This window comes from Mesoplodon bidens (genome assembly GCF_964165515.1).
Source record: "Mesoplodon bidens genome assembly, chromosome: 3".
Taxonomy (NCBI): domain Eukaryota; kingdom Metazoa; phylum Chordata; class Mammalia; order Artiodactyla; family Ziphiidae; genus Mesoplodon; species Mesoplodon bidens.
The window spans coordinates 136413102-136697818 of record NC_138178.1 but is presented as its reverse complement, the minus strand read 5'-3'; the positions used below and the strand labels follow the sequence as shown (position 1 = coordinate 136697818).

General features: G+C 41.1%; 1 protein-coding gene across 1 annotated transcript; it reads right to left on the bottom strand.

Annotated features, from left to right (window-relative positions):
• Positions 1 to 65301: 65301 nt before the first annotated feature.
• Positions 65302 to 239556, bottom strand: DAAM1 (dishevelled associated activator of morphogenesis 1). Its single transcript, XM_081227160.1, has 25 exons — positions 239446 to 239556; positions 178169 to 178387; positions 158192 to 158281; positions 133130 to 133201; positions 127386 to 127480; positions 125080 to 125413; positions 124007 to 124117; positions 123782 to 123885; positions 122544 to 122610; positions 122202 to 122319; positions 121642 to 121780; positions 121295 to 121353; positions 117852 to 118039; positions 117046 to 117345; positions 116635 to 116742; positions 108510 to 108616; positions 94354 to 94438; positions 89013 to 89119; positions 87114 to 87202; positions 86091 to 86259; positions 82166 to 82273; positions 80163 to 80223; positions 69908 to 70039; positions 66859 to 67029; positions 65302 to 65863 (listed from the first exon to the last, which is right to left on the bottom strand). Exons 2-25 carry the CDS (start codon positions 178349 to 178351, stop codon positions 65654 to 65656), a joined length of 3207 nt encoding a protein of 1068 aa, XP_081083286.1. The 5' UTR covers positions 178352 to 178387; positions 239446 to 239556; the 3' UTR covers positions 65302 to 65653.
• Positions 239557 to 284717: the final 45161 nt, after the last annotated feature.

Genomic DNA, 284717 nt, shown 5'->3' with positions numbered 1-284717 from the left:
CTGTGAATAGTTACTATTATGGCTGAAAGAAAAATAATAGACAAATGCTACACAGAGAGAAATAGAATGAGGATTGAAAAGAAGCAATTAGAAGGTAATTAGTGGCTGTAATGAGTTGTTTTAGGAGCCAGCCTGTAACAGACACCAGGTACCTTAGTGATTAGGAAGTGAGAAATTGAAGGTAGCAAATAGAGGCCAGTCTCTTACAGACTTGGGCTATAGAAAGCAGAGGAAGACAACTAGAGGAAACAATGGAATTATGTTTTATATTACTAGGGATAACTAGCACGTATTTAAAAATAAAGGGAAGTATTGGGGTTGGCCAAAAAGTTCGTTTGTCTTTTTCCCGTAGATGGATCTAGTAGCGCTTAGTTGTCTTTAACTTCATTCAAAACAGTTTTGTTAGATTGTGTTGTGACAGCTGTCATATCAGCGTGCATTAAAAAAAACTTACCAAAATTGGTGAATTTTTGTGTAGCTGTTTTACTATTGAAGATGGAAGAAAAGCAACATTTTCGGCACATTATGCTTTATTTCAAGAGAGGGTAAAAACGCAACTGAAATGCAGAAAAAGATTTGTGCAATGTATGGAGAAGGTGCTGACTGATCAAATGTGTCAAAAGTGGTTTGTGGGCTTCCCTGGTGGAGCAGTGGTTAAGAGTCTGCCTGCTAATGCAGGGGACATGGGTTCGAGCCCTGGTCTGGGAGGATCCCGCATGCCGCGGAGCAACTAGGCCCGTGAGCCACAACTACTGAGCCTGCGCGTCTGGAGCCTGTGCTCTGCAACAAGAGAGGCCGCAATAGTGAGAGGCCTGAGCACCGCGATGAAGAGTGGCCCCCGCTTGCCACAACTAGAGAAAGCCCTTGCACAGAAACGAAGATGTAACACAGCAAAAATAAATAAATTAATTAATAAACTCCTACCCCCAACATCTTCTTTTAAAAAAAAAAAGTGGTTTGCCAAATACCGTGCTGGAGATTTCTCGCTGGACGATGCTCCACGGTTGGGTAGAGCAGTTGAAGTTGATAGTGATCAAATCGAGACATTAATTGAGAACAATCAACATTATACCATGCAGGAGGTAGCCAATATACTCAAAATGTCCAAATCAAGCATTGAAAATCATTTGCACCAGCTTGGTTATGTTCATCACTTTGATGTTTGGGTTCCACATAAGTTAAGTGAAAAAAAACCTTGACCGTATTTCCACATGCGATTCTCTACTGAAACGTAATGTTCTGTTTTTAAAACAAATTGCGATGGGCGATGAAAAGTGGATAGTGTACAATAATGTGGAATGGAAGAGATCGTGGGGCAAGCGAAATGAACCATCACCAACCACACCAAAGGCCAGTCTTTATCCAAAGAAAGTGATGTTGTGTATATGGTGGGATTGGAAGGGAATCTTCTATTATGAGCTCCTTCCAGAAAACCAAATGATTAATTCCAACAAATACTGCTCCCAATTAGACCAACTGAAAGAAGCACTTGATGAAAAGCGTTTGGAATTAGTCAACAGAAAACGCATAATCTTCCATCAGGATAATGCAAGACCGCATGTTTCTTTGATGACCAAGCAAAAGCTGTTACAGCTTGGCTGGGAAGTTCCAATTCATCCACTGTATTCACCAGACATTGCACCTTTGGATTTCCATTTATTTCGGTCTTTACAAAATTCTCTTAATGGAAAAAATTTAATTCCCTGGAAGACTGTAAAAGGTACCTGGAACAGTTCTTTTCTCAAAAAGATAAAAGTTTTGGGAAGATGGAATTATGATGAAGTTGCCTAAAAAATGGCAGAAGGTAGTGGCACAAAATGGTGAATACTTTATTGAACAAAGTTCAAGATGCCTTTTATTTTTACTTAAAAACTGAAGGCACTTTGTGGCCAACCCAATATATGGATGAAGATAAAATAGCAGTGAAAGTTGAAGTCAGGCATTGAGAGGGGTAGGTAGTCAATCTTCTGGATAATATAAATATTTAATATACTATCCAGAAATTTGAGTATCTATTGAGGATTTTTAAGGCTTTTTTTTTTTTTTTTTTTTTTTTGCTGTAGGTGGGCCTCTCACTGTTGTGGCCTCTCCTGTTGCGGAGCACAGGCTCCGGACGCACAGGCCCAGCGGCCATGGCTCACGGGCCCAGCCGGTCCGCGGCATGTGGGACCCTCCCGGACCAGGGCACGAACCCGTGTCCCCTGCATTGGCAGGCGGACTCTCAACCACTGCGTCACCAGGGAAGCCCTTTAAGGCATATTTTTGTCTTATCATTTTTTAAACTCTGAAAGCTTACCACCCTTAAAAAAATAAAAGATTTAACTATTTTAGAGCAGTTTTATGTTCACAGTAAAATTGAGAGGCAGGTAGAGAGATTTCCTGTATACCCCTTATCGCCACATGTTTGGAGCCTCCTCCATTATCTATCTGTATCCTCCACCAGATTTGTTACACTCAATGAACCTACATTCATACATCATAGTCATTCAAAGTCCACAGTTTATATTAGGATTCACTCTTAGTGTTGTACATTCTGTGGGTTTGGACAAGTATATCTTGACATGTATTCATCATTATAGTGTCCTAAAGAGTAGTTTCACTGCCCTAAAAATCCTGTGCTCCACCTATTCATCCCCCAACCACCAACCTCTGGCAAGCAGTGCCTTTTTACTGTCCCTGTGCTTTTGTCTTTTCAAGAATGTCATATAGTTGGAATCATACAGTATGTAGCTTTTTCAGATTAACTTCTTTCACTTAGCAATATGCATTTAGGGTTCCTCCACGTCTTTTCATGGCTTTATATGCTCATTTATTTTTTGCACTGAATAATATTCCATTTTCTGGATGTACCATGGTTAATTTTTCCATTCACCTACTGGAAGACATCTTGGTTGCTTCTATATTTTGTAAATAATGAAAAAAGCTGCTATAAACATCCATGAGCAGTTTTTTTATGTGCACATAAGTTTCCAACTCATTTGGGTAAATACCAAGGAGCATGACTGCTGAAATGTATGGTTAGAGTACATTTAGTTTAGTGAGAAACTGCCAAACTCTCTTCTAAAAAAAATGTTTCATTTTGTATTCCCACCAGCAATGAATGAGAGTTCCAGTTGCTCCACATCCTCATCTGCGTCAGCATTTGGTGTTGTCAGTGTTTGGGCTTTTGGACATTCTAATAGGTATGTACTTGTATCTCATTATTTTAATTTGCTTTTCCCTGATGACCAATGATGTATAGCATCTTTTCATATGCTTATTTGCCATCTGGATATCTCCTTTGTGTCTGTTCAGGTCTTTGGCCCATTTTCTGAAATGGGTTGTTCATTTTCTTATTGACTTTTAAAAGTTCTTTGTGTATTTTGGATAACAGTCTTTAATCAGATGTGTCTTTGCAAATATTTTCTCCTAGTTTGTGGTTCGTCTCTTGATCTTTTCAACATTTTAAAAACGCATTAATCTAACAGTTTTAAGGCTATGATGAAAAGACAGAGTTGCTATTATCATTAGGAATATTACCCTTCCCTAAGGTACATTTTGGAAATTGTGTGGGGGGATTTTGGGTGTCATAATGTTATTGGTATTTATTGAGTGGTATCTAAGAATGCTAAATGTCCTACAAAACATATGAGAATACTGCCTGAAGCAGAGTTGTCCCACATCCCATACAATTATCAAATATCCTACCAAACATTGAAATAGCTGACATCTATGAATCATTATGTAATTTTAGAACTTTAATCCATTCTTCATAGAAATACTTTTTAAACATGGTTTTATATACCCTGAAAAGTTTATTTAAATACAACTTTTATATAAATAAAAAAATGTGTATTTGTTTTAGATTTTTATCAAGCAGTATTCACCATTTTGAAAACTTTCATCACAATTTGCTACATTTCTTGAGATAATGAATGGGTCATGAAGAAAGCACTCTTGTATCTGTCTACACTTGTAGCTATTGTAATCACTGATTCTACATTTAGGTGTAAGCATCTAACTACTTCACTGTTTACTTTGCAATAAACTACTTGCCACAGAATAATAGATGAATGCTTGACAATTTGCCAAGAGAAAAATCTGGTACAAAAGGGTACATACTATATGACCCCATATGAAGTTCTAAAACAGGAAAAATATATAGTAGAAAGAAATAGAAATTCTAGTTCTGAGAGTTCCCACATGTTCATTCACTATGTCCACCTTTTCCTTTAAGCCCTGAATCATATTTATAACAGGTGTTTTTAAAGTTCTTACCTGGTATTTCAAACATCTGGGCTATAAAAAGTACTGCTTCTCCTGAATTATGGTTGGTATTTCCTTTTTTTAATCCTTGTCTAGTTATCTTAGATTATATATTTTACATTGAGACAGTGCATTGTAGACAATGGATTTTGTGTTTTCCTTTAAAGGACATTTTACTTAAATTACCAGTGGGTCCTTTAGATCCTTTCAGACTTGGTTTTTAATCTTTGAGCCACTCTAGTTTTGGCCTTAGTCCCAGGATATGACTCTTGTTTGGGCGCATGATTTGCATTGCCAAGTTACAGTCTCTCTATTGTCTTAAATGAATGCCCAATGTTCTCCATGAAGTCTCTCCACTCTGCTTGGACTATAACTCCATCACCCAGTCCAGTATGATTTCAGGTATCTGTATTCATTCATCTCCCAGTTTTACCATAGTCACCCTCTCCTAGGGCTCATGGCAATTTTTTCTATATATTTACACCCCAGTTCTGTAACAAAGATCCATGGGAGAACCCCCAGGCAGACTTCTGTCTCCCTCCATCACATAACTCCTTTTTCTCTAGTACTCTGGCCTGCAAATTCCAGTTTGTTCAGCTGCCTTGAACTCTGATCTCTACATTCTCAGCTTGGGAAGAATACCATTCTCTACCTGGGCTCCATGTCCCAGTGCTAAAGTCTGAAAAATAGCCCTAGGCAGAAAGATTGAATACTTTATATAATACCTATGCATATAGGGCACTTAGCATGATGCCTGCCCAGAGAAAACGGTCAATAAATGCTATTTTTATTATGAAATCTATATTTAGTAAAATATAGCTACAAATTTCATTTTAGAAAAAATCTGTTATTAAAATATTTCGAGGGCTTCCTTGGTGGCGCAGTGGTTGAGAATCTGCCTGCCAGTGCAGGGGCCACGGGTTCGATCCCTGATCTGGGAAGATCCCTCATGCTGCAGAGCAGCTAAGCCCGTACGCCACAACTAGTGATCCCGTGCTCTAGAGCCCACGAGCCACAACTACTGAGCTTGCGAGCCACAACTACAGATCCCACATGCCACAACTACTGAAGCCCACGTGCCTAGAGCCCGTGCTCTACAACAAGAGAAGCCACCACAATGAGAAGCCCGTGAACCGCAACGAAGAGTAGCCCCCACTAGCCACAACCAGAGAAAAGCCCGTGTGCAGCAACAAAGACCCAACGCTGCCAGAAACAATAAATAAATTAATTTAAAAAAATACTTCAGGGCTTCCCTGGTGGCACAGTGATTGAGAGTCCACCTGCCGATGCAGGGGACACGGGTTCGTGCCCCAGTCCGGGAAGATCCCACATGCCGTGGAGCGGCTGGGCCCGTGAGCCATGGCCGCTGAGCCTGCGCGTCCGGAGCCTGTGCTCCACAACGGGAGAGGCCACAACAATGAGAGGCCCGCGTACGGCAAAAAAACAAACAAACAAACAAAAAAAAAACTTCAAGTGATCTCAGTTTTGGAAAACGAACTTGCATTGATAGCTGAAAAGATATTTATTAAATAATACTACTAAAAATTTTTACCAAACTATGATTATAGTGGTCTTCAAGTAAAGACATAATGAGATAAATTATTATAATGTATTTTTAAAATAAATGATAAAAAACACACAAAAGAGCACGGTTAGTGGTCTGTGAAGAGAGGGGGCAGGTCCCTCCACTTGGCCTTGGACGGAGTAAAATCATTTACCTATTTTTCATTGCAGTGGACCCTCTGGTTTTTGGGACTATTGGCTGGAAGTACTGTCTTCTCTGCCCAGTAGCCTCTGAGTGAGGCCTGAGTTACTGGCCTGGGCTCCTGAAAATACACCACCATAGGAGTACTTCTAAATTGTGTGTTTGAGTAGTTTAACTGAATTTTTCCCAGTTTTTTTTTTTTAACTGTAAGCCAGTCTTATCTTTTAATCATACTGTTAGTACTCACTTGGATTCAGGTAATTTTTATATCAATACACTGTTTTAGCCTCTCCACATGAGTAAAGGAATAGAGGATAATTGTATATCTTTACACCCTTGTCCCTGGGTGTTCCTCCTTCAGCTGGATCTCCCTGTATCATTGGTCAAGAAAGCACAAGCCACCAGAATCTAACATTTGTTATCATGTTTATTCAGGAAATTTAGCTGGCTGATCTAGATGGCTAGCATCTCTTTCCCAAAGCGTTGGGCTTTGTTAAATAAGGCTGCCTTCCCTCTCAGAGGAATATGCCGTCTAGTCAAAAGCAGAGAAATATCTCTACTAGATTAAGGCAAAACACACACCTGACTAATCTAATATGTTCTCAAGGATCCCACTATGTGGGCTAGTTTAAAAGTCAACAATTGTCAGTCACCTTGTTGTTTTCTCTCCAAAGAACCTAACAATCAATTTAACTAAAAAAAAATACTGTTAACCCTGCTTTACCTTTAGCAAAAGGACTACAGACAAACCAAAGGAGAGATGGCAGAGTTCACCGTTCCCTAGTAGTCATTCAGTGCCTGCAGATCTCTGAATGTCAGGGGATTACAGGCAAATACATATTTTCTTGGGAGCACTACTGTATATGCTCCCACTGTGAGTGAGGAGAAAATTAAAATAGCATTTTACCTGTGATTTGAAAGACTGAAGTACTATTAACTCCCCACAAGGAGGCTCCATTATTAAGTACAACAATTTTCAGAGAGGAAAATATCAACCATTTAAAAAGCGGCACACCCAGTGCATTTAAATACTTTAACACTCTTGTTGATTATGGTTTGGTTCTCATAAAAATAATGTATCTTCTTGGTGCTATGCAAATTTAAGGCAAATGTATCGTGTTAGATCCATAATTTAAATTGAGGTGAGTGCATAGAATAAGACAGTCTATTTGTGGAACAGAGAAAGTTAAAGGGTGGTAATAATAAAAAATTTAAAAACAAGTTCCTCATGCTTCAGTTATTAAATTTCATCCAGCAGTTGTCACCAAGGTTCAGCTTTCTCTTTCTAAGTCAAATAAGAAAGATTATTAACCTTTGGTTAAAATTCTTTCCCTTTATATTACCTGTTTGGTAGCACCTAGGGCCATGATGTTATTTTTATTTATTTGTTTCTAAAAGGTTTTGTTTTTTTAACATCTTTATTGGAGTATAATTGCTTTACATTGTTGTGTTAGTTGCTGCTGATAACAAAGTGAATCAGCTATACGTATACATATATCCCCATATCTCTTCCCTCTTGCATCTCACTCCCACCCCCCCTCCCTATCCCACCCCTCTGGGTGGTCACAAAGCACAGAACTGATCTCCCTGTGCTATGCAGCTGCTTTCCACTAGCTATCTATTTTACATTCGATAGTGTATATATGTCCATGCCACTCTCACTTCGTCTCAGCTTACCCTTCCCCCTCCCCGTGTCCTCAAGTCCATTCTCTATGTCTGTATCTTTATTTCTGTCCTGCCCCTAGGTTCTTCAGAACCATTTTTTTTTGATTCCATATCTATGTGTTAGCATACGGAATTTGTTTCTCTCTTTCTGACTTACTTCACTCTGTGTGACAGACTCTAGGTCCATCCACCTCACTACAAATAACTCAATTTCGTTTCTTTTTATGGCTGAGTAATATTCCATTGTATATATGTGCCACATCTTTATCCATTCATCTGTCGATGGACACTGAGGTTGCTTCCATGTCCTGGCTATTGTAAATAGAGCTGCAATGAACATTTTGGTGCATGACTCTTTTTGAATTATGGCTTTCTCAGGGTATATGCCCTGTAGCAGGATTGCTGGGTCATATGGTAGTTCTAGTTTTAGTTTTTTAAGGAACCTCTATACTGTTCTCCATAGTGGCTGTATGAATTTACATTCCCACCAACAGTGCAAGAGTGTTCCCTTGTCTCCACACCCTCTCCAACATTTACTGTTTGTAGATTTTTTGATGATGGCCATTCTCACTGGTGTGAGGTGATATCTCATTGTAGTTTTGATTTGCATTTCTCTAATGATTTGTGTTGTTGAACATCCTTTCATGTGTTTGTTAGCAATCTGTATATCTTCTTTGGAGAAATGTCTCTTAAGTCTTCTGCCCATTTTTGGATTGGGTTGTTTGTTTTTTGGATATTGAGCTGCATAAGCTGCTTGTAAATTTTGGAGAATAATCCTTTGTCAGTTGCTTAATTTGCAAATATTTTCTCCCATTCTGAGGGTTGTCTTTTGGTCTTGTGAATAGTTTCCTTTGCTGTGCAAAAGTTTTTAAGTTTCATTAGGTCCCATTTGTTTATTTTTGTTTTTATTTCCATTTCTCTAGGAGGTGGGTCCTAAAGGATCTTGCTGTGATTTACGTCATAGAGTGTTCTGCCTATGTTTTCCTCTAAGAGTTTTACAGTGTCTAGCCTTATATTTAGGTCTTTAATCCATTTTGAGTTTATTTTTGTGTATGGTGTTAGGGAGTGTTCTAATTTCATTCTTTTACATGTAGCTGTCCAGTTTTCCCAGCACCACTTATTGAAGAGGCTGTCTTTTCTCCATTGTATATTCTTGCCTCCTTAATCAAAGATAAGGTGACCATATGTGTGTGGGTTTATCTCTGGGCTTTCTATCCTCTTCCATTGATCTATATTTCTGTCTTTGTGCCAGTACCATACTGTGTTGCTTACTATAGCTTTGTAGTATACTCTGAAGTCAGGGAGCCTGATTCCCCCAGCTCTGTTTTTCGTTCTCAAGATTGCTTTGGCTATTAGGGGTCTTTTGTGTTTCCATACAAATTGTGAAATTTTTTGTCCTAATTCTGTGAAAAATAGCATTGGTAGTTTGATAGGGATTGCATTGAATCTGTAGGTTGCTTTGGGTAGTAAAGTCATTTTCACAATGTTGATTCTTCCAAACCAAGAACATGGTATATCTCTCCATCTGTTTGTATCATCTTTAATTCTTTCATCAGTGTCTTATAGTTTTCTGCATACAGGTCTTTTGTCTCCTTAGGTAGGTTTATTCCTAGATATTTTATTCTTTTTGTTGCAGTGGTAAATGGGAGTGTTTCCTTAATTTCTCTTTCAGTTTTTTCATCATTAGTGTATAGGAATGCAAGAGATTTCTGAGCATTAATGTTGTATCTTGCTACTCTACCAAATTCATTGATTAGCTCTAGTAGTCTTCTGGTAACATCTTTAGGATTCTCTATGTATAGTATGTCATCTGCAAACAGTGACAGCTTTACTTCTTCTTTTCTGATTTGGATTCCTTTTATTTCTTTTTCTTCTCTGATTGCTCTGGCTAAAATTTCCAAAACTATGTTGACTTACAGTAGTGAGAGTGGACAACCTTGTCTTGTTCCTGATGTTAGAGTAAATGGTTTCATTTTTTCACCATTGAGAACAATGTCATATATGGGCTTCAGTATGTTGAGGTAAGTTCCCTCTATGCCTACTTTCTGGAGGGTTTTTTATCATAAATCGGTGTGGAATTTTGTTGAAAGCCTTTTCTGCATCTATTGAGATGATCACATGATTTTTATCCTTCAATTTGTTAATTTGGTTTATCACATTGATTGATTTACATATATTGAAGAATCCTTGCATTCCTGGGTTAAACCCCATTTCATCATGGTGTATGATCCTTTTAATGTGCTGCTGGATTCTGTTTGCTAGTATTTTGTTGAGGAGTTTTGCATCTATGTTCATCAGTGATATTGGCCTGTAGTTTTCTTTCTTTGTGACATCTTTGTCTGGTTTTGGTATCAGGCTGATGGTGGCCTTGTAGAATGAGTTTGGGAGTGTTCCTCCCTCTGCTATATTTTGGAAGAGTTTGAGAAGGATAGGTGTTAGCTCTTCTCTAAGTGTTTGAGAGAATTCGCCTGTGAATCCATCTGGTCCTGGGCTTTTGTTTGTTGGAAGATTTTTAATCACAGTGTCATTTTCAGTGCTTGTGATTGGTCTGTTAATATTTTCTATTTCTTCCTGGTTCAGTCTCGGAATGTTGTGCTTTTCTAAGAATTTGTCCATTTCTTCCAGGCTGTCCATATTATTGGCATATAGTTGCTTATAGTAATCTCTCATGCTCCTTTGTATTTCTGCAGTGTCAGTTGTTACTTCTCCTTTTTCATTTCTAATTCTGTTGATTAGAGTCTTCTCCCTTTTTTTCTTGATGAGTCTGGCTAATGGTGTATCAATTTTTTTTTATCATCTCAAAGAACCAGCTTTTAGTTTTATTGATCTTTGGTATCGTTTCCTTCATTTCTTTTTCATTTATTTCTGATCTGATCTTTATGATTTCTTTCCTTCTGGTAATTTTGGGGGTTTTTTGTTCTTTCTCTATTTGCTTTAGATGTAAGGTTGGGTTGTTTATTTGAGATGTTTCTTGTTTCTTGAGGTAGGATTGTATTGCTATAAACTTCCCCCTTAGAACTGCTTTTGCTGCATCCCATAGGTTTTGGGTCATCGTGTTTTCATTGCAATTTGTTTCCAGGTATTTTTTTTATTTCCTCTTTGATTTCTTCAGTGATCTCTTGGTTATTTAGTAGCATATTGTTTAGCCTTCATGTGTTTGTAGTTTTTGCAAGAAAAAAACTAAAAACTACAAACACATGAAGGCTATTTTTCCTGTAATTAATATCTAGTCTCATAGTGTTGTGGTCGGAAAAGATACTTGATATGATGTCAATTTACTTAAATTACCAAGGCTTGATTTGTGACCCAAGGTATGATCTATCCTCGAGAATGTTCCATGGACACTTGAGAAGTAAGTGTATTATGTTGTTTTGGACGGAATGTCCTATAAATATCAATTAAGTCCCTCTTGTTTAATGTATCATTTAAAGCTCATGTTTCCTTATTTATTTTCATTTTGGATGATCTTTCCATTGGTGAAAGTGGGGTGTTGAAGTCCCCTATTATGATTGTGTTACTGTCTATTTCCCCTTTTATGGCAGTTAGCATTGCCTTATGTATTGAGGTGCTCCTACGTTGAGTGCATAAATGTTTACAATTGTTATATCTTCTTCTTGCATTGATTCCTTGATCATTATGTACTGTCCTTCTTTGTGTCTTGTTATAGTCTTTATTTTAAAGTCTATTTTGTCTGATAGGAGAATTGCTACTCCAGCTTTCTTCTGATTTCCATTTGTATGGAATATATTTTTCCATCCCCTCACTTTCAGTCCATATGTATCCCTAGGTCTGAAGTGGGTCTCTTGTAGACAACATATATACAGGTCTTGTTTTTGTATCCATTCAGCCAGTGTATATCTTTTTGTTGGAGCATTTAATCCATTTACATTTAAGGTAATTATCTATATGTATGTTCCTATTACCGTTTTCTTAATTGTTTTGGGTTTGTTATTGTAGGTCTTTTCCTTCTCTTGTGTTTCCTGCCTAGAGAAGTTCCTTTAGCATTTCTTGTTAAGCTGGTTTGATGGTACTGAATTCTCTTAGCTTTTGCTTGTCTGTAAAGGTTTTAATTTCTCTGTTGAATCTGAATGAGATCCTTGCTGGGTAGAGTAATATTGGCTGTAGGTTCTTCCGTTTCATCACTTTAAATATGTCCTGCCACTCCCTTTTGGCTTGCAGAGTTTCTGCTGAAAGATCAGCTGTTAACCTTATGGGGCTTCCCTTGCATGTTATTTGTTGCTTTTCCCTTGCTGCTTTTAGTATTTTTTCTTTGTATTTAATTTGTGAAAGTTTGATTAATATGTGTCTTGGCATGTTTCTCCTTGGATTTATCCTGTATAGTACTCTGTGCTTCCTGGACTTGATTGACTATTTCCTTTCCCATATTAGGGAAGTTTTCAACTATAATCTCTTCAAAAATTTTCTCAGTCCCTTTCTTTTTCTCTTCTTCTTCTGGGACCCCTATAATTCTAGAATGTTGGTGCGTTTAATGTTGTCCCTTGAGACTGTCCTCAATTCTTTTCATTCTTTTTTCTGTAGTCTGCTCTGCAGTAATTATTTCCACTATTTCATCTTCCAGGTCACTTATCCGTTCTTCTGCCTCAGTTATTCTGCTATTGATTCCTGCTAGAGAATTTTTAATTTCATTTATTGTGTTATTCATCATTGTTTGTTTGCTCTTTCATTCTTCTAGGTTCTTGTTAAACGTTTCTTGTTTTTTCTCCATTCTATTTCCAAGATTTTGGATCATCTTTACTATCGTGACTCTGAATTCTTTTTCAGGTAGACTGCCTATTTCCTCTTCATTTGTTAGGTCTGGTGGGTTTTTACTTTGCTCCTTCATCTACTGCGTGTTTCTCTGTCTTCTCATTTTGCTTTACTTACTGTGTTTGGGGTCTCCTTTTCTCAGGCTGCATGTTCGTAGTTCCCGTTGTTTTTGGTGTCTGCCCCCAGTGGCTAAGGTTGGTTCAGTGGGTTGTGTAGGCTTCCTGGTGGAGGGGACTTGTGCCTGTGTTCTGGTGGATGATGCTGGATCTTGTCTTTCTGGTGGGCAGGACCGCGTCCAGTGGTGTGTTTTGGGATGTCTGTGAACTTATTATGATTTTAGGCACCTTCTCTGCTAATGGGTGGGGCTGTGCTCCTGTCTCGCTAGTTGTTTGGCATGGGGTGTCCAGCACTGGAGGTTGCTGGTCATTGCGTGGAGCTGGGTCTTAGCGTTGAGATGGAGATCTCTGGGAGAGCTCTCACTGATTGATATTACCTGGGGCCAGGGGGTGTCTGGTGATCCAATGTCCTGAATTTGGCTCTCATACCTCAGAGGCTCAGGCCTGACACCCGGCTGGAACACCAAAACCCTGTCAGCTACATGGGTTTTGGGAAGTCTGAGGTCTTCTGCCAGTGTTTGATAGGTGTTCTGTAGGAGTTGTTTCACATAAAGATGTACTTTTGATGTATTTGTGGGGAGAAAGTTGATCTCCACATCTTACTCCTCTGCCATCTTGAAGATCCTCCCTCTAAAATGTTTTTGTCTAGTAGGCTGCCCTTTTCCAGACCTTTGGTTAAAGAAATCAGGCTTTTGTTGGGGCTCGTTTTACCTACACCCTTTGGTCATTTCGGGTTGCCAGTTTCTTCAGTAGCCAGTCTTTTTAGATTGGAAAATGCAGTTTCTGCTTAGCTCCAGCTTGAGTTCACCTATGAAGAACATAGTCTACTATGAGGCGGTAATGGGAAGCCTGATGGGAGAACCCAGATCACAATGCTGCATGGCAGAGGCCTTCAAACCCAGGTCTGACTGCATGTCATGCTCCTTGTAGCTTTCAAGGCTTTCCTTCAAGCCTCTGTCCTGAGAGTGCCAGGCGGGGACTGTCCAGGCCTCCTCATTTTCCCATGGATGCTCTTGGAGGTGGTGCATGGCTGCCCTAGAATGCCTGAACTTTGTTTTCCTCTCTGATGTGATTAAATTACTGAACACACTTCAGGCATCCATGACAGGAGTGCCACCTGGGAAGTCCATAGTGTTATTTTAATATCACTCTTTAAAACAAAAGCAGTGAATACTTCTTATTGGATGATGTAAGGTCTTAAAATATTGGTAATAACATTTCTAAATAGCCAAAAATTTAGTTGAAATATTTAATAGGAAATACAGACTAAATACATAATTATTTATAAAATTAAGACCTTTATCAACATGATGTTAAAACTAAGTGTAAGATTTAACATCATACAGTGTTGCAACTTTCTTTTGCCTCCTAATTCTCTGAAAAAAAACTTAGAATAAATATGACTAGTGCTATGAAAGTTCAAATCATTTATTTAATAAATGATTAAGGCATTTATTTCATAACGTGTTGATAAAATGTCAGGGCAACTGAGAGACAAATTTCTTTAGATGGAAAATAGAATGAGGCTTATAACTTAGGAGTTTTAGTCTAAGACCTTACCTTCTAGAGGGGGGTGTTGGATTTAGCTAGCATGACTGAGTGCCCCCATTAGGTCCTTTGCTTACGTCGCTTATTTCATATCTGTGGGCCAGATATTACTATTCCCATTCCACAGATGAGGAGACTGAGATTCAAAGAAACAACTTATTCAGGATCACATAGGCAGCTAAACAACAACTAGAATTGGAGGTACTGGTATTGGAACCCCAGCAGGGGTCTGGGGTGTGTAGGGATGCAGTTTGGGAGTCTGTGAGTACAGAGGAGGCAGGTTGATGTGAAATGAACATAGAGTCTAATCATCTGTGTGCTGTTAAATGTGTGATTTATCTCGGTTAGCATGCCTCCCTTGTCCTCCTCCGGCTCTCTGCTGCCAGATGGAGCTTGAATTTTTTTCAGTTTGAATTTCAGCATCAATATTATATTTGAAATGTAAGAGTAAAATTGACTTCTGTGATCACTTCTGAAATGATGACTGGGTGCCCAGGCAACTAGCTGTGGAACGTCAGGTCCCTCTTCCTAAAGGTCAGGACTGTGCCTGGCTGGCTCTGATAATAGAGTGAACCTAGTGGCTATGTCTCAGGGCAGCCTGAGCCAAGTGGTCAGTAACTAACAGACTCATGGGTGCCCCCTGTGTACCTGGAGGAACCTGGTTTCCTTGGAGATGCTTAGGCTGCATGATTAACTCCACCCCTTGCCTCCGTCATCAGGCCACCCAGCCTGCCGCCTACAGTGGTGTAAACCTTTGTGGCTGGGGAGCCCCTCTGGTCTTCCCCACAGGAAGGACAGGAGGCTTCAATAAAGCTTGCTTCTATTGCTTTTAACTTGTAGGCAGACCCACCTCTTTAGAGGAAAGAGAAGATTACCCTAGTTCTTTGGAGATGGAAAGTGAGTCTTACAGTCTCATGTTATGGCTAAAACAGATTATCCTCAGATTATCCACACAGACTGCCTCTGGGAACTGGGATCGGTCAGATTCTCTTAGTGATCATGCACAATCAGACAAGGGCTGGATGGGAATGCTTTTCGATTGTGGATTATTTCTCTTAATTACATGAGACCCACAACAGGACAACACCTCCCTTAAACATTAAAAAAAATATTAAATAAAATCATGTCAATTCAGGCCTTCCTGAATTTGGTGAAAATGTAACACAGGAGACGAAGAATAGAAAATGTGGTCATATGTAAAGGCTCTGTTCTCTTGTTGTTACTGAACATTCTGAGTGTCTCCTAAACTTTTCCCTGTGACATACTTTGAAGGGAGAAGAAGGGAAGGGAGGGGAAGAAATTTCTTCCTAAAAGAGAAATAAAGAGAAGAAAGAAGAGGAGGCTGAGGAGGGAGGGAAGGGGATAACAAGTTCTTTAAAAAGGAAAGAGGGAAAGAGAAGTTGGCTGCAATTATAGGGTGTCAGATGAGCAACAAAAACATTAGTTTGAAATATTTACTGAGCATCTACTATGTGCCAGGCTCTCAGACCCTGGTTGAAAGCATGGGAGCAGACAGTTGTTTTGTCTTACAGAGCACGTAGATTGAAGGAAGCACAAAATCTATTAAAGTAAATTAGGTTGCTAATAAGTTCTTAGTTCATTCTATTTTACCCTATTTCCTTTCATCCCCCATAGGTTTATCCATAAACCTAAGTAAAGAGAAATGAACTACTCTGGACTATTAAAATATAACATTGCCTTAAAATTTTTTTCCAAGTTAACTTTTTCTTTTTGCTTTCCTAATTGAGGTAATGTTTTTGTATTACTGCATGTCTACATATTTTAAAGGAGCTGATAAAAATATATTCATTCCCATGTAGTCTACTTGATCAGCCTATTTGCCAAAATTTTCCTGAGGAATGTGCAGAGGGAAAAAAGAGTCAAGAGTAGATTTTGTTTTAAATCAATAATTGGAATAGATGTGAGACAAAAATAATCTGAAATTAAGCACAGTGTTGGATTTAGCTTGAAGTAGATAGCAGTCTATCAAAAAAAAAAAAAAAAGAAATCAGGGGCTTCCCTGGTGGCACAGTGATTAAGAATCTGCCTGCCAATGCAGGGGACACGGGTTTGATCCCTGGTCAGGGAAGATCCCACATGCCGCAGAGCAACTAAGCCTGTGCACCACAACTACTGAGCCTGTGCTCTAGAGCCTGCAAGCCACAACTACTGAGCCCACGTGCCACAACTACTGAAGCGCATGCACCTAGAACCCATGCTCCGCAACAAGAGAAGCCACCGCAATGAGAAGCCCGCGCACCGCAATGAAGAGTAGCCCACACCTGCAGCAACTAGAGAGAAAGCCTGCACACAGCATCGAGGATCCAACGCAGCCAAACATAAATTAATAAATTTATAAAAAGAAAAGCAGAAAAAGAAATCAAATACGCTTGTGTACCACAGCATTTAAGTCAATAGCAGAGGTAAACTTGAGGTCAATGCTGTTATAAGTTCTATATAGAGTCCAGACTGGTTCTTTGTTTTGGTGCCAAAAAGACTGATCAACTTTATATCTACAACTTACCTTTTAAATGATCAAACTGTAGGTGAGATAGACAAATATTTAACAACCAGTATGGCATGGACACAGATACTGGCTCTATACCCTAAAATCTACTTTTGGGTGGATCCTGGTGGAATGAATATCCACCCTAATTATGGGGAAACTGATAAGTAGTTCACATAGAATGAAATTCCCTCCTTGGTCCATTTAAAAATTAAGCTACTCCTTTGGAAGAAAGCTACTATGACTGGCTTTGTCCTCAAACAGCATAACTAACATGGGAAAAGAAAAGATGTTCCTCCTGAAGATATTCTCCATTTTTGGAGAACTTCTCAACCTTTCTAAAATAATGTTGGCATTCTGGTTGTCAACACTATGTAGCAAAGATATAGAGGATGCAATTTGAAAGCACATGTCTGTTTAGTATACATTGAAACATCAATAGCCATACTGTGAGACACGTGTAGAAAGGAATCAAAGGGTGGAGACTTTTTAAGTGCTGGCTTCCCAGAGGGACGAACCTAGATAAGCTTTTTAACTAGGTTGTAGGCGTCACAGGTCCAGCAGGAGGCAGCACTGCTGTTACACAACGGGGAAGGAAAAATAAACTTTGTTTCACGTGGTCTCCTGGGCATCATTTAGTATTCTCCTGCCTAACTTGGCAGTAAACAAGTGCCTGAGGAGAGCATAGTGAACACGGGTTTGGATCACACAGTAATGAGGGTCTGGGTCACCTGAGCAGGTAAGCCACCTAGACTAGCAGAAGTTCTAGCCAAGGGTGAGGGGAATTTGGGATGTGTAGTAGAGAAGGGAGATGCTGAATATTCATTGCAGCTCTGAGATCAACTGCTGTAGTGGGATCATCCCACTAACGTTTATCCTGTAAGTTTCCCAAGGGAAAGAGACCAACCAGAATCCCAAGGATGCTGTACCCCTATGGAACAAATGCTTTATACAAAGCAACTGAATCCAGGCAGTGGTAGGGGTGAACTCTGGTGGATGCTGTGATACCCTGTCCAGATACCCCCTTCTGGACCAAGTCACTCGTTTTCGGAGCTGGCAGACGTATTACCTTGATGGCTCATAGCTAATCCCTCCCTATGATGAAAGGAATTCCTTCACCCAAGGATATGCCCACTCCCAGGGGTAGCCCACATCCAATGACTGGTCAATGTCAGGGTACAAAAATCCAGGCCTCTTATCTTAATTTGGGATAGCTCTGAAGGACCATGCCAGCTCTCAAGCTCCTATGGGTTCTGCTGAGAACTTTCTTGAAATTTCATCACAGTTCAACTTCTTTCATCCCTACTGCTTTCTTAACGCCTCACAATTTTTATTCCTGAGAATAAAAATACATTCTATACTATACAATAAACTTCCTGTATACAAATTTCTTTCCTGGAAAATATGATGTAAGCATTTCCTATTAACTGTTTTATTTATTTATTTTTCCTATTTTGTACCCTATTCCCATTGTGGATTTTCCCTTATTTGTAATAAACACTTATTCTGAATTTGGATTTGACTTCTGTGCATGCCATGCTTTGCCAAGAACACCATCTGTTCACTTACTGAATGTCTAGTCATCATCAGGTTAAACCAAACAATATTACTTCTAAGAAAATGCAATTTGCAATGAAAGAAGTAAGGCAGTTGGTTGATATTCATGGGATTTGCTAGTCTTGTGCCCCCAAAACAATTGGCCTTATGGAATATTGGAATTATTTTCTTGCTGTTAATATTTTTTTGAAGTATAGTTGGTTTGCAATGTTGTGTTAATTTCAGGTGTAGAGCAAAATGATTCAGTTATACATGTATATATATATATATATATATATATATATATATATATATTATATTCTTTTTCAGATTCTTTTCCCTTATTGGTTATTACAAAATATTAGTATAGTTCCCTGTGCTATGCAGTAGGTCCTTGTTGGTTATTTTATATATAGCAGTGTGTATATGTTAATCTCAAACTCCTAATTTATCACCCTTCCTTTCCCCTTTGGTAACCATAAGTTTGTTTCTATATCTGTGGGTCTATTTCTGTTTTATAAATAAGTTCATTTGTATCATTTTTTAGATTCCACATATAAGCAATATCATATTTGTCTTTCTCTGCCTGGCTTACTTCACTTAGTATGATAATCTCTAGGTCTATCCATGTTGCTGCAAATGGCATCATTTTATTCTTTTTTATGGCTGAGTAATATTCCATTGTCTATAGGTACCACATCTTTATTCATTTGTTACTGGACATTTAGGTTGTTTTCATGTCTTGGCTATTGTAAATAGTGCTGCAATGATTCTATTAACTATTTTAAAGATACGTGGAAAAGTATGTTTGTGACACATTTTATCAAAAATATGCTAGATATATGCTATGGTTGAGTTCGTTAACTAATTTAGCAAACCTCAGTAAAACAAATGTAAAGATTTAGCAAAAGAACAATATTTGGTAATTAGTTCTAAATCACTAGTCAGGCATTCTAAACATGCTATTTTAAGGCTGTGTTTTAATAAGTAATTAATATATGTTTAGCCAAATCAAATAAACAGCTTTAGCTCTTTTTATAACATTTGAGGCTAATAAACATCAATATGATAATGCTTTCACTTTTCCATGTTGTCAATTTATCAAAAATTTTAACTAAGCTTCATAGTCATGAAACACATTTTTAGGCCTAAGGTTTATTACTTTTCAACCTCATGCTTTCAATAGTTTGGTTTAATTTGTCTAATATGACGAGTTTCAAAATTCCTTAAAAATTATTTTGTTAAAATTTCATTTCTCTAAATGGGAGATTCTACATTAGATGTCTTAAAGTTCATTTCACAAGCACATTGAAATTAATGAGGGCTGAGAGATAGTAAATAATAAAGCAACATCGTAAAAGCTGTTAAGCACCTTTGTTTTAACAGCTTTGATATATCATTTATATACCATTTGATTCATCATTTAATGTGTACAATTTAGCAGGTTATGGTATATTCACAGACTTGTGCAACCATTATCACTATCTGACTTTAGAAATTTTTCATCACCTTAAAAAGAAAGCCCACACCCATTAGCAGTCAGTCCTCATTTCTCTCTCCTTCCAGCCTCTGGCAACCACTAACCTACATTGTCTATGGATTGGCCTATTGTGGACATTCCATATTAATGAAATCATACAACGTGGGTTATGTTGTTGTTTTTGGTGACTGGATTTTTTCACTTAGCATATCTTTTAAAAATTTATTGAAGTACAGTTGATTTATAATGTGTTTATTTCTACTATATAGCAAAGTGATTCAGTTATACATATATACACATTCTTTTTCATATTCTTTTCCATTATGGTTTATCACAGGATATTGAATCTAGTTCCATGTGCTATACAGTAGGACCTTGTTGTTTATCCATTCTACATATAATTTGCATCTGCTAATCCCAAACTCCCAGTCCATCCCTCCAAAACCACCCCCTGCTTTGGCAACCACAAGTCTGTTCTCTCTGTGAGTCTGTTTCTGTTTCATAGATAAGTTCATTTGTGTCATATTTTAGATTCCACAGATAAGTGATATCATATGGTATTTGTCTTTCTCTGTCTGACTTATTTCACTTAGTCTGATAATCTCCAGGTCCATTCATGTTGCTGCAGAAGGCACTATTTCATTCTTTTTTTATGGCTGAGCAATATTCCATTGTGTATATACACCACATCTTCTTTATCCATTCATCTGTTGATGGACATTTAGGTTGGTTCCATGTCCTGACTATTGTAAACAGTGCTGCAGTGAACATTGGGGTGCATGTGTCTTTTTGAATGTTGGTTTTCTCCAGATATATGCCAAGGAGTGGGATTGCTGGATCATATGGTAGCTAGCTCTATTTTCAGTTTTTTAAGGAACATCCATACTGTTCTCCATAGTGGCTGCACCGATTTACATTCCCACAGCAGTGTAGGAGGGTTCTCTTTTCTTTACACCCTCTCCAGCATTTGTTATTTGTAGACTTTTTTTTAGTGATGGTCATTCTGACCCGTGTGAGGTGGTACCTCACTGTAGTTTTGATTTGCATTTCTCTAATAATTAGCAATGTTGAGCATCTTTTCATGTGCCTGTTGGCCATCTGTATGTCTTCTTTGGAGAAATGTCTGTTTAGGTCTGCTGCCCAATTTTTTTTTTTTTAAAGAAGATGTTGGGGGTAGGAGTTTAGTAATTAATTTATTTATTTTTGGCTGTGTTGGGTCTTTGTTTCTGTGCGAGGGCTTTCTCTAGTTGTGGCAAGCGGGGGCCACTCTTCATCGCAGTGCGCGGGCCTCTCACTATCGTGGCCTCTCCCATTGCGGAGCACAGGCTCCAGACACGCAGGCTCAGTAGCCGTGGCTCACGGGCCCAGTTGCTCCATGGCATGTGGGATCCTCCCAGACCAGGGCTCGAATTCGTGTCCCCTGCATTAGCAGGCAGACTCCCAACCACTGTGCCACCAGGGAAGCCCCTGCTGCCCATTTTTTGATTGGGTTTTTTTTGTTGTTGTTGAGTTGTGTGAGCTGTTTGTATATTTTGGAAATTAAGCCCTTGTTGATCGCATCATTTGCAAATATTTTCTCCCAGTCCAAAGGTTGTCTCTTCATTTTGTTTGTGGTTTCCTTTGCTGTACAAAATCTGTATTTCACTTAGCATATTAACCTTATTTTCAAGCTTTATCCATGTTGTAGCATGTCAGTACTTCATTCCTTTTATTGCTTTACCCTTTTATTGCTGAATAATATTCCATTGTATGGATATACCACATTTTGTTCATCCATCAGTTAATGAATGGGTTGTTTTGGGGGGTTGTTCCCACTTTTTACCTACTGTGAATAATGCTGTTATTAACATTATGAGTTTTATATGGACATATGTTTTAGTTTCTCTTGGGTATATTCCTTGGAGTGAAATGTAGGGTTATATGGTAACTTTCTGTTTAACATTTTGAAGAATTGCTAAACTTTTCCAAAGTGGATGCACCATTTCCTATTTTTATCAGCAGTGTATGACAGTTCCAATTTCTCCACTTTCTCCTCTACACTTTTTATGGATTATTGTTTTGTTTTGAATATTAGCCACCCTAGTAGGTATGAAGTGGTATCTCAGTGTGGTTTTTATTTTCATTTCCCTGGTGACTAATAACTGTCCTGTGAAGGATAATGAAGAACAAAATGGACGTTTAACTTGGAAAAAGGAAGATTTTGGCAGAAGGGCCTGATAGTTGTCTTTAAGTGTTTAGAATAGGGGCAGAATTTTATTTAATTACAGATGTACAGAGAGGTGATGTGAAATAGTGAAATATAGCTCTGTAAATGGAATGTCTAATGAAATAGATTGAACAGGGAAACAGTAGGTCCCCATTCCCTAGGGATGTTCAAGCAGATGGTGTAGAAGGATTCTGTGGTGCTACTCTAATATGCTATGGTTTTAAACCTGTGTGGCAAATTTACAAAGTATATTGTGTTAGGTAGGTACATGACACACCAACCAACCAGACAACCAATCATCTCTTGCTGATATTATTTATCTCTTGCTTACTTTCACTGTCTTATCACCTAAATACTTACCCAGTTAAGAGAAGATATGAACTTAAAAGACAGGAGATTCACTTCCAGCACTGAATCCTCTGTTGATTGATGATATCTGCTCAAGTAAAGTGCTTTTGACTCAATTGGAAAGGAGGAAAATTGAGCTTAACCTGGTGCCTGGCATTTGCCTGAGAGGCATCATGACCACTTCCTGAGTGATATGTGGATGAGTTCTGACCCGGGTAAAACCACTGGCAAGTGACATCCAAGTCAAAACTGTGGGGTTACTCAGAATCATAGATAACAATATTTAGAGAGATCAACTTTTTTGATAGTTTTAAAAATATTATTAAACTCTTTATTCTAAGAAAACTGTAGATTCCCATGCAGTTCTACGAAATAAGAGAGCCTGTGTGCCTTTTACCCAGTTTTCCCCAGTAGTAACATTTTACAAAACAGTATTACAACCAGCATATTGATGCTGATACAGACAAGATATGAGACATTTTCATCACCCTCAGAATCCTTCCTGTTGCCCTTTTGTTGCCACAGCTGTTTCCCTCCCACATCCTTAATCCCTGGCAAACACTAATATGTTCTCCATTTCTATAAGTCTGTCATTTTTAAGAGTGTTACACAAACAGAATCATACGGAATGTAACCTTTTGGGATTGGCTTTCTTCACACAGCATAATTCTCATAATTGATCCAGGTTGTTCCATATATTAAAAATTGGATCCTTTTGATTGCTGAGGAGTATTCTGTAGTATGAACGTACCACAGTTTGGCTTTTGTTAGCCATTCATTGACATCTTGGTTGTTTCCATTTGGGGGCTATTACAAATAGAGCTCATGTGAACACTTGTGTACAGGCTTGTGTGTAAATTTAAGTTGTCACTTCGTGGGGTAAATGCCCAGGAGTGCAATTTTTGGGTTGTATAGTAGGTGCGTGTTTAGTTTTTTAAGAAACTGCCAAGTTATTTTCCAGAGTAGTTGCACCATTTTTTATTCCCACCAGGAAGGTATGAGTGATCTTGTTTCTTCCTATACTTGCCAGTATTTGGTGTTCTGATAGGTGTGCAGTGAGACTTCATGGTTTTCATTTGAATTTCCTTAATGGCTAGTGATGGTGAGCATCTTTGCATGTGCTCATTTGCTTATTTCAACTGCTGTTTCCAGAGCGTGCTTGGTGTCACCACGAGGTGGACATGGCAGCAAAGAGAGCTAGGCTCAGGAGCCCCCCCTCTGCTTCTGCCAAAGCTGCTCTATTTCTTTGAAAAACCCGTTTTACTTATTGGGCTTTTAAGCAAGATTTCATTTATTTTTTAAATTTTTATTTTTTTAAATAAATTTATTTATTTATCTGTTTTTATTTTTGGCTGTGTTGGGTCTTCGTTGCGGTGCGCGGGCTTTTCATTGTCATGGCTTCTCTTGTTGCAGAACACGGGCTCTAGGCGCATGGGCTTCAGTAGTTGTGGCACGTGGGCTCAGTTGTTGTGGCTCGCGGGCTCTAGAGCACAGGCTCAGTAGTTGTGGTGCACGGGCTTAGCTGCTCCGCAGCATGTGGGATCTTCCTGGGCCAGGGATTGAACCCGTGTCCCCTGCATTGGCAGGCGGATTCCTAACCATTGCGCCACCAGGGAAGCCCCAAGATTTCATTTAAACAGGTTTCCTTTGCTAAAGAAAAAAAAGTGTGAAATCAACTTACTTCATCTATTTTACTGATGATTTTGTAGGAAATGACTTAATTTCCCACTATCCTAGACAAAAATTAAATTCAGAATTAGAAATAAATGCATTCAAATATATTATATAAAAATATATTCAAAAGCCAATTGCTTAAGCCAGTATGTGCTCTTTTTATACTTTTCAGTGAATGATTGCAAGCTGACTCTAATTTTTAAAAATGAAAATTGTATCTCTCCCTAATTTTAAAAAGGCTAAAACATCTCTCATTAATAATCTGGAAGACAGTTTCCTTTCCCACAGGACCAGCACATTAATTATCTTTCTACGTGTCAGGCAGTAAGGGCGCTAGTGTAGAGGAATAAAAAGTGAAGGCTCTCATAGGGTTGTAATATCCTAGATATAATATACTTATAACACCTAACATTGATGGCAAATACATGCAAAATGCTTGCATACCATCTGATTTTGTGATTCTATAGATTAGGTTTTAGAAAATAAAATATTCCCAGGGAGTGTGAGTCACGCTCACTGAAATCTTGTAAGGGAAGTTTCTCTGGAGACACTATATTTTAGCCTTTCTTCCCATATTCAGGTTCTCTTGCTTTTTCCTCAGGGAGAGATCTTTTTGAGCGTGGCCAAAGAAACTTGTCACGTTAAAACAAACAAAAAATGCAACAACAGCAGTGCTATCCCTGCTATACTTTTCCTAGTAATTTCACAGCCCAGTGATGGGAGTGTCAGAGTCGGCATTCTTGGAGGGAGGTACAAGAGGGCGTTATGTAGCCGGGCTGATGCTAACTTGGCAGGATCTCAGATGGTCTCAGTGAGGCCATGTGAGCCGACAGGCTGCAGCTGGACAGGAGCCAGTGTGAGCCACATCCTCCCGGAGGACTGAGAGACAGAGGCCACTCCATCCGAGTTCCTGGGGAGCAGCATGACCTCCCCAGCCACTGCGGGAGGCAACTGAGTCTCTCGGCTTCCCGTCCACGTGCACACAAACAGCGCTCTGGAGGAACAGGAACTGGCCACAGTGGAACATTTTTCTCCCATGTCATCATCCACCCTGATCCTTCTGCTGGGAAATCTGTGAAACGTCAAGGATAGGCCTGGTGAAAAGAAAATTGAAACAAAACACATTCGTGCGTCTTGCTTCTGCACGTGTACCGTCCCCAAATACTGAGGTCCCCACGGCTATATCTGAGGGCTTCGTACATGGTGGTCAGAAGGCTGTCTGGAGAAGTTCCACGCTGTTGGCTCGTGCGTGGTTTTCTTTTTCTCTGTGTGTGGTAGAAGGAATTAGTGCGGGGGAGGGGTGGATAATCTCTTTTGGAATAATGTTTTACAATCCCATTGGACCTTGGGTTCTCTAGCACAAGTAAATGTTGAGAAGGAGTGTTTTCATCAAGGTAGAACAGAGGCCTGCTGTCTGACTACACCTTAGGGAAGAACTTCTGTAACCTCAGCTCATGCTTCATTGGATTTCCCTGCCCGGGCCCAGTCAGAACCCCAGCAAAACCGGAAGGTGGAAACAGGGCGCTGGCCAATTCCATCTTTCCCACGAATAAGCTAATGGCGTTCCCACCAAACTCACTTTAGCACCAGCCAGAGGGTCCAGGACTGGCAAAGCCTTCACTCTTTTTCCTTGAGGAAGTAAAGGCCCTAGTGCCTAAGAAAAAGTGAGACTTGAGCCCATCCCCAGATAATTAGGGAATCAAGGCAATTATAGTATCCTTCTGGTCCTGGCCCTTCCAAAGTAAATGTGGTTGTGAGTTTTAGCAGAAGAGCATTGTTCTAAAGTAGTACACTATCAGTTTCTGTCCTGGCTTCAAAATAATCTACATGTATCAACAGTCAGGGAAGTGAGACACTTTGAAAAGAATGATTAAAAACTGGGATTGGGATTTTATAAATATTATCTCATTTAATCTTCATAACCGCCTGTCAGGAAGGTACTATTACAAGTTCCAGTTTACGCACATGGAAACCGAGGGCTGGTAAGCTTGAATAACTTTCCCAGAGTCACAGACAGCAAGATGAAGTGCTGGAAATTGAACGTGGAGTTGGGCTCCAGAGCGCTCATGCTTAACCATTCAATGACACCACCAAGAAGACCTGCCACGAAGGGTTAGTTATGAGGGCTCACGGGAGAGACACCAACAGACTGGGGGTGAGCGCGGCGGCTGAGACTGGGAGAATTCTCCCAGGACTCAGAAACTTGCTCAGTCCTGACGGATGGAAAGGAATTAGAAAGGGAAGAAGGGTAAGAGGTGGGAAATGTGAAGATTAACCCAGAAAGGGGAATGGGATGTACAAACACTCAAAGGCGAGGGGGAACATGGCAAGGGGAGGAAAGCTAAGTGGTGCGGTGAGCTCGGATCATTGAATTTCGGTTGAACTGAGCAAGGGGGTGGGGTAGGGAGCAGAAGTCGAAATGAGAATTAAAACTGGAGATGTTTCTAACTCATGCCAAACAGAATTTAATTTTGAAGGTCAAGGGTAGCCAGTAAAGGATTTTAAGCAGAGATCAGGGTGGTAAGTTTTGCATTGCAGAAAGATCACTGTTTGTTTAGGGAGTCTCTGCAGGAAATGAGGGCTCAGGGTGTGGCAGCAGAGTCAAATGTGAGACAGCGAGACTAGTTAGGAGACAATGCATCATCCATTAAGAAACAAGGGTACAGACTAAGAGTGGAGGTGGAGAGGAGGGAGTGGATCTGAGAGCTACTGAGGGGAGTGGAAGGACTCTGATGACCGAATGAGTGGGAAGAGCAAAGGACAGGGAGTGTTCGCGGTGAAATAACATTTACGCATTTCGTAATACACGATGCTGGCATTCATTCAGCAGGGGGAAAAGGGGCAGGGCTGGCAAGGAGTTAGGAAGGGTAATGAGAGCAACTTACAACATAATTGAGTTTGAAGTAACAGTGGGGCATCCAAATAAATATTCTGGGGGTGGGGGGCGTGTTGTTGGCTAAATGAGCCTATGGCTCAAGAGAGAGGCTTGGGCTGGGGAAATAGGCTTTTAATCCTCCTGTGGCATTTAAGACTATAGGGCTGTGCCAGGTTTTCTTCTCTCTCGATCCAAATTCACTCTCTGCTCATTTTCAGCTGCTGGAGCTGAGACTCGGCAGACCATGTTTCTGCTTTGCCAGTTGCCTCTTCCCCAGGCTTTGCCACCAGAGGGCAGCTGCAGGACTGGAGGAGGGACAGCGGAGCGGGTCCCCTCCAGCTCCCTTCTTCACTCCAGTGGTTGTAGTTCTCTCCAGTAGGAGCTGCTGGGGCCAGTGTGCAGTTTTTATAACACTTGAAGAACCAGCTTCCTCTTGCCCCCATTTGAGGCATGCCAGCCCCCAGCTATGCCCCTCCCCCAAGGGCTGGGTTCCACCTCATGGGGCCTCTTCTCTAAATGCTAGTTTTAATAATCCCAGCCTCTTCCTTTTGTACTTTCAGTCCTAGAGGTAGAATTGCTTCCAGTAGGAGCTACCTGCCATACCTTAGAGTTCTCTTTTCACCCTTTCAGTTACCTAGTTAACAACTTTATGCCTAGTCAACAGACAATTCTGTATATTAATTTATCTCAGTTAAAATAACTGATGCGGTTCTGTCTCCTCACTGGCCCCTGACTTTGTAGGGTGAATCTGGGGACACCCAAGGAAAGTGTGGAGGGTAATGAAGAAGAGAGCTTTGCAAAGGACCCTGGGGCCGCCTATGTTTAAGGGCTGTCAGTCCTTAAGGCATGGACCAGGGAGATGCTGGAGAATCCAGAGGATTCTGTGTCTAAGGGGAAAAAAATCAACCAAGGAGAGAGCATTCAGACTAGAGACATCATTGTTAATGGGACAACGTTCCTAAGAAGATGGAGAGAGTAGCCTTGTTCCTGGAAAAGAAAGGAAAGGAATGGAAGTGGGTGAGGAGTAGATGGGGAGGTCATCAACTGAGAGCGCAGGATGTGGAGAGGAGGTTTGCAATAGCCTCTGAAGAGGATGGAAGAGAGGGCTGGCTGGGGGTTTGCTGGGGGTTTCCTGGGGGACAGCGCTGAGGGTCAGTCAGGGAACGGGAAATTGACATGACTCTAGTCAAATTACTGGGTCTGTGTGTGTGTGTGTTCTATACTATTAGAACATAGCAGCCTTTTGTGGGGCATTGACAGTGGGATTAACTCAAGGGAAGGAGTTTACCAGGTGCTCAAGAGATGCTGGTATGAGCAAGAGAGGGATTACATGAAGGACCTTGGGCCAAGGTTGGCTAGAAAATGAAGTGAAGCTCATAGGGCTGATGTACAAAACCACACGACTCTATGTGAGCTCATGATGGTGTGCATAGGGTTGAACTCTCTTTAAAGCCATAAAAGGAAAAGTTTCAAATACGCTCTAGCCAGGCAGCGGAAAATCTCCCACAGAGATGGGACACTAGTTTTAATAAAACACGGTGGTTCATTTTTAGTTCCAACCTAATTTACAAGTTACCCAAGTCAAACAGCTTATAAATCTGTATATTTAAAGTCCTTATTTATTTAGTAAAGGAACTGTTTTTGAGAAGCAGTGTAATAAAGAGCTTAGAAAACTTTAGAACACCTCAAATATGAAGAATCAGGGATGTAGGGATGTCGTTGTAATGAATACTACTTTGGTTTTTTTTTTGTTTTGTTTTTTTTACTACTTAAATTTTCTTATGGCTGAGATCAAGTCTGATAAACACTTTTAAGTTAGGCAAATAATGACGGTAATAAAATACTATGCCCTTGCAAAATATAGTAAATGCCCAGGCTTCCGAACTTTTCCAATTATTTTCTTGTAAATGCATTTGTATGGGGATAGTTTCCCCCTAGGGCAGACTATAATTTTAAAAACTTGAATTCACTGCAGCCCTATAAATCACTGTTTCCCCTTAATGTTGGCAAGTAGTGATTTATTTTAGTCAAATTGCAGACCTCACTAGGCATGTTTTACTGTATAAGTACTTCCCTAGGGCAAGGAAGACTTTTTAGTGTATTATTTGGGGGAAGCATAAAAGCTATTAAATTCATAAATTAATTTACACTTGAAATCTTAGTTTATCCTGATTTGTCACGTATTTTGTACAAAATGGCTGTTATATGTGCATTATCCATAAGCAACTAAAATATACAACTCTTAGTAATTCTTACATTTTTAGAATAGAGCTTTAATGTTGCTAAATATTTTCAAATGTATCTTTTTCACTTTTGCAATCCTGATTATGAAAAGGCATTTATATAATTTATATCTGAGGCTCATTGACATGAAATCTATTTTGCTTCTCTCATCACAGGTTTATCTAAGAAGGGCATAGGAAAAATAGTTAAGCTGAAATAGGAGTGCTTTTCTTTAATTCAGTTATAGAGGCATTTGAAAACAAATGTATCCAGAAAAATATACGGAAAGGTGAATGTAGTATAAAATGATGGAACACTAAATGGTTTGGGGCAGGGGTGGTATGGGGATCCAATGCCATGAAGTGCAGCTACGCCATCACCTAAAAAGTCTGAGTACTGCTGCATCAGGGACCATGGTGGTGAACATTGTAGGGATCTTCACACACCTGACAGAAAAGAAATTACTTAGTAAAAAAACCACTGGAGTTAGACAAATATATGTTCAACTTATAGCTCAGCCACTTACTAGCTTTTGACCTTGGTCAGCTTTAACTTTTCTTAGTCACTATTTGCTCATCTGAAAATTGAAGATAAAGTAATTACCTCTCAAGGTCCTTGTGAGAAACCATTGTGTCTACAGGTGTTGAGTGCTAGCACCTGGAAAGCTTGGGGCACCATGGCCTCCTGCCTTTATGGGCCCTACATTCCTCAAGCCTCAGGTTCTGACCTCCCAAATGACCATCTGGGAAGACATCAAGTAAGATTTTGCTAGAACTTTAAGGGCAGATGCCACCAACAGCCCACCATCCTTTGACTGACTGCAGACTTTAAAATGTGGAACTATGTATACTTTGAAGACCTAATGTAAAATGTGTGATGAAGAAAACAAACTTGTTCTAGAAGTTGTCTCCTTCAAAGAAGGGACAGTGGACGGCACCATTGATTCCTCCACCAATGCCTTGTCATAGAAGCCCCCACGTATCATTACTTAATTTGGAAACATGACTGAAAGTGGAGACTCAAACAGCAGTTGGAATAATCAAGAAAGTTGGAAGGATCAACCTGGTTATTTGAGGCAGTCTCTGTGTTCTATATAGTCTGCCTTAATTAAAAGCCTTTCAAATGGACTCCTCATAAAATTTTTATACTTTCTGCTTCATCACAGATCCTTATTACCTCCCCCCAGAACTACTGCAATAACCTTCTAAAGAGTAGCCCAACTTTACCCCATTCTGCATGCTCTTGCCAAAGCTCAGCTCTAGTGCTGGTGCTCCCCTACTCCAGCATCTTTGCGATTCCTTACTGCTTAGGGATCTAAGATCCAACTTCTCATCCCACATGAAGGCTCTCTGCATTACGAGTCCAACTTACTTTCTGCTCCCTTATATCTACTTGTATTCCAACCAAACCGATTGAAACCACATTTTTATTGATCACTTACTATGTTTTAGACATAATGATAAACATTTAAAATATATCATTTAATCCATAGAGCATATAATGATATTATTTTGCCCATATTACAAATGAGGAAATTGAGATTTGGTGAATTCAGGTAAATTGTCCAAAGTGTTATGGTTAGTAAGTGGCATTGAGAAAATTTAAATCTGAACTCCCCAAATAGACCCTATGCTTTCTTGCTCATCTGCCCTTATTCATGTGATTTCCTCCGTGTAGAATTGTGCAATGTCTTCTCTCCATATATTTTTACCTCAAAATCTTATTCATCCTTCAAGACACATATCAAGTGCCACTTCTTCCTTGGGGTCTGTCCTGATGTCTCCAACCAGTGGTGCTGGTCCTCCATCTGAGTGGCCACACATTGATACATGCCTGGCATTAGTGAATGGTGAGCTTGTCCACTCTCATCTTCATCACTGGGGCTGGTGGCTTTGTGAGGACAGTGGCCACGTCTTGGTCATATTTTTACCCCTGCACTGAACACAAATCCTGGTGTGTTCCAGATGCTCAGCATTGACATGAATTATCCTATAAATAAACAGAGAAGATGCAACACTAGTGTTGGCAAAATAAAGGCAAGAAGTCCCTACTTTACAGTCCCTGTGCCTTCCCTGGAAATCATGGTGCTCTGTCTAGCAACTAAGCAATTAAATATGACACAGAGGAGGAAAGGGTGCCTTACTGAAAGGTTGGCTTCTGACACTCAATACTTGGTTTGTACATATGAACAAACATAGACGCTTTCTTAGATAATCAGTGGGCATATTTGCTGATCAACTGACTCTTTGTTTAATAAGGCAGAGGTGAGTGATTACCCAGTTCTTGTTTGGGCCAGAGAATTATGTAGTGTTATTGGCAACAAAACGGACTCTTTTCTATGTCCATGGGTGCAACATTAACCAACACCTTCCCCTCTGTTCATCAGTTATGAAATCTGGGGGTGTTCAACATTGAAAAGCACTCAAACTGATAGCACCTAGCAATTCGGCTCCATAGAAAATGTATGAAAACACATGTTCACACAAAACCTTGTGCAGCATTATTCATAACAGCCAAAACGTGGAAACGACTCAATGTCCATCAACTGATGAATGGATAAACAAAATAGATATATAACTATCTATACAATTGAGTATTACTCAGGAATAAAAAGGAAGGAAATCCTGATGCATACTACAACATGGATGAACTCTGAAAACATTCTAGGTAAAAGAAGCCAGTCACAAAAGACCGTATATTGTAAAATACCGTTTATATGAAATGTCAAGAATAGGCAAATCCACAGACAGAGAGTTGATTAGCGGTTGCCTAGGGCTGGAGGAGAGAGGAATGAGGGGAAATAGGGAGTGACTGTTAAATGGTGTGGAGTTTCTTGTTGGAGTAATGAAAATATTCTAAAATTGATTGTAGTGATGGTTACACAATTTTGTGAATATACTAAAAGCCATTGAATTGTACATTTCAAGTGAGTGAATTATGTTGTGTGAATTATATTTCAATAAGGCTGTTATTTTAAAAAGCTGCCAACATGATATCAAGGATTATTGTGGGATGAAGAGATATGCTAGTCAATTGTTACATAAGCTGTTAAAAATTCCGTATGAAAAAGAAATTCAACATTTGAGTAGGCCTCTACCAAACTTTCTTCTTCTCAAAACAGGTTATAAGGAAGCAGAAGAGATGAAAGGGAAAAGGTATTTGGTTCTTTGCACAGCGCCCTGGTATATTTTACTTGGAGCAAAGATTATGCTTTGGTTTAGATCAGTCAGGAAATACTTTTTCAAAAATACTTTCTACTCTTCTATGTCTTGAAAAGGCAAAAATGAATATTTTATCACTTGGATAATGAGGAACTTTTATTTTTAGCTTTGGTATTTTAATTTTAAAAGGCACTTAACACTAATGAGCATTTTTACCCAGCGAGATATATGTATTTTAACACAAACAGTTTTAAACTTATCTAAGAGCATTTAACAACTGAGCTATACATGGAAACTATTAAAAAAAAAAAAAGCAGCTGTGGTGTTAATGACTATTGCATACTCCCAGCCAGCTGAGACTTGACAGAACATTGGACTCCAGAAACCCTATAAGTGAATAACATGGGAAATAGTCTATAAATAGGAAGAGTATCAGTTATTCGCCAAAACACACAGATTCTGGTGTGACCACACAGAAAGGAGTAGGAAAGGCATCAGGATTTCTGACAAGCTGAATGAAACTTGGACATACAGACAGCAATAAAGATATTATGTTCTCCTGAGCAGATGTTAGGGGCTATGGCTCAGACCTCATCTCTTACTTGGTGCCTTTCCAGCTCTCCAGAAGCGAAAGCTGAGCCTGGGAAGATGAAATGCGTGAGAGTGAAATCGGGGACTTTGGCTCTGATGCTGGGCTCCCTGTGCTCTTAAAAGCCAGTGCACAAGAATTGGGTTGGCAGGGACCGTGCGCTTGTTTCAGAGATGCTGAAAGAGTTTGGGGGGTCTGGAGGGCTCCTGACCGGTGTGCCTGTGGCTGCGTGAGTTTCTCCCAAGAGACTTATATTCCAGCTCCGCTGAGGTTCTCAGCATTTCCAAACACACTTGGTCTGATACTGCTGTGTCTGTGCACATACCATTCCCTTTAGTCAGAATCCCCCTTCTCTTCATCTGGAAACCTACTCATCCTTTCAAACTCACCTTTTCCTCAGCTCCCTCAAGCAAAATTCGTTATCTCCACCTCTGTCCTCCCAAAGCTCTCCGTCACAGCCCTGAAACCAGGCATCATTCTCCCTCCCCAGACAGTGTCTCAAATACAAGGATTACATCTATGTTTTAAAATCTTTATCACTTAGCTTGTCTGGCATATAGTTTGTGCTTAATAAATGTTTGTTGAATTCCACTAGATTGAGATTCTGATATGCAGTCTGAGAATAGAGATGAGTAAACCAGCTGCCTGGCTCAGAAGGAGATACAAGTGTGTGTGTGTGTGTGTGTGTGCGTGCGTGTGTGTGTGTGTGTGTGTGTGTGTGTGTGTGTGATGTTAAGAGATTATTAAACTGGAGAGCCAAAACCAAAGGACTGACTGCCTCTCATGGGACTATTCCAGGCGTCCAGGGGAGAGAGTTGTTCAAATCATGCTACAGTGAGCATGTTAGTTTGCTGGGGCTGCCATAACCAAGTACTACAGACTACAGTCATTTAAACAACAGAACTGTATTTTTTCTTCTGATTCTGGAGGCTTGGAATCTCAGATCCTAGCATCCGCAGTGTCGGTTTCATCCTGAGGCCTCTTCTAGGCAGCTGTCTTCTCTCTCCGTCTTCACAGGGCCTTTCCCCTGTGTGCATCTGTGTCCTAATCTCCTCTTCTTACCAATCATATTGGATTAGGGCCCACCCTAGTGACCTCATTTAACCTTAATTACCCCCTTAAAGATCGTATCTCCAAATACAGTCACATTCTGAGGTGCTAAGGGTGGGGACTTCCACATATAAATTTTGAAGGGATGCAGTTCAGCCCATAGAAGTGGATAACCACCCACTTTGCCTGAGGTTAAGGCATGCCTTGTACCTCAGTACTGCAAACTCGCTTTTTATCTCCCTTCAACTTGAGTTCAGATCTAAGCCATGTTGACAGAGACCCTTCAAGCGCACATTTAGATGATAATTGGAACTGGCAAATGGGAAGCCTGGATGCTAGTGCAGATTTCCTTTTCATTCTTCTCAGCGCTGCCTGGGCTGGGGAGACCTAGCCTTGGGTCTCTTTCATGGGATGCCAGGAGGTACCTGGTCTCCAACTCTATTACAGCCTTTATTTCACAGGCTGCTTTTATGCCACAAAAGAATGTGCCATCACAAGTCTCTGCCAGCATTTTCTCTCATTGCTTTCTGGTGAGCACTACTTGGCACCAAACCAGCTTAGTGCTCGTGCATGAGGCTGGAGGGGGAGAGATGACCAGTCAAGGTCTCTGTACCATCCTGACGAACTACAATTGTGAACAGTTAAAGACATCCAGCCCCGGTGCTGGACCAAAAGCTAGGCAGGTCGGAGCAACACATCATTCAAGTGTAGGTGTCCCTTTTAAAATAGAGCAAAATAATCATTATAATATAGTGAAACTGCTCAGAGTGGATTCCTCTTGGAAAGAGCAATACTGGAGTACTTTCCTGAGACAAGATAAGCTTGGGCTTATAGGGTTGGCACTCCAGAGATGCTCTTCCCCTGCTTTAGTTAACTATTTCCCCAAGTGAGGTCCTAGGCCACTGATGGTGGACTCACAAGGGGTTTCTTTTGTTTTTTAAATTAATTAATTTATTTTTTGTTGCATTGGGTCTTGGTTGCTGTGCGCGGGCTTCTCATTGTGGTGGCTTCTCTTGTGGCATAGCACGGGCTCTAGGCGCATGGGCTTCAGTAGTTGTGGCTCGCTGGCTTCAGTAGTTGTGGCTCACAGGCTCTAGAGCACAGGTTCAGTAGTTGTGACACATGGGCTTTGTTGCTCTGCAGCATGTGGGATCTTCCCAGACCAGGGATTGAACCCGTGTCCCCTGCACTGTCAGGGGGATTCTTAACCACTGCACCACCAGGGAAGCCCTCATGTGGGGTTCTTAACTAAGCTCCTCCACACCTCGTGATGACTAAATTGGGATCTCTGGGTGAACACAGGAAAAGGAATTTTAATTTTGCCTGTGTTATTCTTACCCAAACGTGTGCAAACCACTGATTAACTGCGTGGAGATGTAGGAGAGGCACTGCCAGGTGAGTGGTTTCTGCTTGGACTGTGGCCTCATGATCCACTCAGCCTTTCCATGGGTGTGGTTCACGGAGACTCAAACAGACTGACAGTCACAATGACCAGGTACCAAGGACCCAGCTCTTGATCACACTCCAGGGCTCTGCCCACAACTCCAATTGCTCTGTCTTCCATATCCCTTTATTCTTTGAAGTCACAGCTTGGATCGTCCCTAATTTAAAAAAGAAAAGTACTTGAAAGTTTCCTAATCCTGAAATGACTCAATGTTGATGGTAGTGCAGTCAGTAGAAGGGAAATATCACACCCAGCTCCTGGGAATGAAACTGGTACGATCACTTCCAGAGGGCATTTTAGCAATGTGTAGTGAGAAACTGTGAATTCTATTTCCAGAAATGAACCCCAAGGGCAAACTGATTCTGTCTAAGACTATATACAAGAGCCTTGTTTGTAATAGTGACAAATGTTCAACAGATAGGAAACTTGTCAAAGAACTTGTCATAAAATTTTAAGTAGTCATTTAAAATTCTGTTGTCACAAAATACCTAACATGTGGGGAAATACATTTTATTAAGTTAAAAAAAAGTAGGGTAGGGGCTTCCCTGGTGGCACAGTGGTTGAGAGTCCGCCTGCTGATGCAGGGGACACGGGTTCGTGCCCCAGTCCAGGAAGATCCCACATGCCGCGGAGCGGCTGGGCCCGTGAGCCATGGCCGCTGAGCCTGCGCGTCCGGAGCCTGTGCTCTGCAACGGGAGAGGCCACAACAGTGAGAGGCCCGTGTACCGCAAAAAAAAAAAAAAAAAAAAGTAAGGTAAAAATCTCTTTACATATATAATAATTCCAATTCTCCCTCCCCCTGCCATACACACACACAAATTTCTCTGTTTCTATCTGAAGAGAAATATACATAGTTGTTAAAAATGATTATCTTTAGGTCAGGGGCTTCCACAGGGAGTTAAAAGGGCAGAACTCTGAGGATTGCGTCACCCAAGTATTCTGTGAACTCACATTAATCTATTGCCTTCATCTTAACTTGAGCTGAGATCAGCAAGCTTGGGTGAACAGAAACTTGGATTTGGAGTGGAGGAGGAAGTAGGCAATTAGAAACCAAAACGGTTAGTGCAGTGGCTCTCAAACCTCACTGTGTAAAAGGATCACCTGGGGAGCTGGGTTCAAATGAATATTCCTTCTAGAAAGTCACCACTTACAGAAATTTCTGTGTAAGAGATGGGGCTTAGTCATCTTCATTTTAATAAGCCCCTGATGTCATTTTGCTGCAGGTGACTTGAGGGTAGTAGTACCTGGAGGACGAACAAGCCAGAGAGAGAACCCCAGAGGAGGCCTAGGGAAGCAAAGCGTTCTGGGAAGCCAGAGTGAGGGGCAAAGAAAGAGGCGTCAGATTTTAACATGTTCCTTTCTGTTCCATATAAACCAGGACTATTTACTGTAGTGCCAGGGCTATTAAAACAGTCTGAAAGCCCTTTGTAGGCTAACCTTGAGGACGTGGTTATCATTTTAAACATGATTTCTAATGGAAAATGTGTTTCAAGTTTTCTAACTCCCATCTGAGCTTTTGGAATTCAATGTGTTCCTGTCCTGAGGACTATCTGTTGTAATCACCATTGCCATAAGCCTCCCAACCCTGATGTAACTCTTTAGATGCCTTTCCATTTTTCACATTGATTTTAGCTCATTTATCAAAACAGAAAAAAGGATAAATCTATTTTTGACCCAAAAAACACCCCAGATATTCACTGTTAAATATAAGATTACGTTCAATCTCAAGCCAAAATACTGTGAGTTAGATTTGAGCCTCTATTTTTCTTTTTGCAAAGAGCCTTAGATTTTTGCCGTTTTGGAAAGAGATAGTACGAGGAATAGGAAGGAATGTAGCTTAAAAATTCTGATCAGCTTCTTTAGATTTAGTCTTGAATTTGGAATCGTCCCTTAAAATTTTATAAATTTCAGATTCAATAACTCTAAAGAATAAATTATAGAACAGATCTCTTTTGACAGACAGGAGTAGGAAATAATAAAAACTGCCAGCACTGCATGTGTACACAAAGAATGTGCTGTCATACAATTTGGTGGTGGTAATAAGTTGTTTAAAGGAAAGTTCAGATGTGATTTGGAAACAGGTTTGAAGGTGCTGGCAATGGGGTGTTAGGACGGCAGTTGTTCCCGCGTCTGTCTTGACTCTGTACAAATGGTGGTGAGATTAAAGAGGCTCCTAAGGTGCCACCTTCTCCTCACGTTTTAATTCATTTGCAGAATAAATGCGTATAAAAATCAAAATTATAGTCTCCAAGAGCTGAACTAGATGGTCACAGTTTGAACTACCAAGGACAAAGGGAGCTTAGATGAGATTTATGATGCTTCAAACTTTAAAAACACAAAACCCTTGGCTCAAACAACCCTTTGCTGAAGCAGAAGCAGAGTCCTGGCCCCTCAGTCCTTTGAACACCCCCAATTAGACATTTGTATCAGGATTTTTCAGTTCCAAGCAACAGAATCTGACTCTGGCCAGTTTTCAGAATTGCTGGGAAAGCTGAAGAGCTAAGCTTCAGAAAGGACTGGACCCAGGGAAGCTCCTGAGTTCTGGGAAGCAAGGACTAACAGCAGTCTCTCCAGGGATTGTCACTGGAACCAGACTTGGTGTTCCTCAGCTCTGATTTGCCTTGCTTGGGTCACATGACCATCCCTTGCTCTAGGGGTATGGGAACATTCTGATTGACCTTCTGGTGGAAGAGGATGGTTAGCAGAAGAAAGGGGAGTTGATAGTAGGAAACTAAAATGTGTGTCCACTACAATAGTCCTTTGAGGTCTCCTCCAGCCCCAGGATTCTAGGACTACTGTTCTATTATCAGAAAATTCCACTTGCAACAGTGAGCCAAGATGGCCCCAGGGAGCTAGCTGCAGGCTCTGTTCTAATTTCAAATTTTAATCTCAGAGAACAGCATCACCAACATAGGAAAAAAAAATTAGGTGGATAATGGCAGTGTCTTGCAAATTTTTTAAATGGAATATTTGTTAAGGCCTCAGACTTTTTGGTCAGATTATAGTTGAATTTTGTGTAACCTTGGGTAAATTTCTTTTCCTGAGCCTAGATTTCCGCCTCTGTAAAATATATGAGTCATTGGGTTTTTATTGGGTTGTTTTTATGACAAATGCTTATTACAGGGCCTAGCCTTAATAAATGGTACTTATTATCATTCTAAAATGAATTTCCTCTCAAATGTTAATCATGAAAATTTATACAGTCATATTTTAATGAGTTCATTTTCATAAATTCATTAAAGCTTAGAGACATGGTAAACAGATATTCTTGATTCTCAACAACCAAGCCCAAGGGGACTAATGAAATGAATGGTAGCAATTCACTGATTCACTAAAGCTTCAGATTTGTCTTCCATGAACACAGACATGTCATAGGGATTGTGTCCAGGTATGTAGATGGTATTTATATTTGACAGCAACCCGGGCAACATGGTATAAATATTATAAATATTACAGATCCTCACTCCGGGCTTCGACATAATGGCATGGAGACCACATTTCTATAGAATTTTGATATAGAATCAAAATCCTGTATATCCTCTGTCCTTTGGCAAATGGGAGAGGTTGCTGTGACTCTTTGGTACATCACTGTGATGACTAAAGCACAGATGCTTTTCAAGCCAACCATGTGTCCTGGGAGTTATGAAACCACATGCTTCCGGAAGCAGCTCTCTAAGAAGGATTTTAAAACAAAGAGGTGCTGAAGTCTGGGGAGAGAATTCCACTCACTTAGTTCATCACAAGCACCTTATTAGGAATGTGAAATGGGGAAAGGAACTGTTTCTAATGCAGATTTACAAATTATCCTGGTGTGACCAGAATTATGTCTGAGAGAGAGATTCCTGTGCCTCCACGCCTCCACTGAACACACTTCCTTCCTCTGGAGAGTGTGAGTTGGAAAGTTTACCCTTCCCTCCCAGAAACAAATGCCAGTGTTCAAAAGCTCAGCATTAACCCTCCAGAATTCCCCAATCCTATTATTTCTAAAACCAATGAACCAAAAACATTTGTTGGCCATGTACCTACCTATCTTTTTATGTATCACCTTGCTGCCCACTTGAGCACTCAGAAGAAAAGGGTGATTCAACACTTCTAGTCTCCTTGGGAAGACATGGAACCACATGAAATAGTAAGACCAAGCAAAAATCAGTATGAGGCTTCCCTGGTGGCACAGTGGTTGAGAATCTGCCTGCCAATGCAGGGGACATGGGTTCAGGCCCTGGTCTGGGAAGATCCCACATGCCGCAGAGCAACTAGGCCCGTGAGCCACAACTACTGAGCCTGCGCGTCTGGAGCCTGTGCTCCGCAACAAGAGAGTCCGCGACAGTGAGAGGCCTGGGCACCGTGATGAAGAGTGGCCCCCACTTGCCGCAGCTAGAGAAAGTCCTCGCACAGAAACGAAGACCCAACACAGCCAAAAATAAATAAATAAATTTATTTTAAAAAAATCAGTATGAAATAAAAACTTATCTCTGCAGCTCGCAGGCCCAGTGGGGCTAGACAGCTTTGTGAACTTTGCTGCATGCGTGGCCAAACCCCTTGCTCAGCTGGAGGAGATTTCAATCAGCAAGCTTATCTGTGCCTAACGGAACAGTGTCCAAATTTGTCACCAGGCCATGCTCAAAGAAACAGGCAATTTGTTGAAGTCATTTCGGATGCAGGAAATCCTGTGTTTACTACCTAGGAAATACTACACAAAGGTTGGGATTTTTTTCCTCTTGTAATGCTCTTTCGAATTGAAATTTGGCAACAGAGACACTGCTGGTAAGGAGAACGTTGCTCAGGAAATGACAATACGGTGATAGCCGATCATACACAATAGGCCTTACTTCTTTGTTCTGGTTCTCAAAGTTAGTTGATAGAATCGCTTCCTTCAGGGTGTCCAGTCACTCACAGGTTCATGTTTTGAGTGCTGATGCCTTCAGAGAGTCGCTGTCATCTCCCTAATCATGTCTAAAAGGATGTAGGAGAGGAATGCCTTGAAAATACTGGACTCCTCTGTAAAGTTGATGGAGAATGTATAAGAGGGACAGTAAGAATCACTAGGTCTCAGTTAATCCAACTAAATCAACTAAATGGACATGAAGTAGGCCCTTTCTAAAGTCATCAGCTTATGCAATAACGTCTATACTTGTGACTGAAGAGCTTCCTCTAGTCAGAACATCGGGGGCTGCAGACAAAATCTGATGGACGTTACACAGCATGACAAATACATGTGGTAGTATATTTAAAGGAAAAAGACATCAACAGAAGCCAGAGATAGGGCACCCGGAAAAGGGGTGAGTAGATGTAGAGTCATTAGAGTGTATCCAGTATTACCCAGGAATTAAAGGTCTTGAAGATTATAGTCCCACCAGCAAGGCTGTAACTAGAGTGGGCAAGGGTTCCTCCTTTAATTAACTTAGCCATGAGGCATCCCTTTAGATTACTAATATTGTTTTCTTTTGGTTTATTTTGTTGTTTTCTCTTTTTAAGTTAAACTTTTAGTTCATTTTTAGTCATTTCTGTTGTTAAGAAATGAAGGCATGGGACTTCCCTGGCGGTCCAGGGGTTAAGACTTCGCCTTCCAGTGCAGGGGGTGCGGGTTTGATCCCTGGGGGGGAACTAGGATCGCACATGCCTCACGGCCAAAAAACCAAAATGTAAAACAGAAGCAATATTGTAACAAATTCAATAAAGACAAAAAAAAAGTCTACATCAAAAAGAATCTTAAAAAAAAGAAATGAAGGCATCAACAGACATAACTTTGCCTTTGAGTACAGTTTGGGCTGTATTCCGTGTGTAGTAGCTATACTATATTTTTATATGTAGCAATGTTATCTTCATTATTTTATAGAGTTGCCACATTTAGCTAGTAAAATATTAATATGCCCAGTTAAATTTCAATTTCAGATAAACACATACATTTTTGGTGTGTGTCTAAAATATTGCATGGGACATACTTATACTAAAAAATGATTATTATCTGAAATTATACTTTAACTGGGCATCCTGTATTTTATCTGGTGGCCCTATTATAAACAGATCTTAGATGTAGTTTTGGTTAACGTTTTTTTTAACATCTTTATTGGAGTATAATTGCTTTACAATAGTGTGTTAGTTTCTGCTTTATAAAAAAGTGAATCAGTCACACATAGACTTATGTTCCCATATCTCTTCCCTCTTGCGTCTCCCTCCCTCCCACCCTCCCTATCCCACCCCTCTAGGTGGTCACAAAGCACCGAGCTGATCACCCTGTGCTATGCGGCTCCTTCCCACTAGCTATCTATTTTACATTTGGTAGTGTATATATGTCCATGCCACTCTCTCACTTTGTCACAGCTGACCCTTCCCCCTCCCCATATCCTCAAGTCCATTCTCTAGTAGGTCTGTGTCTTTATTCCTTTCTTACCCCTAGGTTCTTCATGACCTTTCTTTCCCTTAAATTCCATATATATGTGTTAGCATATGGTATTTGTCTTTCTCTTTCTGACTTACTTCACTCTGTATGACAGACTCTAGGTCCATCCACCTCATTACAAATAGGTCAATTTCGTTTCTTTTTATGGCTGAGTAATATTCCATTGTATATATGTGCCACATCTTCTTTATCCATTCATCCGATGATGGACACTTAGGTTGTTTCCATCTCCGGGCTATTGTAAATAGAGCTGAAATGAACATTTTGGTACATGACTCTTTTTGAATTATGGTTTTCTCAGGGTATACGCCCAGTAGTGGGATTGCTAGGTCATATGGTAGTTCTATTTGTAGTTTTTTAAGGAACCTCCATACTGTTCTCCATAGTGGCTGTACCAATTCACATTCCTACCAGCAGTGCAAGAGGGTTCCCTTTTCTCCACACCCTCTCCAGCATTTATTGTTTCTAGATTTTTTGATGATGGCCATTCTGACCGGTGTGAGATGATGTCTCATTGTAGTTTTGATTTGCATTTCTCTAATGATGAATGATGTTGAGCATTCTTTCATGTGTTTGTTGGCAGTCTGTATATCTTCTTTGGAGAAATGTCTATTTAGGTCTTCTGCCCATTTTTGGATTGGGTTGTTTGTTTTTTTGTTATTGAGCTGCATGAGCTGCTTATAAATTTTGGCGATTAATCCTTTGTCAGTTGCTTCATTTGCGAATATTTTCTCCCATTCTGAGGGTTGTCTTTTCATCTTGTTTAGGGTTTCCTTTGCTGTGCAAAAGCTTTGCAGTTTCATTAGGTCCCATTTGTTTATTTTTGTTTTTATTTCCATTTCTCTAGGAGATGGCTCAAAAAGGAAATTGCTGTGATTTATTTCACAGAATGTTCTGCCTATGTTTTCCTCTAAGAGTTTGATAGTTTCTGGCCTTACATTTAGGTCTTTAATCCAAATTGAGATTATTTTTGTGTATGGTGTTAGGGAGTGATCTAATCTCATACTTTTACATGTGCCTGTCCAGTTTTCCCAGCACCACTTATTGAAGAGGCTGTCCTTTCTCCACTGTACATTCCTGCCTCCTTTATCAAAGATAAGGTGACCATATGTGTGTGGGTTTATCTCTGGGCTTTCTATCCTATTTCATTGATCTATATTTCTGTTTTTGTGCCAGTACCATACTGTGTTGATTACTATAGCTTTGTAGTATAGTCTGAAGTCAGGGAGCCTGATTCCTCCAGCTCTGTTTTTCGTTCTCAAGATTGCTTTGGCTATTCGGGTCTTTTGTGTTTCCATACAAATTGTGAAATTTTTTGTTCTAGTTCTGTGAAAAATGCCAGTGGTAGTTTGATAGGGATTGCATTGAATCTGTAGATTGCTTTTGGTAGTAGAGTCATTTTCACAACATTGATTCTTCCAATCCAAGAACATGGTATATCTCTCCATCTATTTGTATCATCTTTAATTTCTTTCATCAGTGTCTTATAATTTTCTGCATAGAGGTCTTTGTCTCCTTAGATAGGTTTATTCCTAGATATTTTATTCTTTTTCTTGCAGTGGTAAATGGGAGTGTTTTCTTGATTTCACTTTCAGATTTTTCATCATTAATATATAGGAATGTCAGAGATTTCTGTGCATTAATTTTGTATCCTGGTACTTTACCAAATTCATTGATTAGCTCTAGTAGTTTTCTGGTAGCATCTTTAGGATTCTCTATGTATAGTATCATGTCATCTGCAAACACTGACAGAGGTACTACTTCTTTTCCGATTTGGATTCCTTTTATGTCCTTTTCTTCTCTGATTGCTGTGGCTAAAACTTCCAAAACTATGTTGAATAAGAGTGGTGAGAGTGGGCAAACTTGTCTTGTTCCTGATCTTAGCGAAAATGCTTTCAGTTTTTCACCATTGAGGACGATGCTGGCTGTGGGTTTGTCATATATGGCCTTTATTATGTTGAGGAAAGTTCCCTCTATGCCTACTTTCTGCAGGGTTTTTATCATAAATGGGTATTGAATTTTGTGAAAAGCTTTCTCTGCATCTATTGAGAGGACCATATGATTTTTCCTCCTTCAGTTTGTTAATATGGTGTATCACATTGATTGATTTGCATATACTGAAGGAACCTTGCATTCCTGGAACAAACCCCACTTGATCATGGTGTATGATCCTTTTACTGTGCTGTTGGATTCTGTTTGCTAGTATTTTGTTGAGGATTTTTGCATCTATGTTCATCAGTGATATTGGCCTGTAGTTTTCTTTCTTTGTGACGTCCTTGTCTGGTTTTGGTATCAGGGTGATGGTGGCCTCATATAGAATGAGTTTGGAAGTTTTCCTCCCTGTGCTATATTTTGGAAGAATTTGAGAAGGATAGGTGTTAGCTCTTCTCTAAATGTTTGAATGAATTCACCTGTGAAGCCATCTGGTCCTGGGCTTTTGTTTGTTGGAAGATTTTTAATCACAGTTTCAATTTCAGAGCTTATGATTGGTCTGTTCATATTTTCTATTTCTCCCTGGTTCAGTCTCAGAAGCTTGTGCTTTTCTAAGAATTTGTCCATTTTTTCCAGGTTATCCATTTTATTGGCATAGTGTTGCTTGAAGTAATCTCTCATGATCTTTTGTATTTCTGCAGTGTCAGTTGTTACTTCTCCTTTTTCATTTCTAATTCTATTGATTTGAGTCTTCTCCCTTTTTTTCTTGATGAGTCTGGCTAATGGTTTATCAAATTTGTTTATGTTCTCAAAGAACCAGCTTTTAGTTTTATTGATCTTTGCTATTGTTTCCTTCATTTCTTTTTCATTTATTTCTGATCTGGTCTTTATGATTTCTTTCCTTTTGCTAACTTTGGGGGTTTTTTTTTCCTCTTTCTCTAATTGCTTTAGGTGCCAGGTTAGGTTGTTTATTCTAAATGTTTCCTGTTTTTTTAAGGTGGGATTGTATTGCTATAGACTTCCCTCTTAGAACTGCTTTTGCTGCATCCCATAGGTTTTGGGTCATCGTGTCTCCATTGTCATGTGTTTCTAGGAATTTTTTGATTTCCTCTTTGATTTCTTCAGTGATCACTTCATTATTAAGTAGTGTATTGTTTAGCCTCCATGTGTTTGTATTTTTTACAGATCTTTTCCTGTAATTGATATGTAGTCTCATAGTGTTGTCGTCGGAAAAGATACCTGATACAACTTCAATTTTCTTCAATTTACCAAGGCTTGATTTGTGACCCAAGATATGATGTATCCTGGAGAATGTTCCATGAGCACTTGAGAAAAATGTGTACTCTGTTGTTTTTGGATGGAATGTCCTATAAATGTCAATTAGGTATATCTTGTTTAATGTATCATTTAAAGCTTGTGTTTCCTTATTTATTTTCATTTTGGATGATCTGTCCATTGGTAAAAGTGGGATGTTAAAGTCCCCTACTATGAATGTGTTACTGTCGATTTCCCCTTTTATGGCTATTAGTATTTGCCTTAGGTATTGAGGTGCTCCTATGTTGGGTGCATAAATATATCCAATTGTTATATCTTCTTCTTGGATCGATCCCATGATCATTATGTAGTGTCCTTCTTTGTCTCTTCTAATAGTCTTTATTTTAAAGTCTATTTTGTCTGATATGAGAATTGCTACTCCAGCTTTCTTTTGGTTTCCATTTGCATGGAATATCATTTTCCATCCCCTCACTTTCAGTCTGTATGTGTCTCTAGGTCTGAAGTGGGTCTCTTGTAGACAGCATATATATGTGTCTTGTTTTTGTATCCATTCAGCCAGTCTGTGTCTTTTGGTGGGAGCATTTAGTCCATTTACGTTTAAGGTAATTATTGATATGTATGTTCCTATTCCCATTTTCTTATTTGTTTTGGGTTTGTTATTGTAGTTCTTTTCCTTCTCTTGTGTTTCTTGCCTAGAGAAGATCCTTTAGCATTTGTTGTAAAGCTGGTTTGGTGGTGCTGAACTCTCTTACCTTTTGCCTGTCTGTAAAGATTTTAATTTCTCCATCAAATCTGAATGAGATCCTTGCTGGGTAGAGTAATCTTGGTTGTAGGTTTTTCTCCTTCATCACATTAAATATGTCCTGCCAGTCCCTTCTGGCTTGCAGAGTTTCTGCTGAAAGATCAGCTGTTAACCTTATGGGGATTCCCTTGTGTGTTATTTGTTGTTTTTCCCTTGCTGCTTTTAATATGTTTTCTTTGTATTTAATTTGTGAAAGTTTGATTAATATGTGTCTTGGCATGTTTCTCCTTGGATTTATCCTGTATGGTACTCAGTGCTTCCTGGACTTGATTAGCTATTTCCTTCCCCATATTAGGGAAGTTTTCAACTATAATCTCTTCAAAAATTTTCTCATTCCCTTTCTTTTTCTCTTCTTCTTCTGGAACCCCTATAATTTGAATGTTGGTGCATTTAATGTTGTCCCAGAGGTCTCTGAGACTGTCCTCAGTTCTTTTCATTCTTTTTTCTTTATTCTGCTCTGCTGTAGTTATTTCCACTATTTTATCTTCCAGGTCACTTATCCGTTCTTCTGCCTCAGTTATTCTGCTATTGATCCCTTCTAGAGAATTTTTAATTTCATTTATTGTGTTGTTCATCATTGCTTGTTTCATCTTTAGTTCTTCTAGGTCCTTGTTAAATGTTTTTTGCATTTTGTCTATTCTATTTCCAAGATTTTGGATCATCTTTACTGTCATTATTCTGAATTCTTTTTCAGGTAGACTGCCTATTTCCTCTTCATTTGTTAGGTCTGGTGGGTTTTTATCTTGCTCCTTCATCTGCTGTGTGTTTTTCTGTCTTCTCATTTTGCTTATCTTACTGTTTTGGGGGTCTCCTTATTGTAGTCTGGAGGTTCGTAGTTCCCGTTGTTTTTGGTGTCTGTCCCCAGTGGCTAAAGTTGGTTCAGTGGGTTGTGTAGGCTTCCTGGTGGAGGGGACCAGTGCCTGTGTTTTGGTGGATGAGGCTGGATTTTTTTTCTGGTGGACAGGTCCATGTCTGGTGGTGTCTTTTGGGGTGTCTGTGGACTTATTATGATTTTAGGCAGCCTCTCTGCTAATGGGTGGGGCTATGTTCCTGTCTTGCTAGTTGTTTGGCATAGGGTGTCCAGCACTGTAGCTTGCTGGTCGTTGAGTGAAGCTGGGTGTTGGTGTTGTTATGGAGATGTCTGGGAGATTTTTGCCATTTGATATTATGTGGAGCTGGGAGGTCTCTTGTGGACCAGTGTTCTGAAGTTGGCTCTCCCACCTCAGAGGCACAGCACTGACTCCTGGCTGTAGCACCAAGAGCCTTTCATCCACACAGCTCAGAATAAAAGGGAGAAAAAGTAGAAAGAAAGAAAGGAAGAAAGGAAGGAAGAAAGAAAGAGGATAAAATAAAATAAAGTAAGGTAAAATAAAGTTATTAAAATAAAAATATAATTATTAAGCAAAAAAAATTTTTTAAGTAAAAAAACAAACAAACAAAAAAACGGACAGATAGAACCCTAGGACAAATGGTGAAAGCAAAGCTATACAGACAAATTCTCACCCAGAAGCATACACATACACACTCACAAAAAGAGGAAAAGGGGAAAAAATAATAAATGTTGCTCTCAAAGTCCACCTCCTCAATTTGGGATGATTCGTTGTCTATTCAGGTATTCCACAGATGCAGGGTACATCAAGTTGATTGTGGAGATTTAATCTGCTGCTCCTGAGGCTGCTGGGAGAGATTTCCCTTTCTCTTCTTTGTTCGCACAGCCTCTCTGCGTGTTGGTCGCCGGAGGGCGTCTGTTCTTCTCTCAGACAGGATGGGGTTAAAGAAGCCGCTGATTTGGGGGCTCCGGCTCACTCAGGCCAGGGGGAGGGAGGGGTACGGAGTGCGGGGCGAGCCTGCGACGGCAGAGGCTGGCGTGACATTGCACTAGCCTGAGGCGCGCCATGCATTCTCCCGGGGAAGTTGTCCCTGGATCCCGGGACCCTGGCAGTGGCGGGCTGCACAGGCTCCCGGGAGGGGAGGTGTGGAGAGTGACCTGTGCTCGCACACAGGCTTCTTGGTGGCTGCAGCAGCAGCCTTAGCGTCTCATGCCCGTCTCTGGGGTCCGCGCTGATAGCTGCGGCTCGCGCCCGTGTCTGGAGCTCCTTTAAGCGGCACTCTTAATCCCCTCTCCTCGCGCACCAGGAAACAAAGAGGCAAGAAAAAGTCTCTTGCCTCTTCGGCAGGTCCAGACTTTTCCCCGGACTCCCTCCCAGCTAGTCGTGGTGCACTAACCCTTTCAGGCTGTTTTCACGCCGCCAGTCCTCTTGCTGCGCTCCAACGGACCGAAGCCCGAGCCTCAGCTCCCAGCCCCGCCCGCCCTAGCGGGTGAGCAGAGAAGCCTCTCGGGCTGGTGAGTGCTGGTCGGCACTGATCCTCTGTGCGGGAATCTCTCCGCTTTGCCCTCCGCACCTGTTGCTGCGCTCTCCTCCGTGGCTCCGAAGCTTCCCCCCTCCGCTACCCGCAGTCTCCGCCCGCGAAGGGGCTTCTAGTGTGTGGAAACCTTTCCTCCTTCACAGCTCCCTCCCACTGGTGCAGGTCCCCTCCCTATTCTTTTGTCTCTGTTTATTCTTTTTTCTTTTGCCCTATCCAGGTACGTGGGGAGTTTCTTGCCTTTTGGGAGGTCTGAGATCTTCTGCCAGCGTTCAGTAGGTGTTCTGTAGGAGCTGTTCCATGTGTAGATGTATTTCTCATGTATCTGTGGGGAGGAAGGTGATCCTGCGTTTTACTCTTCTGCCATCTTCCCCTAGATCTAGTTTTGGTTAACTTTTGACCCAGTATTTCTTGGAAGATTTTCTCCCCAAATGATTGTGATATTTTTTGTTTTAACTTTTATTATTAAATTCTGCTCTTTTTGTGTATGTATGGCTTAATTTTAGAAGTGTAACCAGAGATGAGTGGGTCTCCACTGGGAGAGATTTTACTCCCCAGGGGACCCTTAGCAATGTCTGGAGACAGTTTTGGTTGTCACAACTTGGGAAGGTGTGCTATAGGTAGAGGCCGGGGATGCTGCTAAATATACTATAATGCACACAGCAATCCCTATGACGAAGAATTATTCGGCACAAAATGTAATAGTTGCTGTTGAGAAACACTGTCAATCGTTTGAAAAGAGGGTTTATCTTTTCAAATATATCTTTGTTTAAAATATATCAATTAAATCAACCTCACCAATTGCATTATTCATATCATCTCTATTTTCTGCATATTCAATCTATCAAAGAGAGTGATATATTGAAGTCATTCATTCAGTTTAAAATACATCACTGAGCTCCTCTAGTATGTCAGAGCTTGTTCCAGATGCTGGGAATCCTCAGTGAGCAAAACAGAGTAACATCTCTGACTTCATGGAGTTTTTATTCCAATGGGTGGGGTTGAATCAAGAGACATAATAAACAAATAGTATATAAAATATATGATAAGTGTTATGAAGGAGAGCAGAGAATAGGGATGGATGCTGGGATTGGCATAGGTTGTAATCGTAAATTGAGTGGCAAGAAGGTTACATTAGAAGAAAGACCTCAAGGAGATGACAGAGAAAGTGATGTGATATCTTAGGGAAGAGTGTTTTAGGCAAAGGAAACAGAAGTGCAAAGCCTCTGATGTAGGTCAGCGCTTGGTATGATCAAGGAAGAAGAGGAAGCGGAATAAGGAGAGTAATGGTGACGGATGAGGTCAGCGAGGTGATGGTGCTGGGCTGGCGTCCAGACCATTTAGGGCCAAAGATGCCATTGTGAGAACTGTTGCATTTATTCCTAAGTGAGATAGGAAGTCAGAGCTTCAGTAGACTTGCTAGAATTTTACATACATTTTGAAAGCATCACTTTGGCTGTTGGGTTGAGAATAGATTATGGGGTGAAAATGCTGAAGCAAAGAGACTAGTTAGGAGGCCACTGCCATAATCCAGGAGAGAGATGATGGTGTTTGTTGCGGTGGGTTGGGGGAGAGGGGGTGGGTAACAGTGAAGATTGTGAGAACTGATTGAATCCATTAGGCACACCTACCTGCAGCTGGAGAGAATGCAAAATGGTACAACCCCTATGAGGGGAATTCAACAGTCTTTAATAAAGTGACCTAGGTGTCTACTCTTCAACCCAATGATACCACTTCTAGGAATTTATACTGGAAATATACCTCCAACAATAATTAATAGAGATACATAAGGTTATTTATTGCAATGTTATATGTAACTGGAAGGTATTGGAGATTGGTTGAATAAACTATGTTTATTCAGTACACACTATGCAGCTGTAAAAAAACAATGAGGCTGAAAATCTGGATGAATCAATATGGAGTAATTTCCAGCAGATATTAAGTGTAAAAGGCTCACTGCAAAAGGGCATATGTAGTTTGCTACCTTTCGTGCAAAAAAGAAGGAAAAATACATTTATCATTATAAAAGAAAATGTTAAAGTTGGGTACCTACAAGATAGCATGAGGTGAAAGGGACACAGGGTAGAGTGACACTTCCAAGTGTACCTTTTCATAGAGTTTTGACTTTGAAAGTATGTGAGTGACTACATATTCAAAAAATAAAATTGAATCAAGAAGAATGGGAAGGGGACAAAACCTAACTAAAACTGAAAGAAAATGGAAGCAAATGAATCTTAGTGTATTTCAAATGATTACTATAACTATACTGAAGGGGGAGAAAGAGCCTATCCAAGTTATTTATGAGCACAGTTTTTGATTATCTTTCTCAGTCTGGAACAGGATAGGATGTGGGGAGGGGAAGTAGAAGAGAGAAGTATATACAAATTCAGTACTCTTTAGTAGGTTAGTTTTTGGTAGTGTTAGGTAAGAAGCAATTTTGAAGCTTTTATATTCAATATAGGATTGAGTCTGTTTTGAGTATGTGTTGGTATGGTTGGGAGTTAAGGTTCATACGGTGGAAGGAGGGACATAGAAATACAGAACAGGAGGCAAGGAGGAGCCTGTGGGGATGGAGTAGAACTTGAGGTATTGGTGTGAAGTCATCATTTCTAAAACATCTTATGTATATACTTGTTTTTGTGCACATGTATATTTGTGTATATGTGCGTTTTATGGATATATACATGTATACATTTCCTCACTCTGTCTGTGGAAAGAGTCAAGAAGCAAAATAAATCTTGGTCCCTAATACTATTCCCACTAAAAGGCACCAGAGTTCCTTGGAAAAATGTCTCACTCCAAGGCTGGGGCAGGGTAGGTAGAAGATAAACCTGGAAACTTTGGTTTTGTTAGAAAATTAGGAAATGTTTTTTTTTTTTTAAATAGCATATATTACAAGGACACAGGAGCAAGCTTGAGGGGGCTCCCCTTGGTCAAATCTAGAACAATTTGAGCATAAAAACTTATAAACCACCAGGCAAAATAGGACTTTATGAGTCCATATTGACCACAGAAAAGTAACAATGGAGGAGGTGGGAGGGATCTCGCTTACAGTAGAATACTGAGGCCAACTGGTAAATGTGGGAAGAGTATTGGAGCTGAACTATATAATCATTTTGCAATTATTGTAGTAAAGATTGGTTCAGCCAAAAATCATTGAAGAATGCTCAACCTATGGGGATATTTTGATGAGGAGCAGACTGCTTATTAATTGCAAGAGAGAACAAAACCCTGTAATTACACAGAGAGGAAACTGGGTGATACGTTGGCCTGGGTGATCAAAATTTATGTCACTTATGAGGGACGGACAAACATTGTGTGCCTCCAGATGTGATTTCTTGATACCACCTATGATATATTCCAGCTGAGAATGTATAACTTTATTCTAAAAAAAAAATCAGTCAAACACAAAAAAGGGAAAATTATAGTTAAGAAAAGTAGATGTGGAGACGTGTATTCCTTGGCTGGTGGCCCCCTTCCATCTTCAAAGACAGAAGTCACATAACTCTAACCTCTGCTTCTGTCCTCACATCTTCTCTGATCCTCCTGCATCTTTCTTATGACCCTTGTGATTACATTGGCCCCACCTGGATGACCCAGGATAAACTTCCTATCTCAAGATCCTTAATCAGTCTGCAAAGCCCTCTTTGCCATGTAAGGTAACATATTCATAGGTTCTGGGGACTAGAACATGGCCATCTTTGTGGCAGCCATTATTCTGCCATCCACAGGATTATTGTTCAAAAACATTAATGTCATAAAAGACAAAAGCTGAAGAGTGTAATAGGCTGAAGAGTGTAATAGGCTAAAGAGATATGATAACTACATGCAATATATGAATCTTGGACTAGATCCTTTTCTGGAGGGGGTTAATGCTATAAAGGACTTCATTATTATGTCAGCTGACAAAACTGGAACATGGATGGTTGATTAGATACAAGTATCAGTATAAATTTATAAAGTTGACAAATGTAGTGAAGTAATGTAAGAATATATCTCTATTCTTAGGAAATGCACACTTGAGTATTTAAGAATTAAGGGCCATGATACATGCAATTTACCCGCAAATGGTTCAGGGAAAAATATGTGTACACACCACACATACAAAGAGCAAGAGAACAAATGAAGCAAAATGGGGTAAAATGTTAACGATAAGCAAATCTGGGAAAAAGAGAAAAGCGTGTTCTCCATGGTATTTTTATTCTTGCAGTTAGGTTTGAAATTATTTCCAAATAAAAAAAATTTTTAAATCAGTTTTCTACCCTGCCATTTAATCCTAAACTTCTGACAACATCCCTCATGGGATGAATGGTCATTCAGTCTAGAGATGTGAATGCCTCTAAGGATAGTTGGACTCAGTATCTAATGAGGCAGCCTGTCCAATTGCTGTCAGTTAAAGGAGCTTTGAGGTTCTCTACAGGTTAGGGAAAGTGAAATCAGTGTGTGGGTGACTTTCACCTGTTGGTTGCAGCCCTGTCTTCGGGCGAAATACAGAATGTCTTCTCCCTCTTCAATTATTTGAGGCCAGCTGTTGTATCTCCTTCATAATTTGTTTTGCTAGCTAAAAGGTTCTTGTCAGTGGATGCTTCTGAGCCAGTTTTTAAACCTCCTTACCAGGATGTGTTTTTGTTGCATTTAAAAGGCAGTGTCTGGGCAAACACAGCACTCCAGCTGTGGCCACTCCCGTGAGGAGAGCAGTGGGCCCATCCAGTGAGTTTGATTTGTTCCTTCCTCCTCTTCCACTTCACTCTTCCTAGGTCACTGAAACCTGTACAGGGAAAAGCCACGTCAATGGTATACACTGACTTCATGACTAAATCAATGCATGTAGTTTTGGTGTAGCCCCGATGGGGCTCTGAGGATCCACGGTACCATGGTTGCCTGTAAAACAAAGGAAAACCCTGGAATGAGCCTTTTTGCTACTGAAACGTAATCTGCTCTAAGCAATTGCGTGACTGCTGGACAGTGCAATCAGGACAGTGTGTTTAATTCTAGTTAGTGAGTTGGTGGCATTGAATCCCCGGCACGCAGGGACAAGGACCTCTGAGGCAGGACCCTGCGTCCCACTATGGGAAGTTGTAGAACTGCTCTGCCTAGCTCCCAAAAAGGGAAGTGAAGGCATTCAGGAGGTCCATGAGGCTCCTAGTTCATGGACGTTGGCAACAGACAGCTCAGAGCGATCAGGTTCTAGAGCGTGGCTTAGAAATCAGGGCGAGGAAGCTTGGGAGCAGCCTTCTGTGGGGAGTACTTTAATGTTTAAATTTTAACTGTCTCAGGAATGATCAGGGTCACCTGCGCCACATGCTAGTGAGGGAAATTCAACGCCAGGTGCCCTCGAAGCATCATTTCTCCAGATCGTGTGGTAGAGGCTTCCCTTCCCTGTGGCATTAATCCTTTAGCAGCCACCGAGTGAGACAGGGCCGGCCTGAGCCCTCCTAGCTGTGCCTCTAGCCATAGAACTCACCAGCCATAAAAATGTCAGGTCACTAAACAGCTGCTGCATTTCAGGGTCAAATATCTCACATTCAAGGCGATAGGAGAGGAGTGTTTTCTGCAAAAGCTTTTAAGAGAATTCCAAATAATGAGGCCTTTATGGTGGTGGAGTGACTAACAATACTGGTTTGAGGGAAGGAAGAATGGGAGCTAGGCAGGGCAGGCTCTTCCTGTGAGCCTTCTAATGACAGTCAACCTGCAGAAACTGTCTTAATCTGGAAATCCTAAATTTATGGTCTAAACTACCTAAGCGTGACTAGTTCACTAGTGACTAGCCCTTCCTTTTGTTTCTTCCCCCCTCCACCCCTGGCTTCTAAGGAGCTGAGACATGGACAAAAAGGTCCTATTGGTCTAAGAGTTAATCCTGAGCTTTTAGAGACTGGGCTGAAGTCTCAAAAGGTGTTTTTTTGGAGATACACCCAGAGGTGAATAAACTGGGGAAGTCAAGAGGGCACCATAAGTTAACCAAGGGAGTTTAGCTGAGGGGGTGTGTTCAAGGGAGGAGGGCAGCCTCGGCCAGTTTGGTAAGGAAGTGTGTGGCCAGGCATACAGGGACTTTTCTCTTTTTAAGCAGCTGGTAGAGACACCTCCTTCTCTCCCCTGTCCTGTCTTCCTGAGTCATTGCTCAGCATCACAATCGCCGAGTCTCCAGGCACCCCTCCCATCCCTGGAGAGTCAGGATGGCCCCCAATCTCATTAGACTTAGGAAGGTTTCTTTACACTGCAGGCAGAGTGGGAGGATGGGGACAAGGACACTAAGAGATGTTCACTACTGGAGGATTGCCGCTTCCTTTGCCACAGAAATGTCTCCACATGATCATAATGGGTATAAATGAAATGGGAGATGGTACCAAAGGTCAATATAGAACCATTGCCTTTTTTCCACCTCCCATTGAAAGGAACCACAGGCAGAGAAGCAGAGAGAACACATGCTTTATTTAAGTGACATGGGAAAATTATACTTTGGAACCTTTCTCTTTCCCATGGAAAACAAAAACATATCAAGGTTTGATTAAAATAATGATCTCCATTGTCAAAAGCCCCTAGTGTGCAATCTCATGTTCATGTTATTTGTTTGATACCATGGAAACACACAGTTGATTGCAGTGAACAAAAGCATGTCAGGGAAGAGGCCAAAAGGTTAGATCTGATGTTTTCCTGACAAGTTGAATGAAGAGTAATTGACTGGTCTTCACTATGGAAAATATGAAATCCTTATAAATTTCCTTCCTCCAGAGGTTGCAAGCTTTCTCCAAGATAAAGAATTTATAGATTTTAAGCCATTTCTCAATAATGCACTTGAAAGTTTTTAGACTTCAGTAGAGTTCCTATTAATAGAGGGAACAGGGATATAGAGATACAAGCCAATATACAGACCACATGGAGAAAATGAGCACCTAACTCAACATAGTGATGGTCCATGAATGACCCCAATGCAAGAAGAACCCTGACTTTAAAACTCTCCATACAAAGTTCAATGGTTCTAGAAGCTAGTGCTTATGGAACTGAATGGTATCAAGTAGCTGTTAAACCTTGGGAGGTCTTTTTTTTTTTTTTAACATCTTTATTGGAGTATAATTGCTTTACAATGGTGTGTTAGTTTCTGCTTTATAACAGTGAATCAGCTATACATACACATACATCCCCATATCTCCTCCCTCTTGCATCTCCCTGCCTCTCACGCTCCATATCCCACCCCTCTATGTGGTCACAAAGCACCAAGCTCATATCCCTGTGTTATGCGGCTGCTTCCCACTAGCTAACGGTTTTATATTTCGTAGTGTATATATGTCCATGCCACTCTCTCACTTTGTCCCAGCTTACCCTTCCCCCTCCCTGTGTCCTCAAGTCCAGTCTCTAGTAGGTCTATGTCTTTATTCCCATCCTGCCCCTAGGTTCTTCATGACCACATTTTTTTTCTCTTTAGATTCCATACATATGTGTTAGCATACGGCATTTGTTTTTCTGACTTACTTCATCTGTATGACAGACTCTAGGTCCATCCACCTCACTACAAATAACTCAATTTCGTTTCTTTTTATGGCTGAGTAATATTCCATTGTATATATGTGCCACATTTTCTTTATCCATTCGTCTGTTGATGGACACTTAGGTTGCTTCCATCTCCTGACTATTGTAAATAGAGCTGCAATGTACATTGTGGTACGACACTTTTTGAATTATGGTTTTCTCAGGGTATATGCTCAGTAGTGGGATTGCTGGGTCATATGGTAGTTCTAGTTTTAGTTTTTTAAGGAACATCCATACTGTTCTCCATAGTGGCTGTATCAATTTGCATTCCCACCAGCAGTGCAAGAGGGTTCCCTTTTCTCCACACCCTCTCCAGCACTTATTGTTTGTAGATTTTTGATGATGGCCAGTCTGACTGGTGTGAGATGATGTCTCATTGTAGTTTTGATTTGTATTTCTCTAATGATTAATGATGTTGATCATTCTTTGATGTGTTTGTTGGCAATCTGTATATCTTCTTTGGAGAAATGTCTATTTAGGTCTTGTGCCCATTTTTGGATTGGATTGTTTGTTTTTTTGATATTGAGCTGCATAAGCTGCTTGTAAATTTTGGAGGTTAATCCTTTGTCAGTTGCTTCATTTGCAAATATTTTCTCCCATTCTGAGGGTTGTCTTTTCATCTTGCTTACAGTTTCCTTTGCTGTGCAAAAACTTTTAAGTTTCATTAGGTCCCTTTGTTTATTTTTTTTATTTCCACTTCTCTAGGAGGTGGGTCAAATAGGATCTTGCTGTGATTTATGTCATAGAGTGTTCTGCCTATGTTTTCCTCTAAGAGTTTGATAGTGTCTGGCCTTACATTTAGGACTTTAATCCATTTTGAGTTTATTTTTGTGTATGGTGTTAGGGAGTATTCTAATTTCATTCTTTTACATGTAGCTGTCCAGTTTTCCCAGCACCACTTATTGAAGAGGCTGTCTTTTCTCCATTGTATATTCTTGCCTCCTTTATCAAAGATAAGGTGACCATATGTGCGTGGGTTTAGTTCTGAGCTTTCTATCCTGTTCCATTGATCTGTATTTCTGTTTTTCTGCCAGTACCATACTCTCTTGATTACTGTAGGTTTGTAGTATAGTCTGAAGTCTGGGAGCCTGATTCCTCCCGCTCCATTTTTCTTTCTCAAGATTGCTTTGGCTACTCAGGATCTTTTATGTTTCCATACAAATTGTGAAATGTTTTCTTCTAGTTCTGTGAAAAATGCCATTGGTAGTTTGCTAGGGATTGCATTGAATCTGTAGATTGCTTTGGGTAGTATAGTCATTTTCACAATGTTGAATTTTCCAATCCAAGAACATGGTATATCTCTCCATCTGTTTGTATCATCTTTAATTCCTTTCATTGGTGTCTAATAGTTTTCTGCATAAAGGTCTTTTGTCTCCTTAGGTAGGTTTATTCCTAGGCATTTTATTCTTTTTGTTGCAGTGGTAAACGGGAGTGTTTCCTTAACTTCACTTTCAGATTTTTCATCATTAGTGTATAGGAATGCTGGAGATTTCTGTGCATTAATTTTGTATCCTGTTACTTTACCAAATTCATTGATTAGCTCTAGTAGTTTTCTGGTGGCATCTTTAGGATTCTCTATGTATGTTATCATGTCATCTGCAAACAGTGACAGCTTTACTTCTTTTCCGATTTGGATTCCTTTTCTTTCTTATTCTTCTCTGATTGCTGTGGCTAAAACTTCCAAAACAATGTTGAATAATAGTGGTGAGAGTGGCCAACCTTGTCTTGTTCCTTAGTGGAAATGGTTTCAGTTCTTCACCATTGAGGATGATGTTGGCTGTGGGTTTTTCACATATGGCCTTTATTATGTTAAGTTCCCTCTATGTCTACTTTCTGGAGGGTTTTTATCATAAATGATGTTGAATTTCATCAAAAGCTTATTCTGCATCTATTGAGATGACCATACGGTTTTTATTCTTCAATTTGTTAATATGGTGTATCACATTGATTGATTTGCATATATTGAAGAATCCTTGCATTCCTGGGAAAACCCCACTTGATCATGGTGTATGATCCTTTTACTGTGCTGTTGGATTCCATTTGCTAGTATTTTGCTGAGGATTTTTGTATCTATGTTCATCAGTGATATTGGCCTGTAGTTTTCTTTCTTGTGACGTCCTTGTCTGGTTTTGGTATCAGGGTGATGGTGGCCTTGTAAAATGAGTTTGGGAGTGTTCCTCCTTCTGCTATATTTTGGAAGAGTTTGAGAAGGATAGGTGTTAGCTCTTCTCTAAATGTTTGGTAGAATTCGCCTGTAAAGCCATCTGGTCCTGGGCTTTTGTTTGTTGGAAGATTTTTAATCACAGTTTCAATTTCATTGCCTGTGATTTGTCTGTTTATATTTTCTATGTCTTTATGGTTCAGTCTCAGAAGGTTGTGCTTTTCTAAGAATTTGTCCATTTCTTCCAGGTTTTCTATTTTATTGGCATATAGTTGCTTGTAGTAATCTCTCATGATCCTTTGTATTTCTGCAGTGTCAGTTGTTACTTCTCCTTTTTCACTCCTAATTCTATTGATTAGAGTCTTCTCCCTTCTTTTCTTGATGAGTCTGGCTAATGGTGTATCAATTTTGTTTATCATCTCAAAGAACCAGCTTTTAGTTTTATTGATCTTTGGTATCATTTCCTTCATTTCTTTTTCATTTATTTCTGATCTGATCTTTATGATTTCTTTCCTTCTGCTAACTTTGGGGTTTTTTGCTCTTCTTTCCCTAATTGCTTTAGGTGTAAGTTTAGGTTGTTTATTTGAGATGTTTCTTTTTTCTTAAGGTAGGACTGTATTGCTATAAACTTCCCTCTTAGACCTGCTTTTGCTGCATTCCATAAGTTTTGGGTCGTCGTGTTTTCATTGTCATTTGTTTCTTGGTAAGTTTTGATTTCCTCTTTGATTTCTTCAGTGATCTCTCGGTTATTAAGTAGTATATTGTTTAGCCTCTATGTATTTGTATTTTTTTACAGATTTTTTTCCTGTAATTGATATCTAGTCTCATAGCATTGTGGTTGGAAAGGATACGTGATACGATTTCAATTTTCTTAAATTTACCAAGGATTGATTTGTGACTCTAGATGTGATCTATTCTGGAGAATGTTCCATGAGCACTTGAGAAGAAAGTGTATTCTGTTGTTTTTGGATGGAATGTCCTATAAATATCAATTAAGTCCATCTTGTTTAATGTATCATTTAAAGCTTGTGTTTCCTTATTTATTTTCATTTTGGATGATCTGTCCATTGGTAAAAGTGGGGTGTTAAAGTCCCCTACTATGATTGTGTTACTGTTGATTTCCCCTTTTATGGCAGTTAGCATTTACCTTATGTATTGAGGTGCTCCTATTTTGGGTGCATAAATATTTACAATTGTTATATCTTCTTGGATTGATCCCTTGATCATTATGTATTGTCCTTCTTTGTCTCTTGTAATAGTCTTTATTTTAAAGTCTATTTTGTTTGGTATGAGAATTGCTACTCCAGCTTTCTTTTGACTTCCATTTGCATGGAATATCCTTTTCCATCTTCTTTCAGTCTGTATGTGTCCCTAGGTCTGAAGTGGGTCTCTTGTAGACAGCATATATATGGGTTTTGTTTTTGTATCCATTCAGCCAGTCCATGTCTTTTGGTTGGAGCATTTAAACCATTTACCTTTAAGGTAATTATTGATATGTATATTCCTATTACCAATTTTCTTAATTGTTTTGGGTTTGTTATTGTAGTTCTTTTCCTTCTCTTGTGTTTCCTGCCTGGAGAAGTTCCTTTAGCATTTGTTGTAAAGCAGGTTTGGTGGTGCTGAATTCTCTTAGCATTTTCTTCTCTATAAAGGTTTTAATTTCTCTGTGGAATCTGAATGAGATCCTTGCTGGGTAGAGTAATCTTGGTTGTAGGTTTTTCCCTTTCTTCACTTTAAATATGTCCTGCCACTCCCTTTTGGCTTGCAGAGTTTCTGCTGAAAGATCAGCTCTTAACCTTATGGGGCTTCCCTTGTATGTTATTTGTTGTTTTTCCCTTGCTGCTTTTACTATTTTTTCTTTGTATTTAATTTTTGATAGTTTGATTAATATGTGGCTTGGTGTGTGTCTTCTTGGATTTATCCTGTATGGGACTCTCTGTGCTCCCTGGGCTTGATTAACTATTTCCTTTCCCGTATTAGGGAAGTTTTCAACTATAATCTGTACAAATATTTTCAGTCCCTTTCTTTTTCTCTTCTTCTGGGACCCCTATAATTCGAGTGTTGGTGTGTTTAATGTCCTGGAGGTCTCTGAGACTGTCCTCAATTCTTTTCATTCTTTTTTCTTTGTTCTGCAGTAGTTATTTCCACTATTTTATCTTCCCGGTCCCTTATCCGTTCTTCTGCCTCAGTTATTCTGCTATTGATTCCTTCTAGAGAATTTTTAATTTCATTTATTGTGTTGTACATCATTGTTTGTTTGCTCTTTAGTTTTTCTCTGTCCTTGTTAAACGTTTCTTGTATTTTCTCCAATTTGTTTCCAAGATTTTGGATTATCTTTACTGTCATTACTCTGAATTCTTTTTCAGGTAGACTGCCTATTTCCTCTTCATTTGTTTGGTCTGGTGGGTTTTTACCTTGCTCCTTCATCTGCTGCACGTTTCTCTGTCTTCTCATTTTGCCTAACTTACTGCGTTTGGGGTTTCGTTTTCGCAGGCTGCACGTTCGTAGTTCCCGTTGTTTTTGGTGTCTGCCCCCAGTGGCTAAGGTTGATTCAGTGGGTTGTGTAGGCTTCCTGGTGGAGGGGACTAGTGCCTGTGTTCCCGTGGATGAGGCTGGATCTTGTCTTTCTGGTGGGCAGGTCCATGTCTGGTGGTGTGTTTGGGGTGTCTGTGACCATATTGTGATTTTAGGCAGCCTCTCTACTAATGGGTGGGGTTGTGTTCCTTTCTTGCTATTTTTTGGCATAGGGTGTCCAGCACTGTAGCTTGCTGGTCATTGAGTGGAGCTGGGTCTTGGCATTGAGATGGAGATCTCTGGGAGATTTTCACCGTCTGATATTGCATGGAGCTGGGAGGTCTCTGGTGGACCAATGTCCCGAACTCAGCTCTCCCACCTCAGAGGCACAGGCCTGACGCCCAGCCAGAGCACCAAGACTCTGTCATCCACATGGTTCAGAATAAAGGGGAGAAAAAGGAAAGAAAGGAAAAAAATAGAATAAAGTTATTAAAATAGAAGGTAATTATTAAAAGTAAAAAAAATTTAAGTAATAAAAAAATGAAAGAAGAGAGCAACCAAACAAAAAAACAAATCCACCAATGATACCAAGTGATAAAAACTATACTAAAAAACAAAAAAACAAAAAAACTGTCAGAACCCTAGGAGAAATGCTAAAAGCAAAGCTAAAGAGACAAAATCACACACAGAAGCATACACATACACACTCACAAAAAGAGAAAAAGGAAAAAAATATATATATATATCGTTGATCCCAAAGGTCACCACCTCAATTCTGGGATGATTTGTTGTCTATTCAAGTAGTCCACAGATGCAGGGTACATCAAGTTGACTGTGGAGATTTAATCCACTGCTCCTGAGGCTGCTGGGAGAGATTTCCCTTTCTCATGTTTGTTCACACAGCTCCTGGGATTCAGCTTTGTATTTGGCCCTGCCTCTGCATGTAGGTCATCTGAGGACGTCTGTTCTTTGCTCAGACAGGACAGGGTTAAAGGAGCAGCTTCTTCGGGGGCTCTGGCTCACTGAGGCCGGGGGGAGCGAGGGGTATGGAATGAGGGGAGATCCTGCGGTGGCAGAGCCTGGCGTGACATTGCAGCATCCTGAGGCGCGCCGTGCGTTCTCCTGGGGAAGTTGTTCCTGGATCACGGGACCCTGGCAATGGCAGGCTGCACAGGCTCCTGGGAGGGGAGGTGTAGATAGTGACCTGTGCTTGCAGACAGTCTTCTTGGTGGTGGCAGCAGCAGCCTTAGCGTCTCATGCCTGTCTGTGGGGTCCACGCTGATAGCCGCGGCTCGCGCCTGTCTCTGGAGCTCCTTTAAGTGGCGCTCTCAATCCCCTCTCCTCATGCACCAGGTAAGAAAGAGGGAAGAAAAAGTCTCTTGCCTCTTCGACAGCTCCAGACTTTTTCCCAGACTCACTCCCGGCTAGCTGTGGCGCACTAACCCCTTCAGGCTGTGTTCACACAGTCAACCCCAGTCCTCTCCCTGGGATGTGCACTCCAAAGCCCGAGTCTCAGCTCCCAGCCTCTGCCTGCCCCGGCGGGTGAGCCGACAAGCCTTTCAGGCTGGTGAGTACTCGTCGGTACCGATCCTCTGTGCGGGAGTCTCTCTGCTTTGCCCTCTGCACCCCTGTTGCTGCGCTCTCCTCCGTGGCTCCGAAGCTTCCCCACCTCCGCCACCCACTCTCTCTGCCTGCGAAGGGGTTTCCTAGTGTGTGGAAACCTTTCCTCCTTCACAGCTCCCTCCCTATTCTTTTGTCTCTGTTTTTTCTTTTTTTCTTTTGCCGTACCCAGGTATGTGGGGAGTTTCTTGCCTTTTGGGAGGTCTGAGGTCTTCTGCCAGCATTCAGTAGGTGTTCTTTAGGGGTTGTTCCACATGTAGATGTATTTCTCATGTATTTGTGGGAAAGTGATCTCTATGTCTTAGTCTTCTGCCATCTTGAAGCTCTTCCAAACCTTGGGGGGGGGTCTTAACTTAGGTTTTCTATATGATTAGGAAATAGGTGGTGGTTCTTGTTTAAAAAAAGTCACAGAAAATTCCCCCCTTTCATAACTTGATCTTTTAAAGAATTGTGTCCAAACTAGCTTATTAAAGATTATCCTTTTGCCTGACCAACCCATGTTAAGTATAGGAAAGGGGCAGAATCCTGGAGGGTTTGAACTGCTTCACCACCTGACAGAAGCACATTTTCCCCAGTGATGATTTTCTGGGGAAAACTGAAGATGTACAAATAAGCATAATGATCTGTAATTTTCAGGTTTTTCCCTGTTTCTGTCAATACACCAAGGGCTGCTGAGGGTCTAGATGGTTCTGTATGTAGGTCCCCATGTTTGTAGGGAGGAATATAAAATTTGCTGACCATGCAGCAGGATCTCTCCCGTCTGGATACCAGTTTAAAAGAACAAAGTAGTCTTTGGATACTATGCAGTAACCAGGGACTAGATAGAAAAAAAACAAGATGTTAGCAATTATAAGAACATTATGAGTCCACTCTCAAGATCAGAAGTGCTTGGATTCTCAAGCAACCACTAGGATAATTTGTTTTCAGCTTGACTTCGAATTGGGTAGAGGATGGCCAGGAAACCGAAGTGATGTGGGGCTGAGAGAGTCCCAATTTTCAGAGAAGAGAATACACACTCCTTCTATATGGTAATGCTTCCCATATTGACATATATCATAAATTAATCTTTTAAAAGGAAATGCTTCAAAATGAAAAAGATTTTGATTGTAGAGATTAGAGACTCTTTTCTATATCCCCAGTTGAATAATTTCACCAGTAGCTCCACCATGAAACTGTTCAACACATACAGAGTTATACCAAAAACATGTTATAGAAGGAGGTAGTAGTATATGGTAGTCTGTGGACATCCTGAACACTGCCATAGCAGAAAACTATACTTCTCTAGGCCCAGTATGTACAGGTTTAAAAATGTATCATTTCTAATTTAGTAAACAACTTGAAATATTTCATTTTAATGGTGGAAAGTGCAAAGAAGTTTGATAATGCTGTTTTAATAACTCATAGAAAGCATATACATAACACCTAATGAAGTCATCTCTTTATTGCATGTTGCTATTTAAAAAAAATTTACAGTCTCATGACACAACATTTTTTCTTGGTACTATAACAACAGTCTCGCACCTAAAGACTAAGTGGTTCCAACTACTAAGCTAATAAGATACAAGACATACAATTGAGTTTACAAATTATAATGCTTTTTCTTTTTGGCATTAATTTAAACAAACAAACAAAAAACTTTTAAAATACACACCCAAGAGAGGAAAAAGTGGCTACTTACACCAGCACCAATCTAAAAAGTAGGTTTTTTTCTCAACAATGGCACATGGAATTACCTGCACACAGCTTTCGGGGAAAGAAATGAAAAATGGAAATGGCAAAGGCGGCCTACCAGGATGGCCATATCAAAATGAGGATGATGAAAAAGGGCGAGAGGAACATGCTACACAAACTTGCTCCTTTATGTGACTCTCCCTCCACTTGTCCATTCCTTAAACTGTAAAACAAAGCCATTTTCAAAAGACAGTTCCAAACTTGAGCCAGATCAAATTTCTCCTGCTCTAAATAGAAAAGAATATATATAGAGGCACTTTAGTTAAGGAACAGACAAACCCACTAGTACATCCCACTCCTCCTCACCTCCAAGCTTTTTTGAGCAAAGTCTCTTCTGCACCTTTAATGTGGTGTACTTGCAGACCTTGGTACATAGGAGCTGGGGGAGTGCGACGTCTGCTGTGTATTTGTGACTGTTTTATTTGCTAGAGTCATCCATATAATGTGTAGAAAGTTGCTAAGTTTGCAGTGAGGGGGGAAAAATGTTAAAACCACGGCTCTTGCCAACTCTTAGAGCACTATTTCACAGCTTTCATGTAGCGCAGACCTTGCCATCTGCGCTAGGCATTATAGTTTATACAAATTATTTTTAAATAGCACGATTCCTGTACAGCACACGCATCGGTATTCTGTTTGCCCCTTAACTGTCCCCATTAGAGCATAAGCTCCTTGGGGGCAGGGGCTCTGTCTTGCTTACCACTGTAGCCCTACTATGCCTGGCACGTAGTAGGTGTTTCAATAAATATTCGTTAATTGACTGAAAAACTCAATTTAGTGAGTAAATAATGTTCTAGTGCAATAGGACAAACTACTCTCTCCACAGGAAACCCAACCACAACAGGATCGATGGAAAGAAAACAGAGAACCTTAGCTCCCCTCCCCCACTACTAATAAATAAAGTAAAGCAAAAAAAAAAGTAACAGTCCTCTTTATATATCATATAATTTAAGGATATTAAGAGTTGGTAGGTTAATGGTAAGCATCTATATTTTATTTTCTAATGTTCATTGTTTTTATTCATTTCTCCCTGAGAGCTTTATCTTTTGGACTGAAATTTTACAGGTAGCGTTACTGACACACAATTTAAAATGACAACATATAAACAGCAAACCACATCAAACATACTTAGAGATAAATAGCTCTTGGCATCTCTGTTGGTGGTGTTGACATTTTGTGCATTCACTAAATGTCCTTTAGTCCAGACCTATATTTACAGAAGATGCAGCTTGTCCTACAAAACAGAAAATACCAAAAAAAAAAAAAAAAAAAAAAAATGCACCCCATAAAATTTTTTTAAAAATAATTTTTATCCCTTCAGAGAATTCCTCCTTGTAGGTCTTGGGTGGGAAATTTTATTTTTAAAGTTTATAGGTCTATATTATTAGGAAAACAAGCATATTATGGTAATTTTGTTCTTTAACAGGAGCATGGATTGCATTTAGATAGTGTTCTTTCCAAAAGCAATGTAAAGAAATCATCAAGAGTGCTTGGCAGAGAACTCGATGAAATTAGGGGGTAAAAATTGATGTCCAAGTTTTAAACATATAAAAGAACTCTGATTGACAGTCTACACAATTCAGATTGTGTGCCAGATGTTCTCAATAAACATTTACAGACTGCAACCCCACACCAATGTCAGAAATTCTAAGCTGGTCCTATGAACTACTGATGTGATGCACCAGCATCATACTGTCAACTATCAAAAACCATTTTAAATCTATATTTTTCCAACACCAGTTTCACCAGTGAAAATAATTTCAAATTATATCAAGCTTGGAAAGCATAAAATATTTCTCAAGCTTTATTTTTTTTCTTTTTTCTTTTTACTCTAGGGAATGTCTCTGTATCTCTTTGAGGAGATAGTATTGTGCTTCTGAACAGTCATGGTGTTCAGGGGAAGAAGACGAACCACACTCAATACGAATGCATATACACAAATGGGTTCTGAGCACATACATAAACATAAATTTTTTTTTTTCACCAAACATATAGGTCTCCAGACAACTCTCAGATTTCTATATACATTTCTTCATATATACACACACATACATTTACATACACACACATTCACGCATTCACTCGCAGATGAAAGGAGAAATTGCCACTGTTTGGATTGCAAGGCAGTGTAATGAAAAGTTCTAGTCACTTCAAAGGGCCACTAATGAGCTTTCTAAAAAAGTATTCAAGGGAAATTAGAAATTAAGTTTTGTGACCGGTCTCTCCCGGCTGCTGTCTGTCATCTGGTTGGTAATGCGCTTGCGATTCCGTTTCAGTTTAGAAAGGTCTTTGTCAAACACTTCTCCTGAGCGCAAAGCAGAAACCAGGTCATCAAACTCTCCGCCTTCTTCACTGTTCTCTTTCGCTTTCCTCATTTTCCGTTCCCTTTCACGTTGTTCCTTGAGCTGCAAATGGAAAGTGACCTCTTAGAGAAGTGTCAAAATAATACTGTATTTTGTATTGAGTGGAGATGAATTCTGTGGAACATGATGGTGCTTCAGTCCACTGAGCCACGTTTGTTGATAGCTGCCAGCTCCCTTGGATGTCATGAGAGAGGATGACTGGGACATCAGGGCTCATCAGAGAAGCAAGGAACAATGAAAAAACTGACCACCACTTTGTGATTAGACTCTTGCTGTCTAGAATCTCAGTAAACCCCATGATATTCTAGTTAAAATGAGAGCAATTAAGGCTACTCATATTTCTATGATGGAATAAGAAAGTTATCACTATTAAATAGACCCCAAATATTGGTTTCTTTGATGGTATAGAGACACTAAAGCAAATGCTCATTAGGCCACGTTCCTGACATCAAAGGCTAAGCCTGTATCTACTGTGGATGCTTGGAACCTGTTATGCAAGAGTTACTATTATTAAGAGCCAAATAATACACACACGTTATAGAAAATTTAGATATCCTTAAAGAATTAAGGATAATTTTTTTCCCCTTTTGTTTATCAAGAGATAACCATTGTTATCTAAGCTTTCTCACATCATTAAATATTCTTTAAAGACATGACTTTTAAGGACTGCATAAACAGTCCACTATGTAGCTATTACATCATTTAGAACTAATGCCCAGTCAGTAAACGTGTAGGTTGTTCCAGGTTAGGGCTTATCATAAAGACTGCTGCTCTCTTTGTGCCCATGTATGATTATTTCTTTAGAATGATTTCTAAGAAGTGGAACTCCAGATCAAAGGAAGGGGATATATTTTTTTAGGCTTTGTATATAGATTGCCACATTGCCCACGAGAAACTTTCTACCGATTGAAATTCCCAGCAGCCTTCTAGAGAGGATATTGATGCCCTCCTTCTTGCCAGCATGACAGAGTGCTTCCTAAAAACCAAGGAGATGCAGCAACAGAACTTTCTGGGGGTGGAACTGGCCACCCACTTACCTGAGCCTCCATTCGAGCTCGGCGCTCTTCTTCCTCCTTCTTCTTTCTCATGTTTTCATTCTCTTGTTTGGCTTCTGACACAGCCTGAAGAAACTGATCAAAAATGCCAAAGAACTCATCTGGCTGTATTTTGCCAGCCTCTTCCCCAAAGTGTTTCACTGCTTTAGTAAACTGGAAAAAAGAAGGTTTTAGAAGTTCAGTCTTCCAAGAGAACACCATGATCACATAAATATCAATCTCTCTCAAGGGGCTAAAGGTCAAATTGAGTCAAATGTAACTCTCTGGATTTATCTTCAGCTGCTGAACGTGTCTATCAATCTCTTCTAAAGGAAAAAATGTAATACTCCACGACTTGTGAAACCATTTATCCTTGTCCACCTAATTTCAGCTTAACATCTATGATTACATCCTATGACTCTTTATTAACTAAACAGTAGTAAAAACAAGAAAGCAGAATATCACAGGGCAGAGCTCCCAGGACATAAAACTAAGAGCAAACTCAGCAGGGGTAAGGAAACTTGTACTTTTAACTTTTCTTTGAAGTAGCTTAGTATCATTTATTGGCACCATGTGGTTAGTATCAGTGTTTCTTAGCTGCTTTTACTAATCATAAATAATATTGGTATTACTATACTTCCTGGGCCTCAATTAGAAAACACTCATTGATTATGGAATCATTAAGGCAACCCAAAATTCATAACTGAGAATACAATTTTATTCTAAATCCTTTGTTTTAGAACCCCCTTCAAGGCAAATCTTTTAAAAACAGATAAAATGCAAAATATTAAGGGCGAATTTTAAAAAATTAAATTAAAAAAATATAGGGTAACAAAATAGCACAGCCAGTCTTTTTAGTTTTAACATTTCTGTTTTTAGTTCTTCTGGTTGTTATCTTCACAACTCGAGATAGTATGCTTTCAAGTGTCTTAGCATTATTATGACCATCCAAATACTGTTCAATGCCAGTCAAGTTGTTTTTTAGAACTATACCCCTTTCTGTAAGGATCTAATGCTATTACGTCTAAACTACAAAGGACGGTGTTTCTAACTTCAAGGTCAAACAAATTCTTACTCCCTAAGCCTAATCAACTACTTCAAAATTTCCAGATCTTTCATTTTCTTCACAGTTTGAAACTCTTAGGCTGCAGAGGACTGCATAAATACTTCATGGTCTAATTGCTTTTATTTTTCTTGCACTACTTGTCTTTAGTATATTAAGATTTCCTGACATTTTGGCAATCCTATCTCTATAAAGGAAACATTTTCAACATTCATTCTTAAATAAGACAATTTTCAATTTTTTATATATATATTTCATATCTTTAAATTTATAATAATGCTTTTTTACCATTTTTCTCTTCATCGAGGCATTCTCAATCTTTTACTTATTTGGAAATATTTTATTAGAAACTAAGCTCTTTAGGGAAAAATACGACATTCTTCATACACCACATGCAGCGCTTCAGTTGCTCCATGGTTTTATAAGCTAATTTCTAAAAGTTCTGGTATGAACAAAACAGCAACAGATAGATAGCCTACAATTGAGTTTCTAAAACACTCAAGTTCAGGCACTTCAAAGCCATCCTGAATGATCTTTTTATCTAGGAATTCTAGTGATGATGAAGTCATGTATATTTTAGTCTTAGAAATCTGAAAAAACTAGTCTGAGACTAAAGTTCCCACACTAAAATTAAAAAAAAAAAAGAGTGTGTATAAATCAAAAATTAACTATTCAGTTGATTCTTAGAAAAATGTTTGAGCCCGTGATGAAATAGGTACTGTACTGCCTAGATTGAGGTGGGGGCCATCACAGGGGAGGCTGCTGACATCAGTTCACTGATTTCAATCAGGGGTACCAGGGGCTGGACCTCTGACAGTGGTCATTCAAACATATCTTGTCTTCCATTTATTTAATAACATTGGAGGTGGGGTTTCATGTTAAGATTAGCTAGTGTATCTTAACACAGTCTACTTCTGAACTTTAATGAGTATGTGTGTACACTTACATATACAATCATCCATATCTACAACTGAACAGGGGACCACAGAAAAATGAGATTCATTACTCAAGTTTCAAAGGAAAGATTCAAGTTAAAGCAAAAGAGTGTTGTCACAACTGAGAGATGGGCAGTGTGGAGGAACTCAGTAGGGTGGATGGAAGCTTAATGACATTTGTTAATAATGAGAAGGGGACAAGAGATGTGCACGTGTATATGAATGTGTATGAATTTTGGAAGAGGCAATAACCAGAGAGAGACAGAGACAGAGAGATGGGGCAGGGGGATTTTAAGGTGTTGGTTATTTGCCAATGAAAACTCCTCCCTTACAGGAAAACAAGATTTTGTAATAGCAAAATCCATTTTTTAAAAAAGTCATATTAAAAATATGCCTTTTGGGCTTCCCTGGTGGCGCAGTGGTTGAAAGTCCGCCTGCCGATGCAGGGGACACGGGTTCGTGCCCCAGTCCAGGAAGATCCCACATGCCGTGGAGCGGCTGGGCCCGTGAGCCATGGCCGCCGAGCCTGCGCGTCCGGAGCCTGTGCTCCGCAACGGGAGAGGCCACAACAGTGAGAGGCCCGCGTACCGCAAAAAAAAAAAAAAAAAAAAAAAAAAAAATGCCTTTTGCAAGGAGGCTCTGAATTAAAGTGCCTATCAATCATTTAGTAAGTTCTTCTAGAGATTTAAAGAGGGAATATCCCGCCCTCCTAAGTCTCTATCTCAGGTGAGCATCTTAAAAGTTTCTGAAGCCCGAGGCCTCAGTCATACCTTGATCTCACATTTCATCCTGCCCTTGGTTTTCATAATCCACTCTTTTCTGTCTCCCAGAGATAATTACTTTGATCCAATAACAATCAAGAGAAAAACTATCAAAGTATTTAAAACTGTCAAAGTATTTACTTGTTTTACACCATTCAGATACTTCAAGGTCTTACTAACCTCAAGGCCAGTTAGATAGAAACTGATCACAGTCCTAGAAATGAAAGTATACTTATAATATCTGAAAGTACCAGCTCTGTCAAGCAAAACTCAGTGCCCAAGGGGAAATTTACCAGGTCTTTAGCTTCTGCTAGAAGATCTTCAACGTCAGAGAAGCTGAAGCTGGCTACCGTGATGAACTGGCTGACAACAGACACAAACTTATCTCCAGGCCTTGAGGGCTGAGACTTCTGATATTCCAGCTCCTTAAACACAGGAAATGGATAATGTCAATGTAGGCTTCAAACACAGACACCCCTTTGTCTTTTTCCTTATGCCTCAAGTTTAATAAGTCAGAATGGCAAACCCATCAAAGCTAGTGTAAAACATTTTATGATAGTCCAGTTCCCCCTGCCCTTCCACCAACCCTGCCACAGCCAAACCCATGTGCCCACACACAGTTGCAAAATGCAATTTAACCAGTCATCTGAGTATTTTATTGGTGTGATTTTGTATACTGGCTTTAGAATGTAAGGAGATTAGCATTTGGATAAAATTAACAGAAGTTAAACAAATAATGGAGAGCAAATTGGATTCAAAAGGTGTGTGACTGAAAGCAAGAGAATTTGATTGTTGATATTCTGTGCTCAGATCTCTGGTACTTTTGATTTTTTCCTTCTCTCCATCTCTGCCAAGTCTACTTATTTCCTAAACTGTGATAACTAGGTGAGTAGAATTTCAACTGTAGCATTTGGCACCATAACGCCATTTTTCTTCTCATCCATACCATTTGGGTTTTGTGAGCAGACAGGTAGGAGTATTAGTGTCTCATTAATCATCCATATTCTCCATTACCATGGTGATGAACATAGATTATTCAAATCAATTTCAATAATAATTTCAACCATTGCCAGATGCATTTTCTTATTTCATCCCACAAAGCCCCTGTGAGTGAGGCATTATTATCCCAATTGTACAGACACATAAATTGAGGTTCAGAGGGATTAAATTCTTTGCTCAAAGTCAAGTAGCTGATAAGTGACAGAACCAAAATTTGAACTCACGTCTGCCTGACTCCAGGGTCTCAGTAACAACTATTCTGTGTACCTCCTGACCTAATCTGGATCTCTGTTTCCTTCCATACCTGCTTTGGCAGAGATTCTAACGAGCAGGACGGTAGAGGTCACGGGCTAGGGGTTCTGATTCAGTTCTACCACTGATTTGGTACTTATCCATGGCAAGTAGCCTGGGCCTTAGTTTCTTCACTCATAAAAAGAGGGCAGGGAGCTTCAAGATGGCGGAAGAGTAAGAGGCGGAGATCACCTTCCTCCCCACAAATACATGAGAAATACATCTACACGTGGAACAGCTCCTATAAAACACCTATTGAACGCTGGCAGAAGACCTCAGACCTCCCCAAAGGCGAGAAACTCCCCACATACCTGGGTGGTAGGGTAAAAGAAAAAAGAATAAACAGAGACAATAGGGACAGGACCTGCACCAGTGGGAGGGAGCTGTGAAGGAGGAAAGGTTTCCACACACTAGGAAGCCCCTTCGCAGGCGGAGACTGCAGGTGGCGGAGGGGGGAAGCTTCAGAGCCGTGGAGGAGAGCGCAGCAACAGGGGTGCAGAGGGCAAAGCGGAAGAGATTCCCGCACAGAGAATCGGTGCCGACCGCACTCACCAGCCCGAGGGGCTTGTCTGCTTGGCCGCCGGGGCGGGCGGGGCTGGGAGCTGAGGGAAAGGACTGAGGTTGGCAGCGTGAACACAGCCTGAAGGGGTTAGTGCACCACGGCTAGCCGGGAGGGAGTCCGGGAAAAGGTCTGGACCTGGCGAAGAGGCAAGAGACTTTTTCTTGCCTCTTTGTTTCCTGGTGCGCGAGGAGAGGGGATTAAGAGCGCCGCTTAAAGGAGCTCCAGAGACGGGCGTGGGACGCTGGGGCTGCTGCTGCCGCCACCAAGAAGCCTGTGAGCAAGCACAGGTCACTCTCCCCTCCCGGGAGCCTGTGCAGCCCGCCACTGCCAGGGTCCCATGATCCAGGGACAACTGCCCCAGGAGAATGCACGGCATGCCTCAGGCTGGTGCAACGTCACACCGGTCTCTGCCGCCGCAGGCTCGCCTCGCACTCCATACCCCTCCCTCCCCCCGGCCTGAGTGAGCCGGAGCCCCCGAATCAGCGGCTCCTTTAACCCCGTCCTGTCTGAGCGAAGAACAGACGCCCGTCAGGCGACCTACACGCAGAGGTGGGGCCAAATCCAAAACTGAACCAGGAGCTGTGTGAACAAAGAAGAGAAAGGGAAATTTCTCCCAGCAGCCTCAGGAGCAGCAGATTAAATCTCCACAATCAACTTGATGTACCCTGCATGTGTGGAATACCTGAATAAGACAACGAATCATCCCAAACTGAAGAGGTGGACTTTGGGAGCAAAAGATATATATATATATATTTTCCCTTTTTCTCTTTTTGTGAGTGTGTTCTGTCCATCCATATTTTTTTAACGTTTTAAAATTTATTTCTTAATACTTATTTTTTATTTTAATAACTTTATTTTATTTTATCTCCTTCCTTCCTTCTTTCCTTCCTTCCTGCCTTCCTTCCTTCCATTTTTTCTCCCTTTTATTCTGAGCCATGTGGATTAAAGGCTCTTGGTGCTCCAGCCAGGAGTCAATGCTGTGCCACTGAGTTGGGAGAGCCAACTTCAGGACACTGGTCCACAAGAGACCTCCCAGCTCCATGTAATATCAAACGGCGAAAATCTCCCAGAGATCTCCATCTCAACGCCAAGACCCAGCTTCGCTCAACGACCAGCAAGCTACAGTGCTGGACAACCTATGCCAAACAACTAGCAAGACAGGAACACAATGCCATCCAGTAGCAGAGAGGCTGCCTAAAATCATAATAAGGACACAGACACCCCAAAACACACCACCAGATGTGGACGTGCCCAGCAGAGAGACAAGATCCAGCCTCATACAGCAGAACACAGGCACTAGTCCCCTGCACCAGGAAGCCTACACAACCCACTGAATCAACCTTAGCCACTGGGGGCAGACACCAAAAACAACGGGAACTACGAACGTGCAGCCTGCGAAAAGGAGACCCCAAACACAATAAGTTAATCAAAATGAGAAGACAGAGAAACACACAGCAAATGAAGGAGCAAGGTAAAAACCCACCAGACCAAACAAATGAAGAGAAAATAGGCAGTCTACCTGAAAAAGAATTCAGAGTAACGATAGCAAAGATGATCCAAAATCTTGGAAATAGAATGGAGAAAATACAAGAAATGTTTAACAAGGAACTAGAAGAAATAAAGAGCAAACAATGATAAACAACACAATAAATGAAATTTAAAATTCTCTAGAAGGAATCAATAGCAGAATAACTGATGCAAAAGAATGGATAAGTGACCTGGAAGATAAAATAGTGGAAATAAATACTGCAGAGCAGAATAAACAAAAAAGAATGAAAAGAATTGAGGACAGTCTCAGAGACCTCTGCGACAACATTAAAGGCACCAACATTCGAATTATAGGGGTCAAGAAGAAGAAGAGAAAAAGAAATGGACTGAGAAAATATTTGAAAAGATTATAGTTGAAAACTTCCCTAATATGAGAAAGGAAAGAGTTAATCAAGCCCAGGAAGCACAGAGAATCCCATACAGGATAAATCCAAGGAGAAACATGCCAAGACACATATTAATCAAACTTTCACAAATTAAATAAAAAGAAAAAATATTAAAAGCAGCAAGGGAAAAACAACAAATAACACACAAGGGAATCCCCATAAGTTTAACGGCTGATCTTTCAGCAGAAACTCTGCAGAGCCAGAAGGGAGAGGCAGGACATATTTAAAGTGATGAAGGAGAAAAACCTACAAACAAGATTACTCTACCCAGCAAGGATCTCATTCAGATTTGAAGAAGAAATTAAAACCTTTACAGACAAGCAAAAGCTAAGAGAATTCAGCACCACCAAACCAGCTTTACAACAAATGCTAAAGGAAATTCTCTAGGCAGGAAACACAGGAGAAGGAAAAGAACTACAATTAACAAACCCAAAACAATTAAGAAACTGGGAATAGGAACATACATATCAATAATTACCTTAAATGTAAATGAATTAAATGCTCCAACCAAAAGACATGGACTGGCTGAATGGATACAAAAACAAGACCTGTATATATGCTGTCTACAAGAGACCCACTTCAGACCTAGGGACACATACAGTGTGAAAGTGAGGGGATGGAAAAAGATACTCCATGCAAATGGAAGTCAAAAGAAAGCTGGAGTAGCAATTCTCATATCAGACAAAATAGACTTTAAAATAATGACTATAACAAGAGACAAAGAAGGACACTACATAACGATCAAGGTTTGGATCCAAGAAGAAGATATAATAACAATTGTACATATTTATGCACCCAACATAGGAGCACCTCAATACCTAAGGCAAATACTAACAGCCATAAAAGGGGAAATCGACAGTAACACAATCATAGTAGGAGACTTTAACACCCCACTTTTACCAATAGACAGATCATCCAAAATGAAAATAAATAAGGAAACACAAGCTTTAAATGATACATTAAACAACAAGATGGACTTAATTGATATTTATAGGACATTCCATCCAAAAACAGAATACACATTCTTCTCAAGTGCTCATGGAACATTCTCCAGGATAGATCATAACTTAGGTCACAAATCAAGCTTTGGTAAATATAAGCAAATTGAAATCGTATCAAGTATCTATTCTGACCACAACGCTGTGAGACTATCGATTATAGGAAAAAATCTGTAAAAAATACAAGCACATGGAGGTTAAACAATACACTACGTAACAACCAAGAGATCACTGAGGAAATCAAAGAGGAAATAAAAAAATACCTAGAAACAAATTACAATGAAAACACGATGACCCAAAACCTATGGGATTCAGCAAAAGCAGTTCTAAGAGGGAAGTTTATAGGAATAAAATCCTACCTTAAGAAACAGGAAACATCGCAAATAAACAACCTAATCTTAACCTAAAGCAATTAGAGAAGGAAGAACAAAAGAACCCCAAAGTTAGCAGAAGGAAAGAAATAAAGATCAGATCAGAAATAAATGAAAAAGAAATGAAGGAAACGATACCAAAGATCAATAAAACTAAAAGCTGGTTCGTTGAGAAGAGAAACAAAATTGATAAACCATTAGCCAGACTCATCAGGAAAAAAAGGGAGAAGACTCAAATCAATAGAATTAGAAATGAAAAAGGAGAAGTAACAACTGACACTGCAGGAACAAAGGAGCATGAGAGATTACTACAAGCAACTATATGCCAATAAAATGGACAACCTGGAAGAAATGGACAAATTCTTAGAAAAGCACAACCTTCTTAGACTGAACCAGGAAGAAATAGAAAATATTAACAGACCAGTCACAAGCACTGAAATTGCAACTGTGATTAAAAATCTTCCAACAAACAAAAGCCCAGGACCAGATGGCTTCAGAGGTGAATTCTCTCAAACATTTAGAGAAGAGCTAACACCTATCCTTCTCAAATTCTTCAAAATATAGCAGAGGGAGGAACACTCCCAAACTCATTCTACAAGGCCACCGTCACCCTGATACCAAAACCAGACAAAGATGCCACAGAAAACTACAGGCCAATATCACTGATGAACTTAGATACAAAAATCCTCAACAAAATACTAGCAAACAGAATCCAACAGCACAGTAAAAGGATCACACACTGTGATCAAGTGGGGTTTATCCCAGGAATGCAAGGATTCTTCAATATACGCAAAACAATCAATGTGATACACCATATTAACAAATTGAAGAATAAAAACCATATGATCATCTCCATTGATTCACAGAAAGCTTCTGACAAAATTCACCCATTTATGATAAAAACCCTGCAGAAAGTAGGCACAGAGGGAACTTTCCTCAACCTAACAAAGGCCATATATGACAAACCCACAGCCAACATCGTCCTCAATGGTGAAAAACTGAAACCATTTCCAGTAAGATCAGGAACAAGACAAGGTTGCCCACTCTCACCACTCTTATTCAACATTGTTTTGGAAGTTTTAGGCATAGCAATCAGAGAAGAAAAAGAAATAAAAGGAATCCAAATCAGAAAAGAAGAAGTAAAGCTGTCACTGTTTGCAGATGACATGATGCTCTACATAGAGAATCCTAAAGATTCTACCAGAAAAGTACTAGAGCTCATCAATGAATTTGGTAGAGTAGCGGGATACAAAATTAATGCACAGAAATCCCTTGCATTCCTATACACTAATGATGAAAAATCTGAAAGTGAAATTAAGAAAACACTCCCATTTACCATTGCAACAAAAAGAATAAAATGCCTAGGAATAAACCTACCTAAGGAGACAAAAGACCTGTATGCAGAAAATTATCAGACACTGATGAAAGAAATTAAAGATGATACAAATAGATGGAGAGATATACCACGTTCTTGGATTGGAAGAATCAACACTGTGAAAATGACTCTACTATCCAAAGCAATCTACAGATGCATTGCAATCCCTATCAAACTACCACTGGCATTTTTCACAGAACTAGAACCAAAAAATTCAATTTGTATGGAAACACAAAAGACCCTGAATAGCCAAAGCAATCTTGAGGAAAAAAACAGAGCTGGAGGAATCAGGCACTCCGACTTCATACTATACTACAAAGGTACAGTAATGAAGACAGTATGGTACTGGCACAAAAACAGACATATAGATCAATGGAACAGGATAGAAATCCCAGAGATAAACCCACGCACATATGGTCACCTTATCTTTGATAAAGGAGGCAGGAATGTACAGTGGAGAAAAGACAGCCTCTTCAATAAGTGGTGCTGGGAAAACTGGACAGGTACATGTAAAAGTATGAAATTAGAACACTCCCTAACACCATACACAAAAATAAACTCAATTTGGATTAAAGACCTAAATGTAAGGCCAGACACTATCAAACTCTTAGAGGAAAACATAGGCAGAACACTCTATGACGTAAATCACAGCAAGATCCTTTTTGACCCACCTCCTAGAGAAATGGAAATAAAAGCAAAAATAAACAAATGGGACCTAATGAAACTTAAAAGCTTTTGCACAGCAAAGGAAACCATAAGCAAGATGAAAAGACAACCCTCAGAATGGGAGAAAATATTTGCAAATGAAGCAACTGACAAAGGATTAACCTCCAAAATTTACAAGCAGCTCATCCAGCTCAATATCAAAAAAACAAACAACCCAATCCAAAAATGGGCAGAAGACCTAAACAGACATTTCTCCACAGAAGATATACAGACTGCCAACAAACACATGAATGAATGCTCAACATCATTAATCATTAGAGAAATGCAAATCAAAACTACAATGAGATATCATCTCACACCAGTCAGAACGGCCATCATCAAAAAATCTAGAAACAATAAATGCTGGAGAGGGTATGGAGGAAAGGGAACTCTCTTGCACTGCTGGTGGGAATGTGAATTGGTACAGCTACTATGGAGAACAGTATGGAGGTTCCTTAAAAAACTACAGATGGAACTACCATATGACCGAGCAATCCCACTACTGGGCATATACCCTGAGAAAACCATAATTCAGAAAGAGTCATGTACCAAAATGTTCATTGCAGCTCTATTTACAATAGCCAGGCCATGCAAGCAACCTAAGTGTCCATGAACAGATGAATGGATAAAGAAGATGTGGCACATATATACAGTGGAATATTAGCCACAAAAGGAAACGAAAATGAGTTATTTGTAGGATGGACCTAGAGTCTGTCATACAGAGTGAAGTAAGTCAGAAAGAGAAAAACAAATACCGTATGCTAACACATATATATGGAATCTAAGGGGGAAAAAAAGGTCATGAAGAACCTAGGGGCCAGACGGGAATAAAGACACAGACTTACTAGAGAATGGACTTTAGGATAAGGGGAGGGGGAAGGGTAAGGTGTGACAAAGTGAGAGAGTGGCATGGACATATATACACGACCAAATGTAAAAGAGAGAGCTGGTGGGAAGCTGCCGCACAGCACAGGGCGATCGGCTCGGTGGTTTGTGACCATCTAGAGGGGTGGGATAGGGAGGGTGGGAGGGAGGGAGACGCAAGAGGGAGGGGATATGGGAACATATGTATATGTATAACTGAGTCACCTTTTTCTAAAGCAGAAACTAACACACCACTGTAAAGCAATTATACTCCAATAAAGATGTTTAAAAATAAATAAAGTAATACTCTTATAAATCATGAAACTTGCTCTGATTAAAAGAAATTGCCACAATCCTCGTTTTTTGACCTGGAAAGGGAGTATATGTATGGGTGTGAGGTGCAGAGATGTGAAAGCAAGTTTAAAGTGTTTCACGGATGTACAATTCCATAAGACTTCTGTCTTTGATACCTTCAAGCAATGTAATCAATCTGTGAAAAGAACAACTGGGACACATGAATGCTTGGACGGATTAAAGTCTGCCTCCCGATATTTCCCTCCTCTTAACATTTAAGCTGCCAGAGGGAGGGGGAGGCCTCTGTAGTCCCTCTCCTGTGAAGAGTGTGTTACATTGTACAGGACCCAGGGGCTAGAGAGATTTCAGCAAAACCACCTTTAATAAACCCCCCAAACACATAACTTCCTTGGGACCGCTCTCTCATGCCTTGCTCTGAACTAGCTCAGATGCAGGGGTCAGAGCCTCCATTGTCAGGCTTTAGGACTGTCAGTCACTGCCACGCTAGTCTCAAGAAAGCTTTCCACTGGGAGGAAATGGCCGCAGAGTGAAGGCTATAACACAAGCCTCGTCCCAAACTGCCCTTATCCAGTTTGGCCTCTGAAAGCCGAGGACCATCCTCCACGCGCACTCACAGTCTCTCAGCCCACAGGGGCTGGAAAAATGAGTATCTACTGCTCTTTTTAAACAGCGACCCACCCCTCCCCCCCTCCCCCAAAATAAGGAAAAAAAGAAAACCTTACATGCTCCTTAATTTATTAAAAATTGAAAAGGTTAGACACTGTGACTCTAATTTTTATTAGAGCTATTTCTTTAATGAAGTCAACTACTTTCTATGGCACAGTTTTACGATTATAAGAAGGAGGAGGTGAGAACTCCCTGGCGGCGCAGTGGTTAAGAATCCACCTGCCAATGCAGGGGACACGGGTTCGAGCCCTGGTCCGGGAAAATCCCCCATGCTGTGGAGCAACTAAGCCCACGAGCCACAACTACTGAAGCCCGCGTGCCGCAACCACTGAAGCCCGGGTGCCGCAACTACTGAAGCCCGCGCACTTAGAGCCCGTGCTCCGCAACGAGAAGCCACCGCAGTGAGAAGCCTGCGTGCCTCAACTAGAGAAAGCCGGCAAGCAGCAACGAAGACCCAATGCAGACAAAATAAAAAATAAATAGATAAATTTATTTTTTAAAAAAGGAGGAGGGTCCTCCTGGCGTTACTAATAAATGATCTGTGGGGCACCTTCCCGAGCTGCCTGTAGACCAGCCTCCTTCACCAAGTGCCAGGCCAGAGCTCTGCTCTCCCGAGCGAGGCTTCTCACCCTGACTTGCCCCCGCCCTGTCAGCAGCCCTCGTGCAGTACCCACGGGGCACTGCGCCCTCACAGTCTGGTTAGTTCCACCGGCTCCACTGCCTCCGGCACCCTGACCAGCAGGGCACTCCTTCCATGGAGTCCGGGCCCAGGTCATCTCATATAGCTGGGACAGCCTCCCTCCTCTGTACCTAAGTTCACCCTACCCTCCTTCTAAGCCACAGCTCAAAGTTCATCTCACCCAGAGGAGAAGCTTCCTTTCACACACGCCAGCCATTCCCGAAGCCTCGGGCTAACCTAAATCCCCGATCCTCCTCAAGGCACCTTTGTCATCACTTAGGAGGTGAACTGCTGACTGCTCCTGGCCACTGTAACACCTGGAGGGTAAGGATTCTGAGTCATCATGATCCCCTCGCCTTGAGAATGGACTGTACCCCCAAAGTGCTCAAAAAATACTCCCCAAGGGACCAACTCAAAGACAACAGAGAAGTTCCATTGCTCTAAGAGTAAACATTTATAAACAGAAACACCGAGAAGACCTTGAAGACTCTCTAGCCAACCCACTTTCATGAGTCCTGCCTCACAGTAGGAAAGTGGTGGAACTCTGGGTCCAATTTCCCAGTTCCTGTTCCCGTGATGCCCCCATGACATCCTGCCACCTGCCACTGCATCACCAGGCTAAACACAGCCTGCCTTTGCTCCTTTGTTGTTGCATTATTTTTTTTCTTTTTTTTAAACAATAAATGTTTATCCTGCATGCCAAGGCAACCAGCAACTCCTCTGCTGGATGCCATCACCAGCACCAGAGAGAGTGAAGGGACTGAGAATTAGAACGAGAAACATACTCACCATCTCTACTGCTTTCAGGCCACTTCTCAAGGTGCTTATTTCTTTGTCCAGCTCAGTCATGCTGTTGTAAATGGCAACATTTTAGTAACCAACATGGGACTTACACTTATTGTATTAAATATATGATGAGTTTAAATATTTCATGCTTGGAAGTCCACACTACTTCATTTTAAATGTTTAAAATTCCCTTCAGTGTTCAGATCTCACAGAAAGACAGCAACATTTTAAACTTATGAAATTTAGGTATGGAATTATGTTTTTTTTTGTTTCCCACAGCCAGCAGGTATAATATTTATAGGTTAAAAAGGGCAGAATAGAAATATGTCATGTTTCAATCTCACAAAAATCTCACTTAAGCAAATTACTGTATGTGGAAATAAATTTCTTGCCATGTGTGGCTCCCTTTGGACAAGGAAAAGAAACAGTTGATCCACAATCGTGTGTTGTGCTCTTCATTATTATTATATTGCTTTTCATGAATGCTCTGGTAGTATGAATATTACAAGGTGATGGCCTACATTTCAATCAACAGTGATTTTTCTCAAAGTTTTACTAATTAGTTTTCATTTACTTTTTTTTTTTTTTAAACAGAGAAAGTTTCCTGGGCTTCTCCCATAATGCTTTTTATTTGACAGCTTTTAAACATGAGAGATTACAACTTAATTCTCGCAGAGAATTCACATGTAAACAAATTCATTGACACTTCATTTACTTCAACATTGTAATTTCATGTCTTACATGGTACATTTCTACCAAACTCTACAGAGGGAAAAAATTAGCCTGCCCATCAGGCTTTCTAAAATCACTGCAAAAAGGTGCGGTTTAAATATGTTTTTAAAAAAGGGGAGTGGAGTATTTCCCTGGTGGCACAGTGGTTAAGAATCCGCCTGCCAATGCAGGGGACACGGGTTCGAGCCCTGGTCGGGGAAGAGCCCACATGCCACGGAGCAACTAAGCCCATGCGCCACAACTACTGAGCCTGTGCTCTAGAGCCCGCAAGCCACAACTACTGAGCCCACGCGCCTGGAGCCCGTGCTCCGCCACCGCAATGAGAAGCCCACGCACCACAACAAAGCGTAGTCCCCTATTGCCACAACTAGAGAAAGCCTGCGCGGGACAACCAAGACCCAATGCAGCCAAAAACAAATAAATATTTTAAAAAGGCGGGGTGGGGGCAAAAGGAAGCAGAAGGAACAGAAAGGAAAAGTGCCTGCCCCTCATGAGGTCTCTGAAAAGTGGTGTGAAGTTTGTGGGGAAAGTTTAGTGACTTTCCACTTTATTTTTAGTTCCTTCATTTGCATAAAGACTGTTTCCATTAAAAGGTTGCTTGGTTTCTAGGAGTGTGTACACATGGGAAAATTACTAGCAACACCCTGACCTGCAGGACTTCCATTTGCTTAACAATGTATCCTCATATCCTCATTTAACTAAGGGTGTTCCCACCTGTATTTTAAGAGAACCACCCTTTCCAACTACTAGTGAAGCCACACTGCTTCCCTAGACTCTTCATAACTCAGAAAATTAGGTTTTGTAGAAGTTAGAAACTGCATCCAGGAATATTCCGAAACAGCTAGAACAAGTACACAGTGACCCTTGAACAACACAGGTGGGAACTGTGTGGGTCCACTTATATGCAGATGTTTTTTCAATAATTATGTACTACATGATCTGTGGTTGACTGAATCCTCAGATGTGGGACCACGGGTACTGAGGAACCCCGCACAGGAAGGGTCAGCTATGAAGTTATATGTTGAATTTTCAGCTGTGCAGTGGGGATTCGGCACCCTTAACCGCCCCCCCCCCCCCACCATTCAAGAGTCAACCGTATATTCAAACTCATGTAACACATCTGAGTGACTTGGATACTATTCAAACTTTATTTCATACACTGTTCAGGGGAAAGCAAACAGAAGGACCCTCTTCATGCAACGCTAACTATCTCAACGGCTAAACCACAGTCCAACAGATTTAAAAAACTGAAAGAATTCACTCTAAGTACTTACTTTACTTTTGCTGCTTGAGGAATGTCCCGCAGCTCCTCATTTAGATTAAGAACCTTGGGGTATTTATTTTCCACAATAGTTATGAGATAGTGCAAAAGTGTAATGTTCCTACAATTACAGGAGAGAGTATTAAACATGGTTAATATCTGCATATGATTTGTATATTCAAGTGATTACTTCCACAAGAATGCTATATCCCTGCATTACTTTCAAAATGTGTAGGTTCCTGAAAGGCAGGCATTCTTAAGAGAAAGGGAGGAGAGCCTTCATGGGATTTACAAAAATATACGTCAAAAGAAGCACACATCTTCTGAAAGGGAAGGGCAGGGGATAAGAATTACGTTTTGGGCCGATAATGGGGATCCTTCAAAATCTGCGTAATGCGATGGGTGATAGAAAGGAGTCTGAACCACTGCCAAAGGGGACATCCCTTCACAGTGCATCCACCCAAAGACGAGGCCTGCCCTACAAGTTCCTAACAAGCAGGGTGGGGTGGGGAGCGAGGGATGTTTAATCCACTAGAGAGGACGGCTAATTTTCAAGTCTGAAAGTACAGAGCAGCAACTCACTGATGAAAATTACTGACAATTCTCATTTAAGGGTTTCTTTCAACTGGGTGATAACATTTTCCCCTTCTGACTCATTTGTTTTGCTCTTTCCCCTTCTGACCTTATTTGTTTTGCTGTGGCAGTAAAGGATGGCTGGAAAGTTAGAATGCCCCCTATTTCAGGGCAGGACCTGGAAATGGGCCAGGACTGTGTCATCATGGATATGATACCCTCGCAGCCTAATTTTAGCAACACTTCAGCTCCTAACTGCACAACCAGCTCCCTCTTTGGTGGTGACAGGGCTGAACCTTGACTGACCTGGGTTGAAAAGGCAGGCATCTGATAACACTATCTATGAGGCCACACTGTCGTAGCCTGGTCCCCTGGTCCCCGACTCTGATGCACATTACAATCACCTGGACCCCAGATGCCTGGGCCAACCTGAGATTCAGTCATTGGAATGAGGTGGGACCAGGTGTGGGTATTTTTTTAAAACTCCCCACTGAGACTAACAGCCAAGATCAAGAAGCACTTACGCTATTGAAAGTTAGCATAATCAGGACACAAATGCATTTCTTTAAAAACATTTCCATAATTTTTAGGCAGTTTGCTAATTCACAAGGCTAAGTACGCACCGCCCCCAACAAAGGTAAAGCAGAGCTGCCAAACAATTTTTTCCCCAGAGCAATGCAAACCATTTCTGGTTACCCTTGCAGCTTCCTAGGAGTCAATGCAATCCTATTCCTCTGAGTCAACTGGCCCACAGGGAAAAATATTTCCCCTTATTTTTCTTGTGCTAATAATTAGAAAACCATTGCTCAGCAAAGTAAACAGTGGCTAATAGTTCTGGCCACATATTTTGCAGGTGTTCAGCTGTATTGTTCCACTTCAATTCTGCCTTTCACAGAATCTATGTGTCTGCCATGTGCCGGCTGCATGAGAGGCAAAATCCCAGCAACCATCATGAGAAAGAGTAATGCCATTTTCTTTCATTATTTCAGAGAAATGCTTTGTTAGTCAGGAAAATTTATTTAATTAACCATATACGCCTTTTTTAGTGTAGAAAGACTTAAAACCAGATCACATTTGGATAGCAAACCACATTTGTTTGCTATCCACATAGCACCTCATATGAGTGAATATAAATTCCTGAATAATAAAAACAACAACTAAACAGCCTCACATTTGACTACTCTCTGGTCATTACCAGAAACAAGCCTTTAATGCAGAGTGAAGAGGGAAAAGAAGAAGATCAGAAATGTTTTTAATTTATTGTTTTGAAAAGGCTTATTGTGTATTGGATAAATTTTATATCATTAACTAGCAGATAATCATGTAGTAAGTGCCAGCTTATCAGTAAGTTGGAAGGTGGGGGGCAAATGTGTATGTGTGTGTGTGTGTGTGTGTGTGTGTGTGTGTGTGTGTGTGTGAGGGGGGGGGACAGAGAGAGAGAGAGAGAGAGAGAGAGAGAGAGAGAGAGAGAGAGAGAGAGGGAGAGAAAGAGAATAGGACTGACTGGTGGTGAGGATTTCCCTCCTCCCCAGCCTGCAAGCCCAGTTGAAGAGAATACTGTTCCTTAAAAGACGGCTGCTCTTTATATGCAAGTAAGATGCTGCAGTTACGTACTGCAGCCTCCAAATAAAATCAGTCTGTTAGCAGAGGAGAGCTGTGGGCAGACCACTAGAACAACTGTCAAATACATGTAAGGCCAAACACCTTGCTGCTTGTGACCTCAGACAAGCTAAATGAGCAACCTGACCCTGCCTCAGTTTCTTTATCTGACAACAGGTGATACAACACTTGGCCTGGGGACTTCACAGGTTGTTGTGACAATCAAATGTGAACGGGCTCTGAAAGGATCAAGTGCTTACATTAAAAATAAGGTGGTGTTCAGAGAAAACCATAATTCAAAAAGACACATGCACCCCAATGTTCCCTGCAGCACTATTTACAATAGCCAGGTCATGGAAGCAACCTAAATGTCCATCCAACAGACGAATGGATAAAGAAGATGTGGTACATATATACAATGGAATATTACTCAGCCATAAAAAGGAATGAAATTGGGTCATTTGTAGAGACACAGATGGACCTAGGGACTGTCATACAGGGTGAAGTAAGAAAGAGAAAAACAAATATCATATATTAACACATATATGTGGAATCTAGAAAAATGGTACAGGTGAACTGGTTTGCAGGGCAGAAAGTGAGACACAGATGTAGAGAACAAATGTATGGACACTAAGGGGGGAAAGTGGGGGTGTGGGGGGTGGTGGTGTGATGAATTGGGCGATTGGGATTGACATATATACACTCATGTGTATAAAATGGATAACTAATAAGAAGAACCTGCTGTATAAAAAATAATAAAATTCAAAGAAAAATAAGGTGGTGTTGATAGAACGTATCAGCTGTGCTTTGTTCATCTATTTCTACACAATGCAAAAATAAGGTTTAGCCCCACAACTGAACATACTGCTTGTTTCTTATACGATGGATTCAGGGTTGCCATAATGCTATGCTTCACTGACCCTATAGAAAATATAGAATAAAGAGTCTCATTGGTTGGGAATAATTAGGGTGAACAGCCTATACTTCTAAAAATAATTCGGGTTACAGAGAAGTTTACCTTAGAAACAAATTCCTTCCAAGTCAGTGGGAAACACAACTCGCAGGGAAGCTAGAGTTAAAATGCCCAATGCCCTTCCATGGAAATGACACTAGCACATTTTCACCTTCTGGTGTCTCTAACAGCAATCTGTTCACCTAAAACACACTTTCTAGGAAGCATTTTAATGAGTCTTGGGATGAGCAGCTGAATACCAACAGCCAAAATGCATTTATACATTGTCATTTTTTAATGTAGCTGCTAGCTTCCAGGTACCAAGGAAACCATAACCTAAAAAGCCAACAAACTTCACATTCTGTCATCAGCTGTCAGTTTTTTATCTCTGTGGAGGGGTAGCAATTAGGAGAGGCCGTGAGGGGGCTACTAGGGTGCTGGTAAGGTTCCGTTTCTTGACCTGGGCACTAGTTATACAGATGTGTTCAATTTGTGAAAAGTCATCAAGCTGTACCTTTATGGTGAGTGAACCTGTCTTTCATGTATTACACTGTAATAAGTTTACTCAAGAAAACCCCAAACACAAAAACCTTGGACTAGATGATATCCCTGTGGAATGAAAATGAAGGATAACTGGCCCAGTGGGAACCTGGGGATACGTGTGGTCGTGAGACAGGAAGGGAGGAGTCAGTGGAGAAGGGAAGAGCAGGAGAAGGAGAAGTGCAGACCAGACACTTCGGGATGAGGAGGCCCAGGAGGACCAGAGGGTGCAAAGTTGAGCCCCGACCTAAGTTCCCAGATCTTCCATACTTACTTATCGATACTGGATTTTGTGTCAGCAATCTTATTTAGGCCGGATATCTTGAATCCATATGCATTGCCTCTTTGGCCTTTATTCATGTAATTTCCAAATGCCAAAACCACTTCCAGCAACTGCTTCAGGGAACTGCTCCTAAACACCTCTTCTGAACCAGAACGAATTGCTTCAAAACAAAATACATAAAACTATTACAACAAGACTTTTCAATGATACCCATCCTAAATCCACACACCTGATAACAGATACTGAAGATGTAAGATGGGGCTGTTAGACTACCAGGGAGCACTTTCCGAACACCTTTACCAGAAGCCAAGAGCAAGGGGGCAAGGAGAGCCAGCTCAAATTGTTCGAGAGACCCAGAGACAGGTGCACAATCCTAGCCTTTCTCAGTCTTGTTCTTGGCTGACTCACCGACCATAAGCAGTTAGGAATACATAGAGCAGCTATTGCATTTCCCACATTCCTTTGCAAACCCTTTCTTGCCTGGTGTGAGTCAGATCACAGGACAATTGATCAATTCCACTGATAGAAAAACTGGGCAAAAACGTGTGACATGTCACAGCTAGCAGGTGTCATCAGGACCCCAAAGTCAGCCTGCACTCTGTGGCTGTGCTCCTCAGTTGCCCACATTTCAAACACCTACAAACTTAACAGCCTCAAAATCAAACCATATATCAGCCTCAAATCTTCCCTCAGAAAAATCCAGTAAGGCCCCATTACGAGAAAGCTAACTGTAGGTTTAATGCCAGTAGCGATCAAATAAATTCCTCACCAACACCCAGATAGCAAAAGCCCAGTTCTGCAGAGGAGTCCAGGGAGTGTGCTATGAGTTCCAGAACCCAGGCTAGGCCATTAAGCCAAGGACAGACCTTAAGTGATTATCTGCCAGAATTCCAACAGATTTCAAGCAAAAAAAAAATCACCAAAGGGATCCAGTTTACTATATGCACTTGCACTCCACTTGTAAATGGGCACTTGAGATGAACATCATTGCCAGTCTGGGCAGCTTGACTTTACCTTCTACTTTGGGTTTCACTTCTGCCACACGCTCTGCAAACTTCTTTTTGAAGTACAGCGACTGCAGTCTTTGCTGATAATGATTAATTCTGTAAGAGCAAGCATCAACTAATGAACATGTACTTAATACACCTATGTTCACTCAATGAATATGGAGGTGATGGTACCTTAGAGCACTCCCAGCCCAACACACACACACAGAGTTCCTCTCCTGGACAGGAGCACAGGGCCTGAGGCCAACTGCGCCTGGACAGCCCATTTTCCCAGTGCCCTACAGGGAGTGTTCGGGCAAGTGCAGCAGGGCCTCAGCTCCAATCAGCTTATGCAATTGCTAAAAGAAAGTGAGAACTAACTGCCGTTGACTAAAGCCCCCTTCACTTCCTCAGAGTCCTAGTAGCTCTTGTGAACAGAAAAGCGATAAAAAGGAATGAAAATGTAAAGACTCCCCGCTTCTGCTGCAAATGAGGGGCAGTTGCCTGCGCTCCTGCCATGGTGCTTCACTCGCCACAAAGTGTGCCTTGCAGAACTGTAGGGTAAAACTTGTCTCCGGCATTCTCTCCTCACACCATCTTCTCCCCACTCACATCCCCAAACCTTCCTCTTTCTTCACAGTTAGGTCCCTAGCTGCACCCCTCAGGGCTGGAAAGCTCTGCCTTCCAGGATAGCGACTAGCGACTAGAGATAACAGGGAACTGGCCTGTGATCACCACCAAGACAGGCTGCTTGGTGTTTCTGAGCGGGTGAGGGTGGGCAAACCTGCCCAGGCCTTCTGAAATCGCTGCCTAACCTGCTCTCTGGTGGAAACTTCAGCCCAGTAGGACTAGCAATCAGCCCTCATCCAAAACTATACCATAAAATCAGACAGATGCAGGCTAGGTTCTGCTCTTACTAGGTGACCTTGGGCAGGAACCTTAACTCCTCCAGTTGCTGGCAGAGAATACCTCCCTGCCTGACAGCCCTCCTGGCAGGGCTGATAGCAGGATTAAGATGCACGCAAAGATCTAGACAGTTACTAAGGGGCAGTTATTGCAGGTGGCCATGTATTTGTCCACACAAAGGGTTGCTGGGCACACGTGTCAAAATTTCAAAGCCATCCTTTGTTCTACAGTAGTATACAAAAATGGCAAGTTGAGGTGAAACAACAAAAGTAAGTCCAGATATGGCAGAACTGCAGAGTGGCATGTTCACCTTGGCCACCATGTAGGCCACTGGCACTCAGGGGAGGAGCTCTGCCCGGGGGTTGACTGAGGGTTTCAGGATCACTGGTCCTTGTCTAATGCAGAATCAATTCGCTAGGCCTGGGATGGCAAAGCAACTCAGCGCACAGGCCAAACTCAATTACGGAGCAGCAGCTGCTGCGGGGCTTTCTGGAGAAGGGTTGAGAAAGCTTGCCAAGGTTCCATGGGAAGAGTGCCACGATCGATTAGTGATGTCTGCGTGTGTCATGATTTGACATCCAGACCCTGGCTATTTAGTTATGTGGGCTCTACGTTGATGCCTCCGAGTCTGCCCATTTTTTTCTATTTTACAACAACCTTGAGATGTTGAGGTATAAGGAGGAGTGGGCTAGAATCCCAAGGGATCAAAGTGCTGAGGAGAATGACACTGACTAGAACCCAGAAAAGTTATGACTTGATTAGGTCAAAGTACATGAGCCAAAGAGGCCCAGAAATAGAGAGAACTGTGAAGAAACTCAGACCCTGGCTCACCCATGGGTGAGAACTCACATAAACAAAACAATCAAGTTCCACACAACTCAGACTAGAGGAGATTTGGGGATTCAAAAAGGCTTCAAGTTAAGGCAGGTTAACTGGCCCAGATAATTCAACAGGAATCAAAAGATTCACTTCCTTAGAAAGGCCAGGGGCATCTTTGCTTTTTAAACATTTTCAAACTCACCTGCTCATCTCGAAAAGGAACCTATCAGCCTTGGCCATCCGATCCAGTTCATGTTTATGTTCCTCCAACAGATCAATGTCACTTTTTTCAGGAACAAATTTCAAGAGCTAGAAAGTACATGCAAATATTAAAACTGAGGTTTATAATTTAAATTCTTGCCCTAATTTTTCATGCTTTCAGTTCAATTTGTCCCAAGATGAAATTTTAACTTTTAATTTATAAGCTCTCCTCGCAGGTGGCTGTTCAGCTACAATGAAGTGATTGAATCTTTCCATTTAGGTGGCCAAAAGGTACAAACTTCCAGTTACAAGATAAATCGGTAACGGGGATGTAGTGTACAACATCATGGTTATAATTAACGCTGCTGCTTGATATATATGAAAGTTATTAAGACAGTAAATCCTAAGAGTTCTCATCAGAAAGGAAAAAAAAGGTTGCTTTGTTTTTTTGCCTTTAAAAAACTTTTATCTATATGAGATGATGGATGCTAACTAAACTTATTGTGGAAATCATTTCACATTTGTAAGTCAAACCATTCTGCCACACACCTTAAATTTATAGTGATGTATGCCAATTATATTTCAATAAAATGGGAGAAAACCCTTTCTATTTTTACTTGAAAGTAGTTGAACTGGTGTAAGATTAATTTCTGGTAACTATGTGTTCTATAGTGCCCCTCAAATCAGAATTGGGAAGTTCTTTACTAGGACCCACTTTACATAGTCCATTAGAGGGGCCTTGGAGATTCAACCTTCTCATGAGAAGATACTACAACTACAGAGAGATAGGTCACTCACCCAGGATTATAAAGCAAGTGTGTGTGATCTTCAGAAACAGAACCTAGGTCTCGACTTCCAGCTCTGTTTTTTTCCTATTACATCATTTCCTATTACATCATTACATCCTATTACATCATTTCATCATGCTGAAATGAGTAATTTTATGTGTATTTTCTAATCAATTTGCTTATTTCTTTGGCTTATCTAATTCCATCTCATTTTTTGCTCCATGTAGAGTTAGGTGAGAGGAACACAATGGGATGTGAAGTTTTTGATTCCATATTTTATTTTGGACGAAGAAATGAGCATGGAATGTGGAAGAGATAGCAATAATATTTAAAGTAGAACTTCTGTATGTGTCTAATTTTCTTTAAAGGCACAAACGTGTATGTGTATGCCCAGGGCTGTGTTTGTGTGCTATTTTCTAGATCAAATATTCTTGGACTTTAAAAAAAAAAATTACACTGAGCGTCTGGACCCTGAGATCCTCCCCATAAACTTGATGCTGGCATTGGGTGGTCCATTTAGCAGGTTTTCAAATGTTCGTTGGATTTAATTAAGGGATCTCAGAAAAGGCAGTCAGTCTGGGTACCACCAGCAGAGAAAGAGAATTGGAACTACAGGGAAGGAGATGAACGGTTTGAGGTTGGAAATATATTCCAGGCAGAGTGCTTATCATGCTGGGTTCTGGAAGGGGCAGTGCAGCACTTACACAGGAGGAAGAGCGGCCACCACAGCAGTGGGGGAGGGCAGCAGTGGGCAAGGTCAGGGAGGAGCAAGGGCCTTGCAAAAAATTCAGTCTTTATTTTGAGGGCATGGGATGTAACTCAAAATCTCAAGTAGGGGAATGAGTTTTCACTTTAAAAAGAACACTCTGCCTGCAGAATGGAGAAAGAATTAGAAAGGATCAAAAGTACTGGGGGTTGTGATTAGATTGTTGATGCAGTAATCCAGGTGAGAGACGGTGGTGGCCTGGAATGGGTAGTGGACAGGTTCTAGGGCTATTTATGGGGTTTGAACTGGCCTGATTTGTCGACTGTGGTAGATGAGGGTCAAAAGGATGAGGCCCAGGCTTCCGGCTTGGGCAATGATGTACACAGAGTGTAACAGGGAACCCAGGAGGAGAAGTTTGGAGGAAGGTGGGTGAGGAGAAGGTGAATTTAGTGTTTGAAATACTGGCAAGAGAACCAAGTCGTGATTTCTAGTAGGCAGGTGGACAAATGGGTCTGAAATCCCAAAGAAATCTGGAAGACAAAGCTTTGGTGTGGGTTACAACATGCATGGACGTGAGTAAGGTAACCAGGGGGTCCATCAAGAGAAAAAAGCAGGGCTGGAGAGAAGCCGGCATTGATGCGATGAGAACAAGAAGAGGAACCTTCCTAGAAGGCAGTGGAGGGGCCTATGTGGAATCACAGGGCCAAGGGAAGAGGTGTTTCACCATGGGGCCAGTGGCCATCGGTGTCACACACCACCAATACGTCAAGGAAGATAAGGACTGCAAAGAACTCCCTGGCTTTGTCAACAAGAAAGTTCATATCCTTAGTGAGAACAGCTTAAGGGAGGTGAGGAGGACGGACTGCAGTGAGGTGAGGAAGAGTGAACAAGCTTTCAAGAACTGGCTGTGTCAAAAAAGAGAGAGGACAGTGGCAGATGGGGACGTGCGGTCTTAAGAGGTGTGTGTGGGAAGGGCTGGGACCTGAACAATTTACATGTTGAGAGGGCAAGGCGGAAGACCTTGAGGAGAGGGGCAGGGCCCTCTGGGCGAGGTCCCTGAGCAGAAGGAAAGGATGGGCCAGAGCAGAAGCCAGGGACACCCCTCTCTCCTAATGGGGTGGAAGATGGAAAGATGGAAGCAGATGCCAGGGAATTCACAGGTCTGGTGGCCTGAGAGCTTCTAGGCATGGATGTTCCCACGTTCAAATGGTAACACTGGACAAGTGTCTTCTTGTTCTTCCTCAGGGCTGGAGGGAAGGTAGTAGGGCAAGGGAAGGAAGGAGGAAGAGAGAGGACAAGGCTTATTTTTTCCCCTGAGTTTGGACTTTTTCCTTCTGGACAAGGAAATTCAGTTCTAGTTTCAGGGGTCCCCCCATACCTGCCCCGCTGAGCCTACAGGCCCCTGTTCAGGATAACACAGACACCATCTGTCTCTTGTTACTCACAAGAGCACAGTGAGAGGCACAGGCTAAAGGCTCAGGCCGTCTCAAGTCAGAGTCAAGAACAGACTGTGTTTGGACAGTTTTGAGAGGAATGAAGAGCCAGACAGACACCTGGAGATAAGGAGAAAGGTGTGCATCCCAAGAAAGAGGAGCGTATGGATCTCATCTGAGATCTGATCTCAGTGGCTAAAAGCAGCAGGAGAGGAGGGGTGGAATGTGGCTCAAATGCAGATCATAACAAGTAGTAAAGGACGCTGTGTGAAGGCAAAGGAAGCAGAGGAAGGGGGGTAGAATAAGGAGGAAAAGAAAGAGCCTGGGAGGGCTTCCCTGGTGGCACAGTGGTTGAGAGTCCGCCTGCCGATGCAGGGAACACGGGTTCGTGCCCCGGTCCAGGAGGATCCCACATGCCGCGGAGAGGCTGGGTCCGTGAGCCATGGCCGCTGAGCCTGCGCGTCCGGAGCCTGTGCTCCACAACGGGAGAGGCCACAACAGTGAGAGGCCCACGTACCGCAAAAAAAAAAAAAAAAAGAGCGAGCCTGGGAGATGAGCAGAGAGCAAGACACCCACAACTATCAGCAGAGGCCAGGTCAAAAGTATCCACTTGGCCAGATTCTGCTTCAGTAGACTGATTTTCTTACTTGTATTTATTTGAAGTACGTTCTATTTGCACTACAAGCCCTTTTGGCAAGATTCTGAAATCCCTTCCCTCAAGGAGGAATTTTGCTGGTTGCAATTTCACAGTAAACAGATCTTGTGGAATTTTAAGCATATGACCTTATCGATAGAGGCTGAAGACCTAAGGACTAAAGCAGCTTTCTGCTTGGCTCTTCACACTGGGTGAAGCAATTTTTGATGCAGGCATTTGGAGCACAGGGTCACCTGGGGGCCAGGGAGGGACACAGGGCAGCTGGGCTCCACTCTCTTGGGGCAGAGGCTCTATTCTGCCTGATGTTCCGCGAGGGAGGGAAGAGTGGGCAGAGCAGCTAAAAGTGCTCGAAAAACGGAAAACGTTTAAACTATTTATACACAGAGCATCGAACGGACTTGGAAACATAGTCATTAGCTATTTGGGGAACTAAATCAAAACTTAAAAGGACAGCAAGCAAAGTTTCTCCACTGCTAAGTGTGACGGTTTTCACCCAGGATGACTGCAGCTGCAGAGGTTTCAGGGAGGGGCGGGTCCATGGATGTGTGGTGATACCACACACATCATTCCTCCCTGCCTGGTATCTGAGGCCTTCTGGGAAATCAGTGAGAAGCGTGGAAATGCACATGCATACAGGCACTCCACTGGAAATATCCATTTCCTCTTCTCCTGGGAGCTGAGCCTGCCTACAGGTGATACCTCAAGTTCAGCCTGAAATCATGATCACCTGTGTCCACTGTTGACCTTAAGTGGTCCTGGTTCTAACAAATGGAGGCCTCTTGACCAAAATCTCTCAAAATATGATTCTGTTGCAGGGACAAGGAGACCAAACAGGCTTAGAGCATTCAGAGACTGTCCCCACAATGCACAGAAAAATTTAGGGCTAGACTGAGAGATAGGTAACAATCCCTGGGGCATCTGCTAGTATGGTATCATCAACAGTATCATTTGGGAAATAACTGAACCAAGCTGCTGACAACACACAACACAGCTGGAGTGGCTGCACGGAGCATGTTATGGAAACACTGCATGACGAGAGGCTAGGGCACCACATCCAACGTGTTGCCTGGACATAAAAAATACAAATTATCTTCAAATACCACGGACAAGGATGTATACTGATTGTGCATAAATCTACGCCATACTTACTATCCCCAACATTTGAATTTCCTGCCATTTACAATGCAAGAAGAGTGCTATACAACTTATGGAGACAAGGCCCAGCCCCAAGAAGTTTACACCCCACCTTATGACACATACGAGTGTTTTGATGAAGATGACAGTGCTAGGGGGTTAACAGTGGCTGCTGTGGCTGTGGGAACAGTAAGCCAAGACCAAGACGCAAATTGTGTCAGGGATTAAGCAATGACTCAGTTCATGCAGTGCAGCCTGTGACCTCACAGTGCTGGGATTCTCAATATTCCAGTGAAACAGACATTTTCTACTAAAGCTAGTAGATTTCTATGACCTGCTAAGGAGTAACAACTTGATGGCAGGCAGCATGAGAGACAGATTCCAGCATCGAGGGTCCCAGGCATTTGACGAATTCTGGACCGTCCTTCTCACCCATCATTTTGGAAACAAGGGAAGAATCAAGTCCTAGAGGCTTCTGACAGAGCTGTGTGGAACCTTGGTTCAACCTCCTCAATTCAGAGATGAGGAAATCATGTACCAGTAACAACCAGACTTCTTTCCTCAGTACCCCCTCCCTGCTGAGAGTCCGGTGTCGCCTGTGCCCTGAGCGTTGCCCGGCAGCTCACCTGTTCCAACATGTCCTTGGGCAGATCCTCCTGCTCATCCATGGTTAGAATTGCCCGTTTGATTTCATCGTTGGATAATTTCAACCTGGAGAAAGAATATTTTACTTGTTGTTAACGATATTGGCTTGAGCCGTAAACATTTAATACAAGGTAACCCATTTTGCTATCCCAGCTTCAAGTGCCGTTTTTCTCCAAATCTCTCAGTGAAAGCTTATTTCCTGACAATGTTGCCCCTAAAAACAGTATTTTGAAACGGCTTTAACATTCTTTCAGGGCTTTCTAATGCTCTGCTGACACAGAGAACAAAGCTGTTATGTTCTACCATTTAGTTTCCTTAAACAAGAGATTGGAAGATGAGAAATAGGGAAAACACCCACACATACCTGTTTTCTTTAATATATAGTATCCACAAATTGAAGGTGAAAGGGGAAAACTAACTTTTTAACTTATGTGTCAGGAGTGTTTAAAGTTCGCTCTCATATTAAAAATGGATTTTGAGAAGGTTAGCAGGATCTATGTTATCGTTAAAAAAACTGAATAGTTGATATACAAAATAAAATGTATAGCTGAGGAGTTTTCATATGTATTATTTCATTTAGCATTCAAATTAACTGTGATGATTTTTTTTAATTGAGGGAGAAACTGAGGCTCAGAATGGCTAAGTGATTTGCCCAAGGTCAAACATATACAAAGGGGCAGTATCTAACACAAACCCAAGACACTTGATTGCTAATCCCAAATTCTTTTTACAAATAATGCTTATCTAGTTAATATCTCATAGGGAAGGATTTAAGCAAAAACCCAAATCTGTTTTCTGTTTTTCTGTCTACCACTAATTCATATGATTTACTAATTTATATTAAGGATTTATGTCTTGATTCTGGCAGAACAAAGTACTGACTGTGAAAAGAGTTGAAATTAAAACATACTTATAAAAATATGTTTTTATTACACACAATCAAGTCAACCAGGGCAAAAAATCTTAATCAGATTATTAGCTGTAACAGTAGGGTCATTCTTTTGTTCTACTTGTAAGCATTAGACCCAGACTTATTTAAAAAATCTTACTTCCTTATAAGCTACCACTAACGTGTTAGTACAATTATTCGATCTGTTCTTCTAGTTATGATCTTCAAGAAGAATGACATTCAGGACTGGGAATAAAGACATGAACACACAAATATAGAGCAAGGCATATAGCCTTCATGTGTAACTTCTTTTTTTTTTTTTTTTCTTTTTGCGGTATGCGGGCCTCTCACTGTTGTGGCCTCTCCCGTTGCGGAGCACAGGCTCCGGATGCGCAGGCCCAGCGGCCATGGCTCACGGGCCCAGCCGCTCCGCGGCATATGGGATCCTCCCAGACCGGGGCACGAACCCGTATCCCCTGCATCGGCAGGCGGACTCTCAACCACTGCGCCACCAGGGAGGCCCCATGTGTAACTTCTTGAAGGAAGGGACTTTGGCATCAGACAGGCTGTGCCTGGCTCTGACATTTCTTGGGCAGTGTCCGAAAAATTGGAAAAATTTTTTTCTTCAGCCTCAGTTTCTTCATCTATAAAATAGAGATAATGATAACCTATGTAAAAAAAAAGGATTTTTTGTATGTGTATAAAGTGAAATAATGCACGAGACATGTTTAGCATAGTGTCTGGACATAGAAAGGGCTCAATAAACTACATGTATACTCTGCAAGGCAGACTTTTCCACCCAGAAAAAAAAAAAGCAGCAGTACTTATGTAACATTAATATTCAAGGGCAGCTATTTGATAAATAAACAGCGCTTAGTAGGGTTATCATGAAACTTCCCAAAGTGCTCTCATACCCATTGTTTCATCAGAGTTTCCTCTCTGTATAGAGCACCCATTAGACCTGGGAGAATTAAAAAATAATTAGAAGACATGGTGCTTATTTTAAAGGTGGTTATAATGTTTGAGAGAATCTAATGATAAGCTGAAACACTCCACACAAGGGTACATGAAGCATACATGGTCAGCTGTGCTCTCCCAGGTAAACGAGAGGGTTGGCTGAGTGCAGGGGTGGCTATAAAGCCCACAAAGGAGGAAAGAACCCACTCTGGACACCTCTGGCTTGTCCTATTTCTCCAGATTTTGACACGATCTTGTTAAAACCATCCATCCTGCTGTTGAAACTGAATGTTGTTTCATGTACCAATAAGTAGGCCAGGGAAGGAACAGATTTGGGAATCCTATTGTACAAATATCATTCTCTTCTATTTCATGCATTCAAACCCAAATAGAGCACCTAGGCAACATGCCAAAGTGTCCATGTTCTAGAATAAGACCCATTCTCTTCCCTAGTCCAAGTTGTAGCACCATAATAACTCCTGAGCTGTGGACAGCAACTCTGGATCTGGGCAGACGTCTCTAGATTGATTTAGTCATTATGGAGTCATTTCCCATGAATATGTTCACTAGAACATCATAATGGAAAACTCCCAAACTTAAATGGAACAATTTAGCCATGTTGGCATGAGTAAAACATATGACGGGAAAAACTGTATCTCGGCATCAAGGTCTCTACCATATGGGCCCTGGGTAGCCCTAGATTCCAGGACACTAAAGGCTCTTGAGTCAAGTAAGGGCAAACACCATGGTGTAGCCATGCAAGGCCAAAGAAGTGGTACATTAAGTAAGGTTGAAACTGCCACTGATGAAAACCAGCTGGCTGTGGAAATGTCTAGTTACCACGAGAAAAGCTCCACTTATTTAAAAAAAAAAAAAAAAAGATTAGTTCTGTGTCCTTTTCACACGGAGTTGAAGAAACCACTTTATGGTGTCTTTCTGCTGAGTCCTTCTGTTTTACATTTAAGAGAAAAGGAGTTGAACATCAGAGTGAGAACAATACTTGAAGTATCAGATTTGCATTTCATTAGCTCCCCATATGGAGTGCAGAACTTCTTGCTTTTGAAATTGTATATATTTATGCTGCTCAATCCCCAGAGGCTGTCTGGACCAAACACTAGCTCTAATTCATAACAATTTTGGTTTCTCTTCATGTGGCCCACAAAGAGACTTGAGACTTTAATGGCTAGTACTTAAGAAAATCTACCTGTCAACATCCCGCCTTGCACGTGGTCTGTGGGAGCAGACAAAAAAGCTGTACCTTTGGGGAAAGAGGAGAAGGGTACACGGCCCTCTGGGAGGCTTCTATAGGTTGCCAAAGAGTTCTTAGTATCGTCTGTCATCCACAGATTGAGTCGCTAATCTCTGTAATTTAAGGACCCTACCAATCCTAACCTTTTAATTGCTTTTAAAGCTTGGCAGTGTTCTGGTGTGCAGGAGGGTGGCAACTTGTGAGACATGCACTTCGACTTTCTTTGCAAGGCAGGAAACGAACCAGCCATTTAAAACCATATTTAACTCCACCTTGCTCTGCTCAGGTATTTCAAAAATTTGCCCAGAGAACTGGAACATCCAGGCATAATTAAACTAAGTTAAGGATGGATGGCTAGATCAGCTTTAGCTCCGCTTCAGTGGATTTAAGCCAAATCCCTCTCCTTTAAAGTAGCCTTTTGTGGTTTACTACACCCCGGCTGTCATGTTAAGTGAGCATCTGGAAAAAAAGAATGGCAGAACACTTCATAAAAGTGTGTTTTAGGTGGGTTCATTTTGCAATATAAGCCAGCTTCCAAGTTTCTTTCTTTCTTTTTTCTTTTTTTTTTAACAGAAGGGAGAGGTCTGTTTTAGGGAATAAAGCAGAGTGAATCTTAAGTTGCCCTGTGTCGCCTACATACACACAGCAGAGAAGTTGTTGCTGGCTCTTCCAGGGGCCTGACGAATGGGTCTCATTCTCGGGTACATCGTGTCCATTCTACTCACTTCTCGAGTCTGTAAAAGGCAGGGTCCCTGGTGGCTTGGAGCGTCACACCTTCCAGACAGCCTCTTTCTGGGCGCTGTGAGGGACGCTGGCCTCTCATGCTGTGAGCACATGAAAAGGGCCTGTACTTCCTCCCCTGCTCAGCCCCTGGGATGAGAAGGCCTTTCCTTCCGGCCGCCTTCTCAGCTCCAGGCAAGGCTGTGGCAGGTGCCCCTGGCCAAAGAGTCCGTGAACTTTCGCGGTATGGGGGTAAGAAAGAGCTTTTAAAGATAACCAAGCGCTGCAGACACGTGTGCATCACAATACCGCCGGTGGAACATGCCACGGGCTTTCACCGGGGTGGAATCTGGTGTAATGACTGCGTGGCTGGTAATTAAATTCCTAGTCAGCAAGGTAAGACACAGAGAGGGTCGCCAGTCTTTGGGAATGAAATAAGCAGAAAAGAAGAAAGACACTAAGTGTGGAAAGGTAGGAAGTCTTGACTTCACCTTGGAAACATTCCTACTCATTGTCCCCAGGCAGAAAATCAGTCTCCAAATGCTAGTGACAGGTTTTGTCTCCCTCCAGTCTGTCCCTCATCAGGTCTGAGCTGGGCAATAGAAAGAGCTCCCTATCTGAGAGTAGCCTGTGCCTCCAGCTCTGACCCCTCCAGCCTATCCTGCAAACCCGTCAGAGATCAAACTCAAAACCTCATTAAGACAGTGCTGTTCTCTGGAACAAACGGCACCAATTCCGGATCCCCTAGGTACACAAATGGGCCGTTAACTGAGCAGCTGCCACGTACAGGCACTCTGTCAGTGTTTCTCACACGCTGGGTCTCATTCTTACAAGCCCACTGCTTCCATTACCTCCATTTTATAAACTGACCCTGGGCTAACTCGGGCCCTGACAAAGGCACCAGGCCTGGATCTCAGGCCCTCCTGCCTGGTCTCATTTAATCCAAGTGATAATCGTCTGCTGCAATTGCAGGGCTCTCTCTATAGCCCGGCCTGTACCCCCTCCGGAGCCTTCGCTCCTGCTGCACCCTTGGAACTGCCTCCGCTCCCCTGCCTGTGTAACTGTCGATGGCCCTCGAGGCCCACTTTCTCAGGGAAACCCTGCTGCTGCCCCCTTGCCCCCCGCCTTGGCTGGGCTCCCCATCTCCCATCCAGACCAGTCTAAGGCCTGAATTGTTCACAGGTCATCTTGCCTGTGTCACTGTTCTCCAATTAGCCATGCACGGCCAAAGGCAACAGTGCTACCTTAAGTCTTGGGACATCCTATGGCACCCAGCACAGTGCCAGGCAAATAAACACTCCAAAGCGATAACTCTAAGCAAAAAGTATCAAAGCAAAGTATCACAGCTCTCCCCTCCTTTAAGCCCCTGGCTCCTTTTGTGTGTACTCATGCATTGCCAACGAAAAGGGGAGAGTGAAAGCAAGGTAAACCAACCGCTGACTGGTTAAACAACTAAATAAAAACAAATTAGTTCTGCTTAATTTCTTTTACCTTTAGCCCTGTGCTTTCCTGATGAGAGAGTAAAACCACTGACCACTAAGCAGACAAGCATGTGGTACTGAATCCTCTGTGGCAGAGAAGGTTTTAGACCCTGATCAATAAGGCCCCATTACCATAAGGTTAACTGCATCTCAAAATCACCTTGTTATGCATAATACATTTTTAAATTATGCTCATTGTAATACTTATCCATTAAATTGGATATCAATAGATAATTTAACAGATATGAGGCAAGTTCTTAAAATTATCTTCTAGAGAGTTCAGACACATTCACATTCTAAGTCACCTTAGCCTTTGACACTTTTGATGTAATGAGGGAATGATATACCACAATATGAAACAATTCCTCCAATAATGGGATGGGAAATTTGCCAGAAGGAGTTGTAACCTTATCTATAACTAGTGTAATTACCCTCAGTGGCATCTTGTGCTGAGAATAATCTGTCTGTGAGAAACTGGGTCACAGCTAGAGCACTTAAATTACTATAGAAATTCAGAGTGATAGCTCCCTTTGCCAAGCTGTTTTTAAAGTGCTCCCCTAGACTGCAAAAGAGCAAAATAGAGGGGGAAATTCTAGGGTTTTAAAAGAAAAACTTTGCCCAATTTTTTTTTTTTTTTTTTTTTTTTTTGCGGTACGCGGGCCTCTCACTGCCGCGGCCTCTCCCATTGCGGAGCACAGGCTCCAGACGCGCAGGCCCAGCGGCCACGGCTCACGGGCCCAGCCGCTCCGCGGCACGTGGGATCCTCCCGGACCGGGGCACGAACCCGTGTCCCCTGCGTCGGCAGGCGGACTCTCAACCACTGCGCCACCAGGGAAGCCCCCAATTTTTCATTTAATTTTGCTATTAAGTAAAAACATTATTTGTAAAAAGAAGTTTTAACAAAACAAATTGTATAGACCATAGGAAAAAAAATGTAGCCCTTCAAAACTATTTTCAGTGGTGTCTTCCTGAACAAAAGTGGGGATAAACACAGGGCCTGGCCACTTACACAGCTTCCAGCCAGAGGCAGAAATTAAATGCTAACAGGATGGTTCATGTTACCTTACTAGGTTGTATTAAAATTCAAGGGTCTTACCAAACTTCAATTTCTCTTCCACTAAAAGAAACATTTGCTCCATAAAGTAATATATGTCTGGTTATCAATCAAACTTCTATGCTGCAAACCAAGCAGCAGTGCTGTGTGTTAAAAGAAACTTACCCTAAGACCATGTGAAAAATAAGAACTACTACAACTACTACCTTCCGTCTTTACTCTCCCTGAAAGTCACCTTATGCCAGCCTCGATACATATATAACACTCTTTCCAGAATGTAACCAATGTGACTTATACATAATGCCTCAAAGTTCAGGGTTCTTTATATTTTCCTTCCCTTCATCAGCACTAGGTATCTCTGTCTAATGTGAAAGTCCCTTTTAGAGAAAGAAGAAACTAGATTCAGAAAAACTACTTGAAATGCCCAGGACGACCTGACACATTGCCTGAAGCTATAATCAGATTCCAGGCTCCCGAATTTCCTTTTTTCTTTTCAAGCTTCAAGGCCATGATGGTTCACTAATTATGAGAAATACTTCTGAAAGGGCTGAACTGGATGAATTAGCATTTCACTGAGGTTTGAGTTTTACATATTTTTTTAGTCATAAAAATGTTCACAAAGAGCATGAAATAATATAATCTTGAAGTATAAAAAGGTGACTTTAGAAAGCAAAATGAAACTAAGAGCCTTGATGCCTTCACTGTGGATGCTGATTCTGTGACAGTGTTACTTCAATGGCTAAAGAATCTCTAAAGCCGAGAGGTATAAATAACAGTAAAGTACATTTTATAGGCTCTCTGGAAAAACAAAACAAAACATTGATTTGAGATGTTCTGCTCTTTAAGATTTAGGAGTCTGTGGAAATTAAACTGCAAGAAAGTAGGCATCCAGCTGTGACATATTCCGCGAGGGAAAGGAGGCACTAATGGTCCTCTTCACGTCAGACAGAAGAAACTCAGAGAACTGACCCTCAGCAGAGTCCAGGTAAAAGGAGGAGTCCAAACATGTGGTTTGGAGCCAAATGATAGAAAAGTTGGTCCTGATAGCCTCATCCATCAGAGGGCAGACAGCAGAAGCAAGAAGAACTACAATTCTGCAGCCTGTGGAACGAAAACTATGTTCACAGAAAGACAGACAAAATGAAAAGGCAGAGGGCTATGTACCAGATGAAGGAACAAGATGAAACCCCAGAAAAACAATTAAATGAAGTGGAGATAGGCAACCTTCCAGAAAAAGAATTCAGAATAATGATAGTGAAGATGATCCAGGACCTCGGAAAAAGAATGGAGGCAAAGATTGAGAAGATGCAAGAAATGTTTAAAAAAGACCTAGAAGAATTAAAGAACAAACAAACAGAGATGAACAATATAATAACTGAAATGAAAAAATACACTAGAAGGAATCAATAGCAGAATAACTGAGGCAGAAGAACAGATAAGTGACCTGGAAGACAGAATGGTGGAATTCACTGCCATGGAACAGAATAATGAAAAAAGAATGAAAAGAAATGAAGACAGCCTAAGAGACCTCTGGGACAACATTAAATGCAACAACATTCACATTATAGGGGTGCCAGAAGGAGAAGAGAGAAAGGACCTGAGAAAATATTTGAAGAGATTATAGTCGAAAACTTCCCTAATGTGGGAAAGGAATTAGCCACCCTAGTCCAGGAAGCGCAGAGAGTGCCAGGCAGAATAAGCCCAAGGAGAAACATTCTGAGACACATAGTAATCAAATTGACAAAAATTAAAGACAAAGAAAAATTACTAAAAGCAACAAGGGAAAAATGACAAATAACATACAAGGGAACTCCTATAACATTAACAGCTTATTTCTCAGCAGAAACTCTACAAGCTAGAAGGGAGTGGCATGATATATTTAAAGTGATGAAAGTAAAGAACCCACAACCAAGATTACTCTACCTGGCAAAGATCTCATTCAGATTTGACAGAGAAATCAAAAGCTTTACAGACAAGCAAAAGCTAAGAGAATTCAGCACCACCAAACCAGCTCTACAACAAATGGTAAAGGAACTCCTTTAGGCAGAAAACACAAGAGAAGAAAAGGACCTACAAAAACAAACCCAAAAGAATTAAGAAAATGGTAATAGGGGGCTTTCCTGGTGGCGCAGTAGATAGGAATCTGCCTGCCAATGCAGGGGACACGGGTTTGATCCCTGGTCCGGAAGGATCCCACATGCTGCGGAGCAACTACTGAGCCTGTGTGCCACAAGTACTGAAGCCCATGCACCTAGAGCCCGTGCTCTGCAGCAAGAGAGGCCACTGCAGTGAGAAGCCCGTGCACAGCAACAAAGAGTGGCCCCCACTCGATGCAATTAGAGAAAGCCCATGTGCAGCAACAAAGACCCAACACAGCCAAAAATAAATAAAATAAAAATAAATTTTTTAAGAAAACAATAATAGGAACATACATATCAGTAATTACCTTAAATGTGAATGGATTAAATGCTCCAACCAAAAGACACAGGCCTGCTGAATGGATATAAAAACAAGACCCATATACATGCTATCTACAAGAGACCCACTTCAGACCTAGGGACACATACAGACTGAAAGTGAAGGGATGGAAAAAGATATTCCATGCAAATGGAAATCCAAAGAAAGCTGGAGTAGCAATACTCATATCAGACAAAATAGACTTTAAAGTAAAGAATGTTATAAGAGACAAGGAAGGACACTACATAATGATCAAGGGATCAATCCAAGAAGAAGATATAACAATTATAAATATACATGCACCCAACATAGGAGCACCTCAGTACATAAGGCAAATGCTAACAGCTATAAAAGAGTTAATCGACAGTAACACAATAATAGTGGGGGGCTTTAACACCTCACTTACACCAATGGACAGATCATCCAGACAGAAAATTAATAAGGAAACAGAAGCTTTAAATGACACAACAGACCAGATAGATTTAATTGATATTTATAGGACATTCCATCCGAAAACAGCAGATTACACTTTCTTCTCAAGTGCACATGGAACATTCTCCAGGATAGATCACATCTAGGGTCACAAATGGTAAGTTTAAGAAAATTGAAATCATATCAAGCATCTTTTCCGATCACAATGCTCTGAGATCAGAAATCAATTACAGGGAAGAAAACGTAAAAAACACAAACACATGGAGGTTAAACAATATGTTACTAAATAACCAAGAGATCACTGAAGAAATCAAAGAGGAAGTCAAAAAATACCCAGAGACAAATGACAATGAAAACATGACAACTCAAAACCTATGGGATGGGGGCTTCCCTGGTGGCGCAGTGGTTGAGAGTCCGCCTGCCGATGCAGGGGACGCGGGTTTGTGCCCCGGTCCGGGAGGATCCCACGTGCCGCGGAGCGGCTGGGCCCGTGAGCCATGGCCGCCGAGCCTGCGCGTCCGGAGCCTGTGCTCCTCAATGGGGGAGGCCGCAACGGTGAGAGGCCCTCGTGCCGCAAAAAAAAAAAACCTATGGGATGCAGCAAAAGCAGTTCTAAGAGGGAAGTCGATATCAATACAATCCCACCTCAAGAAACAAGAAAAATCTCAAATGGACATTCTAACCTTACACCTAAGGAACTAGAGGAACAAAAACAAACAAAATGCAAAGTCAGTAGAAGGAAAGAAATCATAAAGATCAGAGCAGAAATAAATGAAATAGAAACAAAGAAAACAATAGCAAAGATCAATACAACTAAAAGCTGGTTCTTTGAGAAGATAAACAAAATTGATAAACCTTTAGCCAGACTCACCAAGAAAAAGAGGGAGAGGACTCAAATCAATAAAATTAGAAATGAAAAAGGAGAAGTTACAACAGACACCACAGAAATACAAAGCATCCTAAGAGACTACTATAAGCAACTCTATGCCAATAAAATGGACAACCTGGAAGAAATGGACAAATTCTTAGAAAGGTATAACCTTCCAAGACTGAACCAGGAAGAAAGAGAACACATGAACAGATGAATCACAAGTAATGAAATTGAAACTGTGATTAAAAATCTTCCAACAAACAAAAGTTCAGGACCTGATCGCTTCACAGGTGAATTTTATCAAACATTTAGAGAAAAGCTAACACCCATCCTTCTCAAACTCTTCCAAAAAATATCAGAGGAAGGAACACTCCCAAACTCATTCTACGAGGCCACCATTACCCTGATATCAAAAGCAGACAAAGATACTACAAAAAAAGAAAATTACAGACCAATATTACTGATGAAAATAGATGCAAAAATCCTCAACAAAATACTGGCAAACAGAATCCAACAACACATTAAAAGGATCATACACCATGATTAAGTGGAATTTAACCCAGGGATGCAAGGATTCTTCAATATAGGCAAATCAATCAATGTGATACATGATAATAACAAATTGAAGGATAAAAACCATATGATCATTTCAATAGATGCAGAAAAAGCTTTTGCCAAAATTCAACACCCATTTATGATAAAAACCTCCAGAGGGGCTTCCATGGTGGCACAGTGGTTGAGAATCTGCCTGCTAATGCAGGGGACACGGGTTCGAGCCCTGGTCTGGGAGGATCCCACATGCCACGGGGCAACTGGGCCCGTGAGCCACAACTACTGAGCCTGCGCATCTGTAGCCTGTGCTCCACAACAAGAGAGGCTGCGATAGTGAGAGGCCCGCGCACTGCGATGAAGAGTGGCCCCCGCTTGCCACAACTAGAGAAAGCCCTCTCACAGAAACGAAGACCCAACACAGCAAAAAAAAAAAAAAAAAAAAAAAAAAAAAAACCTCCAGAAAGTGAGCACAGAGGGAACCTACCTCAACATAATAAAGGCAATATACAACAAACCCCACAGCAAACGTCATTCTCAATGGTGAAAAACTGAAAGCATTTCCTCTAAGATCAGGAATAAGACAAGGATGTCCACTCTCGCCACTATTATTCAACATAGTTTTGGAAGTCCTAGCCACAGCAATCAGAGAAGAAAAAGAAATAAAAGGAATACAAATCGGAAAAATAGAAGTAAAACTGTCACTGTTTGCAGATTACTGTACATAGATAATCCTAAAGATGCCACCGGAAAACTACTAGAGCTAGTGAATAAATGTGGTAAAGTTGCAGGATACAAAATTAATGCACAGACATCTCTTGCATTTCTATACACTAACAATGAAAGATCAGAAAGAGAAATTAGGGAAACAACTGCATTCACCATTGCAACAAAAAGAATAAAATACCTAGGAATAAACCTACCTAAGGAGACAAAAGACCTGTACCCAGAAAACTATAAGACAACTGATAAAAGAAATCAGAGATGACACAAACAGATGGAGAGATATACCATGTTCTTGGATTGGAAGAATCAATATTGTGAAAATGGCTATACTACCCAAAGCAATCTACAGATTCAATGCAATCCCTATCAAATTACCAATGGCATTTTTCACAGAACTAGAATAAAAAAATCTTAAAATTTGTAAGGAGGGCTTCCCTGGTGGCGCAGTGGTTGAGAGTCCGCCTGCCGATGCAGGGGACACGGGTTCGTGCCCCGGTCTGGGAAGATCCCACATGCCGTGGAGCGGCCAGGCCCGTGAGCCATGGCTGCTGAGCCTGCGCATCCAGAACCTGTGCTCCACTACGGGAGAGGCCACAACAGTGAGAGGCCCGCGTACCGCAAAAAAAAAAAAAAATAAAAAAAATAAATAAATTTGTAAGGAGACACAAAAGACCCCAAATAGCTAAAGCAATCTTGAGGGAAAAAATTGGAGTTGGAGGAGATCAGGCTCCCTGGCTTCAGACTATACTACAAAGCTACAGTAAACAAGACAATATGGTACTGGCACAAAAACAGAAATATATATCAATGGAACAGGATAGAAAGTGCAGAGATAAACCCACACACCTATGGTCAACTAATCTATGACAAAGGAGGCAAGGATATGCAATGGAGAAAACACAGCCTCTTCAATAAGAGTGCTGGGAAAACTGGACAGCTACATGTAAAAGAATGAAATTAGAACACTCCCTAGCACCATACACAAAAATAAACTCAAAATGGATTAAAGACCTAAGTGTAAGACCAGACACTATAAAACTCTTAGAGGAAAACAGGAAGAACACGCTTTGACATAAATCACAGCAAGATCTTTTTTGACCCACCTCCTAGAGTAATGGAAATAAAAACAAAAATAAACAAGTGGGACCTAATGAAACTTAAAAGCTTTTGCACAGCAAAGGAAACTATAAACAAGATGAAAGGACAACCTTCAGAATAGGAGAAAATATTTGTAAATGAATCAATGGACAAAGGATTCATCTCCAAAATATATAAACAGCTCATACAGCTCAATATTAAAAAAACAACCCAATCAAAAAATGGGCAGAAGGGCTTCCCTGGTGGCGCAGTGGTTGAGAGTCCACCTGCCGGTGCAGGGGACACGGGTTCATGTCCCGGTCCAGGAGGATTCCACGTGCCACGGAGCAGCTGGGCCCGTGAGCCATGGCCACTGAGCCTGCGGGTCTGGAGCTTGTGCTCCGCAATGTGAGAGGCCGCAACAGTGAGAGGCCCGCGTACCGCAAAAAAAAAAAAAAAGGGCAGAATACCTAAATAGACATTTCTCCAAAGAAGACATACAGATGGCCAAGAAGCACATGAAAAGCTGCTCAACATCATTAACTATTAGAGAAATGCAAATCAAAACTACAATGAGGTATCACCTCACACCGGTTAGAATGGGCATCATCAGAAAATCTACAAACAATAAATGCTGGAGAGGGTGTGGAGAAAAGGGAACCCTCTTGCACTGCTGGTGGGAATGTAAATTGATACAGCCACTATGGAGAACAGTACAGAGGTTCCTTAAAAAAACTAAAAACAGAATTACCATATGATCCAGCAATCCCACTACTGGGCATATACCCAGAGAAAACCATAATTCAAAAAGACACACATGGGACTTCCCTGGTGGCACAGTGGTTAAGAATCCACCTGCCAATACAGGGGACACAGGTTCACGCCCCAGTCTGGGAAGATCCCATGTGCTGCAGAGCAACTAAGCCTGTGCACCACAACTACTGAGCCTGCGCTCTAGAGCCCACGAGCCACAACTACTGAAGCCCATGTGCCTAGAGCCTGTGCTCCGCAACAAGAAAAGCCACTGCAATGAGAAGCCCATGCACCACAACGAAGAGTAGCCCCTGTCGCCACAACTAGAGAAAGCCCACGTGCAGCAGCGAAGACCCAACACAACCAAAAATAAAAAAAATAAAAAATAAAAAAACACACACAAAAAGACACATGCACTCCAATGTTCATTGCAGCATTATTTACAATAGCCAGGTCATGGAAGCAACCTCAATACCCATCAACAGATGAATGGATAAAGAAGATGTGGTACATATATACAATGGAATATTACTCAGCCATAGAAAGGAACAAAATTGGGTCATTTGTAGAGACGCAGATGGACCTAGAAACTTCACTCATACAGAGTGAAGTAAGCCAGAAAGAGAAAAACAAATATCATATATTAATGCATATATGTGGAATCTAGAAAAATGGTACAGATGAACTGGCTTGCAAGGCAGAAATAGAGACACAGATGTAGAGAACAAATGTATAGACACCAAGGGGGGAAAGCGGGGGTGGGGGGTGGTAAGATGAATTGGGAGATTGGGATTGATATATATACACTAATATGTTTAAAACAGATAACTAATTAGAACCTGCTGTATAAAAAAATTAAATTAAATTAAAAAAAAAAAGAAAGTTGGTCCTACCAGGAATGTTTAGACAACATCAACAATACCTCGATAGAAGGATGTTGCAATTCTGAGCTCTCCGACCATCAATCACCGAAAGCTCTCTGACTTTAAGTTTGGAGCCCAGTGTGTCATCAATGGCATCTGCTTCTTTCTATAAAGAGCATGAAAGAAATCCATCAAAGTCAAACAGGGACATTCCAACTTCAGATACACAGTTTTCCTTTATATTTGCTGTACACACACACACACACACACACACACACACACACACACACACACACACACACACACACACACACACACACACACACACACACACACACACACACACACACACACACACACACACACACACACACACACACACACACACACACAGCCGAGACGGTAAGCAGGGGAATGTATGGAAGTGGTGGAATTGAAACAAAGGCTAAAATGTAGTTGACAAAGGAAAATAAGAAAAGCTGACCACCCACATTTGAAAAAGCATTATTTGGAAGAACAAAGTGCTTCTAAGTTGAAGATGCATAAATTATCAATGAACGGTACCCTCCTTTTGTCCCCCAAATCCTGATGGAGAGCAGACAGAAGGACTGTCACTATGAATCAAGCTCAGCTGAAACATGCCACTGCTGGTCCAGCCATTTACAGGGCCCATTCACCCCACAACCATTTGCATCCTGAACACTCAGAAAGCTGAACAATAAAACCTCCCAAACGTCTTCATGTGCAACAGGAAGCTCCCAAGCCCAGATGCTACCTTTCATTACCCTGGAGCCTGATGGACAACGGGGAGGGCGCAGTTCAAGGCATTGGTTTGATTTACCTCAATTAACAATAAAACACTACTGGCACACTCTACTGCTGTACAGAGAGCTGTAAGCAATGAGGGTCAGTCATAATTTACGGTGGAAGAGGCATAAAACAATTATACATAAAATACTGTTTGAGTAAATTGGGCATCAAGGTGAAAACATAGATTGACTTGATAAATAGCAAGTTTGATTTTGTTAAAGGTCAGGATCAATTTAAAAAACAGATCATGCCATTAAAAAATGAAAGAAGTGAAAGCAGACACAGAGAATGGACGTGCAAGACTGGGATTGACGTGTGTGCGCTGCCATGTGTAAAACAAATTGCTAGTGGGAACCTGCTGTATAGCGCAGGGAGCTCAGCTCGGTGCCCTGTGGTGACCTAGATGGGCAGGATGGGGTCGCGGGGGCGGGGTGGTGGTGGTGGAAGGCAGGTCCAAGGCGGGGGGATATGGGGATATATGTATATGTATAGCTAATTCACTTCGTTATACAGCAGAAACTGACACAACATTGTAAAGCAACTATACCCCAATTTAAAAAATAAAAAAGATTAAAAAATAGGGAACTCTGGCCAAAAAAAAAAAAAGTAAGGAAACCAAAGAGTTCTAGAACTGGATAACAGTTTAGGAAACAAAGACAACATGGAGTTTATAATAAGAGGCACCATGTGACCAAACTTTAACTGTTTCGTATTGTGCTGAGATTTCAGGCATACCTCTCAATATTCAGTTAAGAGTTGAAACCCAATGTGAAATTAAGTAGGCATTGTATTACACTATCAGAAAAAAAAAAAAAACCCTAGGAAAACCAAGACATTTTGAGCTTATAGTAAGCCAAGGAGTTACATTAAGCAAGGTGTGGGTTTTAGCTCACTTACCTGCTTGGAGTTACTGTTCACAAAGAAATCCTACAGCCATGGCAGAGGCATGGAAAAGGAAAATCAGATACATGCAGTTCAGAAATCACAGCAACCAATAGGGGAAGGTCAAGGAAATCAGTGACAGGGTAAGAGATGATTTTATGCTCCCAGGAGCAGCAATGAGAGTTGATGAAGATGAGAGTCTGGCTGGAGATACATTGAAGAGCAGGGTATTAAGCGTTCAGGGTAGAGAGAGAAGATGGCATGTGCTGTACACAGTTTTCAATGGTGGCAAATCAAATTCAGAAACGAAAGGGCTTAAAACACCCCCAAAAGACTCAAAGTGGTGAAGGAACAAAGTCTCTTTGAAAGGACCACTGGGCTCCATGTATTCAACATGAAGCAGATTTCATGGTTTTCCCTTGAAGCAGAAAATATCAATCAACTCTATCAACCTGAGGGAACTACTCCCATTGTCATGTGCTACCGGCAAAATATGCTTTTTTGAGGGGATGGAATAATCTCCTATCTTCTTGCGTCATTAGGAAGGATTAAGAAAAGAAAAAAGACCAGTTCAACAATATAGGTCAGTAAAACCAACACTCAGTACTCCCCGAGAGTCCAAACAATGTCTGTGGGCGCTCTGGGTAGGTATGAGGAAAAACACAGAACTTGCAATTAAGAGACAATAAGTGATTCATGTGCTGTGCAGCCATTGGTGGTCCTGTCCCCACTGCCTTGGGGCTGTTCATGCGTACAAGGTCAACAGCCTCTGTTGAAAATAGTTCATAGAAAAGACCTGGAGTGAAGAAGGGAAAGAGGAAGCAGTAATTGACATGTTATGAGAAAGTCACAGCTTTCTTTGCATATTTTTGCAGTGATGGCATGAATAAAGCTTCGGTGTGCAAAACACACCCCAGTTTTCGGGCCAATTACTTACACAATCAGCGTTTACTTAGCAGATTCTTTAAGGCCTCACTGGTCCCGGCAGCACTGCCAAGGCCAATTTTACACAGATGAGCTGTTTCACATCATTCTTCGAATGGGAAACAAAATGTATCCTCCCCTTGCTCCACCCATACAAGGGGGGATTACTTTTCTGGAATGGCGTTTAAAAAATAAAGTGATAACCACATGAAACTTTTCTTTCCTCTGATGTCACAGTTTTCTTTTGTCCCTGTTGTAACTGTCAAGTTTTTTACCCTGAAACTCCTTAGCGCTCTTTCCCTGTAACAGCAGTTTCTCCTTTCAAGGGCAGAAAAAACTTTGGTGAAGTGAACTCCATGAGGTCATCTTATCCTACTTTTCTCTCTTAAAGAGACAAGTTGCAAATTGAATTTAGACCCTGCTCTCCCTGTCTGGCCTTCAAGGAAGAAACTTGTACGAAGGTGTCTGGCAACTCATTCTCCCTAAGTTCCCACTGTCTGGAAATTAATCTCTACTGTAGTGGTCTATGGAACCAGGCCACAAGCATTTACTAAGGATGTGACTTGGGGCTCAGTTTCACTACCTGTAAAATGAAGTAAACAACCGGATTTTTATTGTATTAAATGTGATATGCATGTAAAGCATTTTGTACAGTACCTGTCACATATTTATGAGCTCCATACTTGGAAGCTATCACACATTACAATTATTGTATCTTTCAAGCAAATGATCAAGTCCATTTTTTTTTTGCCTATTGCCCTGCTTTTCAGTTGAGTTGAAGCACAGCTGGTCAAGATCTCCCACTTGTAACCAGCAGCAGCACTAAGTGTAACAGTTAATAGCTAAGTAATGTATCTATCTTTTGAGAGGTGAGGATGAGGAATGCCATGTGAGAGTTAGGTTAATTGGAGATCTTGAGGTTCCCCTATTTTAAGAGTCCTTTAATCATCACATTTTAAATAAAATCACAAAGCTTATTAGATGGGGAATGTTAAAAATATTGATGCTTCCAGGCCTATTTCAAATAAGTTAATATTCTTTTTGAAACTTTAAATTATTCACTAATTGGCTTGGGCCAAACATGATAGAATTGCCTACATTTGGCTCCACCTAACAGGATGTCTGATTTTTCCAGATGATTTTTGGTGTAGGGCTTAGGGTTTGGAACATAAATAGGAAGATGGGGCTTGCATTTTCAGGAGCCAGTGCTGACAAATTCCTATAGATAGGGTTTCACCATGAAATAATGACTCAACATTTCATAGACAATGACAACCTTTATATGGATGGTTCTTAATCTTTTTGAGGTTGAGATCCCATTGTAAATCTGATAAAAGCTGGAGATCCCTCTCCAGAGAAATGCACGCACTAGTATTTATATAAAACCTTGTATTTGATTAACTCTTACCATGTTGTCCAGCTATATAGAACCTGTACCTTATACTTTGGTCCTAAGAAAAACCACTATTTACAATTTTTATCTCCTGTCTTCATATGCCATGACTAAGGACAAAGCTTATTGAAATCAATGTCCTAAATCACATAATTTTCAATGTAAAAACTAGATATACAGGATAATAAAAAATGTAAAAAGAATACAAAAAGAAATTTCTTTAGCCATTCATAAAAATTCAGAAGATACCACTGACTATTCCAAATGGGACCCCAAGAATGACTTGTATATGACATGTTAACGGAGAGTTGGATTCTGGAGCCGAGGATAGTTATCCTTTGTAACTATTTCAAAGCAGAGAGGCTTTGAAATGTTATATCACGTGCTGATAATAGGACCTATAAAGAAGGGGTGTCCCCAGGCAAAGAGTGGGGAAGAGGAATGGAGATAACCAGCTGTTCACTTGTTGCTCCAGAGGTATGTGTGCCTTTAGGTAAATGTAGTACTTTAGTTCATTTTCTCTCTGTCCAAATTGCATGTATAGGGAGAATGAATTTATAACATCTTAAGATGAAAATCTCCCACAAAACAAATATGAATGTTGTTTAATTGTAACTGAGACAGTACTACTATGCAATGTGCTACATTATGTATTAAAATAAGTCTCTTGTGGCTGGCCTAGAGATCATGTATAGTACAGTTTCAATGAGGAAAAGAGGTTCTGAGATTCAAGACATTGACTTTCAAATGAACTTTTGTAATGTGAGCAGGGGAATAGCTGTATGCTATTAAATTCCATTTTATGTGGCACATAAGCTTACATAATCAGCTCTGCACACCTTTGATATCCACACTGGAAAAAAAAAATCCTGAATAGAAATGATCTTGTTCTTAAAACTGCAGTTAAAGAAAATGCTTTACAAAGTCTAACCTTCATAATCAATAAAGCCATCAATAAGAACAAAGTGAAACTGAGAATTATGCCACTTGTACACCTGTCTGGACACTGAATACATACTGAGCCATATTTTTATTATCTGTGACATAGGAATAATACTCACCTCAAAGAATTCGTGTGAAGATTAAATGAACACATAAGTATCAGTTCCTTGAGAACTAAAAATTAGGGTTGATGAGATTGGGGCTCTATATATTATATTCAGCACCAAAAATGTAATGGATACTTAATATTGATTATCATCTTTTAGTCTATATTCTGGTTATTTGAAGATTTTCCTCATCTCTGCTGCATTATAGACCTCCACAACAGTTTAATACATTTGTGTCCTTTGACATACTTTATATGCAAAGCAGACAGTAAAAATATCTGTTGTTTTTAATGATTCAATATTTCTCATATCAACAGGGCACATCTTGTGTGTGTGTGTACATTTACTTATATCAAATCTCTCCTACATGTCATTAATCAGTGTTCACCTAAATTATACTAATCTGAAGTTTGAAATTTTTTTCAAAATCTTACTCTGTGTAGTGTTCCTGTTGCATGCACACAGACAATGGTATTCATGGGTTCTTTGCCTCTCTGAGAAATTTACTTGGCCACACAACTGGCTGAAATCCAGAGAGTTCGACCAGGGTTTTATAACTCTGGAGGGAAGAAAGAGGAGAAATCATTGAAAAAAAGGGTTCCCGGTATTCATTTGGGAGTAGAAAAGAGAGCAATTCAAGTGTAACAATAATTATATAGAGCACTGCCAAGACTAAAATGAAAATGTATAGGTCTTGACATTGTCATTAGTTACGAGACTAGGGGACACAATGACAGGCACCCCATTTCCTTTAGTCTATCCTATGTGTTCCTACTAGTCTGTCTTCATCTTTCGATTTTCTGCCTCTCAACATTCAATAAATTCAATGGAATGGCTCAAATTATCTTCATTTGGGAAACACCTTTATGGTTTAAAAATTCTCAGCTCATGTTCTTACACCAAGAGGGGAGACATACTTGAGTCAAGCTGAGCGGGTGTGCTGAAATTTTTCTCTGGGAAGTTCTACTGCAAATGTCACAAATGATTCTACTTACCAGTCTACTACTGAGTGTTAAGTGCAACCGAAATGTTCTGGTTTATCCTGACTGGCATGACTACTGATTATTTAAACAGCAATTGGTTGCTAGGAGACAATTACCCAATGGCTAGGCTTTCTGCAACCCTGTCTCCTGGAGCTCTCGAGAACTGTCCACATATTTGTCCCAGAGCATTTTGGCAGCATCCTTCTGCACCTTCTGCTGAAAGCCAGTTAATTATGAGTCTTGTAAACGTGGGTCTTTCAACCATCTGCCTTCATAATAAATGTAACCCACAAGCTCAGACTTGAATAGCATCATTTGGAATACTGCTGTTTTCTCTTCCTTTTATTTACTTCTCTAAGTTCCCAAACCTTCATCTTAGGCAACTAGAATGGACCAGTATTAGTGACTGAAACTGAAGTAGGAAATCAGCAGGACGTGTAATTAGGTCAGAAGATTATTTGAATCCACCAGGAAACTGGCTATGTCCTAATGTCCTACTTCATGTTAAGGCCCAGAGGAAACTTTCGTGGGATGGGAGAGAGAGAGGAGGCCTGTTGTGGCCATTCAGGAATGAATCTGGTCCAAGTACCTGCCATACAAGAGCTCTCAACACATCTTTTGTTTGTCCCCTGAAAGATAAGGTATCTTGCTTTCAACTGGACAATGTCCTATCTTCTTTTTCGTCATTTTCCTTTATTTGGCACTTATGACATTGTACAAGTTTGCTGTCATACTTTTGGGAGGGGTCCCAGCTGAGTGCTCCTATCTTACAGTTATTCTGCCATGGCAGGCAACCACCTGCATTTTTGTACTTTATTAAAATAGCATTAAGGGCACTGCAGAGAAATATTCTCTCACTTAAGGGAAAATATTCTGGCTAAAAGATGTACTACTTTTTCTTTTCAATTTTAGTTGCATCAAAGGCCATTTTGAAAAAGAAAACCCTCAGCTGTTTTTTCTCCCCAGGCTCAGTCCATCTTCTCCCTTGGTGCTTGGCAGTTCTGTTCTGAGACACTCTTTCTTGGGAACCAAGCCAAGCCTAAGCAGACTAGGAAGTCTGCTGCTTGTCTGAGGATGCTCCACCCTGGGAATGATTCACACGGGAGTTAAGGGCCTCCCAGCAAAACCCAAGGAAAGCCCCTACACAGATGCCTGGCATCTGCCTGTTCCTGTTCCTTAAGACACACTCTGCTCTCATCATTTCTCTCCCTCAGTCACCCTTTGAACTTTGCTCCTTGCACTCTGAGACTCACTTTCCCCCCCCGCCCAGACCTCCGATTGACTGTTGAAGACCCCACTCCACCTCTTCCTTGTACTTCTGAGACTCTCTGTACCAAGCCACTTTGCTGTGAACTCTACTAAGATGCCCTCTCGAGGGGTGAGAGGTACCACACAGGTGTGACCAAGCTCACAAAATGATGCTGACTACTTGGCCAGGTTAGCAAGCACCAAATCAAGCTGCATGTTCTCACACTATCATGTTTGCTCACTTTTCAGAAGCTCCTCGGGTCCTATTTGTTCCACTGCCATCCCCGCACTTGCTCAGCCTTCACAGCCCCACTTCTGAGTCGATCATGTTCAGGACAGAGCAAAAACTTCTTTCTAGGTTCCATCTAGCTGCCAACTTATAGTCATTTACCAACCCCCATACTTCAAAAGGTTCCATTTATTTCAAATAAGTAGTCCACTTCTGATAATAACCATTTGAGACAAAAATATTATAACTAAAATAGCTTCAGAAACAAACACTGTGGGGTGACACTACAAGTTAGGTAACTCTCCTACTATTTTCCCCTGGTGGCCCCTTTGACTAAGCACAAGTGACAATAAGATACAGAGTTCCTTCCACCAGTGGAGACGGTGTTGTGGAAAGACACCAGAGCCTGAAGCTCCCTAACAAGGAGCTTGTATACCTTCAACATGTACACACACACGCGCGCACACACACACACACAAACTGACAGGAACCTAAACGCACATGCAGACCCACACACCATGCTGTTTGCAGGAACATAACAGGCTAGACCAAACAGCCTAGAATTAAGATGCCTATCATATCATGGTTATGGCAGATGGCCCAGGGATCATGCACAAGAACATGACTCCTTAATTATTTTATCATCTGGAGGGCACATGCTCTTACCTGCTGTCTTTGGTAAGCAGAGAAAGTTCTTTCCAGGTCTTCAAGATCTAGAACTTTGAAGACTTTTGTATCATCAATTTCGGTCCACACTGTTCCTTCCAGTTTGTTCTGCAAACATCAAGTTAAGAAGCGCTGGGGTTTATAGTTAGACACAAAAAGAACAGATGTAGTTATTTTTTACAAAGTGCTGCTATCCCAAATATTTCACTCTACCGGATGCTCAGAATGAGCTGGCTTCAAAAATTGGGTCCCTTGATTCAGAAGCTTTATCACTTGAATATCTGAGCTAGTGAGAATCCTGAGTCCACACTAGAAAATGAAATCACTGACAGCCAGGGCGGCCTGGTCAGAGACAACACAGTGGGCTGCTAATGCCATCCATTAGAGGGAAAGTTGGAACTAATGGCTCACCTCAGGCAGCTTAGACCAGTTGAAGGATTTCAGGGCATTCGTGGGCTGAGGAATGTTCTTCTTCTTGAGTGCCAGACCCAGGGGGGCACCAGGAGGTGGCATGACTCCTCCCAAGGGAGGAGGCCCTGGGGGAGGGGGGGGTCCCCCTGGGGGGAGGGGAGGGGGTGGAGGAGGAAGCGCTCCACCAGGCAGAGGTGGGGGTGGTGGGGGAGGGAGGAGGGGCCCAGGCACAGAGGAAGGAAAGGGACCCCCAGGGGCTCCAGGCGAGGCTCCACCGGGGAGTGAAGTGCAGACGGCCCTCTGAAAAATAAAAATAGGAAAAAGAAGAGATGAACGGAAGAAGTAAATTCACTGGATGATTTTTAGGGTCTGAAACTTTGCCTAACATGTGTATTATGGAGAAATTCACACATCTGAGAATGTGGGGTTAATGACGCAGTAAGTTGAGTGGCCTCGTGTGCGACACTCTAGGGCTCGTTTGCAAAGGGCTCACGTGTCTCTCACTTCTGGTACCATCCTCCAGTTTGGTTTTCATGCAATCAGTTTTCACGTTAAGAAGCTAATGTGATTTCCTTGCTCTTGTGAGAGGATCTGTATTGGAGAACAAACGCACACCTCCAACCACCTCTGCTAACGTGCACGGTAAGCAGGGGGAACAGGTCGCACAACCACTGTGATGGGTCAGGAGACGGTTCAGGCTCTATTGCCCCCAGCAGAGATGTCTCCTTAAGGATGGGGGCTCTGGGATAAGGAGGCCTTGGCAGCTGCCCAGCAATGGGAGACCCAGCCCGGGGCCGTGAGCTCACCCTGCTGAGCTCGTGGAGCTGGGCCGTGAGGTCTGCCACCTGCTGCTTCACTTGCTTGTGCTCAGTGGTCTCCTTTTCAAGTTTCTCTTTCATTTTATTCAAGGTCTGCATCATCTCTTCCTTCTCCTGGGTCTTGGCATCGCATTCTCGCTCTTTCTTTTCCAATTTCTGTTGTAATTCATTGTGCTCTACACATGAAAACAACTGGACATGAAAACGGTGAACTCTTCAAAGCTGAAGCATTTTCTCTAAACAGTAGATCGATTGAGGGTGATTGTGAGGCTCTTTATTAGGTAAATATAATTCCTCTTCTCCATCAAAGGGAGCAACTCATGGGCTCAATGGTGCTCGTGCTTGGAGGGGGCTTCAGATGAACAACTTTATCAACTACATTCTGTAAAAGGCTGAAGAGGCCCTCGAGTCACAGTTCCAAAGATGGAACACAGGCGTGAGCAACTATTTGTGGAGGTGAATGGTGCCTGCTTGGTATTTAATTTAGAATCCTGTCCTAGAAATGGCCCTTTAATCTCACTAGGGAAAATGACTATTAACAGGGCCTCTTTTCACAGCTTAGAAATGAGAACTAGACAAGTCCAGTGTTCATTAGCTGGGTTTGCTGGCTCAGGTCCCACTAGCAGAGGGGCTGAAAGGGAGGATCCTGCCCTGGGAGGAAGTGCTGCTGCTGGACCCAGGGTTTGTCCCAGTGTGGAGTCATTGCTCCCACTGCCCTCAGAGGGCCCCTTGGACTTGAAGTGTTTTATGCGCTGGCAAACAATTATTAAAACTTGCGAAAGCAAATGTTATTATCTCAGCATTAAACACCTTAAGGGCAGTAGTACCTGCCGAGCATGAGAATCACGATAAAACGAGGAGAAAAATATTAGCTCTCAGCTGTAGTTGCACTCACTCCCCCAATCCTGCTATAACGGAACAAGACATCCCATTTAGCATAATGCTTACTTATGTTGCCAACACGCCTGCTGACTCTAGCACTTACAGGAGTAATACTCTTTGGAAAAGAGGACTAACGAAGTTTAGCCTGCAGATTTTCATTTCAAATACTTGGCCCCAATCCCTAGTCTTTTTATACCAATAAACCCACTAGAGATAGAACCTACTGGGGCAGAGCTATACAGAGCTGGTCTGTATTTCTGAATTTGATAACATTTAAATTCTTGCTTTCTCTGTCTTTTACTTTCTCTCTTCTTAGTTCTCTAAAATCAGAGTTTGCAGAGAAGGGTTCAAGTCACTAAAATCCTTGGATTTTACCAGCCTTGGAGTTAAGATAACCGTCAACCCGCTTCTACCACTCTGTGGATGCTTCCCTGACTTCTTCAGCGACATCTAAAAACTACCCCACTGCATCCCACTTTCCTACTTCTATCTCCATTTCATTCCTCTTTGACAATGTAAGACCTGACTTCCTATTATCGGTCATTAGCCTTTGACAAATCTGGCCAAGCCTCAGAACCACCTGAGAGATTTTGACATTTCAGGACTCACAGACCACATTCCAGGGAGTCTGTTCTATAGATCAGGGGCAAGGCTTAGGAACCTGTGGTTTTCAAATGCTCCTTAGAGGATTCTGATAAAGTGCCCGGTATGGGAAGCTCCAGCCTAAAGGATTATCTCCACAAATGGTCTCCATTTGCTAAGCTTTTATTCAGTACTTACTGGGTATCCGGCACTACAGAGAATTCTCCCCAGATATTCTCCACCTTTCAGGTCCATAGTACTTCCTGTCTCCTCACAGCCTCCACCCTCTGAGAAATTCATCAACAGGTACCTTATTTAATAGAACTTTGCTACTTGACACTTACAGAGAAGAATTAATTTTACCGACAATATCTCCTTTTTTGCACTCTATGCATGACCTCACTTTAAACCATCCTATTCCTCCAGCTGATCTTGGCCATTTCCTCTTGTACCACCTCAACTGCCTAAATGCTACAAAACTTTCTACCATTTACTAGGCAGCTAATAAATGCCAGGTACTATGCTAAAGTCCTAATATTTGTCATTTACTCTTCACAACAACCCTGTGAGTTAGATGTAATCTTCACTTTGCAGAGGCAAAGACTGGAGGGGTAAAGGACATGACTTAGCCTACCCACACAGTCAGTCAGGGGCAGAACTGAGACCCAGACCCAGAGCCCAGCACCGTGCCTGCCCCATGCAGCCACTCAGAACATACCCACTGCATGAAGGACTGAAATGACTCCAAAGCTTATGTCCTAAGTACTCTCTTCAACTTGCACACCTGAGTCTCCATGCTCTAGGGTATATCCCTAAAGTACCACTCATTGACCATCTTCTCTGGTATAATTCTCTCTTTACCCTAACTTGTTGTCAGTGTCTCTATTCTTTCTATAGCAGTTTCTGGAATTAATTTATAAAAATGTATGTGCAACCTCACTTATTTGAGACCTATCTGAATTCATATAAGGAACCCACAATATAACAGAACTTCATATTTGGTATTTTCCGATATCAGTGGTGAGCCTGCTTTTCTGCTCAATGGACAAAACATGATGACAGGAAAGGAAATGCTTCAGCATCTCTTGGACCATCTTTTCAACACACTGAATACTATGGTGAATGCTACTGTATGTCACTGGATGTGACTGAGTCACTTGGACAGGGAAAAGGAAGTCAGTTAACCAGCATAGTGAAAGAGTAGTGGCCGGGAGTATGACTGTTTTCTCAAAGGGTCCAACTTTAATTTGCTAATATTTTGAAGGAGGGGAAGAGTTATACTTATTCTGTGAGTGGTTTGGCATGGTGACAGGCACAAATGACCCCCCCAAGTCATTTGATGCTGAGTGTTGATATCAAAGACATACTGAGATACTCACCAATGGCTGGTCTGTTAATGTTTCACAACATGTACATCTCCAAAGGTCAGTGATTTTCTGCATGATTTCTCTTTTTATAACTGGTGCCAAATTAAGGGCACGTGGAGAAATGGGCTGCTGAAACCAAGTTGCCTGTGCTTCTCTTTTAAAATTCTGGGTAATCCCTGGTGTCCCTGATTATAGTTCTTAAAATCTAGTGTGCTTTAAAGAGCAGTTACGGGGAAGGCTGGGATGAACGGTAGTTAAGAAAATTTGAATTAATGAATACTGAACAGCAAATGCTTCAAAAATGCTTCAAAAAATGAATGGTAGTTTAGAAAAATTGAATTAATGAACATTGAACAGCAAATGCTTCAAAAAATGATTATAATGAAAGGATAAAATATTTGGGAATCAACATGACAACTAAGATAGTCTGATTCAAGAAAAACCAGGCAAAATACCCTGAAAACATGGGGGAGGGGAAAGGCTGTTTATACACCAAAGTCAATGAGAAGCATCAATGCAAATTTCTAAAATATACAGCAAGGAGAGTTGTCCAATAACCAGTAACATGACCTCTTCTCTTGTCAGGACCTCATCATTTACCTTTTCTCATTTTTTCTGCTTGTTCTTTCCATTGCTTAACTTCATTTTCATTAACCAACCTGTATAAGAGTTAAAGGAGCATTCATTACAAAAAGCGTAAAAGGCCCACTGCTAAATGCATTCTCTCTAGGTAGAAAAATTGTTTAATGCAGAGAAAGTCCTCAGCATGCTTGAAACCCATTTAAAACACAGATGTTACATACATATATTACATGTATACATATAGGAACTCATATCTGACCTCTAGAACATTTCAGTTCTCCCAGCTGCTATTTTGAAGTAGGATAATACAAATGCCTTATATTGGTGCTATTATCTCAAGGGTAGCAAAATAAGAAGAAACTTACATCCGTACGACATTTTTAATATTAAAGTTTTCCAAGGGCGTGGAGTCAGGGTCCTGACCTTTGTCATTCTGAATAACTATTTGCTGTATAATTCTATCTAGGAGTAGCCAGTACTGAACGGTGTTGCCACTTCTCTTGTCTAAAAAAGAAAAGAACAGTGGAGATACTTCAACTGGTTTCAAAACTTGAACGAATATTTTTCAACAGTGGTCACCCACCAGAGCCACAAAACCAGACAGATGTTTACAACCCTTCCCAACGTTTCTGGAATTCTGACACACGATGATCACTTACGTGATTGAGAGGCACTTTCTGCCCCCTTCTAAATGTGTTGTAAGGCATATATTTATTTTTAAAATCAAAGCGAGTTATAATTCATTTCATTTTGAGAACTTCACAACACCCCTTAAGCTGTGCAGAGACACACTGGGCTGTCACAAAACTAAGGTTTGGAATCCCTGGTGTGCACCCAACCTAAGCCACACTGTTCAGAAGACAGAGCCCTTTGGATGATGTCCAAACATTCACAAACACACACGTTAAGTCACAAATACACTCACAAGGCATTTGGAGGCAGTGGTGCAGGATGGACATGAAGTGAGGGTAAGCTTCACTGTGGGTCAGCCTCTTCCTGGTCAGCTCAAACATCTGAGTAGCACTTTTTGTGTCTATGTGAACCTGTTTCATATGAAAAAGAAATCTAAGTCAAACATCCAAGTTCTTCAATTCCTGCAAGGTAAGGTAAGCAATTACAAGGCAAATAGAAGCTAATCCTGCCACTTAGATAGCAAAACAGAAATCTGACTTTGCTCTTAGGTTACATGTCATCTCTATGACACACATTACAACAGGGACATTCGCGAGCTGCTGAGTCAAATTAGAATAATTGTAAGCACACGTACCAGTTCAAATCTTTTGGCAAATTCTAGTTCATCTTCATTTCGGAGCATTTCAAAAAAATCTAAATGCCTGAAAGACAATTAAAGAAAAGCTATTAGAAGTTGAACATCCTACAAACACAGGCACGTAGGAATCAGGACATAAATACTATGGCCTTTCCTAAAATTTCAGAGATATCTCGAAAAGAAGTACAACAACAAAATTTGAATGCCTTCTCTTAACTATGTTGTAAGGAAAAAAGACATCATCTGACTGAAATGAGATCCCTACAAGAGACAAATCTGAAAGCCTAGGATGCGCAGTACATAGAAGACAATTCATGAACGTTTATCAAATCCAAACACAACCAAATCCAGATTCTACTCATGGAATCTCTTTATGGAAAAACAAGGCCATATAACTAACTTGACTGACCACTGAATTAAAGATTACAAAAGAAATGTTCATGCCTTTCACTTATTCATTCAAATACTTATTGAGCCCCTGTTATTGACTGGGGAATGATAAGTTCTGTGAAGACAAATCCAACTGCATAAAGGGGATAGAGAATGATGGGAGGTGAGGTGGGGTGAAGAGTATGAACACAGTGGCTGGAAAAGGTCTCTGCATGGGAAAAAAGGAAAAAGCGATTTGGACATCTGTGGGAAGATCGTTTAATGCTGAGGAAATAGCAGGTGCAAAGGCCCTGAGGCAAGTGTATTTTGACATGTTCATAGACTATCAAGGAGAAAAGCATGGTGGAGTGTGTGAATGAGGGAGAAGCGTGGTAGAAGGAAAGATCTGAAAGCTGGTAGGATATGTTAGAAATTGTAAAATGACTGCAGACAAGAGCAAATGAACAGGAAAGTAGAAATTAACATTCATAGAATGTCTATCAAAGGTGCCATGTGATTCCACATGTTTTATAGTCAGCTTTCATAACAGCCCTGCAGAATAGTGTTATTGTCATCATCACTATTACTTTACGTATAAAAACAGCAAGGCTCAGAAAAACTGAGTAACTTGACCAGAACACATAGCAGGTAAGTGGCAGGACTAGGATATGGATTCAAGTCTAATGCCAAAACCTACACTAAGTTCTCTACACAAGTGCTGCTTCTTTCATCGAGAAAGTCTTACTATAAAAACATCATTACCTGGTCTAACATTTTGGTACAAGTTCCTTAGGTCACAAGTAGTTCATAGACTGGCACTATACACATGGAAAACACATGAACTATCTCATAATAGTGTGACTTACCTATCTAATGTTGAATTTTCATGTTCCCTTAATTTATCTATTACAGGTTGAATTCCCAACATCAGAAATTCATAGCGAAGATGAAGTCTAAAGTCCAAACTTTCCTGAAAGTAAAACGGTGATGGAATACATTTTTAAGCTCTTTAGACTACACAGTTGGTAATCTTTTAAAAAAATTATTCTTTAATAATATATGTTTTAAATTGTGGTACAGAAGGCTCTTACCACTCCTGCGCCTTGGCTTAGCACTGCATTGATGAAGGACATGATGGCTGTCTTGAGACTCACTTCATCTCGATACCGCCCCGTGCTTTTATCCAAGTCATTAATTAATGTCTACAAAGGATACAGATGTAAAAACAAAGGACTGAATAGTTACTAACCTTATACTCATTTTATTAATTTTTTAATACTCTGAAGTTAATTTTTAAAAGCTTGTGTTTAGTCAGAATTACATTGATCCATAGAAAGCTACCTTTTTTTCCTTAAGATTAGTCCTAAAAACTCTACTTTCAAAATTCTTACATCATATATGTTTACATATACATGTATACAAAGTACAAAAGACTGTGCTTTGTTAACTCTGCTTACTTTTTATATTTGAGTATAAACAATGTGGTGACATAATCTCACTGTTTATATTGATCCTAAATCAAGACTGGCAACACATAGAATTTTCAGGGAACACCCATTTAGTGGATCGAAAAGTGTTTTATATAATGTGTAGGAAGCAGGGCTACATTTTTAAGTTCAGTACAGTAGCCTCCCCTTATTCACAGGGGGTATGTTCCAACATCCCCAGTGGATGCCTGAAACCATGGATAGTACTGAACCCTATATATACTCCTATATAGGCTATGTTTTTCCTACATTAATGGCTGGGTGTTGTATACCGTGTGGGTATCTAGAGAAAGGGATGATTCACATCCTGGGAGGTAATGAGCAGGATGGCACAAGATTTCATCATGTTACTCAGAACAGCTGCACAATTTAAAGCTTATGAATTGTTTATTTCTGGAATTTTCCATTTAATATTTTTTAACCGCAGTTGACCTCGGGTAATTAGCACGGTGGAAAGCAAAACTGCAGTTAAGGGGGGGACTACTGTAAATCCACAACCCCAGATTGATCAACTACAGAAAGAACATTCTACTCTCTACCTAAGAAGAAGGAAATGCTTGAAGTCCCATCGTGAATGCTCACCGCAGGGGAAAATCTCAAGTTAACATTCCCCCTTCGGGGCCAGGAAAGGCACTGGTCTGAAGGCAGGAATGAAGAAGTGGCAAGGAAGCACCCACCTGAAAGCGGGTTCTCTCGCTGGCGTACTTCTGGTAGTGCAGCATGGCCTGCAGAACCTTCTTGTGGCCCCCGGGAACCAGGCACACAGCGCCCAAGATTTCCAGCACAGCCACCTTCGTCTTAATGTTTTCTGTGCTCAGACTCTGAGCAATTACATTAATACTCTCAGAATGAGCCAGGACGTGAGCCCGACCTTGAGAGTTGTTCATTAGCGCCTTTATACATCCAATGAGAGAGGTATGTATTCGAGACTCCGAGGTCTCGTAGTCCATGGTCTTTAGAAAGTTGAGAATACATGACAGGCCGTCCAAGTCAATGAATCGGGTTACAAACCTGTCACGAGGAGAAGGTTAAAATGTATCAGACTTAAGACTTTTTGGAATATTTCAATAGCCCTTAACAGAAAAGTTTAGGGGGCTGGTGGGCAGGAGAAAGTAAGAAGATGTAGTTCTAAAGTACCCAAAGGCTTACATGAAGTCTTCTTAATTGGAGGCCTCTTCCTTGGCCCAGACCCAATGGTCAGGTCTAACCAGAAGTGTGAAAAAAATCTCCATTTGAGTTAAAAAGATCTTAACCGATATGAATAACCAGTTAACAGATCTTATAACCACAGAAAACCAGGAACAAGAAAACATTCAGAATATTCACCTTAGGTTAAAGTCATCTGCTGATCCTGTGTTATGATAGAATCCAGTCCCCATGCATGTTTAAGTGTTGACCACTGACCCAGGCACGCCCCATACCAATGAAAGTCAAAGACCATCCTTAAACTCCAGGATATCTACTTGCCAAACAAATGATAATCTATCTCCTTAGTTTTATAGCAAAAACCTTCTTTTGTATGGCATGCTATATGGAATCCCAATATATAAAACAAATAAAAGCAATACTTTATTACTGTACATTAATTTTTGGTATATTTATAGCACTTATTTACTGTAAAGTCAATCAATGAGAATAATTCACAATACACATCTGTAGATTGAGCCTCTGAAAAGTTCAAAAGTAACATAACCTGTTGATGTGACTACTCCAGAAATTTCCAAACTTATTTAGCCTTGGATAACCATTAACATCTGAGAATGCAGAACACACATACAGAGGGAAACACTGATCTTGTTAGGATAGACTAGAAAACTTCTGATATACAACTGTATATGATTTTTGAGGAATCAGTACATTTTTTCCTAGCATTTTATCATCAAATATAGGGAATTTTATTTCCCAGCTATTTCATCCAACCACATCACCCAGTCCTAGCCAAGCTTCATTCATAGCACTAGTGCTGATGAAATGCATCTGTAAGCACCCCCATATCCCACCAAACCTTAGAGGATTAATGGAAAATGAAGGTGTGGGAGGCACACAGTAGAAGCTGATTGCTCATCCATTTCTTTTACAACCGTTTTATTGAGATATAACTCACATGCCATAAAATTCATACTTTCAAATGTGTAATTCAGTGATTTTTAATATAGTCACAGAGTTGTGCAACCATGGTCACTATCTGATTTTAGAACACTTTAATTATCCCCAAAAGACCATTTTCCTCTCTCCCTAACCCCAGGCAACCACTTATCTTTCTGTCTCTATGGATTGGTCTTTTCTGGATATTTCATATAAATGGCATCATACAATACATGGTCCTTTGTGTCTGGCTTCTTTCGCTTTGCGTAAATATTTTCAAGGCTTATCCATGTTGTAGCATGTATCAGTACTCCATTCCTTTTTAGGGTTAAAAATATTCTGTTTTATGGATATGTCACATTTTATTTATCAATTCATCAGTTGATAGAATTTAGGTGTTTCCAATTTCTGGCTATTATAAATAATGCTAATATTCGCACACAAGGTTTTAGGGACATGTTTTCACTTCCCTTGGGCTACATATCGAGAAGTAGAATTGTTGGGTCATATGGCAACACTATGTTTAATATTCTGCGGAAATGTCCAACTGTTTTCCAAAATGGTTGCACCATTTTACATTCCCCCCAGCAATGAATGAGGGTTACAATCTCTCCACATGTGCACCAACACTTATTAGTTTCTGCCTTTTGGTATTTTAGCCACCTTCATGGATGTCTGCATATCTTTTAACCGAAGAAAAACAATTTATTGAATGTTCAGTGATTAAAGTATTTCATCCATCGTTCAATTACATGTTTTTAATTTAAGACTTCCTCAAGAGTTTGGCTATTGCAGAAAAATAAAGAAGAAAGGAAGGGAAAAAACAAGGGAAGAAGAAAGTAGAAAAGACGAAAAAGAAAAGAGACACGTAGTACACGCTACCCAGTCTAAAAATTACCTCATTGGTTTCGTCCGTAGTGCTGTCTTCAAACTCTCTATAGTTTTACTTCTCTCTTCTTCCTCTTCCTTCTCTAAAGCCAGCAGAGATTTTCTCTATGCAAAGAAAACTAAAGTTACTTCTTCAATTTTTGTTTTAATGATAGTACAAGGAAGACAAGCCCACAGATGACATGCTCTCACTTTTAATACACATAATCAATAATAATATGACCAAGATTTAGTACAAGCCAAAAGGTAGACCAAAAGCACCAAGAATTCCGCAAATTCATTCTCTGTACTACAAGTTAGTTCTTTTGAATTTAAATAAAGTTTTAAGAAAATGGTGAGAAACCTTAGTAGAGATTAAGTTGTCCAAACACTTGTGTAACTATTCTATAACTACACTCTGATGAAGATATTACTATTTATATTTGATAGAAAGAAGATGAGACCTATAGTTACATACAACAATCTGACCATTAAAGTTAACATGATCATACTATCAAAGAGAGGCAGGCAGCAATCTTCCCATGCCATCCCTTCCGTTCCTCAGTCAAAAAGGGTAATCTTTAAAAAAAAAAAGTGTACTTTTTTACATTTTTTGTTACATCCAATTATTTTTTAAGAGGAACGATTAAATTGGACCTGATACAAAGATAGACAATTCCTTTGAAGTAAATGCTTAAGTTTTAGAAACGATTCAATGTCATTTGGAAATCAGCATATGGAATGTATGGGTATGTGTGTGTATGAGTGTGTGTGTGTGTGTGTGTGTGTGTACGTGCCCATGTGTGCTTTCCCTACCCAGGGATCTACTAGAGCAGTGCTTCTCAAACTTTAATGTGGACACGAATCGCCTGGGGATCTTGTTAAAATTCAGGTCCCGATTTGGCATGTCTGCGGTGAAGCTTAAGACGCTGCGCTTCTGACGGGTTTCCACGTGACGCTGATGCTGCAGTCTGTGGATCTCACTTCCAAGAGCAAGGCCCTAAGGAAGCAGATCTCAGTTGATATCATAAAGTTATGAATGCTAGTAAGGTTCATAGACTTGTTAAAAAGTCTTTTGCATTCCTTTTATGCCATGATCACCTAAATGTACTAAAAGTGTCACCAAGTCTTATGGCCCCAGGTGCTTCTACCCACGGAACCACAGGTCCCTTGCCTTCCTCCTACTCTTAACATGTGCTTGTCCAGTCTCAGTCTTTTTACTTGTTACCCATTCTGATAAAATGCATGGTTGGGAAACAGATTGGGGTACAGAAAAAAAACATCTGGCTCTTATCCACGTGTCTCAATGGTCCAGTCTCTCCCTTTCTTTCAGGTCCGCACATCATCAAGGGGTGACTTTACTTAATTTTTTTCAAGTTAACAGTACAAGCATTAAGTAACTAAATGCTAACTAAAACCTAAATTTGACTTCACTCTTAGGATGGTGAAGCCCAAAGCAAACATATATCAGTATCATTTATGGCAAGTGAAATAAAAATCAGTAAAGTCTTGTTTTGTAAACTTGAATTGTTTCTGCTAAAGCTGCCCTCTTGCTGGTGATGCACCCGGACAGCTGTCACCAGAGGATGGTGGGGGAAGAGGCTGCATGCAGAAATAGCCAATGAATTTCTTCACAGCTCCGTGAGACCCATATCCTGGAAAATTTAGCACAAATCCAGCCAAGTACATTTAATCTCCTGTGGCACAGCTGAACTTGTTCAGACTCTTAAGCAATCACTTTGAATCTGCAGCCCAGAATCAAGACTTTTATGAACATCACTTCTTGTTCCTAAGCGTAGTCACCCAAACCTCTCAAATTAAAACTACACACGTTTCTTATTGTGGTTCATTAATACTAAATAAAGATGCACATATTTATCCTTTTATCAATCTTGGAGAGGGTGTAACCTCCAAATAAAGGCAGACTACATTAAGATTCTCCCTAGCAGAGTTAGGAGATTTATGAAAAGTCAAGAAATTTAAATTGGAATTTCCTTCCCCAATATAAGGACTATTACTTTCCTCTCAAAACAGAAGACAGTATACTCTTTTCTGTGTGTAGTACAATGAGAATTGAATCTAAGATCGTTTATTGTATTGAGAAAGTCGAGGTTATGGAGATGAACCTGACATTCTAATGTGACTTTTCGAAATAAAATAATTTAAGTGGAGTCTCAAGTTTTCAAGCTTCACATTTATGGAGAAGTCTAAATTGGTAGCTTTTTGACAGAAAAGAGGATCTGCCTACATTTCTGAAGATGGCTGCTAGGCCAAACATCCAGTATGCACCTTGCCATACACTGGGCTGGCTTGTGGCGGCCTCCTTGGGTGCTCTATGCACTCACTAAATCCCTGTTCACATGAGGAGTGGGCAAAGGACGAAGTGCATCCTGGCAGAGGATCTTCCAGTCAAAGCTGCTAAGGTTTACACTGGAACATGCAGGGCTGAGAGAGATGCGCAAACCAGACACAGAAATCATTCCTCGTATGGAGTCTGGAACTAAGCTCCTGTTTGAACTATCTCATTGGTGTGAAATCAATAAGCCAACCCGCTAAGCACACTGAACTTCACCTCACATCCTTGCTCCCTGAGACTGCACGCAGAAGCCACACACCAAGAAAGCCCAGGTCCCTCTGGAACACGCACTCTTTTATTATATTGTTTTTCACTCTTTAAAAGCCAGCAGATCACTCAGGGGTCCTTTAAAGAACAAAGCATTCTTGTTACGAAGCTTCCGTAAAGTAACTGAACTTGTTCCACAAAGGGCTTCACAGACCAGTAAGCGCTGAGGTTCTCAACCTGGACTGCTTATCAGACTCTCCAGATGCCTGTCCCACCTCAGAAAGGCTGGGGGTGGAGGCGGGGGTGGGATTACCAGGCCTCTTTCACGTGCCAAAAAACTGAGTTAAAAAACTGAGTTAGTGAGAGGCAAACTGGAAAGGAGTCTTTGAGCTTAGACTGATAGGTTTAAATTCCAGCTCTACCACTTCCAAATGAGATGACCTTGGGCAAGGTAACCTTTCTCTGAGTCTCAGACTCCTTATCTATAAATAGCACTTAGAGCATAGGGTGCTTGTAAGGATTTAAAACAGCATGTAAAGTGCCTGTTACATGAGGCACACTCAACAGCAGTAGCCGCTACTGATGCTGAAGACAGTGGATGATGACAATGTGGATAAACCCCCCTTCGACAATTCCCAAAGCAGACAGCCAGAGAGCTTAGCTGCCAGGCCAGGAAAGGATCTGGAGGAATCATGTGCCTTTCCAGTCCCCAGGGATAATGTCTTAGGATTTCTGCTGTGTGCTGTCAGGAATCCTCCAGAGAGATTGGCTAGAACTATGGGAGGATGTGGTGGCCACAGATAGGGTGAAAAAACCAGAAAACTCAGCATGGCGTTTCTGGCCTCATCAGGCCTCCTTGCTCCTTTACAGATGCAGGAGTGGTGAAGCCTCATTATTTCATCACCTGTTGTAATGCCTTCTACCCTTAACCCTGGAAAGATGCTGGCTCTGTCCTTCAAGAAGCATTAGAAAGCTTTGTGAGGTGTTTAACCCATAAAGAAGAGCAAAGTGACAATTTAAGAGCCTGGAAATGATACTCTTAGAGAGGGCTTTCGATTAGGAAGCAAATATAATTAAAATGTAGATGACTCATGAATGTAGCAAAAGGTTGTCCAAGGAGCTAGATGAAGGAGAAGGGAGGCTCTTGAAGAAGTGCCACATACCGGCACATCATGCACCCTCTAGTGCAGGAAATGAGTCAGGCTGACTCCGGAAAAAGCATGGAGTAAGTCACTAAAGGACACATTAACCTAACTGTCCCAAAATTTGAAGAAAGGAAAAATCCATATTATTTAGTACTTCTCCATTGATAGAAGTGAATTCATTAACAAAGGAGCAACTTCCCTTGTTAGACATCAAATAAGGCTGACTTAATTAGAAAGAGAGACAGCCTGCCTGACAGCTTGTTTTTACCCTAACAGCCAAGAACAAGAATTCAGAAAATAGGGACTTCCCCAGTGGCGCAGTGGTTAAGAAGCTGCCTGCCAGTGCCGGGGACATGGGTTTGATCCCTGGTCTGGGAAGATCCCACGTGCCGCGCAGTAACTAAGCCTGTGTGCCACCACTATTGAGCCTGCGCTCTAGGGCCCGCGAGCCACTACTGAAGCCCGAGCTCCACAACTGCTGAAGCCCACACGCCTAGAGCCCGTGCTCTGCAACAAGAGAAGTCACCGCAGTGAGAAGCCCATGCACCACAGCGAAGAGTAGCCCCCACTCACCACAACTAGAGAAAGCCGGCACACAGCAATGAAGACCCAACACAGACAAAAATAAATAAATTACAAAAAAAATTCAGAAAATAACCTTTATGTGCAGGAATTGTAAATGACTCTATATTATAATTGCTTCGGCAGATGTAGAAAAATCCCTGATGGTTATCACAAGCCTCATGTTCTGATAACATATTCATAGAAATGCTGAGATCACCCTTTTCTCATCTTTGCTGTTGTGTAGAATGCCTGGTATAAGGATTTGGTGGTTATTTTCTGTTCTTTTCTGCTGTGCTTTTAGAGAAACCCTTGGGGCAAAAGCTTATGCAGTTTCTTCTATAATTTATACAGCCCTCTTTACCATGGTGCTTATTATTCATCATGTGACAGCAGAAGAAGCATCTTCAAAGAAAAAGCTAGAAAAGAAGAAGTTACTAAAAGTCAAGGCCTCTGAAAATTTAGCAAAAGTGTGAATGATTCACATATAGTAGTCAGTTTTTAACTGTTGCAGCAGCAGCAAAATATTAGACAATCTAGAATGTTTGTTCTAAGTGATAAGAAATGAATTCTCCACAAGGGCTCTGTGGATGGCAGGAAAAGGAGAGGTAGAGAAAGTATTATGGAAGCTGTCATCTGCTTGAATATAATAAACTCAAAGCTGAGCCTAACAGACTAACTCTTAAAATCGTGTGTCCATGGAGGCAAAGACTGCTCTCCTGTGAGCAGCCTCCAATTTTTATCAATGTGAACAAGATTTAGGCTATTAAGGCTCAAATGTTGATGACATGTTTTCTGCTGTATCTTTGCTGGATCAGCAGATGCCCCTCAAGCAGCTCAAAACTCTGACATCACAGAGACATCCATGTGATCAGAATGCATTATTTTAGACATTGAGAATGCATTTTCATCAATTACTAAACGAAAAATCCACATACTGAAGATTTCCCAAGGATATCTCAGCATTATCATTATTACGCCTTTGCATTAAACCACATATTCCATGAAATTTTTTCTTATTTGTACGAGTAAAAGAGTACCTTCGTACCCTGTAAGATCAAGAACCCAGGAACTAAGTCCTCCGTTTAAAAAAAAAAAAAAAAGAAGGATGAGAACAGTGAAGGGATAGTTTCATTGTACTATTCTTACATGGTATTAACTTTTAGAATGGTTCAGCCCTATCAAAGTTCCAAATGATTGGTAGGAACAATTGCAAGTTAAAGTTGAACAGAGGCCAGATTTATGATTATATTTCCTCTAATAACATTAAACTCACTTATATTTTAGTATGTGCTGATTTTATTTAAAACATACTGGAAAAAAATCATTTTGTCAAATACCACTCCTGCCTCCCCTTTCTCCCCAACACTGAGCGTTTGGAATGGAGTTTGGAAAGATAATGACATTTGGCAGTTCTTACTCAAGTGAATACTTATTGTGCAACTGTGTGCTTTGTACTAAACTTACATTTTAAACTGTGAGTTGAAGAACAGAAAGGATACCTACAGCAGCCATGGAATTGAGCTGATCAATGTAGAATTCAGGCCAACTTGTTGCTCCCTTGTTTTCTTCCTGGTCCTAAAGAGAAAGAAAAAAAAAAAAAGTGATATACCACCAGATGTATATACACAACAGCCACAAGCACATCTGACTTCCAGAGCCTCTAGACGATGGCCCACACAAACCATTAGAAGACACTGAGATACAAGATATTTGTCTTTTAATGTTAGCTTTAAATCATCAGACTGTCCCCTTGATCAGGGTGGTCTTCCTGATCCAATTTCCACAGAGAGTGCTGAAGTCAGAATTAGGTGTGACAAAGGGGACATTTTCTGAACCAGCGTCCAAGGGGAGTTGACATGGGAACTTAGCCACACATGGTATGATGCTGTTTTCCTTCAGGGGCGCAATAACATTGGGAAGCGCTCTGTGTTTGTTGCAAGGACAAAGGATCTCTAGGTCCTGTGTCGCACTGAGGACAGTATTGCTACACTACACGTCTGGATGAAGTCCACAAAAGAGGGAAAGCTGCCTTTAACCATGACCACAGGGGGATTCCCTGGCAGCGCAGTGGTTAAGAATCCGCCTGCCAATGCAGGGGACATGGGTTTGGGCCCTGGTCCGGGAAGATCCCACATGCCGCAGAGCAACTAAGCCCGTGTGCCATAACTACTGAGCCAGCGTGCTATAACTACTGAAGCCTGCACACCTAGAGCCTGTGCTCCACAACAAGAGAAGCCACCACAATGAGAAGCCTGCGCACTGCAATGAAGAGTTGCCCCCGCTTGCCACAACTAGAGAAAGCCCGTGAACAGCAAGGAAGACCGAATGCAGCAAAAATAAATAAATAAAATAAATAAATTTAAAAATGACCACTGGACTTGGCCAATTGTTAACCGGACTTTTTCCCATTAGTTTGTTCAGACTCCAGCAGACAGTAAAAATTTTGAAGAAAGGTCTCATTTGATGTGACCAAAAGTAGATGATACTGCTTCAGATGAGGAGGTAAAATAAAGCCCGACATTGGATGGAAGGTAACAGCATGAACATACATGAGTCCCAAGTCCAGCCCTCATGCCATGACAGCTTGTGAGTTTGAGAAAATGTAACATATCTGAACTGAAGAGAACTGAAACCCAAGGAATTCAGGAACCCATTCCTAAACCGCTCCAGTCAGTCCTGCATCTTACAAACCAAGGCGACTTAAAGCCAGCACCAGAGCCCCCAGGGCTTCTGTGGATGGGTACTCTGTGTCAGCCTGAGCTCACACCTCCCCCCAGAATCAGGTGGCTGTGGCCTCTGCTCCACTGGAGCATTGAGTCCACTTGAAGATGGCATTGTGGTGGGAGATTTCCATGCATGTTTGTAAACCTGTGTGGCTCCAAGTCATTTGTGTGACCAAACAAACTTGAAGGGGAAAATTTCAGCTCTTCTCTAGCTTCACATTCAGAGAACACCTTAGTATAATCGGCATCTCCTGTCCCCTCGGAGAAGAGCTGGGCCAGGTACACGGAGCTGCTACCGGACAATGAAGTAGTTACTACCTATTTACTGTGTCAGGATCCCCATCCTTGGGATACCGGCTCCAAGGTAGGGCTATTAATTTCAGTCCTACACTTTACTTAAAAGAAAAGAAACAAACTTTCTCTAAACAAATCTTTCTAGGCAGGTCTACTCTGGTGAGATAAAAGAAACAATTTCAAAACTATTCTTTAAGTAGTCAGGAAAAGGGGGCAAAGTAACTGTTGCTTACAGTGCCTTGAAAGCTGGCAGTAACTGATATCTGAACTCAGGGAGTTGCATGAATTTCATCTGGAGACTGAACATCCCAGATGATGGGGACAAAGGCTATAGCAGCCGCTTTGAAGTTGGACTGGATTACACTTCCATGGCTTTAAAAAGCTTAGGAAATCTGATGAGTTTTTAGAACAGCCCCTGATTATTACTTAACATGTTAATAAAATAGCTACAATGGTAGTGTAAATGCTGAACACTTCTCTCCTATTAAAATGAAGTATTAAAGTTTGCAAAACCTCATTGTTACCAATGTTTTCAGCAAGCCAAAACCCAGTGATATTCAATGGTACTTGAACCTATAAAATGAAATAGAAGGTGCCAGATCTTTCTAGTCCCTCAATCTAGGGCAAATTTCCAAAGTTACGACAAAATCACATCCCATGTCTGGGGTCCCATGAGAGCCTGCTGTAAGCTATGAAGTCCTGGTTACTGGAAAGCGATCATTTTAGAAGCTTAAGATTAGTATACAGAGAGAAATCTCTACACTCTGAAAATGCTTTTAAAATAATGTAAACAGATTAAGAGTAGATCTAGATACTGCAGTCAAAATAAGGGGAAGAAAGCTTCATTTTTATTTTACATGCCCCCAGTGCTGAGAAAAATCAAATGAGCTAACATATGTGAAAGCTTCTCGTAAAAATACTAAGTGTTATCACTACATCCCTGAGGCGGGGAGGTAATCCTCAGAGTGCTTCATTTTAGCAGTGCATTTCCCTGGTCCTTCTATACAGATGTGTGCTACAGTAGCCAAGAGAAGCTCATCCCTGTGAACCAAATCTCCCCCTCCTTTGTGTGGCTTCTGGAGTCTGCAGTGATACACAGACACAGGCCAGAAGGATCTGAACGCAATTGTTCTCCGAGGTCCCTGAGAGAGCACTGGACACAGAGACTTGCCAAGGGGGAGACTTTCTCCTAACAAGTCCATGAAAGAGATCGCTGATGGAAGGGTAACATGTATAATATTCCTGGGAGGGTGGGTCCTCTGTATTACTAACCTCAAGTACGTATTATTCTTTGAGTCATCTGTCTTGGTTCTATTTACTTGTTCTAGAGAAACAAGTGGAAAAATACACGAGCTTGTATAAACTGTACTACTGTCGTTGTAATAGAAGCAACTGTAATATCCAGCACATACAGAGCTTACCATGCATCGACCATGCTGTTCTAATCACTGCGCTCTTCATTTAATCTACCCTGTGAGGTAGGTGCTGTCATTATACTCATTTTACCGAAGAGGAAACAGAGGTAAAGGGAGGACAGATGTGTTGCTAAAGGTCATCCTGCTGGAAATTCAGAGGCAGTGGGAAAGAATCATGGCAACTTCTTTCCTAAGGTTAGACCTCAGGTTAACCACAAGCAATACACATTGAGTGCAAAGCTGGCTTTTCACTCTTCACCACTTCACTATAAGAGACTCAAACATGGTTAGCGGCCAAAAATGAGTTCACCTCTCCCTAAACCCTTAGTGCTACTTTTGCTACATTCAACATTTCTGAATATTATTCTAAGGCCTGATGTCTTACCCGGGCTACCTCTGAACCCTCTCTCTAGACTTTCTGTGGGAACTCTACTGCCCCTCTATCAACACCTCATCTATCTTTGTAATGTGTGCATGCAGACAGCACTTAAGAAGCTTTTCCCTAACCTGTTCTCCCGTTCTGTTATACACCTCATGTTACCGGCTGTCTTCATGGGGATTTCTCAAGAGCCCCTGAAGATGAGCCCAGAGCACTGACCAGCTGTGGACACTGAAATTGTAAACAAAACCCTCCCTAAACCATACACATCTAACTCTACTTTTGGCTACCTATTTCAGTGATTCCATTAGAACTCTCCTCTGATAAGCAAGAATATTGCCTTCATTCTGTTCTTTTAAAAAGTTGCTTTTCCCCTCTCTTTTAAAACAGATGGTAGGTAATCCTTAAAGACCCCTAGAGAAGGTTGTCCTACGGGAATGCAAGTTCTAGCAATCACATTAAATGCTCTTTTCGTTCTACCTACAGAATGGATAATTCATATTAATATCTAGTTTTGTTTCTTCTTGAAATGTAAGAAGCATTTAAGATATATGCTTATCTTTAGAGGATCTGTTAGATTAATTAGAATTGAATTGACATAAACATTTTATGTTATTAAATTCTCCACTGATAACTGGTTTTTGAGACTATGTGCAAACATCACTTATATTCAGAGAGATGGTATGATGGAAAAATGACCAGATAGGCCATGCAAAGATGAGGTTCCAGAACTTACTTGTTGGTTTATTCAATCAGCATCTCTTGCTAAGCTTGAATATCTTTGGGCCTTGTTTTTCTTCTGTTCAAAATAAGAGGTGAGACTAGACCATTTCTAAAGTCCCTACAAGCTCTACAAGTCTACATGCCTCTAATAGTGAGATGCCATGGAAAACACAGTTTGTTACTATATTTAGTTTGAGGGCCCAATTCCTAAAATCAGTAATTAAAAAAAATTATGTTGTTCAGTGACTAAGTTACAAAACCCTTAACTTTCAACAGCTAATTCCTTTACAAGGTAATTAGAGGGGGAAGAAACTCCTCAACGTTAATTATTTTATTATTTATCTAATCCAACTCATCCTATTTTCTTAGTAGCTTGATAGTCATCAATAAGAGAGTATTCATGGACAAAATTTCCTGCTGGATGGGCACTTTGACACTGCCTTTGCTTTCAGCCTGCACTGACTACAGCTTTAACCTCTTTTCTTGGTTTTCCACTTTGCTCCTACAATCTCAAACTCTGAAAAAACAACAAAACAAAACAACAAAACAAAAAAACTCTTTGCTAGTAAAGGGAACTTGTACAGTACAAGGGACCTTCAAGAACGTTGATCTTTTTTTGTTTTTGTTTTTTAAAATCAGGCTCTAATCAACCAACTCATTTAGAAGGTAAAGAAATACAGTCTATTTCTAACCTCACTTCATTTCCGACTGACACGTTATTCACTCCATATCTCTGGTCAGTGGCTACTAAAAAAAAATCCAAGAGATCCTCCCCCATTCTCTTTAAATGTTCGACAGTACATTTGTTTTTCTCAGCATCAGTTTGCCCATAAGAATAAATTTTGCATTATTCATTTGTCTGCACTCTTTCTGAAGTAAGCATTCACAGCTATATCCCAGACTTCTGTCTCTCGCTTCACTACCCTCTCTCTTTCAATCCAAGCTGACTGTATTCCACTTCTTCTACCACCATCAACAGACAGGCACCTTAAGTGACTTCTAGGCAGGCAAGGTAAGTAACCTCTGCATGTGACTCAGTTTTAGTTTCCTTTTCTGTAAAAGGGGTGCCTACCTCATAGGGTCATTGTGAGGATTTAATAAGTTAATACAAGTAAATAAAGATCTGGGAACAGTACACACAGAAGTGCTCAATAAATGTTAGCTAGGATGATAATGATACTCTTTAAGGATCTCCAGCTATGGCTATTCTAAGTCCTTGTTACTAGGACTGAAAAAATTGGAGCAGTTTGGAGGTAAATTTTGTCAGTAATTGTTCACATTTAAAACACACACAGCCTTTGTCAGTCTACTTTCAGGAATTTAGCCCATGATTACACTTGCACAGTTACATATTACAAAGATTTGTTTCACTGTAGTGCTGTTTGAATTAGCATATAATAAAGTTAACAAGTATATGGAAAGGGGAATGGTTGAATAAACTACTTTGTAGCAGTAGCAAAGAATGAAGTAGAGTTGTGTAATGATGTTAAAAATGACCCAGTATATCATGAAGGGAAAAATTGCTTTAAAATATTATTTTCCATCTATAGAAAAAATATGTACACTACAGACAAACATTTCTGGAAACAGATATAATAAAATTTAACAATGGCTAACCCCTGGGTAGCAGTAGGAAAAGTCTTTTACTTATAAACTTCTGTATGATTCAAACTGTCATTTTACTAAGAACAGGCACTATTTTCACAATTAAAATAGAAGTAAGTTGGAAAGCATTACGTGTTCTGTTAGGACAAGGGCTCTGCTTTTTCTAATGTTCTGTGTGACATGAACAACATCAGGTCGAGACTCTGCAACATTTGCGGTGTTTCTGTTCTCTATCCCTGGGGCACCCCTCTGCTCCCTACAGCAAATTATTTTAAAACATTTCTCTAATTATCTCCTCTTATTGGATTTTCTATTTCTAAAGCAGACTATTAACCCTAATATCAGCTTTTTATGCAGACAAAGAAATTGAATGATCTGGGCTAAGATGTATGTACCCAAAGCAGGCTAACACTTTCTAAAATTTCCACACTTACATATTTGTGTTGCAAACAATTTCTTGGTAGCAGCTGAAGTCTTTCAGTGACATAAGTGGGTCTCAAAGTGCAGTTTAAACATGAAATCTTAATGTAAATACTTCTTTTGAAATTACCACAGGGAAAATTTCCAATAGGATCAAGTAATAATATGTAAGACCTGGTACAGTTTTTCTTTAGTTTAAGATGCTCTTAGAAGGCCCAAAATAGGCTGTGCAAAGGTCAATCAATTGTAAAGGACACGTTCTGTGGCTGTTCACTAGACCACAAATCACAGGCAGAAGCAACATGCATTTGGCCAACAAAGGCCATAAATATCCATTCAGTTACAAACCCATGAGGTTCTTAGATAATACTTGTTAGGAAATAAAGACACACTATTTAACCATCTAGATCAGCTAAAAATCTTCTATAGCGATATATAATAGTACCATTAACTCAAAAACAGTAGAGACAAACTAAGGTTTAACTACATGAATTTCAACAGCAGAAAGGTACTATTTCAGTATGATACAAAGTAAACTTTATTCTGATAATGTTCATTACAGGACAAAGGCAACTAAACACTAATAAAAACCTGTTCCCTTTTTAAAGAAGATTCTCTTAGAAAACATGTTAACTATGATCATATAGGCTCAAGAAATGCTACACCTTGTTAATGATCAAAATAGTCACCTGTTGCATTAAACTGTCATTCACATTCTGGATTTCATGGGTTCAGCCCCATATACTAATGAACACAATAGATGTTAAATAAATTCACTCTATACCTAGAATTTTCATAGAATACCAGGCAGAAAGGGCCAGACAGGTCAAAATATTTTATTCTATTAGGTATGTCTCCATGATGTGTGTGGCATCTAATAAACTCAAGTGAATGATAGGAAACAGATGACAATGTGGGTGAGACCAGGTCCAAGGAACAGGGAAGGAAGAGCAGGTAGGATGGAAGATGGAAAAATATGTTGCAGAAGGCCTTGCTAATGACTTCTGCTAACTTTCCCTTCTAGCTCAATAGTAGTATAATTAGCATCTTCTTGAAAGATGGCCATGATGAAGTATGGTACAGCCAGCTTCTTCTGTAAAGGGCCTGATCATACATATTTTAGGCTTTGTAGACCACAGTGTGTTGCAACTACTCAGTTCAACTCTGCCCTTGTACAGCGTGAAAGCAGCTATAGATAACACTTAAAGAGCGAGCCCTGCCATGTTTCAGTAACACTTTATTACAAAAACTGGTTATTGGCCAGATTTGACCCACGAGCCATAGTTTGCCAAACCCTGTGCTATATTAAGCTTGGCTCTCAAGAGAGCGGGAGTACATCAAAATTCTTACTTGGACACCAACTATTTTCCATGCTTTCTCCTCTCCTTGAAGCCACTCTATGTCCAATAGCCCCAATTAAAAGTTAGGATGAACACATAAGTGTGTGGAACTTGCCCAGTAATGTGCATTTTTGCAAGAGAAGGAGCAGGACCTGCCATGCCTGAAAAGTCTACCTTTTTACCAAGCTCGCTGCTTCCTGAAATCTCATCTTTAAAAACAGCACAGAATCATTAGGTCCTTTAAATCCTGATATTTGCCTCCAACTCTTTCCCTCTTGTTCTTCTTTCATCGGGAAGAGAAAACCCTGTAGGGTCCACAAACCTGAACTCCCGAGACAGTAGCTTTACTCAGTCCTTCCAGCATTTACCTCTGACCCCTAGCAGTGGGCTGAAACTATATCCTATAACCGAAGTTCGCCAAAGGCAGGCAGTTGGTTTCAAAAAATACTTCCTATGTTGTCACATTTCAAGATAGTCATGTGGTTCCTGGGACTGCCAAGCCTGGTTACATTTTTTGGCCACTGCCACAATTACACATCAAGTGCATCTGCTGCCCAAATCCGGTTGGGCCCACACAAGGACTGATTACAGAACAGCATCTACTGCATCTGCCAGGAAATCCAACACCCCCTCCTAAGCCTAGAATGTCAGTCATTTTCTGGAAAGACTGGAGGGTGATTCGCAATAACAATGGCTTTCACATTTAGCATTTAGAATCACAGAAGAAGAGCAAACTTCCTTCCCCATTTTTCCTAATGCTACAAAACATCTGTATGTTTTTAAGGCAAGCCATCATGGAATTAGATAGCTAGGACTTTGACCCTAGAGACACCCTAGTTTGAGTTTCTCCTCACAGGGATCCCTTATAGAAGGTCACCGGCAGGTGATCGATCATATGTTCTCTGAAAGAAGGCTTCAAGGGTCCACAATTGTTTGGAACCAGCGCTCTCACCGACTGTCAGAAAATTCACCTCATAACTGAATTGACAGATGTCTTCTTGTAACTTCAAGCACTTGTTGGCCTTAGTTTTGCCCTTGGGAACTACATGGAATAAGTCTAATTTCTCCTATGAACAATAACCCAGCAAATATAGAAATGATTTGAATAAAGCTATGATGTTCTCCCAAAGTCATCTCCTAACCAGGCCAAAAGTTCTCCACTGACTGAATAGCAAATGTTTATCTTCCTCAATTCATAAATAAATCTCAAATTTTCCATAAGGTCATCACACCCTCATGTCTACTACTTGAAAAAATAACCCCAATACATCCATCTGAATTCCTATGAAAGGGCTCTTCTCACATGCTTGTCGGTGATGTTCAACTCTACATGGTCTCTACTGAGAGGGCACTGGGAAGATATCCGACCAGTATGTCTCTCCAAGGGGAAACAGAACAAGTTCTCGCTTTCCTGATGGTCCACAAAGAATAACATTTATGATTTAGAATAAAAGATACATGAAACAGAGGTCAACATGGATAGTCCTTATTTTATCAAGCATACATATTTTAACAAAGTTAGACATAAACTCAATAGTAAAATTGGGTTTCTTTCTATAAGATTGAGGACACCTTATCTCTAAAACATAAATATAAGTTAACAGAAATGGAATAGAACCTAGGCTCACTAGCCGCCAAGAAACTTTAGGGAAGTTTAGGCTCCTTTAGGGTACTGTTTTTCAGGTCTCTGGATTATACATCTGCTGTCCCTGTTCCCCGCCTGTACGTGCATCCCTTCAAACATCATAGGAGCTTCTTCCATGTATGAAGCCTGACACCTCTTCTGACCTTCTGAGCTCTGCTTTTCCCTATACAATGCATGTTTTCTCATAGAGGGCTTCCCACTATCATACAATGTACTCATTTAAAATTTGATAAAAGATCTCAGATTACTTAAAATAAGGTAGCCCCTCAGTTCTCCCTGAGTTAAAATTCTGTACTGATAAAGGATAATTTTTTTAAAGGTAAAATTATGGCATGAACTCAGGTCAAAGATTTTGTTGAACTCATTAATAAATGAGAGAGAACCAGTAAGATGTTACAACAGTTCAAAAGAAAATTCAAAGAGCAAAGATATGTATGAACATTGGTTTACAAATAGAGGCAAAACTGGTCAATACAGCAATAATCAATTGCATCAGACACAAGTTACTTCAATGGACAAGATCATTTGTGTTGCTATCAGTTGTTTTTAAACAATTTGCAGATTTGTTAAGTAGCTCAAAGACAGTGAAAAGTGGAGATCACTCTGAAGAGTGCTATAGACAGAACATTCAGCAATTTTTTTCTGGCATTTCAATATAACTACAGTTTAGCAAAATAAAATATGTATGACTAGTCCTGCCTGGTTGAAGAGGACGCAGTCTACAAAGGTGTTAAGGTGGAAGCCAAGCTGTATGACTAACACCTTGCCCCAGACTCTCACACCTAAATGACACAAATGCTCAGGCTTGCCCAAAGCTTTTGCTGAAGAACACCTACCCCATCCTGACCACTTCACCTCAATTCTACCTGTTTCCGTTGCCTTGTCTAGTCTGTGTGGCATGGTTTCTATTTGTGCATCCACTGAGACTATTCTACTCTATCCCCCTTATACCCACAGATGCACCTGGTCGTCTATCCTCCCCAGAAATTTGCTGGGCAAATAGCTGGAGTACTTCTAAGAGACTTCTTGTACTGCTCACCAAAAAAAGCAGTGAACTCAATGAGTTTAGACCCTCTCCCCCCCTCCCCTAACCCCACCCCCAGCCAGAAAGAAAACTACACTTGACCACTGTTCCCTTAAAAAAAAAAAATCAGGCTTGTTGTGCTACTTCTCAGCTAGTTATCATTTTTGTTCTCTCCAAAATCACCTACATCAGAAAAGCAAGAAAAGAGTGCCACTTTAAAGACATCTAGTCTCTCTGTGGGAACCCCAGCAGTGAAGCAAAGAGTAACAATGTGACTCTGAGAGTAAAGAAGCCAGCTGCATTTCTTAAACAGCTCAGAGGCCCAGCCTGTTTCAACACCCTCTTCTTTCCTGAAAAAGCCTTGGCTGACTTTACAGAATTGAAATCTTAAAAGTCATATGCTACAGGATCCTGGGGGAAAATGCATTTCATGTGCTAATATAGTTAAGAAAATAGCCACAATCCTTACCTAGAACTAAAAGCTGAGACTTTACAGTCCACTTTCCAAACTACAAGACATTTATTTTATTTATTTTAATAAGTCACTTCTTTGGCAAAGCACTTCACAGCATGGAATATGACTGGAGCCTAAACATCTCAATCAGTGTAACTCCAACATCTGAAGCCAATTTTAGATGACAATTTCCCTTCATTTTCACAGCGAAGAAAAAGAAACAGGCTCCAATTATTATTTTCAGAAATGATACAAGCCCACATCCCCCTGTTGCCTATGACACAAAGGTGTGTAATGACATAAAACAAATTACTTCTATGTAGCTTGTTAAGAGTCAAGTCTTTGACCCATGTGTCATCTGGGAGTGCTACAGACCCAGGTACAATTTAGTCCAGCTGGTTGGTAAATTAACATGTTTGGACACACATCACTAAACCCTCACGCAGTGTGGAAATCCAATCAGTGGTGTCAATGGCCTTTGTTGCCTCACATCTTGCTACCAGATTTGCTACCAGACCAGCCTTTCAGAATGTTGTAAAGCGGGTTTTGATGTTCTGTAACCTGCTCTTGGGAAAACAATTAAAGTGTGTTTATGATTTGCAATATAATGCTTAACACGAGGCCATAAAGAGAGGACTTTGGAAAATAGTAATTAAACTATGAAGAGAATCAGGGGAAACAGTGGGCCTGTAACGGCATATTCCATTCAGGGAAGCATTCTCAGGATGCCTGTGAAAAATGCTATGGCAGGGTTAACTGTCCCCTAGAAGGAGAGTCATAACCATATTTCTGATTTTAAGCCATCGTTGGCTCTACAGAATACTACTGAATTAATGACAGCATTTTTGGCAAAAGAAAGAAAAAAGAAAAGCATCAGTTGGAAGATGTCACTGTCTCAGAAATGTCTAAATGTGAGAACGTGGGGGAGTACATCTTAGAAACCGAGGAAACATAAACTGCTTTTCCTGACATACGGGGACCGATGAAAGGATGCCATCTTAAGACTGCTCCAGTCTAATGCTGTTCCATAGTGCACTGAAGAATAACAAGAGAATTTAAGACACTAATTTAAAGTTGGTATTCTTTGGTAGACTTTCTACTGTACCCCGTTTCTAGTTCCACACATTACTTGGTTCCCGGAGTGTAAGGAATCTGGAGAACTCTGCATAGAAGTTATTAGTGGCACATTCTAACTTATGCTGGAAGCTCAAAGCTTCTTCCTACTTCCCAAAAGGGAAAGGCTCTGAAATGCACCAACCGTAATGTGGATTCAATAACATTAGGTGTGCTAGAGCTATTAGTGAAAAGAATGAAATGAATATATATAGAAAAAACTCAGGAAAAGTGGCTTTTTTCCTTCTTTGATCTCTCTTACAAAGTGGATACTTCCTTCTACTGATGTCTTTCATAAACCTATCTCCTGAAGACGGTGAAGTCAGGCAGGCTTTGGGTGGTCTTTTTATGAAAGTAAGTGCCATAGCATCTAGAGAATCTGAGAGAACCAGGGAGAGATGCAAAGGCAAGAAGCATGGAATGTGATACTTATGTACAACCATAATCTAGGCGCAAGAGTAGCCTTCAAGGGCAAAGGAGGGTAAATATCTGCTACAAATGCCACATTCTCCCACCATGTGTCAGGGCAGACAGTGCTATTCAAATACCACACTATTTGTACTGAGATCCTTCACAGCCACCAAATGCTTCTCACAGTGCTCCAGGCTTCAACCCCTAGTTGTTTAGAGTTAGTAATCAAGATAAATCTTATGCCATCTCTGCTTGGAGTTATTCATAGTGCACTCCGTTAACCAGGGAAGGAAGCCACAGTCCAAAGGAAAACTGAAACAAAGGATGTGCATTGGTCTGGAGTGTCTCATGAGCTACATGTTCCTGGGCTGGTGATAACTGGAACGGGCAGACAGTCCTGAATTCTCATATGTGAACTACAGTGATACTCCTTTCCAGAGATATAGTGATAGCTGAGAACACTCATTTAATGTGCAGTTCTACACATGCAGGTTGCAGAATTTTGGAAATGCAATGGAGCTGTGCCTATGGGCTTCAACACACAGGCAAGGGGCTCAAAGGGCCTCACAGAGTTGCATTTGGAACCTTGGTCCACAATAGTACTGTTGACAAGTACTCTATGGCAAAGACTGAGAGCTCCAAGATTGTCATGTACTCTAAACTCTGCAATCAACACCTGATGGAATCTGTCCTGTAGCCGAGCCGTCAAAAGGAATCTGCTTAAGAATTAAGATTTGGAAGCCAAAGATAGCCGCTCTGCGGTAGCTGAGAACGACTGCCGTCCCGGGGCCTCCATTCAAACCCACAGCTCCAAGTCTCTTCCAGTGACTGGAGCCGAAGCAGGAGTGTTCTCCTCACAGTGGGGCACCAATGCAGGCATGAGTGACAAGTACAGAGTGAAAGCTGTGGTGTCTGCTTCTCTAGCCCCCATTCCAGAGGGGAAAATAGAGCTCCACGGGACACACAACCCCCATACTCCCCATGACTCCGTATTAATTGGTTTGTCCAACTAAGATAACTTTCTTTGTCTCAGCTATATATTGCTTATTTATTTTTATTGTTCTTTGAAAGACTATAAGTGAACGTAAAACACAGGGTCATTCTCTTCCACCCTGATGTTCCCTAATTAGAGGGGGTGCTTCCCTGGTGGCGCAGTGGTTGAGAGTCCGCCTGCCGATGCAGGGGACACGGGTTTGTGCCCCGGTCCGGGAAGATTCCACATGCCGCGGAGTGGCTGGGCCCGTGAGCCATGGCCACTGAGCCTGCGCGTCCGGAGCCTGTGCTCCGCAACGGGAGAGGCCACAACAGTGAGAGGCCCGCGTACCGCAAGAAAAAAAAAGAGAGGTGGCATCCACAAAGCAGATGCATGGAGGATGGACAGACAGTTACTCAACATCTGAAGGAATCAAGGAGTACAAGAAAGGGGAGAGGCTTTCATAATTTGTATAAAGAGATGACTGAGATAAAGGTGCTCTGGTTAGAGGAGAAGAAAGAGACCAATTGTGTGCTTTTCCAGCCACTGCCAACATGCCTGTTTGTGCAGACGTGCCGATTCTGCACCTGCACTTTAGTCACCCACCAGGGAGGTGGCGGATACCTCAGAGGAACTTCCTGTGTTTGGTGATGGCATATATCAGTCAAAAGCTGGCTAAAGATGGAAACACAGTTTGCCTGGGTCTGGACCTGAGGGTGCAAAGAGGTCTAGAGGAGAGGAAGAGTGAACCACACACAGAGCAGTTTCCTTTGTAGTCAAACCAAATAAACATAATGCTGAGTGAATTGTCCATTTTTAGGTACTTGTAACATTTTGTACTTTAGTCCAGCTTTAAAGATATTTGAATGGAACGCTTTCATTTTCTAAACCTTGGGTTTTTCTGTTTTAAATGAAATGTTTACTTCCTATTCCAGGAATTTTTACTTTAATTTGATTGGTTAAGGTATATGGGAGAAAACTGAAGAACTTTAATGACAGTGTCCTGTACCTGAAACATTCAAACTTACATAAAATGATTGATCAGGGCAACCAGATACTTGTTCCATCCCCTCAGACAATACCAAGCCCTCAGATGGTTGGCAACTAATTCACTGCAGGTATAAACTATTACAATGACTTTGGAGAGCATTTAAAGGTAAAAATGTTCAAACCAAATGACCCAGTAATTACATGTCTAGGTGCCTATCCTAGAGAAATTCTTGAACACATATACAAGGATGTTCACTGCATTTTTTTTTAAATAATGAAAACTTGGAAATAGACATTATCCAAAGGCGGGATAAAAATAATTAAACTGTGGCATGTTCATATAATGGAACATTATATCATAGTTAAAATGAAGAGATACCATATATCGTCTATGAATATACATATTCAGAGTAAGATAATATACATATGGGCAAAGAAAAAAAAACACATATCACCTTCAGAATAGAGGTCACCTTTCGGCTTCAACTATATTTATAATGTTTTATTTCTTAAAAATCCATGGTGAGTATGATAAAATGTTAGCATTTGTTAAATGTGGGTGTTTCTTACATTCTGTACTTTTTTGTGTACATAAAAATTTCACACAGAAAAAATAATCAACCAGGAAATACTAGTTTATTGCATGACTGAGTAGAAAGTTATCAGAAGTTTGTTAGTTTTCTTTTTTAGAAATTTTAGAGAATGCCAATTTATTGGAACCCAGAATGTCCACTCGGGTAATTAGGTTTAAGACTCCTAACAATAGCAGCCACTGTGAAAAACAGCACGGAGGTTTCTCAGAAAACTAAAAAGACAACTACCATATGACCCAGCAATTCCACTCCTGGGTATATATCCAAAAAAACCAAAAACACTAATTTGAAAAGATACATGCACCCCAATGTTCATAGCCACATTATTTACAATTGCTAAGATATGGAAGCAACCCAAGTGTCCTTCGACAGATGAATGGATAAAGAAGATGTGGTACATATACATAATGGAATACTACTCAGCCATAAAAAGAATGAAATTTTGCCATTTGCAGCAACATGAATGGACTTGGAGGGCATTATGCTAAGTGAAATAAGTCAGACAGAGAAGACAAATACTGTATGATATCACTTATACATGGAATCTAAAAAATACAACAAACTAGTGAATATAACAAAAAAGCAGCAGACTCACAGATAAAGAGAACAAATTAGTGGTTACCAGTGGGGAGAGGGGCCAGGTGGGGTAAGAGAGTAAGAGGTACAAACTACTAGGTATAAAATAACCTACAAGGATATACTGTACAACACAGGGAATATAGCCAATATTTTATAATAACTATAAATGGAGTATAATCTTTAAAAATTTTGAATCACTATATTGTACACCTGTAACTTCTGTAGTATTGTACATCAACTATACTTCAATAAAAAGACTCCTAACAATAACAGTATCTGCAACTGTGTTGAAACGTTCTGTTATTATTTCCTCAACACTGACATTTTGTTTTTTTAGCTTAATTTTAGAAATCATACAGCTAGAATGCACTATTGGATTACAATGCTGCAACTTTGAACAAGTTTTCTGGCTGAGAAGAGAACCTGTAAACCCAGTTCATTTTGACCTAGTAAGTTACTCATTTGTGAAAATTGACTTGTTTAATGGAACATCTTTGTGTTGGTCTAAAAATATTCTTTAATTGTCTTATTTTGAAAACTGAAGATATTTATCAACCACTTACCTTTCCTAGGCCACAAAGAAGGAATTTTAATGTTGTTTGCAAACCCAATGAAGTAAGCATCTCCACGGGCTGCCATGGGAAGCAGGGACTGAGTGCTGCAGTGGCACGTGGGTGAAAGGAAGAAAGAAGTGGACTGGAGTCTGACTTCCTCTTGGCCTCCATCATCCAAGACGTAAATTAAGGGTGCTCTTGAAATCAGATTCAGAGCTCTACCCAGAAGTTAAGGGACTGCCCGTTGACTACTATTGCCCTAAAACTGTTGAATTAAATGGGGCCCCTTTATTGTGATGCTCACAATAAAGACTTTCTTGGTTTCTTCCCTTATTTTACACAATGTATCCTCCCATCTTACTATTTCCCCTCTGAAATGTCCTGTGAACAACTAAGGGAGAGGTGCTTTTGAAATACTCACTACTGTTCTGAGAAAATCAGGTATCATTATTTACCAATATGGAGCTGAATCCCAGGCTAGCATGAATGTGAACAAGCAGAAACTCAGTCCATACCACTGTTTCAATTGTCACCATCACTGACATTGCCAGTGATCACAGCTAACACTGACATGTCCCAAGTTCTCTGGCAACTTCAAAATCATATTTTCTCAGTTTTCACAACAAGCTTATGAAATTGACCTCATTGTACAGATGAGAAGAGAGAAATGAGAGGGGTTAAGAAATACGTCCCAGGTCACACAGCTAGAGAATCAATGGGGTATCCTGCCTTCTCAGCTTACCCTTTGGATGGCCTTTGACTATGCAAAGTCTTTCTCATAGCTATTACTCGGCTTCTATTTATCTTAGAAAAAATAGTGTCAGACACATTACACTACAGTTTAGAACAACTGTGAGGGACAAACATAATTTAGGAAACCTGCAGGCAGATCCATTAATGGAAAGACATTTGGAGACAATCCACCCCAAGGGGAGGTTCTCTCACTGGCAGTATCTCAAGCCTGAAAAACAGAGAACTCTACAGAACCGGAGTATAACACCCCAACAGAAGAATCCAGAAGATGTCCGCTCACTTCACCAAGCACCAAATAAGAAAGGTAGATATGTTTTGGTTCATTCTATGGGCAAGTTTGCTCACTTCTTCTTCATTAATGAAGCTGAGTCAACATTAATGAAAACAAAAACTGTGAGTTCAGGACCACCTGGACCCTCCATGGCAGGGGTGGCAGTAGGCACAGCTGGAATGATAGAATTGGTAACACTGGGAGGAAAAAATGCCCCCAAACTGGTATCATTAAACAAAGGGATTATAGGAAGAGGAGGCAAATAAATATTAATGAACCAACTGCCCCCTTTTTAAAAAAATAAATTTATTTTACTTATTTATTTTTGGCTGCATTGGGTCTTCATTGCTGCATGCGGGCTTTCTCTAGTTGCGGCGAGCGGGGGCTACTCTTCGTTGCAGCGCGTGGGCTTCTTATTGCAGTGGCTTCTCTTGTTGTGGAGCACGGGCTCTAGAGAGCAGGCTCGGTAGTTGTGGCTCACGGGCTTAGCTGCTCTGTGGCATGGGGGGTCTTCCCGGACCAGGGCTCGAACCCGTGACCCCTGCATTGGCAGGCAGGTTCTTAACCACTGCACCATGCAGGGAAGCCCCGGGAAGCCCCCAACTGCCCTTTATTGGGGTACAACTTTGGTTTAAGGGCTGCCAGAGGCAGAGAATCCTCAAATTTTGTACTCCAATTCTAAAATCTGGTGCTCATTTTGATAGCACTGGCTTTTGTAACAAAAAGAAAATAAAGACAGAAAATGGGTCACTGGCTATGAGATTATGCTACTTAGCAGGAAAAGGGCCATGAGAAACATGCCTTTAGTGGATTTCTGGGCAGAAAGCTGAGGCCATCTCATCAGGTCCAAGAATCACCAAGTTTTCACAGTTACTGCTTAAAGAGATCAATGGTATTGAAAAACTCTGGGTGGTTTACAGATTCACCTTTGTTTTAATCCTCCAATGGAAGAGTAAATAGAGAAAGTAAAGGGCCCCTGAGCTAAAGAAAAAAAAAATGCTAGGGTTGTCTCTACAGCACAAGCACTGGTTGCATTTTAAATAATATTTATTTTTCCTCCTAATTTCAAAGAGCAATATGTGGTGGCTTTGTAATGTTAAAGTTGGCTAGACTGAACCAACTTGCCTACATACTTTCTTGTATCTTTCTGCGTAGGGTGAGCCACAAGAGACATTCAAGGGAGACGCGGAGGGTGGCAATGAAGCAGCGGCCATTTTGTAGTCCATAGGCATTGTTCTTTACCTGCTGGCTCACCTCACTGGTGTGGAACAACAGGCAGGTTTGCAACCGCTCCACCTTCCCCTGGATCCTCCTCCAGCTTCGCGCGCGCGTGCGCGTGCGTGCGTGCGTGCGTGTGTGTGTGTTGAGCTCCATGACTAATGGCTCAGGCTTCTGCAGGACACCCACTCCAGGGTCAGGCAGTGAGAACTACCACAGGTTACAGTCTGTCCCTGTGGGCTCCAGCCTGTCCTTGCTCCATCCCCACTTTACATCCACCCGCCTTCCCAACTGCCTATTCCAGGGACATGAAGCAAAGATAGTAGCTTTAGGGGGAGTGCTTAGCTAGCTTGCATGATTATATAAGGGTTAATCTCTTTGCTTTGTGTGTGTGTTTCCCCCAGTAGTCCTGCTTTTCTGACTGAAACTGACAGATATAAAATATACTCTACACATTTTTTTAAAAGAGCTATTTTTATAATCAGAAAAAAACAAAACAATCTTATCCCAAGGTAGGATGGAGAACAATGCACTGTGAAAAATTTGGGAAGTATTTGTATAAAGAAAAAAATGTAAACCACCCACAATCCCACCAAACAATGGTTTCTGTCTGCCTACTTCTACATCTACTCTTGGCAAACTTTTGATCGTACTGATTATACAGTTTTACATCTTTTTCTAAACCTTATCATTACATGCTGAGCAGTTTCCCATGTCACCAAAATTTCTTTGAAAGCATGACTTTTCAGTGGGAGCAAGATACTGTTCTGGTTGTGTACGATAATACAACCATCCCCCTTTAAATCGTTTACCATCACTGGCTTTCAGAGACAACACTGCAAAGAACACCTCACACATAGTTCTTTGACTGCATCTTTTATCATTTCCATGGGATCGACTCCTGGAAGACGCATGTTTCAGGCTCTGGGTACGTATGATCAAATGGTTTTGGCCACCATCTTTAGGTCCATCAGCATCTCATACTTAGGCCAATGTTCAAAATATTTATCAACAGTGTAACACGGGCATCAGTGAATCAGAACGAATGATGCAATATGGGAACAGGGTCCTGGCGTCCCCTGCTTGTCATGCCAGGAGTTAACCCTTGAGTCCCTGAATCATGAAGGAAGACTGGTGGGCCCTTGGGGGAAAGGTCAGATTGTCAGGGCAGTTTTTATTGGAAGGGCTTGAGGCAGCTGCTCTTTACCACTGGAATTGGCAATATTTTGACAGATACCACAGTTTCACTGGGGTATGCACACCCAGTGAACAGACCGAGTTGGTGTTTTCACCTGACTTCTCTGGGCTGAACAAACCTCAGTTATTTCAGTCTTCCCCTCAGTGTCTTCATGTTTCAAAAGTTTAAGCCTCTCTACAGATTTCCTAACAAGCCCTAGAAATTGTAAATTGTTTAGTAAAGATCAGATTACCCAACAGTCTAAACTTGACCTTTTAAGCATTGGCAAAAAGGAAAAAGAACAAAGTACAAATCAAGAGGGAAAGTGTACAGCATATGTGAACATAGCTCAGCTGCTGGAAAAGGAGCCCATTTCTAGATGATGGGATGAAAGCATGACGACAACAACAGGTCCCTCGCTGGCATAGCCCCGGGAGGGGTCACAGTGGTGAAGGAACGAACTGCTGTCTCCAACACACACACACACACACACACACACCCCAGAGCTTGGAGGCTCCTTCCTCTGTGCCCCAGAGCCTGTCTGCTTACCCTAGTATGGAACTCATGGAAAGACTTGTCAGTTATTTGATTTTATCTGCTTCCTCTACCTGCACCATCCACTCCAGGAAATTTGACTTACTTGTTTAATCATCCTCAGAATCTAGCCAATAGTCTGCCCCCAGAGAAGGTACTCAGTACACGTCGGGGTGAATCACACACCAACTAGTCCTTTACCAACTGCATTGCTTCATTGACTGAAGCACCAGATCCGTAAAGCTTGTTGTTTTTTTTACTGCTTCAATCTGGGATTAAACACACATCCTCATCTCTCACAGCCAGGGAACATGCAGACAAGGCAGCGAGTTTCAGAGCCTGGAGATACCCATTATCCTCCAGCTACTGTGCTTCCCTCATCTGTTCTTCAGAGAAGTAGAAGGGGAAAGACAGCCTGATCTCACTTCTAATCTTTTTATGCCTGCCACATTCTGTAACCCCTTAGCACTTAGGAGCACAAAGGCCAACTGGAATCCATTATCAGGGTGAAAACTCAATGACAGCAGACCAAACCAGGTACTTCTAAAGAAGTCTAGAAATACAGTTATGGATATCTAGTTTCCTCCCTTTTACTGGCTCCCTCTCCCAAATCTCGACATCTAGCAAAGTGGGCACCTGAAAACCTAACGCTCACTCTACTGCATATTCAAACAACTACAGTAACGAAGGAAGAGGAGACCTAACTCCTCCTCCCTCTTCCCTTCCCATTAGGAGACTCTGAACAACCAGAGGATTAATGTATCAACATCCCACTTCCTTGTTGTCCAGCTGGTTTGTCTGACAGTCGTGTAGAAGACCGATGGTTCCTTTTGTCTCTAATTCCACTACTTGAGCATATGTTCCTTTAAATCCCTGTTTTGATCAAACCACTTCCTCCCCACGCTCCAAACACAGGAGGGCCTTGACTCTCCAGGATCTAAAAGATCCTGATGACCATTCACCATACATCTTTTTGTGTTTGTGGTGAAGGAGAATTCCTTCTTGTGGAGAGGAGTGGGGAGGTGATCCAATTAGGATATGCGAACCAAATAAAGGGAGTGAATGAAAGGTATCAGGAGAATTTTCAGCCACTTTTCCTAGATGTCTTCAGAACATGCCTATCACCAGATCAGCACTTCCCACAAAGCTTAACGGCTCAACTGCAGCCAGGTTAGACAAGATTCTAGAGTGATTTAGTTAAACTAGAGTCAAAACAAACTCAGCAGCAGAGTAAAAACTCACCTTCTCCAAAGCAGACCTCAAAAGATACAGAAATGGGGACTTCCCTGGTTGCACAGTGGTTAAGACCCCATGCTCCCAGTGCAGGGGGCCCGGGTTCGATCGCTGCTCTGGGAACTAGATCCCACATGTATGCCGCAACTAAGAGTTCACAGGCCACAACTAAGGAGCCCTCCTGCCACAACTAAGGAGCCCATGTACTGCAACTAAGGAGCCTGCGAGCCACAACTAGACCTGATGCAACCAAATATATATATATATATATATATATATATATATATATAAAAGATACAGAAATGTAATATGGAGAATCTAGAGCCATTTACTTAAGCCTTGGCTTAGGGATCAGAAATGGAAGGAGGAAAAATTAGGTGCAGTCATCAAATTCTGATCTTTGCCTCAAATATCTGATGTTACTACAGCTAACAGCTTCTAACCCCATTCACTGACTTTGTGAACTCTGAAGCTCATGGAGGGGGAACAAGTATTTTCTGGACACTTACAAGGACTGGTTAAGTGACACAACTATTGCAACTGCTCCTGTGAAGAAGTGTGATTAAAGAAGCTTTCTGCCTGTGCTGATAAGATTGCTGTTGCCATAACATAGCTCGTACTACGCTATCTTAGTTTCTCCTCTCTGAAGACCTACTCCTTATTTTTCCCAGGGTTTAAAAATCATGTTAACAATAAGCAAATACAGCATGGCCAGATGCCTTTCGTGGTCAGATGGTTCATTGTTTAAAAGGCTTCAGTTTAAAATCCAAAAGATTGTTAACAGATGCAGTTTCTGGCTGAAGACTGGGAAAAACCTCACTTAAACAAAAGAGCATGTTGTGATTGGAACTAAAAAGGGAATTACCTTTAAAGATAAGAACCACAAACATTTCCTATTTGAAAATACCCCCAGCCCCACCAACAGAACCTTTTTTTGGACCTTTTGTAAAAGTTGAAAAAATTGACAGCGGATGGCTGCATAGGACAAACCACGGCTGACCAACCAGCTCAGTCATTTTTACAGATTTGTTTGGACTTTCAAGGCTGTGACATCCATCTCCTGCTCTCCCCCGGATTACTCAATTAGGCAAAATTCCAATTAATTTCTTTCCAATTCTTTTAGCCCCAGAAATACTTTTGCAGTTTTCATTTTGGCTCTGGAAATGGGTTTTCAACCAGAGGACTCAGATAGAGCCGTTTGAGAAATGAACACAGAGCTTGATAAGCAGATAGCCACTGCTGGGACTCAAGTCTCTACTGGATGGAAAAGAGCCACTTGGCCAAAGAAGGCCTGGCCCCATCTTCAGTTCCCAGCCCCGTTTGTCTCCACAACCGCTGTGCACTTTTACACAGAAAGCCTGCTTTTCACCAACTCTGTTTCTGTTGGCGTTCGTGGGCCCTTACTCTATGGCTTCACTATGTGTGAGAACATCTATGATGCCCTGGGTTCTAATCTTGAAAGATGGAAAGTCTGAAGGAGCCATAGGGGTGTAGCTTTCCCTCGGCCTGAGAAATAGATGTGGTCAGGCTTGCTGGTGACATGTCTGATTTGAAAAGGTTACTCAAGAGATGGTCCAAGGAAAACAATCTGTTCTCGGCGTTAAGGACAGCCACCACGGGTTTCCTTCGGAGAATGGGCAACCTGTCCTGAAGGAGATTACCTTCTCGGAAGAGAGGCAAACATTGTGCTCTTTTAGTGCTTAGGATTTTGTGTTCTCTTGTTCATTGTGCTATTTCCCGATTTATTACGGGGCCCCAAAGGGTCAGTTTCAGACCAAAGGTACAGCATAGTTTTAACAGTCTGAGAAGCTCTAATCAAGAAAATCCTTAGTCAAGCCATTTTAATGTGAGGCAGATCTATAAACCCATGGGATTCCCCAAAGAGTTAAGATGGCTTTCCCACTCAGCCACACCACTGCTAAGTCATAAAAGGAATCCAAGCTGCTGGAATGAAGCTAGCAGGAGAACTGCATTTCCAAAGATCTGTGCAATCCGGCCAGGTACTCGCAGGAAGAGCCCATCCGTCAGGAAATGGGATTTTGAGGCCAGTGGCCACAACCATATCCATCCTCCTACAAAAAGCCAGCCCGCCACGCACACAGGAGACAAGGTTTGCAAGGGGATTTGATAGGCCTGGAAATTGAAAAATGAGCAGCAGCTGTGAGCCTGAGGTCATTACTATCCTCCAGGGTTTGCCTTTTCTAATCTAAGGGGCAGTAGTTTCCATGATTAACTTTCAATTGCCGTCAAGGGTGTAATAAAATCTGGGAAAGAAGAAAACTTTCCCTTCGGTAAGCTGCTCCCATTTCCCTGCCCTTTCCTTTCCTCTAGTGCATATTCTCAATCCCCTCTTCATGTTGTTTCCTAATTTTGAGCAAAAAAATCTGCGCTCGGATGAGCCCAAACAGACAATGTCCTGTGTGTACTCAGGCACTTAAGGACTTTTCTTTCTCAGTTCTAGGGGCCAGGTCTTGAAGACAGCTGCAGGAGAAGTTCTCTTGTTTTCAAGACCATACACTACCATCACTTTCAGAACAGGACATGACACATTTTTATTTTCATTTTAAAATTATCTGTTTCCTGAGCCATTGACCATCAGTTCCACAGGAGAGAGGTTTTCTAGGTGGTAACATGTGAACAGAGAGAAAGAGGAGACAAGGTTATGCTCATTCACAAACACATCTTACTGGTTACCACGGGGTAAGGAACCCTTAATGCTCCAACTTGATCTGATCTGATGGTGGCTCAGAAATCATCTTGAAAGGCTATAGCTGGACATGTGTCTCAGCAAAGGCCCCCCGGAACCAAACCCCACATGTGGTTTTATCAAGTACAGTGGCTCAGGTGGAAAACTAAATGTGCTTTAGATTGTTTGAGAGTTCAGTATAACACTCATGACAACTCAGTCGTTCATTCATCCTACCTTTGCTTCCAAGTATCGGATGCTGGCAAACCTTATAAAGCCTGGTGGGAAAGGGGCACACGCAGGCTCACTGCTGGAGAGATGCTCCCGGGCAGGGGGCATGCCAATTACACAAGGCGGCAAAGGGTGGGGGGCAGCCATGGGGGTAAATGGAGGTCCCCAAATGCATCCTAGTCCCCTAAGAAAAGGTTTCCCTGGCTGACACCGTGTCTTGACAAGATACTGGATTGTTATATTTTGTTCCTGTTTCCCTGCTTCCAGAGGTTAGTAATTGAGTGCCCACTCCTGTTGGAGAGGTAACATTTTTCTTAGGTGCTAGCCCTGACCTTCCCACTTCCCTGTCCTGACTTAAGTCTCTCCTAGAACAGAAGGAAAAGTGGCAAAAGGTGGCCATGAACAGAACTGGTTCCAAAAATGGGTGAGAGAACAGTCTAAGAATTTGCCACAGGGGTTTAAAAGATGGCAGAGTGAGCTTTACTGAAGGAGATACAGTCCATAGGGTGATGCGTAGTGCTAGGCTAGGGAATAGTTAGTTTTTTATGCTGCCCCCGATACCCTTTCTCTCCTCCTCCAAAGGTACTAGAACCCCCTGCTTTTATGTGTGGATGACTGCCCAGAATAAGACTGCATTCCTGGCAGGGAAGTGTGGCCATGTATCTAACAGTGCGATGTGAGGGGAATTCAGGTCTGTAACTCCTGGACGTGGCCCTAAGAGTGGGGGCGTGCGGAGCCTGTGCCTCCCCCTTTCCTCCACCCCTAGTCTGGAATGTGAAATGGCTGCAGAGCCACCCCACAGCACGAGGACGGGCCACACCTTAGAGATGGCGAAATGGAAAGTTGTTAGAAGGGAGTCACAGAGGGCTGTGAAAACTACAATTGTGAAACCACAGTGTTAGTTCTCACCTACCTACACACAAACTTTCATGTAAAGGACAAGGGAAAAACACTTCAGTCTTCTGTAAGCTGATGTTATTTTGGGTCTCATTTACACAGCGTTATGAATAATGGTGTGAGGTGTGCGGGGTGCAATGAAGTGTTGATGAAAACAACATCCAAGGAGCTGGCCCTTTACTGCATGTAGCACTGAGGCCACAACAGGACACATTCAATCTGGTTTTTACCTCATAAAGAGCTGCCTGAATTCTGGTGGTGAAATGGGAGAGCAAAGGGCATCCAAAATGATCATTTTCCAGTTAACCATAATCATAATGAATAGCTTACCTTTTTCTTGCTACAGTATATTTGCCATTTTTTCTCTGCTGGAAGTGCAAACATGGCTTCCCTGTGTTTGTCTGTGAGGTCAAGTTCATCCTGAGAAGAAAAATAATAATAATTATTTCACAGATTAAATGTTATTCCTATAAGGGAAGTTATCAGCACTATCAGGGTGAGAAAACAACACCAACACATATTTAAATGAACTTGGGAAAAACCAAGAAGCTAAGTATAGGTGTATGTTACCAGCACTAAGAAAGCAGGTCCTTGGCCTGGGGCTAGGCACCAAGCACAGTGAGAGGGACAGGCACAGCCCTACATTTACCGAAGGGTAGGGAAAGGGGGCTGAACACAGGCAGAACTGTTCTGGGCCACCTTGTACTGCTGCAGAGGGTCCATCGAGCATTAAAGCCTTTAAAGCTCCAGAGCTTGGAAGGATTTAATCGTATTGCAGATGAGGGTTTGGGAAGGATGGCTCCACAAACACTGACTAGCGGGATGGGCCCTGAGGGACATGACGAGAGGGGTGGAGGAACAGAACCAAAGGCTGGGATATGGTAATGGATTGGAGTGTTCGTGGGGGACACTGACCAGCTTAGCTGAAGCACTGGGTTTAGGCAAAGAATCATCAGACGAAAGGTTTGAGAGGTAAGGAGTGACTTGTTTGTGGAAAATCTTAAATGCCCGATTAAGGAGCTTATTTTCTTGACCAAGAAGAGCCACTGAAGGTTCTGAGCAAGGGAGTGACATCTGCATCCCCATAAGCATCATCAAAAGCATCATCAGGACTTCCCTGGTGGCGCAGTGGTTGAGAGTCTGCCTGCTGATGCAGGGGACACGGGTTCGTGCCCCGGTCCGGGAAGATCCCACATGCCACGCAGCGGCTGGGCCCGTGAGCCATGGCCGCTGAGCCTGCGCGTCCGGAGCCTGTGCTCCGCAACGGAAGAGGCCACGACAGTGAGAGGCCGGCGTACCGCAAAATAAATAAATAAATTAAAAAAAAAAAAAAAAAAGTAGGCTGGAAGCAAATATGATAAAATGGTTTAAAAAAAAAAAAGCATCATCAATATGTATTATGTACTTTAAGTGTCAAGCCTTGTGCAGGCATTTTCTCATTTAGCTCTCACAACAACCCTAAGAGTTCCACTCATGATTACATCCTTGTTGTAATAACAACACCTGTTGTAATACAGCTGGGGGAAATTATGGCACAAGGTTGGGTAAGTAAACGCCTCAAAGACCACACACCTGGTAAATGATGGGGCTGGGGTTTCGGCCTGGAGCCACCTGACTCCAGAGCCCAGACTCAGCCTCTCAGATCAGGGTCTGGAACATTAATATTCTAGTGGTGTGCAGCTTAGACTGGTCACTAACAGAAAGCAATTTATGAGCATCCATAACTAATGAACAACAATGGGATAATGACTGTAAAGTGCATAGAGAACAGTTCTTGGCATTTGATAACTCAATCCATGGTCAACATTATTATTGGTATTGAGTGTCTGGTACATTTTTATCCCTACAGGGAAAGTTCAGTCTAGTTAAGGGCAGCAGATGGATGGGTGTGAGACATATTTTAAATTGCTATAAATTAAGGCACAATAGTAAGGTTCAAATATCTGAGGCGTACAATGCCTTTGGGGTGTATCTGCAGCTCTTCCACTCGTGAACAACGGCCTCCCATCTTATACTCCTACCTTCACTGGGTCATCAAGTCCTATCATTTCTTCCTTGAAAACTCTCACAATTTTTCCCTTTGTTTTGTTTCCAATGAAACTACCCAAACGTATGTCCTAATCACCTCTCCTTTGGCTCTGGCACCAGCCTTCCCACTGTTCCTCCTTGCCCTTTCCATCCTTCCTACAGCATGGCCACAGATACATTACAGCAGCGGTTCTCAGACTTGAGTGAGCAACAGAATCACCTGGAAGGCTCCTTACATCACGGATCGCCCAGCGTTGAGGACTGAGCAGGTGGGAGGAAGTGCAAAATGTCATTAGTTCCACACTGCCTGCAAAATTAATTATACATCCCTCAGCCTGTCTTTTGAGGTCTTCTATTTATAACCCCAACTTAATTTACCAGGCTTGCTTCTGGTTATCCCCTTATGCCCTATCCTGTTAACACCCGCACCTCCAGAGCCTAGCCACGGAAGGTCTGACACATGCTGTCTGCCAGAGGAAATTCTTCATCTCATTAAGCCTCTGCTTCCTCACCTCCAGGATGGGCGTGTCATTTCTCTGGCAGGGCTGGATGAAGATTTGCAACATCAACTCAGCAGGTACTAATGCCTGGCACAGGCAGGGGCAACCTACTGCAGTTAGTTCTCTCATCATTTAAATAGAAATCAGGAGCTATTTTCTTTTAAGAGCAAGGTAAACAGTTAAGTCACTAAAACACACACCCACACACTATTACACCCTAACTACAAGAAATTAGTTAAGAATTTCAACAATGGAAAACCAGGGGAGGAATAAAAAATATTTACAGAAAATTGCATTATAAGGGAACGTGTTAAAAATGTTAAAATTTTGCCGTGCAACTGTCATATATGTGAAGTAATTATTTTTCTTCCTTTCTTCTTTTTAATTTCCTGTAAGTTACACCTGCTCTCACGTATTAATGAATGGGGGGACAATGGTGACATAAATCACTTCCCAACAATTAGGGTTTTCTGGGGGTGGGGGTCAGGTCAGTTATGCAAAGAGCTTGATGATATGGTGCTTAATCTGGGGAAAGGATTGTAATTTGTGAGAGAGAACAGTGCTATTAATACTGCTTCCTTTACTACACTTCAGCACTGTGTTTTTCCTAACTGAAAAGAGGTGTGAAGAAATGTGTAAATCCTAAAAACCTAGAAATTCACAGCAAAGAGGATTAATATTACCATATTTTGCTGTTAGAAACCTCCTGCTTCTGCTGAGACACAGAAATGACCAAGTTTGAATTGAGAGGACTCAGTTGAACTAGGACTTAAGGGCAGATGAGATGGTTCCATGCAAGGAGAGAATTTCCATAAAATAAAAAAATTAAAAACTGCTATAGAGGGGCTTCCCTGGTGGTGCAGTGGTTGAGAGTCCGCCTGCCGATGCAGGGGACACGGGTTCGTGCCCTGGTCCGGGAAGATCCCACATGCCGCGGAGCGGCTGGGCCCGTGAGCCATGGCCGCCGAGCCTGCGCGTCCGGAGCCTGTGCTCCGCAACGGGAGAGGCCACAGCAGTGAGAGGCCTGTGTACCGCAAAAAACCCAAAAAAACCCCCCCAAAAAACTGCTATAGGTCCTCTGGATATAATTTGGGATTATAGTAAGAAAATGTGAAGGAATACATGGGTAGTGATAATAGTAATAGCTAACAATTATTGAGCACTTTCTGTGTGCTTAATAGTAGCATTTTATATGGATTAATCTAGTTTATCCTCACAATAATCCTATAAAGTGGGCAATATTACCCCACTTTCCGGGAAGCTGAATCAGAGAGACTAAACAGCCTGCCCAAGGTAACAAAGCTAGTAAATGGTGGAGGAGGAACTTGAGGCTAGACTGTCTGGGTCCAGAGCCATGTTCTTAACCACTAGCCTATTATTCTATTGATCATTCAACAGGTGGGTAGAACCATGACACTGATGCTAATAGGAAAATGCATGCATGAGCTGCACTCATGGCCTGCTGGGCCTGCTGACTGTCTGTTCACACGAAGAGGAGGATTCTGTTGTCAGACATCCCTGAGTTCCAGGTCTGGCTCTTATGGATTATGTAACCTTCAACAAGTGACTTAACCTCTGAACTTCAATTTCTTCACCTCAAAAATGAGAATAATATATATCTGATAGCCTTCTCTCAAGCAACCAAATTCATGCAACCAAAACATTTTTTGAGTGTCTACTAAATGTTAGGCATTGTAGATGCAGGGGGTAGAAAGGCATCACAGAGCTCATGTGCTCGAGGCTGCAGAAGGGAAATCAAATAATCACACAGTCCGAGGAACGATCACACAGAGCTGAGCTGTGAGAACCCACTTACTGTGGGGAGAGGTGGGGCCGTGAAGGCTGTGAGTGAACTGAAGCGAGACCTGAGAAATGAATAGGCATTAAATAGGTAAAAAGCACTGCAGACAGTGAGTGAACAGCAGCCTTGCAGGCCACTGTGAACTTTGGTCTTTATCTTGAGAGCAATCAGAGGTCACTGGTAGATCTGAGCAAGGAGAGTGACACAGATTAAATAATAATTGGGAGTGCCTAGGCACAATGCCCAGAGTGTAATGAGACCCCCCATCCCTCCATTCCAAGAGTATCTCTGCTCTGACTCATTCCGTTTTAATAATATGGCTGAAACAAGCATGCAAGATTCTAAGAGACTATCACACAGCCTTAGAGATCAATCAACACCTACTCGATGTCCTACCCATTCCAGAACCGTGTCCAGACATTACAAAGGATGCAAAGATGAATAACAGACCTGGATCTCATGGAATTCAGATTCTAGTTAGGAAGACAAGATGACAGAAGGCTTCGACAGCTCCTCTCCTTAGGATAAAGTCCAAATTCCTTAGCTGGTAGGTAGGGCCCTTCAGGGTATGGCCTTTGCTGACTTGCCCCACCTTGCTGCCCCGGCTGTCACCTCCTCCTCCCCATCCCCTCCCCTCCCCTCCTCTACCACCAGCAGCCACCTTTCAGCACGTGGGATCACAAGTTGCCCATTTCTGAATCTTCTGCCATGCTGTTCCCTTTTCCCAGAGAGCCCTTCCCACCAGGTCTAAGAATCAATCCTGTTTATCTAAGCTTTTTCAAGGGACCTGCTAATCCCCCCCAGGCAGCCTACCCTGACTTTCCTGGGGTGGGCAGCCCCTCTCTGCTCTCCTAACCTTACGGCATTTATCACATTGCTGCAGTTATGTTATTAGCATGTATGACTCCCTTTCTAGACTCATCCCCAGGAGGCAGGAATAAAATTTGTTCTGTTCATTTTTGCATTAATTGCCAGTCCCCAAAACAATATCTGACAGCTGGATGGCAAAAAAAAAAAAGTAAGGTGAGGGAAGCTGGGGCAGCTGGGAAGGAGGGAGAGGGGATTATTGTGGGACATAGTGAAGATCAGTGAGTTTCAACGATTAAAACCCATTCTTTTCTCTTTTTTGCAGTAAGATGTACATACAGTAAATGTACACTCTTAAGTATACAATTTTCAAGTTTGGCAAAGGTATACACTGAAGTGGTTTTTGCACTTTATGCGTCAGAAACTGGTTGTACCACTGTACTCTCCCACCATCAATATATGGCAGTTCCAGTGACTCCACATTCGCACAAACATTTGGTGCTGCATCTTTTTAATTTTAGCCATCCTAGTTTATGTGAAGTGGTATCTCAATGCAGTTTTAATTTGTATTTTCCTGATGACAACTGATGCTGAATATACCTTTTCACAAGTTCACATGCCATTCATACGTATTCTTTTATGAGGTATCTACTCAAATCTTTTGCCCATTTCTGAGTTGTCTGTCGTATTGTTGTAAAACATGTCCTTTGTCAGAGGTATGTACTGAGAGTATTTTGCCTCACCTGTGTCTTTTGATTTTGTTAACAGTCTATTTTGATCACTAAGTGTTTTATTATGAAATATAACTTATTAATATTATTTCTTTAAGAGTTAGTGCTTTGTGTCTTCTGCAAGAGATCTTTGCAAGTTGCAGATCAAAAAAAATATTCTATGGTTTCTTATGGAAGCTGCTAGCTTTAGTTTTACCTTCTGTGTTTGAAGCTACACCCCATCTCACAGACACCACTCTTGGGGTCATTCTTTGGTTACAAAATGGATGGATTGCTTTTGCCTTTTCTTTTCCAGCTACTTGCACTCATTTAGATACATTGCCGGGCAAGTTGGGGAATGAAAGCACAATCAATGCAAGGAGGAAAAATAACAGAGTACAAACTAATTTGAAATCATCTCACACATTAGTTTCTTCAAAGCTATGAAATTACTTCAACATAATATTACAAGAGAATTTTTCATTTTGATAATTAATTCAAACACTGAAAGAGGCAATAATGGAAAACAAAACAATTAGGATCACTGTACCTCAGACAGTATCTCTTTACATGAATTTTTTAAGAAAAAAAAGTCCATCTATAGAGGCAGAAAGCAGATCAGTGGTTGCTTGGGGCTACAGGCAGGAGCAGAGACAGATTGCAAATGGACACAAGAGGAGATGAGGTGATGGAACTGTTCTAGAACTGGATTGTGGTGATGGTTGCAAAACTGTATAAATTTACAAAAATGCCCCGAACCGTACACTTACAATGGGTCCATTCTATGGCTTGTAAATTATATCTCAATAAAGTTCTAGGGCTTCCCTGGTGGCGCAGTCATTGAGAGTCTGCCTGCCAATGCAGGGGACACAGGTTCAATCCCTGGTCCGGGAGGGGCCCACATGCCGCGGAGCAACTGAGCCCGTGCGCCACAATTACTGAGCCTGTGCTCTAGAGACAGCGAGCCACAACTACTGAGTCTGTGAGCCACACTACTGAGCCCGCATGACACAACTGCTGAAGCCTACATGCCTAGAGCCCATGCTCTGCAACAGGAGAAGCCACCGCAATGAGAAGCCCACTCACCACAATGAAGACCCAACGCACCCCAAAATAAATAAATAAAATAAATAAATTTAAAAAAAAATAAAGTTCTAAAAAAGAAAAATCAAGCCTGGTTGTTGGAGCCCCGGGAAAACAAAGAATTCAGAGTAGAGAAAATAGAGCCTTGTATACACAGTAAGGAAAGAAAATTCTGGTTGAACATTAGATAAACCGAGGAATTGCTTTAGAAGAGAAACTGATTGAAAACAAATGTATGAAGAGGAGGGAAAGGGAAAAAGCGGAGCTCTTTAGTGTAAGTAGTTCAATCTGGGAAATGTGACAACTTCAGATACAATTTTTGTTTCAAACCGTGATCACTTCCATGAAATGTTCCTGTCCTTTCCTTGGAAATTACATAGATTCTATTAGTATGCATTCCATTTAGGCCAAGAGATAGGCAATGTTTCCCCCAATGTCCCTTAACATTAAATTAGGTGATAGGTTAACATTAATGATTGAAGTCCTGAAGAACATTTTCAGTGTTTTTTGTTTTTCCTGAGTGGTGGACTAGAGAAGAGTATTGGCTCCTCTGCGGTTAATAGCCAAGTTTTTCACTAAGATTAACAAACAAATGTAGTTAGCCCAACCTCAATCCCGGTTGCTTCTAGATCACCTTACTTTTACTTTTTACCTCTCACCTTACTTTTTTTTTTTTTCCTTTTTGCAATCCAACTATGTCAGATATTGTTTTGGGGAGTGGCAATTAATGCAAAGATGAATAAAATAAATTTAGTTCCTGCTACTATACCTCAGACTGGGATGGCCTAGCTCCTTTCATTGGCCTAAGAATTTTTTTTTTCATATTATTCTTTCTTGGACAGTTTTAAAAGTTAAAGGAAAATGATTTAGCAAATGAAAGAAAAAGAAACATCTGCACCAAGCATCACTCCTCTCCACAGAAAGCTCAAGTTTCTTAAAAACTGAAAGCAACGAACAAAACCCTAAAGGCTTTTCTTCTTGGGGAAGATATCAATTATGTTTTTCATAACTTTATAAAATACTTATTTCATATAGTTATATCTTGGAGAAAAGGTAATAATTAGACTTTTTTTATTAAGAAGAAAAGAACTCTGAAGGAAGCCCAGATGCAGGAACTAAATTCTAGGTTTCATCCCTAACAAAGCATATTATCAAGCCCCACTTCTAAAAGATTCTGTACAAAGAAACCCCACCAGTCCTACACTCTAGAGTAAGCAGGCAGCTCTATAGAGAAATCTATTTAAATCAGAAAACAATTGGCACAGTACAAATCTAAGGAAATGGATTGATTTGCTAAATAAAGCAAGGGAAGGAATTTTGAGATAATATACAATAAGGGTCTTGAATGAGTTGAAAAGCTCTTGTCAGAGATGTGAGCTAAACTGAAATATGGGATTATTTATAACACCTTCAGTCCAATATTTAAAGCATTTATTCTTTGAAAATCTACTAAGTCAACAGATTTCAGTAAGCCAACAACAAGTGAGTTTCCAGCTAACAAGAGAAATCTCTAATAAAGGAACTCAGGATTTCTATTTCTAATGAGTTAAGCTAACTCTATATTCACACAGAAGTAGGAAGACATATGATGAACGCTGGGAGAAATGGAGATTAAAAAAATGAGGAAAGGGAGAAGCTAAGACAGGTCCTTGGGGTCACCCTGCCAATCAACCCACTGTTTTGTATGTGTTTCTATTTTGGGTTGTTTGGGTTTCTTGTTTTGGCTTTGTTTGTTTGGTTTTGGTTTTGGTTTTCAAACAGTCTCTGACAAGGTAATCATCCATCTGACTCACTGTATAGAGCTCACAGAATTTTCAACATTTTATTATTCACACAAGGCTAACTTTTCTCCTTCAAATTAAATACACCAGGTATTTACCCACAGCAAACGGGCCCAAGTCACCCATCCTAACCCCACCCACCAAAGGTTTCCCACATGCCCAGCAAGCAGCAACACCCTGGGGTTCACCTCACATACACCCAACATCAGCAGTGCCTTCCCTGGATTTAGCCCTCTCCCTCGTCCACCCTCGCCTCCCATCCCACAACTCAACACCACCAGATAGAAGTCAAACCCTCTCAGAGGGACAAGTGAACAGGCCTGAAGTCACATGACATGGTGATAAGTACCACATCACGGGGGAAAAGGCCAGACAAAGCAGTGGAGGGCTGAAGGGTGACACTGTGGCAACCAAAAAATTACCCTTTTATAAACGGATGGAGAAAATGTACTATTCAGCTGTACTAAATCATTAAATTTATGAACATCCAGCCTTATCACAGCAAATGACCATTGCATCAAGGAGTCATGAATTGCCATCACAGCTCTTAAAATTTAACCACGATGACCCTGAGAACAGTATTTTATTTTCATAGAGGTGGTTTGGAAACCTGAAAGTTAGAAATGACTTTTGTTTGTTTAAATAGAGGTGCATTCAGTGAATTATTACCTGTTCCTAACCAGTCAGGAAAGACATAAATGGAAAACAACGGAGAGTGTTAAGTCCCAAAAGGGATGTGTACACACAGAGAACAAACCTTGAAGGTTTTCAGCCTGTACGATTTCTGCCAATGTTCTTAGTCATTACACAAAATACCACAATGTGGCTCACCACCACCTACACAGCAATGTTCTCTGTGTCTGATAGACGTGTTTTCATTCAATATATATATATATAAAAAAAAAGAAGTGAGAAATCCCACAAGCAAAGGGTGACTAATAGAAATAATTTTTAGTACCTCACTACCTGTGGTTAATTGTTTTATACTATTTCCTTTCCTACTTTTAATAGTAGGCAATGCAAACTATCCAGTTTGCTAGATAAAGTCTGCTGCTAAACCTGTAGGCTTCTTATTTGGCTTCCTTGTGTTATTTCAACTAGAAACTCATTAGAGTAACTTTAACTTTTAATTAGTCTGCAACACCAGCAGCTTTCTAGTAATCTAAAATAAATAACTCTGTTCTAAATATATGTTAAAATCATCTCCCAATACCCATCCAGCCACCCAAATTTCCAATTTTTATATTTATAATCTAATTCAACTTCTGTTGACAACGCCTAATTGAGAGAATTTCTAAGCAGTGTTTTCCTAAGTGAATGGAGGGACTTTGTCTCCTGAGACACAGAATCACCTTATAGGGTGACAGATGAGAGAGGCACCCTAAGGCCCTGTGGACAACTGTGAAGCCAAGTTCCATACACGTCCCCCTCCCTCAGCGACACCAGCACTGCTATCGCCCAGACCCCTCCCCACCAGCTCAGCATGTCCTCCAGAGACGTGCTGGGCAGCTCGGCTGACACTTTTAAGTTTTAATTGGGTCAAAACGTATCTAGCACAATGAGTCTCTTCCCACACTGCAACTATTTATTTATTTTACCACGTAATACAGGGTAGAGAGACTGTTAAGGACAGAAAATATTTCTTAGACATTATCACCCTCAGCCTTTTAATCTGCTATCCTTCATGCCAGCCACTCTGGTGCTCACACAGTAACTGACAACCAAATGAAGAAGATGAGTAAACAGAATGACAATGGGTGGGTAGGGATGCAGGAAGAGTGCAGGAATCAGCCCAAATCGATCACGACTACTTGAAGAATAATTCAAAATAGGAACCCAACTGCTGGATGATTCAGCCGTCATTAATTCCCGCACACACACATGCATACATTCACTCAAATACATCCTGAGCATCTCATGTGTAATCCTTCAATAGTAAGTTACTCATCCAGGCCACAAGCATTTACTGAGCATTGATTCTGAGCCAGGTACTGCTCTGGGGATCCTGAGAGTGAAAAAGCCAGATAGGATGCCTGTACCATTCTGCTCTCTGAACGCAAAGAGGCATGTTCACTGTGGATTTAACATAATGAGTGTCCATATGTGAATAAACTCAAACCAATTGTTTAAAAGATGGCAAAGGACTTGCTTTTTCTTCTATATCCAAGAAATACCCATCTTTCCTGAAAACAACCCATGCATATATTCTAAGTGAGCGTCCAGTCATTTGGTTCAGTTTAGTTCTTAAATATTATATTGTGTAATGAAATAAACATCTAGCAGCTGTAGGATGTTTCCAGTAGATTCATTTAAAATTGGACAAAAGGGGGAAAATTCCAACTTTTTTAGGAATCTGGTTTTTAAAAATATATATTATATATTATATATATATTACATATATATATATATTTTTTTCCCTTCATCCATGAGCCAGAAAATCATAACTAAAAGATGTAGCTGGTACTGAGCTCCTACAACACGAATCAAGAAACAGTTTGAAATTCCAGAGGAATTCTGGGAATTGAAGGTGGAGGATAGGGGATTCCAATCACAGCGGATAAAAAAAGAGTTGAGGACAGTTTAGAAATGAAATACACGATCCATGTATTGGGCATTCACCTCCCGCAGGCCATGTGACATATGTTTTTTGAGAGCAAATGGTGTTTAAATGATTCCCAGTGTATCAATAGATATTCTCAAGTGCAGTTATTTGTACAAACTAGCCATTACTGAAACACATTTTCAAAATTACACTTGAAAGCTTACCTAAACCACACTACTTATGGAGATCAAATTATCCTCCCAGTCTTTAAAACCTATATTGGTTTGTATGGGGACACGTAAAGAGTTGGCAAGTAGTGCAGTTTGCTGACTTTGTGTAACTCGGACATGGTAGCCTGAGGATTAAGTTAAACAATCAGATTTTAAGTTGTAGCCAAAAGCTAAGTAGATACATACCGCTCAGCACCTTTTTAGGACTCCTAATAATGAAAATCATCAAGGCCAAGGGGACTCATAACCATTTTCTCAATAACGTTATCAGTTCAGAGATAGTTTTGCAGTATTTGTATTTAAAAAATAAAGGTTTCGGGCCTCCCTGGTGGCGCAGTGGTTGCGAGTCCACCTGCCGATGCAGCGGACACAGGTTCGTGCCCCAGTCCGGGAAGATCCCACATGCTGCAAAGCAACTAAGCCTGTGAGCCATGGCCGCAGAGCCTGCGCGTCCGAAGCCTGTGCTCCGCAACGGGAGAGGCCACAACAGTGAGAGGCCCGCATACCGCAAAAAAATAAATAAATAAAAAATAAAGGTTTCATGTTTCTTTCCTCCATCTCTCCCTGCGTCCCCACCGCCATTTCAGTCCCTAATCTAAATTAAGAAGCACCCAGAAATAAATGGACTGATAACAAACTATCTAACATGAAGTAAAAAATGTAAATGGAGAAAAGGACATTGGAATGGTCTTGATGAGATAAGGTATAAATTTAGAACTAGAAAGAGTAAAATGGTTTTGTGGTTTTATCTTAAGCTTTCATGGATTTGTTTTTGTGAATCAGAAGATTGAAGAAAACTTTGAAAACCATCTTGACCATCTTACTGCCTCTAAGCAGACAGTACCTCAACCAGTACAAAAGAAGTGTATACTGTCCATTGGGGTGAAGATCTACTGCCAATCCTACTTGATTCCTGGATGTATTACAAAGTTATGTTCAAAAGTACAATAGATAAAAGCAAGCAAAACTACCTATATCCACATCCCCTGTATCACAAATCATCAGGTGTTCTCAGGGCCTAAATAATTTGTTTATAAAGTTCTGGGTTTAGGATTGTTTTGGGGTCACCTTTAAATTGACTGTATATTGGCAGTAGTTCACATCTACCCCATAGGAATTTTAGCACTGAACACATTTAAGCCCATATCTACACTCCCACTTCCCTTTGTGATGTACTACATGTTTTCATACTGTTCCAAACATTTTTCTATGAACCCATCAAGTTGATTTATCCAAAAATGCCACAGTGTCAAGGGAATATCTACTCAATATTTTTTTTCTTCTCTGTCCACTAACCATGTGCTTTAGATAAACAGGATTTCCTCTTTTGACTTTTATAGGTTTGTCAATTGAAAAAACAAAATTAACCTCATGGAAATTGAACAAGTTTGATATCAATTCCTTCATTAGACTACGATTTTTGGTTTCCAGACAACTGAACACTTTGAGACTATTCTAGATATATCTTTGAAGTCTTTATAGAGTCTGATTTCCTCTGCTTAATTACCAAGCAATCCTTTACACTCCAATTAAGGACAACAGATTAAAAATATGACTTCTTACAAGCAGTTTTTTGGCTCTTCCATCAGGTTAATATCAAATGTTCCTGCTACTCAATTTTTTCATCTTTCTTGAAGACAAGGAACTGAATAGCTCCTGCAAGAAACTTTCTATTCTTAGTCATGGTCTTCGTATAAAAGGCAAGTTTTAAAAATAAACGGATAAAAAGTGTTGAAACTTTTCATCAATTCTGGTGATAATGGAAGAATTTTATTATTAAAGAGCGCTTAAAATAGCCCTAGTGATAAAAGAAATTATGCTGATAGCCTGAGAAGATGGGTACCAATTCACATGGCTAGTAAAAGAACAAAATCTGAATACTGGTAAATCATAAGACTAACTTTGATTCCTGTAGCTCTTTTCATACCAAAGTGACTTCAGAACATAATGAAAAATGAAGAGATTACTGATGTAGGTTCCCAAGGGAATTCATTTGGCACAGCTTACCTTGACTGTGAATTCATCTAACTCTGATACATCAACTAAGTCCTCTCATTCCTACTTTCTTCATTTCTCAAAGTCTATTCTGGTTACTAATGGTGAGAGTGTCCTCAGGACTTAATAACGATAAAACTGACCCATACTAAGTTATTATATTTATGAACATACAAATCTTCTCATTATCCACCATAACTATCTTCCCCATTGAGACATTAACTTTTGTTGACTGTCCTCAATTGCATAAAAGGTGATTAATAAATTTCTCAATAAGTTTCTTTAAAATATTTTATGTTTCCTGGAAGGCACAGTACTGTATAACAAATTATCCCAGAACATTAGACCCATTGGCCAAATAAATGGTAGACTAAACACTGAATTTGAAAGAAGGCAGATTAATCAGGAAACACTGTAAATGGAATTGGTAACATTTCAGGCTGAGGAAAACTTGGGTCCATACTGCCTATTATTCCCAACTAGCTATAAATTCACAGTGATGTACTATATTAGAAAGGAAAGTTTTCCTCTGGTCAGTCTGTGAAACTGATTCCAAGTACAATTTTAAAATAATGACCATACTTGTCATAAACCTGGTTTCACACCTAAAACCTCACCCAGGAAAAGCAGTTGTACATTCTGATGTTTCACAAGGCAAGAGAACTGAGGGAACCTGTGAGGAGACACCAGTTCCAATATGGCTGTTCCTGTGAAATATTCTGCAGAATACCCTTAGCCCATCAACTCTTGGCATATTCAGGAGTCTATGTATTTGGATAGAAAATTGGAAGGGAGCTCTTAGTAAATTCTCTTTCCTTTCCATTTCAAAATTAAAGTAGCCAGAGGAGGTAAGCATTGAAACAAGGCATCTCACCTCAACAACTGGGCTCAACGGAAAACATACTCAGAATCTACCCAAGGAGACATGACACTTTTTGCTAAAACTTACTGATACCTCACAGAGACTGCAATGAGCAAGGGTTATTTTTGTAAATGTAACCAGACAGCAAAATATTTTTATGTACTTTGGTATACTTAGTTCATTGAGAAAACCTGTAAGAAAGCAGAGGTACTGTCCTTTGGTTCAAATAAGAATCTGAGATATATAATTAAATCAACACAACCATCCCCATCCCCTTTTTCTGGCTCTCAGAACCCCAATCCACTCAGCTCATATTTCACACTCCATTTACACTGAACTTTCAGTTCCTTGAGCCTTCCACATTTTCTCTCTCACCTCCCAGTCCCATACATGCTGTTTTCACTGTCTGTAACACTCTTTTCTCTCCTTTTCGCCTGGATAATTCCTTCTAGTTTCTCATGTCTTACATTTAATATCACTTCCTCCAGGAAGGCTTCCAAGATCCTTCCACACTAGGTACCTATGAGGCTTGGGGGTAGGTGTGAGTAAACAGCATCCTCCTTCCCCAACAAGAATGGAATTAAATGACAGCTAGGTTAAGAAATCAAGCAAATGGAGATCAAAATACCTTCCTTTTCACTCCTGAAAGCTGGGTTGGAAAACCCAACTTTCATCTGTAGACAAGTGGGCTTGTTGAGATTTTAGTGCTGAATTAGACACTTAGCCACCCATCATTCAGACAGCTGGACAATTGCAAACTCCCCAAGGGGGTTCAAACCTATGAAATTTATAGCACCAAGGGTCACAGAATGTATGCTTTCTGAAGGCAGGCTGATTTGCAGAGAATTAGAGAAAGGAAGAGAGACTAAGCTATGCATATTCCAAAGAGGAGTTGGAAGAGAAGCTGAGAATATTACTTCCTGGCAAGAGTGGTGGAAATAGAACCTGGGAATCAACTCTCACCTTGTGAAAAAAGAGGGGAATAAAGGCTCTTCCCCAGGAAAATGTACTGCTGGAGCGGCCCCTCGCACAGCCCTCGGCCACAGTGGATAAGAGTGCCTGTTTTGTTGCCTGTTTCCCCTGCTAGACCTTCTGCTCGACAAAGTCATTAAGGACCAGCTGCCTCAGGGCCTGGCACAGAGCAGGCACTTAACACACACACATACATCAAAAGAATCGATCTGTCAATTAATAACACATTCTTCTGTTTTTTCCCAAGGAAATCTTCCACTGCTAATGTTAAGATGGAAGAAGTGGACTTCCCTAGTGGCACAGTGGTTGAGAGTCAGCCTGCTGAGGCAGGGCACACGGGTTCGTGCCCCGGTCCGGGAAGGTCCCACATGCCGCGGAGCGGCTGGGCCCGTGAGCCATGGCCGCTGAGCCTGCGCGTCCGGAGCCTGTGCTCCGCAACGGGAGGGGCCACAACAGTGAGAGGCCCGTGTACCACAAAAAAAAAAAAAAAAAAAAGATGGAAGAAGTTACTTGAACAAGGACAGTGCACAGAGCTATCATCCCCAGCACTCTTCAAATATGTTGGTGGAGATAATCTAAGACCTAAAAACGCTGTAGAAAAGACAAGACTTCAGCTATTTTCCGGGAAAAATGCTGAATCTCAGATTGGTTACATTCTTGATTTGTGGCTGAGGCAAAGGACAAAGCAGAAGTGGAGAGAGGAGGAGGAGGAGGTAATACAGAAAAAGGACTGATGCTCAAAGGCATAAAATATATGCAGACATCACACTAATGCTCAATATTTTTAAATATCCCAAATCATTTAAAAATTGTTGGCAAGAAGACTATTTCTATTTGGCAATTCTCTCTCTCTCTCTCTCACACACACTCACACTCACACACACACACACACACCACATGTTCCCAAGTTACACATCCTCAGTTCTCCAGGAGGTATAGAACCGCTTTAAAAGTAGCTGGTCGACCGGTAGGGAGTGGAAACTAACAAGAGTTGGCAAAGATGTGAAAAAATTGGAACTCTCATACACTGCTGGTGGAAATGTAAGATGGTGCAGTGCAGCCACTTTGGAAAACAGTCTGGAAGTTCCTCAAAAGTTATATACAGTGTTATATATGACCCAGAAATCCTGCTCTCAGGTATATATGCATGAGAACTGAAACTTTATTTCCACACAAAAAAACTTGTATATGAACATTTAGAGCAGCAAAACTCATAATAGCTAAAGACTGGCAACAACCCAACTGTCCATCAGCAATGAGTGGATAAACAAAATGTGGTATGTCCATACAACGGAATTTATTCAACAATAACAAGAAATGAAGTACTGATACATACTACAACTTGGAAAAACCTTGAAAAGATTACACTAACTGAAAGGAGGCAGTGACAAAGGACCACATATTATATGATTCCATTTATATGAAATGACCAGAATGGGCAAACTCACAAAAACAGAGACTAGATTAGTGGCTGCCGGGGATGGTAGGGTTGAGGAGAAGTGGCAAGTGGTGGCTAATGGGTAAGGGAGTTGCTTTTGGGGGTGATGAAAATGTTCTAAAATGTATTGTAGTGATGGGGGCACTACTCTGTGAATATACCAAAAACCAGTGAACTGTACACTTTACAGAGGTGAATTATAGGGTATGCGAATTGTACCTCTACAAAGCTGTTACTAAAAACAAAGCGGGGGGTGGGGGGTGGTATGGGGCAGAGTGTGGGTCTGGGACCTCCAGAAATCACTACATCCTGAGATTGGACTACTCCAGACTGCCCCACCTGTGGCAGGGAGACTGTTAGCGTAGGAGGCACTGCTCAGGGCCCCCATTCTTTAAAGATTCACACGGCTGACCTCTCACCCATGCCTGCTTTATTTATGAGATGATAAGGGTGCAGTAAGTAATTCTGAAACCAACCTATTTGGTAACACTTTTAAATACATCAAAATGAGTGACTCATGAGAAGAGACAAAGGAAACTAGTTTATAACAACCGGCTCTGATGAGATGCTTTCCACCAGATAGAGGCGGAATGGTCTGCAAGTTAGGACCCACACTGGCGTGCTCACAGCAGGCAGATCAGCTTTCAAGAAAAGGAAAAGCCTGAGACATTTGCCCAGGGTGTTGTGTCCAGAAAATACCTGAACTATCTCCTATCCTTCTCGTTGTACTAGGATGTGGGGTATAAAGCACCCATGACTAGGTGCCAGCCTTTTAAAAGAAGCTGTCTTCTTTAATCTTCACACCAACCCTAGCAGAGAGATGGCATTATTCCCATTTTGTAGGTGAGGAAATAAACTCAAATTCCAATAGAAACCATTTCAGAGGAAGTTACCCTAGGTTGCAGCGTGCTCTGACTCCAGAGGCCACGTGGCCTCCCTCTCCTATGCATGAGCACAAGCAGAACTGCTCCCTCGACTAGTCAAGAGAACCCAGGGCAGAGGTTCCCAGTGGCTTTGAGCCCACCTCCTTTGTCCCAGGACACCCTTGGCAGTTGGGTGGATCCGTGGTCTAAGTCCCTGAAGTCAAGAGTAGACAAAAATCTATCCGTCACTCACCAGGACAGATACAAACCTCAAGATAATTTGTTTTCCAATGGTTTTGGCTTAAAGCTCTGGTTTGGCATTGGCTTTTTAGCAACTAACAGCTGTAGGCAATTTTCACACAGAATAAAGACATCAATAGGGCAGAGAGTGGAATTTTCTCCTTTATGAATACAGAACAGTGAGCTGTCTTCAAGATGTACATGGAGCTGCCACCACAAAGGCTCTGGCTTGGGTCTCATTTGGGGAGGCTGAGAGAATACAATTGAAAGGACAATGGAGGTGGATGCTTTGAGTGGTACTCTCTCTGCCCACCAGCTCCACTACCACTGAGGAGGCCTTCATCTATCAGCAATATCTGTCTCCTTAGGTTGACTTTTGGTTTTAAAATACTTTAACTGGGCAATAACACCAAGCACATCAGTGCATCATTACTGCCTTTCTTGACAGCCATCCTGATACATGATTCACTGCCCATCCCTGGGAAAGGACGGTGTCCTCCACCCATCCCAATCACCTCAGGCTTGGCCATGTGACTCGTGGTGCCAGTCTCTACAGAAGGATGATATGTCCTTACCCTGCGTGATGTGCATTGGCCAGAGAAATGTGGGCTAAAGTGACACGTGTCATTTCCAAGCATAAGCTTAGAGCCTGTTAGCAGTTCACCATGTCTCTCTTTCCTATTCCATGAGGCCTGGGTCTTGGTCTTGAGCAGAATAGGGCACAGAGCAGAAGCACAGCTGACTCACACTGGACATGCAGCATCAGCAAGAGATAAGCCTCTGCTGTTGTAACCACTGAGATTTTGCTATCACAGGATAAACTAGCTGCAGATGACCGAGACGGCCATGAACAATGATCCCCTCCACTTCTCTTCTCACTTTCTATCCCTCCTCACAACTCACCTCCTCCAGAAAGCCTTCCCTGACCACCCTCCTCATCATTGTGTCCTACACCCCAAAACACATTTACACAGAGGTGTGTGTGCTTCTTCCTTTGGTGGCATTATAACTCTTGTTATACTCCTGAAACTCTCAGCTCTTTGGGAGCAGGTTCTAGTTTTCCGTTTTGAATCTCCTCGCTAGCATCTACAACAGAGTTCTGCATGCAGTGGGAATGGGAGAGGGAAGAGAGAGATTCCTGAAACACTGAAAATATTCAACGTCATCAAGTGTAAACATGCTGCCAGGAGTCATCTCTTTTCCCCACCGATTTTGGTTGGGAATCAGCCCATTAATCCACTCAGGAGGCCAGAACTCAAACATCAGCTTCATAGTACTCTCTCTTCTTGGTTTATCTCGTAAGAGAAGCTTAGAGGTGAATCCTGGTCCATCAAAGCTGGAGTGACAATCAGTTCAGTTATTAGCCCTTGAGGGCAGTGACACAGCCTACATTACTTTTTTGACCTAAGATTCATGTAAAATGATAGCAGTCTCTAGTATCTGTTGAACAATATAAATGGTCTGATTAGAACTAACTCCATTACAAAATGCCAGTGGTGATCAAGGGACGATAGAGTCCTCGTGTAACGTCTACTGAACCCCTAAGAAGGCGCAGGCTTTGGGCCATTCCCACTCTGCATTATTCTCATTTAGACATTACATCAAACCTAGGAGGAGGTGTTTTTTTTTTTTTTTTTCTTCTGCTTTCCAGAATGTAGGCTCGGAAAAGTCATATGCTGTTTCCATACTGATACAAATAATAAAGTCAGAGCAGTAATTTGAATCAAGGTCTTCCTAATGCCCGTGCCAGTGCCCTTGACTGTGCCGTAATATCCTCCGGAACACAGAATGGAAAGAAATACTACTTCGCAGGTGCTTGAAAAACTAAGTTGAAGAGAGCACCTACATCTCTTGATGAATGGGTCCTACACTAGATACATCCCCTCACTTCAGTAGAGTGGAGTCTAAAATATGATAGTATCTATAAGAAGCTTCCCACAACAGCTATTATTGCAGTCCTATCATTAGGCTAAATAATTACACTCTACTTAAGTAATAATGTCTTTCATCCAAGGATCAAGGACAGGAGTGATAGTATGACTAATTTTTTAAAAGATACCATTACTACACACTGGGAGTGGCGGGAAGCATGGGGTAATCCCAGCAGGTGTGAAGCAGATGAAGGAAATATCTGTGCACACAAGCATCTCAGGTTGGGATGGGGAGGAATTAGAAAGGGCAACTCAGGACGCAGTCGTGCCACATATCTGAAGACCTAAAGGTCTAAGTCCCTCCACTTAAAGCACCAGCAAAGCCCTCTGATGTAGCGATGCTACCCTTTCCTTTCTCCTTCTCCACAGGCTCAGTGCTGACAGTTGCGGGTGCAGATCAAAGGGACGGATGGGGGCCATTTCACTGAAGAAAGGCAAGCCTGTGTCTAACCCAACTGTCCACATCCTCTCCCCTCCATCCTGGATAGCCCCGACGACCCCTGGGATGGAAGTCTGAGACTCACCACGAGTTCACTGAACATGACATCCAGCTCCTCCACAGGGGGCATGGGTAACGCTGGCTCCATGGTCTGAAGCGCAAAGTTGCTATCATTTCGCAGCCGATACGTGATTTCTGGGTGATCATTATTTCGGAAACAGCAGAAGATGAATGAAATCCCCCGTCCACCTCTCTTCCTCGGGGCCATGGCTGAATTCTGTTCTATTTCTTGACCGATTAAACTCTGCGAAAAGAGGACATGACATGTTAAGAATACAAAAATGGATAAGATATATATAGTTTTCAAGTCAGACCAATTCAAGAAAGAGCCCGGGGCTTCCCTGGTGGCGCAGTGGTTGAGAGTCCGCCTGCCGATGCAGGGGACACGGGTTCGTGCCCCGGTCTGGGAAGATCCCACATGCCGCAGAGCGGCTAGGCCCGTGAGCCATGGCTGCTGAGCCTGCGCGTCCGGAGCCTGTGCTCTGCAAGGGGAGAGGCCACAACAGTGAGAGGCCCGCCTACCGCAAAAAAAAAAAAAAAAAAAAAAAAAAAAAAAAAAAAAAAAAAAAAAAAAAAAAAAGAAAGAGCCCGGTGAGCCAGAGGCAATGTCAGTGGAGCCAACACCTGGAGGCAACGTCTGAAGGGCATAAGGGACAAGCCCGAGAGGCTGGGGTCCACCTGGGCAGAGAGCACATGCCCATCTAGGCACTTGTTCAGTGTTTCCTATGACCCACTGCTGAGCAAGCAGTAACACTCCAGCCACCTCACGCCATGGCAAACGCTCCAATCCCATTGGGCTCCAGGCTATTCTCTGCACATCATGTGCTCTTTCTTGCCAACCCATATTGTTCTTGTTACTCTCCTGCAAGAATGACCTTCTCGGGCTTCCCTGGTGGCGCAGTGGTTGAGAGTCCGCCTGCCGATGCAGCGGACACAGGTTCGTGCCCCGGTCCGGGAAGATCCCACATGCCGCGGAGCGGCTGGGCCCGTGAGCCATGGCCGCTGAGCCTGCGTGTCCGGAGCCTGTGCTCCGCAACGGGAGAGGCCACGACGGTGAGAGGCCCGCGTACCGCAAAAAAAAAAAAAAGAATGACCTTCTCTTCCTTGCCACCTAGAGGATCTCTTACTTATCCTCTAGGGTTTGATTGCAATTTCTCCTTTACTTTCCCCAAGCAGAATTAATAATATATATGCTAAGACATATCTATCCATTCTAGCTCATGTCACAGTCGAAGTTCCTTAGGAATGTGTCTTCCTATTAGACTGGCATAACTCAAAGCAGGGGGAAGGGGCTGTGTATCAAGCAACTTGGTGGCCCTAGTGCCCCGCACAGCACCAGGAAGTCAGAAGACACTCAGTTAATGTTGATTGTGTTGAATAAATTCATAACAAAGGAGGAGTGACTTAACACGAGCTAGAAGGGTCCGAGATTTTCAAACAGAAAAGATCAAATGAATTCACTGATAGAGAGGTGGTTAAATAAATGATAGTATATTCACATAATGGAACATTACACACTCACTAAAAAGAACGAGGCATCTATGTATGTAGATATGGAAAAATGTTCAAGATACTATGTGATATGTATACTATATACTACAGGATTACATGTTTTAAAGCATTTATGAACATATGTCAGGAAGTGTTATCGGCAGTAACCTCCAAAAGGAGGGGATGGGAGAACTACTCCTTTTCACTTTATACCCTTTTGAATTTGAATTTTTACCATAAAAATACATTTTTAATGACTGCATAGTTTTTTTTAAGTTACGACTGCATGTATTGTCTTAGAAAAATTTCTAAGTTATCTGTCAAGTGAAAAAAGCAACTCAAAGAATAATGTGTATAACATGTGCCATAATGTCTTTTAAAAACAATCTTACACAAAAACCTAAATAATTTACATGGGACTGCATAGCAAAAGGCTTAGAAAGATACACAGCAATTTCCTAACTCTGAGAGAGGAAGGGGTTGGGGAAAAGGCAAGAAAGGAAACACACTTTTTATGATATATATATATATATATATATATATATATATATATACATTATGATGAGAGCATATTCCTGTATAACTTCTGTAGATTTTCAATTTTTAAAAAGAGATGGGATTGAAAGGAAAAAGAAAGGTGGATTATGAGTTGGCCCTTGGTGAGCTGGAAGGGCAGAGGAGGAGAGCCACATCTGTGCCAGGAAGATGGCAGGAACAAGGGCGTGAATTCCAGGGAGGAGCCAGGGGGAGTCAGCGTAGAGAGGAGGGCTGGTGTGGAGAAGCTGCAACCCAGGCTGAGGAGTCTGGATTTATCCCACAGAAACTGGCAGTCACACTTAAAAGCCTCCCCTACACTTCTCTCTTTAAAAAAAAAAAAAAAAAAAAAAAAATTAGAGAAAGCAGATGTGGTTGGGTCTTGACTACTCTTATTCTTTAGAGCTGTGGGCACATGACTTTGATGAGAAGTTACAGTGACCGCTGAGCACCACAGAGAGTGCACAACAGATGATCAGACAATGTATTAATGTTCCCGTCCTGACAAACACAGCACGTGCTGAGACACAGGGCTAACACTACAGCAGGCACTTCCTGAGACAGAAGAGAAGACCTGAGGGGGAGGCAGAGGCCCGCAATTATCCTCGAACTGATTTCTATGGGTGACTCCATAGAAACAGGGTCAGAGCTGTGTCACCCCCCAGGATGAATTTAAAACCAATGGGTAGGGCTTCCCTGGTAGTGCAGTGGTTAAGAATCCGACTGCCAATGCAGGGGACAGGGGTTCGAGCTCTGGTCCGGGAAGATCCCACATGCCGTGGAGCAACTAAGCCCGTGTGCCACGACTACTGAGCCTGCACTCTAGAGCCCGCGTGCCACAACTACTGAAGCCCGTGCACCTAGAGCCCGTGCTCCGCAACAAGAGAAGCCACTGCAATGAGAAGCCCGCGCACTGCAACGAAGAGTAGCCTCCACTCTCTGCAACTAGAGAAAGCCCGCACGCAGCAACGAAGACCCAATGCAGCCATAAATTAAATAAATAAATTTATTAAAAAACAAAACAATGGGTAAAGCTGTAAGGAGACATAAGGAAGAATTTTCTAATGTCTATGATAGGGATAGGATGCAGGTGAGGAGTCCCTGGCTCCATTGTCTTCAGACTAAAGTTAGCTGTTAGAAATGCCTAAGGTGTGTAAGGTACCCCAACTCTTAGATGGGAGACGGGAGAGAGATTAGAGATTTTCAGCAAGTGTTGACGTGAGCTTCTCACTCCAGCTTCAATTCCAGCAGCTCTGCTTTTATCCATTTTTGGATATTGATATATTAGGTATCGATCTTATTTTATAAAAACGTCCTGAGGCTACTCACTGCAATTATAAGAACATGCAAAGGCCACACAACAGCCTCCAAGGGCATCACAATCTGGCTCCTGCCTGCCTCCCCACCTCACCCTGTAGCTTTCTTCATATGGGTCACTGCACTTCAACTACACTGGCCATGCTGGGTCCTGCCTCAGGGCCTTTGCATCAGCCATGTCCTTGACTGGCGTGTTCTGGCCACATCTGTGCACGGCTGGTTCTTTTCATCATTAAGGCCTCAGCACGAATTTCACTTTCTCAGAAAGCCATCCCCAACCACTGTATCTGCCCCAGTCCTGTTCCATGCTCCAGTCACTCTCTATCCCTTTACCCTGTTTGAAGTTCTTCAGGGCAAGTACTACTATTTCAAATTATCCACTGTGATTATTTCATGGGGGCAGGGGCCTTGCATATATTGCTCATTGCTGTGCCCCCAGCACATGACAGTACATGGGACACATGTACATGGGATACTCACATATTTAACAGCAGACTTTTACATAAAGTCTCATTTAAACAAAGGACTTTACATCAAAAAAATTTTAGACTATGGGGCATGGGGATGAAAGTCAAGGGGTCTTTAAGCTTTATCTGTACGATTTAAATTCTTAAAGAACAATGTATCCATACATCACTTATGCATTTAAAAATAAAAGTATACACACAGAAGAGAGACCAGAAGCAAATGTGTCAACATTTAACAATGGTTAATTCTGCATAGTGAGGAAATGGATGTCTTCGTTGAACTTTGTTCTTGTTCTTAAGTTTTTTATAAGTAAAATCCAACTTATGGACTTTCAGCATCTCTTCTAAATCAGAGAATCCAATTCCAAAATCTGTCACCAGTTTCTTGATTGTGTAATGATGCAAACTCGGGTAAAAATTCTCATAAACAACTATGTTTTGCAAACACTTCTAGAGACAAGCTCTCCACTCACTTTAAGGGATAGTGGCTTCTGAAAGCCAGCAACTGGAAGTCCTGAGTTGGGAAGGGAGAAAAGAGGTTAAGAGTAAGGTATCGGTCATGGAGCCCTCTGTGATGACCTAACTGACTCTGGGATAAAGACTTAGCCGAGATACCAATATCCCATTCTGTTGAAGCATACATCTCCTGACCTAGGGAGTACTTATGCAAGGTCATATGAGACATATGCAGTACCTGGGATTCCTTTGGTAAATGTGTATTCATATCTACTATATGCCAGGCATGATAGTAGATACTTAAGGATACAGAAAGGAGTGGGTCACTAGGAGCTTATAATCTAGGGGGAGAGAGTAGTGCACCAAATTATTACAAAAGTAATATGACATGTTATACAGTTAAGTGCTATGTAATCAAGCAGGAACTATGTAGGGAAGAATCTGGTCCCTGATGCTTGTGTGGAATTTTGACAGATGTTAGAAAGCAGGGCACTTAGGCAGAGGGACCAGTGCAATCAAAGGCATGAGCTGGGAAGGGGCATGGAGTACACAGGGAGTGAGGGGTGGTATGGTGCAGGTGGTGCTGTATAACATCCTGGAGGGTCTCATCTCCCTACTTAAAACCTACCAGTGGTTCCCCAACACCATTCTAAATTGGCTTTCAGTGTGCCATCAAATCCAATTCCAACTCACTGTTTCTGTCTTTTCTATTTCCTTAAAAGTATCCTACACTTAGCCAACAGACCGTTTTCCATGCCCCATAAATATCTTGCACTCCCATCATCTTCCATCCAGGTGGTCCACTCATTTCTTCTGCCCTTATCTTTGTCAACAGTGTCCCCACCCTGACAGTACCAATGCTGAGAGTACTCAATGCAGTAAGCCTCATCTGCTGGTGGTAGATGAAATTTGGTTCAACATTTCTGAAGGGCAATTTATTAAGGCCTTAAAATAGTCACAATTTTGACCTAGAATTTCAACTTCTGGAAATATATTCCACGGATATATTCAGAGACACTGTCAAAGGTGTTTTTATAAAAATTTTCAAAGCTATAAGAGCTCTGAAACAAGGGGATGCAAGAACAAAGCTATAAGAGCAAATAAACAAGGGCATAAAACAGATGTTAGTAATAGAGAACTATATGAAAAGGGTAAAGTATGGTACAACTAGATGATAGACCACAATGCAATCCTTTGAAAAAGAATATTTAATACAAGGATATATCATACAGCACAGGGAATATAGCCAGTATTTTATAAAAACTATAAATGGAATATAATCTGCAAAAATTCTGAATCACTATGTTATACACCTGAAACTAATATAATATGGTAAATCAACTATAACTTAATAAAAATATTAAAAAGAATATTTAATGACATGCAAATACTTATGATATATGAAATAAAAAATAGGTACACAATGTCCCATTTATGTACGAAAAAATGTATATGTTGATACATGGGCAGAAAAGAAGGACAAGAGAAATACACTAAAATATGAGCAGCATTTAGCTCGTGTCAGCTGTATGGATTACTTTTAAAAAACCCCAAAACTCTTGTATTTTCCAAGTTGTTCTCACAATACTACTTTCACAATAAAATGAGGTAAGATTTTTAAAAAACACTTTATATGATTATTTGTTTATGTGACAGAGAAGGGGGAAATGTGTACGCAAAACTGTTCCTATCAAAAACTTCTAAGTTATGGTGATCTCCACACCAGCTTCTCAAACTATCTGTGGAGAAGGACGGTTTTCCCACCAATCTGTAACAAACGTATTTTTGTAAAATACAGTACAAATATCTCAGCAATGTCAAATTGCTATAAGGCTTTCTCTAAGTGTACAATTCTTGCACTTTGTTAACCAGCAGGTAGGCAGCAATGGCACTGATGTACACCAGGAGATGGGAGATAAGACTTATCTCATTAAACTATAACTGTTCATGTTTGTCTCCGGTGTGTGTCCTCAGGGCAGGAACCACATCCCACTCAGGTGTCCCACATACCCTACCACTGCTGGTCCGTCAACTGAAGAGAGACTGTTCAGAGGCTACTGTCAAGGTCCAACTGCACGCGCAAGCGTGTGGAAGAGGGCAGGGGAGGCAGCGCTCAGGCTGCTCGGAGATGAGGTCAAGGAAACAAGGCAGGCGAAGGCCAGCTCACGGACGGTCCATGCTCAGCCTTCAAGTTCATTGGCAGACAGTCTTGCTAACCTACCCACCCATCTGAACATGATCTGGGCCTGTTAGCATTTTGAGACCCTCTACAATGCACAGCCAACAGGTACGGTAATCTGTGGTCTGGGTCTTTCTTCCCCCATTGAAGAGTCAACTCCATAGGGAAAAGTGCCCACGGCATGTGTTGCACAGCGCCTCACACATATAGGAGGGCAATCAATGTATTTGAGAAACTAATAAAGAGAGCAATTACTTTACTTTTGCATTTTACAAGTTGTTTCGCTTAAACACAAGTTATACTACGTTCTGGCGGTATAGAAGAGGGGCGCAGAGGAGACATTAAGATCTAAGAAAAATCAGTCCAAAGCACTTTTCAAGTCTTAAAAATATGCCAACAGTTCTATAAACAGAAGAATACTAAGGGGTCTTGGCTAATTTCTAAGATGGGTAATAAGATATAGAGCCTATTACATTTAAGGACCTAATTGAAATCATTTTAATAAGGACAAATATTGCCTTTGATAGATGACTTGTGTTTAAAAGCCTCAGTAAATCCCAAAGACCAAGTTTTTATTCTGGCTCCTCTGTGGAACCCCAAATACAAGGTCCTCCACTAAGCCCATCCTTAAACTGTAGATGACGGCAAAACTTTGAGATTTCCATCCAACAAGCAACCATTTTTAATGCACTTGCTTGGAGCTCCACTGTTCCGAGCCTAGTTTCCTAGATATAGACCAAAACAGGAAGCAAAAGTACTCATCCCACTTGGCCCCTTAGTGGCAGTAGGCACGTCTGGCCAGCTCTCTTAACTGCTCTACGATCACTTCACTAATGAGTGATCCCAACAACTGCCTGTGTACAAGACTCTAGGAGCACATTCACACCCATCACTTCTTTCCATCATCCCCCTTTGACACATGAGATTTAAGAGGAGACTTGGCAGGGAGTGGGGCAATTAGGAAGAGTAATTTGAGAGAGACTTGATTTGCTGGTGAAGGCAAAGAGATGTTTATTCAGAACAGCCTAATTGTTGGGAGTGGGGTTTGCAGAGGTCAGAGAACCTGCTTGCTTAGTTCAGCCTCCTTTCATCTCTCACGTGAATGACTACAACAGCTTCTTAACTCCTCTTCCTGACCCCAGTCTAGGGGTGGACAAAGCTTTGCTGAAAAGGGCCAGATAGTAAATATCTCAGGCTTTGTAGGCCATTAAGCCTCTATCACAACTGCTCAAGCCTGCCACATCATGAAAGCAGCCACAGACATCTGTGAACAAGGGTGTGTGCCTGTGTGCCAATAAAACTTTATTTGTGGACACTAAAGTTGAATTTTATATAACTTTCTCATGTCACAAATATTTATTTTAAACCATTTAAAAATGTGGAAACCATTCTTAGCTCATGGAACATACAAGAATAGGTGGTGTGCCGACGTGGGCCCGCGGGCTGAAGGCTGCCAACAGCTGCCCAAATCCATCACATTTATCCATTTAATTCATTGTGTCCCATGTTTATCAAGTATCAATCAGGTGCCAAACACTGTGCTAGGTACTAAAGAGAAAAGGCTGAAAATAAGAGAATGTGTCTTTAGGGAGCTTATTTGACTTGAAAAAGGCAGGTAAAAGAATCAAGTAAACTATAACATAATTACTGATTTTAGTTAGTGTTACAGGGTGCATGCAAGAAGAAAATGAAAGAAAATGGTGGTGATGGTACTGGTGGGAGGGGACAGCTACTTTAGATAGTGTGATCTGAGAGGGGGTATTTAAAGTGAGGATTGATGCATAAATGGGACCAGCTCTGCAGAGTGTCAGGGAAGAGGACTCCAGGCAGCAGGAGTGTGTGCAGAAGCCCAGGGCAGGTGGGGACCTCAGCACACTTGAGTCGGGGAGAAAGACTAGTGGGGCTGGAGCACAGCGAGTAACGGGAGTGTTGTTAAGAGAGATGAGGTTGCAGGGGGCAGGGGCCCAGACCCCAGGGCCTTGTACACCGGAGTGAGGAATCTGGGATTTATTCTCAGCACGTCATAAATCCGACTGTGTCACTTGGCTCTGCAGTGTCTCCTGGATATGGTCCAACTTCCCAGCCTGGACCAAATAAAGACCCTCCTTTATTTTCTACCCTCTTCTCCCACACCCTAAATGCTGTGCACCCCTGTGCCCGCCCCATACACACATGCCCGCAGCAGTAGTTGCACCTCTGAGCCCATCCCTCTGCAGTCCCCTCAGCCTAGGTGCTCCTTTCCATCTTTACCTGACTGTCTTCCACTTACCAGTCAAGACCCCACTCCAATACTGCTGCTTTTATCACCCTTAAATGTCCCAGAGATGGTCACACATTTCTTTCCACACCTCCGGCACCATATACATAGTTGAGTCTTTTTTTGGTTTGGGTTTTTTTTTTAAATTCATGTCTGTTTCCCCCACTAAACTATGAGATCCTAAAGGCAGGGGCCAAGTTTCATTCAGTGCCTGGCACACAGTATATTTGCAATAAATGTCTGTTGAATGCAAAAGCACAAATGCCTAAGTGAACAGATGGTCTCATCTCTGAACTTCAGGGTGGTGCAACTCGGTGTTCTTCCCACAGTTGCCTGTAGATCTGTTTTTCACAACTGCCAAAACATTTGAAGGCAATCAGATTGCCAAGTGCTCTTTAGCCACTTGTCAAGATTTCTGATGCTGACAGTAGCCTCACAAACAGACTTCATCCTGGGGGTATCTGCAGCTTCCCTACAGTGAGAAATTTCTCTCTGGCCGAACTGGCTAGTACTTGGTTTTTCCACCCATCCTCAAGTAAACTCCACTGGAAACAAATCCACTGATAGAATCTTTTAGACATTTTCCCCACTCCTTACATTCAGTGAACACTTCGCCCAAGATGTATTCACTTACTCAGCTATCATACCTGAGCCTCAATAGGCCAGACTCAGTGCTAGGTGCTAGAGAAATAGGTGAAGAAAACTCACAGATTAGGGAGGTCACACCTAGTGGGGACATTTAGGGAGCAGTGAAGTCGGTCCTTTCGGCCACTGAAGAGGAAATGTGTAGTTACTGAAACCAGCAGCCAACGTTTCCACATCTTGGCTCCCTTTTCAATCAGATCGGCCTGAGGGAAAGGACTAATTCCACCAGGACAGCTGGGCCCTCAACCAGAACACATCTTCTCATCTCAGCTTCTGGCCCTGCTGCAGAGGGGAGAAGGTGCTTCTGGGACACCCAAACTGCAATCCACCTATAGCATTACCGATGACTATTGCTATGCCGTGCACAAGGAAGCAATTAAAAAGCTACTTAAGATTCTGGAGCAGGTGCATTTTGCTTAGCAAAGAATCAGAAATTTAATCCATCTGTGGCCTAGCTCGAAGTCAGAGTCATTTGTATTGCTCTTTACCAAAACAAACAAGAGTCTCAATGTGATAACAGTCAAAAAATGAGGACCAAATTTGCGGGAATGTTGTTTACGATTATGATGAGAAAAAAAAACAAACAAACTAGAGAACAAAAACAGTCCACAAGAAAACCCCCTTTAATACTTTTCCTTTGATAATGCCAAGTCACAATACATACGTAATATGGAAAGTTTGCTTTCCACAAAGCTACACATGAGCAGTACCTAACATATGGGGGAAACTGGAAGGTCGTGTTGACAAAATAGATTTGCACTGATACATACATCAGTCTCACTGGCTCATCAGGGACTTATGGCACACATTTATAAGATGGCTGAGGGTTACACTCACTGGCTAAGTTACCAAGGTCTTCCTCTAACCAAAGTGGTTACAGGGGAAACAACAGCTTAGATGCTGAAGGAAGGGAAAGAAGGAGACGGTGAGTCCCTTCCTGCCACCAACTTGGTTAAACAGTTGAGAATTCCTGCATGGACACACGAAACACAGTGGGCACCATGTATGTTGAGCTCCGCGTCTATTATTTTAATCAAGACAGTATTTCGCATTTAATTCTCCAGTTATCATTCTACCACTCAAAGAGTGTCATTGTTTATTATAAATGGTCTCTGGAATTTCTGAAACAATGTCACAGACATAAAAAGAGGGGCAAGAAAAAAAATGCCACAAGTGCAATTTTAAAGAGAAAGGTTAAGAGAACCCTCAGTTTTCATTAGCGAACCTATTGTTTTCAGAGCTGCAGTTTCCCTCCCATTTTGCAGAGGGCCCTGACATACGACTTGGGTTTCAACATGTTCATGTTAACCCGAATTCTCTTATCAAGAAGAATGTGAAGGGAAAAAATTGCTTTGCTTCTTTCCTTGGCCATCTCTCTCCCATCTCACATTCCTCATGTCTGGTTTCATTTCAAGAACACCAGATGCCAAATTCTATTTGGAGCTTTAAAAAATGATGGGTTGCAGTCTAAAGGTTGTAGGAGAAACGTCTGTAACGGAATGTGTTTTCCCCGTAAGTTTCAACATCCTCTCCATCAGGAAACGGAAAGGGCGTTTCTCAGTAAGTGAGTCCAGTGGAGGGACAGCCCTTCCCACACGCTTGGTCCCCAAAGGATGTTCTAATAGGGCACTTCTTGGAGTGGCTCCTGGAAATTCACCCAGCAGTCAATCCTCTCAACCCAGTGACTTTTCTGAGACAAGAGGAGAACAATGAGGGCATCCCACCATGGACGGGGAAACCAAAATCCAAACATTCAAATAGGCCTCTGGCACCCTGAAAACACTTCCTGCTCCACTGTGTAAGCAGCACAGCAAAAGCAAAGCACACTCCCTCCTCTGGGTCCGCCTGCATCAGTGTAGGCGGGGGGGCGTGCAAAGTGGAAGCCAGAACCAGTCCCCTTCCTTCCCTACTTCCTCCCGAGATAAGGGAGGAAGGAACCCAAATGAAGTGCATGCACACCCTCAAGCCAGCCAAGCCTCAACCAGCACATAGTCAACAGGCTTGTTCCAGGCCCAAGCCATGGACTCCTGCCAGAAAATAGCCCCTCCTCACATAAAGAGCAAAGGAGGGGACCTCCAGGTCTCTACCCTGAAAAGCTGGCAATGACTATTCTGTCATGACTCAATGCTTTAACCGTGGGTTTAGGGCATAAATCCCTAAAGCCAATATAACACAGATCTCGAGTTAGGAAGTTTGTGCAGTTCATGTGACAGAAACCAGTCTGGAAGCCAGGACATCTAGTCTAGATCATCTGGGAGAAGAGCCAAACCAAGTGTCATTGGAGCTCCCCACCAAACAAAGCGCAATCTCGCCAGAGGGCCTGTTACTAGTCTGTGAGGGAAATCAATAAACAAATTTAAACCCACACTGAAAGAAATGCAAATCATTTTCCCCCTTTGAGTTTTCTACCTCCCTGACTCTAAGGGACCCACTCAGAGTCTTTAAAGACAAATTGAGGGCTTCCCTGGTGGCGCAGTGGTTGAGAGTCCGCCTGCCGATGCAGGGGACACGGGTTCGTGCCCCGGTCTGGGAGGATCCCACATGCCGCGGAGCGGCTGGGCCCGTGAGCCATGGCCGCTGAGCCTGCGCGTCCGGAGCCTGTGCTCTGCAATGGGAGAGGCCACAACAGTGAGAGGCCCGCGTACCGCAAAAAAAACGACAACAACAACAACAAAACCAAACATAAAGACAAATTGAGACAAACCCCCTATAACTGGGGGTTATACAAACATAAGAAGCTACCACTCAAACGGCCAGCTTTGTCACATCGAAGCTCTCACTCTTCCAAGAGGCCAAGTTTTGTTCTTCAACGAATATGTAAAAGAATGCAACTTTCCTGAATCACCTAATAGCTCTTTTCAGAAAGGGTAGGACAGTAAGATAGCACAGCCACCAGAAAAGAGTACTTGTACATTTTAGGACACCAGCAATCACCTGTAGTCTATATGCTCTGGTCCTCTGGTGATCCGACTGAAACAAGCCCTAAAGGTCAGAGTCTTCACCACTTCAGGTCAACGTGCTGCGTCTTAAAAGGTCTCCCCACGGAAATGACCACACTTGAGGTGTCAGACCTTCCCAAACAAGCGGCCAACCCTCTGGTGCCATCCACAGAGAATATGCAAATGACATTAAAAAGACATTGTCTAAAAAGAAACATAGTATTAGGCATTTTTTGGAACCTCCTAACTGAAATGATTCTGGCAAATTCTGAGAGAAAAGAGGGTGAGCAGGTAAGTACAGTTAACCCTTGAAAAACAAGGGGGTTAAGGGCTCTGATCCTCCACACAGTAGAAAATCTGAGTGTAATTTACAGTTGGCCCACTGCACACTCGGTTCCTCCCGTATCCACGGTTCTGCAAACGAGGATTCAACGAAGTGCGGATCATGTAGCACTGTAGTATTTACTGTTGAGGAAACTCCAGGTACAACTGGACCTTCACAGTTCAAACCTGTGTTGTTCGAGGGTCAACTGTACTTGATTTGAACAACTATGTTTTCCAAACCTTCAAGCAAAATTTAGTGTGATTTAGAAAAGATAAACTGGGGGAGTACTCTAGGCCGAGGACTCACGACACATCCTCCCAGTAATATTATCAGCAGAGGACCAGAGCATATAGACTACAGGTGATTGCTGGTGTCCTAAAATATACAAGTACTCTTTTCTTATCTCCCCAGTGAGGCCATAAGACGTGGTCCCCTGGAAAAGTGAGTACTGCTGCTGACCCTCACAGCCCCAAACCAGATGCTGTTCAATCTTACTCCTTCTCAAATAGTATAATTATATTTTATCAAGGCCAAGTAGGTATAATTTCTATTTCTACACAAACCTCCATGGAAAATAACGTCTCCGTCGCCTGGTATCGTAGGTAAACTACAGGTCTCTGGACTGAAAATAAAGAAATAAAAACTTGCCTAGAGGGTTTATATGTTTTCATGTTTACTGAAAGCAAATTTTAAAACTCACTGATTACCTTCGTCTTTTCATGTTCTTCTAACTACTTTTATGCCAAGATTATTACAATTGCAACAGGAGAAAATAAAATAAAATACCATGTAGAACAAAAGCTCTTGGTTAAAATCAGCCTCACTCTCTGATAACTGTTAAGAGACTCCCATCTTTCTCATGGCAAATGTAGCTTTTCAGTTAGGGAAAAACGGATGAGCAGATATAATATGACAGGCAGCCGTGGAGTCGTGACCTGGGTTCAAATACCAGCTCAAACACTTTTTTTTGGTGAGTGACTTTAAAAAAGACTTCAGCATCCTGAAGTCCTCTGTAAGTGTTTGATAGATTTTAAGTGGACGTTACAAAGGGAAGTGAGAACTACATAAAAGAGTTGGAAGGGGGATTTATATTTGTTAGCTACTGTTTGGTGGAAATATGTTAACCAGATTCCTTTCCCTGACATTCCTGTGTGTATCAGCAGAACAAATTCCTGGAATGAGGCTGGTTTAATCTCTATAGGGCAGTTGTCACCACTAAATCAAGGGCTCTGCAGGTTAGTCAGCTTATCTGCAAATTGTGGGAAATTCTCTGAGGGTTTTGGGGCAGTGTGGAAAAGGCATTAAAGAAGAAACTTAGCCTTCCTGTATATTTTGAAGCATTCAACAGGTTTAATATTTCGATCCAACCACTTACACGAAAACTACCACAGAGCACACCCACTGCAACGACACTGACATTTGCAACACCAACCTGATTCCCCTTCACATTTTCCTCAGTGATCTCATCTATTTATTATTCTCCTTTCGACATCTGAAGGCATCTTGTCTGCCCAGGAAAGTAATTGTGAATTGGTCACCAAGGCAGAAAACCTACTGCAAGGTTTTACCAACTGGCTTTCCCAGTTTTGCCTCAGAAAGAGCAGTCTGAACAAGTGTGAACACAGCCATGGTTTGCCATTGTAGATGTGAAAAATGTTTATGGAAAGCTAAGTACATGGTGATCCTGGGTTCCAAATTACAGTGTGGTGAGCTGTTTACTAGATAGATGCCGAGTCTCTCCACACCCCTGTTGCTCTGAGGGGCTCATCTGGGGCAAGGCCAGCACCACACCTATGCTCGGGCTGTTCCTAATGAGTCCTGCTCAAGAGGCGGAGAGAGCAGCCACCCAGAAAAAACTAGGACCAGACGATGGAGTCACATTATGAAAGCTGAAACTCCCTTCGGAAGAGGCACCCTACCCTTCATAAAAATTCTACCTATAAATTTAACATAATAATTTTTCAAGAGAGGCTTATGGAAAGATGAGAGTAAAAGCTTCCGTTGAAGGCAAGTTCAGCTGTAGAAAGAAGGCAGTAAAGAGGCACTCTGGCCTCCACCTGTTCAGGTCTCATGTGGCTCTGGGAGCTGCTGCTTTTAAATCAGAACCACCCAGCCCTGCAAGAGATGCACATTCCTCTAATGATTAGAAGTGAAGCCAGGATTGTCCTGTCAGCCTATGAAACTAATTTCCAAAGACACAGTACTAAAAACACCTAGAGAGGGCTTCCCTGGTGGTGCAGTGGTTGAGAGTCCGCCTGCTGATGCAGGGGACACGGGTTCGTGCCCCGGTCCGGGAAGATCCCAAATGCCGCCGAGTGGCTGGGCCCGTGAGCCACGGCCACTGAGCCTGCGCGTCCAGAGCCTGTGCTCCGCAACGGGAGAGGCCACAGCAGTGAGAGGCCCACGTACCGCAAAAAAAAAAAAAAAACACCTAAAGAAATAAAGCTCTGACATGAGATTTCCCCAATCTCCCTTCATGCTGGGAACCTCCATAAGCACTCAGATAGATGTACAACACTCCAAAATCTGAACAAACTTTTTTATAACCAGGGTGGGAAAAAGGCAGGCAAGGGAGAATACCAGTTAAAAAAAAAAAAAAAAAAAAAAAGGCAGCAAAAAACCCTCTGCCCCACAATGAACCATCTAATAACCAGTGGATGGGAGTCAATTGTATCGCAATCTGGCAGAATCTATTGTTGCTTATAATGCACTGGACCACTGACCCACATCTAAGAATTCCTAGATTCCATATCTAGGAATTAACCTACCGACATACTTACACATGAGCACAGAGATATATTAACAAGAATGTGCACTACAACATTGTAATAGAAAGAAAACAGGATTCATTATTTGTAATAGAGAATATCTAAGTGTCCTTCAAAAGGGGAATCTTTTAAAAATTGTTGGGGCACCCATAGTATAAAACACTGGTGCTCATACTCTGATACCCAGGCTTTACACCACACCAATCATATAAGATTCTCTAGTACTGAGGGCCCAGGCTTGGGTAATTTTCCAAATTCCACAGGTGATTCCAATGTGTAGGCAAGTTTGAGAACTAGTGCTATAGAATCCTATGCCTGGTTTCAAAGAATGTGCTAGGTCCATGGATACTGACAGGGGAAGATCTAACACATTCAGAGTGGAAAAAGAAAAGAAAAAAAGAAATCAAGTTGCATGATAATACATATCTATCACCATTTATGTTAAAACTCAAACAAAACCGTATTTGTAGCTACACACAAATGCACACACACGCACACACACTTACACCCCTATATGTGTGAATGCATAGAAATGTTTCCAGAATTGGAGTATTAACTGTAAAGTCGCTAAAGTATTTAGCCAAATGCTTGGCACATGGAAGATTCTCAATAAATGGTGGCTATTACTTCCATGTGTGTCCAAGTTTGGGGGAGACTATTGGAATAGTTTCACGTAGATGATGAACTCTCATAAGTGCATGATGCAGATGCAAGTTTTCTATTGAAACTAGAAATTTTGCAAGACTTCTCAATAAAACTCCATCAAAACTCTAAGTATATACCTGAATAACTCATTAATCATTATACTGATTCTTTTATTTAAAATTACAGCTTGCTTTCTTCATACTTGAATCCCATGCCCCAAAATGCAGACAGCTTCATTGTCAATATTATACTGATTTGTAGATCCATCAAAATGACCCATTTAAAAGTTGTTGTACGTCAGCCAACAAATCTAAAAACTTCAGTTGTAATGCTAGACACAACCTTGATGAACACATAGGGGAAGAATATTCCCAAGGCTGCAAGTACCAGCTATAGGGATAACAACATGACAAACTTTAAAAAAATATTTTGTTGTTATACGTTCTGCATGTTGCAAGAGGCAATTATTGGAGAATTTCTGTTTCACTAAAGCCATTATGTTGGAAGTTCTTCAGATGGCCACAAGGATGCTTAGATGAGAGGCTGGGCAGTTCTATTATTTTTTCCTTTTATTTGGCTCTCTTTCAATTATACTTCTATTGTGGATGAGAAATCATAAGGGCATCACAAATATAACCAGAACAGGAGATTTCAGGATGCTTACATGAATGAATTTTCTTACATGAAGAAAATTTAGTACTTGGTATGTTTTTAAGATGCAATCAGTTATACTTTAAAATTGTGTCTTTATAAAGGTAAATTCAGTACAATTTTCAAAATTCTTCTCTACCTTTAGGTACTTTGAAAAAAGGTATGCATAATCCATATTTACTTGGATGCCAAATGTTTGGCTACAACAACTTTAAAGCTGTTTTCCAGCAATTTTCTCTCAAGTACATGTTCCTGAGGTTCCATCTTTAAAAGGTGAAATGTTTGGGGTCCTCCTTATCAATAAAAATGTAATCACACTGCTTGTAGAACCAAATGAAAACATGGTGATTGTATGAATTTATGAGGCAAGAGATGGTCTTTCCAGGACCACATTAAGATTTTATCAAGGAATTTTATGAAATTGAGGTCTGATTGCTGACAACAGTCCTATGAGACAAGATTCTAATTATTTCCTGGCCATACCTCCCAAAAGTTTATGCCATTGAAACCTGATTCCTTCAAATATCACTAAATATTCATTGCAAACAGCTGGGAAGAAAATCAATGATTCTAAGAATGGCAAAATGATCACCAGTATACTGGTATCAGTCCCAACGAAACAAAGTTACCATTACTTTGGAAGCCAAAGCCTATTGTAAATGGGAGAGTAAAATGGATTTTTCTGAGATCGTTAGAAGACACTAGAACATAAGCATGCACAGCTCACAGACAATGATGACAGGGTCTGAACAAATCAGCATCAGTCAATGCGACACGCCTATGAAGCTATGGGAAAATATGGAAGACACCAGAAACTTATCTGTTAATAAGCTCCTCTGGAAATTGAGTTCCAAGTCACTTCCAGAAATCCCAGCTGGCCTGGGGAGAACTGAATAATGACGCCATTTCTGGGTGCTCAGAACTCATACAAAAGTAGAGCCTTGAAGAAGTACAAAGATGAAGCACATGCTCTCAAGAAAACAGAGTGTTTTCCTTTTAATACACACTTCAAAACTGCCTAACCTGTACACGATCAAAGCAATGAATAGACCTTGAGGATGGGGGAAAATGTAAAGTTGTGAGAGCTAAGTGGGCACACACCAAGGACAAAAGAGCACATGCGTTGAGTGGATGAATTGATAAACATATATCATCTCTTTTCATTCAACAAAGCTAACAGTCAACCCAAATAGAAACTACCAGCAGCTACAATAAAGAGTGTGTTTTCTCATTGGTGATTTCTCTCCATGTGGTAAGTATCCTTGGGAAGTTATTCACATAGCCTTATAAACAATTCTGAAACTGCAGGAGCCAAACAAATAGTGAGGAAGGATCCTTACTAAATTTTCATCATTAATTACTATACATGGATTACCATACTCTTGATTTAAAGCCAGGCCAAAAAAAAAGTCCTTTCACCATCATCAAAAGGAAAGTGTGAAGGAAGCTGATACTATCCAATGTGCCCACTCCACCCAACTCTGTAATTTTCTATATAATTGGGTGAGAGCAGTAATTGCCTTATTGGGTAACTTAAGAAGACTAGACACTAAAGAGACTGCCTGTCTTGCAAAATCTGTTCTAAATGAGATAAGAAAAGCTCTGTTTTAAATTGTTACTTTGACTCACTTACCACACCTGGAGTAGTTGGACTAGGGTTCATATTTGGACTTCATATTCTGAGGAATATTGCTAAACAGCCAAAAGATATCATGTGGCTAAATATGGGAAGCTATCAATACAAGACTGGTTAAATGATTTAGGGTACTTCTGTGTAATGAAATACCATACAGCCATTAAAAAGAATGAGCCATCTTTTCTGATGTTCAGAGGTCTAAAGTATATTAAAAAGTCCAATTTGCATAATAACCATGGTACACCATAAATGTAAGAAGGATATACTTATTTAAATATGCAAAGAAATTGTTGAGCATGTGACAAAAGAGCAGATACAAAAGGCCAAGGAAGAGTGGCTCCTCCTGGAGAATAACATGGAGGTTGGAGAAGGAAGGGATCTTGCTTGCATTTAGTTCCTTCTATTGTATTTTTTTTCTTTTTTTAAGTATGGGCTTGGACTACATTTTTTCACCTTAATTATCAAGCTGTTTCTGAAAGTTTAGAAAGGTTTAGCAATATTTGTTTGTAAACTCGTCTTTTTAAAAATTAAATAACTCTCTGTTATCAATCTTCTTTAACATGCCAGGCACTTTCAATTCCCTTTACATCCATTCAGTATCTTGGTTAATCAAAGAGATAAGCCATGAGTCCTTAAGTGTCTCTTTTCGTCCTTTTGGGACTGCAGCCCACTGTCAATGAATATCTATGCTCTGGCTCTGGTTCACAGAATGCTTTCATTTCTGCACTTTTCCATTTCACCACACCCACTCCTACAATTGTTAGTTCTCAAAATGAAAACAATCTGTTCAACTGTAAAACACCAATATGAGCAATGACTTTTTTCCTTTAAACTTATAATTAATTTAGAATGGTGGGGGGAGTGAAGGGGAAACTACCAAAGACAAGGCTGTATATCACTGCAGTTGCATCTAATCACCATAGCAACAGAATGCATAGCTGTTCACTTTCACCAAAATTGTACAATTCAGAATCTTCTTAAACCCAATATATTTTTTGCTACAGAAGTAAATATTGCTACCTTTATCTTTAGAACATATACTCTCCAGAAGGCAGGTCCAGGAACATTACCTAAGAAACTAGAGGCGTCTAATTAAGGAATTTTTTGTTAGGTATTTATTGGCAAATTTGATCCAAAAGGAAAGCATTTGCTTAGTAATCCAAAACCCTACCTCCTAAAGCCCAGTTCTAAAGCTATTGAAAGAGCAGTACAGTGTATCCTGTTACATTCATGGCTTCTAACCAACCTTAAATAAGCAAGCGAATACAGTCATGGAAAGAATAAATTACAAAAGGGCACCCATGGAGGCATAACAGCCGATCCCTAGAAGATGAAGGCAAACATTGGTAACTACTTTTTTTTTTTTTTTTTTTTTTTGCGGTACGCGGGCCTCTCACTGTTGTGGCCTCTCCCGTTGCGGAGCACAGGCTCCGGACGCGCAGGCTCAGCGGCCATGGTTCACGGGACTAGCCGCTCCGCGGTATGTGGGATCTTCCCGGACCAGGGCACGAACCTGTGTCCCCTGCATCGGCAGGCGGACTCTCAACCACTGCACCACCAGGGAAGCCCCGGTAACTACTTTTTAAAGAAGGATGAGAACATTAATGCCAAAACAAGAGGCAGTATAACATTAAAAGAGATCTCAAATTAGTCCAGAAAGTTAGCCTTTGCATTTCAAGGGATCATTCAATCCACTTGAAGACATGACAGAAAAATGCTTAACCCTTACTTATTCATGATGGCTACAGACATACCATCACCTTTCCCCTGCACCCCACGTCTCTTTTTTTTCTCCTAAAATCAGCGTTTACCTTACAGGTATCACTCTCCATTCCATGAAAGTAATCAACCAAGACAGCCTGTTTTTGTTAGATCTCCCTCCTATTCATCAGCAGTAACCAGAGCCGTGGTCAGCGTTCTTGCTAAGCTGGCTACTGGCTCCCCCGTGGTTACTCCCCCTCCACCGTCCCACCTCACAAGTGTAAGGTAACAGGCAGCTCCTTTGTGGAAAAACATGCTGGTTAACAACCATACTAGCTCATACTGGAAAAGCCACCAGCACAGAGATGCCCACAGATAATCAACCTACACACACACACACACACACACACACGTCAAACTGGTTTTTCCACATAGACAATTCACAGGTAGTCAAGGACCACGCCTCCCCACACAGGTACACACCAATCCCAAATTCACAATTCTGCATGTGTGATCATTTATACATTTTTATTCATTCATTCATGGACCTAGGGTGTGCCCACTCCCCTGTTCTGCGTTGGGATACAAGCACGAACAAAGCAGATGTGCACCTTGCCCTTGCAGAGCTAGTTCAGAGGCACACCTGAGCCCTGGCTGCTCAAGCCATTGCAACGTTCCAGACTCTGGCTCAGAGAAGACAGATGGTGAGTGAGTGGAGGGAGTGGCCAATTTGTCAGCCCATCTTTGAGAGGCAAGAACAAATATCTTGCCTGCTTCAAATAGCAATTCGTTTTTTACTAGTAACTTCCATGTCCCCTGGAATATGGAGCACCCAGGAGAGGAAGGAAAAGGAAGCAGAGGGTGATGTGTGTGTTCTGGAGAAACAGGGGATGTAGAGTTACCCCTGAGAGGCTAACATACAGAACTTCAAACAAGACACCGGACTCCCATTTCTGTCCATGAAGGATTAACTGCTATGGGAATTGCACTACAGATAACTACAAAGATGGATAAAATACATGAAACGGAGAGAAGGAAATTCCAGGTGAGGTGAGCCCCACTGTCTCCCCACCTTACTCCAGGCAATAGTGCAAGAAGAGGAAACCCAAGCCAAGTTCAGGGGTCTTGCTGAGATGCAGAGTCAGAGATAAAGTTCAGGGAGGCTGAGGCAGCTAGTGCTCTGGACATCTGCAGAGGGGTCCCCTCAAATCTTCAGCTGAGTACTGCTTTGCACATGGACCTAGGATCCACACAGGGCTGGGAATGATTTGCATTCCCACCAGCCTGATGAGAAAGAGATCAGACTACATAAAACATCAGGAAGAGTCTCCAAAAGGGTCCTAGACTCAGGCTGCTCTGGAAAAAGCTTAAAAAGCAACCTCAAAAGGATCTCAATGATCCCAAGGAACTTAACTGTGTGCCAGAACAAAGGCCAGCACTCTTTAAAGGAAGTCCTTCAGGCAGAAAGAAATTGATACCAGATAGAAATGTGGATCCACACAGAGCAATGCAGAACGCTGGAAATGGCCAACCTGGGGGTAAACAGAAAACCAGACGCTACCTCAGAGATTGCCGAGCCACTGACCTGTAGGATGTGTTTTTGTAGAAATCCACCGATGACAACAACAGGGTCAGAAGGTCAGGATCAAAGCAGTTCCCAAGTCTACTACTAACTATCCCCCTAACCTCAGTCAGGCTCCTTACGCTGTCTGGGCTACTATTCCCTCAGAATGACACTCTCCCTTGAACTGTCATCACATTATATAATGACTACAAAAGCACTTTGGAAATTTCGAGGATTCAGCAAATATTTACTGAGTGCTTTCTGTGCATATTTCTAAGCTCTATATGTCTGGGCCTCAGTTTGCTCATCTGAAAAATAAAAATAATAATAGTAGCCAGCCCGCAGGGTTGATGTTCGGATTAAATAAGTAAACATATGTAAAATACAAAGAATAGTGACTGGCCATAGTAAGCTCTTATAGATGTATTTTTTAGTATCACTATTATTACTATTATTATACTACTACTGCTACTACTAATTAATGCTACTACCAGGCATATGATGATAAAAAGGACCAATTTGGTTCTTGCCCTCCAAGTTCATACTTGAGCTGTGTCATAAGGAAAACAATGCTCTGGAGATAATTTGTTAAAATTTTGTCTGAGAAAACTGTGAGGATACCTGAGGGAGAAAAAAGATACTAGTCTGAGGGGAGACCTAGACTTAATCCCAGCTCTGCCCCTTAAGTTGCTCTGTGACCCTGGTTATTTAGCCTGTTGGAGCCTTAGTTCATCCTTAAAGAGGTAGGATAAGAATCTTTAAGATCACTTCCAGTTCTAACAGCCGATGAAGTGAACCAGAGGATCCATTTTAGACGCATATTTTTCCTGCCATTTGAGCCATTTAATCCTCAGAGTGTCAAATCCCCATATAGAAAACAATTAATTTTGAGGAAGGGAAGTTCATGATTTAAGAAAGCTGGAAGAAATAAGCTCTAGATCTAGGATTAATATAAACGTCTACACATAAAGAACCCAAATCAAGAACCAAGACTACCTGATTTATCCCTCTAAAAATGGAAAGAAGTGCAATAGCCCCACTGTTTCCACCCATTGCTGGGTAAGCCATTGTTTTGATCTTTGAGAAGCTAAAGAATATAATTAGAGGAAGTAGGGAACTCTTCCTTCTGGTTCCAATTTTTGAATTGGCTCCAATAAAACAGAGAAGTCTCTCTCCTGTCTATGATTCTATAACTGAGAAGAAACATGGTAGTACAGTGTAGAAGTTCCTTATGCCTGAGAAACAAGGAGAAATCTGTAAACAGCTAGCTTCTTCTACCCACTGTTTATACCAGCATGCACCACAATTGGTAAGCTATCAACTACAAACATAAAACTTCCCACAAAATTAACTGGTTCTAAACCTTACAAAGCACAGATAATTTTAGCAAAGTCTCAGAAATCAATGTCATCCTTTTTGGTAAATGTCATACAAGATAAAGGTTCCACTGGAAGCAATAGGAAATGGCAGAACCCTAAGAGCCATGAATCTATGGCTGATCTTCCAAAAAGTTGTGAAAGGACCTTCCCTAAAGTTTTCCCAACATTTTGCAGAGGACAAGCCAGAGATTTTGCAGAGTCTTTAAAGTAAAACACCCCTATTAATTTTACTGGAGAGAACATGTTGTGCAACAGTAAAAAATTTTCTTTGTTCATATACACAAAATGCTGTACATGATTTCAGGCAGGAACCAGATCCCCTGTAGCTCACCACATGGGCCTCAGCCCAAGAACTCTAGTTTAAAGTAACACACAACCAAAACACACGGAAGGAGTCCTTAAAGCACACGCACGTGCATGCACACACAGGTATAGAGTAAAATTTGAGTACATTGTGTCTGTCTTTGGGACATCTACTCGATCACTACCCCTAATGGGCATGTCTCTAACATATCTGTCTACCTCGCACATCATTGGGAACTTCTTCATCTCCTTCTCATATGATTCTAATGGAGTAATCAACCAAGTGGTCCTCCCTCTCCATCTGTAGAGGTGGGCACATGGCACTGTCTTGGCCAATCAAGGCACTCCACCCCCTGGACTGAGTGACTGATCTAGGATGGGCACATAACACAAAGAAGACCAGAGGTTTTTATGTGGATGGATGCTGCAGATGAGAGGGTTGCTCTCTTTTTCCTGGAATCGCGAGATATAAGGACCATTTACCCCTGGAATTTACAATAGCTGCTTTTTCCACCATGTGTTGGAAACTGCCCAAGAATGAAGCCAGCATAGACAAAAGCAGAAATGAGAGATGGGACAAGGGGGCTAGGGAGACAGGGAAGCTTTCATGACATCATTTAGCTACTAGATCCAGCTGAGCTTCAACTCAAATATCCTTTGAACTTCCCATTGCGTGATTCAATGAAGGTTTTTTTTCCCCCTTAGGCCATTTTAACTGGGATTTCTGTCCCTAAACAATGCAAAGAACACTGATTCATGCTCCACTTGACTAAATGAGATGGAAACAGCCACTTACTGAGTGCCTCCCAAGTGTCAGAGATCATGTGTGACATCAATGTGCATCATTTCAGCTCATTTTTATAGTCATGTTGGGAAGCAGGTATCACAGCTTTATAATAAAGAAAGATACGAACAGTATCCATAGAACTAGGAGATGTCAGCCAGGGTTTAAACCCTGCCTGTCTCACGTCAAAGCCCATTCTCTTTCTACATACCACACGCCCTCAAACCATAAACTCTTTCAAGCTACTATTATTATTTTCCAGGAATCAACCTAATAGTCAATCTAACAATCAAGCCACAAATCCAAACACAAATGTCTCATTTTAAAGAAGGCTCTAAAGATTTTGCTGCTCACAAATCAGTATGACTAATGTAACACCTCTTTTCTCAAAGGATTCCTATTTTGGAAACAAATTTTACAAGGCTGACTTTCCAGGAATCTTAAATAAGCCTATGGGGGACTTGCTCCTTGAAGCTGGGAAGTAACAGAAGTTTTGGTATATACAGTGCTAAAAAGACAGAGTTACTAGAATGTAAAAGTCATCATCATTGCTAGACAGGGAGCATTCAGAAATCACCACCAGTCTTTCTCTTTCTCAAAGACAGGCCACAATCCAAGATTTTAGCCATTCATCTCTAACTCTGTTCCCAGAAGTAGAGTTTGAGAGAGAAGCTGTGTGGCAGAGAAGGAATATAACAAGGGCAGGGAGGGAAAAAAAGCATACAACAAGGCAAAATTGAAGAAAAGTGTCAAGAATCTGAAAAGTCTACCATTGAGCCTGCAAAAGAAAGTGTCACAGGGAAAGGTATCAAACCCGTTGGGGGCGATGAGAAAGAGACTGGAGAAACTGGAAAAGGCAAGAGGTGGTGAGTAAAATTTAGTGTTCTGTGCTGGGCATACAATTCATTAGTTATCGCTCTCTCTTTTTCTACCTAGAAAAAGAACTAGCAAGGCAACAAGGAAACTGTGTTTAACTAATTGGGTATTACCATCCTTTTGGCAGGACTTGGGTGTAACAGGTAGAACTTGAGGACCCTATAGCCAACTGTCCTAATTATAGGTTGGATTACTTATTTCATAGAATCACAAAAAATCTAAGTGTTAAAACCATAGGGTGTAACCTTCCTTTATTAATATGTAAGAGTATAGTCCCTTCGTAAACTAATTTATGGTGTTCTAAGTACTCATGTATGCACTGTATCATTTGATTTTCCCAACAAATTTTTCCTGAGAGAGGGAGAGAGAGGCACAGGCAATCAGATATTGTCTTTATTTCTACTTCACAGATGAGAAACTTCTTTGAGCACTAACGTGACCTCCACAAGGTCAAAATACTCCGAAGCAACAAAGCAGGGACTTGAATTCAGGCCTCCTTTTCCCAGTATTCTGCACTGCCATACTGCCCATCCTAGAATCATCTCATAAAGTAGCCTGAGGCTCTTTCACTAAAAGGCTCTGATGGAAGAAACATCATATAAATTGTGTGTGAAGTAGATTACTATGTGTCATCAACACATTCGATGTTTTAGAGGCTAATACATTATACTTCCAGGAGGTGTCTAGATCAGCAAAAATCATATAAATGTAGATATTCCAGTGTTTTATTGGGTCAACTGCAGCTTTACTCCCTCTTCCATTAAGCAGCTATTTGTCAGGGGTTATACATGAAGGATCAAGAATACAAAATTGAACATGCCATCCTCTGTGCCTTTTAGAAGTCAAGTAGATAAAAGGGAGAGGCTGCCCTGCAGATGTGCGATGAGAACACAGGGGAAGGAAAAACTATACCCATGACTGTCTCAATAGGGTGGGAGACAGTGAGAGAAATCACACTTGGTTCCAGTCATTCAGGAGCTTACAGTCTTAACAGAGACTGATGAACACAGCAAAACACACAGCACTAAATGTAAATGCCACAAAAGAGGTATTAAGTATAGGGATTCAGAGGACATAAACTGCACTTCCTAATTAGGATGACCTCAGAAACGTTTGAAACAGATGAAATATGAATGGGCCTTCAGAAAACTGTTACATCTTAGCAGAACAGAAGGAAGGGGCTACAAACACCAGCTGCCTGCTCCCTGTAGAGAGACATCCTGAGAAACTCTGGGTTCCATATGGGTCTGTCACAGCCATCTAGCTGAGGACAGGGGTCCTGCTGGACCCCTCTGAGCTTTCTCTCAGTCACAACGTCATAAAGGCATCTCATAAAACAGACAGACAAAACTGATAAAAGACAACCAAGACACTCACCTTACTAGGACCTGAGCCATTATGTTAAGAATATGAATTATTTGTACTTCCAATATTTCTCTCTAAGTAGCCTTCGTGTCCACGGATGGAAAGATTACAACATAAAGAACAAATAGCCTACTCTGCAAAATTGTCAGTTATATCCTCACAAGTCATTCCAAACAGACCATTTTGTTTTAAAGGAGAAGCAAGTTGTGAATGTATCACCTAAAAGCATGCTCATAGCTTCAAAGGGATATATGGGCTTCACTAATTTTCCCAGTTCCAGCAAAACCGGAGCTGGCATACGTGCTCAACTAAAATATCACCCCAGATTATAAAAGAGGCTTGAGAGATCATCTTCATTTTAGAGATACTGAGGCTTTGGGAGATTAAAAGACTTCCTCAAGGCCACACACTAATTTAAGACACAGCAATTAAGTAAGACTCAAGGAGTTATTCTAAATAGATTCTTGATTACCAGACAGCCTGACCTAGCAAATGAATCTCAAAATCCTGTATGACTGTGTTTTTTACCAAAATTAAAAACAAACTAACAAACAAACAAAAAACCTGTATGAATGTTTCTGGTTTATAATGATGTTGTTTTAAACATTGTTTGAAATTTTATCAATTTACACTCTACTTAGTAGAATGAGTCAACTTTGATTGCATTCTTTTAAACACTTTCAAAGAAAACTAGAAACCAGCTCCACAGGCAAATTATGTGGCATATCACTTGTGAATCTGTGATCCTTCAAATAACTGAATGAGCCAGTTCAGAGACACTTCCCACTGACCAGCTGGTTCCTGCCTTGGGGAGCAGTGTGGGAAGGAGGGAGAAAGTCCAGGGACTAACGGTCTCCTCAGCTTCTAGGAGCACTCAGCCATGTGGTAGTGTCTTATTAGAGACAACAGAGCCTGTGTCAATCCTGGTACAAAACGTTTTATAGAGTCAAGTTTTCTAAAGTATGCTTGATGGCATTTAGGTGTCCTTGAGTTTATTCCTCCTCCAGAAGAAAAGTACATCAAGTGTTCCTTAATTTCCGATCAATCCATTTTCTAAATTTGCTGCATTAGCCTCAACTAAATCCTGTATTGGCTTAGGTGAGCCAGAGGTGGTCAAAATAAACTTTTTCAACTTCTAATTCTTATAAATATTTCTCCTGGTATTTCCACCGCAATGCTAGATCAGTAGTTAACTCTTCTGTCACAACACTCTCTAATGTGTATTCCACCACATACATATGGGATATCTCTCTTTTGGAATGTTCCTATCATGCTACAGATAATTTTCACTACACGTTCCCTCTAACGTAACAGGAATAGATGTTCACACTTTCCTTGTTGTAAACCAGCTGAACTGAGCCTCTGATTAAGACAGCTATTCTTCAAATCCCACACTCTTTCACATACATTCCAGAATGTGTAGGTTAAAACTGATAGACCCTACATGAGGGATGGACCCAGAGGTCAAATGCGGCACCCCTCCTCTCCCCAACAGTTTTTGTAAAGTTTTATTGGGTCACAGCGACACCCATGTCTACAGACTGGCTATGGCTGCTTCCTGAGTAGTTGCCAGGGAAGTATTTTGGGCCCCCAAACCTAGAACATTTACTAACACCTTACAGAAAAAGTTTGCTGACCTCTGGTATATACTAATCACATGAAACAAAAGAATTTGGGGAAGGTTTTCAAAAACACTTATATGAAAAATAAAGTCAGGGCTTCCCTGGTGGCGCAGTGGTTGGGAGTCCGCCTGCCAATGCAGGGGGCACGGGTTCGTGCCCTGGTCCGGGAGGATCCCACATGCTGCGGAGCGGCTGGGCCCGTGGGACATGGCCGCTGGGCCTGCGCGTCCAGAGCCTGTGCCCCGCAACGGGAGAGGCCCGCGTACCGCAAAAATAAATAAATAAATGAATGAATGAATGAATGAATAAATAAATAAATTCATTTAATAAGCATATACTGAGCACCTCTGGAGACTGTTCTAGGTGCTCGAGACCCATCAATGAACCAGAAAGATGTGACCCTCATCTTCATGGAGATCATATTCTATTGAGAGGAGACAAACATAAGTACTCTAATTTCAGATAGATAAAACAGGATATTTAGAGAGAGTGGCCAAGGATTCTGAAGAGGCAGTGATTCCTTAGAAGATGCAAAGTCATGAAGATGACAGCTGAGGATATGCCTTTGGAACTGATATTTGAATGACGAGAAGAAGCCAGCCAGGCAAAAATCTAAAGAAAGACTGTCCCAGGCAGGGAGAACAGCAAAGGCTGGAGGGGAGGAAATGCGAAGCCACTTGACAAACAAAAAGGTGGCTGATGTGCCTGCAGCACGGTGGACCAGAGGAAGAGGCACAAGGCGAGGACAAAGGGCTCAGCAGGGACCAGACCATGTGTGATGAGTAACGAGCAGAATCATGATTCTAAGAAATGTCCATCTTCAGGTCCTTAGCTACTAAAAAACATGACTAGATAGAAAACTAATCATAGTGAAAGCATTGCTTTGGCAATTCTATTTTGCCGCAAATCCTTTCTTTCGATCTGCTGAAAATTACCTGAAGCTTCAAATGCCTAGGAGCTCAAGAAAGAACACTTTGTTAGAGAGTTTCTGCTAAGGAAATGATTACCCACTCCCTGAAAAAAAAACTGACTGCCTTCCTCTTTGTAAAGACAATTTTATGTCATTTCAAATGGGACTTTTTTTTTTTTAAGAAAGGGAATTTCCCACTATTAAGCATAATTAAGCCTATTTTCCTAAGTCTACCAGGCTATTCATTGGAAGAGGTGAGTTCTGCTTCCTTGTCACCTCTGCATACCAGCTGTGTACATGTCCCAACAGAAATCTTTCAAAGCAGTTAGCTGGTTTGGACAAAATGCAGTATTCCTCGAAAGCCTGTAAAGATGTACCATATGGTTTGGTCTACCATCTCCAAACTAAATGGAGGGCTGTTTCAAGGGTAGAGAGCTTCAATATGTTCATAAACAGCTACCAAATCAGTCTCCTTTGTCAATGCCCTTTTCCCCCAATTTTTCAGACAATTTACGAATCTGAAAAGACAACTTTCTACTTTTAGATCCAAGAATAAAAGAAATCAAGAGCATTCAGAAGAAAGGCCAAGTCAGAGGTGCTCTGATAAAACCATGACTCTGGGCTTCCCTGGTGGCGCAGTGGTTGAGAATCTGCCTGCTAATGCAGGGGACCCAGGTTCGAGCCCTGGTCTGGGAGCATCCCATATGCCGCGGAGCAACTAGGCCCGTGAGCCACAACTACTGAGCCTGCGCATCTGGAGCCTGTGCTCCGCAACAAGAGAGGCCACGATAGTGAGAGGCACGTGCACTGCGATGAAGAGTGGCCCCCGCTTGCCACAACTAGAGAAAGCCCTCGCACAGAAACGAAGACGCAACACAGCAAAAATAAATAAATTAATTAAGAGTTAGGACTTCAACATATTCATAAAAAAAAAACATGACTCTCAGTGAACAATGTAAATTTATGAAGAATGAGTAGTTATGAAATATTCTAGCGATATGACATTCAACTGGCTTTCCTAAGACGTGACAATGCACAGATCTGCAGAACAAGCTTTCTTCATGCTGAACGCTGTGAGGTGACAGGTCTGGATGTTCATGAGCACAGCTGAACAGGCTATGGAAGAACAATGGGAAAATGTATGCAGGAGCGTGAACCTTCCAGAAGCACTGCTGGAGAAAAGCCAGTGCACAACTTCCCAAAGGAATTAACTTGCAATCAGTTTCCTCCCCTGTAAAGTGGGGATAAAACAATACTAACCCTAAGGCTGGTGGAGACTTTACCAAGTGCTCAATAAATAGTATATTTATCAAATGAGCCAATCACTTCACATGCCTTACCTCAATGAACCCTCATTAAGCCCGTAAGTTGGTACTACTGTGCCACACTTACAACTGATTAAAAACAAAGGCTCAGAAGCGTCACATAAGTTGCCCAAAGATACTCAGCTAGTACATGGTAGCACCTAGATTCAAAGCTGGCTGGCTCCAAAGCCTGTGCTCTTAAACACAAGTTGAATATTGGTGGTTCATTCAAGCACTTTCGTAGACCCACTCAGTGTTGACTAATAATATAGTAGCAGCTGGTGTTTGTTAAGCACTTAACTACCATATACAGGTCAGGCACTGAGTTCTTCTAATGGACTTTCTCATCAAGTTCTAACCATAAGCCTATAACGAGGTTTTTATAATTGGCATTATTTTTCAGTGACGATCTGGGGCTCAAGGATTAAGTATAACTGTCCAAGGTCACACAGCTAATAAATGGCACGGCTGAGATTTGAACCCTGGCTCTCTGGCTCCAGAGCCAAACTCTTAATCATTAGACCAAACAGCCTCCTTAAAAAATAATGTTTTTAGGGGGCTTCCCTGGTGGCGCAGTCGTTGAGAGTCCGCCTGCCAATGCAGGGGACACAGGTTCGTGGCCAGGTCCGGAAAGATCCCACATGACGCAGAGCGGCTGGGCCCGTAAGCCATGGCCACTGAGCCTGCGCGTCTGGAGCCTGTGCTCCGCAACAGAAGAGGCCACAACAGTGAGGCCCACGTACCGAAAAAAAAAAAAAAAAAATAATAATAATAATAATAATAATAATGTTTTAAAATGTAATTTGGGGCTTCCCTGGTGGCGCAGGTGTTAAGAATCCGCCTGCCAATTCAGGGGACACGGGTTCAAGCCCTGGTCAGGGAAGATCCCACATGCTGCAGAGCAACTAAGCCCGTGCGCCACAACCACTGAGCCTGCGCTCTAGAGCCCGAGAGCCACAACTACTGAAGCCTGCACGCCTAGAGCCCCTGCTCTGCAACAAGAGAAGCGACTGCAATGAAAAGCCCGCGCACCACAACAAAGAGTACCCCCGCTCGCCACAACCAGAGAAAAGCTCGCGCCCAGCAACGAAGACCCAATGCAGCCAAAAATCAAATAAATTTATTGATTTTTTTGGTGTGTGTGTGTGTGTGGTACACGGGCCCCTCACTTCTGTGGCCTCTCCCGTTGCAGAGCACAGGCTCCGGACGCGCAGGCCCAGCGGCCACGGCTCATGGGCCCAGCTGCTCCGTGGCACGGGGGATCCTCCCAGACCGGGGCACGAACCTGCGTCCCCTGCATCGGCAGGCAGACTCCCAACAGCTGCACCACCAGGGAAGCCCCAATAATTTTATTTTAAAAACTGTGGTTTTATTAATTGTCAAATAGTTGGGCATTCTATTAACATAGGACTTTCATTCCCAAGCATCGGCAATTTGATGCACAAGCTTGCCAAGGCCCCACCACTCCCTACTCTTTCTCCAACACCAAGGCCAGGAGTCAGTTGCCATTTTTCATCATTATCACTTGCACTTAATTGGGAGGATGGTAAAATAATTCCCGCACTTGCATTTCTATCAAAAGTGGGGAAACAGACGACAGTGTGCCACGTGTCTGAAGAAAAATGGGAGACGAGTGGAAATGAATATTCTTGTGTGCTTAATATGCAAAATGAATAACTGCTTTCCTTCCCACGCTGAGTTACATTACCCACCTGCTAAAACATTTGAATTTAATCCGCCTTAACCTCTACATCACTGTAAGCAGCAAAAGACATGCTGACAGCAAGTATACAGTTGTTCAAGAGAAAACTTACAATTCTGACAACAGGATGATGAAAGGAGTCCCACGTGCCATGTAACAATGTTTCTTAAATTCAAATGGTCAACTTAATTAATATCTTTTTTGTTTTTTAAGTGTTTAATTTGCTTGGATAGAAAGAAACCCAGGCCCAGGAAGAGGTCCGATGGTATCCTGTGGAACACCACTGCCTCCCTGGGTAAGGGGACCCCTGTTTGTAAGAAAACGCCTCTAAGTGTCCCTGTCCACCACACCACCACCATCACCACCATCACCATTGCCCTGCTTGCTCAGCTGCAGTGTTTGCTTCCAGTTACACCAGTCTCTGTGCTACCCTAGTCACACCTCCAGTTGGCAAAGGCTCCATGAGTCAAGTTCCACTATGGCCACCTGTGGGGACCTATCTGTAAGGAAATGGCAAAAGGCTCACCCAGATACCCACTGTTTCATAGAGAAACAATGGACTTGTCATGTGGTTTGCTTTGTCTGCATCACAGCTGAAATTCCATTTGTAAGGGAAAGAGAGCTAATGACAGGCCTTGAATTTAAAATGAACTAAGGTTTACACGGGTAAGTTGACAGTGCTATCACTGTTCCATTATTTCAAACATTCTACTCTTAAAATGGGTTTTGTGGGGAGAAACTTATTTGGCATTCATTGCAACCCAGTGAACTATTTATAGGCAGGAAAATAGCCCTGGCCCCCCATCAGGATGGAAATACCATCCAGAGCCATGGCTTCCCCAAAGAGCCTCTGAGAGCTTGCTAAGAACGGAAGCCGACCCACAGGGTGGGGGAAGCCTCATTCCTTTGAATTTCAACTAAGAAGTATATCAAGCAGGTTTTATACAACCTATTTACTTTTACCAAGTTGTTAGAACTTAGGACTACACTGTTGACCACCACCTGTTACACAGTAAATGAATGGAGAAATATTTCAACTGTATTTACTTCAAAATTGAAAGCAGAATGAATATACAAAGGGCCAGGACAAATTACAAGTAAATCCGGGTCTTCCTTTTAATCTTATTTGTATATTTTAAATCTTGGTTTTATCTCTCTTTAAGAACCATGTGAAGTGAATTTCTAAATCAAACTCAACAACAACAACAACAAAACACTAAATGATACACTGGTGTCAGGAAGATCTCCTCCAAATGTAATGGAAACCAAACTACAAAAAGCATCCCCTGCTCAGTGAAAACCAGGAGTGTCTTTGGCAAATATGCTAAATCAATACCTTCCACTGCTGATGTGTAACCTTGTGCAAAATGACACACACAGAGGAAACACCCACAGAGGACATCTTACAAATCAGCCCACTAAACTAAGCTTCTTAGTTTCAATACTTGCTGGCTAATCAGAGCTACAAATATATATTCAGTCAAATCCTCATAAAAAAGGAATTCATTAGACTACGTCTCTAACGTTTTCTAAATATCGTATAACTTTAAAAAATCAATTGAAAATTAAGGTGTTTGAGAATTCAGGGGGAAAAAAATGGAGAGCATTCGTTCTACCAAGGGAGGGTCACTGAAGAAATAAATTACTTGAAACCAGAGGTAAATCTGAAACAAGTAACCTTTTGATCTGCAACACTTGGGGGAAGGGTGGAAGGAAGAGGTAGGCAAGGAAGACACATGGCTTATTCAGATTACAGACTGACGTGTAGAGTGCATGCTGGCTTCCAGGTGGTTCTGGGCAAAGAGAAGAATAAGGAAAAGCCATCAAGCACAGTACACATGAATATGACCCCGGCCCTGGGGAAAAAAAATTTGAGTAATGAAGCCCAAATATAGGAGTGCAATCTAAAAATAACCCTTCTGCTTCTACAGAGTTATTTCCCTTTTAGCATCCGTTCAAAATGTGTGGGAAGACAAAACAGTTTGAGTTAAGTGAATTTCCAGATATCATCAAATCAAGTGATGCTCTAAACCATTTTCAACCAATAGTAAAAATGCAATTTCTCCTTCCTTTAGTTTTCTCTTCTAAGTGGGGGGAAGGGGAGGGGGACAAAGAACGATGCTGGGCAAGAATGTCATTTCTAAAGTCTATGAGAGGCTGATATTATCTCTAGGTAAAATATCTTAATATCCAACTTATGTCATGGGAAACCATTAGCTCCTTGGAATTGTGTCAGTGAGAACCACTGTAATTATTTTTTTTCCATGAAGAATGATGAATAGAGGATGACAGAATGTCGACACTGTAATTATATTTTCCTATCATGCCACAAATTTAAAAGATTTCAGTATCACTGGTAGGGTGTTTTCCGTCTCTTAAGATTAAAAAAAGAATGAAGAAGAAGAATGTGGTAAGAAAGGCCAAAATATGTTGTAATTCCAGCACTTCTTCAAAAAATATTTAAAGGGTATCTATTAGAACCAGGGTCTATGCTCCGTGCTGCCCCCAGTTGAGGTAACAGCCTTACTTCTTTTCTCCCCACTATTTAAAATTATATAACTACAATGGTAAAGCAAAAAAGAAAAAAATAATAATGGAGTACCAAAGGATCCCACTGCACTATATAAGAGTGCCTGCCTTTGGAGAGGTAAGGACCACCCATTCCATAGTCCTGGGTGTGCACTGTGGTGCCCGGCAGTGAAGATCCTTCCCTCTTTAATCTTTCTCAACCTCTACTTCTCTTGTTAATAAAAGGGGAAGGGAGATTTAACCCAGGCTGGCAGATACATGGAGAGAGCATGTTACGTTGGCCCCTAATTTCAGAGAACTGAGAACCTCTTGAAATCTACTGTTACTTTTGCCCGTCTAGCACACCAATTTGATAGGGAATGACCCACCCTTGCTCCTTACACTCCTGGTGTCTCGTCTCTACCCCTCCAATCCTGCCAAAAATGTGCCAATGCTGAGCAAAGGCCTAAAATAGGCCAAGTAGACTTTCTCCCTGGAATTCTAAATCTCCAGAGCCACCTGTGCTTTCCAGCTTTCATTAGGGCTACCCCATATTCTTCTGGCAAATTCTTTTTTTTGGCTTAAGTTTAATTTCTTTTGCTTGCAATCAAAATAATTCTGATGCATCAGCTGAAAGAAAAAGAACAGAGAAATCGCCACTTTGGTGCTACTTGGTGCCTCCTCTATGATCTTACAGAGGTGCAAACCAAGTCAGCCCAGAGAACAGCACACAAGGAAGTAGACATCAGTTCAATCCCCCTCTACTTAGTTGAATGTTCCAGGGAACAGTCTACCAAATGGATTCCAGAGGAAAATGTCCTGCACTCCATTCTCAAACTATTTGAAAATAACAAGAGGTACCAAGTTAGCCTTTCAAATGCAAAAAAAAAAAAAAAAAATCATCCTCAGGCAGCAAAAATATATTTTGGCATATATTCCATTAGATTCCTTGCAGCTGTTCTTAGTTGCCCCGATGTCATAAAGCTTGAGTTTCTTGACACATAAATAAGAGGGTTCAATGAGTATAAATATCAATGCACAGATATACATGAGTAATGTATTACTCTTTTAGTAGCAAGATCTTACATTTTATAGTACTGTGCAAAATGATTCCATGTACTCTTTCTCCTTTGATCTTCACAAGCCGCCTCTAAGTAGACAGGGAAGCCAGGCATCATAATACTAATTTTATCAAAAGGGAAATTAGAGCAAAACTCCCCAGACTCAGAGCTAGTAGTGGCAAAGCCGACCCGAGGATAGGCTCAGATCAAGATATCTGCCCAACACACCCAGCATTCTACTGCATCCAGAATCCTAGAGCTGTATTCTATTTAGTTCCAGGGGTCCTCGCTGCCTAATGGAATAAATGGGGCTATACAAATCTGTGGAATAAGGTGCAGGGAGGAAGCAAAGGCAAAGAACGGAGCCCAAGTCCTATTTTGTGTTAGAGGAAAAAACATTGTTTCATAAGTGTTGCCTCACTAACCACATTCATTTTTTGGCTTCATCAAGAGAGCTATTAATTATCACTAACAGATTCACAGTAAGTATTGTTGGAAGCAATAAGGAGTGTGGTTCAAGAGGAAACCATGTAATAAACTAGTTCATTGTTCAAAACTAGGCAAGCTTATTTTCAATAGAGAATATTCAATTTTAGCACCTTTAAATGTTAAAAATTAAAACAAACAAAAAACCACATTGAGCACGTCTGCTCTAGAGTTAATCAATCAGCCAATTATAGTTTAACTACTATAGGTTAAGTACTTCAGGTTAAATATAGGTGATAAAGTAAAATATATTGCTTTTGCCTTTCAAGAGCTTACAATTTAGTTACGTTCCATAACATTTAAAGGAGAGAGACACCGATTCTCTGACTTCCATGAATCTCTTCCTCAGATCATTCTATCTCCTGCCAGAAGCTTCTGGTAAAACAAAATCTCAGGAGGAGAGGCCTTGAAACTTTGGTCAAATGCTTAAAATCAAGAAATTAAGTGAAGACAATACTTTTCCTTGTGGTTCAGTGATTGACAATGGATGCCATTCTGGAAAATCCATAGCAGGGACCACTCTTGGGTCCAAACACAATCTATGGCTAACACCCAGGCAAGGTAAGTGTACACATTTGGAGCAAGATGTTAGACCATAGTTAAGAATGAATAAAGGCATGGCTAAATGCAGTACCACAGTCCCTGAGGCAAAGGAGTGGGCACCAAAGGAATACTAGAAAGGCAGGATCCTGAGAACAAGAAGCCAGAGTAAGTAAGGACAGGATGAATCAGAATGCATCACAGCCAAGTTCATGGTCAAACCTAACCTTGTATGTTTATATATTCACAAACATATAAAAGACATTGGCACTAAGTCTTAGGTAGATCTAAGATCCAGTTCTGGCAAGCAGAAATTCCAATTTCCTAGACTTTAGTCTGAGTTTTACTCTTGGAGGAAAGAGTATTATATAATAGTCTGCATACAAACTTACTGTGGACTAAAAAGAAGCCAACAGCCAACCTTCTGTGACAATGGATATGTTCTATCTCTGCAATGTCCGACACAGTAGCCACTAGCCACATGTGGCTAACGAGGGTCTGAAATGTGGCTACTGTAACTGTGTTTTTTTAATGTTGACATTTGGTAGCGATGGTGCCTACATCAAAATTATAACTAAATTCTTCTCCAAACTTAGGCCAAGTGTGTAATGCTGAAGAGGAACTTAACAGACTCCACTACCACCCCTATCACCAGCCTATCTTCAGAAACTTTGTAGGTGAGGTTGTGGGAGTTTGGTGTTTTGTTTTGTTTTCGGTTGTTTTTTCTTTTAAATGATCTTTTCTGCAGGCTGGAAAAACTTACTCCATAGCACTTAGCCAGTTTGTGGCATAAGCCCCTGGGGAGACCGCCGGCATGCTGTGGGAGCATCCTGGTCCTTGTTCTATGCTGTCTTCTGGGACAAGCAAGAGCACTTTCAGTTCTTCTTACAGAAGTGGCTTTACATTGTTTTTTTTTTTGTGGTACGCGGGCCTCTCACTGTTGTGGCCTCTCCCGTTGCGGAGCACAGGCTCCGGACGTGCGGGCCCAGCGGCCATGGCTCACGGGCCCAGCCGCTCCACGGCATGCGGGATCCTCCCAGACCGGGGCACGAACCCGTGTCCCCTGCATCGGCAGGCAGACTCTCAACCACTGCGCCACCAGGGAAGCCCTCTTTGTTCTTTTGTTATGTTTCACACCTGCTTATCAATAGCCAATAGAGCTGGACACTACTTTACTGGACAGCACAGGACATGTTTATTTAGAAGAATCGGATCTCAGACTTCCACTCATAACTACAGTTATAAGCCACACTGATACAGACAGAAGTCCATCAAAGGTGAAAATGTCACAAAGAGATAAAAGGACGATGTTCTGTGGATAAGCTGTAATGCAGATAAATCCACTCGCACTACTGAAGATGAAGGTAGCTGTATGAAGTGCTATGGTGACTGATGGTATCAATCCCTACTACCTTAGAAATCGGTCAAACACGTTCCCAGGGAGCTGGTCCTGAGGCCTGGCATGTCACACAGTCTGCCTCTCTGGGTCCACTGTGGTCAGTAACAAAAAAGGCACATATACAGATTAGGAAGAGCCAGTTTTCCACCCCCTACCTGCATGAGGCAGCCTTTTTTTAGACACTTCTCTTTCTCCCAAGACCAAGTCAAACACAATGTGAGATGAACTAATGTATATCAAAGATCTGTTTTAAAAAAATTTTAACTGCTGGACACTCCTATCTGGGGGAGTTTGGGAAGGCATTATAAACTCTGAATCCAGTCAAAGCATTGGCTGGGCCAAAAACAAGTCAAAACAATATATATGTATTGTATATAAACTCATTTTTTATAGCTCCAATTGAAGTCATTAAGCCAGATACATTAATTACTACAGAAATTACACAATGGGCTAGCCAACAGAAAATACATCAACTGTTACTCTAACATTAAAGTATTCTAATGCTTCATGGAGATGTGAAATTGACCCCTGAAATGGATGTACTTAAAAAAAATTTTTTGCCTAATCTATGACATATAGGCTTAATAAAATGGGTAGACATTTGCATGGTTGTAATACATAGACAGCTGTCCAAAAACCACATACCCACACTTACACATATACATTCATACCCCCAACATCATTTTAATGGAAGCAAGATATTGATTTGACAGAGGTAATACAGGATGTTGGAAGAATGTGCCTGAGATGGACAGTTTTTAATGGAGAGGAGAAAGGAACATGGGGTCTTCTCCTGATTTGGGCAAGGCATTTCAGGGAGGGACTCTGGGAAGTCAAAGGAGGTATGGCTCGAGAGTGCTCAAGGAGGAGACTGCCAGCTAAAACAGGCCTGGAGAGGCCCTAGGGACAAACACTCACCTTCTAGACACTACCTGTGTGTAGTGAGCCCCACCCAAAAGGAGAGTGACAGAGGCGCACAATGAGTGTGTTAATGAAAATCTGTAGGGAATCTACCCTTGCAACCATCATTCATAAAGTTCTGCTCTGCAAGAAGATAAATGGCAGGGGAGGGGGTAGCCATTATTTGTCCCAGGCTGGGGCCCCCTCTAGCTTCTAGCTTTGCAGTTACTTGAATTAAAAAAATATAACCTTTTCTGGGGAGAAAAAAAAAAAAAAAGGCGGGGGGGAACCTGAGAAAGGTGGTCATAAGAGGTGAGTCTTTGTTACAGTTTGGTTTCAGCAGTCAAAACAATCTGATTGCTTACTGCCAATATATGACCAAAATGTAACCAAGATAGTGGGAGTTCTCAGATCTACATATCAGAACTAAGAAACGACATTTCTTGTTGTTCCTTTCCCTGCCTACTCCCGAAGTCAGCCAGACAGGGCAAAGGAGCTGGGATCTTGTCTTTGGCTGGTGTCCTGGGCCATTTTCAAGATCTCTGGACTTGCCTGCTCACTGCCCTGGTGGATTATGAAAGGACTTGTTACCCTTAGCTCGGACAGGGCAAATGCAAACACCACTGACTGGTACAGGTCTGTAACAACTGAGAGGCTGCGGCCTGCAGAAATCCCCATCTGGGGTAGGCCTGTCAACAGCCCGAGCCAGCTGACCAGCATCCAGTCATCGCCTCTTTTCCAAATACCAACTCAACAAACCTTGATTCAGCCCTTGTGTTACACTCCGGTGGAGAACAGCACAGAGGAAGCACCAAGAGAATGATTTTAGAGAAACTAGTCTGGGCATAGACCAAGTACATGCTCCCATGGAATTGTTAATAATTCAGGGGTCCTTTATGTTTGTCTGAACCTTCCATATCTAGCTGAGGAAAAGATGTATTTCTTTTCTCTCTTCAGGGAGAATAAAAGCAGGACAGTAAAATTCCTGGTAATGTCATATCCAGTCAAACAGGAAGGTTTATAGGCTAGGGGCTGAAAGGCTTCCAGAACTACATTCAGCCTATCTGAAAATAATTTATTTCATTTTCATTTGTTTCATTTCCTCCAAAGTTACCATTCAGCTCCCTACTCTTACACCTACCAAGACAAGAGGAAACATTTAGTAAACACAACAAAAACAAAAGTGTTAAAGAAACACCTGAGCTGTGGAAAACTGGAACCTTCATTCACTGCAGGTAGGAATATAAAATGGCACAGCCCCTTTGGAAAACAGTTTGGCAGTTCCTCAAAATGTTAAGCATAGAGTCTCCGTATGACCTAGCAATTTCATATTTAGGTATTTACCCAAGAGAACTGAAAACATATGTTCACACAAAAACTTATACATGAATGCTGACAGAAGCATTGTTCATAATAACCACAGAATGGAAATAGCCTAAATGTCCATGAATATACAAGTGTGGTGTATCCATAAAATGGAATATTATTTGGCAATAAAAAAGAATTAAGTCCTGATATATGCTATGACATGGATGAAGTCTTGAAAACATTATACTAAATGAAAGAAGCCAGTCACACAAGACCACATATTTTATGACCCCATTTATATTAAACGTCCAGAAGAGGCCGATCCATACAGACAGAAAGCAGATTAATGGTTGCCTGGGATGAAGATGGGGGTGGGGGAAGGAAAGGTACACAGATGACTGCTAATGCCTATGGAGTTCCTTTCTGGAGAGTTGAAAATGTTCTAGGATTAGATTGTGGGGATGGTTACACAACTCTGTGGATAAACAATGAACTGTGAAAAAACCCAATTAACTGTACTCTAAAATAAGTGATTTATATATGTGAAATATATCCCAGTAAAGCTGAGGAAAGAAGGAGGGAGGAAGGGAAGGAGGGAAGGAGGGAAGGAGGGAAGGAAGGAGGGAGGGAGGGAAGGAGGGAAGGAAGGAAGGAGGGAGGGAGGGAGGGGGGAAGGGAGGGAAGAAGGAAGGAATGAAAGATAACAGATCTGAAGTGAAGTGTCTCACCTGGAATGGTAATTCTTCTCAGGGTATTTTTCTTTTAACTTTTCAATCTTGCCATAACCTTAGATGCATAAGAAATTGGAAACAAAAAAAGAAGAAGAAGGAGAGAAAAGTCCCCTGCTTTCCCCATTGGTAATATCTTACATAACTATGATACATTATCAAACCCAGGAAATTGATATTGACACATTACAGTTAACTAGACTACAGATTTACTCAGATTTCTATGGATGCCTTTAAGAAACAGTTTCTGGATAATAATCCTTCAGGTTACATTCCTACTCTTTTCACCTGAAACAGCAGTCACTCTATATGTGATTACAGCAAATTAATCAATAATTCCAGCGACACAGATATGACTGGTGGACATTTTAACACCTCCGAGATCCCAATTTGCCTTGAGAAGAAAATGAAGTTACGATGAATGAACCATTTCCACCAAAGCACATTAACTTTGTATATACTTTGAGGGCCCTTCAAACTCATCATGTTACTCACCACGCTCTCCCTGATCCCCCACAAGGGAATCTGGTGAGCCTCTAGTGCATTGGTGATGAGCTATGGTAACTAAAGCTCTCATACAGTCTTCCCTTAGGTGGGCAATGAACTTGCAGTAAGCCATCCTAACTTATTCTGAAAGAAAACAGACTTGTTAAAGGGCTGACGGATGAGAGGGAAATATCTCCTGTTAAAGACAACAGATAGGGCTTCCCTGGTGGTGCAGTGGTTAAGAATCCACCTGCCAATGCAGGGCACATGGGTTCAAGCCCTGGTCAGGGAAAATCCCAAATGCCGCAGAGCAACTAAGCCCGTGCGCCACAACTACTGAGCCTGCACTCTACAGCCTGCATGCCACAACTACTGAAGCCCGTGTGCCTAGAGCCCATGCTCTGCAACAAGAGAAGCCACCACAATGAGAAGCCCGCGCACTGCAATGAAGAGTAGCCCCCGCTCACCGCAACTAGAGAAAAGCCCACGTGCAGCAATGAAGACCCAATGCAGCCAAAAATTAATTAATTAATTAATTTTAAAAAATCAGAGCGGAAACCAAAATTAAAAAACAAAAAGACAACAGATAGTTTCAGTTTTCCAACGGAAGACTCTGACAGTTTTTTTTTCTTTCTTCCTTTTATTTCCTAATTCTGGACACTTCTACTTTAAGTAAAAAGTGAACTGGTCCAGAGAAAGTCACTTCAGTTTCTCAGCATCAGGCCTGTTAAAACATATGGGAAAGGAGCAGGTTGAAACTGTTGACTGAAGTGAAATGGCTGGCTTTGCCACAGTTACCAGAAAAGCACCTCTGCTCGGGAGATGGCCTTCCCAAGGAAGGCAAGGAAGCAAGCAGTCTGTCAGGGGTCTGTGGGAGCAGCCAACCCAGAAGAATCTGAATGAAAACACTTAACACCCCGCACCCAGGCATGGTGCTGGGATCAACACAGCACCCTCTGCAAACTGTCACCAGACATTTATTCCAGCTATTCTGGATCACCTACAGCCTCAAATGTGTAAGGTAAGCTGAGGTAAGCAAGTAAGCAAGTCCTAAAATCACACTGAGCTTTAGAGGGACATTCAGCTTCAGACTAACATCCCAGGCCAAAAAAAAAAAAAAGGTAGCCCAGACCAGGTATGTTAAGTATCATATTTGGCTGATATCTTGATGGCATGTTGATTTAATAATGATAATAGGTGACCAATGCAGAGAAATGAGCCCCAGGGTTGTCCCGTGATAGAGAGCAAAATCTAGGAAAGAGACCAGAGATTCTGCTTAGACAATGGTTAAAATCAGGACAAGGTAAAATAAAGCATGCCACAAACACAGCGTGGGGAGAAGGCACCACACAGCACAGGAAGAAGAGAAAGGAAACTGTCTTCTGTCCAAAGCATCACTCGTTACTGGTTTAAAATAAAATTAAGTTAAAAAAAAAAAAGCCTCACCATCCCTCCACCCAACCCAAAGAGTAAAAGAAGCCCACACCCACACAAGACAAATATTTACAAATATGTACACCATAGAACCTTTTATTCAAAGGTGGAAATAGATTTGAGTTCCCTGGTATTACAATGTGAACAATTTTTCTTTCCATATAAGTATCTGCTGAACTCGGAGCTGGTGGTGGTATCAGCTTACATCCTCCACTGTCCTATGAATAGCAGCTCGGGTAAGGGGATGAAGAGTGGCCTGCAAGCTGCACAACAGTGGTCCTTATCTTGGCTCCAGTGTTAACTAATAGGGTAACCTCGAAACACTGTGTAAAAAATGGGCAGGTAGGATTATCGGTGGTTTTCAATTTTAAAAATCTGCGAAACCCTTTATCTAAATGAAAGCTCATGGAGAACCGCAGTATATAGAAGAGTTTGAAGTAGACAGGCTGGTTAAAGCTGGAAGGGCTGTGGGACAAGGGGGGCTCCCCTTGAGGCACCTCCTGGAATTGGGACTCCACAGCACACAGAATGGAAACCACTGATGAGGTCCCTTAAAACAAAAATTCAATCCTACTTAAACTAAAACCAAGAAAATAAAAGACAAAGTAATATAGAATAATGATTTCTAATACCTGACTCTTGGTGGCTGGGGATTGGGAATGGGGTGGGGGAGAGGGAGGGGGCTGGAAGTGTTACAAGAGTCTTTCATTCATAAGCATGTAAATGTTTCATATGTATGTATGCCCACTTCTCCAAATGAATTTATATACTGTGATTAATAAAACTGAAATTCATTTAAAGTGTTACTGAATTCACGGTCATCTATAATACAGAATCTATAATTTTTTTTTAATTAAAAAGGAACCAACATGTTGGGAACCACTGCTAAAAAGAAGGCAACAATATTCCACTTGAATTAAACAATATAAGTAAACTTCCTTAAAAAAAAACTTAGAGTGGCCTTTTATATTTTAATGACTCTACTATCCACAATGTCAAACTAGTTAGAATTCCTTGTCTGTTAGCTGTGGCTACTAGAATATTGCTTTGTGATGGATTCTGAAGCCATGTCCAGGCTGGGTAGGAAAGAAATGTCACATTAGATAAGCATTAGATAAACACTGTCTGCCATAACTGTGGAGGGATAGGAGGTAGGGGAAGGGACATGTGTATCTGACATCCAGGGCTGTGTCAGATAATCATCTAGGATGTGATGGTGGTGGAGACCCGAGTTATAACTCCGATTCTGTCATTACACTAAACATTACTAGGCAAATTACTCGTTCCAGTACTTTTGCCATATCTAAAAAGGAGTCATCCTGACTTCTGATGCAGAACTCTTAGGGTCAACTCAGACAGTGAATGTTACACCCCTTTAAAAGCCACTAGAGACAAAACTGTCACAGAACTGGTGAGCTAATCCAAACCTCACATTTTACATGTGAGGAAATTGAAACCCAAGAAACTGTGGGCCAAAATGACACAGTAGATAGCAGGCTAAAGAATCCGCATTTCCCAGCTGGAGAGTTTTATACAATGTGAGCCATAATATATGGTTTGAAACTTTGACTTAATTACTTGTATTAGTTCTCCTTGGGACAATTGATAATTTAAAGGTTTTCTGTCTGATATTACTTTTTAAAATTCTCACTTCAAAAAAGTTCACACCTCTCAACTAGATGACTGTACTAAATAAATTACAGCATTATTGCTATAATATGGACATATACTTTGTCACTTTTAAGCCTAGGTATTAAAACTGTTTCTTCAAAAGAACAAAACAAGATAAATAATACATTTGAAAATCTCAGTAAACACAAACCAAGTAACAGTTGAGAATTAATGATGTTACATCTTACAAACTGTCAAAGCTTTACCCACTTAGGACCAGTCCCTTTTAAAAATAAAACCTACATAAAGAAAGTTACAAAATGTGAGTCTATCAATCATATAGTCCACCGAAAACTTTTTTTTTAATTATTTATTTATTATTTATTTTTGGCTGTGTTAGGTCTTCGTTTCTGTGCGAGGGCTTTCTCTAGTTGCGGCAAGCGGGGGCCACTCTTCATCGCGATGCGTGGGCCTCTCAGTATCGCGGCCTCTATTGTTGCGGAGCACAGGCTCCAGACGTGCAGGCTCAGTAGTTGTGGCTCACGGGCCTAGTTGCTCCGCGGCATGTGGGATCTTCCCAGACCAGGGCTCGAACCCGTGTCCCCTGAATTGGCAGGCAGATTCTCAACCACTGTGCCACCAGGGAAGCCCCCACCCAAAACTTTTTTAAGAGAATTAACAGGGAATGGCTGAATCAGAAAATGACAGAGCAGTCTTTTATATATATATATTTTTAAATTAATTAATTTATTTTTATTTTTGGCTGCGTTGGGTCTTTGTTGCTGCACGTGGGCTTTCTCTAGTGGCAGCGAGTGGGGGCTACTCTTCATTGACTGCGTGGGCTTCTCATTGGGTGGCTTATCTTGTTGCAGAGCATGGGCTCTAGGCACATGGGCTCTAGGCGCACAGGTTTCAGTAGTTGTAGCTCTCGGGCTCAGTAGTTGTGGCTCGCAGGCTCTAGAGCACAGGCTCAGTAGTTGTGGCGCACAGGCTTAGTTGCTCCGCAGCATGTGGGATCTTCCTGGAGCAGGGCTTGAACCCGTGTGCCCTGCATTGGCAGGCGGATTCTTAACCACTGCACCACCACGGAAGCCCTATATTTTTAAACATTACCTACTGATAGAAAAGTATGTTTGAATAATTTTAGCCTAGGATTTTATCAGCCACAGAATAAAAGATTTTATAAACTCTATTCTGTTTCATATTAAAGATATTTCACAAGATTTTGCCTTTGCAAATCAATAAAACATGATAGAAAATTAAGACAAAACATCTCATAGTCTATTTTACATTAGAGGTGTCATTTGTCCACAGAATGTGCAAGTGAAGTGTCTGATTCTTTACTTAGAAAGGGTTTGGTACTTTCAGAAATTCTGTTCCATCGGTCAATTTATAATGAATCAAACCACTTGTGATCTGAAGGGTGCCTAGCAACTAACTAATGAGCTGGGGAGAAATATCCTTTTCTAGGCTAGGAAGTCATGAATTGATGTTCCAAGGAGGAGAACGCAAAAGTGACCTTCACCCCTAGATCTTGGTCCTTACTCCAGAGAATCCTTTCATAATAACCTCTACGCCACTGGGTCAAACCATGTTTCCCAAACAAACACACAGGGACTACCTGCCAACACTTGCCTTACCCGAGAAAGCTCCATAGAATATGTTGTGCATTTTGTTTGTTTGTTACTTCTTGAACAAAGATGGACAGCCACAGTGCCTCAAAGCAGAGTTCCAGAAAAAATATGTCAACAGAACCATAATAATTCTGAATAGGTGGTCTTCTCTAAAATGTGCTGGGATGTGCTGGGAAACACAGCGTTATATTCTATCATGGGTTACCGTAACTATCTAAAATTAGTTTCAAAACACGAACCTCTCTCTCAATGCTTGGAAGAGAATTTCGTTTTTCTGTTTAAATTAAAACAAACCTAAAGTGCTTAAGTGTAGGAGAAAAGCCACATTCCCACAATATTGATTTATGATATATCGACATGAAGACAATTAGACTGTGATGAGTACAGCATTATTGTAATATTAGGTGCTGTATAGGCAATGCCTTAAATACTTTAGCTAAGCAGCTGAGTATCTGTTTTGCGACACCATATATAAACAAAAAGAACTGGGTATAACATTTCTTTAATCGCATAAACCATTCTAATGTAAACTTCTGCCTCCCTCCTCATAATATTTGGACTATTTATTTCATTGTTCTACCTCCTATTCTTCCAAACATCTTCAGTCCAATGGAAAAACTACATATCATCTCCCTTGTTCTCTCTGCCTTCAGAAAAGCCTTCTGCATTAGTCTCACTATCAGCAGAAAAACCACTTACAGTAAGAAACCACTGAGCCAAACTCCAGGAAATGCAAATTGGCCACAAAATGGCAGGAGTTGACCTAAGGTTTCCCTTCAGATAATGAGGAAAGGGCTTGTTAACATAATTAATTATGCAAATCTGTAGCCAGAGACAGTTAATCACAGAGAAATACTTCAGGTCACTTTAAAATGCACCTTGAGATCTCTAAGTTTTCTGCTAAGGGGTTCCATGATTATTTATACATTTGTGAAAAGTCCTGGTGGCTTCATATTTGCATTGCTAATTAATCCCTTCTATGATCTCTTCAAAACACTGGGACTTAAATAGATAAATGGGCAATTAGACCATTTGAGAAAGGAAAAATACAAATGGCCTAGAGAAAAAAGTTCTGTTTAACAAATTTTTAAAATACAATGTGATAGCATTTATTAGTTGTTGAATCACAGATAATTTTAAGATAATGATATTCACAGCATAGACATGAAATTAAAGACACCTTAATATCCTGATTCAGCGTCAACCGGCAAAACCTTTCTTGAGGACAATAGTGGTATTTAATAAAAAACTTTAAAATTATACACCTTTTGACTCATTTATTTCATTTTTAAGAAATATATCCTATGAAAAAAAATCTGAAAAAGAAAAAAATGTTCATAATAGTTTTTAATGGGAAAACATTAGGAAAATGATTACCCTATACTGCACATAAAATGGAAATAAATGCTATCATCTAAGAAGTTTATTGAAAATTTTAATAACCTCACACCCATTAGGATGGCGATTCAAAAAAAAACAAAACAGAAAATAAATATTGCAAGGATGTGCACTTTTGTTGGTGGGAATGTAAAATGGTAGAGCTGCTAGGGAAGAGAGAACTACCATATGATTCAGGCCCTGGGTATATCCCACCTCTGGGTATATAGCCAAAAAAATTGAAACATGGTCTCAAAGTGATATTTGCACACCCATGTTCATAGAAGCATTATTAACAATAGCCAAAAGTTGGAAGCAATAAATAAATAAAGTGTTTCAATTCTGATTTCCAATATGATTTGTATATTAAACAAATTTCATTGGAGTCTTCAATATTTAATAGGGTCAAAATGCCCTGAAATGGAAAAGTTTGAGAATGTGCTGGGTCAGACTATTTCACAACTCTGTAGGGGTAGGAATTAACTTGCAAAAAACACACAGCAATGTAATGGCTTTTATCTATAAGGAAGCAAATGGATTTTGTCTGGCAGAGATAAAATTGATTTACCTAAATGTATAAAAGAAAATATTACATTGTGTAGCCCTTTAGGATATTAATCAGTTTTGCATCCACTAGCAAATTTATTCCAGCACTTCTGATTGTGGCTGTTTGGATGGATTGATAGACAGACAGACAGACATATATATGCTCTTCAAGTTCTCCTTTGAACTGGTCTTGACAGCTTACTGATTCCTTAACTAATTAATAAGTTAAATAAAAATTGTTGACATGTTTATTTTATAATCGTGAGAATCTTACTTTTTAAACTCTTTGAAAATTATTCTTTTAACATCAACTATCTACAAACAGATAAATTATAACTTCACTTTATCACAATCAAACTTCCCAGACATACTTAGAACTATTTGTGGGTATTCTTTTCTGTTTAATTTGTATATGTGTTCATTCACGTAGCAATGCTACAATGTTTGAATTGTAGTGGCTTTATAGTAAGTTATATAGCTGCATGCTAATTAACAGATACTCAACTTCTAATAAAATTTATTACTTGTAAAAAAAAGAAATAATACAAATCATTTTAGGTATGATAATAGCATTTCAGTTATGTTTTTAAAGAGAGTCCTGATTTTTTTGGACATAAACTAAATACTAAAATATTTACAGATGAGATTATAAAATGTCTTGAATTTACTTCAGAATAAGCCCAGAGTTGATGGAAAGTAGTTGGCAGTAGAAACGAAAGATTAGTCACGAACTGATAACTGGTGAAGCTGTGGGTATATAGAGGATTCTCATATTAGCTATATTAATCATTCTATGTGTTTGTGTGTAGGAACTTTTAATAACAAAAATTTTTTTAATCTTCATTTTCACTCTACTTGAAATAAGAAAAGCAGGAATGGAAAGCAATAAATCTGAGGGGGAGGTATCTTAAAAAGACAGAGCGGGTCCTGAAGCATACTTGTGAATTGTCATCCATTTTGGGATTTTGGATTTTTCACCTTAATAATCATCAGCAGTATATTAGCATAATTTCTGTTATCTTGTATGAAAGGCAGAACTTTAAATGATGCCCTATAACCTTTTGAGGGTGAGTGGAACCTATGAGTATGATGAGCTATTACTCTTGTGATTTTGTTATATTATATGGTCAAAGGGAGATTATCTTGGGTGGGCCTGGCCAAATCAGGTGAGACCTTAAAATCACCCACTTCTCTGGATGATTGAAGAAGACACCCAGAAGAAGAAACCAAACATCCTAGAAGAAACCAAACATCCTCGTGTGAACTTCCAGTGTAGGCCATGTGGCATAAAATGTAGGTTGCCCCTAGAAGCTAAAAGCAGTCTCTGGCCAACAGCTAGGAGTATTCAGTCCTATAGTCACAAGGAAATAAATTCTGCCAACAACCAGAGAGCTTGGAAGAATCCTCTTAACCCCAGATGAGAACTGCAGCCTTGGCTGACCTGTGAGTTTTACCCTGGAGAGACTCTGAGCAGAGAACCTAGCCACAGCATGCCCAGACTTCTGACCTGGTGGTGTTTTAAGCCGCTAAATTTGTGGTAATTCATTATGCAGCAATAAAACTAATATGTCTGGAAAAGCACCTTATACCCGAACAGTACCTCAAAGTCTACCTCTACACGAGTTTATGATCCCAGTGGCACCAAGTGAGTAGCTAAACATTCAGCAACTTAACATTAATGCAATATTTCTCAAAGGATCATGAATCCAAATTTGAGAAACCTTGAGCTACATAATCCCTTATAAATGAAATATTCTTTGTCCAACACACACGGTTAGCTTTACAGGCAAGATTATACACCTGAGTGCTTTTTACAGTGTGAAGGCTTCTACAGGAGAAAAATCCTGCAAAATAATCAAATGGAGCATGTTTAAAGCAAATTGTGACTAAGCCAAACATAACACCAACACCTTAGCTTATCATCACATCAGGTATAAAACAGTGCAAAGCTTTCTATCCTTTAATGCCCTAGCTCACAATTAGGAGGTATGAGAAGAATATGAGCCAGATTCCATTACAACAAAATTCCATTATAACAAAGTTTCCCATGGCTCAGGTGGTCCTGAGGAATTATCACAACTATTCTTTGTCCATGTTATACATCTATTTACTTAAAGAAAACATTGAGATGTACATGAAGAAAAGAAATAGAAAAGTAAGTCAAAGATATTATCCCCAAGGTCTAAAATTCTGTTTCCAAGGTTTTACTTAGTCTGATTCTTTTTAGCCTTTTTTTTTTTTTTTGGAATAACAGCTTTGTTTCAACATAATTCACACACCATAAAATTCATTCATTTAAAATGTAGAGTTTAGGGGGTTTTCGTATACTTACAAACTGGTAACCATTATAAGTAATTTTAGAACATTTTCATCATCCTTAAAAAAAAAAACTCATATTCTGCTTTTTTTTTTTTTAACTGTCATTCTTTCTTTAACACCATGTCATGCTAACAAATTTTTCTCTAGTACTGGAAAACACTGGCCATCTGAGACTCAAAATCAGCATTTAGGGGAGAAAAGAGCTGAGGGTAAAAGATTTGATCTGCAGGAATAACAGATATTGGAACAACTGATTTGGGATTGTAGAGCATTGCTTCCTATAAGTGATGCTGGGAACATTCCTTTGAAAACGTGGACAAGATCCAAATAAGCAAAACATGAAATTACTTGCCAGTGAAAAGCAAAGAATCTTTCACAGGGGAGAGTCTTCACCTATTGCACAATGTAATTTGTTTATTTCAGAAGCTGAAGACAGAGGATAATCTGAGCTTTATTTAGTAAAACAAGAGTTCTATATTCCAAAGGGAAAAATCTGGAATTTAAAACAGCATTCTGATATGCTCACACCCCGTATCAAAACATTCTTCACCTGCCAAGTGAATAAACAAATGATGCTTTAAGGTGTCACTTCCATAGCTTATGAGATAGTCCATAAAATGCTCAATATAATATTTTCCCCTTAACTTAGTTATTCACTTGCCTCTGCTATGCTTGATAGAAATTTGGATCTAATCTGATTATTCTAAGTAAAATCCAAGTAAAAGGAGCCATTTTATTGTGTTTCCCACCTTTGGTAGTTATAACTCGAGACTTTGAAATCCTCCATGATGGTCCATGGCATAGGCCAAGTTAGGAAACTTGTAACAAACAAATCTGCCTCATGTTTATGAAGCCAGAGATGAGTCTGATCGGAAACTCACTCTGAGTGACAAGGTAAGTTTGAGTGCTGCCAAAGCCCAAGTGTTTGAGTCAAGTTTTACAGACATTCTTTTTTGAGGGAGAGAAAAAAAGAGGGACATCAGTCTGCTGCTAATCCTTTTCAAAGTTCTTCTCTCACTGCTGATTTGAGATAAACTGTCATTTTAAAGGCAAATGCCTTTTTCTTTTTTTAAAGCATTTTGGCATTTGATAATAACAACAGATGATCTTTTATTTCCCCAAAGCCTCATCTTCTTTATCCACAGATAACTTTACTGACCTACCAACACAGGCTATGGGCTTCAAAGTTGTTTTCCCGCCAGGGCTGGTGGGCTTGCCCTGACCCAGCGTCAGTGTCTCACAGAGTCCCCTGTTGTGACCAGGGACATGTCCTTAAACTATGTCTGGCCTCCCAGGCAGTGGTCATGGAAAAATGGAGAAGTGACCCTGAAGAGTCTAATCCACTGACCTTCACTTTGCTCTAACCAACTACCCAAATAAATAAAAACAGCAGGATAGCTTGGTCTCCCAGATGAATTCCGATTTACCCCTAAATATCCAAGCCTGGTCCAATGTTTAAAATTCCCTGGCCATCCAAAATCTGTCAACTGGCTTTCAACTGGGCCCAATTTTGCTCGCCAGGGGACATCTGGCAATGTCTGGAGACATATTGGTTGTCACAGCTGGGGGAAGGTTTGCTACTATCATCTAGAGGGTAGAGGCCCAGGATGCTAATGAGCATCATACATGCACAGCACAATCCCCAACAACAAAGAACCATCCCACCTAAAATGCTGAGATTGAGAAACCCTGGATTGGGTCATTTGCCAGCCCAGTGCTGGAAAAACGTTTGAAGAGACTCTTATTGCAAATTAATTTAGTTTAAAATGGGGATTGAAAACTCAAATAAATGCCTTCAAGGGCCAAGGAGGTAAAGAAATATCACATAAACAAAGTGGCTGTGTATGAGGCACTAGGGTGTTGTGAGGTCAGTGACAAATCAGAGTGTAAATGCTCACTAAAACCATTCCCTTTTTAAAAAGAACACTGTGTTGGCCAAATAAAACATGACTGTTGGCTACATCCATCCTGTGTGGTAATGGTGGTAATCAAATTCTGGTTTAAAGAGATGATCAATTTAAAGAGAACTGGATGGTCACTCAAAGACACCATCTAGCCTCATCCCTTACTTATATCCTATGGAATTTCCTAAGCCCCAGGACTGGAGAACGTGACTAGAAGCTGTTTAGTTAAGCAGGTTAGAGATCAGATCTTGAGGGTTTAGCTCCAGCCAAGAACAGGGTCTCAGAAACCTTGCGCTAAGAGCAGAGACCAATGTTGGAAATTCTGAAGGTGAAAAAATAGAGTTCCCCCTCACTGATCTCCATTCTAGGGAAACTCAGTGGATATTACATCAGCGTTACACAGTGCCATATAAGTGAGGTCATTATGTTAAGATGAAACCATTCTCATAAAATTTTAGAATTTTCACATTGTTTCACAGATGAGGAAACAGAGGCCCAGGAAAGTTTAAAGGAACTGCCAAGATCATCCAAATCTAAACCTAAAATCAAACGGTGTTTCTTTTTCCTCCGTGCAATTGCCAAGCAGCAACCAAAAGGCGAAGGGATTTTATTCAAGGTGTCAAACATTCGTGTCTAAACTCTCGACCAACATAAAGAAGTTATACGTTAAACTTACTCAGCATCATCCCCTTTCCCTGTCAGAAAAATCATTAATCCATTTGCCCCAGGTCGTTGTTTTAGGATCTCTTTTTCATATAACAGAAAAATTTAAAGCAGGTTAAATATTTCCAGCCCTCCTTTCAGATTAAGCTGGAGAGGAAAGCCAAGTCAGCAACTGGAGCACAAGGAGAAGGAAGCCCCAATCTGAACATCCCCGTGTGGATGCATACTTTCTGTTGGAGGAATTCCTGACCTGTATAAACAAAGGCAATCCAGAGGGAAACAAATGATAAGATAAGTGAAACCCAATAACTCCCTCTGTCCTCCCCTTCTACCTACTTCCCCCAACCTGTTCCATCAGAAAAACAATCTGAGCTTGGGAGAATTAAAATGTAAACCATCCCCTCTCTGCTGCCACACAGCTCCCTATTCTAAGTAGGAGGTTAAGGGGGAAGATCATTTGTAAGGTCGGTGAGTATGGCTCCCCTGGTATGGAACCTGGCCACAGGGGACCACGGTCTCCCTTTGCCCACAGACAGGCTCCTGGCACGGAAGTAGGTCACTGGTCCTTCAGACTCAAGTTACAAGCCAAGGAGTATAGTAGGAAAAGCTGGGGTATGGAAGAAAGGTACCTTCCGTCACAGGAAAAGAAAAGAAATTGGGTCAAACTAAAAATTTTATATACTTAAAAAAAAAATTTTTTTTTACTCACTTCCTTAGCATAAAATATGAAGCAAGGCAGTCTCTTGCCATGGTTCCTGGAACTGTAGTTGGAAGTGTCACCTACTCATTGAGTGTCAAGCCCTAAATGGGTCACAGAAGTTTTCTATTTTCTAATCTAATCTCTGTTCTTGATTATAAAAATACAAAAATATAATAACATGCCTTTCATTTAACCTTCTGAGGACATATTGAACTCTTAGCTATCAGCTTCAATTCCAGCAAGATTCATTCCACACCCTGTCTGACTTTTACTCTGAATGACCATTGAGTGCTGAGCAGGGAGGGGGGTGTTGGGAGGAGAACCTCTAATGCAAACTAGATTGCCACACACAAAGAGAATGGGAAACAAACAGAAATGTTATTGTTGTTTCTTTTGCCACCATCATCCTAACTCAAATAGCCACCGCTAATATGGGGTAACTGTGGCAGCATTTTTTTTTTAATTCCTAAATCATTTACCTTGGCCAAAACCATATGACATTTTCTATATTCAAAATTTCACCAACTTTCAAGAGTAGAGAATGCAGCAAGGACCTTTAAATGGTTTGATTTGTCCATTTCATTTCCTTTAACTTTTTACAATAAGTTTTGTAGTAAATTCTCAGGATTTAGAAGGGTCCCTAGTCTAACCCTCTTGTCACAGAACTGTAGTTTCTAACTTAACTCTTGTCTAGACATTTCACTGCTCAGTTTTACCAAATCTCTATGAATCAAATACAAATTTAAGCCTAGACACATGTGAACAACCTAACTAACCTGGTGAATGATGTTGGGCACGATCCTTCACTCTTCTTCCAGGGTGCAAATCTGCAGAATTTTATGGGAGAAGAGTGAAGCCCAGAATGGGCACCAAAACACACACTAATGACTGTGGTCACACCCCCAAGAAAGGGAAGGAAAAGACCAAGGCTATGTTTTAGGAAGCTGCCCCTAGTCCTGACCCACACTCTTCACAGGAGGACACCTGTCAGAAGCATAAACATAGTTCCTAGGCAAACTGCTGGTGAAGCCCTACCTCTAACTTATGGGGTCTGAAAAAACTAAGACCCTCATCAGTTCATTTTATAATATGGCACCATCTTTTGCCCTTAGTGATGATGGCTATGCACTGATATATCCACAGGGTCTATCCTCCACTGTCTAGTGTCCTTTGTGACCAAGAGCATGATGAGTAAAAAAAAAAAAAAAAAGTTACTAGGATTACAGGTGCAGTTGGTGACTCCAAGACAAGGCAAAGCTAACCCATGCCCTTGACCTGGTTTGTACGTCACTAACAAACTGAGCTTAGCCAATAAGCCAGAATATAAGAACTCATCTCAAAAAACAAAAGATGGGCATCTGTATTGCCCAGACAATGCCCAAAGCTCGGATCTAGGCTATCTACACTTGGAAGTCTAAATTCAGACAGTCCATCAGATGGGCAATGTTTGCCAATCGTACAGAAGGTATTTTTTTCAGAAATGAAAAGGACAAAGACCAGTTTAATACGTGTCCCTAATTGTGTGCCTGGCAGAAATACAAGGAACCTTCAACTCCGATCCTGGTGCAATTTATAGAACAGAATGAGCTCAGGTTATTACTAAAGGTGAATGACATACTTAGGAAATGTAACAAGATGAATTTAAAAAAGCTTCTGAAACTAATGTCTGTTAAATGAATATTACGTTTGAGGAGCCTAAGGGCTAACAAGTCTTTTGTTTTCATTTTCCTTTCCTGGCAATATGCTGTTAGGGCATAACTTTCCTATTATTTCTCTAAATGACACAGTTTGTGTTTTATTCAATTGTCTTCATTAAATATTGTCAAAGTGGCACAATATCCAGTGTTAAGCCAAAAGTAAAAGATCTATTGTAAGTCAGGAAATCACACCAACTACACTGGAAATTGAACTTGCTTGCCTAGTTTTCCACATTTAATTCACAATAGTGGCTATGGTTTAAAAGAACTGCAATTGTATATTTGGTGCCAAACTTGCTCTGCTGTAAAAAGCAAGTGTCTCTTCTAAGGTTGGGGGGGAGCTTATTTTAATATGTAAGGATACCCAGTATTAGATTATGTGTTTGACTACTACTCAAGTTTTCATTTTCTTTTCAAAAGAGCTTTCACAATTTATGTTAAAAGACAACAGGGAGTTGGGAAGCTACGAAGTTATGGGAGTCTTAACTCTCAAGACAGGCTTCTGTGGCCCTGTTCTGGGTGAGAAGGGCTTTCTTCAGATAAGGGATTCAACCTACTGAAAAGTTATCTCAGTTAACAAGAGGGTCTAATGCTGGACAAACTCCACATAGATTCAGAGATGGCATTTAAGAGCATTTCCTTTTTCGAATAATTTGCCTATCATTCACAAAGCAAAAGGAAGGGAGTTCAAAAATTCTTACCATTCAAATAAGCAAATGCAACATTTTGAATCTCATACAACATTTTCTGTTCCAGAAAATCAGACTCTAAGAAACCATTAAGTGAAGAAGCAGTTTTACTCTTAATCAACTCAGTACTTGTTGACTCAGCACTGTTTCAGAATCAAGAGACACAAAGGAAGCTGTGATTCCCCCAACTCAATGGAGAGAAAAGAATAACATATAGGAAAACCAGAAGCAAGGCAATGGGGCGGGGGGGGCGGTGTAAAGAACTAGAAGCCTGGGTCCCTAACAGGGTCTGCCAGTTACTAGCTGTGTGACCTGAGCTCGGCGAGTTCCTTAAGTTCTTCATGCCTCAGTTTCCTCAGCTGTAAAATGGTGATAACAGTACCTACCTCATGCAGCTGTGGAGGAGTCCACAGTTAAGCTCATGTAAAGTATTAGGAAAGGCCTGACCCAAGCTTAGCACCTCACATCCCTTGACTGTTAGTATCACATTAGGTATGAGTGTTTGTTTGCGTGGTCAGGCTGAGGGCGCTAAGGAGCAAGGAGCCGGCGTGGTGGTGAAAGCGGAGGGACAGGCAGGGAAGGCTTCCCAGAAGCTATGGCACTCAAGCTGGATCTGAGAGCACAAGGAGAATTCAGATGCTCAGAAGAGCCGCTCATTCCAGATGAGGGGAGCCATTACTGCAGAAAGTCACAGACAGGGGTCAAAACCAGGTGTGCTTAAACATCAGCAGGGAAAATAAGCTCACCAAGGCTGAGGGCATATTTGGTAACCTCAGATTAATGGATTAACGGGCAGGGGAGGGGGGTGGTGCTCAGGCTCTGTGTGCTTGTTGCTATGCTCCTAGGACTTAACGTTTAAATCACTCTTAGATATGTGTACTATGAATGCAAACTCACTCCGAAATGCTCATTTCTCTGTTTTTGGAACAGAGGAAAGGATGCCAGAAAACACAAAGGTAAATGTGTTTTTTTTTTTGCTGTGGAAATAGTCTGCTGGAGTGGAATGTAGGTCACCAAAATCAACTCGCATCTCATCTTCATCTGTCCCTCTTTCGGTGGAGGCAATAAGGGGTAGCCTGAAGGAAGGGGGAGGGGCGGCACTTCAGATCCATCCTTCAGTTCCAATCTCTATCAGCCACTCAGCCACTCCAAGCACAACCCTCGATCCAGCCTGCGCCCCCAGCCCTGCCAATCCTCAGAAAAAGCCCTCCTTACCAAGTTCTGAAATATTACCTGTGCTAGCAGTTGCCTCTAAACCGAGCTCTCAGGGAAACCACTATCATCTGATGCGGTAAGTGTTTAAGATATACATTCACTTAAAAGATTCCTTCCATTACCAAGGTAGAAATTATGGTGCCAAAATAAGTAACAGTAGTCCACATTCCTTGTCCAAAGAAGAAAAATCACAAAACTGAAGAATTTTCATTTTGACTGGTGCCCCCTCTAGAGATTCAACAAGTTTGCTAACCTAAGTTGGCAAAGTTGCTTTGTTTCCTGAAATGTAAGGATAGACTTAACACTTGGAAATACCAGGAGCGTGACACGAAGCCAGGGAGGGCCCCACAGAAGTTTCCTGAACCAAACACGTAAGGCTCTCAGTGGTACCAAACTTTGTTGGAAAAGCTTGTTTCCCCTGATCCAACAGCTGTAAGTTTTTAAGTAATTTCACAGAAGACCTCAAGATTCTCAAGCCAAAGCCACTCTTTATACTATCCCCCAAATATTTACAAAATGAAACACTTTCAGTCTTAACCATGTTTTGTTTGTAAACACCTTATTTGTTCTGATGACCACAGTATCAACACTAAAAGCAGCCTTTTAAACAAAGTAGCTCAAATAAAACCACACGCAGACACACACAAATTCTTAACACTCAGAGGCGTGTCCACAAAGCAAGAAAGCCAGGGTTCAAATTCCTTGGCACCTCTTCACTGAGCTCCTGTAAGCAGCACCCAAGGCCATGACCCACTGCACCCTCTTTACTATCACACCTCCTCACTAATTTACACTTCGGAAAACCCACAGGATGCAACTTACTGGATGATAACTGAATGCTACAAATGTTGGACAGATGTCTTTTACCCTGTTCCCCTCTCACATCAGCCAGCCTGAACAACTTACCCGTTTATAGAACAACCCCACCCCAAATGAGAGAGCTATTGCCCACTCTTCTACCCACATGGTGCCTCTGGGGCCATTGGCAGCCTGGCAAAAGTCCTAGGTATCTTTGCCTTGGTCTCTCTCCCTGGTCTCCTGTCATATACCTCCTGGGAAAGTTATCTGGGCCAAGGACAGTACAACAGAGAGAAATCTAGAAATGTCTGGTTTGAGGTAATAAGAATTGTATTAAGAATTAATTATAGGGGGAAAAAGTCTCTGTGAGTGAATATATTCCAAAAGCAAATAGTTACAATTCGACTATTTCAAACACATGGAAGGCCGTTTATACCTCATCACATGCTACACAGGAGTTTTGGTTTATGCTGAGATGAAACTGCTTGACAGAAAACTAAGAGGAATATTACAACTGATGACAAAACTATCAGTGGAAAGAATACAGATCTTGGATCTCCAATCATGGTTCTACTAGTCAGTAGTGATTCAACAAATATTTATAAAATACTTACCAATGGCCAAACACTGCTTTAAGTGCTGGATAGACAGGGATAGACAAGACAAAGACTCTGCTCTCAAAGACCTTCACAGAGTGGGAAAAACCCACACACATTGGAATTGTTATCAGAATTATAGGGAGTCAGAAGTAAGGAGATAACTGAAGGAGATTTCAGTCAGTGCTAACTTATATGACAAAAACAGTGAGTGAAATTTCTGATCCTGTTTCCTCGTGGGGATATAACCACCTACTTAAAACAAGATGATGAATGTCAACCGCCTGGCACTCAGCAACCCCAAGCATTTGCCTGCACACGAATGTACACGCATAGATGCTAGCAGATATACACCTTCCCCCCTTAACTGCAATGTCTGTGATAATCCACTTTGGTATGAAATGAAAGCAGAAGGTAGGCAAAATGTTTGCATAATTCAATTACTCTTAATGCAATTAAATTACAAATAACTGCATTCAACAAGAATCTATAAAAAGTCAAAATCTAAACAATTCTACGATAAAAGGATAAATAGAAGTCCAAATACTGGGATAATAGTAGTAGTAGAACTAATATTATAAATACTAATACAGCTGCCTTGCCCACTTTGAGGGATTACCATGAAAAGTCGGGCTATTTTGCCATACAAGTAAGGCTCAGAGATGTTAACCTGATGTCACAGTGTCAGAAGCTGGGCTTAAACTCTTATCTTCAGATTTCTTTGAGAAAAAAAAAAGACAATGAACAACTCCTTTTTAGAGTCACAAGATTTTATACCGAAAATCAACTTTAGGAAAACTGCTGTGCCCCTCTTCCCACGTGACCAATGACTGAGGTCCCCAGAGGCAGAGGGTTCACCCCAGAATGGGGAAGCCAGTAATGACAGAGCGAGAGCAGGACCCAGGCTTCCTAGATCCCAAACCTCTCAAGGATCTGCATCCTCTAGACGGGTCTTTAGATTTCATGAGAACCACAAGGGATAGCCGTGACTTCCAGAATTCAATTTCAATTATTACTTGTCCCTAAAAACTTCCAGTGAATTGCACCTAGGGCAAATTGAGGACCTTTACTGGTGGCCAGGGGGCTCTCTTCACGCATAACAGAGGAGAACTCCCTCCTGGAGAAAGCTGCCTTCAGCACTTTAATATACGTTATTAGGAAAATGTATGTTTTCATTTTCTTGAAATGAGAGATCAGCCTGAAAGGAGAGAGATCTTTTGCTTGTAATTTTCAGAGTTTGCCTCAGGACAAAGGCTCTTAACAGCTTTTTCCGGGGAGGGAGGTGGAGAGACCAGGTATGGGGACGCGAGAGGGAAGGGGGTCTAAAAATTGTGTCCAAGCTATTTACAAGAGAATGGAGAGAGCCCGGGGCTGTGAAACCGGTGACTAGGAGAGAACAGCTGGGCCCAGGGAGAGCATCTAACCACACCTACTGGCCACGCCCTCCCAGCTGCCCGCACAGCCACACTGAATTGAAACAGCAGTGGGAGCAGTTAAGATTCCGACGGCAGGAGTCGCCATGGCAACGGGATTCATCTTGCAGGCAAACCCCGCTTCAATTCACTAGGTCCTTCTCGAGCCTCAAGAAACTACCAACTCAAGAGGAGCAAAATGGTCACGGGTGGCATTTACTCTTGATGCTCTCCTGCGGGTGAAGATGGGAGGCGGGGTGGGGAACGGGGGTTGGAGTGTATTCTATTCCTGGGTCCCCTAAAATATTTTATGGGCGCAAGAGACAGAACACCCCAATCGCAGGCTGCGAGCAACTTGAGAACAGAGCCTTTAGCAAGGGTTTGATGAACAAGTAAGAGAAAGGATAAGAGTGCTAGGGAAAGGAAATCCAGAGGACTTTATTATAGAGTTCTCAGGCGCCGCGCACGTCTCCAAGCGGATCACAAGCAGTTGGATTTTCACCACCAGCTGGGAAAAGCGATTACCCAGCTCTCCTGCCCCACTGCGAGTCGTATCGCTAGATTATTCGACACTCCCTACCTCTTTACCACCTCCCAGCCCAGCGCTAACGTCCCAGCTCAGGTGCAGACGCTTTGTCCCAGCTCAGGTGCTCTTTGTCGAGGGAGCCATCAGTGCAAGGGGCACCAAGATGCGCCCTACCCAGAGGGACGGGAGGCGGGAGCGCTCTTTGCCGCCTCGAACCCGGTCCGCAGGCTGCGCAGCCGCCCCTCGCTGCTGTCCGCCAACACCCCTCGCTCCTTCCGCAACGCGGCTTTCCCTCCTCTTTCTGGTTTGAGACCTTTAGCTTCCAACTTTGCCTAAATTACAGTCACCCCATCCCTTTCGAATGAGTCTTGAGGTGAGGTTGCCCGGGATGGTGGGGGTTCTGCTGGGACGCGAACGAGTAAACGAGTCCCTCCTCTTCGGTCTACACCTCCGAGTCTACCAAGCCTGCCTCGGGATTGTCCCTCCCGGAGCCTCCCGGACCAGCAGCTCCCGACAGCAGCAGTGCCCGCAGCACTCAGCCAAGGCCACGACCCCCAGCGCCCCAGCCCCGGGGTGTCAGCAGCAAGGCGGCGAGTGGTACCCTGCCGGCTCTCTTGGCATCCGAGCACCTCAGAAAGAAAGAAGGGAGGCACCCCCGTCCTCGGGGGCGCCTTCCCCCGGTCTCGCCTTGCTTTGCACCGCGCTTGCAGCCATTTTCCCAAACCCTACTTGGCAGCCGGGAGCTGTCTAGGTCCTGTTCCCACCCAGACCCAACCTGAAGGACGGGTTTAATATTTACCTACTGGCCCCGGAGCTCCGGGGAGGCAGCGGGAGGGCGCGCCGCTAACCCAGCACCGGGCCCGAAGAAGCACGCCCACCCCCGCGCCACCTCGCGGTGCCACTTAATGAAGGAGTGCGGCGGGCGACGCGGAACGTCCCCCTTACCTGAGCAGCCCCCGCATGCTGAAAAGGCGGCTCTGCGCTCCGGGTACAATGGGATCCGGTTAAACAGTTTCCTTCACTGCCGCTCGTAGGTTACCAACTCGCAGGTGACATCACCCTCTCCTCGCCTGATAGGATACAATGCGGCGCTCACTGCGCATGTACTCCCGGGCACGGCCCGCACGCTCCTGGGAGTTGTATTTCACATTCCACAAGCAGAGCCTGGGTAGCTACGCTACTGAGGGTGTTCAAACTACACTTCCCGACGCATTCCTGGGCCTCTTCGTCCCCGCCCCCAGCCCCGCCCCCGCCGCGACCCGCCCCCTCCCCGCCCTCCAGCCTTGCAGTGTTAGTGTTGGTCTTTCAAAAACCGAGCTGCGGACTCAGCGGGCGAGAGTGGGGGCAGGCACCCTTCGGTCATGCCCTTTGACTTGACCTCCACTCGGTCCCATGTAGGCTCTGAGGGACCAGAGGGGTGCGGGGCTAGTGTGCACCAGCCAGGCAGCTCTGACCAACCGGGCTCTGCTGGCCCCAGCTGGAAAGAGAAGATGAAGCCTTTCACTGCCTTCCCTACGCGTAGCAACTAATTAATAGGATGCATTGGTTTTATGGGTTAAATACGGTCCTGGAATTCCCCCATGTCCCGGAGGATGAGGGACGCCGACCCCGAAGGAGAGAAATCCCCCTTTGCCCCACTTGGTACAAATTACCCTTCTGTCTTCTCTTTCCTTCTCCCATTTAATGGAGTCAGGGTGACCAGCCAGAACTCGGAGAATAGCTTAGTTGGCTGAGCTGACCGAATAACGGAGGGTATCACTAATAAAAATGCAGTGTAACAGACTAGATAGTTGCCTCAACCCTCCGTCCGGGAGCCAGCTGCTGCTGCAGAGATAATACTATCGGGCAGCCATGCTTTTGTTCTTCCCTGCAGCAGACTTCCCGCTCTCATGGCTCTCAACTCCCAGGAAGACAACATCCTTGCCTAAAGTTTTAATAAATGACGTATATGTATACATGTACTTTTAAATCCACAATACTCTCCTCTCAATTTACATACCTCACTCTCACTCAAGTTTCTTAAATGACCTAAACCAAAAAACACTGTGCTGTTCAAGAAGGGCTGTGATTGTAATACACCTAAATGTTTAAAGGTAAGCAAAAGGTGTGTAGCAGAATTCTGAACCTTCAGGAAAATTTTATTTTTAATATGTAAAATTTTTGCATGGCACTTTTCATTAGTCAATGAGTACCAAATATTATGAAAAATTAACATTGAGAGCGAATCTCTAGGTGTCTTTTTAAACGAAGAAAAAATCAATACATCTAGTTATTCCAGTTGTAAAGGTAGAGTAAATTATTATGGCATTCAAGGTCTTAATCACATATAAGGATCAGTTCACACCCCCATTTCCACTAGCAAAATCTTAGAAGACTACATCTTGTGAAAAGAAAGTTCACAATTAAAATTTCAAACAACTCTCCACCTAATTGTTGGTGACAGTCTTCTTATCACTCTTATTTTCTCACGTGTTTGTGCAACAATAACTTGGGTTCAAGAGAAAAATATTCATGGAACTAGAGGATCTCAGGGGAGAGGGAAATGCTTTGTTTTGCTGAGAGAGGGATTGTAGTACTGAATTCTGCTTTTCTTTTGTCAAACCAATTCCTTATAGCCCAAACATATTTTCCTCTACTGAAGGAAGATAACTTTGAATGTTGCTCCCCTGTTCTGAGCCATTCTGTCCATTCCAAATATTGTCTTAAATGGAACCTAGACAATACAAATGTTCCACTGGCCAACAGATCAAGAGTACAATCAGTGATATTCTAGCTAATGGGTAGACTTAATGTATTGCAGTTCACTGTGAGAAAATATTCAGAAAGAAACTTAACCTGGGATGATTCTAAAAGCTCTCCCAGTTTTGTAACTGTGTAAAGCTTTTAGATGGAAATATAATCAGTGAGCTCGAAACTTATTGAGTCAGATTGGATGTGGAGATTCTTTATAAGGCAGGACTTAGCCTTACAGATAAAATTATATGGCAATATTGAGGTACACTCTGAGGAGTAACCCTATAGGATAAATCACCCTATAGTAAGTTCTCCTGGGTCTTCGGTAATGAAGGAGAGGATGAAACCTGCCTGAAGAAGAAATTCCATTCTCTAGAGCAATTAATATTATAGGGATGTGCCATGTTACATAGCTCATTTTTATATGTAAAGGACATCATACACACTAGATTATAAGCACAGAAATGTGTGGATGTACGCATGTGAGCTGCCCTTCCTATTAAATAGATATAAATTTAGATAATAAATATTGAAAGCAAGGCATTGTGTCTGGAAGCATTTTGTTATGCGTGATGGATCTGAACTGATCCCTGCACACTATTTCATTGGTAACCAAGGGAAACAAAGATGGCTCTTCAGCATCAGCAATGCAGTCCATGGACCTGGGACCAGAGGAAACTTAACAAGTTCTATGGAGACAGAAAGAAACTCTCTCTCTCTCTCTCTCTCTCTCACACACACACACACACACACATTCACGTACACTCATTGTGTGTGTTTGTATTTCTTTCTAGGTGACTAAGTAGTCTCATGCACCATCAAAAACACCCATTCTGTCTAGCTTAACTTATGTTCTCAGTCAAAGGATTTTGTTACTTTTTTTCTTTTCTTTTTAAAGGACAGCTGCTGTTCTAGAATGATCTGAAGAAAGGCCTTGTCTTTCCCCATAATCATTGCCTATTAATTAGGAACCCACGGAACCACTGAAGATAGATTTAACTGACCATCTACAGGTGAAGGAGGGGGAAAATCATTGCCTATTAATTAGGAACCCACGGAACCACTGAAGATAGATTTAACTGACCATCTACAGGTGAAGGAGGGGGAAGGCACCATGGGATATTTTGCTGATCTTTCAAAATAATCTCTCTCAGTTCTGGTTACAAGGTTTTACTCTAGATGTTGGGTTTTAGATAAGGAAGGAAGTGAGATATCAACAGAGAAAGAATTTTAAGTTTGTAGCCCTGCCTGTGTTTTCACACTGTTGCTTGGTGTTTTGCAACAATTAAGGTTGTGTGCTGAGCCCAGGTTTGGGATCATGACATTTTCCCACTTCCAAGCAATATGACTTTGCTTATTTCGTGTTGCTTATTTTCTCTGAGCTTCAGTTTCCTTATTTTTCAAATGGAGCTAACAATAAACCTACTTCATAAGGGTTTTTTAGGATTAAATTTGGTGAGACATATAAAAACCCTTTTCAAATTGAAAAGAACTGTACAAGTGCTAGTTCTTGTTATTATTTGCAATTTTCCCCTGAAGATTATCTCAGAAATGTCAGCCCTAATTATGGAGCAAGTTAATAAAAACCTAGTTAATAGCTGAGGCTTTGCGCACTGACTCAAAAAAAAAAAAAAAAAAAAAAAAAAAAAACCTAGTTAAATAAAAAATCTTATTCTTAAGAAATTATTAGAAATTATACAGTGCACATATTATCTCAGTAATTTGTAAGTTGGCAAAATGTTCTTTGAGGAAAAGAAATGAGAAATCCAAATTAAACAGTGCTGGTCCTCAGCTTGTTTTCTTATCCATGCCTTGTTCTTCCACAGCCCCAAGCTGTCCTCAGTATCCCAGGTCATCTTCCCCAAGCTTCACAGCCTGGCAAGGTACTGCCGGGAGATTGGAGGTAGGAGAAAGGGAGAAGCCAGGGTGTTGCTTTACCTCCACAGAATTGCACTGGGAGATGTTTCCGGCAGCAGCAGCATTTTCCCCGTTGAACTGGTTCTTCGTGGTTCCAGCTTCTTCCAGGTCACCCTGGCCTCTGTCAATGCCATCTTCTCCGACTGTCCCTCCAGCCTACAGGTGGAGGTAGCTTCCTGCTGTTGCTAATCTTTTGTTGTAGTTTGTTTTCTCAGACCTTCTATCACCGGTGTGACCAATTCCCTGTCCTATATTATATCTGTTTTAAATACTTAGAATGGTTTTTGTTTTTGTGGTGGAACACTTAACTAATATACTCATGTCTTAGTTCAAGTTCTTTTAGGGGCAAGCAGCAGAAACTTTCTATGGCCAGTTTATGCAAAATAATGAAAGTATTAAGATTTATTCAAAGGGTTGAACAACCAAGGCTCCACCTAAGAGCAGGAGCCAGACCAGCCCTGGGAACCCAAACAGTGGTAGGTTTTGGACCTTCTCTCCAGAGCATTGCTCTAATAGCCTTCAGCTTCTGTGTCTCTTTGCTCCAAAGTTCAAATTCCTGAGAGAAACTGATTACCCCATCTCAGAGCGACTATCTGTAACATTTATCTACAGCAGTGATTCTTTTTTTAATTAATTTATTTATATTTTATTTTTGGCTGTGTTGGGTCTTCGTTGCGGTGAGCAGGCTTCTCATTGTGGTGGCTTCTCTTGTTGTGGAGCACGGGCTCTAGGTGCACAGGCTTCAGTAGTTGTGGCACGTGGGCTCAGTAGTTGTGGCTTGCAGGCTCTAGAGCTCAGGCTCAGTAGTTGTGGCGCACGGGCTTAGTTGCTCCGCGGCATGTGGGATCTTCCTGGACCAGGGCTCAAACCCGTGTCCCCTGCATTGGCAGGCGGATTCTTAACCACTGCGCTGCCAGGGAAGCCCTACAGGAGTGATTCTTTGTTTTTTTTCTTTTCTTTTCTTTTTTATTAGTTTCTGCTTTATAACAAAGTGAATCAGTCATACATATACATCTGTTCCCACATCCCTTCCCTCTCAGGAGTGATTCTTAAAGTATGGGCCCCAGATCAGCAGCATTAATGTCACCTGAGCACTTATTAGAAATGCAAATGCTGGGGCCCCACCCACAGGCCGAATGGAAAAGAAACTTTAGGGCTGGGTCGCACAATCTTGTTTTGACAAGTCCTCAAGCTTATTCTGACACTCATGAAAGTTTTTGAACCACTTGTCTATAGCAGAGATTACAATATCGTGTGGTTCAGATATGATCACTCAGGACCTATCCCTGTGTGTCTGGGAGTCTTCCCAGAGAGGAAGAAGTGCTGTGAACTTGGCAGCCACCCCTAAGAGGTGTCAGGTAAAGCTGGTAAATTTGTCAGGATCTTAATGGTAAAATTTGGTTCTTCCTGAGGGAGAAGACTTTGTAGCATTCTGAACCAACGAAATCAATTTAGTCACTGCAAAGGCATCTGGAAAAGATTCATTTCACTGTATTTAATTGAGAACACAGAAAAGCTGAAAAACCAGCATTGGGGCAAGATAAGCGAGTTGGAATCTTATAGAAACCTAAGAACAGTAACAATACCGTCAGGCCACAGTAACAGGGGATGTGAAAATAGCTCCAGCCACTCAAAGTCTCTCCAGACCAGCCTCATCTGAACAGCTTCTGGGAATTTAGAAACAGAAATTCTTCTTTGACTATCTTAGCTACAATCCCTGTATCAGCTTATTTATAACTGGCTTACCCTTAGCCTGTCTATGAGACCTGCACTTTTTTTTTCTTTTAATAAATTTATTTATTTATTTATTTTTGGCTGCATTGGGTCTTCGTTGCTGCGCGCAGGCTTCTCTTGTTGCGGAGCATGGGCTCTAGGCGCATGGGCTTCAGTAGTTGTGGCACACAGGCTCAGTAGTTGTGGCTCATGGGCTCTAGAGCACAGGCTCAGTAGTTGTGGTGCACGGGCTTAGTTGCTCTGCAGCATGTGGGATCTTCCTGGACCAGGGCTCGAACCCGTGTCCCCTGCACTGGCAGGCGGATTCTTAACCACTGCACCACCAGGGAAGTCCCGAGACCTGCACTTTTCAATCCCGTACCAATGGCCCCATGTGGCTGTTTAAGTTTAAATTAATTAAAATTCAATAAAATGTAAATGCACAGTTCCTCAGTTACAATAGCCGTATTTCAAGCAATGAAGCCACACAAGGCTAATGGATATCGTATTGGACATCTCAGAAATAGAGTATTCTCATCATTTCAGAAAGTTTTATTGGACACCACTGCCCTAGACTTTTACCTCATGAATTTTCATCCCACCATGCTGAAACCTACCCTTTCCCCATCCCCATCTTTTCCAGGTCAAATTCCAGGGAGAAAGAAAGAATGAAAGAGAGAAAGAGAGAGAGGGGGGAAAAATCTGATTGTTCCAGTTCACCATTTTAAGGCAATTCACACTATAAATCACCAGCCACCATGAAAAAAAACATATAGCCAAACCGAAAAATGGCCAAAAATCTTGAATAGGCACCACATACAACCGCGCCACCCCCAACATCCAAATGGTCAATGAACATATGAAAAGATACTCCAATGAATTAGCCCTCAGGGAAATATAAATAAAGGCCACAATGGGATGCTACTACACACTCATCAGATTGGTTAAAATTAAAAGGACTAACTATACCAAGGATTGGCAAAGATGAGAAGCAACTTAAATCCTACACTGCCAGTGAAAGTATAAATTTGTGTAACTGCTTTAGAAAACTCTTTGTTAGTATCCAGTAAGAGTGAACGTTCATATACTTTATATAGCCCAGCAATCCACTCCTAGAAATATACCCAACAGAATTGTGTATATACATACATTCACCAAAAGACAAATATTTGAATGTTCGCAGCTATGCTATTCAGCCCATGGTTGCCATGCAATATTTGGGATATACTTATATTAAAAATATTCTTTGTTGTTTGTCTGAAATTCAAATTTAACTGAGAGTTCTGTATTTTTATTTGCTAAATCTGACAACCCTATTATACTCTCAAACTAGAAACAACACAATTGTTCATCAAAAGTAGAATGCATAAATCAATTGTGGCATAGACACATAATTAATACTATATAACCAGAGTCAGCAAACTTTTTCTGTAAAGGGTTACATAGTAAATACTTTAGGCTTTGTGGGCCATATGATCTCTGTTACAACTACTCAACTCTGCCACTGTAGCATGAAAGCAGCCATTGATGTAAATGAATGAGCAGGGCTATGTTTCAATAAAACTTTCTTTTCAAAAACAGTCAGCTGGCCTGTAGGAAATAGTTTTACAGGCTACCCAGCAATGATAATGTATGAGTTGTGTCTACATGTAAGAATATGAATGAACCTCACAAAATAACATTGACTGAAAAAGTGTTTATGGTGTGATTACATAAAATTCAGAAACAGGTGCAACTAATGGTGGTGTTAGAGACAAAATAGTAGTACCTTCAGGGGATAGTAATAGGAAAGAGCATGAAGAAAGTCTCTGGGATGCTGGTATTGTTCAAATTTTTTATCTGAGTTATACAGGTATTTCACTTTGTGAAAATTCATCATGCTGTACATAATGATTTGTGTGATTTTATGTATGTGCATTATATGAAAATAAAATATTTATATAAATTAAAAACTAGGTCAAATTATCTCAACATCATGCCCATAAGAAATTATTTTAGGAATTCTGGTACCCAAGTTTTTGCTTTTTCCTAATTATAACAGGAATTCATGTTCTTTGTAGAGAATTTAGAAAATCTTGCTACTTAATGTGATAAAATCTTGCATAAGTCTACAAACAAGTGAGAAAGATTAACATTTCTTTCTCCTGCCCTCCTTCTCTTTCAAACTCAGGATCATTTTATGGCTTATTTTATTTAAAAATATACCTTGGGAATTTTCTATGTCATTGATTTTTTTTTACATTTTTTTACATTTAATGGCTGCATGATGTTTTATCATGTGAAGGTAATCATTTTCTATTTAATCAATCATCTATTATAGAATAAGTCATTTCCAATTTTTTGATATTATCAATAACTGATGTACATCCTAGTTCAGTTGTGCCCATTCATGATTATATCTTTAGGAATACAAATATAGCATAGGAGAACATAAAGGTTTTTAATGCTTTTGATACAGATTGCCAAATTGACCAGATAACTTGTTTTTATTATTTGTTGATATTATGGTTGATGTTTCCTGTGAGCCCACGTAGGTCTGGTAACCTCTCTGAGAGAATTGAATCATGTCCTGAAAGCAACTTAAACCGTTTGAGACAAAGTCTAATCATGCTAATGGGCTGGCTGAGGGAACTACCATAAGAATGAATGTCCAAGGGAAAGGGAAGTACTCCTGCTGTCCCTAGTTATCTGGCCTCTAGGATGCGCTAGGTGTATTCATTGGTAAGGAATACATAACAGGGTACCACAGACTGGGTGGCTTAAACAACAAAAATTTATTATCTCACAGCTCTAAAGGCTGGAAGTTAAAAATCAAGGTGTGGGCAGGTTTGGTTCCTTCAGAGAGTTGTGAGGGAAGGATCCATTCCAGGCCTCTCTCCTTGGCTTGTAGATGGCCACCTTCTCCCCATGTTTCTTCATGTCATCCTCCCTCTGTGTGTGTCTGTCCCTGTGTCCAAATTTCCACTTTTTTTTTTTAAGATGTTGGGGGTAGGAGCTTATTAATTAATTTATTTATTTTTGCTGTGTTGGGTCTTTGTTTCTGTGCGAGGGCTTTCTCTAGTTGTGGCAAGCTGGGGCCACTCTTCATCGCGGTGCGCGGGCCTCTCACTATCGCGGCCTCTATTGTTGCGGAGCACAGGCTCCAGACGCGCAGGCTCAGTAGTTGTGGCTCACGGGCCTAGTTGCTCCACGGCACGTGGGATCCTCCCAGACCAGGGCTCGAACCTGTGTCCCCTGCATTAGCAGGCAGATTCTCAACCACTGCGCCACCAGGGAAGCCCCTAAATTTCCACTTTTTATAAGGACACCAGTCATATTGGATTATGAGGTCACTCTAATGACATCTCTTTAGCTTGATTACCTCTGTAAAGACCCTATTTCCAAATAAGGCTACAATCTAAGGTACTGGGGGTTAGGATCTCAACGCATGAATTTTTTGTTGTTGGGGAGGGGAGAACACAATTCAACCCTTAACACTAGGTAAACCCAAATAAGAGAAAACGCTTTCTTGCTCTCAGCACCAGTGTTATACACCAGCATGCTATATTCACATAAATTTTAAAGCAGTTGAACATCTGATTAGAAGATATAGACAGGATCAAAAATCCGAAGACAGCAAACTGAAACTTCTCAAGAATAACAGAAACAGAAATACAGAGTGCTTCCTGCATTATATGCGGAAGCCTTGATTCTGACTCTTTCTAGTTTTGAAGGCTGACGTCTTGCCTCCAGGTACACAGTCCTGTTACTCTTGATCAAGAATTCTCAGATGAAGACCCCACAGACTTTCCATTGGTAAAAATTCTCTGGCCATACATACATTTTAGACAAACCATCCCAAGTTAGCTTTCAAAATATCCCCTACTGACTGTGTCATACAATTTTCATTTTCTTTTTCTCTTTAAACATCAAATCTCTGCATGGGCTCTTAAACACTCAAATGGGCAGTTCATGTGTGGCAAAATCTTGTTTATAAGTAAAAGATGGGCTGGGTGTTCCTCGGAGAGAAAGAATTCTGTTTACTTTTTTCGGTTTTGTAACTTTCCTCATTGGGAATTATCCTGGCAGATATAGTCTCCTTTGTAGCTGAAATATTACAGCTTGTAGGATTTATGTAAGAGCCTTGTATCACAGCAGGTTGTACTAGCACTTAGGCACTGGATTTGGAGATTAGGGATGACTTTAGTCCTGTATTACATGAGAACCTTGTGATGTGGAATTTCTCATGGAAAGCCACACTTCAGTACAATATGTCATGGCACATTATCTTTGTGAGAATATTTTCTCTTCACCAAACTGTGATTGTAACCTTTTCTCTTGGGTTGTCTGTGCCCTCTCCCTGTGTCTCAAGCTCCTAAGATAATATTTTGGGTTGTCAGAAGACTAGCCACCCAGTTAAAGGGGAAAAGGAGATATTGGAATGCTTTATTCTGCCTTTGCTTTCCTGCAAGTGACAGGTTTTCTTCCCTGGGGTTTATGTTAGTGTTTTAGAAAATTATATTCATTTAAATCTAAACATAGTTAAAGCAAGTAAAATATGACCCTGTTACTTTTCAGTCATGTAACAGTAATTCTGAATAACAGTATAACCTTCCTCATATGTATGTGAAGTTAACTATATTGGAAATTCACCTCTGACTACAAACCCACTAGATTTTGCAAGTTGAGTAGCTTTGAGTAAGGTCAATGCTAGGATGGGAATTTCTAAAGAAAACCCAGATGTCTCAGAGATGAATACAGGATTTAAAGTAAGTTTCATTGTATCCCTAATACTAGATGCAGATCTCCACAATCATCATTTCAGGAAGCCTTTTCACTATGCATATCCCTTCTTAAAATGTGCAGGTGAAGCGTCCCCTGCTCAAGGTGGCTCTACATTGGAGCCCATGACATTGTCTCACAAAAACCCATTGTGAAATTTCAGGAATTTTGTTAGCCAGGTGTTAAACACAGTTAATATTAAAAATTAAAGTACATAAATTACAAATAAATTATATTAAAAACAAAGGTGATAAATATTCAGAACTCATCACTTAGTAATTGCTACATTTTACTATTATCCGATCTTGAGGTTCCACCTGAAACTGAATGACAGAAATACTACATCATGGCTTACTGCTGCACTTCTCTTCCCAAATCCACACTCAGTGACATCACATTGGTAGCTTGAAATCAGTCATGGTGGAGTAGTTACATCATGGAAACCTGCAAATGCTACAAAGTAGGGCTTCCCCCACCGATCCAGTTGTTGAAGGGTTACTGGCATCTTCCTCCCCCTGCATTTGTTGCAGAAGAGAAGAACCCTCCTCTAACTGCTATGCAATGTTCTGTATTTTCCTCTCCTGACTTCATTCTGCTGTTGGGTCCTAGAAGTGGAGTACATGTGTCATCACACTCAACTTGGGCAGAAGTGTGGCATCAGATCCTGTGCTGAGAAGAGCCCAGTTCCTGACTGGGTTCAGGGAGCTGAGCATTTTTGCTCCAACAGGAAAGAGGAACTTGGTGATAGGTTTAGTAGGGGGGTAGTTGTCTTGAACCCAGAAGAGAAGGAAGTCAGCCTGGGGCTATTGTAGGTATCAGAGAGAATGCAGAGAGAATTCTAGAATAACGGCACCAGCACTGAGGCTGCATGACTACACAGCAGCTTAGAACAGAGTCCCACATGCTGTCTTTAAAAACATTTTCACGAGTCTACAAAATAGTGATTAAAATAATCTTAAAAAGACAATGTGTAGAGTTTTTATGAAATGAAATTTGTTTCATACAAAGACTGTTCCTTATTCAGGGATCATAGGTTAACATCTCAAGAGTAATAAAGACAATTTTTTTTTTTTTTTTTGGTACACGGGCCTCTCACTGCTGTGGCCCCTCCCGCCGTGGAGCACAGGCTCCAGAAGCGCAGGCTCAGCGGCCATGGCTCATGGGACCAGCCGCTCCGCGGCACGCGGGATCCTCCCGGACCGGGGCACGAACCCACGTCCCCTGCATCGGCAGGCAGACTCTCAACCACTGCGCCACCAGGGAAGCCCTAAAGACGATTTTATTAGAAGCATGAAACTATTATCCAAAATATATACATAGGTAGTTTATATCTTATGAATTATTTTGTCCCCAAAGTCCATTTTGTACCCATTCTCCCTGCTTGCACTAGAGAATACTTGTTTTTTCTTAAGAAAATTTAATGTTATAAATGGTGATCAGGTTTCCAGGCTAGACCAAAAAAAGCAAATACATCCCAGTATTCTGGGAGTTGAGTCATACCATTCATCTTGTTAGCCTGAAGTCTGAATGGTAGGGAAAGAGGTCGTCTTCTCAGCAATAAGAGGTAGTCTGCTCTTCGCATAAGAGGGGCAGAAGAGAAGAAAAAAGCATAGCTTTTCCTTCTCCTGAGCCAATGGATGGTGAAATAGGAAAATCTGAACCAGTAAAGTTTGTTCTCATCCACCCCCTCACCTCACTTGATGCCTTACTCTCCTAGTATCTGATAATCCTTCTCACCAGGCTCCCATTCCCTCACGATACTCTGTATTCTCCACCACAGTACCTTCAAAGGTCTGTATGAATTGCTAAAGTGCTCCAAGGTTCAAAACTTACTTGCCCTCTCCTACCCTCAGTCATAGCCCATCCATCCATTTTTCTACCACAGCTGGTCTCAAGTGTCATTGGACAAGTTTACACATATGTGTGAATATCTGATAGTCCCTAATTTTCCAGAGCCATTTGAATTTTTAGGAACAGATTTTGCAAACATACGTTATTTCTAATTGGCAGTATATTGTGAAATATAAAAAACAAACAAAAATTACAAAAAACCAAGAGAGTAGGAGTCGGGGAAGAGGGTTGGAACGGGAAGGAACAGGGCACAGAGCACACTGCAAACTAGTTGCTTAATCCTTTAAAGTGTGTTTGTGATTTTCACAAACTCTTCCCTTTGACCTTCAGATTTTCCTGAACTGGCCAAACGTGGATTTGAACTAATCCTTGTTTTGGAAATTACCCACTGGTACAGGCAGAATAACGAATGTTTCAAGATTAAACATTACAATTCTCTACATTTTTTCACCCTCATACTTGAAAAACTCACACATTTCTCACAAGGGTTTTTTAAAATGGGAACTGTGACGTTTCCAGCCATAGAAGGAGGGTGGTGTGAGTGTGTGTGTGTGTGCACATGCACTCATATGTGTGCTGGAGTAGGTTGCAGATGTATGGATGCATACACAAGCTATTTATCATTTTGCAAGAAGAGCTCAATATATAATTAAACACGCAAGTGACTCTAGCCTTGCCCAGTTTAGGAGACGTCTTAATCAGCTCTAAAATCCAAACTCACATCTATAATTCCTTCTGTCCAGCTATTCCCTTCTCAGACCAAGGTCCTCCTGCTGTGGTTACTGTGCATATCCTATTTACAATTATAATCTCATTGCTGCTTTTTTCCTAGTTAAAAGTATACTTACTCCCCTATGCTTTGCAAAAAACAGGTGTCCTCTGGTGCTTAAATTGCCTTTTGATCTATTGTTCAGAGTTAACCAGAACTCTCCAGTCTCATCTCTCACTCAGCCATTTCTCATTAACAATAAATGCTTATCAGTAAGCTATAGTTATTCATCTATAAACCTAAACACTAATGAACAACTGCAAATGTTGATAAACAACTACCAGGTGTAAACAATAGAAGGGAGCTTGCACAGATGGTGATCATTGTGGGTCAAATCTTTGTCTTGCATTTATAGTGGGTGAGGAGCCATGCAAAACACAAAGCAACATGGCCTCTGGCCTTGAGGAACTGAGAAATAAAAAAAATAAGAGTACATCTCTCATTTCACCACAGGGAACTTCACCAGAGAAAGGGGGAAAACCTCAGCAATTTGAGCCAAAGTCAGAAGTGTTTTTGAAATGGAAATTGTGCTTCGCTTTGGACTGAGTTGAAAGGCAAGAGAATAACTACTTGTCACTTACATTTTCGGCTACGACGCACCTGCTTACTTTTTTGTCCTAGAGCACCACTGTCTGATAGAAATATTACATGAGCCACATATGTACTTCAAGATGTTCTAGTACCCACATTAAAAAAGTACAAAGAAATATTGAATTTTCATAATATATATTTAACCAAATACATTCAAAATAGCTTTTCAACATGTAATCAAATAAAAATTATTAATTGGATAGTTTACATCCTTGTTTTCCACACTAAGTCTTCAAAATCAGTGTGTATTTTACACGGACAGCACACCCCAATTCAGACTAGCCACATTTCAAGGGCTCAATAGCCACACGTGACCAGTGGCTACCTACCAGCCAGCGCAGGGCTAGAACATTCCACTCCAGAGAGTGCTGCATGTGAACTAAAGCTCATATTTAGTGAGGAAGGGACACTTCACTTTCTCATTGTCTCCATTTCCTACAGTCAGAAATTGGTTGGAGGGAGGAAAGGAATAGGGTCAATCATTTTGAAAGTTTTCCAAGGAGCAGTTTAGTAATGCTTGTTATCATCCCGAGGTACTTAGGGACTGAAAAGCGTCCTTGGGCAAAAGCAGACTTTCCTTGTGATGAATCAGAAGAATTCCCTGCATTCTCGGGAGTCTGATTTATGTCCCTGCACGCTCACCACCCATAGGCCTGGCGCTGGCTTTTTGCGCAGTCTCCTCTGTGGTTTGGGTTGAGAGGAATTCCCTGATCCATACTATCTTTCCTATCTGGGACTACCCAAAGATAATTCACCCTGGAAGCATTTCCTTCTGTCTCTGGTCCTCTTTAAAATGCCAAGGCTCTGTCTCCAAGTGAGTGTAACTGTTATCAGTAGCTCCCACCTCTCTGGTGTTTGGATCTTTCAAAGCAATCTCAAGGGTGCTATGGTGTTTTATCCTCATGTACCTTTGTTAGGATTGGCACTTTGATAAAGAACCCACATTTCTGAAAAAATCACAGTGACTTCATGATTAATCTCTGGCAAAGGTTTTCAATTTTAGTGTGCATAGCAAGCTTTGAGGATGTTTGTTACTGTTGATGCCATGGCTCTTTGACCTGAGGGTCAGGTCCGTGCAGAGCTCCATTTTTAAGAAGCACTGCAAGTAATTCTGAGTCCTGTGGCTAGGTGCTCTACAGTTTAGAAATACTAGTGGGTATTCGAACCCAGGTTCCTATACACGGAAGTCATTGCTTTGTGTCCTCAGCTGTACCATATCAGGTGGTAACACAGTAAATCACTTGCATTTTCATATGAAATTATGTTGCAAATCCTTTTTGCTCATCAGAAGGTTTCCCTGGCATCACAAAATTCTGTGTCCTTTTGGGAAAAGGAGCTGCCGGACAGCTGTTGTTGTTGTTTTTTCCAGATAATAAAAGGGATGTATAGAAGCTAAATAAAAATAGAATATCACTTAGGGTGATACTAGGTTTGACACTGATTTATTTTTCTTCCCTATCCTTGTTAGGCTTTTTTTTTTCTTTTATCAATTTAATTACTTAATTAGTAAGGCTCTCTTTTTTTGTTTGTTTGTTTGTTTGTTTGTTTTTGCGGTATGCGGGCCTCTCACTGTTGTGGCCTCTCCCGTTGCGGAGCACAGGCTCCGGACGCGCAGGCTCAGCAGCCATGGCTCACGGGCCTAGCCGCTCCGCGGCATGTGGTATCTTCCCGGACCGGGGCACGAACCCATGTCCCCTGCATCGGCAGGCGGACTCCCAACCACTGCACCACCAGGGAAGCCCATGTAAGGCTCTCTTTAGATAAGTGTCAATATACAGATAAAGTGAAAAGAAAGTTACCCACAGATCCATCATTCAAAAATGTTTGCTTCTTTCTTACAAAATGGATTCCTAAATAAACATAAATTCTGTTGTATCTGCCTTTTTCCCCTCCATTTTAACCTTATAATTCATTTTATGTTTAAAAATGTCTTCATCCATATTACTATTGTTTTTAATGTTAGTTTCTTCTCCAGTATACCATAATTTCATCAACCCTCTATGTTGGAACTTTTACTTATTTTTTTTTTTAATAGACCTTATTTTTTTAAGAACAGTTTTAGGTTAATAGCTAAATTCAGAGGAAGGAACAGAGACTTCCCATATGCCCCCTGCCCTCACACACGCAAAGCCTGCCGGATTAGCAACATTCCTCCCAGTGGTACATTTGTTACAACTGATGAACCTACATTGACACATAATAATCACCCGAAGTCCATAGTTTACATTAGGTTCACTCTTGCAGTTGTATATTCTATAGGTTTGAGCAAATGTATAATACTATTACAGTATCATACAGAGTGGTTTCACTGCCCTAAAAATCCTCTATGCTCTCATATTCACCCCTCCTTCCCCCAGTCCTTAGCAATCACTGATTTTTTTTTTACTGCCTCCAGAGTTTTGATTTTTCCAGAATGTCATATAATTGGAATCATACACTATGTAGCCTTTCAGATTTCTTTTTTCTTTTCTTCTTCTTCTTCTTCTCCTTCTTCTTTTTCTTCCCCTTTTTTCTTTTAACAAAGCTAAGGTTAAGATTCTTTATATACTTCTTTTTGGGAAAAGGGCTTAATTTTTAATAAATGGAAACATACAAAGCAGTAACTAACACCCATTTTCCACCTCCCAGAATTAACCACTATTAATGTTTCAATACATTATTTCCCAGCCTTTCCACCTGTATAAATATCTGAAAAGTATGCAAATATTCTTCTTTTAAAAAAAGATGAGACAGTTCCAAGTAAAATGAAAATTCTCTTTGGCTGTAATCTTCTAATCTGGTCCCCTTCATCCTCTGCAGATGAAATATCAGTGATGAGTTTGGTGCATACTGTAATCCATTTTTATACATAACACATATATCTAAAAGCATCTAGTAACATCTTGTTGTGCTTTTTTACATAAATAACATTGTTCCACATATATCGTTCTGCAGTTGGCTTTTCTCATGCAGCAATGTGTTTTTGACATCTGTTCCCATGTAGTTATATATAAATCTAATTCAGTCCTTCATATTATGACTTCACCATCTCTTATTTATCTTTTCCCTATGTATGGAAATTTAGGCTCTTCCCCCTTCTTTCTTTTTTTTTGTCTATTATGAAGAGTTTGTGAACATGTCCTTATGTATTTCTCTTTGTGGATGTGTATCTTTTTCTCTAGATTAGATATCAAAAATTAGAATCATTGGGTCACGGAGTAAACACACAGTAGTATTTTTTTAAATAGACAGTATCAAATTTGTCTTCCAAAGTGGGTATGCCAAGTTAGTTTCCTATCAGCAGTACGTATCTGTATTTTCAGAAACTTGACAATGCTTAACATTAGAAAAATTAAAAATTTTTCAGTATCATGGATGAAAAATAGCATATTGTTTTATTTTTGTTTGTTTGTTTTTTGCGGTATGCGGGCCTCTCACTGTTGTGGCCTCTCCTGTTGATGAGCACAAGCTCCGGACGCGCAGGCTCAGCGGCCATGGCTCACAGGCCTAGCCTCTCCGCAGCACGTGGGATCTTCCCGGACGGGGGCACGAACTCGCGTCCCCTGCATCGGCAGGCAGACTCCCAACCACTGTGCCACCAGAGAAGCCCTAGAATATTGTTTTGAGTTTCTCAGATAAGTAGTAAGGTTAAGCATCTTTTCAATGTTTATTAGCTAAACATATACTTATGTACAACTATTTTATTATATTCCCAGGAAAAATTCCTGTTTGGTCTAAGACTGTATTTTAAGGCTTTCCAAACATATTTTGAAATTTCTATCTAAAATTTTTGCAAATATTTATATTTTTGTCAAAACTACGATAAAATATCTATTTTCCACACTCTCACAAAACTCGATTATTCATTTGAATCTTTGCCAATCAGATAAACAAAAAGTGTACCTTGTTTTAATTTTTCATTTCTTTGATTGCCGGCAATGTTAAATACTTTTTCTTTTTAAAAAATACATCCAGGGGCTTCCCTGGTGGCGCAGTGGTTGAGAATCTGCCTGCCAATGCAGGGGACACGGGTTCGAGCCCTGGTCTGGGAAGATCCCACATGCCGCGGAGCAACTGGGCCCGTGAGCCACAATTACTGAGCCTGTGTCTGGAGCCTGTGCTCCGCAACAAGAGGCCGCGATAGTGAGAGGCCCGCGCACCGCGATGAAGAGTAGCCCCCGCTTGCCACAACTAGAGAAAGCCCGCGCACAGAAACGAAGACCCAACACAGCCATAAATAAATAAATAAATAAATAAATAAAGCAAACTGTCAACAAGTAAAAAACAAAACAAAACAAAAAAATACATCCATATTTCTTTTACAGACCACACTTTATGACTTTAGCCAACTTTTATACTGGGCATTCTTTTTTTTTATTAACCCAGTGTCATATACTTTGCAAATATCTTCCCAGTTAGACATCTCTTTTAACTTTGTTTGTAGTAATTTAGTTATATGCACATATTTTTAAAATTTTAAGTATTTGAACATTAACATATTTTCACTATATTTTCTGCTTTCTCTTTTAAGTAATAGCTTTAATTTCTTATCTCAAAATGCATGTTCATTATGAGAAATTGTTAAAGTGCAAGTACACCAAAGGAAGAAAGTAAAACCCGTGTAATTTTACCACCTAGAGATAAGAATTACTAATACTTTGACGTATATCCTTCCAAATTATTTCTATGCATATAAAATGTTCACATAATTTTAAAAAACAATCATTTAGAATATAGCATTGTAATTAAAAAATTTAAATGACATTAAATGTTCTTAAGAATTATAAATTATAATGGTATAAAGTATTACATTTGAGGATGTACACTCATTTATTTAGCCAATCTTCTATTTTTAAATATTTAGGGGCTTCCCTGGTGGCGCAGTGGTTGAGAGTCCGCCTGCCGATGCAGGGGACACGGGTTTGTGCCCTGGTCCGGGAAGATCCCACATGCCGCGGAGCGGCTGGGCCCGTGAGCCATTGCTGCTGAGCCTGCATGTCCGGAGCCTGTGCTCCGCAACAGGAGAGGCCACAACAGTGAAAGGCCCATGTACCGCAAAAAAAATAAAAATAAAAAACAAAAAAATAAATATTTAGATTGTTTCCAAATATGATTACTTTCAAAAGAGAATCTGTCTGATTCCTTCATAGGATAAGCAATCTTTCATACAGTCTCCTTCCAAGGGGAGAAGTCACACTCTTTCCACAAGCATCAGTTTATTCTAGGACTGAAGATTTACATTATCCTGTTACATAGGATTATTACACTTCCTTCCCTAATGGTCCAATGGAGGAAAAAATAACCAGAACTCAGCGAGAGCTGCAGCTGTAGGAAAGAACCCAGTCAGTTTGAGAAAAGGCTTACTTCTGGAAATCCTAATCAGTAAGGTAAATGTGTGGCTGTCTTACTTCCTCTACCTCTCCAAGTCCTCAGCAGGGTCCCAGCCATCTACCTGAATGGTGGCTCTAGAAATGTGCACTGCCAATCAACCTGCACCGTCATAAGTAGTGGCTCTGCTTAGGTGTGGCTTGGCCATTGGACCATTAGGCCTAGGGATCAAAACAGGTGGGATTTGTACCTTTCCAGTAAACCTGCTGAGCATGTGATTCAGGGATAATGTTCTAGGCCCCTGGTTCTCCAACTTCAGCACACATCAGAATCGCCTGAAGGCGCTTGTTAAAATACAGGTGGCTGGACCCTACTCCCACAATTTCTGATTCAGTAGGTCTGTGAGGAGACCTGAGAATTTGCATTTCTGACAAGTTCCCAGGTGATGTGGATGCTGCTGTTCTGGAGACCACACTTTGAGAAGCAGTCTTAGGCTCTCTCTCTCCAAACCATCACATTGCCGTCACTTCCCTACTTAAACCCCTTTTATGGTTTCCTTCTGTCTGCAGGACAAAGTTCAGACCACTTAGCAAGGCACATGTCTTTTTTTTTTTTTAATTTGTGTTTTGTTTTGTTTAATTAAGTAATTTATTTTTGGCTGTGTTGGGTCTTTGTTGCTGCGTGCGGGCTTTCTCTAGTTGTGACGAGCCGGGGCTACTCTTCATTGCGGTGCGCGGGCTTCTCATTGCGGTGGCTTCTCTTGTGAAGCACGGGCTCTAGGCCTGTGGGCTTCAGTAGTTGTGGCATGCGGGCTCAGTAGTTGTGGCTCACGGGCTCTAGGGGGCAGGCTCAGTAGTTGTGGCACCTGGACTTCGTTGCTCCGCAGCATGTGGGATCTTCCAGGGCCAGGGCTCGAACCTGTGTCCCCTGCATTGGCAGGCGGATTCTTAACCACTGCGCCACCAGGGAAGTCCCAAGGCACACGAGTCTTTTATGATCTGGCCCTGAGCTGCTGCTTCTCCGGACTCACTCTTCACCCTTGGCCCAGCTCTCTGCCCCAGGGAGTGGACCTGTGTGGACTATACCAATAGGTTTTGTGCTCTCTACCTTCTGTGTCAGCGGACAGGAGACTGGAGGGTGGGAAGAGAAAGTCACAGTATTTTCCCCCTGGGCTTCTTTCCTCCAAGGTTTGGCAGTGGCTGCATTCCTCTACTTAAAGTCCAAACCGACTGGGTTCTTTCCTACAGCTGCAGCTCTCGCTGAGTTCTGGTTATTTTTTCCTCCATTGGACCATTAGGCCCAGGGATCATACTGACCTCCTGCTACAGTTGGCCCCAGGGAAGTTTCATCTTCCCTTTTGGGTTCCTTTAACTGTGCACACACTTCTGGGGACGATCTCTTCGTCACATTCTCCTTAACTACCCCCTTTTGATCATTCCTTCTCTTTCCTGCTGAGACTCTGGCTAATTCAGACCCTCATTTTACTTTCCAGTCTCCTTTCCCACCAACCTCTTTCTAGGCATGCGCTGACCACACATTTACCAAATACCATGTAGTTCACAATTCCTTGCTTGTCCCTCTGGCTGAAAAGTCCTTTTACCTTTCTTTATATGGAAAACTACTCTTCATCCTTTAATCCATAAATCTTCATAAAGCTTTTCCCTTCTCATTCAAACTTACTCCATGTCTCTGAGACTTTAAAAAATATACAGGTATATTGAGAGATAAACTTTACATACCATAAAATTCACTCATTTAAAGTGTAGAGTTCAGTGGCTTTTAGGATTTTCCCAGAGTTATGCAACCATTGCCACAACCTGATTTTAGAACATTTCAACACCCCTGAAAGAAACCATGTGCCTGCCCATTAGCAGTCACTCCCCATTCCTCTCAGCCCACTAATCTACTTTCTTTCTCTATGGTTTTTCCTATTCTGGACGTTTCACGTAAATGGAATCATACAATAAGTGATCTTGGGTGGTTACCAAAGGGGAGAGGGAAACGGGGAGGAACAAATTAGGGGTATGGAATTAACAGATACAAACTACTATATATAAAATATATAAGCAGTGCAGATATACTGTATGGCACAGGGAATTATACCCACTATCTTGTAATAACCTATAAGGAGTATAATCTGCAAAAATACTGAATCGCTATACTATACACCTGAAACTACCATAGTATTGTAAATCAGCTATACTTCAATAAAATAAATTAAAAAATAAACGTAGAAAATAACACGAAAAGAACCATATCTCTATCATAAATAAGGAACCTTTCTTTTTGGCCTTGAATAATAAAGGATATAATAAAGTCAACATGAAGCACAAACATTTTTCTGGTAGGCCCAGGATTTTTATTATCTAGGCAGATTACACTTAAAGAATGACCCTTCATGTTGTAGGCAAAGGCATTAATCAGTTTAAACAAAAACGACAGCAAGTCCATCAAAACTGAGCAATTATTACTAAGATTTTTAACACACTTCATAGCTTTTTTTAGATTCAAGTGTTAAAAACTAAGGCAAATAAAATACAGTTTCTAAGTTTTGTCCTTCAAATTCATTCCAGCATTCATTTTCTCGCTACAAATGTGTGGTACTTTGAGTTCTCTTTTGAACCAATTATAATATCTTACTGGTTCCCTCATTATTAATGAGTTAAATAAAATTTTTCATATGTGTTTATTTTATATTTGTATGAGAGTCGTTATTTTATTCCCTTGTAAACATAATTCTTTAACAGGTGAGACACTAGGAACAGAGTCTCACCACCTTTTGCCATGTGATTGTGTGACCAACAGCTCTCACAGGATGGGAGACAGCAATTTTCCTCTCTAAACTGAAGAATAGGAATTAAATCTTTTCATTCTTCTCGGTGCCCCCCTCACCCTTAGCCTATCATCAGCTATCTCAGAATCAGCTGTTTTGGGTATTAGAAACAATTCTAGTATAGACTTTCATGGAGGAAATGAAAATCTGTGACATAGTAACAGGCTTCTGCTTCGTCCATCTTAAAAGTCGGGTTATTTTATTTTTTCTCTTTTTAGTTTTTTCTCTACATCTCAATTACCTTGATCTTGCTTTCAAGATTTTCATTTCCAAGAGCTTTTTTTTTTTTTTGGTCCTTTAATTTTTTATAGTATTTTATTCTTGTTTTATGGGTACAATATCTTCCCTAATCTCGATGATGATATTAATACTAATTTTTTAAAAAAGAGTTCTCCTTGTCTTATTTTTATTTCCTCAAAGCATTGACTATTTTTTTTTAATTTTGGGGTGCAGTCTTTCATTTTCGTGTTAGGAGCTTTCACCAGAGAGTGGCATTCCCTGGCTGCTCAGGTCTGAGAGTAGGAAACTGAAAAACGCCCTGGAAGCTCTAGGTGTGTTGTATTTACCTGGCACTTCTTCCCTCTGCATTCCCCGCTTTCTAACACACCCTCTCTACTCTCCCCTGTTCCCAGACTGGCTGCCTCCCTCTTTCAAGATTCGATTCAAGCATTACCTTCTTTTGGAAGTGGTTTTGTGCCCCATTCTGCCCCAATACTTTCCCATACTCCTAGACCATCCCACCCAGATTGGGGACAATCTGGCTCCCGCGCCTGGTGCAGTCACACATGGCAAGCACTGGTGAAAAGAATGAACATACGAATCCCACCTCCAACATGCACTTTATATGCGTTACTTATTTTTATCCTCGTGATAACTTTGTGCCATTCTGCTTTTTTCATGGTTCTTTTCAATTGTGGAAAAATCAGAAGACTGACAACGGATAAGATGTTGAGCAAATGAACATATCTGCAAGCAAAAGAACAGCCTTCATATTGCCATGTAGGTTTAAAGCAGAGAAGTAAATGGTGAGGGAATGAGATTGACAAGGAAGAGGGAAGGCCTAATATGTACCTGGCACTGTGCTAAGTAAGCATTTGTATACTTTAAATTATTTCTCAAAACAATTCATTGATTTATAGACAAGAAGTTGAGGCTCAGAGAGACTAAATAGTTTGCCCAAGATCACACATCTATTATTTAAAATCATGTCCCTTGGATCCCTCTAAGCCTAGCTCCAAGGTGTCTCTAGGGGAATCCAGACAGGTAGGGTGTTGGCTTTGGTGGGACTTTTGGTACATTGATTGGATGAGCCCTGTCCCAGCCCACTCAACTCCCTGTGCCTGTCCTTAGTGCCCCTGTATACTCTTTATTTAGAAGGTTGCTGTGCTTTTGGACTGAGGCTTTCAAAAGAGTCAGGCGAGCAGCCTTACTAAGTCACTTGTCACTGAAACCCTTGATTTGGTTTCCTGTGTCCAGCCTAGTGAATGTCTGAACTGCTCAGGGCAAAAAGCCTTATATATGTCAACTTTGTATTTATCAGCACATTTCTTAGTTATAGCACTCAACAAGACATACCCTTCTTTTGCTAATGGCTGCATTAAATGGCATCTCTCCCTTTGCATTAAGAAATCACATTATACTGGTCTGCCAATTGACTGAAATGAAAAGAGCATTTCCAACAGCTGTACCTTTTTAACTGCTGCTGCTTTTCTTTTGGGCTTAGCACTAAAAAGGCAGATGAGATGAACAGAATGGGACTCCTAGTTTCCTCGCCTTGCCCACCCCTACATGGGCACTGACCATGAAACTAAACTAATACATGAGCTTTTCAGGCCTAACTGTCATAATGCAGCACTTAAGACACACAGGAAAGTTCTAGAACTCTTTTCCACAAGCCATTTCTCCACTTAGTAGTGTCAGAGAAGTGACCCAACAGATGTGACTGAGCCCAGCGCGCTGCGGAAATGGAAACAGCATTTGTATTATGGGTCATCATTTTTTAATACTTTTTTATTTCCAGATCATTGGATTTAGGTCCAACCTAATTTGGGTAGGTCCAAGGCCAGATGACACAGTGATAATCTTCATTAGCAAAGCAATATTGTGTATTTTTCCCACATCTGATTAATGGATTATTTCCTTATATATATTGTAACTTTCTCTATGTTTTTCAAGCCATTAATCATTTAATCTTTCCCTCAGGCATGCAACCACGCCTTATTTTTGTGCTTTTTAAGAGTATTCTTTCAACAGAGTAAATCATAGAAGCTAAAATGTATTCATTCTCTTCTCAATTTGTGGATCTGAACCACCATAAAGCATTCTGCATAAAGAAAGGAACTGTGTAAAAAGCAAGTATTATTAATGTATTACTTCCCCTGGGCACATTTGCCAACCAAAATATTAAGCTCCCTTTAAAGAAATGTTTGGGAATTATTAGTTTATCACTCAGTTAAAGGTTTATGTGTCTAAAAATATTCCAACCAAGCTTAATGTGTCTGGTAATGTAATGTCATATATAGTCTTCCAAAAGGGATATTTTGGGGTCTGCAATTTTTCCTGTTTGGGTTGTGATCTAATTTTTCTTAATTACTGGAATGCCAGAAAAGTGAGTTTTAGCATATAGGTCAGTCTTGGATATAACTGTCAGTGTCCCTTTATGTTGAAATTATAAATGCCCAAATGGAAGAGTTTCTATTTACCACTTTTCTGTTTAAACATGTTGCCCATGTCTGCTACAAAAATAGATGAAATAAACCAAAATGTTTATTTAAATCCAAATAAAAATCATTGGCCCAATTTGTTTACCATAAATGATCAGAGTATTAATTTCTAGCTTAGCTTCCTTCTTCTGTACTGCTCCTTTCCTCTTTGCTTTGAACTCAACACTTGAAAAATCATCTGTTCATTTTTGGTGTAGAATTGGAAGCCACGCTCCCACCCCACCCCCTGCTCAAGCAAGATTACGGTGAGTTTGTGGACGGGCAACGCGTGGCCTGACCCCATCTGTGCCCCTGGACAAACACTGCTCACAACAATGCAACAGCTGTCGCAGACCAGCCTCTTTTTTTCCCAGCAAAGCAAGCAGGGGGCTGAGTCTCACTAACTGCACTGAACATCTACTTTTTTTTTCTCTGAAAGGGAAGGTGGCCCTAATGCAGCCTGTCTCCAGCCTACCCTTTCCCCCCTAGCTTGCCCATCCACAAGCAGTAAGTTAGTCAGTTGAGGCTTTGGAGGTGAAATATGATGCAGGAGCAGACAGGGAAATCTTAGACATGGAACAAAGCCAGTTGAGAACGGTCGCATCAGCCTAGCACTTTGATTTTGTGTGTTTGCCTCTTAAATGCTTGTTACTATAGCGACCACAAGCAACAGATAGGAAGGAGATAATGGAAACAGTCAGTGGCTTTTCAGGAGGAGTGTGTATCACATTTTTTTTTTGAGTTTTACTTGCACTGACTGTTAAGTCAAGGATACCTACTTTAATTAATGGTTAAATTGGAATAGAAAATGAATCGTAATTAGCCACCTGACACTGATCATCTGAAACCTCAGAGTAAGATTTTCAGTATTCCAGGTTTCTGCCAGCTGTAGAAGTATGCATGTTATAGAGCTAATCAGGAAAAGAGTCTCAAAAACCCACTTTAAGGCATATTAATATCATTCTTTATTCTGATTTAAATTCTCAATGTCAGATTTATCCTGTTAAGTTTAAATTGTAGAAACAATTGATAGCAATTCCCCTTCTCTCTGCTCTTCTTAAATGATTAGATGAGCATTTCCCCATATCATTAGACATTGCAAAGATTCAAGCATATGAACCACAGAGTCTCACACAGAAGTAATAAAGACTCTATAAAAGCTGAAGACCAACCTGCACAACTTTATAGTATTTCTCTGTCTTATAATCTATTTTCTCTTCAGTGGGCTGCATGTTGTCTACACAGCCATTACAAATTCTTACTTCCCCTTGCACCGAATTACCAGCTTTATAGTCAGAGGCGAAATTCTGCTTTGGTAAAGCCTGCACTGCAAACCCAAACAATACAGAGACTTACAAAAGATCTCCTCGAACTTAACAGAAAAGCAAAAAGTAAAACCGCTTCTCTGCTCCTGATGGAAGTGATTTTCAAGATTGCCCACAGAGAAGCCTCTCTCCATGATGCATGGAAAAGTTTCCAGAACATAATCTAATAACAGCAAAATAAATAGAAATACTAAATAAATAGACCGACAAACCCACGGCTCACATCACTAATGGAAATCCAGAGTGCTAACAGTATGCGGGTTTTTCGAGAGCATGTAAGGGGTATGCACCCAACCTAGGTAATATCATACCGAGGTGTGGAATGTCATTGTGCTTTTCCATGTGGAAAAAGTGATGTACAGAAAAGGGATATGGCTCACCTAAGGTTATGTTGCACAGAGGTGAGCTTATTATGGACTCAAGCATCCTACTGTTCAGCTGAGGCTTGGTCTTCTAATTCATTGTCTTTTCTAGCACCTAAGCTCTCTTTTCACCATGAAGCCTTATACTTTCCTTACATCTCATGGAGCCTAGTGTGGTGATCAGAAAATAATTACTTTAACAATAACTTTTAAAATGTATGCCAGTGATGCATATTCATTCATTATGGAAATACTGAAACTATAGTCAAGAGGAAAGAAGGAAATAAAATCAACTGTAATTCTATCACTTGCATTTTAGACACTTGCATATTACCCTTTTAGACATTTTCCTTAGCATATTCATAGTATACACATAATACATATAATAAATACCTAGTCTTATTTTCAGCAAAATAGGATTGTATAATACATAATTTTATGGAGGTTACACATGGAGGTTGCTAATATATAAATATGTTAAGAAATATTCTTCTACCACTTCATTTTTAATGGCTAAATAATGTTCTATTATATAGAATTCCATAATTGTGAACTTTATGGGTTGGGCATTTAGTTTTCTTCCCACTTTTATTTTTATTATTTATTTATTTATTTATTTTGCGGTACGCGGGCCTCTCACTGCTGTGGCCTCTCCCACTGCGGAGCACAGGCTCCGGACGTGCAGACTCAGCGGTCATGGCTCACGGGCCCAGCCGCTCTGCGGCATGTGGGATCTTCCCGGACTGGGGCACGAACCCGTGTCCCCTGCATCGGCAGGCGGACTCTCAACTACTGCGCCACCAGGGAAGCCCTGAATTTTTTAAATGAAAAATTTTATTAAGTAGAAACACTGAAAAATAGGGGGGTGAACATTTTTATAAGTAATATTTGTACACATCCTTAATTACAAATACATAATTATTTGTTGATTAGTATTAGTCTAATGATGTTTTTAAGTCCAGCAACTTATAGATCACGTGCACCATAAAAGCATATTCCTTCTGAAGGATCCATATCCTACCTCCCTAGGGTACCACACAAATAGTTATCTGTTGAAAGTGACCTTGAACTTTACAGTCATTGCTACCCTGGCAATATAGGCAGGCAGGATTTTAGCACTGGGGAAAGAGGAGAGATGATGAAGAGTTGAAAGTTCTGATTAAATAAAGAGATTCTTCATTAGTGAAAGAGTTCAGTGCCATCCCATATGGAAAATTCTGAATAGAAATATTCTCTGAACGCCAAAGGGATAGAAAATACTATCCATGCAAAGAGACAAATTGTGGGAAATAAACTGTGAAGGCCAGATTGTTTTCTAAGAAGCCACATGGAGAAAGAAAACTCCTGATGACAGAATCCCATCAACCAGCAGGCCAGCCTTGAAATATGAACTTTCATGGGATATCATGAATCCTTCTAGGAACTGCAAATCTCCTTGATCTTTCTGCCTGCAGTGTTTTGGAGATGTTTACAAGTAAAACTGTATAACCTAAGACTTGCCTTTCAGGAAAAGAATAACTGGTAATCCGATCCTAGAAAGTTTTCTGCACTGGTTTTTTTTAAAATAGTCAGCAAATGGAAGGATTTCCCTCCCACCTTGCCCACAAAGGGAAATGGGATTGGAACCAACACGTACTCAGTCACTTCTATGAGCCGGGTGCTACGGTAAGTACGTGCATCATCTCATTGCTTCCTCCCAACAGCCTCAATAGTGACTCATTATTTTTCCATTTTATATGAGAGGGAAACTGAGATTCAGAGAGATTAAAAAATGTACCCCCAATCATACAGTTGGCTAGTGGCAAAGACTAAATTTGAACATAGTTCTGCCAAACTGCAAATCACATGTTTTTTCTACCACACTGATGTATTTAAAAAGTCTTTACCACGTCTCACCCAGATCTTGGTCCTTTTTGATGTAAAGCTCAGTCAGTTCGATGGGTGCGGTCTTGGAGGTTACAGTCTCACTGGAACCAGTGTCCTGGACATTTGCTTAGATCTCTTCTGTATAGGCTCAGATATACTGAAAAATAGAACTTAACCCAATGTGTCCCATTGCAAAAGAAATAACATGTGTGTGTAAAGAACACCAGTTCACAATTTCAAAATTTATAAAATCCGCAACTACTAAAAAAAAAAAATCCCACTACCTTGGCCTTTTAAAACTCAACTTTATGTTTGTCCCAACGAGTTCCTTTATAGATGCACATTAAAAACAAATACTAACAACACACTCTGGGGCTGGTTTTGAATTGTGTTCAACAAAAAGCTGACACACATTTTCAAAGCTGGCCTCTGCTTTCCAAAAAGTCTTTTTTTTTTTTTTGCAGTACGCGGGCCTCTCACTGTTGTGGCCTCTCCCGCTGCGGCGGAGCACAGGCTCCGGACGCGCAGGCCCAGCTGCCATGGCTCTCGGGCCCAGCCACTCCGCGGCATGTGGGATCTTCCCAGACCGGGGCACGAACCCGTGTCCCCTGCATCGGCAGGCGGACTCTCAACCACTGCGCCACCAGGGAAGCCCCCAAAAAGTCTTTTAAGGAAGTAGTTTAACTTATGTATAACTGAAACTTAGAGAAGGATGTGGTTATTTACATAGATTGGGATTCCCAAATTACCAACAATATCTAAAAACAGAAAAATGATTTTCTGTGAAGAGAAGACAAAATGAAGTAAAAATCAAAGCTTTCTTCTTATATCCTGTTTGGGTTTCTGAGGGTGGTAGCGGAGAGAGTAATTCTTTCTGAGGTCTACATAAGCTCATCAAAGCATAGTCATATTTATATCTGAAAAGCTAAGACTAACCACTCAGAGAAAAGTGGATTGCAAGGTATAGAGTAAACAGGAAGATGGAGAGGCATCCTTTCAAAGATGGAGTACCCAGGTGTTCCTCCTGGTCACCTGTCACAGAGAAGTAGACAGCCATGGAGAAGGCCACTGAGAAGCCTATTTCATTCTCTGTCTTTCCACATTTAATCTAACATGTTCCTCTTTTACAATTTAATGTAGCTACATTTTCTTAATTCCTAGCTAAGGAAGAATTTTGAAATGGAGTGAAGAAAATAAGAATGGCAGTATTTTATGTCTTTTATTTTACAGGGTACTTGGTGATGGTGCTGGGTTGTGAAACCTAAGAGGGATTTTAATAAGAGTTTGCAGAGGACAACAGAGGACAACTTGGGGAGGCGCAGCGTTGAGGGTGTTGTGAAGATGGCAGGCCCAGGGTTGAAAGGGAGGCGAAAAGGCAGCAAAGACAAGCTTCCTCTTACTCAAGTAAGATTTGCTAGGTCTCTAGTATTGGAGGTTCAACAATCTCCCACTTTGTCTGTTACTATAAAACACCTTCACCCTTAGCATCAGCTCTTTACAGAACATACCTGCAAAAAGGCGGAAAGAAATAATCATGAAAAGTGTTTGTTTTTTGAATTATGAAAGCAAGATTAAGGACAGATGAACAGGGCTTCCCTCGTGGCGCAGTGGTTAAAAGTCCACCTGCCAATGTAAGGGACACGGGTTCGAGCCCTGGTCCGGGAAGATCCCACATGCTACGGAGCAACTAAGCCTGTGTGCCACAACTACTGATCCTGTGCTCTAGAGCCTGTGAGCCACAACTACTGAGCCCACGTGCCACAACGACTGAAGCCTACGTGCCTAGAGCCTGTGCTCCACAACCAGAGAAGCCACCGCAATGAGAAGCCCGTGCACTGCAATGAAGAGTAGCCCCCACTTGCCGCAACTAGAGACAGCAACGAAGACCCAATGCAGCCAAAAAAAAAAAAAAAGACAGATGAACAAGACATAGCAAATGTTGGTTACATACAGGTTGGCTGTTGTTGATGTTAGAAAGACAAGGTTACTACATTTAAAAAAATTAAATGGAAGTATTTTTTCCTTTAAGTGTAAATATGTAAATATTTAGTGTAAATATGGTGGGTTCATTTTTATAAAATGAGCAAACGGAGTGAATAACATCCTAATTTGACTGAAATATCCAGGAAATATAATTGAGGTCCAAATCAGTTTATTTAGACTTACTTTATTTAAATAATTACTTTAATTCTTCTTCTACTTTAATTGTTAGATCAGTCCCATGCATTATTTTGGAGTTTCTTAACCCTATTCTACATATGAAGGTTTACTTACAAATACCTGGTAGGCATCTGTACTTAGAAAACTCCTCTATCATTATAACATACAACATTATTAACAGGTAAAAATCTGATATGAGTTCTATGTACAAATAAGACCGAACCACTTGAGGGATGATCATCTATTCCTCTCTTGGTGACAATCTCTCAGCCTTGGGCAAGAATGTGATCAACGTCATCAAATATTTCTTTGGTACATGCAGGAGTGCTGTTTCTGCACTGGGCTCCATGCCTGCTCTCTTCTGGTGATTAAATAGAGTTGAAACTTCAACCCCTCAAAGAAAATTCTAAGAATTCACTTGTGAGCTGATCTCTAAAAATTAGTATTTTTATATACTTAAATCTACTGTATAACTCACTTACACTGGAGCCAAATCACAAAAGTCTAAAAGTCTAAATCCTTAAAAGCACCAAGAAGAAGGTAGACTTGCTCTTTTAAACTAAATATCAGGTGATTGAGAGCTTTCAGACTATGACTTGTTTTGTTTTGTTTTGTTTTTTGAGTAGAGTGGGGATGAGTATTTGGGCTTAAGGGAAGCAATCAGGGCTCTGAATAGGCTATCTCTACTTTCAATTATAAATATATATATATTTGTACATGTTATACATACATAAATATATACAATATATTGAACATTCAGATTATTCTGTTGTAGTTACTTTATCAGGATTTTAATTTGGGGGGCATCCTTAGAGTCCTTCAAAAAATAGTTTTATTCTCATATTATTTTCATCAGTAGTATGTAATTACACATCTTCACTAGGCTAAGTGAAATCCCGACACTTGGGTCTTTTCTTCATAAGAATAGTTTGTTTCAGTATGTTCGTCTCCCTCTGGTTGTAAGATAAAAATTGGTGGCTTGGAATGGTTGTTTAACCATGATAGCATGGGGCCAACTGGAAAGGGAGGAGGGTCTAGAAGGAGATCTATCTCCAGAAATAGTGCCAACACTGAGAGGTAAACCTTGCAGCAGGGGCTGGCAGGAAATCCAGGTAAGCAGAATGCATAGTCTAGTGGTCTTCAAACACGAGTGTCTGTGAAAACCACTAGGACAGCTTGTTATAAACATAGGATTTTGGACCTCAGAGCTAGAGGTTCTGATTCAGTGGGGTACGGTGGGTCAAAATAAATAATATTTTAAAACAATACTCCTGAGTGATTCTGCTACAGGTGATCTGTGGACCACACTTTGAGAAACACTGCTCTAGGGGGTTGCAAAATGGGTAACAGGTGAGATTCAGGGATAGTAATTGGCCACAGGAATATTGCATCCTGGGAGCGGGCTGTCATGGAAGATGAATAGAGCCTTGGCTGAGGAATTCAGATGCAGAAAATATTCTGAGAGCTAAACTGGCAAGCAGTGGTAGTAGGAAAGTCCCAAAGATTCCATTTCCCAACTGAGACCAGTCTCTAGCCTTTGGAAGGAGGGCTATTAAGAATAAGGCAGTGCTCTATCCTGGAGGACAGGAGCTCAGACCAAGGGAACAAGGTACCCATCTGACCAGGGCATCAGGAGGAGACTGGGGCTTAGGAAAAAACTCTAATGAGTAATGAGTTGAATTGGGCCCCTCAAAAAAGATATGTTGAAGTCCAAACCCCCAGTACCTCAGAATGTGACCTTTCTTGGAAATAGTGTCTTTACAGAAGTAATCATGTTAAAATGAGGTCATTAGGATGGCTTTAATCCAATATAACTGGTATTATAAAAAGGGAAAATTTGGACAGAGAGACAGAAACTCACAGAGGGAGGAAGTTGTGATGATGTGACTGTGACGGTGTGTCTGCAAGCTGGGATTGCTGGCAAATGCCAGAAGCTACAAGAGTCAGGGAGGATTCTCTACTAGAGATGTCAGAAGAGGCATGGCCCTGCCAACACCCAGATTTCAAACTTCTAGCGTCCCCCGCCAAACTGTGAGAGAATAAATATCTGTTGTTTTAAGCCAGCCAGTTTATGGTACTTTGTTACAGCAGCCCTGGAAAGTTAATACAACCTACACTTCTTCCCATCCCCATCACCCCTCCCCTGGCTCCAGCCACATGACCGTCTGTTGCCTGGATGCATCCAGCAGCTTCCTGATGCAGCCCTCCTCTCCAAATTTGTTTCTCTCCCCTCCATTCTCAACTCTTGGCCAGAGCAATGTTTCTAAACACTAACCTATCAGTTCATTTGCTTGCTTCAAATGCACTGGCTTCTCATTTCTTTTAGGATAGAGTGCTAACCTCATGTCATGGCTTATAGCCTTCTTATAGCACTGCCCACTTCCCCATCCTCATATCTTGTTATTTACTCTGTTTCTCTTACCCTTTGCCCACTCTACCCTCAAAACTAACACTTAGTTCTGAGAATATGTCATCTTTTCTTTCCTTTTAGGCATTGTAGATACTGAATGCTCTGTTTAGGACTCTTTCCACTGACTCTTTTGCTAAGTCACAACCATGCTTGAAGTCATATCTTTTTTTTTTGTGTGTGTGTGGTACGCGGGCCTCTCACTGTTGTGGCCTCTCCCGTTGCGGAGCACAGGCTCCGGACGCGCAGGCCCAGCGGCCATGGCTCACGGGCCCAGCCGCTCCGCGGCATGTGGGATCCTCCCGGACCGGGGCACGAACCCGTGTCCCCTGCATCGGCAGGCGGACTCTCAACCACTGCGCCACCAGGGAGGCCCTTGAAGTCATATCTTGGATGTCATTCCTGTGACACTTGGGTTTGGTGTCCTTCTTGGTATCCACAGCACCAATTAGTGCCTCCATCAGAGCACTTATGACACTTGGATGTCACTGACTTCTTACTTGTTGGTGTTTGACCCACTAAATGTAAGTTCCATGAGGGCAGGGACCAGACCAGTGGGGGCTTCAGAACTTCCATGATGAAAGGATTTGAGTGGCAATGTGGTTATAAGAAGGGTTAGGAATTTATTTGGGGTGGGGGTGGGGGCTAACGGAGAATATGGGGTATCTAAAGTCTCCCCAAACTATTTGTTGTATTGCCTTTGGCAGGCATCATGCTTATCTTGTTCAGTACTGTGCCTGGTACATAATAGGTACTGAAACATGTTGACTAAGTGAATAGATGACTGAATATGTGGGAAGATCCATGATTATTTCTTGTGCTCAAGGTCAGAGCCAGATGTACTGAATCTCAAATGGAACTAGAACATCTTAAAATCCTTCCTGCCTAAGGTCAGGATTGGTTGTCAGTGGCTCAAGCTGTTGGAAGAGGAGAGATGAAGAGACTGGGAACCAGGCTAAGCTCCATTCTGGGAAAGGCTGACTAGTCATTCCATACTCACTTCCTCTGGACTGGTCCTTCCTGCTGCTCATCAAATGTAAAGCTCTCATTATCAGCTCCTCACCAGATGCTTCCTTCTCTTGCAGCAAAATAAAAGGGTACCATTTCTCCAAGATGGATGGTCTACATAAGAATGATTTTACGGACCTCTAAAGACACCACAAAGCAGCCACCCTCTTATATTTTTATTGAATGGACATGACCATTCAGGATCCCATAACATTATGTCAATTTAGGGAATGGTAAGAGCTGCGTTAAAAAGGGACATTAAAATAGAAAGTGATAGCACAAAAACTACTGTAATTGATAAACAAATTCAGCAAGGTAGCAGGATACAAGATTAACATATAGAAATTTGTTGCATTTCTTTACACTAACAATGAAATATCAGAAAGGAAATGTAAAAAAACAATCCTTTTAAAAATTACGTCAAGGGCTTCCCTGGTGGCGCAGTGGTTGAGAGTCCGCCTGCCGATGCAGGGAACACGGGTTTGTGCCCCGGTCCGGGAAGGTCCCACATGCCGCAGAGCGGCTGGGCCCATGAGCCATGGCCGCTGAGCCTGCACATCCAGAGCCTGTGCTCTACAATGGGAGAGGCCACAACAGTGAGAGGCCCACATACCGCAAAAAAAAAAAAAAAAAAAAAAATTACATCAAAAAAATACTTAGGAATAAACCTGACCAAGGAGGTGAAAGACTTGTATGCTGAAAACAATAAAACATTAATAAAGGAAATTGAAGATGATTTCAAAGAAATGGAAAGATATCCCATGCTCTTGAATTGGAAGAATTAATATTGTTAAAAAGGCAATACTACCCAGAGGAATCTACAGATTTAATGTGGTCCCTATCAAATTAAACAATAACATTTTTCCCAGAACTAGAACAAATAATCTTAAAATTTATGTGGAACCATAAAAGACCCAGAATTGCCAAAGTAATCCTGAGAAAAAGAGCAAAGCAGGAGGCATAACCCTCCTAGACTTCAAACAATACTACAAAGCTACAGTAATCAAAACAACATGGAACAGACATATGGCTCAGTGGAACAGAATAGAGAGCCCAGAAATAAACCCACACCCCTATGACCAATTAATCTTCGACAAAGGAAGCAAGAATATACAATGGAGAAAAGACAGTCTCTTCAGCAAGTGGTGTTGAGAAAGCTGGACAGCCACATGTAAATCAATGAAGTTTGAACACTTTCTCACACCATACACAAAAATAAACTCAAAATGGCTTAAAAACTTAAATATAAGATCTGATGCCATAAAACTCCTAGAGGAGAACATAAGCAAAACATTCTCTGACATAAAGCATACAAATGTTTTCTTAGGTCAGTCTCCCAAGGCAATAGAAATAAAAGCAAAAATAAACAAATGGGACCTAATCAAACTTATAAGCTTTTGTACAGCAAAGGAAACCATAAACAAAATGAAAAGACAACCTATGAACTGGGAGAAAATATTTGCAAACAATGCGACTGACAAGGGCTTAATTTCCAAAATATATAAACAGCTCATACAACTCAATAACAAAAAACCAAACAACCCAATTGAAAAATGGGCAGAACACCTAGACATTTCTCCAAAAAAGACATACAGATAGCCAATAGGCACATGAAAAGATGTTCAAAATCACTAATTATTAGAGAAATGCAAATCAAAACTACAATGAGGTACCACCTCACACCAGTCAGAATGGCTGTTATTAAAAAGTCTACAAATAACATGCTGGAGAGGGTGTGGAGAAAAGGGAACTCTCCTACACTCTTGGTGGCAATGTGAAGTGGCAAAGCAGCCACTATGGAAAATAGTATGGAGGTTCCTCAAAAAACTAAAAATAGAGTTGCCATATGATCCAGCAATCCCACTCCTGGGCATATATCCAGACAAAACTATAATTCCAAAAGATACATGTACCCATATGTTCATAGCAGCACTATTCACAATAGCTAAGACATGGAAACAACCTAAATGTCCACCAACAGATATATGGATAAAGAAGATGTGGTACATATATACAATTGAATATTACTCAGCCATAAAAAAGAATGAAATAATGCCATTTGCAGCAACATGGATAGACCTAGAGATTATCATACTAAGTGAAGTGAGTCAGAAAGAGAAAGACAAATAACATGTGATATCACTTATATGTGGAATCTAAAATATGACACAGATGAACTTATCTATGGAACAGAAACAGACTCACAGACATAGAGAACAGACTTGTGGTTGCCAAGGAGGAGAGGGGGTGGGGGAGGGATGGGTTGGGAGTTTGGGATTAGCAGATGCAAACTGTTATATTATAGAATGGGTAAACAACAAGGTCCTACTGTATAGCACAGGGAACTATACTTAATATCCTGTAATAAACCATGATGGAAAAGAATATGAAAAAGAATGTACATGTGTATGTATAACTGAATCACTTTTCTGTACAGCAGAAATTAACACAACATTGTAAATCAACTATAGTTCAATAAAATAAATTTTAAAAAATAGGAAGAGATAGGGAGAAGAAACATAACTGAATGTTGGGCAGTGAAGGCAAACTCTGGAGGAAGAATATATACTGAGGTTGAAGAGACCGTGGAAGAATCCTGACAATCACATTGTTAGACAGCCAACAGCTATTTATTGAGTACCTTCAAGAGGTACTGTTCTAGAACTAAAGAGGACATGGAAAGGGGGCCATAACTTCCACAAGTGCGTTGTATGCATTAATGGAGTATGTACAATGGAACGCTTGTGTGTAGCTAACACTGCATTTCTATGATACATATTTGCAAGAGGACTAGAGCAGAGGAAGAATCCAACAGCCATGTAACATTGTAGGTTCCCCACCTTTATCTTTTCTAATGTAATTGTAGGCTACACTCCGAGCCAAAAAGGCAAACTGCTTTCATTTCAAGCACAAACCAAGAGGGATAATAACTCAGAATGAGAGCAGCTGGGGTTGAGAATTCTGAGAGTATCTAGATTCAATGAGAAGAATGCCATGATCAGTTAGGGGTGTCTGCCAATTAATGGGGTGGGGGGGAGAACAAAGGCATCATATATTTGCATAAATTTTCCATCCCTGTTCTATCAATAGGTCATTGGCAGATATCTGAGTATCCTCGGGGGCATTCAGTTTCAACTTCCTTTCTAACTGTAAGCTGGAAGTTTGCACTTCTAGACATTCTTTTAATGAGATGGTAGATTTTGTCTTCTAGGTTGAAAAATAAGAGATTCAATTAAAAATGCACAGATACTTAACCTACTTCAATAAGGTGGCTCATGAATAATCAAAGAAATTAAAACAAGTAAAATACTCTTTAAAAACCTATTAAATAGTAAAGATGAAAGAAAAAAGAAAATTCAGGAAATTGTACACTCTCATATAACACTGAACAGAGTGCAATTTATTGTAACCTTCCTGGAAAGTCATTAGAGAATATATAATCAAGAGCCCAAATGTTCATATTCTTTTACTCAGTGATCTTAATGCCCCAAATTTATCTTAATCATATCATCAATTATCTACAAGGTTCAGTTTAAAGATATTTAATGCAGCATGTTTTTAACCAGCAGAAAGTTATAAATAACCTAAATATCTAACAAGATGGGGTTGATTAAATAAATAATGTTAAGTGCATTAAATAGAATAATATGGGAGCCACCCAAAATCCTCACAGATTACTATACATAAATTATCTATTCAGTGAAAAATGCAGGCTACAAAGCAGTATATGTAGTATGATTGTAATTTACTGAAAACATTTTTCCTCTTTAATAGTGTGTACTAAATGTATTAATAGTGTGTCATAAGCACACATACACAAGACTAAAAGGTAATATACCAAATGTCAACAGTGATGATTTCTGGATTTATGGGTGAATTTCAATTATTTTTATTTTTCTGCGCTTTCCAAGATTTTTCACACTGAAATGTAAAACAGAGAAAGAAGATAATTGCTTGTTAAAAATTTACCCATGCTCTAAGTTGCCCCTGGGTGGTCGTGGTCTAGCCAATCTACTCATCTCCAGCTAGAACTGAACAGAATTCTCTATCATAGTTTGTTACTTTGGCATGCATCGTACGAAGCATGCTACAAGTGACACTTTCTATAGGCAAAGAGATTGAAAACATTGGAGTGAAAGAGGGGACATAAATAATTAGGGTAAAGTCAGGCTGCAAGTCATTGGCAAGACCTTAAAGAAGATTAGACTCCAGTTTCCTAGACCCACACTGAAATCCATCCACCACACTCTGTCCCATTGTTCAGACCCATTTGCCTGTCACGTGCCTGCTAATCAGTTAGAATTCAGTCTTTGCTGAATTGGATTATGAATAAAAAGTTTTTTTTTTCTTTTGTCTCAACTGCTGTTGAAGTCTCCTCTGGGGCCTTCAGACTAAATGGCTTTCCGATCTCAAAGAGCCCTTCCTATTTTTGTGACTATAGGATGTTTGCAGCTGGAGGTATTTTATGTAGCCATTCTTTCCCAGGCAACATCAGTGTTAACTTTATTAACATGTTAATATTGACCTATTATATATTATTGGAATTTGTAATTTTGAGGTAACAGATACTTCTAGATATTGTAAGATTGTTATCTCACCAGTTACTATAAATGAAAATGACAAAACCAGGAATTTTTTTTTTTTTAATCCAAACAACACAATTGATTCCATCAGATTGGTAGAACTGGGTAAGGGGTATAGAAGCAGCCTATTTGTGATGTAACAAAGAAGGAAAGAATAGGCCTAGAAGCACAGAAATCTGTCCATTCTTTGTCTGACTTAATCTCCAACTTGCTCATAACTCAAACTGTTTTTTTCACTTTCTCAGAGACCCAGTGTCTCAGCTGTAAAACAGAATAATTTATGCCCGTCACATAAAACACAGGGTTGGGGGAGGCGGCCCACTCAAAGTGGAGATTAGTTCAAAGTGATACAAATACCTTACAAGTTCCATCAGTTTCTTAAAGAAGTATTTCAAATAGTAAGATATTATTAAACTACTTTAATACTTGATTAAAGGTAATACTACTATACCTTACACTTGCATAGAACTTTTTAATGAAGTAATATGGTAAAGTAAAAATATATTCTCAGTTAAATGTGTCACATATTAACTTCTAAAAGGCCTTTTTAGGTATTTAATATATAAAGTAACATTATTTAATACAAACATTGTGAGTGTATTTTGTGTGAATTTGAATTATCTGCATTTAAATAGCACAATATAAATTAAAAAATAAAGTTTTCTTTAATGCACAGAACTTGAGATGAGAGTCCCCAAATTAAAAATGTATCACAAATCACGTGACTTCAAAACTGGTGGGCCCAGTGGATTATTGATACTGTTGCCTGGAAGGTGAGAACTTCATTTTAACCATTTAGGGAAACAGAAATACATGCTTTCTCTCAACAGGACTCATCCTGAGTAACACAGGTCTTGAAATAATTGTGAGCCCTGAATTAATCAACTCTCTGGGCATCTATCTTTCGCAAAACATGGTCCTGTTCCTCAAATAAAAACAATTATGGGATATTAGCATTTATTACCTTGAATGCCTCTCATTTTGATTTTGACTTTAGATAAAAAATTAGATCAAATAATGTCAGCATTTTGAATCCAGTTAAACATGCCATCTGTATTTGCAGTAATAGCTGGCCTATAGTCTTCAAAGCCATAGTAAGACTCCTACAACTTCCATCAGGAAAGTTGTTTATTCCTAATCCCAAACCGGCTCTGATGACTCAAAATGACAATGATTTCCCTGCTCAATTTCCACTGTACTAATGGCTTTTTAATGGCTAAATCCATAGATCTATATTTGGACCTCTTTTGCTTGGCTTCTCTGTATTATTTGCTTCTTGAAACCCTTCCCTTTGCTTCCTGGATATGACTCTCTACAGTTCTCTTACCACTCAGCACTCTGCTTCTGTCTTCTGCTTGTTCCTCCTTTTCTGCCCGTAAATGCTGGTGTTTCACAGGCTTCCAGCTATTCGTCTTTTTCTCTTCTAACTCTATATAAACTCTCCCTGAGTGATGTCACCTGTTCCCTTGACTTTAGCCTCCATACATACAGTCATGACTCTTACCTATGACTATCTTTAGCTCTGCACACCTAACTGAATAGCCTCAGGCACCCAAATTGAATGCGTTATCTCCACTGTCCTCAACTTCCTCTTGGCCTTTTTATCTTCCTATATTCCATCTTTGATCAAGGTCATCACTCAGGCTCCAAGCTAGAAGACAAAGCCATCCCCAATCACTCCTTCTCCCTCACCTCTTACCATCCAGTTTCTCATCCATCGTTAAAAATTCTATTATAAAACTATATTTTAAGTTTGATTCCTCTTCTCCATTTCCACTGCTACTACATTAAGCAGGCTTCCTTGTGTCCTGCTCAGCCTACTGCAATAGCATCCTAAACTGTATCCCTGCCACTAGCCTCTTCCTCCACATAGCTCACTCCCTATGCCACCGCCAGAGTGAGCTTCCTAAAAAACAAGGCTGCTCATGCCTTAAAACTTCCATTGGCTCTCTGATCAATAGAAGTGTTTGAATAAATGAACAATGGATTTCTTTAATAGAAAGTTAATATTGCATAATGATTAAGAGGCCAGATTCAGGAGTCAGGCATAGTTTGACTCAGGAGTTTATTATCTGAGTGACCTTGGGCAATATCTCTAAGCTTTAGTTTCGGCACTGCCTAACCAAAGGAGTTGCAGAGGTGAAAGATGATTTCTAAATGAATGAAATTAATTGAAAGATGCAATAATTCTGCTTTCATGAGTACTCGCTCTGTCTTTCCAGTCACAATATGTACTCACTTCCAAAAGGTTGATCAAGATTAGAAATGTTCACATATTTGGTTATAACCTTTACAAGGGCTTAGCTATTTCTCATAGGATTGCAAGCACTTATTGAGACTCTAGCTCATCTTTCTTTACTCCACTTCCAAAAAAATTTCTTGCACATAGTTCTGTAGTCATAAATCATCTCGAGTATCCCAGGCCTGGACTCTCCAGAGCTGCAGATCATCATCTGAATATAATTCTCAAATCTCCGGGTGCCACTCTGCATATTCCGGCCCTGCAATTACTTTGGCCTCTTCTTTGATGTTCAGAAGTTGGTGTCTTCACATGTACATTCTCAATGATCCCTTGTTTTCATTTTTGGAGAGAGATTTCTTAATGTGGACCAATAGCATTTCTTTTTCAGTACTTTTGATTCATAAGATATTCTGAGGCATGCACAGTTCTGGCGTAATCTTTCAATGAACTTAAATTAGAATCATAAAATAGCAGAGCTAGAAGGGGTCTTAAGAGACCATCAGATCTAGCCCTTTGCCCTTCAGCAGTTGTCATAGCCTTTTCTCTTTGGGGCAAATTGGATGATTTATTTGTTTTTGTCACACCTGAGCAGCATGAGTTTAGTGTAAAAAGGGTTTAAACTAGTTTAAGATGAGATGGGTTTGGTCAGAGAAAAGGCCATACTCTTTATGTCAGAGGAAATGGATGTTGGGAGTAGGTGAGCATATCTCACAGAGTCTGAACAACAAGTTTCCCCAGGGTGGACTGGAATTCCAGCGGTTCATGATCCTGTCAAAATCAAGTGGTAGAGAGAAATGGGCTCCAGATTTCCTCTACTGCAGCTGAAACTTACATATGCTAGTCAGTGCTAAAATGAGAAATATTAGGACCTTTATTTTCTCTCATATAAATTATTTATACAGGAAGGAAAATAAAGATTATTGATCATTGGGTTACAACTTCAAAAGGAACAAGTGTTCTGTGGAGAACTCAGTTTGGTTTTGTGTGGAAAAACAGACCATCCTGGGAGCAATGGTGATTATACCTGTTAAGCCACATGGTAAAAGAAAGCAAATTTGTTAGCCATATGGGATCAGTCAAGGGAATCTGATTGTTTTGTAAAGGTCTTGGTGTCAGTCCAGGACTATTTGATAGGGGCTCTGGTACCTGAAGCTGAGGTCTTTTATGTGTTTCTTGCACATTTACCATCTGCTTGAGCCTGTGTTTTTAGAGTTAATTTATTTCACATGTTATCAGACCTGGAAGAAACCTTACAGATCATCTGGCTTCTTGGTGGCCAATTCACGTGCACTCACGGGCCAGGTACTAAGGTAAGTGTGTGTGCTGCTGGGCATGGGTGAGAGGGAGTGGTGGGGACTAAGTTGGACTGGGGAGTGGAATAAACACTACCACCTCCCCCCCACACACAAACACTGTGCCTGTCAAAGGATATTTGGGGCCAGAATTGACCCATGGGCCACAACTTTGCAACTGCTATGTCTCTAACCCCCTTATTTTGTAAAGGAAGAAACTGAGGCCCCCTGTATGACTGATGGAAAAGCTATGAATAGAAGCTGGGTCTCTGTTTCTTAACCCGACGGCTTGGGGAAATGTGTCCCCAGATGTGCAAGAAATGCCATATCACTAAGAAATGCCATCACTTGGTGTGGCTGGAGTGCGGGCTTCAGAGAGAGAGGGTGGAAAGTGATAGGAGATGGGGGCTGGACCATGAACAGCATCCTCTGCTACTCTAATGAAATGAGACCCAATCTTGCAAAAATAGAAAACAAAACCCAAAACTTGGGGAGCCACTAAGTTACAACAACTTGTTGAGAGAACGTTGTACGGAGGGGCCGCAACTTCAATGTGGGAGAACCCCAGAGAGTGTGTCAGGCCAAGTCACACGAGACCAGGCCAGGAGGCCAGTATTTGGAGGTGTTCTCTGCTCTTCACAGACTCTGCTCAGCCCCCAGGCCAGTGCACAGCTCAGTTCCATCCTGTGGCAGTTGAGTCAGATATGGAACACATCCCACAAATAATCTCCCTTGTTGATAGAGTTGGGCAGAAGTGTTGCTGGGGGATGAGAATATCAGTGATCATATTCTTGAAATTAGAAGCAGACAACTTTAAAGATTCATTGGTCTTAAAGAGATGATCTGTATAAATAATTTATGGATCAGGAATAATAATTCTCCTAAATTCATTTCCTAAGGCCCTTATTATCCAAAGTCTTCTTTCTGCCTCCATCCTAAAATAATGTTCTCTTAGCAATCACTTTATTTACTCTAAAAAAATTATAAAATGGAAACACATGAATTGCGTAAGAAAGTCACAACTTTTCCTCTTAGTGTTCCTGTCTTACAGTATGGAAGGCAAGAAACCATGAAGGTTCATGGTGAAATGACTGAAGGGCCTCAGCAGATCCAGTCATCAGTATAGGGACAGCCTTCTCATCATCCTCTTTCAATGCTTAAAATGTGTTGTCTCTTTGTTCTCCATCTCCTGTGGGAAGACATCTGTGAGGAATGGGGGGAGATGCTTATAACCCCTATGGGCAGCATCATGTGACATAATCCGTCTTTGGAAACTTCAGTGTTTAATTAGCATCAAAGAAATGATGAGCATTTCTGGACATTTCTGAGCATTTCACTTACAAAAACACAGCTTTCTGGGAGATTACAAGTTATTTTTTTCTCCTCTACAGAAAGTTATGGTGGGAATGAAAATGTACTCTAAATTTGCTTAATTCGAACCTGCTATCAGCACTCTTCTACATAGGACATGTCATTTGACTTTTTGGGGACCTCCTATATATTGATCTCTTTACAGACAGTCCTCAACTTATGATGGTTCAACTTGTGATTTTTCAGTTTTATGATAGTGCAAAAACAATATGCATTCAGTAGAAACTGTCCTCCAAATTTTCAATTTTGATCTTTTCCCAGGCTAGTGATATGCAGTACGATTCTCTCACCTGATGCTGAGCAGAGGCAACTCCCAGGCAGCCATGCAATCACGGGGGTAAACAACCCATATACCTACAACCATTCTGTGTTTCACTTTCAGTACAGTATTCAGTAAATTACACAAGGTATTCAACACTTTATAGTAGGCTTTGTGTCAGATGATTTTGCTCAACTGTAGACTAATTCAAGTGTTCTGAGCACGTTTAAGGTGGGCAAAGCTGCGCTATGATGCTCAGTAGATTAGGTATATTATAAAGGCATTTTCGACTTACTATATTTTCAACTTACTATAGGCTTATTGGGACATAACCTCATCGTAATTCAAGGAAGATCCATATTATCCCCATCTATGAGACTCTGTGTCTTTACTTCTCTCTCTAATCTGGTTTAGATTGTACTGCCCATCATTTTAATCCCTCTCTTGTTAACTCCCTGGCCAGTCTGTCTGTAGTTGCACCAAGTAGATGAATGTTCCCTAACTGGGGGATACACATCACTGAAGACTTCCTATAAACTAGAGGGATGTACAGACCAACCATCAGGATTGTAGAGCCAGAACTCTGAGATATAGTCTATGCATGTATGTGAGTGCTTCTAAAAAAAATTTCAGTGTGATTCTGACACAAACTTTGATTAAGAACCACTGCTCCTACCAAAACCTCATGCTGGCTAATCTAGCTACCTGTCTTTTCTGTGATTGCATCAGGCAGCTGGAAAGTGCTAGGGAAATATCACATAACATGCTGATGATTATCACTACAATTTCATGATCACCAGCCTCAACTGGGTGCTCAACACTGCCCATGCATCCTGCCAAGCTGCCCTTGACTGACCCACCTCCTCTCCATGGTTACTCTTTCAAAGCTTCCACACTCTTTGGCTTCTCTTCTCTTCTTCTCTCAGTTTTAGCAGATTATTTTGCCTCTGATGTGGGAAATTCACAATTTATTTGCAATAAAATTTACAAACCTACCTATATCTGCACCCATTCTCATTTTCTCCGTCCTGTTGCAGAGGAGGAAGAATCTCTTCTACCCAAAGCTAATCCTTTCACATGTCCTCTGGATCTCATCCCTTCCCAAATAGGCAGGAGGCAGAATTCAATTGACATATTTTTTCCTAGTGACCTTGACTTCTTGGAGTGTCCTTCTTGAGCTTCTCTTTCCCTTAGCTTCGGTGATACTACATACTCTCTTGGTTTCTTCTGTACCTCGCTGCCTCTTCCTGAAATCATCTTTACTGGTTTCTCCTATCTAATTTTAAATGTCAAAAGTCCTCAGGGATATACCTTACCATTTTGTGTTCCACTCACCATTTTCTTCAAGCCTCCATCTTTGTATTGTAGTGTGTGTGTGTCCGTTCAGTCATAGAAACTCAGGTGTGCAAAAATACAGCTTTTCAAAAACATTTCTCATGTTTTTATTTCTATTGATGAGGGTAACTCGGTCTCTTTGGCTCAGGGTTTCTCACCCTCAATACTACTCATTTGGGACAGGATAATGCTTTGCTGGGAGAGCTGTTCTTTGTCTTGTAGGATGTTTAGCAGCATCCCTGGCCTCAGCCAACTGGATGCCAGTAGGTACATTCCCTCCCGCTCTGTACCAACCAAAAAACGTCTCCAGACGTTTTCAAATGTCTCTCAAGGAACAAAATTAACTCCTGGTTGAGAACCATGGCATTTAGGGGTACATAATCATTTCCTATTTCATCTCTTCTCCCTTCTCCTTCGCCCTCCCCAGGAGCAGTCAGAGGCTCTGGGGAATTTATGTATAATCTTGGCATTGAGAGAGAAACCTTGGCTGCAATCACTTTTCTGCTGGCATCCACTGTTGATGTAACTCAAAGACTGTTATCTCAACAGGCTCATCTCAGGGCAATTGCTCTGCTGGGTTCAGCCTTCTACCCTGTTGACAGGGCTCCAGACTCAGCTCTGGCTGGGGTCTGTTGAGCTTCTGAAACTCAGCAACATTTTCCATTTCATCTCCGACTCTGGCTGCCCACCCCCAGCCTCTGCTGTGAGAGTCCTCTCCCTCCTCTGCAATCCTATACTTTAGTTCACTCTGTGCTCACTCAAGTCCCTCCTTCAGGCACTGCAGGTACAAACGGAGACTTAAGGTGTCATATGTGTGATGTGGGTCTTCC

Excerpts from the sequence above, each read along its gene's own strand:
- DAAM1 (XM_081227160.1), bottom strand. The coding sequence starts at position 178,351 with ATGGCCCCGAGGAAGAGAGGTGGACGGGGGATTTCATTCATCTTCTGC. Across the intron at positions 121,354-121,641 it reads ATTAAAAATGTCGTACGGAT|GTTGGTTAATGAAAATGAAG; the intron begins GTAAGTTTCTTC and ends ACTCTTATACAG. Across the intron at positions 117,346-117,851 it reads AGCTCCACGAGCTCAGCAGG|AGGGCCGTCTGCACTTCACT; the intron begins GTGAGCTCACGG and ends TTTATTTTTCAG.